Source organism: Myiozetetes cayanensis, unplaced genomic scaffold (assembly GCF_022539395.1).
Source record: "Myiozetetes cayanensis isolate MyiCay16 unplaced genomic scaffold, myiCay2020 scf21, whole genome shotgun sequence".
Taxonomy (NCBI): domain Eukaryota; kingdom Metazoa; phylum Chordata; class Aves; order Passeriformes; family Tyrannidae; genus Myiozetetes; species Myiozetetes cayanensis.
In genome coordinates this window covers 7,638,214-7,883,800 of record NW_026087423.1, presented here as the reverse complement: position 1 = coordinate 7,883,800, position 245,587 = coordinate 7,638,214, and the positions used below count along the sequence as shown (strand labels likewise).

Genomic DNA, 245,587 nt, shown 5'->3' with positions numbered 1-245,587 from the left:
GGCTGTGAAATGCCGGGGGAGAAGCCGGGCCCCGCAGAGCGGCCGCTGCCCTGAGCCGCAGAGATCCCGAGCCGCCACCACTAAACACATCCCACCGCCGCCAAACGCAGCCCTGCTCCGGGAGGACGGCAAGATGAGGCCGGAGGGATGGCTGCTTCCCGTGCAGTGCCCCTCCATCTTACAGGTTCTGGAGCAGAGGGGGCTTCCTCGAACGTTAAAGACATTAAAATTTGCACTGCACTGACAGATTAAATATTTGAGATGCTCCGTGTTACCTGTCCACCATCACCAGGCTCCCTGCAGGAATCCACAGTGCAGCAGCTGTGTGTGGAACCTGAGAGTGGTAATTTCACCAACTCATCCCGATACACAAAAATAAAGCCTGGCCTGTCCTATTAAAAACCAAATTATGCACGTACAGGATTAGTAAGAGCAGATGCAACTTGAAAACCAAGAGCTAAATTGATTTATAGCCATGGTTACTCGAAATGCTCCGAGTTTAATCTATTCATAGAAATGCTCTAGAAATCCCACAGGATTCCAATGGAATAAAAAGGAGCAGTGCTCTTAGGCAGGCATTATTTATACACCTTGCTCCTAAAGCAACAGCTTTCCCGTGCACTGGGAAGAGTTGTGGGTGGCACACAATGGGGAAAAGATAACAAATATTGAACAGCTTTCTTAAATTAGCATTTTCCCTACAATTTTGACTGTTGAACTGATTGTTTTGTTTTACCTCACAGGCCCAAGGAACCTTGTGGTTAACACGTTATGAGCTGAATGACAGATACTACCCAAAAGGGGCTCAGCACGAAAAATTTTCCCACTGAAAATACTCAACAGAGCCAGTGATTTAAGGAAAGTACATTTTTCAGTCATTTTAGTGAGCTCACAGGACTCTTTGCTACTTCACAACCACAAAACCAAGAGAGAAGGACACTGAGGATTTCTGCAGCCCAAGAGTTTAGGAGACACCAACACCTGCCAGAGCCAAAGGTAGCTCGTGACTGGCAGAAATTTGGGGACCACTCACTGCAAAAACAAAAGTCTGGTTCACTGCCTGTGATGGGATAAGTGACTTTACCTAAGAGCAGCTAAAAACCCGACCTTTATATATGTATATATATATAGAATTGGTTGTAACACATCCAGGTCACTTCACATTGGGTTGGTTTTTATTTTTTCTTTAGGGAACATTACTTCAATGCCTTTTCAGCCAAGAATGTTTACAGCTCCCAGCAATTAGTGACTATTTATGAGGCTAAAGGTTTAAAGGTTAAGAACCATTAAAGCACCTGCAGTGGTTTGAAGAGGCAGCCACGCTGTGGGGTCCTGCTGGCAAAGAGGGAGCCCTTGATATTCAAAAAAACACAGAATCAAGTTTCCACAGGCAGGGGTGGTTTCTAAGACGTGATATGAACACCCTAAAGTACATTTTAGGGGGCCATTACGTGCTGGGAAAGCAGGGTATGAATGGACTGGTGTTCACTCTGCAGTAATGACTCAAGTGCAGTTGCAGTTTGACTTGTTTTCTCCTTCAATGTCTTCTTTGTTTTGTTAAGCTCTGTTTGGCTTTCACTGTGCCCTCCCTTTGCTGTTTGTTGAGCATCTTCATTAAAAAAACCCACCTCAAAAGTAAATATAGAAGTGAACACTTCAAATAATAGCTCCAGCAGGAAGGACCACCAGAGAACCTGCAGGTTGGTTTCCAGTGGCAGTGGGATTCTCCAGTGACCACCAGCATGGACAGAGCTCTTCACCTTCCTGTGGTGAGCACATGTACACTGAAACACCCAAATTTCCAGTGTCATGGGATTTTACTGCTGTTAGGGCACACAATTCCCCTTACTTCTCCCTGCATACCATTCCCAATATTCTGTATTTATCAATTTCTCACCTTTTTTTTCCTCTTCCCCACCATTACAGCTGATATTTTGGTTGTCAGTGATGTAACAAAGAACAGCCAACAGCGCACATGATTGGTCTGGCTGTAGAAACGTTCAGGGTTCAATCACCTGCCCTGTGGTCAAAAAAAGAAAAGCAACAATTCCTGATGGAGAACCATGTCCTGTTTTGCCTTGCCTGTCCACAATCCAGGTTTTTCCAGGACTCCAGTTTCCATTCAGATCTGTGACTACGTGTGCAGGCTGGATTTGCATAGGGAGATGAATGAGCCCGATAAAATCATTACTGAGCAGGAAGTGCTACGTGATGTAACATTTCCTTGATCTAACCTGCTCTTGGGTTTTGAGATCCTTTCCTTGAGCTACCCAGGGTGATCCTCAACAGCATCAGCAAGACAAAACACGCCTGGATACGAAGGGACAGCAGCACAGGGATTTATTTGGAGCAAAATCGGCTGCTGGAGAAGCTCAGAGAACTGAGCATTTCTACACACGTGTTTTCCCTTCCCTGCACACTCTTGTTCTTTAGTCCCATCATCCCCGACCCTCCTCTTGGAGAATTAGGCTTTGTGAACAGTGCTGTGAGCACGGGGATCTCCAAACACTTGGAGGGATATTAGGAGAACAAATCAGGTGCTCTGACACACGAAGCACTTCCCAGAGAGATGGGATGCAGCTCGTCAGCAAAGCTGCCCTGAGTTTTGACTGATGACACACCAGTGGTCAAGCCAGAATTGGTGCAGACAAGACCAGGAGCAAAACCAAAGCACAAACCCCAAACCAACCAGGTGGGACAACTGCTGCCACCTCTGCCTCTCCTCCCCACCTCAGCCTCTGTGTAGGGTCTTCTGATTGCCTGCAGCCCCCCCAATTCACAGCTCAGCTCCAGGCAGAGCCCAGCTCCCATCAGGTACAGTTTTTGATCCACAGTTGTGGTTTTACTGCTGTTTCCTCCCAATTCTCAGCCCTGCAGCATCCCCCTCCAGGTCAGTGCAGCCAGGGCATGGATGTCCCTGCTGAGCCATGTGTGCCAGCTGCTTCTTCTGCAACCAACAGCAGATGAAGGAAAATGCTTATGTCCATCCCTGATGTCCATCCCTGATGTCCATGGAGCTCAGGAGAGAAGTGCAGAAGTGCCAGAGCTTGTTTCCCCTTTAACCAACTCTTTAGTGACCCTTGCTCTCAGTTTCCTCAGGACACTGGACAAGGGCAATTCCTTCCTGGGGCAGCAAAGCTCCAGGATCTGTGTGACAAAGCCAGGGGTTCAGAGGGGTTGTTTGGGGGCAGAGCTGCAAACTGGGAGACACCGACCGTGCCCAGCAAACCGCCAGGAAATCGTCATCAGAGCCCTTTACTCTTTCAGATTTCACATTTTTAGAAAAGGGAGGGGGGAACCCAGCCTGGCTCCTGCTAAGCAGCAGCAGCAGCAGCACACAAAGCAATCGTTATGCCAAGATTTAGCTCTCAAATCCCTCAAGATCTGGTGCTCACAGAGCATAAACAACCTTTGCCTCCCAGCCCGGCCGAGCGGTACCTCCAGGTTTCCCAGCACAGCTCCACAGCCCCTCCAATACCCATCCTCTCCCAGCCCCGTGCTGAGGCAGGCGTGCCAACAAGAAAGCCAGTTGCCATGGCATTTTTTCCCCCTACAGACAGATGTCCATTAAAAACCAAGTCAGCCTCAGGTTTGCTTCACAGAGCAGCTCTCAGTTATTATTACCAGCCCGCAAGGAATTTCCACTGTGCCCCTTCACCTCAGATGTTTCGATGCACTTCAGGATTAATCCCTGGGGATTAGAAGGGAGCTACTTCAGAGCAGGCACAGGTACATTCAGAGGACAAATTTCAGATTATGATCTTGGTTTATGGTTTTGGCAGACGACAACCACATGACTGTGTTTGGAAAGGGTTGGATTTGTTACCTCTGGTGCTCTTTCCCCTGCTCACTAAGACTGTGCTCCAACCATCAGGCAAACTGGGAGCGAGATGTGAAACGTTCCCCCTCCTCGAAGACACCACACCTGGGGCTCAGGTCTGGGATTTTGGCTTTAGAAGGAACCCGTCTGTCCCAGGCAGAGCATCACCAGAGGCTCCATCCAGGGAGAAAGAGAACCCCAGGCAGCTTCAGTGAGCAGGGCCGAGCAATTCCATGTGGCTCAAGGAGCGATTTCTTCCGCCTTGGTTACAAGGCCATGTTTTTATTTAGGATTGGAGAAAGGGATTAATGGATTCCATACTTCCCCCCCAACCCATGGTGGGGGCCAAGGGCTCATCAGAGGTGTCCCTTGGGAAAAGCAGGGGAGATTCCTACTGCAGTGCTGGCAGTGCATCACCAGTGTCTCTGCAGGGCCCATTTGCAGGGGACAGGCAGGTGTTTTTACTGGGACTCCAACAACACTAAATGTGTGAGAACTGGACACTGCAATGTGACTGTGCAGTGAAATGAGTTTTCCTTGCTAAAGCACTGCTGAAGAAATCCTGAGTGATGTCCAGGGAGGGATCTCCTTTCTCATATTCGGGTCTGAACCCGGCAGGGCTCCTACAGCATTCCTTGTTCAGGCTGTGGCACTTGGGAGATGTGAACCTTCCACGTGGGAGCTGCCATTCTGGAGCCATCCTTGCAGCTCAGTCTGCATCCAGGCTGGCTCAGACCAAGTGAGTTTTCCACAGGAGCCTGGATCTTCAAAGGATCCAAGTGCCACTGTTCCAGCTGCAGGAATGACAGCGCCCGGTGGCTCTGTAAAACAGCGGGGTCTGAGCACGTCCCCAGCTGTGAGATCCCAAGGGAATGCTCCCTCCCAACCCCTCACTCACCTCCCAAGTCACTGGGATTTCTCCTCTCGGTTACAGCAAGTGCAGCTGCAAATATGATCAAAACCATCTAATCCTCTTAGAACTGCTCCTGCAGTTTGACTCCGGTGCTGCAGAGGAAAATGCCGTGATTGCTGCATTCCCACACGGCTCCACAGAAACCCCGGCTCTGGCACCGCTGCTCACTCCTCCACGCTGATTTTTTGGAAGGAGGAGAAGGTGTTTGGCTCTCTGTGATGAAGCTGAGGGTGTTTCTCAGGAAAGGGTGGAGGCCAGGAGCTCCCAGGGCTGTGCTCTGCCCTCGGTGCTCCTTCACTGAGCAGGCAGGATCCAGTTGAGATTCCTTCCTCACCAGAGCACATTGGAAAGCTGCCAAGGAGAATTGCTTGGAAGAAGTCCTCTTTGCTCCCTGTGCGAGCCCTGCACTTGCAGAGGGAAGCTCTTGGCCCAGCTGTGCTTGGACAGGACCGTCCAGCTTCTCCTCGGTCAGTGCGTTGGCTGCAGCAGTGTCCCCGTGTCCATGGATAACTCCAGCTCACCCATCCCATCGGCTCCTCCAGCCCTCACAGAAGCTTTTCCAAGTGGGACTCCACACAGACCGTGGACTGAAGCCAGCAGCACCAGGAGTTTCTCCAGCCTACATTAATTCTGCCTGCACTTGAGATAACCAGTCGTGTGGAGGGATTGTTCTGCGAGATCTGGGCACATTTTAGGTGCTAAACAGATTTCTTGTGGGTTTAGTTGAGTTCTACAGAGCTCAGGCATGGAGACTGTGGAGCTGCCTTGGCACCTCACTCACACCTGTGGGGGGGGTCTCCCACCACCCCAAAGAGGAGCCCACCAAGGTGGGTTTCCTTCATGTGCCTGAACCCCCCTGCTGGACATGGGAAGAGGCTCCTCTTCCCAAAGAGTGTCACACATCCATGGAGACTCATAAACATTAGTCACATATACAGAGACACGAGGGCAGAGGGAGACTGGGAGGCAGAGGCACTTGGATTGGTGTCAAAATCATCATCTTTGCACCCAGAAATCCAATTATGTCCCAAGCTGACACTGTACCCCAAAGCCATCACATAGGGACTGAAAATACACAAGAAAATAGCTCATTGCAGTCTCCATCCAGGAAAATTCTCCTGAAAGGCACAGAGACAGCCTGACTGCTGGCCCTGGGGTTTGGGAAGGCCCCTTCACACCCCCAGCACAAATTCAGGACCTTTACAACCCAATTCCAGCCCCTCTGGGAGCACAACCCCCCAGGGAACGTGCCAGGCCCTGCACCAGAGACCAGCACAGCCCGGAGATCTCAGGCTGGGAATAAGGCACGTGCTTAATTCAGCTCATCCTCACCCCTGCCCTGGGGCCCACAAACCCAGAGAACCTCCACAACCACAAAGTCAGCACATCACTGAACCTGCAAAGACCAAAATCTCTGTTTTCTGGTGAGCTCACCCGCCTCTGCTCAGAGCACAGCTCCCACCAGCCAGCAGCAAAGCTTTCCATGGTTTCCCAGCCTCTGCACAGCTCAGGAAAACCTCCCCAAAGAACCCCCACCAGCTCCAGCTCCAGCTCCAGCAAGGCAGCAACCCCCTCAGGTGCAGCAACTTCATAGGAGCTGTTGGCCCTGAAGAAGGTTCACCAGGGTCCAATTTCCTGGTGGGGAAGTAAACATTGTTCTCTCTGAGGTGTTTGATGTTTTTAAACCAGCTTGGGGTGGAAGGAGTTTGACTCTCCAGCTCCCTGGGAGAAGGTGGAAGGAAACCATGTGAGTGTCTTGAGGTTTGTTGTCTAACTCAATTAACCAATTACTTCCAGGTCACGAAGGGGCAAAGCAATAACTGCTGCTTGCTGCTATAAATAATGTTTGCTCAGGGCTGGTGCAGGAGCAGGAAGCTGGAGGTGTGGGGCTTTAGCTTGGAGGGAAAGCAAATATCACCAATTGCTTCCTGCTCCAGGCAAACCTGTCCCTGTTTTGCTGTTGCCCCTCAAAGGCTGGAGAGAAGCAGAGCACGGAGCTGGCCCCTGCCTTGGGGAATGTGTGCAGGAATTCAGGGGGGGAGTCAATACATAAATGTCCCCCCTGTGCTGCAAAACTCCCCCCAAACGCCTCTGGCTGTCCTGCTGTGGAACCTGCTGGATGAGTCTGCCTTTAAAACACAATTTTTAGGCCAAAATGCCCCTTTATGTAAAAAAAACGGGGGGGGGGAGGAGGCTGTGAATTTCTCAGAGCTCAAACGAGAACAGACAAGTCGGTTGGTGCAGATCAAGGCAGGAATTTTCCAGCTGGCCTTAGGGAATTGGGCTCCAGTGAAAAGGTAAAGGAGCAGAGAGCAGGTGGTGGGACAGCAGTGTGGCCCCGTGGAGGGGCCTGGGCTGGATGTGGCACAGGGAGGGTGGCTGTGGGTGCTCCAGCTGCTCGGACAGATGGACACCTGTGGATCTGTGCCTGGAGGTGACTCCGTGTTTCTTGGGCACAAACCGGGGATGTCACCTCACCCAGCACCTCAGCTCCTCAGGGAAGAGTGACAGCCAAGCCCTGGCTCACCCCAAACTGCCCTAAACCTCCCTTCCAGCAGGGGAGCACATCCCTCTGTCCCTGCTGTCCCCTGTCACCCCCCGGAGCCACCTCTCCGCAGTGCTGGAGTGAATCATCTCAGCATCCTCAGGACTCTGCCAGAGCTGTGACCCTGCTCCATCTGGGCTTCTCCCTGGCCCCTTTACACCCCACAGCCTTTGCTGAACCTCCCTTCTGGCAGGTGGGTTCTCTCCCCACAGAGGTGGCAGAGGAGGCCCCTGGTCCCTGTCCTGTCCCTGTACACAGCCAGTCACTCTGCTGTCCTGCTCCCTCTGTCCCAGGGAATCAGGGACCTTCTGCAGAGGGAGCACCAGGATCCAGTGAAGTTCCCAGCAGCTCTTTGGGGAGAGCAGGTCCCTCATTTCTTGCTCCTGCTGGAGCATCCCCTGTCCATTCCTGCCACAGAGCCCAGGCAGGTGCCCAGGCAGGTCGTGTCCTACCCCTCTGTGATCCCACTCCAGCCACCCACGGCAGCAGCAGCACACACAGCAAAACCCCTCTGCTGTTCCTCTGGGGAAACGTGTGTTTCTGTCATCATTTAAGAACAAAAGGGTCTCTTTCAAGGGTTTTAACCAGAGCAGGAGCTTGGCCAGTCTCAGCTGTCCAGCGCTTGGCAGCTTTGTGGTGCTGCAGCCTCCTGCTGCGGTGACACTGAGTCACCAGAGCTGACCTGCTCTGCCAGTTGCAGATGCCAAAACTTGCCCACAGGGTGAAGTCCCGAGCGCCAACAGTTTTTCCAGACACTTGGGTGTCTGGGTGATGGGTAAGGAAGAGTCATGGAATGGCCTTCACTGGGAGTTTTCCCTTCACCACAAGCCCCACTTCCTCCTGGGAAGTCTCCCAGGAGCAGGAGCCTGGGGGAGCTCATTGATCTGCAGCAGTGACTGAACACCCAGACAGACACTGCAGGTTCTCTGTCACCTGGGATGAGTGTAGGAGAAGCTGGAGGGGACTCGAGGACTGAGAGTAATTTGGTTTAACACCAACTATTCAACAATTCTTGCTTTTTCTGCATGAGCTGCCCAGAGATAATTGCCCTGCCTTATCTGCTCAGATCAGCTCAGCTGAGCCCAACCTCCCCAGCCCAAAGATGACAAAGAGCTCGTTTGGACAGCTTTGCCTTCCAGTTAAAAACCAGAAGACTTCAAAAATAACAAGTTGCATGTTTTGTGGTCCTCCCTGCCTTCTCCCCCCTCCCCTTCCAGTCAAATACACACAAAGAACTGCACACTGGTTTAATTTTCCATCACATTTTTTGAAAAGGAATTCCAAGATACAGTACAGCATCTTAGTGTTCTACACAAAGCAAGCCTTCAGCAAAAGGTCAGAGGATCTTAATGGTGTAAAAATATATCTTAAATAAAATAGTTTCTCTAGGAGAGCAAGCCGTGCTGTACATCATCTCTCGGTCCTTAAGAGTCATTTACAGAAGGCAGAGGCCGGGCTGTACAATCCACACACGGAAAAGTGAGTGTACATTCATGCTACAAAGTTAGAAAAGGTCCAGATTCCAGGTGCTTGGGGCAGATCTCCACACCCAAGCAGGGATGCCATGAGTGAACCAACACGTGCCCTGTATTTCCAGCGAGGAAATTCCACACTTCCAGTCCATCCAGTCAGGAAGTGGATTGGAATGACCTGCCTTTCCCAAGTCATTCCATGGATTGATTGTAACTCATCCCTTTCAACTGGCCAAAAAAAGAACCACCTCCAGCAAAAAAGGACTGGCTGTTTCATGTCTGTGTCCAGGCTGGAGCTGGTGAGCCAGAGCTGTTTCAGTGTCCCACACTAAGATCATGATTGTTCCAACGGACAGGGATCATCCTATGGGCTGGAAAGACAACTGTGGGACTGCCCTGCCATCTCTGACAACAGATCAGCCTTTAAACACTCCCATTCTGAGCACAACAACCACCAGGACAGTCACTTCTCCAGCCAGGGGAAAGCTGCCCACCCCAGAGCATCCAGTCTGAGCATCTACGTGAAAACCAACATAAAAACCAAAGCAAAAGAGGTTTGTCCACCAATTCCCCTTACAGGACCTGCCTACCTTCGGGGCAAGCGACTCGGGAGTGCTGCCAGCTGAGATTCTGGGAGCAGGATCAGAGGAACTGGGAACAGCTGCAGCTCACAGCAAGGGTCCAGGGGTGGGCAGCACATCCAGCTCTGCCACAGACCCGGCCTGGCAGCTACAGGAATGTGGGAAGAGAGTTTGTAAAAGGCTGAGCTCATCCCTCTCCTCATCTGCTTTTGAGGGTAACAGCTCTGGAGCTTGTACCAACATCCCCAGTGCAGCCCAGTGAGGGGACACACCCCCTGCTCCAAGAGGACTGGAATGCTGGGAGCACGTTCCCATCTTCACAGGTGATTCGATTTAATTTGGAGAAATACCTATAAAATAATATTAAACAGCATCCAGAACACAAAACTTCCACCCTTTCTGCCCCAAAGGCAGCACAGCAAGCACTGGTCTCCCAAAGGCCACCTGTAAAATGAAGAAAGAGATCATAGCAAAGTCCCTTAAAGCATTTAATTTCCCAGATCACGAGCCTTTAGGACTCACCTGGTTTCTTACACCACTAAGATGGTTTATTTTCCACACCTCACTCCTTTTTATTTCCAAACTACAGTTCTACTCCTGCACTAGCAGTTCTGCAGTGCCACGACTGCCCATACAAAAAGGAGATGTATATAGTCTAATTTACACTGTTTATTAAATAATTTCTTAATTGAGAATACTTTTAATCCAGGAGAAGAACTGGAGAAGCCTTACACACTGGGCTGAGCCTACTCTACAGCATCCCTGCAGGGAATGGGATGTTTGACATGGACACACCCTCCCCACCCCAAAACCCTCTCCAAGGAAGTCAAATGCGTGACAGGAAGGGCTCTGGAAAGGTGGGAAGGCAAAATGGTCATCAAGATCTGCCTAAAAACAGCTAAATAGTGCAGTGAAATGCTTTTAAATACCACAGACACCTCCACTGACTGGCAGCCAGTTTTATGAGCAGCTCTGGAGACAATTTCTAGCTGAGCTTTAGTGGGCTGGGCGTTCCCAGCCGGAGTCCCGAGGTGAGCCAGGCCCACGCCGGCACGGCCAGTTCCAGGGTGGGAGCGGAGCATTCCCAGGCTCATTTGCCCCTCTTGCCACGGCCTCTCCTGGAGGAAGGTTTGCCTGTGCCTGCCGTGGAGGAGCTGGCAGAAGACGCCACCGCGATGTTGATCTGTCCCTCCTGGATCTCCTGCCGGGTCTCGGCCGGGAGGTGGTTGATCTTCTGCTGTGTCTCCAGGTAGAACATGACATCCCGCAGCTGCTCCTGGATCTCGGAGATCTGCAGGTCCTTCTGCTCACAGGTCTCCTTTAACACCCTCTCCTCCTCCTTCAGTTTGTTCTGCAGCAAGGCCTGGTTTGCTCTCAAACACTTGTTCAGCTCCTGCTCCTCCTTCAGCTCGTTGGAGAGTTTTGCCACCTTGTTGTTCAGCTGGGAACACCTTGGAAGGAGAAGCACAAGTCAGGAGAGAAGCACTCCCAGCCCAAACCCCACTGCAGCCTTTGTACTGGGCAACTGCCCCCAGCCCCCCAGAGCACCTGCAGCTTGGATTTCTGGGCAAGGGAAGGCAATGAAAGACTCTGCCACGCCCCCAGGATTCTCTGTGCAGCACCTGGGTGGTACCTGCACATGGAACAGGATGCTGTGAGGCAGAATTCCTTCCCTAACTGCAGAACTCAGGAGAATCCCTTCTCTGGGCAGTCAGGCAATTCCACCTCGTGCCAAATGCCAACAGTGCAGGCAACAGGGAGATGTTTGGGAGATGGGACTAACCTAGAGCACACACCTGCAGCTTTTGGAACGGGTCCCAAAAAGGGCACAGAGATTACACAGGACCCTCAGAGAGCTGAGGGCAGTCAGGGACCCCCAGACATTGGCTCCTGCCACACTCCAAGACCCTGAAGATGCCACTTCACTTGGAAGTGAGATGCTCCCAAAAGGATATCAGTAGCCTTGTGATTCACAGACTTCCTGCTCCCAACAACTCACTGCTTTTACCCTGGAAGTTTGCTGGCATCCTACAGCAACCCCTTCCCACCCAGCAAGGGCAGCTGCACTGCCCCACCTCCCTGGCCTGGGCTCCCTGCTCCAGCCAGGATTGCTGGCCAGGCTGGGAGGAACGGGGCACACAGTCCCACCCAGGGGGCTGGAGCACATGGATCCCAGTCCCTGTGCTTGACATCCTTCCTCCGGGCCATTCCCAAGATCTCCATTTTCCTCTGTGCTGGGTGGTGCCTCTGCTGAGCTGCCTCTCATCCCTTTGGATGCATCTGCCAATGGCAGGACAGGCTGGCATCTACCTCAGAGCAGGGGAGGAAGGAACCCTGGAGCAGGCAGAGGAAGGATCCCCGAGTGCTAAATATGCAGAGTGTGTAAAAGGAGCTGAGAACCCCAAAGCTGCTCACAAAACAGGCACTTCCCCTTTGGGAACACCTACAGAAATCAGAGCTTTTTTTAAAGCAAGCCATGTTCTCAGTATTCCAGCTTAAACAGCTCAGAATTGCCCAGGAATAGCAGGATTTTTTTCCTTTTTGGATGGCAGTGTGCAGCACTTTAATGGCTGCCTGGAACTGAACCTGGCAGCGGTACCCACTTCCTCTCCACAGACTGCTTTTCTTTGAGCAAGTCATTGAGCCGCTGTTCCAGACTGTCACACTTCTCAATGGTCTCTTTAAATTTGGTCTTCATGTTGTTAATCTGTAAAAACAAACACAGGCATTTCAACCAGCTCAAAGTCCGCTGCACTTTCGTCAGGACGCTCATTTCTCTGGAGCGGTTTCCAGACTTTGGCCAGCTCCTCTCCCCAGGTGAGGGGAGCTCTGAGTCCAGGCTTTGTTCTGCTGGAGAGACCCCCCAGTGTCCCACTGGTAGCCCAGACAAGGAGCCACGTTGCCGTGGAAGCTGCTCACACAGAGCAGCAACTCGGGCTGAGAGCTGTGCCAGGATCACACAAAGGCTGCAGCAGATCCTGAACTTCTCCCTGCCTGCAGCAGCCATTCCTTCAGCCCTTCCCTCGTGTTTCTGGCTCCACCAGCAAACTCACATTTCCACCTCAAGGTGTTACAAGGCCGGGTTTTTGCTCATTTCAAACCAAACCTCGAGGAAATGTGGTCAAAGTGTGAAGATGAACAGGCTCCCCTGCTCAGCACTGACTCAGCAGTGCTGTCATAAGGCAGTGACCCACTGACACCAATATCTTACTCATGCAAAACACAAACACAAACACTCCTTTCTCGGCTTCCTCTTCCTCTGCTGCCCCACTCCAGGTGCTGCTGCTGGACAAAGCCAAGCTCTCCTTCTCCAGGTGCAGCACTGAGCGTGTCAAACCCCCAAGACGACACTTCCAGGGGATTTAGAGTCAGGAATACTTGATTCCTCCATATCAGTGTCTACAGCACGCTGTGGTGCAGTGGAGGCAGGAATTTAAAGGAAAAGTGCTTTCCTGGAGGAGCAATGTGGAGCCATCTCAGTGTCAGCACACACAGTGCAGCCACTGCTGCCTCAATGGATGCAGAGCAGGTTTTAAGCCTTCCAGCCCTAATCAGGGAATGTTTGTGCAGCTGATGGGTAATTTGGGGAAGTAGCCTGAGCACTGATAATGGAATAACACTGCATGGTGGCACCAATCCAGACAAGACGTACACGGAGCAAGTGCCATGAATAAAACTGTTGGGATCTTTAATTGTGAAACCACATTTGGGGAATGGATCAGAGTCATTTCACTTTGAAGTTCTTGGTGGATCATGTTTCTGTGCAAGATTATTTTTGATATATATTTTCCTTCTATAATGTTCTCCTTAAGATTCCCAGGACTGTTCTTTAGGACAAGGTCAGTGACCACTATTTCAATGGTCACAATTTCTGTGTTTATTTAACTGCAGGTACTAAATGGTCAATTAGAAGTCATGTGGAAAGTTAAGTTAAGGACTCAGTTCTAAATCCTGACTCACTTTAAACCTACTTCAAAGGATCTACATAGAGTGAAAAAGCAGTAAAATATCCTCGCCGGATTTTTGCCGGTGACATTTTGAAGCAGTCCTGCCTCCAGGATGCTTTAGAGGAGGAGACTGAACTTTTCCCAAAGGGTGAGGTGGAGAGAGAGAGGGGATCAAAAAGAAAGGGCAAATCAATATGCATTTGGAGCAGAGAGACAGCTCCCACCTCCTGCAGCCGAGCAAATTAAAGTCATATTGTCTCTGCTACACCAACCTTCCCCGGAGAGCCGTGTCAGGGAGACGGATGGCACCGGCAGCCCGGGATCCTGCAGCACCACGGGCTGCCCTCCCCTCTGCTGCAGTTTCCCCAGCAGCACATTTAAATCACCCTTCAATCTCGGTGCAATCTACCTGCTTCTGCACCACTGAGCAGCAAATTGCTGGCTGCGAGCAGCCAGAGGAGGGACACACGCATCCCGGAGCCAATTTTCCCAGCTGGGAGCAGGGCAGGCTGAGCGAGGCCACGTCACACACCAGGGACCCAGCAGCTCCTTCCCTCTCCCATTTCCCAGTGTCCAGGGCCCTGCACACCTGCCCGGGGCAGAGCTCACCTCTTCAGCCGTGTCCTTCTCTATCCGGACAATCTTGTTTTCCCAATAGATCCGCTGGGATTCCAGCTGGCTCGTCAGCAAATAGGAGTACTACAAACACAGGAGGGACACAGAGCAGTCAAGGGGGCTGTGCTGATCAGAGGCCTCCAATACCCAAATCAATTTAATCAGATGAAATTGAGCAGAGAGAAGGTTCTGGACACGCATCCCAGCTGCACCTCCAGCTGATGCTGGAGGTTTCACTGGTTTGATTTCACAATCAAATCACTTGGGTTTTTTCTGAAGTCAAGGAAAGCCTTCAGAGCACGAGGATCAAGTGAAAGTTCCGCTGAGCTGAACCCATTATCAAGGTAAGAACTTTTGAAGGAGGAGACAGATTGTTTTCGTGGGAGTAGCAATAAATCTCTACAAGAAAATGAAGCTTCACCCAACCCTGTCGTGAGAGTCTGAGATCCCAAAGGCTGAGGGGCAGAGTTCCCATTCACAGCCCCAAATCCAAGGCAGGAGGGTCAATGCACATGCCCAGCTTCCCTAGAAGAAGGTCTCTGGCAAAGCACCCTCAGCTCTGTGTAAATATTCCCAATCTCCAATATGGATGGCCCATTCCAATGTCATTTTGGCATCTGAACGAGGATAGATGCCTTCTATGCCATCTTTTCCCTGCTGGTTCTGCAAATGAGTTATGAGAAGGTTGGAAAACCTGATCATTTCTTACCATCAGGCTAATAAGCACTAAATTAGCCATTCACTGCAGAATTAAACATGCACAAAGCCCTGATCACTCTCAGTAATTTCTGAGTGCCAACATGCACTGCCAAATTCATTCTCTCTCAAATATTTAGATCTCATAAGACAGAGAGATCTTACATGCTTTAAGCAACAACCTCCCAGAAAAAAGGGTTAAAATTAGCTGGTTTAGCATCTGAGTGTTATTCAGAAAATTCACTGAAAAGCAACCAAATATTTATCTGAGCAATGAGCTGCTCAAGTCTGGTCCCTGTGGGCTGTTCCTCCTCACATCCCCTCGTGTCTAATGCGGCTGAAATGGTGCTGCAGTGCCTGCTCAGTGAAGCAGGCATTTCTCCTTTAGTTAGGAGAGAAGCTGGGCAACAGGTACTGAAAATAAATAAATCATTATCTGTTCAAAAGGAGGGAACAGAACAGGGTTGGTGTCAGACAAGCCTGTCAGCTTTGCCGGCCAAGGATTCCTACAGCCTGGTTCAGTTGAGGAGCTAAACTGACAGTTCCACACAGATCCTGGCTCTGAACCCCTGTCACAAATCCACTGGGAAGGGTCTGGGGAGCGACTCAGACCCATTTCTCCATCCAGTGACCTGAGTGTTTGCAGCAGCACAACCAGCTCATCTTCAATCCAGTGACCACAGGACGACACTGCAGCTCACACGGCGCTGCATCAGCTCTGCAGAGCCAGGGAAGGTTTTAAAAAAAAAAAAAAAAGGAAAGAAAAAGGAGAAAAAAAAGCAGTAAAGCCATTCCTGCTCCTGCCTGGAGATGATTCCCTACAGGCAGGGAGCAAGGTCTGCTGTGTAAGCTGATGGGGATTGAACCGTGCTCGTGTCAGGGTTTGAAACCCTTCCCCACACAAGAGCCCAGCACGTCAAAATATTTACCTCTAATTGTAAGGCATCAATTTTCTCCTCCTGGCACATGTCCCCCTCACACTCGTACTGAACGATCTTCCCGTCAGTTTTACTGGCCACCAGCCGATGGACGTAGTTGTCTGAGGAGAGGAGATCCAAGCACTTGGAGCTGAGGGGCACCCAGGCTGCCCCCAGTCCTGCAGCACAATTAACCCCCCAGGCTCTGCACCAGCACCTCGGGGAGGCCCAGAGCCAACCTCACATGGGCTTGTTCTTCTCCCAGGCACCTCACAGGGTATTTATTCCAACAGCCCATTCCCACACCTCAGGGAAAACGGACAGAAAGGGAGTGACAAACACATTCCAGTCATGTTCTCCCTCCTCCATCTGCTCCAGACCCACTAAAGCTGCTCTAAGAGCAGAGATGGATGTTCCCAAAAGACAGGGAGTAGTGCAGACATAAACTCCTTCATCTCCAGGCAAACTCTGCCTCAGCTCCTCTTCCTAAGGTGTCCCAAGAGCTGTCCCCAAGCCAGGTGGCCCCGCAGGAGGGCCGGGGAGCTCTCACCTCCAGCGTAGTCCCAGACCCTGTGGTTGGTGAGCTGCATGGCGTAGGTGTGCTGGGTCTCCTCGAAGTGCTTGTAGGCGTGGCGGCTCACGTAGCGCCCGCAGCCGATGTGCCCGCAGATCAGACAGATCCACAGGTTCTGCCAACACAGGGAGAGCTCTGTGGGTACAGCACAGTCACCCGGGGCACCCTGGGCAAGTGTGATCCCACTCCCGATGCCCTGCTGCTGCTGTGCAGTCCCTCCCTCAGGGAACCAGCAGGGTTTGCTTTCCCTTTCCTGCTCCTCTGGAAGGCCAAAGAGAAGGGGGTCCTTGCTCACTGGAGACAACTCAAAAGGAAGCTGATAACCCCCTGACTGGTAAAATCAGCCACAGAATTACCCCCCCAAAGCAACCCAAGAAGCTGTGCAGTCAGATCTAGTCTAGATCTCGCTCACCATCCACCCACCTACTTACTTCTTGAACTCCACACTCAAAGCACTTGTTCTCTTCCACGGGCTCTGGTGTCTGGCAGTACCTGCAGACAGGGCACCTGGGGGGCAATAAAGCATCGTGATGAGACACAGGGAGCTCCATCCTCATCTTCCAGGAATTAAACAGAGCCAGAGAGCTCCAGGGAATGCCTGGTGCAGCGGGATGCTCCCTGTATCCCCCATCTCTCAGTTCACGTTTACCCACTCAAATCGACCTCCATTCCACACAAGGTCACTGCTTTTAGGCTGGTGAGGGACAAAAGAACAAAGAACAATTCTCCCAAAGCCATTTCACAGGTTCAGCTGGATCTGGCTTAGCTGCAGTCCAAGCACAAAGAACATCTGCAAACATGAGCATGTTGTAGCTACACCCTGCTGAGAACAGCCAAGTGACACTCCACAAACACACCTTAGTGCTTGAACAACCCTGAGGAGATGCCTCAGTTCCACCCCAACCCAAGGGATTTGGTCTCAGCCTTCCCAGGCAGAACACCCCATAACTGTACCCTAAAGGAATCAGCAGCAGGCATTCCTTTTGGATCCACCAAAGATCCAAGAGGTCTCTCATCCCTTTTGGAAGTACCTCAGTGCTGCCAGAACACCCAAGAGCAGAAGGAACCTGTCCAGACCCGGAGCACCAGCAGCTCAGCTCAGCTCGGGGCAGCTGAGGTTGCATCTGCTGCCAGGACTGTTTATGTATTTTTCATTAGCTGCTGGATAAGCCACAGAACTATTCCAGGGAGGAGGCAACTGGATTGCAGTCAGCTTTCTGTGCAAATTCAGGCATTTACAGCCTCTGTGGCGCCTCAGCAAGGACAGGGATTTTCCTTTATGGTTCTTTGAGATGGGGAGCATAAGTTCTACTTAAATTGTATAGTACATGTTTAAGTGCTGTTTTGGATCTTGCCCCTGCACTGGCTAAGCTCCATTGCTTCAGATTTAAACTGGTTTTGATTTATGAGCAAAGCAGCCCATCAGCCTGCACAGCTACACATCTGATCAATGGCACTGGGGTTCTGCTGCTTTGGCTCACGAGTGATGGACAGAGAGGCAAAATCTTCCTCACAGTCCATCAGAGAATCAGGCATCAGGGTCCCAGGGACAGAGCAGGCACAGGGGAGATGTGCAGCCTCCTGCTGCAGTAGCTGTGACTGCCTGAGGTGCAGCAAGCAGTGTCCAGAGGAATACAAAACGTGTCCAACTCTGAGCAGCTGACTGGGTGCCAGCTGGAGGCTCCAGGAATGCTGAAATCCCCTCCCCAGGGATGTGAGGGCTGGTGGGAGCATGAACAGGGAAGGGTTAAGGCAGCAAGAGGAGCTGCTTTAAGGACAGACTCAGGTCTGACCCCCAGCATTGCCCAGTGCCATGGAGGGTCTCCACACACAGGGCATGGCCCCCCATCCCTCATCCCACACCCACCTGGAACAACAGCCTGTGTGGAGCCTCCCCTGCCTGATTTACTGAGTGACCTTGTCATCATTCCTTCCTTCCCTGCCTTCCCCTTCCCAGTCCTGTCTCCCTGCACACCTGCTCTTGCCCAGCTCCTCCTCCTCTCCTCCCAGCATCCAGGCAGGAGAGAAACCTGCAGGGCTGCCCAAAAGGCCCCTCAGCTCCAGGCAGGTGTGCAGATCCATCTTTTTTAGGGATAACCAAAGTGACAGTGCTGAGTGAGGAGGGCTGTGTGTGCACTCAGTGCTGTTTACCCCAGCACTTTTATCCTGTATTTTGAAATAATCAGCATTACTCTACAACTCCCTCCCTGCCTCAGCAGCGAGGCCCCCGGGAATCATTGTTCAATTACTTTTGGCAAGGAGATTCCTCCCTGGGAGTCTCTTAATGGGAAAACAAGAGCATCGGGCCTTGCAGTAATTCCTGCCCCCACTCTGAGGAGCAGTGCCTTGTCAGCACAAACCCCTCCCGCTCAGAGCAGGCTTTGGGTGTGGGAACGAAGCAAAGCCCCTTACGTGGTGTCCTCCCAGCGCTGCAGGCACTGGCTGTGGAAGCTGTGGTTGCACAGCGTGGTCAGGATCCCGTTCACCGACTCGTCCATCCTCTCCAGGCACACGGTGCACTTGGGCAGCTCTGTGAGGTCCATCACGGGCAGGCTGGCCCCCTGCAAGGCAACAACAGACTGCTCAGCACCTGCCAAGCACCGGCAACCAAGCCCAGCTTCTCTCTCGCTGGCGCCAGCGATCGCAAACGCGACGCGCGGCGGGGAGAAATTTATCTGAAATAAAGTGATCCCCAACATTCAACAGCCCACAGCCACGTTCATCTGCACAGCACGGGCACAGTGAAGGTCCACCAGCCCCACTGTGCTCTGGGGGTTCACTAAATGACAACACAAGGCACGTTTAGGTCAGACACAAGGCATAAAACCCATGGAATTATCACACACTCTCCCAAGGACACTGGAACGGGAAGCAGGGTTTGGGTTGATGCAGCTGAGCTGTTCTTGCAGTGTTCTGCCCAGTCCAAATCACCCTCTTAAAATCCTCAGAAGTGCAGGGAAAAAAACAGACCAAACTTACATCTTCTGATTTGAAGACTTCAGCCCTTTCCACGTACACCAGCTGGCAAACATCCTCCTCGATGGAGTTGAACTGGCGGCCGTTGCAGGCCATGTAGAAGCTGTCGGCATCAGCCTGGGCACAGAGCAGGGGAAACCAGTTAAAAAGGGAAAACTCACAGCTCACACAACCCAGGAGGAGGAGGAGGAACCTCCTGTATCCTCCCTTCTCCCCTCATCCAGCCCTGTAACACCAGGGGAGGGATTTCGGCTCCAGGCACCGCATTTTGGCATCACCACTGGAAGACACGAAGTGAAGTCCAGGGCAGTGACAGCTATGCTGATATGGGATCATTCAGCAGGAATGAGGGATTTCCCTTCAGCATCTGTTTTGCCCCTTGTCAGCAATTTCAGGGCATTTGTAAAGCAGATTTGGCCTCTGCAAAAATTGAAGAGGGACGCGGTGCAGGACGGTGATGACAGGAAAAGGAGCAGCAGTTTAACTGTGGGAAAGAGTCAATTTCACCACCCACAGTCCAGGCAAAAGAGGCAGAACCAAACCAAACCCTGTCAAATCCATCATCCCTTTGCACTCAGTAACTCCCCAAACCCTTTCTCAACACAGGATTGAGGCAATGAGCTGAATGCCACATTCCCAGACTCCTGGTCATTCCAGCCAGAAGCATCAAGGCCCTGGAGATTTGTTTTGCCACCTGCAGGTACAGCCATTAGGGGTCAACAGAGCTCCAAGGAATTCCCTCAGAAACAGGAATTTCAGGGTGAATTGAACACAAGTTCAGGGATTTGCAGCATTAGATATTTGCCTGTATAATGTGGTACAGCAAGGGACAAAAATCAACTTTGTAACTACTTCAATTAGCACAAACTCACACAAATATTCCATGTGCACAAGGGGCATGGGAAGCATCTCAGGCAGCATTCACAGCTGGGGGAAACCTCTCCCTGAACCCCAAAATATGGAATTAGCATTTGGGAGAGGAGAATGTACAAGTGGAAGGGTCCACACAGGAACTGGAGGGGGGAATTTAAGGCCACACAGTTCAGGAGACCTGTAAGCAGCAAACTGTGTTATGTGGGTGTCAAAGCACCCCAAGGGCTCTCAGTTTGGGGGTGACTGTCCTCTCCATACTGGCAGTGGCTGGGAGACCACCCAGCTCCTCAGAAAAGCAGGAAAGGTCTTTCCTAAAACACAGGGAGCCCCAGTGGCTGGGTCCTTTAAGTTCAGCACAGCACAACACACCCCTCTGAGTAAGCTGTGAGACAGCAGAGAACTCTGTGTCTGGGCTATTTTTAATAAAATATCCTGCCAAGACAAAGCAAGAACAAAACCAAGAAAAATCACAGCTAGAACAAGGCAGGTACTCTCCTCCAGGTGTGGGACTGACCTTAGCAGCCCTGGGAATTCCCAGGGAACGGGGACAAGGCTGTTTCCCCGTGGGTGAGTGCAATCCTGGCTGACATCTGACCAGTGAAGCCACACAGACCCCCTGAACAGTGACAGCCCAGCCAAGGGGCTCCCAGCTCTTACCTGTGAGCTGAACTTGATCAGCACCATGTACTGGTTTGGGGTGGAGTCTCTGATGATTTTCATGTGCTCAATCACCTCGTAGAAGGAGGCCACGAACTTCATGAGGTCGTGGCTGGTCATGGTGGCCGGGACAGTGAGGATGCAGAGCATGGCACTGCGCTGCACATCCTCCTTCAGGGAGGTCATCTTGCTGGGGACACAACAGGGACACCTCAGGGTGGGGAAAAGCACAGCTGGACACACCATTCCAACTGCTGCAGTCACTACAGGAGCTGTTATCAACCTTAACTCTCTTCTGTAAGTGTTGAGAGGGGTTGTGGTGAACGCCCAGGGCCCCCCACGTGGAACAGGCCCAGCCATCCTTCAGCCAAGGATTGAACTGGGCAGCTCCAACAGCAATGGGATTGCCAGGAATGATTGAACGTCTGTTCTTCTACAAAAGCAGCTGAAGTTGCCCAGCCCCAGGTGCTCAGCACTGCTCCTAGAACAAGTGAGCAACATTTGTTACTATTTCCAGTGCCCTTTTGGGGACTCCTGGTGGCTTCCAGGAAGACCTGAAATGGGAGTTCTGACACAATTAGAGGGGAATGGAGTGGAATTACAGGATGAAACCTCCTGCTCCTCAGGCAGCTCCTCAGGCCTGTCACCAAGGCACCAGAGATCACGATTAACTCGTGGGATCCCTCAGGAAGCTGCTTTCAAACGACATTTTTTTTGGAATCTGCGTTTGTCTTGAGCTCTTACAGCCCCCAGCACAGGCTCCCAATGCCCCCAGTGTCACCCACTCAGCTGTGTCACCCAAGCTGCACCATCAACCCCAGGCAGGCTGTGCCCTCCCAGGAGGAGTCACCCTTCCTGTTTGTCCCCGTCAGGAGCCACAGCCCCGGGGTGACAGACTCACCCTTCCCAGGAATCCACCCTTACTTTGTTTTGTACAGGTGCATAATTCCATGCACGATTTCCACCGAGGGGTTCCCGCTGAAGAAGGAGATCTGGTCAGGGAGCTGCTTGGAGGGGGAGTCTGGAGCAGCCTCGCACTCCTTGCTCTGCTCCTCCTGTTTGGTTTTGTCCTCAGCAGACGCAGCCTCCGAGGATTTCCTTCCTTCCACGGCAGCTTTGGCTTCATCTTTCACAAACCAAGAGTTTCCTGGTTACTGAGGTGCTGCTGTGCCCCGAGCACAGTCTGTGTTCACACAAAGCACAGCTCTGGGGAGCAGCAGGATGAGATTCCCCTCATCCCTGCTGGATGAAAGGGACACTCCAGAGCTACAGACACCCCGTGGGAGCCCCAGGATGGAGCTGGAGGAGGTTTGTCCCGTGCCCAGTGACATCCCAACAGGCACCAGTATGAGCACAAAGCAACTGGGACAGCTTTGCTGAGCAGGGGAGAAGTGGGAGATCCTGCTGTGCAACCTGGATGTGTGTCAGACTTGGTGTTCCCATCCTTAAATCCCTCCCTGCCAGGGAAACGAAACATTTACAGAGCAAATGTTTACAGAGCAAATGGTCTCGTTGCTACGGACCAGCAATGCTGGGGAGCAAAACACAGGCCAGCTGTGGCACAGCCTGGAAGGAACTAAACCTCTGTGGAGTGAATCAGGGAATATCCTGAGCTGGAGGGGACCCACAAGGATCATCCAGACCAACTCCTGGCCCTGCCTAGACACCCCAACAATCCCACCCTGTCCCTGACAGTGTTGTCCAAACACTCCTGGAGCTCTGGCAGCCTTGGGGCTGTGACCATTCCCTGGGGAACCTGTTCAGTGCCAACCACCCTCTGGGGGAAGAACCTTTTCCTGAGATCCAACCTGACCCTGCCCTGCCACAACTCCAGACGTTCCCTCTGGTCCTGTCTCTGCTCACGCCGAGCAGAGGAGCTGCCCGTCCTGAGGAAGGTGTGGATCGGGATGAGCTCAGTGGGAAGTGTTCGCCAGGATCAACCAGCTCTGCCCCCGCACCCAGCGCACACTCCTGAACTCCTCAGCTTGTTTTCCAAACTGCAGGGCCGGCTCCAGACCCGCAAACCCCGCAGCCCCCTCGAGCCCCCCAGCCCGGGGACAGCCCCGGGACAGCCCCAGCCGCCGTCGCTCGGTACCTGCGCGGGGCCGGATGGTCTCGATGATCACGTCGGTCATCTCCCGCCGCCCCAGGTGCTGGTGCAGGATGGCCGCGCGCTCCCCGGGGCCCTTCCCCTGCAGGCAGGCGGGCACGGCGGCGGGGGCCGCGCCGGTGCTCTCCGCTGCCATGTCCGGACCTGCGGGCACAAACCGGGCGTTGGGCCGGGCGGGCGGCGCGGGGCCCCGGTAGCGGCGGCGCCCCGGGGGGGCCGCGGGCACGCACCGGCCGCGCTGTAGGCGAAGGCCTTGGGCAGCGGGGAGGCCCCGGCCAGCTCCAGGCGGATCACGACCAGCGACACGCTCATGGGCCCGGCTCCAGGCGGACCAGCACCGGGACACGCTGACGGGCCCGGCTCCAGGCGGATCAGCACCGGGACACGCTCATGGGCTCAGCTCCGGGCGGATCAGCACCGGGACACGCTCACGGGCCCAGCACCGGCACCGGCGCCGCCGCCGCTTCCGCCTCCGCCGCGCCGCTCGCCGCGTGACGTCACCGCGCCCTCACGTCACGGCGGCGGGGCCGGCACCGGCAGCGGCGGAGCGAGACAGGGGGCTGAGGGGCCGCGGGGGTCTCGCGAGAGGCGGGTATGTTCTCGCGAGACGGGGCAGCCCCCGGAGCGGCGGGGCCGGGGCTGGGGAGAATCCCGGGAATTCGGGGTGGGAAAGAGCCCCGGGAGCGTCGAGGCCGACCCGGGAGCCAGCACCATCTTGTCACCAGAGCACGTTCCTTGGACACCTCCAGGGACGGGGACTCCGCCACCTCCCTGGGCAGCCCCTTCCAATGCCTGACCTCCCTTTCCGTGAGGAAATCCCTCCTGATGCCTCACCTGGACCTGCCCTGGCGCAGCTTGAGGCTGCTTCCTTCTGTCCCCGTTCCCTGGAAGCCCCACCCGCTCCAGTTACCGATTAGCAATTAGTGTGTGTCAGTCATTAGGGAACAGCTCAGTGGCTGCCCGGGGTGGAGTCCCCGAGTCCCCGAAACACGAGTGGAGGTGGCACTCGGCCATAAGGATGAGTGAGGCTGGTGGGGTTTGGTCAGAGGTTGCACTGATTTTGGATGTCTCTTCCTATCCTAACGATTCCATAAACAAACATTCACCCCTCTGATTCTCTGTCCGTGCCCTGTTCTCTCTCCTCTGACCAGGCTAGCTGTGAGTTTCCCTGGAGCCCCCCCCCGTGTCCCGGGATGTTCCTGAGGAGCTGTGCCCGTGCCCTGCTCCGTGTCAGGATCCAGCAGCTCCCACGGGGGCCGATCCGGTGCCACGGGTGCAGGTGGGGCCGTTTCAGGGCCGTGATCTTTGAGGAGAGCGGGGTCCTGCTCCCAGACCCCCCCAGCACAGCCACAGGTGTGTGTGTGCTCCAGTGCTGAGCTCAGGGGGTGTCCTGAGCTGGGAGGGACCCACAGGGATCGTCCAGTCCAACCCCTGGTCCTGCCCAGGACACCCCAACAATCCCCCCCTGTCCCTCAGAGCGTTGTCCAAACACTCCTGGAGCTCTGGCAGCCTCTGGGCCGTGACACTGCCCTGGGGAGCCTGTTCAGTGCCAACCACCCTCTGGGGGAAGAACCTTCTCCTGAGGTCCAACCTGACCCTGCCCTGGTTCTGGTGAGACACCCCAGGTGATGAGGATGGGACCTGTTGTGCCATCACAGATCATAGAGGTGACAGTGCCCTCCCTGACCCCACCTGGTAACAAAACTGTCCTGTGGTGCCACCAGCTGATACCACCCAAGGTTGGTGCAGTCCTTGGGCACCTTTAGGAACCCTCCAAAGACACCACACCAAAATCAGGGATGGGGAGCTGCAGTTCCTGGAATGCCCAAACTCTTCCCTGTGCGCTGGGTCCGTCACTCCAGTCCAGCACATCCATCCTCGTGGGCAGTGGATCCACCATGGAGGGTTCCAAGCTGATTTCCCAGTTCTGAAGATGCCATTCCATGCTCTTCCCTGGCTTTTTCACTTCTCTCCCTGTAGACTGGGAGGCCCAGAGTTGTGTTCCAGCTGGCACCATCCAGCAAGCCCTGCTGTCCGGAGGGGAGAACAGTCCCTCCCGGAGGTATTCCAGAGGGGAGCTGACAGCTGTGGAGTTCCTGCAGGAACTGGGACAGCAGTGCTTTGAGATTGTAAGCCAATCCCCCTCCTCCTCTCCTTGTGCTTCCTGGCTGCATGGAAACGGGATGCTGTGGTGGTTCAGTGAGGAAAGAGGAGCTTGGAAGAGAAATCCTGTGCTGGAAAGGTCTGGATTTTCCATCTAGGAAGCCTTGCTGACTGAGCAGGGCAGATTTTCACTGCCACCATCAGCCTGGTACCCAGGCAGGGCATGCAGATGAGTTTGCCTTAATTTCCATCAGCTTCTTTCGTAACTTTCTGATTTCAAGACAGCTCTTGGATCAGCCCAGGTGAGAAATCAGAGTCAGGGAGCAGCTGAGAGGCTTTGGCAGTCAGTTCATCCATGGGCAGGATGGTTCTCAGATCAGCAGAAGCTCCTCCACCAAAGCCCCAGGGACACAGAGCAAGAATCCTCTTGGAATAACATCCTTCTGAAACAGCTCAGTGTAAACTGCAGGTTCCTCCCCTGCCTGCTGAGCAGTCAGCCAGTGTTTGTCTCTACCCTGCCTTGATCCCATGGCAGGCACAAATCCCAGTGCCTTTCCCTTTCCCAAAATCAGCCCTTTATCTCCTCTGCTGCCTCTGCAGAATCAGTACTGTGAGAACACTTGTTTATGTGGGCAAAGCTGAGAGATCCCTGCCTGCCTTCTGCTGCCAGAGGAAGCAGGACAGCGAGATGAGATGATCAGGCCACCTACCCACCCATCCACTCTTTATTTTCATCCCTCCTTAAAAACCATTTATGGCTAATTATCGTTCCTGGGGTTTCTCTGCTTTCTCAGGCAAATGTCCGTGTTCCAGTGGACTCTTTCCTGTGGGACTTGATCCGGGCTGAGATGATGAAACAGCTCCCCACGATGGCAGAAGCAGCTCGGTGTGTCCGGGCACAAGGACTTAAGACAGCTCTGCTCAGCAACACCTCGTGCCTGGGGAAGGGAGGGAGCTTCCTGCCCCTGGATCGACGGCACTTCGACGTGGTAAGGCTGGATGGACCCTGACTGGGGCTCTGCTGGATCCTAAACGTGGCTCTCTGCTCCTCAGGCTCGAGCTGGAATCGTTTCCAGCAGCACCAGCAGCAGGTGCAGGCAGGTGGACAGCAGTGTAGGAGCCTGGGAAAACCTTTCCTGGCATCATTCACTGCAGGGACTGGGCCCTGGAGAGGGGCTGAGTGACTCTGGAAAATCAAAGTCTGTGTGCAACAGGCACAGGCAGTGATTTCAATACAGGACCATGAAGCTGGAACACCATACAAAAAATGAATGTTATTACCCAGTGCCCCTGCTTGCTTTAAACAGAAAAGCTTTAAAAGAGTAAGGGCTCTTCAAAGAATTGCAAAGCATCCCCTACACTACAAAAAACCCCAGTACTCTAACATGCCAGTCTGTGTGAGCTGAGGAGCAGGAAGAGACCCCTCTCCCAGCACAGACCCCAGCAGGGCCCCTCTCCCAGCTGAGTCTCCTCTCCCAGCACAGACCCCTCTCCCAGCAGAGCCCTCTTTCCCAGCACCCCTCACCTTTGCAGAGATGACACAGAAGATTCTCTGTGAACCTCGAGGCTGGTTCCAGTGGCATCATTTTCACGTGAGGACTCGGCTCAGCATGACAGCAAATTTGCTTTTTTCGTGTGCCCCGCTCAAATCTTTGAATTCCAGGAGTTCAATGCTTGTTTTATAACCTTGATTAAGACAACAAAATATGCAAGGAAGAGTCACATTAATGCATTTAAAACCTGGGACTGTTTACAGTCATCCTGTCAACATTATGCCATTACTGGCTCAGCTTTCTGGGTGTTACTGGTGACACTGCTGCAGAGGGGTGATGCTCTGGTGTGATGTCTGCGTGATTGCCATCCCAGGGTGCTTCAAAGCACTTCAATAACCTCTCCATGTCACAGCCCACGTGGTGTGTGGTGCTTTGGAACAGCAGTTAGTGGGGAAAAAAATAACTGAATGTGGATTGCCATTAGTGTTGGCTTCATGCCCATCCAGTGGATTCATTTTTGTTCCTGGAGTGTTATCAAAGCAGGGAGGAAACACTGCTTGGATTGCTGATGGTTGTGAGGGCTCAGAGACCAGGGTTTTGATCCAGATGTGGGTGGATGGTTGTGGTCAACACCTGAGCTGCTGTCAGGGTTGCTTTGGGTTGGTTGGTGGGTGCAGTGGTCAGGACACTTTTCCGGAGCCTTTGGAAGGTGCTGCCATCCAAGGCTTCCTTGGACAGCACTGAGCAACTGGCCTGGTAAACCCAGCGAGTCTCCCACATGGGGACATCTCGTTGGATATCTTCCATCCAAGGACTGGCTGATCCTGTTCAGCTGATTTCAGCTGAAGAGCCACAGCCAAGGCAGTTGGCACCCACACAGTCACTGGAATGACGTCCCATCCAGCTGCAGGCCCTCGTTCCGTGTCCTTTATCCCTCGTGTTAATTAGGCTGGCAGTCTCTTTCCCACCCTCCCATCTCCATTCCCAACACTGCACATCTGTCTGTGGTCCCAGCAGGCTCATTCATAATCCATTTGGTGTTGCTGTAGGTGGTTGAATCCCATCAGGAAGGAATTCGCCGGCCGGATCCCAGGATCTACAGGCTGTGCCTGGAGCGCCTGGGAGTGCAGCCCCAGGAATCCATTGTCCTCGACAGCAGCAGCCACAACCTGGAGGCAGCAGCCCAGCTTGGCATGAAAACGGTGAAGGTACAAAGGAACTCATCCAGGGCAGGATTTAGGGGTGGATTTGGAATCCAGAAGCTGTTTGGCTTGAACGGCTCCATATTTTCAGCAGCAGTGCCTGACTCGTCTTACCAAGCCTTTTGTTCCATCCTGTCTTTGTTCCTGCAGGATGTGGTGGGGTTAAAGTAGGGATTACTGGCAGGGTCTGCACTACTCTGTTTCATTCCCAGCTCCAAACCCTACAGCCAGTGGAACCTTGGAGAAGTCGCTTCTCCTTTCTGTTCCTCGGTTCCCTATGGGAGAAACGGCCCCAACCCTACGGCTGAGCCAACCACATCCACCTGATGGGAGAAAATAAGCCCTGTGTAATGAATTCCTGGAAGCTCTGAGGCCTCAGGGATGTGCCAGGCTTTGGAAACAGTGAGCACAGGGGCTTTTACTTCAGTGAGGGGAAGGACAAGAGCGGGACTGGTGGGAAGAGCGAATTCTGCTCTCCTGGACTGCACACAGGGAATTCCAGCCCTTATCCCAAGCTCACAGTGCCCATGCCACCATCACAGGTACATGTTCAGGACAGAGACCAAGGCAGGAAACTCCACGTTGGCAGGGAATGACCCGTGAATTGCTGAGTCAGTGGATCAGTGCCATTGGGCTCACAGATAAATGCATCACAACTCTGCAGGGCTCTTTCTTTCCCAGGAAATTTTATTCTCCACCAGTGTTTCTCTCTCCCTCCTGCTTTCAGGTCGATGATCCACAGGCAGCACTCAAAGAGCTGGAAACCCATCTGGGATTTCCTCTGCGAGGGTTTGTCCTCTGTACTCGCTCAGTCAGACCAGGCATGGAAATCCCAAAGGATCAGCTGCAAAAGTACCTTGAAAATGTTCTGGGTGCCCACCCAACAGGTATCACAGTGGGTTTGGCCCTTCGGTTGGAAAGCCTGGATATTCTGGAGCCACTGGCTTTTTCCATCATGTGACAAATGGATTCAAAAGTAATGTTAATGAAAGGCTCTTAATGTCCAAACAGAACAGGCCTCCATCATTTCAGTGACCCATCACTGTTTCTCAGAAATGGGAAACAACATTTTTAGGACTTGCTCATTTGGAGGGGGTTGAGCACAAGTTCCCAAAGAGATGCCAGGAATATTCCTGTCCTGTAAGCCATCTATGAGCTGCTCCCAGGGATCTGGGACACAGAGTGGGATCTCAGCCCCAGGTGCAGGAAGGGGCTGGGGAAGTGCTGACTCTCTGCTCCCAACTCTCAGGCCCTCTGGAGTTCCGGCAGTTTGACCACGGAGAGGCCGCCCGGAGCTGTTTGGTCAAGTTTGGGGATCGTTTGCTGGTGCTGAAGAAGGAGGAGGAGCCTCCTGACAGCCCCAGCCCCTCAGGCCCTTCTGTCCCAAGGGAATACAGGTGAGAGGCAGCATGGGAGGGGTCTTGCTGCAAAGTGTGCTCAGCACCAGAGCTGCAGGACTTTTAGGGGGGGGATCATTTGTGATCTCCCCTTGGTTTTCAGTGCTGGACAGATCCCAGGACTCTGGGCCATGTGAAGATTTGGGTGCTCTTCTTTCACCCATTCCATCCATGTTATTGTAGTGTGTTTACCGCTGAGCACAGGACGCTGATGTCTGTGTCTGCCTGCAGGGATGTGTTCCAGTATTGGTTCCCTCCTGCCTCTCTGTGCTGACCCAGCTCTCTGACTCCCCTGGCAGGCTCCTGAAGGCTCTGTCTGAGGCTGGTGTTCCTGTTCCCACTGTACTTGCTCTCTGCGAGGACAGCAGGTAAATCCTGGCCCGGGATCCTGTTCCTGATCCCAGCTTTTGCTCTGTGCTTGACAACTGCACCCAGATTCCCCCAAACATGAGGAGAGGAGAGAAGGAGCCAGAGCTCACAGAGTGCACTGGTGTAATTAGCATTTGCCATGTCTGGGGCTGGAGGAGCCTCTAGGAGTTCAAAGGACAGAAACACTTTTATTTGGCTTGGTTTAGGTGTGTCCTGTTTTAGCAATTAATCAAAATGCTCCCTTTGAAAAGCAGCTGTAAAACAATGTCGTAGGGCTTCCTGCTGACTCAGTGGGCTCAGGTTTGCAATGAAGAGGGGGCTTTTCCAACTGCCAGACCTCAGACAGCCATGACAGCAGCAAGCCTGTGACCAGGACACCCCTCCTAGCCTGCAGGCAGCTCAGATCTCTGCTGGCTGCAGGAACAGCCTCTGCACTGCAGTTAAATGTGTGTCCAGCATTCCCGGTGTTTGTGTGCAGCCTGACAGCCCAGCTCCACACCCACTGCAGGGAGGCAGGGAAAAGGCTGCTGCTGGAGCCTCCAAGCTCAGCTTGCAGGGGCTGGAGGGACCAGGGCTGCTGATGGCACAGCCCTGTGCCACCACACACCAGCCTCGCTTGGGCTCGGGTGAGTGCTTGGGTGCTGCTGAGGCTGCTTTCCCTTGTCCACGGTCAGGGGGCACGGTCAGGTGAGCTCTGAGGGGTGGCAGTCGCAGGGTGAGCTCAGTCCCATCAGTCCCCCCTTGCCTCCCCAGCACCCTTGGCTCACCTTTCTACGTGATGGAGCTCTGCCCTGGCCGTGTCCACCGTGACGTGTCCCTGCCAGCGCTGCCGCCGCGCCAGCGCCAGGCCTGGTACCGCGCCATGAGCCACGTCCTCGCCAGGATCCACAGCGTGGAGCTCGGGGCAGCCGGGCTGCAGGACCTCGGGGAGCACGGTGAGAGGAGGCCAGGGATCCTCCATCTCCTCCTGTGTGTCAGCATCTGAAAGGGATGGGCTGGACGGGCCAAACTGGGGGCAGTGGGGAAAGGAAGATGGGCAGCCCAGTGTCTGCATCCCTGGGTGTGGTGGGAGGGTTTGGAGAGCTGTTTAGATCCTCCAGTCGGTGTTTCCTGTGAGCAGTTCCCAGAGCTTCCTGCCAGGAGCACCAGCTGCTCTATGGAGTAACTTATTTGTGGGAGGAACTTGTTTGCTGCCATCTCTGACCAAACCTCCTCAGCTCCTCCAGTCCCTCTGCTGAGCCAGCTCAGCTTCCTGGATCTGGTGGAGAAGTTACATTTTTGTCCAGGATCAGATTATTTCCACCAGAACATTAAATCCAACACCCAGTTAACGATGTGCAAGACCCTTGGAAATTGCACTTAAAGTCAGGGTGCTGGACTGAGATGTGCTTGGCTGTTGGACTGCATCCCTTCTGAAGCCTCTTTGTGCCTTTTCCCTGTTCCAGGTAATTACATTCAGCGGCAAGTTGAGACCTGGACAAAGCAGTACCGAGCTGTGGAAACTCATGCTATCCCAGCGATGGAGAGACTCATCCAGTGGCTGCCTCTGCATTTCCCAGAGTCTCAGAAGATGACACTGGTACATGGTGATTTCAGGTACTGCCCTGGAGCACATCCCAGGAGTGTAAAGTGATACACAAACCCCTTCAGAGCAGTCCAAGAGCTGGGCTCTGGGTCAGGCTCAGCATCCCCCAGGGAATGAGATTCTTCACCCGACTGCTGCAAACACTGGTGTAACACTGGAGGATCATCAGCTGTGTCTGCAATACCCAGAAATCAGCCCTGGTGCTTCTTGCTAAGGGTGTTTGGTGCTGGAAGAGTTTGGGTGGCAAATCCTTCCAGTGTTACAGGTGCAGTCATGGAGGGGGGTGGCTGGGACAGAGGGGAGGGGTGCTGAGTGATGCCTCTGTGCTGCCAGCCCCTGGCTGGCTCCTGCCAGGGCTGTAGGGCTGCAGTGGAGGCGTGTGCCAGGTCTGGCCCAAGGCTCCTTCCACAAGGGTGCAGGAGCTCTCTGCCCCTGGACGGGTGGCTGCCCACTCTGGCTGCTCCCTAGTGGGGTCCTGCCCTCTCCTGGGGCTCAGACTGGTGAGGGCTGTGCAGAATCTACAGCACATGGCAGAGCAGGGGCTGCAGTGGCTGTGTGCCTTTGAAGTGACCACAACATCCCCCAGACAGTGACCTGTGTGCTTCAGTTTATGATTAGCCTGTCCTGTAACATCTGCTGATGAGCTGAGGCTCTGCCTAACTTGGTTTCATTCTCCAAAGCACAGTTCAGTTCATCATTAACCAGGGAGTTCACTGTTGAGCAACCTCCGTCCTCTGCTTGCAGAAATGCAATGTTCCACTTGTGCAGCCTCCCAGAGGACTTGGCAATTTTTGAAGAGAGTGAAGAGCACTGGAAAGCACCTACTGCTGCTGAGCACTGGGACTTTTTTCCCCCCCTCTGGACACTCTTCTGATCTCTTTTCCCTCTGATACAGGATGGACCACCTGGTCTTTCATCCAGACAGGCCAGAAGTCCTTGCTGTCCTTGGCTGGAAGTTTGCAGCTCTAGGAGATCCCTTCTCTGATTTGGCGAACAGCTGCATGGCCTACTTCCTGCCACCTCACCTTAGTGCTCGCAGAGGTACCGAGAGGGGCAAAGCCAGCGTGACACAGAGAGAGGAACAGAGCTCAGAACAGATGAGCTGTGCCCAAGGAGCTCAGCTGGCACCTGGGCTCACTGCAGAGGCCTCTGGGTTTGCATTACCCGCCCTCTGGCTCCAGCTCTGAAGCTGGGCAACTCTTTTGGGTGGGAAAGCTGTGAACCGCACCAGGGAAAGTTTGTTCACAATTGCACACTTGTTAAAAAGAGTAATTTAGGGTTAAACTGAGAGGAAAACGCTTCCATAATTTAGGAGGAATCTCTGTCAATCACGGCTTTCACAGTCTCACCCTCACCAAGAGAACTGCCCTTGTGTGCACTCCACCTGCACGGGGCTGGTGCCCAGCCCCAGAGTTCTGGATGGAGCCAGCCCCAGGGCAGGTCCTGAGTGGGTGCAGGTGCCTCCATGGAGGCTGCCTGGCTCTGCCACGAGCCTCATGGCATCCCTGGGGAGCTCTGAGCTCCTCCCTGTCAGCTGACTCACTGTCACCCCTTCACACCTTCCAGGCTTGAGGAAGTGCGATTTGGGGCAGCTGGGAGTTCCCACGCCAGAGGAATATTCCCAGACGTACTGCGGCCACATGGGAGTGGAGCTCCCGGAGAACTGGAATTTCTACATGGCCTTTGTCTTTTTCCGCCTGGCCGTGGCGCTGCAGGGACGGCACCGGCGCCGGGCGGCAGGTGAGGAGCCAGCCCTGCCCTGCACAGGGCACACACCCAGCACGGCGCTGGGGAGAGCCCCTCCTCTGAGCCAGGGAGGTCACACCAGCAGGGTTTGGGCGCTCCGGGCTGGGAATCCCGAGAACTCTGAAATTCCAAGTGCTGCAGCAAAGCGTGGCGTGTCTGGCACTCTTGCGCTTCCAGCACAGAGCTCTGGTGGGAAATGAGGGCTCGGAATGAGAGATCTTGTTTCACTCATGAGCGGCCTGGCAGCAGCCGTCCAGTGATGTGTGTTCCAGAGGGGTGGGAATAGTGTCCTGCAAAGCACAGGGCTGCCTACCTGCTCCAGCACAGCCTGCTCCTGTTTTTTGGATGGATCAGAGGTTGCTGTGGTGTCTCCTCTTTCTCAGTTGAGAGCCCAGAGCCGTGTCCTACAGGTGGAGCTCTCAGACCTTCAAACTCAGCACCGGCCTCCTCCAAGGGCTCGGGAACAGGGAGGTGGTGGGAACCCTGAGTGCTGTTCATCTGCACACAGCAGGTGTGGCCTTGGAGCCTTTAGCAGAGAAAAACGGGATGTTATTTTCACATCTCTTTGAGAGGGTTTTCTGGGCTGGTCCAGACGAGGCCACACGGTGCTGTCTGGGATGTGACCACGGGAGAAATGGCTCTTTGAAACAAGTCCTGCTCTCTTGTCCCCAGGGAGCCCAGCCCCAGGTGACAGCAGCCCTCGGGATGCAGAGTTTGTGGCTGAGCTGGCCTGGGAGTTTGCCACAAAGGAAGGATTCCGAGTGTTTGAGAGCCTCCCCCCCACAAAGCTGCTCGCACGACATTCCAGCACCTGGGCCGGGCGAGGGCCATTTCCCAGCAGGAGTTACAGCACCTGGCCATGTCCTGTGCCCAAGGTTCCCCTGCTCACTCCTCCCACCAGCCCGTTGGGGATGATGGCCCAGGCTCTTCACTGCAAGCTGGAAAATACAGTGGGGCTTTCTGAGTTCCCAGCCCAGACAGACTCCACGTGCTCTGCCAGAACTGCAGGTGAGATCTTCCCCCCTGGAGCTGCTCTGCTGCACCTGCCCCAGGGTGGGGATCGTGGCCTCTGCCCTGGCTCTCCTGATCACGTCAGAGGTTTGGCACTCACAGAATCCAGTGGCTTGGAGGAAGGGGGCTGGGTTCCCATGACTGTAACAGAGTTCATATCCTGGGAAACAGCGATTTCAGAAGCTGGAACTCCCTTCCAAGGGGAGCAGGTTAATGCCAGCCCAGCCTGCTCCACCAAGTCCTGCCATCAGTGCTGATGGTGTGTCCAGAGCTTGGCTGGGCTTGGGCTTTTCCAACCTGCCAGTCTAGGGAGGAAATGGCTGCTTATTCCCTGTCCTTGTTCAGGGAGGCCTTCCTGCTGACTCTCTGTGGGAAGGGGTGAGCTCACTCTGTTCACAGTGTCCCTCTGGTGCTTCCTTGGGAGGTCCCTCAGAGGGGCAGGGAGCTGCTTGTACCTCCACAAATCTCATTCAGTGTGAACAAAAGCAAACATCCCCACCTTGGGCTGCCACTGAGATTATACTTTCAGTTATTCCAGTGGCATTATCAAATTCCAGTGGGTTACTTAACTACCTTTTAGCTGCCAAAACCATATCCCATCTGTTGTTCTGCCCTTCCAAAGCATTTCCTTGTGCTCTGACAGAAACCAGCAATCCCCAGCGTTTCAGGGTGCTCAGCAGCTGATCTGCTGAGAAGCTGGGAAGGGCAGGGAAGCAGCAGCTCTGGGGAATTTGGGAGTGCTGGGATGAGCAGATCTCCTCACCCTTCTTAGAAGCACTCAGTTTTGCCAAGTCTCCAAACATCAGAGCTGTCACGCTCTCTCTACTCCATGCCTGGGAGACACTGCCCCTTGTGTGTGGGACCACAGAGCCCCCTCATCCCTGCCCTCTCCCCATCCATCCCACTGCTCTTTCCCTTGGCATCGTCCCTGCACCACCAATCTTTGCTGTGGAAGTGTGTTGTGAAAGCCAGGGGAGGAGTCTTGCTGCCTGCAGCAGAAAGATAATGCAGAGAAGGGTTAAACAGCCAAATATTCCTGGCCTGGAATTGCCACAGCGCTCCTGGGCTGGGCAAGGGCCAAGGGCACAGGCAAGGCTGTGCCAGCTGGCACTGCTGCGAGGGGTTTATTCCTGGGAGCTTGGCAGCCCTTGGCTGAGGCACTTGTGGCTGAACAGGGCAGGATCTCAGCTGATCCTGCCCCATCCCACACCAGGAGCCAGCAGACTTTGCCTGCTGGTCCCAAAGGTTGCTGTCCCCGCAGTTCTCCATGGAGATATGAAGATCCTCTCCAAAGGAGCTTAGTTACTCCCTCAGACTGGCTATCAGAGGGACAGCAGGGTCACCAGACCACCTAATGTGTCTTAATACTAATACTAATGCTCTTGCCCCAGGCACAGAGTGGCAGGACCAAAGCAGAGGCTCTGGTGGCTGTACAGGCCATGGATCAGGGCAGCCAGGTGCTGCAGCCCTTTCTGTGCCCAGCTGGGCTCTGACCTCACTCTCCCCCAGGTCTCTGGAGCAGAACATCTCCACGGTGCAGATCCCAGCCTGCTGCTTCCCTTGGACCTGAGCTTCACATCTGGCTGAGGGTCCCATGAGGGTCCCAGTCCTTTGGAGCCTCGGATGGAAAACTAAACCATCCCGCCTGGCACAGGAGAGGCCGTGCTAAGGGCAGCTTGTGAGCTTCCCAATTCCAGTGCTGCTTGCTGTTATCTGTGCTCAGTGCCTTTATTGCCCAGCTCAGTATGGGGCAAAATCCATCCTTGGACCACGAGGCTGCAGGGAGTCAGTCCTGCAGCAGGGAGAGTTGGTCAGGAATGACCTGGCTGGGGGTGCAAGACTTGGGTTTTGGGAATAAAGAGAAGGATCAGGATGTCCCTCCTCCTTCAGCACAACACATCCAGCAACCTGCAGATGCTAAAAGAGTCCTTGGGTGTGGAGGGACTGAACCAGGTCCTCAAGGACTCTGGATTCAGGGGAGACTCTGGAGCTGAGGCAGTGCCTGGCTTCTGGAACTGGGAGGACTCCAGTGCCCCATGACTCCAGTGGGTCTCTCTGGGTCTGTTTGGAGATCATGGAGGATGCAGTCTGGATGAATGGGAGGTTTCAATACTTCAGGGAGGCCAGAGCACAGGGAGAACGGTGGGAACAATCATGGTAATTCCAGGTTCTCTATGTGTGGTATTAATTCATTATTAAAGTGATGGGCACAGTTCTTTGGATTCTCCAGCTCCTCCAGCGTGGGCACAGCCTCACAGCCCACTTCCACAAGGCCACATCCATCTGCCACGGGTGGCCACCACACCCCTGCTCTCAGGGACACCAGGAGCACTTCAAGGAGCCCTGGGGTGGCCTTGCTGGCTGCCCAACACCAGGACCGTGGAGTGTAGGGAAGCTGGAAACCTGAGCTTTGGAGTCTCCCAGGCTCTGGGGTGAAATTCCACCTCAACCTCAGGCACTTGGCTCTGCTGTGGGAGAAGCAGGGAGCCTGGATCTGAGCCTGGATCTGCCCAGCCCCGACACTTGGGATGGTTTCCAAGCAGGCACTTGACTTCTGCACCTCCAGCCATCTCATCTTTCAGGCTCAATCGCAGCCCCTGCAATGCTCAGAGCCGGGGCTGCCATCGAGGTGGGTCAGTGCTGCTGGGTCTGTCTGCCAAGCCCCAGGGGAGGGAAGGGGCTCAGGAGGAGCATTAACACAGGGCTAGTGCTCAGTGTCATCCATTTTCCACCCTGGGATCAGCAGGACACACATGGGGGCTTAGCCCTGAGCTGGAGCTCAGCTCTGTGACGTGCCCTGTGGATACACAGCCTGACCTGCTCCCTCTGGGAGACACAGGCACATCTCTGCTGGTAAAACAGGTCTGTCTGGCATCTCCCACAGTGGTTTAACACGTGCAGGTCTGTAACAGCAGGAGAACAAGTTGGAACAAGTGGTCCTTGCGAGTGCCATCTCCTAAAGGGCTGCCCGTGACCCGCTGCTGGAGCGGTGAAGGGAATCGGTCACCCCTCAGGGGATACAGGGGGACAGGGATGAGGGAGGAGATCCTGCCCAAGAGGATTTCTTTTCAGCTGATCCAGGATACACACAGCCTAATCTGAGTCCTGCTGGATAACCTTGGGCAGGCATTTTGCCTCTCTGGCCTGTGTGGTTCCTCAGTGCACAGCAGGGCTGAGATTCCCCTCCCCAGGGAAATGCCTGGAGAACTGCAGATGCAGGAACCTCCAGCAAGACTTTCAACACTCTGGGTCTTCCAGGACGCTGGGGGAAACTGTATCTGAACTGACATATTCCACAATTTTTGCAGCCCCTTTTATAAACCAGAGCCATCCCTGTGACCTTTCACAGACCCCTCACTGAAGAAGCCAAAAAAGTGCAGTCAGACACAGGGTGACACCACAGGTTTCTTTTGGAGGTTAAAAACTCTCGATGTTTTTGGTCTGTGGCTTCCTTAGTGATGGTGATGATAACGTGAGCACACCCCTGTTCCCTGCACGTGAACCTGCACTTGGGAGGCTGAAGTTGCACAAGGCATCCTGAGCAAACAAGAAGAAAAGGCCTTCAGCCATTGTTGGAAGTGATTTTACAAAGTCTCTCATTTGTATGCGCTGAGTAACAGTCCCTGTTGTGAAAGCACTTGACTGTTCTTGTCCCGCTGCCAGACACACAGGAGCTTCTCTTTAGGATTCCTGTGTGCATGGTAGTGGTGGCACATCCATGGTCCAGGTCCTCAACTTTCCCCTCATCACAGCACCCTCCCACAAAAGTAACCAGCACAAGGGAGATGTTTGTGGGTTTTCCCTGCTTTTCCTGTTTCCTACACTAAGTTCCCTGTGCAGGGGCAGGGGCAGGGGCAGTGCCGTGCTGGACACTGATACCAAACCAAGCCTGATTTGAACTGAGCTGGGCTGAACTGACCCGAACGGTGCTGAGCCCAGCTGAGCCCCGCTGAGTCCCGCTGAGCCGCGCTAAGCCGATCCAAACGGGACCGTGCTGAGCCGAGCTGAGCCAAACTGCGCCGCCCGCACCGAGCTGGATCGAGACGATTCCACCCGAACCAAGTCCGTTCTAGGCAGCACCGCGCCGAGCCGAGCGGGACCCAGCCCCGGGGGCCGAGCCGTGCCGAGGTGGGCGGGACGGGGCGGGGCGGAGCGGAGCGGGGTCCGGCCCTGCCTAGCTCGCTCAGCTCGGCTCGGCTCGGCTCAGCTCAGCTCAACATGCTGCAGGCGCTGGTGCGCAGCTCCCGGCTCTGCCCGGCCCAGCTCCGGGCGTCCTTCTCGGCCGCCTCCGCCTCCCCCATCCCGGCGCCCAACCCGCGCCCCGACATCGCCTGCAACAAGGTAGGGCCGCGCTGGTCCCGGCTCAGCCGGGCTGGGCCGCCGGCTCCGGGGCTCCCGTGTCCGCCTGTGGGGCTGGGACATCCCGCTGGAACGCTGGGAGCGCTGGAGCCCCCGGAGGTTTGGGCCCCAAGCCTTGTGCTGCGGGAAAAGCTCCCTGGGCGCCCCGTGGGGCTCAGGGCGTGTGTCCCGTCACCACCGGACTCTGTCCCCGTCCCCGGATGGGCTCAGCAAAAACTCTGGGCATGGGAATGAGGAGGGAGAGGTGCCTGGCTGGGTGCTGGTTATCTGCAGGGATCAGCCCCTTGTTCCAGGGCGAACGCTGTGGGATCACCTGTGCGGGGTGCTGGGAAGGCAGCATTCCTCTCCCAAGGAATTCCACTCCTTCCCGGTGGCCGTGGCCAGGCTGGTGGGGGCTGGCCGAGTGCTCGGCGTGTTCTGGGCGAGCACCACGGTCTGGGCACTCGCAGTCCTGCTGTGGACCTTGGGAAAACAAATTCACCCTTTGAAAAAAAAGAAAGAATTGGTGAAAAGCTGTTGTTGGCACCTGGTTCTGTTTCAGAACAGTGCATGGGAGCCTAAAATCAGTTAATCTGGGGAATGATAGAATCATTTAAGTTGGAAAAGACCCTTAGGACTGTAAGAAATGCTGTAAAAGCTCTAGTGCTCTGTACAAAATCAAGTAACTGTATGTCTGTGCCTAAAGCATTTTCCCACTGCTCAGTCTCCTGAGTTTCCCAGCATCCCTGCACACCTCCAGCCAGGCTTCCAGGTCTTGCAAGGTTTCCATAAGATGGGAACCGCTTCCAATTCTCGTGCTGTTTGCTGAGCTGTGAATTCTTTGATTAACTCGAGGCTGTGTCTTTTGTTGTGTGCTTTTAGGCTAAAATATCTCCTTCACATTGGTGCAGGTTTGGAGCCCACACAAGTCAAATTAAGCCCTTTTAATTAAAGCCTCCTCAGCTGCCATCAAACAAAGCTCCCCCAGATTTCGCCGGGCTCTGGCTCCAAGGCTTAGCTCTGCTCGGCTTTTCCTTTGCAGATTTTCATAAACAACGAATGGCACGATGCTGTCAGCAAGAAAACCTTCCCCACCATCAACCCAGCCACGGGGGAAGTCATCTGCCAGGTGGCTGAGGGCGATAAGGTGAGTGTGGTTTGGGTGAGATGGGTTTGTTCTCCGTGGGAGCAGGTCCAGGGGGGTTGCAGAGGAAGGCACCGCCTCCCCTCTCACCTGGGCAGCTCCACGAGGGCTCTGCATGCAAATACCTCATCAAGTGCTGCTTGTGTTCTTCCTTGACTGCTGCTCTCAACAGAACCTGCATTTGCCTTTCCCAGCACCAAGCCAGGACTGGGAAGGGCAGAGAGGAACAGATGTGGCGTGCAGGGGAGCCTGAGCTGGGAGGTTTGGGAGCAGTCCTGGGCAGAGGTTGCTGGGACGGGCAGGGATGAAGGCAGACACCTCTGTGGTGCTGTGGGTGCTGTGCTGGCAGTGTGACACAGTCACGGGGAGAGAGAGGACACAGAAGGTCAGGATTCACCTCACAGCCCCTTTCTGCTGCAGTGGGAGACTAATCCCAGCCCCAGGAAATTAAAAAATTAAAAAAAAAAGAACTGGTGGGGAATAGTCACGTAGTCATCCCCTGCTAAGACTTTGTGGCAGAGCTGAGGTGGTGTTTCCCAGCAATTTTGGGTTCTTCCTACAGTCTGCAAACTTGTTTGAGTTCCCCAAGGGAGAGGTGAGCGAGGGAAACCCTTTGTTGTTGCTTCTTCGTGGCAGCCTGGCTTGTCCTGGCGAGACCATTCCAGCAAGCCAGGACAGAGAACCAACCAGAAACCAATTAGTGCCCTGACAGGACAAAATCATGGATCAGACATCTCTGATCGAGGAAAAACTCCTCTAGACTGAATCCTGAAGAGTGTCAAAAGCACACTTCCAAAGGTTTTTCTATGCCTGGTTCTAGGATGCAAATATTAACCCAGCAGGTGACACTGCAGAAATAACTTGATGATGTTTGCACTGCCCGTAGCTGAACTAACAGAGTGTGAGTGAGGGTGGAGGTGGTGGCTGCACAGCTGTTGCACCCTCTGCTCCGCTACCAACCCTGTTCCCTCTTCCCCATGGATGCAGACCGGCTGGGAAAGCTGTGTGGGCTCCAGAGCAGTGTTTGTGCTGAGGCTGTGCTGCTGCAGCACTGCCCGGGCTGGTGGTCCCAGGGCAAACCAAGGGGCTGTGGCCCACGTGCTGATGGGTGTCTTGCAGTGGGGCAGCCGCCAAAGCTGCAGGTTCTCATCCCCAGAAAGCCTGGCACAAGCAACCACTTTGACTGGGGGTTGTTTTCTCCTGGAGAGTAGGTTTTGAGAGAGCAGAGAGAGAGAGAGTGTGGGCTGGTTATTCCTTTCTCACCCTCTCCCTGGCCTCCTCCGCAGGCAGATGTGGACAAGGCGGTGAAGGCAGCCAAGGCAGCGTTCCAGCTGGGCTCTCCTTGGAGGAGGATGGATGCTTCCCAGCGGGGGAAGCTGCTGCACCGCCTCGCCGACCTGATCGAGCGGGACCGGGCCTACCTGGCGGTGAGTGCTGTGCTCCCTGAGCCAGCTCTGCCCACGGGACTTGGTGTCCATCGGGTGTCCCAGGGACTTCACCCCCAGCTCAGCCTGGGGCAGGGCTGCAGAGGGCGGGGAGCTGCTTTTGGGAAGCTGGAAGCAAGACACCAACACGCAGGACAGATCCAGACTGCGAATTCCAAACCGAGTCAGACTGGACACTTGAGTTTCCCCTCACCCTGCGATGTCTTTCGCAGGCTCTGGAGACTCTGGACAACGGCAAACCCTACGCCATCTCCTACCTGGTGGATCTGGACATGGTGGTCAAGTGTCTCAGGTGGGTGTGAGGTGACAGCCACAGCTGGCCCGTGGTGGATAAACCTCTGCAGGGGCAGGACTGGGTTCCTCCCACTCGGGCGGGGGCTGTGGGACCTGGAGCTGACTGGTGGTCTCATCTGGCCCATGGCAGGGTGTCAGACACCTGGGGTTTACCTTCTGCTGTGATTCCTGTGGCTTTCCAAAGGATTTCTGTTAACTACACGTTTGTCTCACGCTATACACAGGTCTCACACTAATGGTGGGGATCTGTTACGGCACAGGAATGACAGAATTTATGTTGTGCAAAGTGCTGGCAAAAGGGGGAGACACAAATATTTGTATTTACTGGCCATCCTTAACACCACCTGTTTGGGAAATATTTGCATCGGGGTGTGTTTTAGGAAGTGACTGAAAATGGGAAGGAAGCAAATAGCTGGAGGAAGTTGCCCTTATTTTCTGTTGACAGGACACTTGTTATTTTGTAATGACTTGTTGTTCGAAATTCAGTGACCAAAACATTCTTGTCTCCAGATACTGTGCAGGCTGGTCGGATAAATTCCATGGGAAAACCATCCCCTTAGACGGAGACTTCTTCTGCTACACGAGACACGAGCCGGTGGGAGTTTGTGGCCAGATAATCCCAGTGAGTAAAATGTAACAGGAGTTGCTGCAGCGTTTCAAGGGTTCATTGTTACAAAGAAGTTCCCATCTGTTGCTGCCTCCTCCCTGTGGTGAACAAAGCTCTGCTTGCACCAGCTGAGAGGGCTCTTCCTGCACTCTGGGAGTTGATTTGGTGGGCTCTGAGTAACATTTACTTTGTATCTGCTGATAAAAAAACCCCAAAAACAAAACCAAAAAGGATTTAGCCCTCTTTATAGGAATTACCTGGCTCAGAACCACAATTAAGTTTAAACTACCGCCTAGAATCAACCCCAAAATTGGGTGTGATGAGGAAATAGAGCTCGAGGGCCAAAATCAGCTTTCTGTGTGTGCTGTTATTTTAGTAACAGGGTGGTTTGTCAACAACAAGCAGCAAACACATTTGTACAATGAGCTGTGGATTGGGTTACCTCTCCGTGGGAGCAGCCAGGCTCTGATTGTTTGTGTGCTGTATTTGCATCTTCTTCAAACTTGCATTGAGCAAGAGCTGCACAGAAACACCTCGTTGGTCTGCATGTGCTGCCTGCTCGTTACAAACCAGGCTCTGTTTCGAAATGCCCCAAAAGAGCATTTAATGGCTAAGGTAAAAATTATTCCCCAGAAATAAAGCTGGGGTTTTGCAGCTCACCCTTTGGAGTACAGTTTTCCTGCAGTGCTTGAAAGGGAGGCAAAGACTGAAGAGCAGCTCTGGGAAGATCCAGGACTGCTTCCACGGGTGCTGATTTGAGTGAAGCTCACTGGGTGCTTTGAAAAAATAAACAGAAACTTTCCAGCTCAGGCCAGCAAATCCCTCCTTGTTTTTCAGTGGAACTTCCCACTGTTGATGCAAGCCTGGAAACTGGGGCCTGCCCTGGCCACTGGCAACGTGGTGGTGATGAAGGTGGCAGAGCAAACCCCCCTGAGTGGCCTCTACGTGGCCAGTCTGATCAAAGAGGTGAGTGCCAAGGCCAGGCTTCCATCCCCTGCTGGAGAGAGGAGAGATCCAGCCACACTGGGATGGGACAGGAACAGGGAAGGGCTGTCTGCTCTGCAGAGAGGCTGGATTGTCTTGGGTCTCCTAGCATTGATTTAGCAAAAAACCCCACTCTTTTGTCCTTATAAATGTGGATGCAGAGGATGTAGATGTTGATTAGGGAAGGACTCTTTGAGGTTCAGTTAAATAATTAACTCCAGGGTGAATAGAAAGTGAATATATATATATATGTGTGTGTGTGTGTGTGTATAGAGATCCAAACTGTGCTTAGTGATGTGGGTGGGGAGAGGAGTTGTCCTGATCATTGCAAACTGAGCATTAAAACCCCAGACCAAATTTAATTTCCCGAAGTGAAAGTGAAGTGGAAATGCTCTGTTCCTGGTGTGAGGCTGACTGAGGGTCACTAACAGAGGAGTGGGGGTGAAATCCTTGGTTTGTAAGAGGAATAACATTGCTGTCTCCTGGGAATTGTCAGGCTGGATTCCCACCAGGAGTGGTGAACATCATCCCTGGCTATGGGCCCACGGCAGGGGCTGCCATCTCCTCCCACATGGACATTGATAAAGTGGCTTTCACTGGCTCCACAGAGGTAAGGGAGCACCTCAACCTTCCAGCCTTTGGGATACAGGGAATATCTCACTGCTGGAACACTGCTGCTGTATAAAACACTGGAGGTGTTTCGCCTTCTACATCTCATTTTAAGAACCCCAGCTGATTCCAGGGTGTGACACTTATTTTTGCGTGACATAAGACTCTTTTATTCTTATTTTGTTCTTTAGAATATTTCCCATTGTTTCCCTTAAGCTTCTTCTTCCTGGAGGTGAAACTGGGCAGCCTCCCAGCCCTGACAATGAGGGGATTATTACTGAAGTGCTGACTGAGGTGTAAACCCAGTGCCCTGCCAGGCTTTGCTGATGGAGGAGTTAATTCCAGCCCCTGCTCTGCTGTCCTGCAGGTTGGGCACCTGATCCAGAAAGCTGCAGCAGAGAGTAACCTGAAGAGGGTGACGCTGGAGCTTGGAGGGAAGAGCCCCAACATCGTCATGTCTGATGCAGACAGTGAGTCCCTGCTGTGTAAAGTTTGATCTGTGCCTCCTACCTTCGCTTTCTGCAGGCAGAGCTGGAGGGAAAAAGGAAAAGAAACCTCTGCTGTCCAGCCCTGACACCCCTGGGCTGGTCTCACCCAGAGTATCAGCACTGCTCCACTCCCACTTTTTTTCCCAGTGCTGTGAAGCTCAGTTATCAACAACCTGTTGTTTCAGTATCTTCCCCCAGTCCTTGCTCCATTTTTGGTTTAATTTCTTTCTCTTGGAGCACACCACTCTTCCCCACACTTAACAAGTCCTAGTTCCCTCCTGCCTTGCATACAGACTCATTTTCGGTCTTGATGAACCAACAAATGTGCTTTTATACGGCAGCAAGGAAGGAAATTCTTCTGGATCTTAAAAAAATTGGTCCTTAATACCTGATAAATTCAAATTAGGACCATGATCTGCCTCAGATTAGGTATTTTGGTCTAGTCTGGGCTGCCTTAATAGACCCTCACACGAATGAAATGTGTGTGTAACTTCTGCCACACCAAAGGGTGGAGAACGCTGCCAACTGACAGGGCTTTGTGCCCCCATCAGTCCCTGTGATAATTGTTCTGTAGAAGTCACCTCCTGACTCTGGTTGGGGTTTATTTGCTGATTTGTTTTCTCTCCTCTCCCCACTCCCAGTGGACTGGGCGGTGGATCAAGCCCACTTTGCCCTGTTCTTCAACCAAGGGCAGTGCTGCTGTGCCGGCTCCCGCACGTACGTGCAGGAGGACATTTACAACGAGTTCGTGGAGAGGAGTGTGGAGAAGGCCAAGGCCAGGGTGGTTGGAAACCCCTTCGACTTTAAAACCGAGCAGGGCCCTCAGGTAAGAGCAGGAAATGCCCTCAGCTGTTACCTCATGGAATAGTCCCAATCCTGAGCCACAGTGTGTCACTAGATTAGGGTGGAATTATCCTCCAGTCTCTTGATTAACCTCCTTTGAACTGTGCCCATGATCTCCTTGCTTGTGCAGGGGGGAAAAGTTAATTAACCACTTCATGGTCCCACAACCTCCACTTGAGGCTGGCATTTAAAAGCACTCCCTTTGAAGCTGGCTGGGCGCTCTGTGGAGATCGGGAACTGCTGGAGCGGGGCAGGTGGGAGCGGAATTCTCCTTCTCCCCCAGTGGAGGTAGAGCTGATGTGTGTCCCCGTGGCTCTTAGGTGGATGAGGAGCAGTTCAAGAAGATCCTGGGTTACATCAGCACTGGGAAGCGTGAAGGAGCCAAACTGCTGTGTGGTGGCAACCCCGCTGCCGACAGGGGCTACTTCATCCAGCCCACGGTCTTTGGGAACGTGCAGGACAACATGACCATTGCCAGGGAGGAGGTGAGTCCTGCAGCACCTCCCCGGCCCTCCCCTTCTCACTCATGGTCACTTTGCCCCCTCCCCATGGGTTTACAGGCACTGTTTCACATGAACTGTGAAACTCCTCCTAGAATTATCTGCCCTCATGTTTACGTCCTGGGGCCTGATGTTTGAATTTCATGTCCTGTGTGTGACTCCTGACACCCACACACGGCTCCCACATCACCCACACGACCCCAGGTTCCGAAGTCTTTGATGCTGTTGAGGTTTTTTTTTCATGTTTGGTTGGTTTGGGTTGGTTTTGTTTAGATGCTGAGAGCAGGAACACGTGTTTCTAGTCAAATGTAAGTATTGACACGAAGCAAATTGTCAGATCGGTAATGATTCCTGCTTTGGACTTCTCCAGAGGGAGATTGAATGTACCTGAGGCAACAGATGTGGAAGGAAAATAACCAGTAGTTCCTATTTCCCTCCGGAGGTGCCTGATTTTCCTCATTTGCCATGTAAAAGGCCTGGAGCTGTAGGATAAAAAGCAGGATGTGGGTGCTGTGCCCAGACCCAGAGAGACTGAGGCTGAGCCAGGAGGTGTCTGCTTCCCTCCCCTCACACCGAGATTTCCACCTGCTGTGTTTGGACGTTGCAGATCTTCGGGCCGGTCATGCAGATCCTGAAGTTCAGGACGATGGAGGAGGTCATCGAGAGGGCCAACGATTCCAAGTACGGGCTGGCGGCCGCCGTGTTCACCAGGGACCTGGACAAGGCCAACTACGTGTCCCAGAGCCTGCGGGCTGGCACGGTCTGGTGAGCTCCCTCTGCCCCCTCCCACAGCTCCTGGGAGCTTCCCTGGGTGCTGCCAGGGCTCTCTGGGCTCGTTCTGGGTCAGGTGTCCCTCCCTGGCATCCATTTCTACGTGTGCTTCGCTGGCTGCCGTGTCACGCTTCAGTTGGGATGGTGACTGCTGGTAACCTCTTGGGAGAGGTGGGATTGTCCAGCCTGGAGAGGAGAAGGCTCCAGGGAGACCTTAGAGCCCCTTCCAGTGCCTGAAGAGGCTCCGAGAGAGCTGGAGAGGGACTTTGGACGAGGGCTGGAGGGACAGGATAAGGGGGAATGGCTTCCCACTGCCAGAGGGCAGGGTTAGATGGGATATTGGGAAGAAATCCTTTCCCTGTGAGGGTGGTGATGGGCTGGGATGGAATTCCCAGAGAAGCTGTGGCTGCCCCATCCCTAGAAGTGTCCAAGGCCAGGTTGGATGGGGCTTGGAGCAGCCTGGGATGATGTAAGGTGTCCCTGCCCATGGCAGCGGGTGGATCTCGACGAGCTTTAAGGTCCATTCCTACCCAAAACATTCCATGATTCTATGATTTATATCAGGTTTCTGTGCTCCCACTGTGAATTAAGGAATGGGATGGGGGAGAAGGAATCCAGAGCTGCAGGCTGTGAGTGCCAGCAGGGATGGGATCACTGGGCAGAGGATGCAGAGGATGTTCTGCCCTGGCCCGAGCCTGTGCCACAGCCAGCACTGCAGCACCAGTGTCCTGCTCTAGCACGAGATTTTGGAGAGCCAGGACCTCACTGTCTGTCATTTTTTACTTTGTTTTAATTAGTACTGAGGGAACTTCTGGTACCTGAGCTCTGAGGGGGTGAGGGCAGCACTGGGACAGTGCGAGATGGGAACAGATTCCATGATGTGCTGGGTGATCAGGTTTCAGGATCAATTCCCTTGGCTGAAATTTTCCACTGGCAAATCCACAAATCCTGCAGAGAAACTCCTCCCTTCCTGTGCTGCAAACAGCTCAGCTGTCCCACGTGCTGCCAGAGGGCTGTTCCATGAAGAATCCCCGAGCTCTGGGTGTTTAACCCTGGCTTTCCATTCCAGGATCAACTGCTACAACGTGTTTGGTGCCCAGGCCCCCTTTGGGGGCTACAAGGCCTCTGGGAACGGGCGAGAGCTGGGGGAGTACGGGCTGGAGGCCTACGTGGAGGTGAAAAATGTGAGTATCCCTGTGCCAAGGCATTCCCAACCCTCTGCTGGAGCTGTGCCTGTCGGTGTGGGCTGGGCTGGGAGCTGCAATCCTTCCTTCTGCTGCTTGGAAGCAAATTGGGGCAGAACTGGGACCAGGCGTGGAGATTCCCCCTCTCCCTGAGCCTTCCCAGACCTGTCCTCTGGTTTTTTTCCTGCTGCCTCTCCAGTAATACCCCTGAACAGCCTCAAGAAAAAAAAAATCACTCGTGACTTTTCCTTCTTTTTTTTCATTTTTCCTTCTAGGTGACAATCAAAATTCCACAGAAAAACTCCTAAAGGAAAGCACAGCAGCCTCTCCAGGAATTTGGAAACACCTCTGCAGCTTCATGAGGCACAAAGCAGCCAAACCTCCTAACACACAAAATTTAGGTGCAAAAATAACGTAACTCCGCCTTGAGAGAGATTTTTTTTTTTTTTTAGAAGGTGTTTGAAGGAGCTTTTGTTAAAAAAGAAAAACAAACAAAAAACGTTACTTGGCTTTATCTTTTGAAAATACCAAATACAGCGAGTTGAGCACTAACACGAGATGGGTTATTTTGGGTACGTTTTGGGTACAATCACCCACACGAGATGGGTGTGATCTTTCCATCTGTATCTGATAGATATGCTTCCCCCCCACCAAGAAATCATTGAACTGCTTGTTTAGTCTAGGCAGGTTTATATAAAGTAACAGTTCTTTGTTGGCTTTATACCCTCACCCTATAGAACTAGAACCGTGTGTGAGCAGAGTGAGCTCGGTGTGGACCTGGGCAGGGAGTGAAATCTGTGGGGTGAAAGTGTTTTCTTGTTCCCTCCTGCTCTTTGTATCCACTCTTAATAAACATTCCTGTCTTGGTGCAGCCCCCTCGCCTTTGTTGGAGGTGTCTGTGCCTTTGTTGGAGGGGTTTGTGCCAGTGTCGGAGGGGTTTGTGCCTTTGTTGGAGGTGTCTGTGCCATTGTTGGAGGGGTTTGTGCCATTGTTGGAGGGGTTTGTGCCAGTGTCGGAGGGGTTTGTGCCAGTGTCGGAGGGGTTTGTGCCAGTGTCGGAGGGGTTTGTGCCTTTGTTGGAGGTGTCTGTGCCTTTGTCGGGGGTGTCTGTGCCTGTGTTGGAGGTTTCTGCCTTTGTTGATGTTCGTGAGGGCTTTCACAGAGGCGGCTACCGCTCGAGATCTCGCGAGACTTCGCTGCGCCCGGGCTCCTCAGACTGGCAGGTGCGCCGAGATCTCGCGAGACTCGGCGCCGCTCGGCCCCTCACGCATCGGGGAGCCTCCATTCCCCTCGCAGCGGCGGCGCCCCGAGATCTCGCGAGACTTCACGCTGCCCGACAACCTCAGACTGGCGGGCAAGCTGAAATCTCGCGATATCTCTCGTCGCGCGGCCCGTCGGAACCCGGCGAGCGGCTTCTGCCCTCCATCACCGCCGGCGCCACGAGATACCGCGAGATTTCGCGCCGCCCGGCCCCTTTAGAGTACCTGGGCGCCAGAGATCTCGCGACACTTCGCTCCTTGCGGCCCCCCCCATGACTTGACGGGCCCCCATCCCCTTCAAATCCCGCGGGCGCGCCGAGATCTCGCGATACTTTCCCGGACACCGCTGTAGGGGCGGGGCGCGGCGCTCCACCGGTCTCGTTACGTCATTAAACAGCGCCCCTTCTCTCGAAAGCCCCGCGGGGGCCTCGCTGGCGCCGTCGCCCTTTCACAGCCGCCTCTGCACCGCCTGCTCCCCGCTCCAGCGGCGCGGCGGCGGCCCCGAGAGCCGCGGGGCGGGCGCGGGGGGTGCGCGGGGGTCTCGCCGCGTCCTCCCGCGGGGGCGCGGCGGCGGCGGCGGTGCGGGCGCGGGGCCCGGCGGCGGGCAGGGCTGCCCGCGGCGGTGCCGGCGATGCGGGCGCGCGGGGCCCGGGCGGGTCGTGGCGGGGCCGTGGCCGCTGAGGGGGCCTGGGGTCCCGCTGCCCCCGCGCCGCCGGGCATGAGGCGCAGCGGCCGCGGCTGCAGCGCTCCGGCGGGGCTGCGCCGGCCCTGAGGCCGCCCCGGCGGTCTCGCCCCCCGCGGGACGATGTCGCAGGATCACGACATGGAGCGGGCGATCAAGGTGAGCGCGCCGGGGGCTCCCGGGGGGGGCCGCGCGGGAGCTGCCCGGGCACGAACGCGGGGCCCGGTTCGGGACGGGGACGGCGTTGGCTGCGGGGGCGCTCGGGGAGGTCCCCACGGACCGACCCCGCCACCGGCCCAGCTTCTCACGGACGGTCTGGTCGAGCCAACAAAGCGATTAACGAGCGCTTCCTACGAGTTTCGCCGTTCTCTCGTTCATTAATTAGCGTTCTGTCTCCTGTTGTTTAACGATTCTCTCATTTCTCATGTGAATCAGTGCCATGCTCCGCCTTTCTCTTGTTTTGGGTCTGGGGGTTTCTTGGCTCAGTCAGAATCCCCTTTTACCCCGTCGGAGCCGATTTCAGCCCAGTTGCTGAGTTGGGTTTATTGGTTTCTTCCTTCTCTCGAGGGCTCTACCCCGTGTCTTTATGGCCCGTAAATTCTGCATTTCTTGCGTCCACCATCAGTGGAAATCCTTCTCCCTTCACGAACGTGAAGGGAGAAGGATTTCCACTGATGGTGGACGCAAGGAATGTGCCCCAGCTCTGAGCTCACTGAAACACGTCCAGCCCTAAACCCGAACGAGGCGATTCTACCCACAAGCCATTTGTTTTTTTTCCAACTCCCGGACCCGGCTTCGAGCTGCTCTTTCACTCATTAACCCTCCTTGTTCATCGGGCTTGGAAAGATCAAAGAAAATCCTCGAGGAAACTTTTACACATTCCCCATTTCACCCCCCACCTCGTTTTCTTTAACTCTCTGGGTTGATTATTGAATATTCCCTGAGGTGTTTGTTCCCTGTCCTGGTGGGATTTGCCTTTACAAAGCTCTCTGGAGGGAAAATTCCAGGTTAAGAGAAGCAGCAACACCTTGGGTGTGTTGAAATCTGGGTTGATTCATGAATTAATCCCAAATGGTTTGGGTTGGAAGCACCTTAAAACCACCCAGTGCCACCCCTTGCATGGGCAGGGCCACCTTCCAGGGGGCTCCAAGCCCTGCCCAACCTTCCCTTGGACACTTCCATGCTGAAAATATATAGAATATATTGAAAATATATGGGGTTTGTACTAAAAAAAGGTCCAAACTAGAAGAAAATCCAAGCAGATTTTAATTAAACAAGTGTCACAATCGTTTCCTGTTTTTGTTTTTTTTTTCCTGGCCCAGTGCAGGGGAAGGAAAGTCCTGAAGTGTTTGAAAAAGAAGGGGTTTGAGTGTTCCTTGGGTATTTCACGGGAAGGGAAAGGTTCCCCTCAGGGGCTTTCGGGGTCTGAACCAAAAATCCGAAGGAGTTGTGGGAGTGCAGGGCCAGTCCTGCCCCTCTGAGCTCAGCCCAGAGCAGGGTCTGGGAAAATCCCTGCAGTTCTGAGCCAGAATTTGGTGTTTTCCTGTGTTCTGCTGATTTTCCTGCTTCCCAAACCCCTGGTTATGTTCAGGATTGGTGGATTCACTGCCTGGGCAGGTTGAACTCCGTGGCTCAGGGCAGGATTCAGGGATCAGGGAAGGAGGTTGGAGCAGCAGGAGAGGTGGAATCCTCCAGCTCCAAACCTGGGCACCTTTAATTTTTATTGTGGGGATCGTTGTGTTGTCACAATTCCTTATTTCAAACCTTCCCCCATGGATGTTCAGTGGAAAGTGAGAATCGTGGAATCCTTAAGGCTGGAAAAGCCCTTTAAATCAGAAGTGCTGCAAGAACTCTGGGAATGCTGCTTTTCCAGGCCTTTGGCATCCCAGCCTGCTGACTCTGCTGCTCCAGAGTTGTTTCAGGAGCCTGGAGCTGCTGGGAGGGAGGAGAGCTCAGGCTGGGCTGGAATTGGATGCGTTCCATGTTCATTTATTCCCTATTTTCCCACTGGAAATCAATGTGAGGAGTGATCAGAAGCTCCTTTGCCAGCAGGGATCACAAAGTTTCCCTGGAACCATGAAAGGCATTTGGGGCTTCCCACTTGAAACACTGGGATACTTTCACGAGGTGCTTTGATTTTTTTGGTGCTGGGGTTCAAACTCGGACAGAAAAGATTCTGCCCGTGATGTTTGGGTGCTCTGGGTTGGTTTGTGGTTCTGAATTAGGGGGTGTCAGTGATTAAAGGTCCCAACTACTGAATTTGGTGTCGTTTGGAAATGGCGACAAGTGTTTCTTGGGCACTGTGTTACTCATTTTAACTCCTAAGCTGTAAAGTTGTGAAGGTTGGAACCCCAAAGAAAACTGCAAAAAAAAAAAAATCCCCAAAATGTTGCTTTTTTACACAGAGTATGAAAGAGTTAATTTTTATTAAAAATGGACTTTGAGTTGTTGAACTTGTCCTTCAGCTGTTGAGAATGATCAGATCTTATTTGTCCCTTCATTTCATTCAGAGAGCACAGACTTGCCAGTCCTAATCAGCTTCTCTGGCCCCTTTATTCAGGAATAAATGGGGATATTTGGCATTTGCTTTTCCATTTCAGCTCCTTCAAAACTTACACCCCGAGTGTGATGTGTAAAGCTGAGAGAGAGTCCAGAGAAACCCCTTCCCTTCTCATTAATGCTCTCCTAAAACTATTTTAAATTTATTATTGTATTTAATATACTTAATTAATGCTCTCCTAAAAACTGGGTTTTCATCCCACCTCTGCTGCCTTCAGTTCTCTGGAGCTGAATATCAGGAAAATTAAAGCAGCTTTTTTCCCCTAATCTGCTTCTCACCAATAAAATTTGAGTTATTTGAATTGATAGGAAGTCTCCTTGTGGTTCTCCAAACAACAGATAGGTGTGATCCATATTTCTTCTTTCATTTATAAAACCTCCAGTGATTTTTTTTTCCCCTTTACACCTTTCACTGCTCATTTATGATTTATGCAACACTCCAGGCTGTGTTAAAAACCAGGTTTTTTTCTTTTCATACCTGCCCCTTGCACTGTTTAATCCCTTCAAATCTTGCCTTAAATATCCACTTTCCTCCCTTGTTTGGATCTCAATCCCTGTGGTTTGAGATTTGGCTCCAGACTGGAGTTAATCCAAGATTATTGGAGCGGAGACCCCCAATCCCAGGTGAGGGATTGGCCTTTTCCAATGCCTTAAAATCATTATAGTACCACAAAATCATCATCCAGCCTTTTCAGCCTTAGTTGAGAGCAGGAGTGTCCTAATTTTTCTGGGATAAAATGCTCCCTTTGAATTATTAACAGAAAAATCTGATCACAATAAAATCCCTTTTCAAGTGGTGGCCTCTTCCCTTAATTTTCAGCGTGGTTGGGAATATTTTCCCTGCCTCCTTCAGCTTCCCCAGTGCTGGGGGTTGAACCAGCCCCTTTCTTTCCAAAGGTTTGAAACCCCTGTTTTTGTGATGTACTCTATGACCCAAAAATACACATCAATGCTGAGATTGGGCCCTTCAGTGGGGATTGATCATTTACAGGTGCATTTAAATCAGGGGGAGATGCCCTTGCTACACTTTGTGTGCTGAAGACACAGGATTCCATTTGCTGTTCTCAATAATCCTGGGTCAGGGCACCAGGCTGATGCCACAGCACAGAAATACCTGCAAACAGAGAAATTATCACACGAGCGTTTGTATTTATGTCGAATTTTCCACAGCTCAGGCTCTTTCCTGCTCAGGAGTTTTGCAAGCCAGGTCTGCTGAGCTTGTGGGGTTTTTTTTGTGAGGGAAGGGCTCTCTGTAGTAATTTTATTTATTTATGTGTTTATTAACTATCTTTTCCCTCTTCCTGCTCCTTCTTGACCAGGAAACCTCCATTTTAGAGGAGTACAACATTAACTGGACTCAGAAGTTGGGAGCTGGGATCAGTGGGCCTGTGAGGTAAGAGAGCGCCCCGGCTTTGGGGGGAGCTCAGGGAGTATTTGAAATGCTTTTGACAGAGTGTGATCCATGGAAAGCTCCTCATAAACAACAAATATCTGCTCCAGGAGGGTCCTGCAGGTGGGGTTTTGTCTTTTTTGGGATGTATGTGCAGTAAATCCTCCCCTCGCCTCCCTGCTCGTCTCGCACCGTGCTCCTGGAGTTGGTTGTGGCCACAGAAATTCCTCCTGGAACCCCAGGAATTCCTCCTGGAACCCCTCTGTCCTTGAATCCTGGTGTCTCTGCATGCAAAGGCTCCTCTGTGCCATCACCACTGTCCCTTCCCTGTTTTTTCCAGTTTTTTCCCTCATCCTGTGAGGCCAAAGCAGACAATCCCACGGGCATCCCAGCCGTGTCCCTCACGGATTTCTAACCCCAGCACTGGCTGGATACTTTCTGGGAAGCAAAACACGTATTTCCTTTTCAGCAAGGCCCCTGCCTTCAGGGCATGGGAATTCCTGCTGGAGAACAGCTGTTCCTGGGTGTTCCACAGGGTCCTGGTCTTTCCCCACCGTTTGTCTCCCAGTCCAGCCCGCTGGTTTCTCCTCCTCCATTTTGTGTTGCCTCCGATCTCCATTAAAACCCCCCCTTTGGGCTTTGCTCTGTTAAAATGTGGGCCCTTCCCTCAGTTGTTCGTGTTAAATTGGGGAAAGAGAGAAAAAAACACTTGGTGGCCTGGCCAAAAATGAGGATTTCCATTCAGAAACATTTTATTTATTAATCACAAACTCCCCCCTCTGCTGGGGAGGCTCAGGCTGTGCCACTGTGTACCTTGGGGTTTTTTTTTCACGCAAAGGAGCTCTTGGGGCTGAATTTTGAGGGAGTTCTGCTTGTCTGCTGGTCCCCCCTTGCTCTGAAATGCTTCTTTTTGCCTTGCTGGAAGTCAAACTTGGGTGAGGTGTTTCTACAGAACTCACTTGGTTGTCGTGGGAGGCTGAAAACTGAGGTTTTCAAGCTGGGCCGTGGGGAGAAGGTGCCCTTCTATCCCAGCTTAATTCCTGTTAATTCCCACATGGAAAACAAACTCAGATTAATTACTTGAAGTGTCTCTTTAACGTTCTTGCTGACTGAATAATTTTATTGCTGTCATACCAGAGTCTGCATGAAAAAATCCTCTCAAGAACGCTTTGCACTGAAAATCCTCCTCGATCGCCCGAAAGCTAGAAATGAGGTACAGTGCCTGTTTTCTCCTGACACACCCCGAAATCTAATGGTTTAAAAGAACGTTTTTATTTTAAAAGAAAGTGTTTAAAAATGTTGAAACAAAATGTAAAAAAAAAACAAGTTTTAAAAAACCCCTCACAAAAGCCATGCAGGAAAGGAAAGGAAGATTCCTTGGGGTGGATCCTCAAGCCTTGCTGTTGCCATGGGATGAGGTGGGGGGTGAAAAAGGAGGGTCCAGCTCTGCAGGAATTGCTGCCCAGATGTTTATTTAGAATTTGCTGAGCTGCATTTTAGAGCTGTTCCTCTCCCCGTGTCCCCTGTAACGCAACACGAGCGGTTTACAGGGAATTTTGTTTCCATACATCTCGCTCTTGGATGTCACAGCTCTCTGGATTGCCAGGAATGCTTCAAGCTGCGCTGGAAATGGATTTATCTGTGTGCCAGGAACTAAAATCAGCTCCTGGTGCTGGTTGTGACTTCCTGAGGCTGCTGGGAACGTGCCAAGGTGCCAAAAACTGTCAGGCTGTGAAACGCTGGGCGCTCCTTCCAGCTGTCGGGAATTTGGAGAAGGATTAATTATCCCCGAGGTTTAGGCAGCTTGCATTTGCTTGTTACTTAAATTCACTGTTAAATTTCCTAGGGAAAAAAAATAATCTGTGTACAGAAAAGCATCATTGGTTTGGTTGAGCAGCCCAGGAAGCTTTAAAGTGGGGGAAATTCCTGAAGTCCCTGTTCCAGAGTGTTGGGACAGGAGATGGAGTTTCACGCATGGAGTGCTTAAGAGAAGCCAGATTATGGAATTTTAGGGTTTAATCATTAATTTTCACTTTCAGTCCTATCTCTGTTGGTACTTTAAAGCTGGCCCTGTCTTTAAATTTATTTTAAAACCACAAAGAAATAAAAAAAAAAAAAAAAAAGGGGCTTTTCCTGCACTTTGAGGGTGATCCCGCAGCGTGCAACAAATAGATTATTCCTTAATTTTCGGATAATTTGAAGCTGTGAGTGGTTTGGTGGGGGGGGAAAGGGGGATCAGAAGTGCCCAGAGCCTGTCCCTGTGTGCAGTAACAGCCCTCCCTTCTCTTCAAGGTACGTCTGCACATGATGTGTGCGACACATCCCAACATTGTGCAGATTATTGAGGTTTATGCCAACAGTGTGCAGTTCCCACACGAGTCCAGCCCAAGGTAAGGCATTCCCACAGCTTTCCACGTTTAGCCCAAGGTATAATGCAGTTTGCTTTTTGTTTTGTTGTTGTTGTTGTTTTTCTTTTAATCACAAAATTATTATTTATAGGGGGTCCCAGATGTCGTGTTTAATATCGTGTTTATGCTTCAGACCAAGAAACACTTGCTTTTTCCCTTGGCAATGTGTATTTAAATTAATTTACATCCTTTCCTACCTGTTTGAGTACATCTCCATTTCTTAGGTTCAGTCTGTGATATCTGTGCTGTGTGAGAGAAAGAATTGTTTCTAAAAATACTCAATTCAGCCCTGAAAACTCTTAATATGAACACAGAAAAACATAAAACCATGAAGCAGACTGACCTTTTTTTTTCTTGCATTAATCATTTGGGATAAAAATATTGTCTTCTAATTGGATATTAGTTGAGAAAAAGCATCAAAGATGAGAGAATTAAAGAGCTGAGACCTGTCTTAGTCTCTGATGTGTCTGAGTTTGCTGTATGGGGACAACTAGGAGGTAATTCCTTGAGGATCCAGCAGTCCTAGACTCCATGTTCCCTGTTTTCCTTCCTAATTATGGCAATCAAACTGTAAATTGAAATCTTGAGGTTCAGTGAAGCATCCACACCCAAAAGCATCTGTTCTTTGAGGGCAGAGTTACCCCTGGATGTGTCCACGTGGCTTCCAGGGCCAAACTGGGTGGAGCCACCTGGGTGTGGATGCATCCATGGGGACCTTGTTCCATCGGGAGGAGCAAAGTGGGGATTCCTGGCTGAGTCAGGTTGTGCTGGGAGCCAGGAAATCCTGCACTTTGTACAGTTCAAACTGAAAGAACCCAAAAGTACCAAAAGTAAAAGAACCCAAAGTAAAAGAATCCAAAGTACCCAAAGTAAAAGAACCCAAAGAACCAAAAGTAAAAGAACCCAAAAGTACCAAAAGTAAAAGAACCCAAAGAACCCAAAGAACCCCAAGAACCAAAAGTAAAAGAACCCAAAGAACCCAAAGTAAAAGAACCCAAAGAACCCAAAGTAAAAGAACCCAAAGAACCCAAAGTAAAAGAACCCAAAGTAAAAGAACCGAAAAACCAAAAGTAAAAGAACCCAGGGTCAAGAGGACCCAAAGGCCAAAAGTAGGGACCCAGGGAATGAGGACCAAGGAATAAAGAGACCCAAAGAACCCAGAAGGACAGAAGAGTAGGACCCAAAGAACCAAAAGTAAAAGAACCCAAAGCAAAAGAACCAAAAAACCAAAAGCAAAAGAACCAAAAGCAAAAGAACCCCAAGAACCAAAAGCAAAAGAAACAAAAGAACCCAAAGCAAAAGAACCCAAAGAACCAAAAGCAAAAGAACCCAAAGAACCCAAAGCAAAAGAACCCAAAAACCAAAAGTAAAAGAACCCCAAGAACCAAAAGTAAAAGAACCCAAAGAACCCAAAGTAAAAGAACCGAAAAACCAAAAGAACCCAAAGAACCAAAAGCAAAAGAACCCAAAATTACCAAAAGCAAAAGAACCCAAAGAACCAAAAGCAAAAGAACCAAAAGAACCAAGAGTAAAAGAACCCAAAATTACCAAAAGTAAAAGAACCCAAAATTACCAAAAGCAAAAGAACCCAAAGAACCAAAAGCAAAAGAACCCAAAGATTACCAAAAGCAAAAGAACCCAAACTAAGGAACCAGAGCAGCTCCAGCCACTGCAGGAGAAAGGAGTGTCTTGGCCTGTCAGCAGATGTAAAATATGCACTGTCAGTTCAGAAATTCTGTTCTATTTTGTTTTCCTTTCCTGATTTTGAGCGTAACAAGCTGCGATTTTGCACAGGGCTCGGCTCCTCATTGTGATGGAGATGATGGAAGGGGGAGAGCTCTTCCACAGAATCAGCCAGCACCGGCACTTTACTGAGAAGCAAGCAAGCCAAGTAACAAAGCAGGCAAGTCACCCCCCCTGTCTGAGCAAATCCACCGGTGGTAATGGCTGAATAGTCACGATTCCTTTGGGCTGGGAGGAGGGGGGGGTTAAAAAAGGCCTGAGGAAAATAATCCTCTCTTGTGATCCCATGATCATTTGCCTGCTTTGTTATAGCCTGACAATGCCCAGGTTGGGTAGGAAACAGTAAAGGGTTTGAAGCTGTGGGCTTGTTCTTTGGGTCTGCTGTGTTTTTAACAGTGGTTTCCTCACCTGGTCAACAGAACACTGCAAAGAGAACTTTTTTATTTTCCTTGCTGTGTCCTCTCTGTTGTCCTACAAGCGTTGCCTCCAGCAGCCCCCCAGGCTCTCATGGCTCCAGTTGGATTCCAGCTGGGAATGTGTCCCAAACTTCTCTCCTCTTTTGGGCCAGTGGTTTCCAAGCTGGGCTTTGTGCTTGGTTTTATGGAAGTGCTGCCTTTCGTGGGAGATAACAAGGAATCAGTGCCTGTTTTCTCTGCTGTTTGTTCTGGTGTCGTTTTCCCTGCGCTGTTTCTCTGCACAGCTCCCTCTTGAATGCTGTATTTTAATTATATTTGCATTTCAAATACACAAAAGCGTTTTAAACACTCCATGGGGGTTTCTACAAGAGGTTTTGGGGTCCACCAGGCTCTTTGTTCTTAGCACCTGGTGTGACCCCATGAAATTCGGGGATCCCCAGGATCAGCTCCCCTCAAATGGGGAGAGAATATTTGGTACTGAGGCAAAAAAGAGGCCCAAATAATTCCACCTTACTTTTCTCTTTTGTGCTTTGATTTGTTTCTAATGAAGTGCTCATTGTGCTGTTGCCTTTTTGGTTTCACCCAGCAAATAATTAGGTGGAAGCACAGAATTATTCCTGGCAGTTTTTCATGTCCCTTGGGCTGTTTGATTCCAAAATGTTGGGAAAATCTTGTAACACTTTACCAAAAATAGAGATTTTTGGTAAAGAATTAAGTTAATAAAAGAAAAAATTAATCAGATTTAAATTCTGACTGTGTGTGGGCACTTGGGGTATTCGTGTCCCAAGTAACTCTTGGCTTTAATGTCTATAGAAATGAAGTTTGAAATGTTAAAATCTTATTCTTTTTGATTTATCTTGAACTGTGAGTGTTGATTCCTTGTTGCCAGTAACAGTTAGAACTTGTCACAGAGCTGCCTCCTTTTCTCTGGGAATGTGTTTCCATTTGTTTCTGAGCTAAATTAACACCAAAGTTCTCATGTGACAGCAATTTGCACTTTTCCAAGGCATCAGCACTTCCCTCAGGATGCTGGAGCTGGGTGGGATCCTGCAGAACCCAACAGGAATATTTCCAAAAAAGGGCTGTGTGGCTCTGCCTTCCTTCAGCCTCAGTAAAGCTGTTTAAACATTGATGCTGAAGGAATTGCACTTGGAAATGTCCATTCCCTGGAGGTTTCCTGGGTTTCCAAACCACAGCAGGGGGAGGAACTGCCTTTGAAAGGATCCTGGGGTGCATTTCTGTGGGATGGCCCACGAAATGAGGGGAGTGCAGGCAGTGCCGTCCAAAATTGAAGAGCAAAACTGCCTGAGTGTTGAATCTCAAGGCAGTAACAAGTGCAATAAAATAAAATATTCACAGAAATAAAACATTCACAGAAATGTTGTGTGATTGCTGGGCAGGGGGCACCTCAGAGGGCTGGCACAGCACAGGGCAGGGCACTGTGAGATCTGTTCCACTTTGAGGGTGTCATTAATGCCTTCATCGAGTCAAAGGAGGTGCTTGGGGAGCCCAGTCCAGTTTGGCTTTTGTTTTCTGTTTGCTTTGAGTGAAACCCAAACTGAATCCTGGGTGGGATTTATGTCCCACCCATCACAGGGCAGGCCTGTCAGAGCTCAGCCTTGCACCCAGGTGCAGGGAGAGTGTTTGGGGTCTGGCATACACAGGAAATGTCTTTTTTTCTAAAGCTAAAATGCTGTCCAGGCTGAAGCAGGAGTTCTGTAACTGTAGCTGGTTTATTGTGCCCTTTTCCAGATAGCTTTGGCTTTGCAGCATTGCCACTCACTGAACATTGCACACAGAGACCTCAAACCTGAGAATCTCCTCTTCAAGGATAACTCTCTGGTAAGATGAATACTGGAATTGTTTTTTGGGGTTTTTTTCCCTGCTGAATTCTGTAAAATGGTGATTTTCAGGATAGTTGTAAAATTACGTTAATCACCTTTATTGACTTTGTTCTTGTGCAGTCTCTGATCTCCCTGGAGCACAGTCTGTTAATTAGGAGGCAGGTTCTCCACCTCTACACAAACCCAGCTTTGCTGAGGAGAAGATCCCTCTGCCACATAACCAGGATGTTCTGAGGAGCATTAGAGGGGCTTTGATAGATCCAAACACTTCCTTGTTTCTTTTTCCTGCTCAAAACCACCCTGGACATGCAGTGACCCCCCCTCCAATGTGTTTATCACTTTCCCAGTCTCAGAGGGGGCTGTTCCTGACCCAGAGCACTCAGGAAAGCCAAAATGCTCGTTTGAAAGATCAGTTTTTGTCCTTTTAACTCAGGGGATTGTGAGGGTGTAAATACAGGCGAGGAGCACGTGTGGCAAAGGGGAGGTGAGAACTGCTGTGGTAGGAAAGCTGATATAACGAGAACTGTGTGAGGAAGCCTCTTCTCCTTCTTTCAGGATGCTCCTGTTAAACTGTGTGACTTTGGATTTGCCAAAGTAGACCAAGGTGACTTGATGACACCACAGTTCACTCCGTACTACGTAGCACCTCAGGTAACAACAATCACAATCCTGGGCTAAGGGGGAATCATTCCTTGCCTGTGCCTCCAGAACCACAGCGTTCTAAAAGCCTTTGCTGTCCTGTTCAGGGCTCCTGGGGGGCAGGGATCTCGAATAATTGGACAGTAGGCACCTTTGGAGCTGGAGTGTCACAGGGATGTGTTGATAAGAGCAGGGGATGGTGAGGCAGATTTCCCAGGCTGTTCTTAACTCTGATTTTGTCCATTGACCTTTAACTGCATTAAAGCAGCTGGTTTGGAGAAGTCCCTGCTTTCCCATCCTCCTTCCAGCTCAGGTTTATTCAGGATTACATTAAAAAGGACTGTGCTGGAACAAAAAGGCTCTGAAAAGGCTCAAAAAGGGCAGTGGTTACCTGGGCCCCTTGTCATTAAGGCATAATCTATAATTACAGACAGGCTGCTCTTTGTAGTGCTGCTCTCCCCACTCTCTTCTGTCCTTTGTGTTGGAGTCCTGAAGAAAATGAAAAGAAAACTGCAGATGGATCTTTAATTGCAGTGCTGGGCATGTCAGAGCCTTTAATCCCTGAAGGAAGAACAACTCAGAGATCAGCCCCTGAAAATGCCAGAAAAACCATGTCTGGAAACCCAGACCCTCAGATTTGGTCAGCAAGGGACAGATTTGATGTGATTTGTTCCTGGGAGAGGCAAAAAGGGACATCTCTGGAGCTCAGGTTACCCTCCAGACACACTCTGGGTTCTAATTCCAAGCCCAGAGGTGTTGGAAGTTGGGAGCAGTTGCTTTAATTCAGGCAAAACTGATAAATTTCGTTCAAAGCAGCAAAAATATTTTAGGTGAATGTAGAAAGTCTCAGTCTTTTTTTTTTTTTAAGGAAGAAAATGTTGAGTTTGAAAGGGCCTTCAGTAGGTTTACAGAATGGGAAAACATCAGGAATCTTCCTGCCTAGAGATGAGATGTATTTTGCTTTGTTTTTTGGGTTTTGTTTTTTTTTCCTCTCATGGCAACAGGTATTGGAGGCACAGAGAAGACATCAGAAAGAAAAATCTGGTATCATCCCCACCTCTCCAACACCCTACACTTACAACAAGGTGAGTGGGAAGCAGTGATTTGAAACAGTGTTCTTAAAGTGCCTTTCCCCACCAACCCCACTGCAGGAACCTGGAGGCACAATTTAACACCCAAGGCAATGAAGTTGATTGCCCTAAAGTGACACCCTCACAGCAGCAATAAATTTGTTCTGGGTGTGGGACAGGAATGCATCTGAAAAGCCAAATTATCTCCCACTGAGTAAAAGCAGGATCTGGAGGAACCAGCAGGGAAGTGTCACGTTGCTGGTTATTTTGTGGCTCTTCTGAAGGAGTGACCAGGTTTGCAGTGGGATTTCTCCTCAGACAGGAGGTTCAGACCAGGTTTTGCTCAGTTGAGGTGGCAGATGAGGAGCTGATTATCTCTGCAGGCTCTGTCCTGGTTTGGAAGTGACTCACTGAAAGTGCTGCTGCCTCTCAGTTCTTTCTGATGGAGTGAATAATGAAATGCACACTTAGCCCAGCCCTAATTAACGATCCTCTAATTAAAGCAGAAGCACACAAACACTGTTAAGGAGCACTAAATGTGACAAGATTTTGGAGGGAGCAGAATGATTCTGCTGGAATGAGACCGTGGGGGAGGTTCTTTCACTCCTACAAGAAGCTTTTCAAAGGGATCCTCTTCCCTGCTGTCACCCAGAGCTTCTGGAGGTGCAGATGTTTTACCCAGGCACCTGTGGTGGAACCTGCTCTGCATCTGGGAACTTCTGGAAAATGCCCAATATTTTATGGTGTAGCTGCTGCTGGACACACAGTGTCCTGGAGGGTTGGATTCCTTTTTGGGCATTCCAGAACCTTTCCCTCCATATTCTCATCACTGTCTCCTGCTTGCTGGGCAGTGTTTGAACCACTGAGTGTTCTTGTAGTGTCAACTTTAATTCAAATTAGCTGGTTTCTGATCTAATTGCTAAGGCTCTACCTGAGTCCCAGCTGTTCAACTGGAGCAGGTGGTTTGATATGTGGTGTCAGGATTTTGTAGCCTCCCATAGAGAGCTGAAGCAAAGATTAACCACCCTGCAGGGGTTTCCTGACCACAAACCCCTCTTGTGCAGGGTTCTGATTACCCTTTCTCCACCCTGGAGGGGCAGAGGTGGGGGTTGAAGGCAGACACTTGTTCAGGGGTGGCTGCCCTGGTGTCAGAACTGACCCCGGCCCGGCGCTGTCCTTGCTTGCAGAGCTGTGACCTGTGGTCCCTGGGGGTCATCATCTACGTCATGCTGTGTGGGTACCCCCCCTTCTACTCCAAACACCACAGCAGGACCATCCCAAAGGACATGAGGAAGAAGATCATGACAGGGAGCTTCGAATTCCCAGAGGAGGAGTGGAGCCAGATCTCCGAGATGGCCAAGGACATCGTGCGGAAGTGAGTCCGGGGATGGATGTGTTTTATTGCTCTTTCTGATGTTAAAAGGTGGGAAAAAAAATCCCTTGGCAGTGTGTTATCCCAAAGGGATTGTTCTTCTACCTTGTCTGCAGCTCATACAGCTGACAAACCTTCTGTCATATTCAACATAAAGTCTGGTAGATACTTTTCTTCCCTTCTTTTTTTCCATCCCCAACTGTTCCAATTTTGATGTCTCCGAAGTTCTTAAGAGGGAATTGTGAGTTTAGTCTTGAACTGGAGGGTTCAGAGCAACACACCCAACTGGCTGCCACATCAAGTGCTCTCCAGCCTTGGATCCCCTACAGTAATGTTTCAATTCCTGCTAAAATCAGGTGGCTTAATAAGATCTGATAAGGTCTGTCCCTTAAAACCCAGTGCACGTCATACCCAGTGTGAGAGGAGTCAAGAGGGGCAGGGAAAGGCAGGGTAAGATCTGTCCTGAGGTGGCAGGCTCTGGGCTGAGGCTTTGCATTGATGTTTTATTCCAAATGCTCCTGGGAGCTGTTTTTTTTCTGCATGCCCTGCACATCTCTCAGCTGGGAGAGAATAAAACCAACATAAATAGGGAAAAAAAATCGCTTGGGGAAATAATTTTAAAGTGTCACTGGCTCCTCAAAACCACTGCAAAATCTCCAAGGAGTTCACATTGCTGGGACCTTTGGAGCAGTGCAGGAGAACCCCCAACCTTTCACCAAATAAACTGCAGTGAAACTTTGCTTTACACAACAGGTTTAAAGGTTTTATTGCCCTTTAAAATGACCATAAACTCAGCTCCCAGAACGTCGTCAGGTGGATTCAGTTCACTTATTTATCCCACTGATGTCATCAGGACTCCTTTTCCTGCCTGCCTTTTCCAGCCAGGGAGTCTGAAGTTGGGGTTATGGGGCAGGAATACATTCAGAATTAATATAATTGTTTAAATTATATTAAATTTAGTTTAAATTTGATTGGGTGTAGGCAGCTCTTCCTGGGGAATCTGCTGCTGCCTCTCAAGTGTGTAGCTCATTTCTCACCTCAAGCTTTGGGAGCTTGGAGGGGCTGGATAATAGGTCAGGACTTGGAAAACCCATGGAAAAGGAATGCCTGGGTCTGGTGTCAAAGCTGAACTTACAACCTGGTTGGCAGCAAGTGAGATTTCTGAGCTCCCCCGGGGTCCTGCTGTCATTTTGCACGAGTTATTTCCACTTCCTTGGTACATTAAATAATGTTTGCAGCCAGGAACTGATTTAGGGAATTGCCTAAGGATTGTGACAACCTCCTGGAGTCCTCCTGGTTCTAATTCAGACTCCTGGGAGAACTTGTCAGCACTCTGGGGGGAATTTGGCTCTTTTTATTGAGCAGGTCATCATGACAACAGGAGTTTATCTGCAGAACCTCTTTCCAGGGTTTCATTCCAGTAACATTTATTCCATGGCTTTTTTAGCAGTAAAGAATAAAATTCCTTCTTATTTTGAGGAGCTGGAGCCTGTCAAAGTGTCCATTCCTTGAGGGTTTTGCAGGGGAAGAAAAACTAAGGAGTTGCAGGTGGGAACAGTTAATTCAGTGAAGTTTCCATGCCCAGAATTCTTGGAATGAGTGTGGCTTGTTATGGGGATGAGCTCTAGAAGGGCATTTCCAGACAGTGTTGGTCTGGATCATTTCCAGCTCCTCTGGGAGGTAATTTCCAATCTGAGAACACACAGATATTCCTGAAATGGCCCCTCAGCACCTTCCCTTTACCCTGAATCCCTGAATTTACCTGGATGAGCTTGTTAAATAAATCCACAGCAAGGCTCAGAGAACCTGGGACAAAGTCAGGCTGCTTTTGGGGCAGTTTGAGCTGTTGTTGAGTTCCTTTTTGACCCCTGTGATGCTCAGAGATTTTTCAGTGCTCTGCAAATGAACAAAACTCCCTTTTATGGATTATTATTTTTCCTTTCCCAGGCTGCTGAAGGTCAAACCTGAGGAGAGATTGACCATCGAGGGAGTGTTGGACCATCCCTGGCTCAACTCCACGGAGGCCCTGGACAACATCCTGCCCTCTGCCCAGCTGATGATGGACAAGGTCTGAATGCAGTGAAATATTTGTTTGGTCAGGAATGTTGCACAGGAGCAGGACAGCTCTTGATGGTCAGAGTGTTTTCTTCAGGAGAGCCTGAGATCTCTGTAGGGAAATGGAAACGGGGAGAAAATGGAAATAAAATGTGAAATTTGGGCTGGGGGGAGGTGCTCCAGGATTGGTGTTAAGAGCAGCCGTGTGCTGAGGAGCAGAGAGCAGAGCATGGAAGTGGAATCTTTTCTCCTTTTTCCCCCATTTTATCCCCTTACTGTGACCTCAGTCCTTGTTTCCTTTCAACTCTGCTCGAAGAGGAGTTCACTCAGCACTCAGATGTGGTGAACATGAGCAGTACAGATGATCCTTTGTCCTGTTTCCCCCTGTGAGGTTGGGATATATTATCCCACAGTCTCTGACCGTAGTTCTAATCATGTCTTGCTTCATGCAAACCTGGTTTTTGTTCCACATCTCAAAAATAAACAGGATTTTGGTGCTTTTTTTCCCCCACTGTGCACGCACTGCTCCTTAATTCACACAGGAGGGTGAACTCAGGAATTCCTGAATTCCCAAAGGATCTAAAGCGCAACTCTTCACCCTCCAGGCCATGGTTGCAGGGATCCAACAGGCTCATGCAGAACAACTTGCAAACATGAGGATCCAAGACCTCAAAGTGAGCCTGAAACCCCTGCACTCCGTGAACAACCCCATCCTGCGCAAGAGGAAACTGCTGGGGTGAGTAGAGCTGGGGGACCAAAAATGGGGGAACCAAAGCTGGGCTTCCAGGCACACAGAGGGGCAGCTGGGAGGCTGCAGCAGAGCTTTGGGAATGTCCCAGGCTCAGTTCCAAGGAAGGGTTGAACTCCTGCTGTGGTTGGAGTCACTGGGACAAGGTGGTTTGAGTCCCAGGATGTTCTGGTGAAGGCAGGAGGAGCTGGATCCCGTTACTGTGTTAGAACAGATCCCTTAGGAGAAGATGGGTCACGTGCAAGAGAAGGCAAACTGGGGGAAAGAATTCCAAGATTTTTCTTTTTAATGATCCTGACACTTATTTACTGAAAAAGTCAGGTAATTTCTCTTTGTTCGAGCGAACCTGAAAAAATAAGATAATGCATTTTAGGGCTTGCTTGAACTAATTTAAAGGAATATTTCTTTTTCAAATGGTCTGATAATAAAGGACAACAATTATAATTAATGCCAAGTCTGTCTCCCAGCTCTGCAGGGAGTGAAGGAGGGGGTTTTACTGGTGCAGTTATGCAATGAGTAACGGACTTGAGCTGTGCCCAAGCTCCAATTATTTCCTCCTTGTTCCTCCCCAGCACCAAGCCAAAGGACGGGGTTTATATCCACGACCCCGAGAACGGCAGCAACGATTCCAACGTGGCTCTGGAGAAGCTGAGGGATGTGATTGCCCAGTGCATTCTCCCCCAGGCTGGTAAAGGTTGCCACTTTTAACCAAGTTCCATTTCTAAACCTGACTTTGGGTCAGTGGGGAGGGAGGAAAAACAAAAATCCCGCTGCCCTGGGCACGCTGTGGGCTGGGGTTTGTGTGGTGTCAGTGGGAACAGGGACGTGCAGAGCTGGGAAAAGAACTTCCAGCCGGGAGTGGCTGCTCTGAACCCGTTTCCTGGTGCGTGTGGGGAGTGGAGGGACAACTGCCCTGAGTGAGGCACGAGGCCAAACCTGCTGGTTCTCTCTGTGCTCCCAAACAGGAGAGAATGAGGATGAGAAGCTGAATGAGGTGATGCAGGAGGCCTGGAAGTACAACCGGGAGTGCAAGTTGCTGCGGGACACCCTGCAGAGCTTCAGCTGGAACGGTGAGGAGCCACTTCCTTCCTCAGGGAAGGGGGAAAACTGGGACCTTCTGATGTGGGAATCACCCCAAAGCTACTGAATTTGGGCTGGTTTAGGTTTCACACTGTCTCAGGCCTCCTGCCAGAACGGGGGTCCTCAAAACCAGGGGGAAAGTTCTGCTTTAAAATCTCTGTTGGAGGTTCAGGGTCGAGTTTTCAGAGGCACCAAATGGTGTGGGAGCAGAACAGCACGAATGGAAATTGTGATGGGAAAGGGGGAATGGCTTTAAACTGCCAGAGGGCAGGGTTAGGTGGGAGATTGGGAAGAAATCCTTCCCTGTGAGGGTGGGGAGGCTCTGGCACAGGCTGCCCAGAGGAGCTGTGGCTGCCCCATCCCTGGAAGTGTCCAAGGCCAGGTTGGACAGGGCTTGGAGCAACCTGGGCTAGTGGAAGGTGTCCCTGCCCTTGGCAGGGGTGGGACTGGATGGGCTCTGAGTGCCTTCCAACCCAAACCCTCATTCTGTTTTGCTTGGTTGGGTTTAATTCAGGTCTTTTAAGTGCTCGATTTGCCACCAGAACCAGACACTGTAACTCATTTTGGTTCTCTTGCCCTAAGTTTGTGTGGACAAACATTGTTTAACTCCAGCCAGGATTTCCTCCCTCCCTTGTTCCCAGCACCTGACTCCTTGTCCTTTCCCTTGCAGGCAGAGGATTCACAGACAAAGTGGATCGACTAAAACTGGCAGAAATCGTCAAACAAGTCATCGAAGAGCAAACAAACTCCCACGACTCTCAATAGCTGGAGCTTCTTAATCTTATTTTTTTTACCATTTAAGATTTATTCTTTAACTGTAAAAAGTATTTTTATGTAAATTAATAAATCATAATTATTTCATTAAATTTCCATACTGCTTGAAAATGCTGTATAGTTGTAGATACAAAAAAGAAAAAAAAAAAATCATTGGTACTGTAATATTTTTTTAAAACTCAGTTCCTTGAGGTCTCTACGATCACTTATGTACTGTTAATCATGAGGGCCCCAAAAGGGGTGGATTATATTGCTAAAGACCATTCTTTTTCTTAATAACCAGTTGCAGGAGCTGCTTCCATCTGCCCCATCCAGCACTGCAGTGACTGTGTATGAGAACAAGAGCCACAGTTTAACCCCCTGCTCAGTGAGTACCTGAAGCAAGTGCTGTGAAACACAAATTCATAGCTGCTCTTGGCACCTAAATTCTGATTCTTTAGGTAGAGGCAACTGAATTAAATAACCTTCAGTGTGGCTCAGTGCCCTGAGAGCCCCCTTGGCCTTGCCCAGGGCACCTGAGTCCATGTGCTTGCTGGAATTTTCAGTTCTGAGCAGTAACTCTGCTTTTTTTGTCTCCTTCCCATCTTCCCCAGACCTCCTTCGAAGCTCTCCCCTCTCTCTTTCTCCCTCCTCATTTTCCTCAGACCTTTTTTAAGGCTGAATTCAGCATAAAACTCCTTTTTCTCACCTCCAACAGCAGAACAGAAGAATGTTCGAGTTCTTACTATGAGTTGTTTTTATTTTCACGGTGGGATCTCCTGTGGACAAGACCCAGCGTTGGGTTTGTTTCCTTCAGCCCCCAGTTGTGTGGGATCCACCCCTGTATTCCCATCCTTTCCCTTCCAGGAGATCCAGCTCTCAGTTTTAGGCTCTTCCTCTTGTCTGAGGGGTTATCCTGGCCAGGGTCCCAGTGCTGCTGTGGGAGCCCCCAGGGATTCATGTCCTGTGTCCCCTCCAGAGCCCAAATTCCCATTTCTCTGATGCCTTCGAGCTCCTTTCTGGGGGAGCCACAACTCCAGGGCTGCTCCTTCCCACAGGTCCCTTTGCAGGGCAGGTTCTTACCCCAGTCTGGAACATTGGCTCCAAAAGCTGCTTTTTTTAACCTCAGCGAAGCAAACAAATGGACAGAATCTGTACATATTTCTAGTTTTCTACCTTTGGCTGCTTTTCTTTCTTTTGGGACTGGGTGGAGGCTTTTTCTAGGGGTATTTTGGTACCAAACCCTGTGCAGACACCGAGTGAGTTTGGTCTGTGCTGAAGTGCCAATTCAGGGCTACGAGTAACGACTTTGACCGTTGTGTTTCAGAGCTCCTCCCTTTTGGGTTTACATCACAAACCTGAGCCATGAACCCCCCAGCTCTCTCTTAGGGCAGTTCTTTGTTGTCTCTTTTCTACGCCCAACTCCCTTTAACTGGTGGCAGAGCAGTGTCCGACTCTTTCTGTACAGTTTTGTAAGGGGTGATTCGGTTTTTCTACGTGAAGGAGATGCTTCATTTCACCTTCTCTGTCTGCACCTTGTCAGCTTTCCTTCAATCCTGGTCTCATTTTCCATTGCAGAGGAAGAACAGTCCCTGTTCCACCATCCCTGTGATGGGAGCAGGGAGTGTTTGTGTGGGCCAGGATTGCACCTCTGGCACCATGGGGGATATTTGTGCACTGACCTGTCCTTGAAAACTGAGAGAGAATTAACAAGAAACAAGAATATTTGTCACTTCTTGGTTGTGTCAGCAACTTTGCAGGGCCTGTGATGTGCATTTCTGTCCTTGCTCTCATTCTAGGTCGTGTCAGCATCCACCCAAGTCTGGAAATGTAAGAAGTGGTTTCACTTTTAACTTGAAATCTGTGGATTTTTTCAGGGAAATTGAAGGTGTTAAGTGTGGCAAATAGAGATAGAAACAGGGAAATCACCTGTGTTTGAACAGGAGTGCAGAAAATTCCCTCCAAAGGCACTTTGTGACTCTGCCCTCCAAGGGGGAAACCCTCAGGCAGTTTTGTGGGAGACAGAAGTTGGCAGGAAAGATGGATCAGATTGGAGCTACTCCCAGGGTGAGCACTGGAATTTTTGTCACAAAGAACTGCTTTTTATGCATTTACTTTAATTTTATTGTCTGGGATAAGTAAGAAAAGCCTGATCTGAAGCAGAGGGAGGAGGGACAGATTAAGAAAACACAGTTTGAAGCTTCGAGGTCAAATGGTTTTATTTCTATGAGAAAATGGATTTTTTTTTTTTTTTGTCTCTTTGAAAAGTTAAGTTTTACATTTCAGAGTTCAAAACACTTGAATGGATTCCTTTTCACATTTTAAAGTAGCATTTGACTTTGTCCTTCCTGTGTTTTGTTTTGTTTCTCAGTTGACACAAATGCAGGACACCTTGTCTTGATTCTGTAAGGTTTTACTTGGTGATAAATCTACTGATCCTCTTTGGCAGACTGTGAACATTGTAAATACCTGGAGCTGGAAGGGTTGTATGGGATCAAAGAAGACTTTGTACAAACACTAAAAACACGTGGGAAAGCTCTGTAGGTTTTTTGGTTTGGGTTTTTTTTTTACTTTAGCATTTTATTTCAGTGAAGAAAAAAATCTCTGAAATCATTTGACCTTTTCCAAATTTGATGTATATCTGACTTCTCCTGTGATTGATTATTTTAAGCTTTTATATCTGTGTTAAAAAATCAGAAGAACCTGGCTGGGCAAAAGAGGTTTTGGTTGGCAATAGCAACACGTCCAAGTTTTGCTGTCATTTACTCCTGGTTTGCATTTTGGCAATCCCAGTCTGTCCCCACGTTTGACTTCTGTGTGTTGAGATGTTCTCATTTCTCTCCTCAGTGTTCCCTGGTAGTTCCTTTGGGATCAGTATTATATTGTAAATATTCCCCCTCGGTGTATATAAAGGATTTTACTAAACTCAACAGTTCCTGCCTGCTTTTGTTTGCTTCCCAAATCGCTGCAGGGCAGGAGGGAGGAAGGACAGCTCTGGGGTTCTCCTGCTTTTCCCTGGAAGTGCCCAGAAGGTGTGTGGGTGGTAAATGAGGGGGTAAATCAGCACTTGGGCACATGGGTTAGAGGTGAACAGGGTGGTGGTGGGTTGATGGTTGGACTCAGAGGGTTTTCCATCTTTAAGGATTCCATTATTCTCCTGCCCCACTTCTCCCTGGAAGTGCCCAGAGGGTGTGTGGATGCAGCACTTGGGGACAGGGGTTAGTGGTGAATGTGGGATGCTGGGGGAATGTTGGGCTCAGTCTTAGAGGGCTTTTCCAACCTTAATTATCCCATTATTCTCCTGCTCCTCCTTCCCCAGCCCTCTCCTGCCATGCTCAGCCCCGATCCCACCTCCCTCACCAGTGGGAATAAACCCTTGGCTTTACATTTTGTGAGATGAAGGGATGACTGACAGGCTGGGCTGGATAAATCCCTAGGAATTTCCGTGCCATTTCAGTGCCACTGGAGCTGGGAAGCACTTCCTGCAGGATGGTGATCAGTGCAGGGGCTGTTCTGGAGGTGGGTGAAGTGGGAGCCCTGGTGGAACCCATGGCAGGACTGGGAGCTGCTGGTCCATGAGAAGTGGACTGGCCTGTGTTCAGCCTGGCCCTGGGCTTTTCCAAGGAGCTTGGAGTGCTTCTCCTCACCCTTCTGGACACAACAGTGACCTCAGTGTCCTGACCTCAGGGCATCTCAGGGAGAGGTAACATCCATCTGCTCGGTGCCTTGGAGGACTTGGTGGGTTGGAGCATCCAGGCCGGGAAAGGGAATGAGAGAACAATGTCCTGGGAGCACTTGAGGCAGCCAGAGCAGCTGGGAGTGCTCTCCAGAAATGCCACAAAAGGACTCTTGCCCTACTCCCAGCAGGATGGGCGGCCCAAGGAATGCCCTTCCCTGTCCAGCAAGAAGAACTCCCCTCAAACAAACCCTGAGTGATGTGCTGAGCTCGTGAGGGGCTGTCAGCAGCCCTTAAGGGCTTTCACTGCCACAGCTGAAGCTCCATTAGCAATCCTGGCATTGTTTCCCAGATAATCTTCCATCACTTCCCACTTCTGAAGCCTTAATCCCCTTTTAACCAAATTGCACTGGCTCTGTCACTGCTGTCCCCAAACGGGGTCAGGGAGGAGAGGGGGGTGATTGATGTGCTGCTTCCTCATGGCCCTGTGCCAGGGAATAGGTCCCATCCTCCCCCTGGAACTCCTGGGGCTACACAGCCTACAGGACAGGCATTCCAAGGAAATCTGTCCCCAAGGCAGGGAGAAACAGCCCGGGTGAAGTGTCCTGTGTCACCAGGGGGTAAATCACACCCCTCACCTCGGGCAGAGAGGCTTTGCAATATCAAACCTCCCCGTGTTTACCTGTGGCTCCCAAGGGGCCATTATGGCTGAGCCTTGGGACTGGAGAACGGGCTCCTGAGGAGGATTTAAAGGAGCAGGTGGAAGAAGATGCCTCAAAAGCTGCTGAGAGTTAAAACTCCCATTGTGGGGCTTCCCGTGGCAGCAGTGGAAAGCTGCTCTCAGGCACTGGCATCGACCTCCAGCTGCAGAGGACTCGTTAAAACTGCTCTGGATGCAGATTTTTATCCTGTGGAACAGCAAAATTGAATTGTTTTGCTCAGCCTCACTCTGTAAGAGAAAACCAGTCATTGACCAGAACACCGGGGGCGTTGTGTGACTGACACACAGTTTACACAGTTGTGTAAGTTAATTACACAAAACTGGAGTATTTCCTCTTCTTGTATAACCTGCTCTGTGAAAAATTTGGGTTAGACCCAAAAAGTGAAGCTGTTAGAAAATGAAGAGTGTAAATTAAGGGAATTGTTTTCAACCCAGCTAAAGATATTTTTTTATTTTCTGTAGTAATGAAGGGACCTCAGTAAATAATTCACTTGAGCATCTGGAAATGTAGAGAGAGATTCAGATTTAATCCTGCTCACCTGGTTCGTGATGCTCCACAGGGCTGAAGAAGCTGCTTTTTTGTGAGTGTTGTGGCTGAGCAGGGGTTGGCACGAAGAACAGAAGGGAAATGTGCAGAATTCCAGGCATGGAAGTGAGCACTGATGTTTTTGTGTTTCCCTGCCGTTGGCTCTTAGTATGGTGCACGTTCTCATGGTTATAGTGAATTCAAAGTCAGAGATAGGAAAAATATTCACTTTGCTTTACTGTTAATTTGTAATGGCAAATACTTCAAGAAATAAGACAAACACTTGGAGAAGTAAAACATCCTCTGCTGGAGCTGGCTGAGACCTCTGAGCTGTTACACACCATCTGCTGCACTTCTAGGGATATTTCCAGAAGCAGAAAGTCTGGACTAGAGATTTACCATGTTGAAAGAATCCATTTAGAGTCCCTGTGACCTGTAAAATAAATAACCATCATCTCCACTGAGTGTCTCTGACAGCCCCGCTCGGGCTCCTCCATCCCCACGGCTGGGACAGCTCGGAGCCGACAGCCCCATCCCGGGCTGGCTGACATTCCTAAAACACCAGGAGGAGTTGGCAGGACACTTCAGAGCAGGGTGGACGTGGAGCCCTCAGTGTCTGGGGGGCTGGTGGGGGCTGTGCTGGAGTAGAACTTCTTCTGGGAGCGCAGGAGGGGGGTCTGGGTGTCCACGTCCCGGCGGGCGCCGCGTTTGAGGGACAGGAACACGTGCTGGGTCCATCCGTACACCAGGCAGTTCAGGAGCCCCTGGGAAGCTGCTGTGAGAGCCTGGGAGAAAGCATAGGGAGAGAGGGATCAGGGCTCCTGGAATGCAGCCCTGCACAGTGCTCTGAGCTCCCTGCCAGCCTGGAAAACCTCCCGCTTCCAGTACGGTTTTATTCACCTGCACCCCCTGTGTGACAGAGCAATCTCATGATTTTTTAAAATAAATAGTTAATAAATATCTAATTAGAGATAAACCCATACAAATGTATTTTCCAGAAATACATTTTAATATCTCATATATATATATAACATTTTAAATAATTATATAATATAACACAATTTCTAAATTCTGTCTCAGTCCACAAGAAGCAGCTGGAAAAGTGTTTGGAGACTTAGGGACACAGGGAAAACCTGGAGACAGAGGGGAAAAAAACCCAAACTGGTTTCTGGGGATCCTTTCTAGTCCTGTTTGCTATAATTTCCATGATCATAGAATTGTTGAGGTTGGAAAAGACCTTTAAGATCACCCCAGCACCAGCACCATGTTCTCCACTGCACCGTGTCCTCACGGCGCTGGATTTTGGTCACTGAGACCTTTCCACATAAATCCCCCAACAGAGATCTTTGCCAACCAGAAGCACAGAGCAGACTCAGGCTCCCCTTCCTTGTCCAGCTGCTTCCAGCTGGGACCAGACTCAGGATTAGGAGGCTCGGAGTGAGAAGGCAAAGCCTGGGAGGCCGCAGGGGCAGAGATTTACCTGCAGGATCAGCAGGGCCATGTAGATCTTGCTGGTTGTTGAAAGAGTCAACTTCAGCATTCCAAGGAGGACAGCTGGGAATGGGGAAGGAGAAGAAGGTGCTGCTTTAACCCCACCTCTCTGGAGTTCCCCAGGGGAACACTGTGGGAGGAACTCAGCTCTCTGCTCACCTGGGGCCCAGCAGCAGAAGAACACGACGGGGTAAAAGACCACTCGTTGTTCCACCATCTTAATCATGGCCCACTGCTGGTCCCCCAGGAACCCTGTGGAGTTCACAAACCTCTTGTACAGACCTCGAGCCTGGCTGAGGATCACCTGGAAGGGAACAGGCAGATGGTGGTGTTTGGGCTGAGAGCTGGGGTTCATCCAGCCTTTTCACACAACAGTGGGAGCAATCCTGGGGGAAATGTTGCTTTGCACGTGACCTTTTCTAAACTGAAGACTCTGCATTGATTTGGACTCTTAGAATCATAAAATCAAAAAGGAAAAGACCTCCAAGATCATGGAGTCCAAACATTAATCACCTCCTGCTCACTATGCAGTAGGTGAACTCTGCTGCCAAGCAGAGCCCTCTACCTGCTAAATCCTTTTTGGGATGGGCTGACAGATCACAGGACTCCAGATGGATTTGATGTGGTGGCACAGTGCTATTTTCCCTCCCCTACCACCCCTCCAAAAGGGAAGCAGCAGCACAAAGTTATTCCCCTGCCGTATTTACAAGAGCGTGTGGTGGAAGGACAAGGGGGAATGGCTTCAAACTGAAAGAGAGGAGGTTTAAGATGGGATGTGGGGGAGAAAGGGTGGTGAGACCCTGGGAGGGGTTGCCCAGAGAGGTGGTAGAAGTGATGGAAGTGTTGGGGCTTGGAGCAACCTGGGCTAGTGGAAGGTGTCCCTGCCCAAGGCAGGGGGTGGGACTGGATGAGCGTTAAGGTCCCTTCCAACCCAAACCACTCCATGTGACAGCCTGGCCTCTGGTGCCACCCAAGCAAAGATGCAGGGATGCAAAGGCCGCTGTTTCTTACCAGAATGGCCAGGAAGCTGATGAGGAAGGAGACGAGGAAGACCCCGATGCCGTAGAAATGCATCGCGCGGCAGACGGAGCCGCTCAGGCTCTGCGGCTCGCTGGTGGTCACGGCCATCTCCGTGTGCATCAGGAGACAGCTGTGGGACAAAGGGGACAGCCTGAGCTCCTGCCCTGCCCCGGCAGCCCTGGGGCTGTGTCAGAGGGGCTGAGGCTCACCCGTGCTTCTGGCTGAAGTTCTGGTAGCAATTACTGCTGTTGCCCAGGCAAAACACCGGCACCATGAGGAGGAAAGGGATGAGGCTGAGAGGAGACAGGACAACAGCACAGCCACTGGTTATTGCACTGCTCCATCCCACCCCCAGCAAACACCACTCGGTTTCTCTCCTGTCACTACAGAGGAGTTCAAAGTTGGTTTTGTTGACATTGCTCTGGCAAAGTATTTTATCGGCTTTACCAACATCGGTGCTTTCATTCGTGAGGGCTAATCATTGGTAAAGGGAGCACCTTCTGGAAAACCACATCTAGTTAATAAAGTTAGGATTAACTTGGTTAAAAAAAAAAACCTCTTACTCTGTGTTTGTGAGGTCACTCTGCTGTTAATGATGAGCTCTGCAGGTTTTGGTAAAACTTGCTTCAAAACAAGAAGGAAGCAGAGATCAGCACACTGCAGTTTGCCAAACCACATCATGCTGCCAGGGAGAACTAAACCTTACCAAAACCACATCATCCTGCCAGGGAGAGGGAGAACTAAACCTTACCAAACCCACCTCATCCTGCCAGGGAGAGGGAGAACTAAACCTTACCAAACCCACATCATCCTGCCAGGGAGAATTAAAGCTCACCTCGACGAGATCGTTGCTATCCGGCCGACACAACTCGCATAATCCACAACCTGCAAAATCCGAGGAGTTTAATGAAACCATCATTCCTGCACAGCCCCTGGTCCACAGGAACCAGCTCCCAGGGAGCATTTCAGCAGCTGAGGGTCCTTCAAATGCTGATTAATCCCCAGGACAAATGTTTGGTTCTACTCTGCACTGAGTCAACACGGCCAAGTTCAGGCTGTGCTGATTTGGAACGGAGTCAACCCTCGCTGACTGTCCTGTTCTGCTTCAGGAGGAGGAGCAGAGAAGGGAACTTGGACCTGCACAGGGAGCAGAGACTTGATGAGCTCTCTGGTGGGACTGGCTTTTTTTTTTTTTTTCCCACTGTTGATTCACTTCACTTGGTCCTGCTCCTCAGAAACTTCATGTTCTGGTGAAGAAATTGGGGCAGTTTGGAGTGTCCTGGTGTCTGCTCACCAGGAAACATGCTTGGGCAGTGGGACCCACCCAGCAGCATCAACCCACTGTGGGACACTGGTGGGTGGGGAATTATGGCAGGGGTGGGAGCCCAAAAAGAAGGAATCCAGTCCTCTAAGTGGATAAAACCCCTTTAAACTTGGAGTGACCTGCCCAGCCTGCTGCTCCTGAACTGACAGATGGAATACCTGGGACACAAAGCAAATGTCTGGGGAAGAAGAGGCTGTCTGGGGCAGTCTGATGGGATGAGCTGCATTAGGAATATTCCATCCTGCAGGAATACCCAGGGAGCCACACAGCAGTCACAGTGCCTCCCTGTTCAGCCAGGAGTGAGGTGGGAAACAACTGCAGGGAGGATTTTGGTCATGAGGTGTGTGAAGTGTTTGCTCAGCCTGCAGTGCAGGGAGTGTTTTCCTGAGTGCTGTGTCCTTGTTCCTCAGCTCCCAGCGATTGCACTGGTGCCCAGAGGGCTTTGGGAAAGGCCAAGGATGATGAAGTGAGGACTGGCCCCTGCTCCCCGAGCCAGCAGGTCCTGCCACCACCAGTTTTTTCTATCTCAAACCCTTCCTGAGTGTGACACCTGAGGGGGACAGAAATTGCCAGTTCTCAGTCCCAGGCTGTGCAGGCACCCCCTGCTCTCCTGTCCCTCTGCTGTGCCCTGGCAGAGGGCAGGGACAGCACCAAACCAGCCATTCAGCTGCTGCAAAACCCTGCTCTGCCAACTTCTTCCCCAACCCCTGGTGCTGAGATGCCCTCACAGACCCAGCAGTGACTCTGCTGACCTCAGGGACACACCAGTTCATGCAGCCACGGGGCAGAAGGGCCTCCAAGGTCCTTGTGGTGAGTGAAATGTTCTGTGTGCAGCCCCCACGTCCCACCAGGCCCCACAGTCAGACCTGGACACCCAACTGTTGCTCCACATCAGTCCCACTCACCTGGGGGAGCACCCTGAAGAGGTTCTGGTTGTACTTCACCTTTAGGTCCATGTACAGGTGCCAGGTGTAGTTGACAGTGTAGAGGAAAGAGGCCACGTAGAATACCTGGGAAATACAGACATTTCAGTCCCGTAAGAACAGTTTCTGTAGCACATTTAGGTCCTCACTGGTGACCCAAAGCCTGTGGAACAGAAGGCAGGAAGAAACATCTGCCAAAGGTGAGGATCCTTCACAACCCCTGTGCTCACATCCAGCTGGGAAGAGCCAGGTTGAGGGGAGGTTCCCACTTTAAACCTCACAAAGCAGCTTCACTTGGCCCTCAGGCAGGGGACAGGACAGCTGAGGACAGCAGGGCTGTCTTAGGAATACAAATCTTTGTGATTTGGCTCATTTTTTGGCCCAAATCTTGGCAACAACAGGTTCAGTGGCACTTGGAGCCTCCCTGTGCTACATCCATTAGGAAACAGCCCAGATGTGACATTTAGATTTTTGCATAATGAGCTCCCTACACTGAGAATTCACGGAAACACAAAACAATGGGATATTTAAAGAGGAAAGTGAGGGCAGAGAATATCTGCCTGAATTAACATCCCAAAATCCCTTTTCTCTCTGTGGGGGAAAAAAAAGACAACAAAAAAAAAAAAGGAGAGAAAAGATAGAGCACACCGTTTCCCACTGAGAGTTCCACAGCCTGGGACGAGACCAAATATCTAAAATTTCCTGAGAAACCTCCCAGATCTTTATCCCCTTTATTTTCAAACCCGTGTTTGCTCCAGGCTGCCTGCTCAGCCCATGTCCACACACGTGCTGTGTGTTCCAGGAAACACACACTTCAGTGGCAGAGGCCAAGAGGAAGGGCTGGACGAGGGAATTTCTTTGCTCTGCCAAAACCATAAGGAGCACAGGTTTGCCACCCTGGGACCATCCACGTCTGGGAAAGGAGTCACTAAACAAACTTGGCCTCCTTCACTGGAGGCTGCAAATGCTCTTGGCCGGCTCGAGGGGCCGAGGCCAAGGGGCTGTGACGTTGCAGCGGGAACATTGCAGTGACTTTCCAGCTCATTAAATGAGCTTTAATGAGGGTTTGCTGCCCTTTTTCAATTACTTCCAGGGAAGGTCATCAAAACAGTCCACAAGTATTGCTGTCTTGCACTTGGGGCTTAAGAAATGCCAGTACTGCCTTCTGGTTTGGAAGAGGGAACCAAACGCCCCTTGGGGGAAGTGAAGGGAATTCTGCTTCCCTGAGCCCCAGCTTTGGGGCTGGTGAATAATCCTGCAGCACTTCCCACGAGGAGATAGAGCAGAGGCACCAGAGTCCCTCATTATCCCACTTGTGTGGCTCCCATTGTGCTCCCCAGCGTGGGCAGAGCCTGCCAGGACATTATGAGGCCACTGGAACTGAACTGGAAGAACGTGGGGGGATTGTGCAATTAGAACCACAATCTTTATTCTGCACTGTATTATTGTAACACAGAGGCAAGGCAGGGAGGAGGACAGAACAACGTCAAGGGACAGCAAAGGGAGCACTATTTACACTAATATCAAGCAAAGCTCTGGGGCTGAAACAGGGAAAAACCAAGAAACAAAGCAATCTCCTCCTTTAGGGATGCTGGTGAGCTCCATCCACTGCAACACCAGCCCGTGGTGATAAACTGAGGGCAAACAGCCTGAATAAGGCAGAAGATTGTCCTGCTCCTGAGGCAATGCCTTGGGACATCCCAGAGACCCCGTGTGATTCTCCTTTGCCAGCTGCAAACACCCTGCTGAGCCTTCCCTGCCCATCCTCACCCTCTGACATCTGACATTTTCTAGGTGCTGGTGTGCAGGGAAGCCACGTGTGTTTATGAGGCACCCTGTGAGACATTTATTTGCTCATTCCAGCGGGTTCTGCTCCACAGAAGTTGCTGGTTGAACCTCTCCCCGGCTCCTTCCTACGCACAAGGTGTTCCCACCGCCCCCAAGGGCAGAGGGGGGTGTGGGGTGGGGTGTCCTGCTCAGTCAGTGCTCCCTGTGGACAGGTTGCCATGGCAAGTGCTCCATTTGTTTTCATTTCTCCCAGAGCAAACAGCAGTGACAGCTCTTGCCAGGCACAACCCGGCTCTGCCAGCGGGGCAGTCCTTGTGCCAGGGGGGACTGGAGTGGCACACGGAAGAGGGGCCTGGTGACACTGGCTGGGGTCAGGATGTGGCCCTGCACACCCCCCCACAGCACCCTGACTGTCCCCTGTCCTGGAAGGACTAACCCAAGGCCAGTTCTGCTCACCCAGCATGAAAACCAAGCTCCCACCTTGCCCCCATCCTGTGCTGGTCCCTGCCTGGAAAAGGGAGGGCAGAAACAGCCAGAAGTGCATGGGAGCTGAGAAATGATGCCATATTGTCTGTATCCAACCTATTTTTCCTCCAGCAGTGCAACCTGCCATCTCCAGGCCATAAAAAGATCACACTTCATCAAGGACTGTCCCCAGGCAGGGGAAACAGCTCAGGAACACCTTCAGTCCCAGCTGCTCCTTCCACCTTTCAGCTCTGGAAAGCCTTTCCCAAGCTCTCCTCATCTTCCCCTGTACCATCACCTTGAAAACACCTTTGATGCTGTTCTGCACTATTCCCAAGAGGCCAAGTTACCCACATCCCACTGTTTCATCTCTCAACATGAACACATTGCAGAGCCTCCACAGCGGAGCTGGAGAGACCAGAGATGAGCCTGGAGTGGAACAGCTGCTCTCAACAGCCTCAGGAACGTGCTTACACCCACAAAAACAGCTGCTGAAACACCCCTGGGCTGCAGGAACCCATGCCCAGACACAAAACAGCGGGAACAACTCCATTCCACACCTGTAGCTACTTCCCTGCCCTCTCCAAGGCACCCAGAGATCCCCTCTGGCTTCTGCTGCTGCTGCTGCTCAGTGAGGATATTCAGTTCCCACCACGCTCCCAGGGAGCTTCCCGAGCCCACACAACACACATCAAGGCTCCCCAAAGCCCCTTGCTCTTCCCAGCCACGTTCTTTAAAAGGAAGTTGTTAATCCCATGGATCTCCACTGGTGAGCCTGGCCCAGGCTCGGCACAGTTCTGGATCCTGCAGGGTTGGTTTTGGAGCAGTGATTTCCAAAGCCTAATGCTGAAAAGGGAGCTGGGTGAGGCAAAAGCAAACTGTCAGGAAAATGGTGTTCACTCCCCCTGCTCCAATCAGTCTCCAGCACAGGGAATCAGCTGGAAAGCAGCTGAATCCCCAGGGCTGAGCTTGTGCTGAGGGAGCAGCCCCTGAGCATCCTTGGGAAGAGCAACCGAGAGCAGGGATGTTTAGATGAGTAATGCTGTGAATCCGAGCTCGACTGAGTCCCAGGATGTGTCTGTTCCTGCCCAGGCTGGAGGAAGCACGAAGAGGAAAAGAAAATCTGCTCTTTGAGAGGCACAGAGATCACCCTGGGCACAGATCCAGCAGGAAGGAGATCAGGCCCCATCCACTCGCTTCACACAAGCAGCCACAAAAATCCCATGATCTCTTTGCCTTCCTCACGGCCTCTCCCACACCAGAGGGTCCTAAACCCAAACATCACTATCTTCCTTTTCCACACGAAGCCAAGAGATCAGTAAGTCAAGCTCACACAGGGAGCCTCTGCCAAAAACCTGTCTGTAAACGGCCCCCACGGCCACACCGACCACCAGAAGGGTTAATTACGGCCAATGACCGTTCCAGCAGGGATGTGGTGCCACAGGGTTAGGGTGAGGGACACTTACCTGTCCCGTTGCTTGCAGGTTGTAGCAGATGAGGTCCTGCTGGGAGGTGGGTGAGCTGTAGAGCAGAGCCCCAGCCAGCCAGCACATTCCCAAAAACAGGTCGGAGAGGCTCAGGTAGAAAAGGGGACGCACCTGGGGAAAGGGAAAAGGCTCAACAGGTGGGAGAGGCATCACAGCACTCCCACACCCGCCCACAGCTGCAGCTTTACCTTGTGTCAGCCATACAGACACCAAACACAGCCTTCCAAAGCCTTCTCTGCAGGAAGGAGTGTCAGTGGAAGGCCAGTGTCCCACTGCAAACTTAATTTGGAAGCCTTAATTAAGGATAAGTGGGGTCTGAATGGCACTTTGTAGAGGGATGATTTCACCCTCAGGGAAGCACTGTGGGAAAGTTTCTGAGAGTCAATTTAACTGCAGCAAACCTTGAAAGCTTCATGCAAAAAAGTCTCTTTTACTTTCACAGCCAAAGGAGTTTAAAGAAAAGTTACCAGATGGAAATAATTCAACTTTTACTCCTAAATATCATCCTTGTTTTCAGTCCTTTAAAATGACTGTACCACTTCCTAGTAGAAAGATTAATCGTGCTCAAATTAATCAACCAAGCAAGGACATCAATACATCAGGTTGTCAGGTGTTATCTGAACACTGTTATCCCCCTGCTCTGCTGGTGAACTCCCCTTGCAGACAAAAGCCACACAAATTCATGCTCTCAGGAGCTGTTCCAATGCACATCCCCTGCTCTGACCACCCTTTCTGCCACTGGGATCCAAGAGCAGCATCAAAACTTACAGGAAATAACTCAAATATCCATAATTTCACAATTCCTGCAGAACGGGACAGGCTGGCTGGGAGAAGAGATGTTATGTTTTAAATCAACTCAGAGAGAAATTAAACTTTTGGCAAACACAAACCCTTCTTCAGACGTGAAATAGCTTTAAACAGGTACTTTCCCCTGTGTCCCATGTCATTGCAGTTGGTGACTCTGGCTGGGTCCCTGTCACACGCCAGATTAACTTCCACTGAGAGCTGAAACAGAGTCACGTCTCCTTTAACAGCAGTTTCCAGCCCATTTCCAGTTTGCAAGCACTGGCCAGGACTGTAAACACTGCAGGAAAACATTTGTGCAAAAGTCTGGCCAACATTTCTGTCGTTAGTGGGAGAGCAGACGCTCTGGAAAAGCAGCCTGATTATCTACATTGTTAATTGTAGCCTTCGGTACCTCATTCTCAGCATCCCGGAGAGAAAATGATGGTGGATTTCCTTTCCCTACAGGAAATTATAATGTTAAACACAGCATGGAAGCATTTCAAGAGGCTGTGGGTTTATATATTTATTTTTTTTCCTATGGAACTGAGCTTCTGGTGGGATGTGCCTCAATATTGTCCTGGAAGTAAATATTTGCCACCCATCGTACCGTGTTATCCTCAGTCCCACGAGCAATGAGAAAGAGATTAGTAAGACTGATAAGATGTGAGGTGGATCTAATTGAGCCACATTTGCCCTTGGGGCATAATGGCACAAATATCTGGAGTTAATACTTATATAATTTCACTTACAAATGCCTTTTTTAACCAGGCTTTTTCATTGCTGGTGCACTACCGAAGCCCTGGCACGACAGGCTGGGGACACCACCCAGTTTGTGAGCAGGGCAGGTTAAACAGCTCTAAAATAAGCAAAGAAGCAACTTTTGCAATCAAACAGGTGACCCCTTTCTCCAGCAACAAGTGCCCTTGGAGCGAGGAACCACTGGTTGGTCGAGGAGTTTTGGCCCAGACCTGACTAAAGAAGTAGGTGACAGTGATAAGCGAAGGCAGTTTGGTTCTGACTCGCAAAAGGGGAAAGCAAATACCAAATGGTATTTATAAAATAGAGGAAGGGACTGGAAAGACGTAACGATTTCCATCCTGGCAGCTCCAGATGCCAGGCCGGAGCACGCAGGGTGATGTGGCTCTGTGGCCATCACCCAGCCGCATGGTGAGCTGAGGTTTCTTCCTTCAACTCGTTGACCTGAGGTTTCTTCTGAATGATTCAGCTCAGGCTGAAGAGTTTTACTGACCCCCTAAAGGCAGAAAAGCTTCAAGAAGGCAGTATTTGATTTCTTGGGGGCAGGAGGGGAAGTGTTTCTAACGTGGTTCTCCTCCCAGGCTCCAGAGCTGTTTATTTTTAAACGTTTTGCTGTGGGTCCTCATGACTCGGGGAATATGTTTGTGGCAAGCTTTGATATGGATCTCTTCCAGCCCCTTTGTTTACAAACTTCCACCGCAGACCAGAAACATGAGGACAAGGCAATGGGGAAGTTACCGAAGATTGTGTCGCTTCCGAAAGCCCAGCAGCAGATCTCCCCCCCTGGCAGCAGCACAGGAGCCTGGAGGGCTGTGCAGAGCAGTCCCTCCAGCTGGCACCCACCCCTCCCACCCGGATTTGCAGCAATAATCTGAGCAGAAACATCTGCACTCCCTCGAGCAGGAAGGGCCCATCTGTGACCTGGAGCCATGTGTGGCTCACGAGCAGCTCCCAAGCCACAGCCTCATCATATGACCAGGAGAGAGCAGAAGGGTCCTGAGTGACCAGGCTTCTGGCCATGGGAGTAACGGGAAGAGGCTGCTGAGTCACACCAGGACACCTGCCAAAGCCAGCTCTGCATCCTTCCAGAGTAGAGGACCCCAGGAGAGAACCACATCTGGAGCTCTCCTGGTGCAGGAGATGTGGTAGAAGGAGCCTCTGATGTGCAGAAGCTCAGGCAGGGTTTCCATCCCAGCACTAAGGTGAAGTCCCAGACTTCATTTTTCCCTGGGAATGCAGAGATCTCCACAGCTCCTTCTGGGCAGAGCACTTCCAGGAGGAAAGACTCCTCTGTGTTGTAATGGGGGCAGATTTGCCCTACAAACTTGGACTCATGTTCTCCTCCCCACTCTGCTTCATCCAGCCACGTGTCAGCTGCCAGCTTGCCTGCATCCCTTCCTTCTGCAGGGATAACTCCCTGCATTCCCTGGAAATCCTGTTCTCTGGGCTGCAGGTCAAACCCACGATGTACAAAGAACAGTGAAGATGAGGGAAGGACAGATACAGCTGCTGGCAGCCCCACTGTCCCTCTGCTCTTACAGTAACCTGTTCCCTGCAAATCCTGGACACCAAACCCCAGCTTCCCAGGGGTTAGCTCTGCTCACTACCTCCGGGAAGTCCGGGACACACAGAGGGACTGTGTGTGGATATCCAAGCCCGGCAGGATGAGATGGATGCCTGTGGATACTGTGCATGTGCCAGACACCTGCTTGGCATGTCAGGTATCTTTCAGCCCCAGGAGGTTCCTGCTTAACCTGCGTATGGGGTGCCCTTAGGATGTGCCAGGCACTGCATTCCTGTCCCACCTGCAGCACAGGTGCAGGCTGTCCCACCCCAAGGGATGTGTGCACCTGAGTCCCACAGCTTCAGCGTTAGGAATGTTCGTGGCAGGGGTGGCTCTTCCAAAGCCCCACTGCAAAGTCTGGCATAACAAACTGCTTTTCAGCCCTTTTTTGTCTGAGTTCTATCAGTTGCATCTCTGAGTTGTATCAGCTTTAGTAGCACACCTGCCAGGGAAAACGCCTCGGAAATACCCAAAGACCAACACCTGTAAAAGCATTTCCACGGACACATCTCCAATTTGCACTTCAGCAGCTTTGGGCACAACTCCTCAGCACTCCAGGAGTTTTGTCCCACTGAGGAAGGCACATTAACAAATCCCTGCTCTCAGGAACAACTCGAGCAGCAGAAAGCACAAGGCTAAGGAACCTGCTTCTCCTTGCACAGGTACGGTTCAAGGTCAGCCCCTTCAACTCCTATCACGGACAAAGAGCCAAAATCTTGGCAAAGCCCTCTGCCTCCCAGATGCTAAACAAGGTTTAACCACATAACCCTGAGACCCGCAGCTGCTCCAAGGTGATCCACCTGCACGGGACCGACAGCTCGGCTTGGGGAGGGAGAGGGAGGCACAGCCCTTACCTCGGGGGACCTCACCGCGTTCTGGAAGACGGCGTAGGCAATAATCGAGCTGGAACCTACAACGCTGAGAAAACAAAGCACAGGTTGGAACAGGAGCGCGTCTGCCTCGCCGGGGTACGCGAGTTCCCTCTCTCTCTCTCTCTCTTTTTTTTCTTTTTTTTTTTTTTTTTTTTTCGAGAAAATCGCCTTTGCGATGGTAACTCCTGGGGCAGCGCGTCGTACCTGAGCATGGCCATGGTGAACTGGATCCACTGGAGCGCCGAGTAGACCTGGGAAGAAGGACGGGACGGAGCTCAGGTGGCGGCCACGGACGCGGGGGGAACCGGGGGATCCCGAACACGAAAGCGGGCAGCACGGCCCGGGACCGGGACGGAGGAGCAGAACGTCCCGGTGACCCTGACCGAGGGGTCTCGGATAGGATCGGGCAGCACGGACTGATCACCGGGGGGTCCGGGGGAGGCGAGCGGCAGCGCTGCCGGTGCCGGCGGGCTGGGGATGGAGCGGGAGGGGACGGAGGAGAAGGGACGCGCTCACGGCAGGGTCCCGAGGGGTCTCGGTGCCGGCGGGGCTCGCTCACCTCCTGCCAGCCCCCGTCCAGCCGGGCCGCCTCCGCCGGCAGGGCCATGGGTCCCCCGCCGCCTCCGCCGCACCGCTCCGGGGATGGCGGGCACCGCCCGCGCTCCGCCCCGGGAGCCGCCCCCGCCCGGCAGGGCCGGCTGAGGGAGCGCCCGGGGGTATGGAGGGGCTGAGGAGCCCCCCGGGGAACAGCGGGGTTATCGCCCCGGGAACCGGCGCCAGAACCCACCGAGCCCCCGGGCGGGCGGAGCCCGGCACCTCCTCGCCGTGAGGGCGGGGAAGAGCTTCGAGGAAGGCTCTGAGGGGACGGAAGGCTCTGAGGGGAACAGCCCCCCACACGCCCCCTCAGAGCGAAGCTCTGAGGGAGCGTGTGGGGGCTGTTCCCCTCAGAGCCCCAGGAGATGGTTCCCTCAGGGCCTGCTCCTCTCAGTGCCTCAGGTGGAACATGTCTCCACACGTCATGCCAAAAACTCCCAAGGGATTCTTTCTCTGCCCGTCCTGAGGGGGAGAGACCTCCTGGCCCGAGGGACACACCGCTTTCCCCTCATCTCCCGGGCGTCCCTCTTGCTTCCAGCTCCAGCATCATCTGGCTGATCAGTCAGGGCCTCCCCTCCGACCATCGAATCGGCAGCGGTTTCTCCGGAAAAAGCTCCAAGAAGCAGCTCTGAGTTGGAACCTTTTTATTATTGTGTTATTAATACATTTTATCTCGCGGTAACATCTCGCTCCTTGTACCCACCCCCCGGGGATTCAAAAGGCAGCAAAGCTCCCACAGCAATCAGTTTTGCTTAAAGCGTAGTTTGAAGGTAAAACACACAGGTTGTTTCTCTCTTCAGCTCTCTGTAATCCTGACCAGAGGTTCAGCATCTTCCAGGGGCATCTGAATTCCAGAGTTTTGAACACTCACCTGATCCCTGGGCCAGGCATCTCCATTGAAACAAAACAGATGAAGCTTCTAAGGGCACAAATACTTCTGCTTCCTGTTACAAGAACTCATTTTCAAATATTTAGAACTACCAAACGCTGATGGAGCTTTAGTCTGACGGTGTCAATCGCTTCAGGAGGCTGGAGAAAATGTTTTGTTCATGTAACTATGCCTCAGATGTCATTATTGGTCTCACCTTTCTCGTTTTGAACCTGGGCAATGAAGCTTGGAGAGGTAAAAGACCCAGGCACCGCATGTGCTCTCCAGCCATAAGAAAACTCACCCGAATTTACCTCTGAAAAAGCAGTTTTGCACAAACTGGTGAGACTGAGTGTAATAGCACCTCAAGGAGACTCTGCCCTTGCTCAGAGCTCACATCACTCGCTGTCAGGGTACCACAAAGGATTTCAGGAGAACGTTTGATGAAGTGGCTGCTCTGGCCAGAAGATGAGGGGAAAGTTCTGATATGAAGAGGAACTGTTTTCACTGCCAGCATTTGGCTGAAACCCAAACCAAACAGGGAGAGGAGCCATGGAAAGAGAAGGCAGAAAAAGGAAACTCCAGGCCTCTTAGTCAACACCAGGTAAGAACAAGACTTGGAGCCCAACTGGGGCAACAAAAGGTGTGTGTGGGGTAGATTAATGAGCATAAAACCCAAGGACACCATGGACAGGGAAAGGTAGAGATACAAAGGGCACCCAATCTGTACCTTTTCCGACATGTAAGATGGAATGTGAGACTGAATTTTGTTATTTGTTTGCCAGGGAACAGCTGTAAAAACCACCAGGAATGTGCTTCTGGCCAATCTAGTACTTTTTTTTGCTGTTGTCTGCTTTAACACTGTTATTGGATAGTATTACACAATACTGTTATCTTGCTTTTAGGTGATTTTTTTTTCCAACATTTAGAATACTGCGTTTTCAAGGAACGTCTTCCTCTTGATCTTCCAAAAACTGAGAATACCAGAAGGAAATCTGCTGCTCTCTTGAAGTCAGCGGGAAGTTTGCTTGCATAAGGAGAACCGGTTAGGACTCTTTGACATTTCACAGCTTGCACAAAGTTCCCCGGCACATCAGAGCTCATCTTTTTCACTATTCTTCTTCAGGAAAGAAGCGAGGATATTGAGGCTTTTCTGGAGCTCCTCCTTCTTCCCATCACTCATCTTGTTCTTCTCGATCAGCTTTGTGATTCGGACGACCTCGTTAGCAGCAAACTCCTCTCCCTGCTCCAGGATCTTGCTCATGATTTTCAAGTATTGCTCGGCCGATTTCTTCTCGGTTTCTTTAGCTTTCCCCAAGCTCTCCTGCCCCTTTTTGAGGAGGGCCTGGCGCTCAGATTTCTCAGTGGTGCCCATGAACTTGCTGGCCAGGACGTCGTACTCCTTCAGGCAGCCCGGCATGCCCAGGTAGATGCCATTGCTCTTCAGCCAGCGCTGAATTGCCCCGGCCTTGATCTCACCACCGTAAAGCAAGGGATTGGCAAAGTCACCATCCTGGAACAAGTAAAAAACAGGGAACTTCTCCTTGTCCAGCTTGTACTTCTCCCCCAGCTCAGTGTTCAGCTTATCGCCGTAGTCTGTCGACAGAGAACAAGCCCCAGAGAAGCACAGTTAATCAAGAATTCGTTTAGGATTCCCTCCTACACAAACACTTGTCTCCAGTTTCAACACGTCCTAACAACCTGTCTGCCAGGCAGTCACAGAATCATGGAATATCCTCAGCTGGGAGGACACCCAAGGATCACTGAGTCCAACTCCTGGCCCTGCACAGACACCCCAATAATCCCCCCCTGTCCCTGGGAGCGTTGTCCAAACACTCCTTGAGCTCTGGCAGCCTTGGGGCTGTGACCATTCCCTGTGGAGCCTGTTCCAAGGAAATGCCACACACTGAGACAAAACCACCTTGGAAAATCACTTGGTTTTCCAAAGCAAAATACAATATTCCAGTGGTGCTTTGCTGTGACTATCAGAGCATAAGACATTGGCAGGATCTTTACATACAAACCCCATCCTCCTTAGGGGAAATGAATAGCCAATTTTTCCTTGTTTTCCTCTATCCATTTACTTTTATCTGAGTTTTCAGTTAAATAGGTTTCTTCCTGTCCATGTGCAAAGAATGATTTAGTTCTGACAGCATGCCAAGCTACAAGATGTTTACCCATCTTACATAAATTACTTATATAAATAGCATTTATTCTTGAGGACAGAAAGCAAAGACACTTTGATTCTCCTACATAGAGGATTCCATGTTTGCTTAGAAATATCAGTGTGGGTAAAACTTCCCAGGTGGACAATTCACTCTTAAATTCTTATTCTACCCACAAAGCCAGAGCATGTAAGGTGACAGTGCTCTATTCTTCACTGCTTTTCTCTCTTAAATCCAGTTACAACCACATCGATTACAGCACCCACAGCACAACAACCCCTTTCTGGGCTGCCCTGGCGTCTTCTACATGGAATTAATCATGTTAAATACGCTTTGTTTGACCAGGATCGTGGCTAAGGAGTGATTCTTGTAAGGTCTCTTCCCTGCAAATGGAACCAAAAGGTTTCTCTTGGCAAAGAAAGCACAAAAAATAAGGGGGAGGGAAGAAGTGCTGGGGCTGAGGAGGGTGGGGCAGCAGTTCAGCAGCCTGGGCTGACTCTGCATTACCCAGCTGAGGTGGAAAAGCAGCTCTCCCACACAGAGTGGGCTCAGCCACCATCCAGGGCAGTCTCACATCCATCCCTCACCCCCAGAACCGCCTCAGAGCCTGTTCTCAGCAGAAATCCCACTGGGATTCATCTCCTCCTCACCAGCCCACACTGTCCCCACGTGCCCAGGGCTCCTCACCTGATATCCCCACTTCAGCCACCAGAAGATCCTCGCTGGAGCCTGAGCTCTCTGCCAGCTTTTTAAACTCATCTTGTTTCTCCCCGTAGGGATATTGTGTGTCGAATTTCACCAGCACAAACTTATGCTTTGGAATAACCTGAAACGAGAAGAAAAAGGGAGGGGGGGAGAAAAGGACAAAACTTGATCATTTCAGGTCTGAGCAATCCACAAGTCACCAAAGGTTGTTTCTGCTTGTTCTTCTTTGCCTGTGCAATGAAGAGATGCAGGGGGAGAATGGAAATTTTATATAATTATGGCCTTTCAAAAATGACTCAGTGCTGTGTGGAGGAAAGACTGAGCTTTGGGTGTCTATTTCTGCACCAGATGATAAAGATGATCTGTGGTAGGTTTGGAGGAGCTGATAATGCCTTTAATTATGAGATCTGCTTGTAAATCTGACTGGCAACTTGGAAGGAAATCAGCTCAATGATTTCCAGTGGGCCATGAAGAGGAGAGAGGCCAAATGTCCCAGCACGAGAGCTGCACTCTGAGCTAGGAGAGGAGGCACAGGAAGGCAGAGGAGGTGTTGTACTGGCTCAGGAAATGGAGAATTCATGATTTAATCGATTCCACTTCGCTCCAATCTTGCTCTGCTCGGGTGATGTCTTCTCCAATGAGCTCGGAAATGGAATCTCTCGCCCCGCTGGAGGTTTTCCCCTCCCTTCAGCAGAAGACCTTGCAAAATCTTCTGGTTGCAAGGAACAGGTTGGGGTTGCAGCACAGCTCCCCACCCACACAGCGCTCTGCTGAGGCACTGACACAACACCTGCGCGCACAGGTGGCTGAAGGCTCCGTCTCGGGCCTGTGGGAAGCGCACATGGCCCTGGGAAAACGCCTCCCTTGCAAAGTGATTTAGTGGAGTAAAAAAAAAAAACCCAACCCCTCGGAACCCTGTTGCTTTCTGTTCCACGAACAAAAGCGAAGCCACCCAAGCGGGGAGCGCTCACGGCCCCGACTCGCTGCTCTCTCGCTCAGCTGCACGGGCAGCTCGGCCGGCCCACGGCGGCTCTTTGCTCGCTGCCCGGAGCTCGGGGGGCAGGCGGGGAGGCGATGGCCGGACTTTCCTTCCCCCTCCGCCGGTGCCTCGGGCCGGACCTTCCCTGCCCCGCGGGCCGGGCCGGACCCCCGAACCGCGCGGCTCGGCTCCACTTGGACCGCGCCGATTGGCTGCCGGCCGCGCCCGCCGCGCTCCCATTGGCTGCCGGCCGCGGGCGTCGCGCTCCCATTGGCTACCGGCCGCGGGTGCCGCGCTCCCATTGGCTGCGGCGCAGCGCGGCCGCTCCGCGGGCGCCCCGCGCTCCCCGCGCGGTGTCGGCGGCCCCGGCCCCGCTCGGCGGCCCCGCCGCGCCCCGGACCCTCCGCAGCACCCGCGGGGAGCGGGACACGCGGCCCCCGCCCTCCGCCCTCCCTCCCTCTCTCCCGCTCCGCCGTGCGCGGCGGCGCCCGCGGGCCGTACCTTGTAGAAGGTGACGGTGTCGAGCGGCACGGAGCCCTTGGTGTGCAGCGTGCTGCCGCCGGGCAGCGCCAGCCCGAGCAGGAGCAGCAGCACCGAGCCCGCGGCCGCCGCCGCAGCCATGGCGGAGCGCAGCGAGCCGAGCGCCGGGACACGGACACGTGACGGCGCGACGGCCGCGCCGGGGGCTCGCCCCGCCCCGCGGGCACCGGGGGAGCGGCGCCGGGCGGGACCGCGGGCACCTCCCACGGGCACCTCCCACGGGCACCTCCCACGGGCCGCCCCGCTCCCCCGGGACAGCCCGCGGGGACGGGGATGCTGCGGCGGAATAAGGACGAGCGAGCGGCTCCCAGCAGCAATTCCACAGGAGAGGAAGGCAGGGAAAGGCAGGAGGCAGGATCTGGCCGCTGATGAGCAGGGAGGGTGTGCGCATCTCTGTGGAGGGCGGGCACTGCCATCGCCCTCTCAGACACGGGTTTGTGTGTGTTATAACCGGGGAAATGTCCTGTACCGAAAGAGCTGCTTGCATTTCAGCCAGCGATGCACAAAGCGTGAGGAGCAGCAGGCTGACAGATCGTCATGTCAGCGCACTGGCACATCCCAGCCCCCGCCCCCGGCAAACATCACTCAGCACAGAGGATCAACCCCCTCTTTGCAGGTAATTCGATCTCCTGCATGTCCTGCACCAGCACAATGTGGCTTCACCCCACGGCTTACAAACATAGTGTAGATGGGCACTTTGATTGCATCCAGACAGAAAAATGAGAGGCAGCAATACTGATTTGTAACGAAACTGACTTTTATATAAATTATAAACCCATCCAGTTTAAAGCAGTTCAGTTGCAGTTGTGTCACTTAAGTCCGTAGAAGGCCGAGGCGTACACATCTCCTACAGTCATAAATTAACAGGAATCGAGGAAGAGAAAGTTCAGATAAGGCTGCAAATACAACAACAACAAAAAAAATCCCTAAAGTTTACTAGCGGTTAAAATAAAGTCATGATTATCAAGGATTGCAAAATATAAATGCAATTTTTGAACAGTTAAAAAGTACAAAAATGATGGGCAACACAAACAAGCATCGTACAGTTTGTCCTGTGTGTAGACAGAGCAGGGTAGGAGATTTCCAACCTTTTATCTACATCAGACACTGATTTTAAGCCGAGAGGAGTTGAGGAAATCTGTAAAAGGATCGTGGCTCATGATCCCAGTAGTACAAAAGCAGTATTTTTTCAGTCTGTAAACAGTAGTCTTGGTAGCTTCTTTAGGTATGTTTTTCAATTCATCACCCAAAAAGAAAAAAAATCCCAAACAAACGAAAACAAACCCTAAGGGTGGAAGAAAGGGAACAGCAGCAATGGGTTATAGCTTGAATTTCTTATCAGGTCCCTGTGGGACACATTCTGGAGGGGAAATGCTCTTTCGTAAGAAATATATAATATATTTAACTGTACACAATTTATAAGGGGAGAGAAATTCTCCCTCAACCAAGCCCCCAGTCAGTCAGTACAGAGTCACTTTTGTACACCACTTCCTCCTAAAGAGAAACTGCAGCTTGGGAAGGGATGGCATCTGATTTTAGAAAACACTGAGTAATCCAAAAAGTCTGTTTGACAAGGTTATCACTCAGCAGTGGCTGGAACTGGGAAGAGGAGAGCAGGTAACACTGAGACAGTCACTGTTCCCCCTGTGCTGCCAGCGCTGGGCTGGGGAGCGAGCCATGGTTCCATCTCCTCCCAGCTGAACACGTGTCCCCACAGCAGTTTCAATTCTGCTTTCCAGGGAGCTGATGCAGAAAACCTTTTTTTAACCCAAGTTCTGCTTTCAGCCCACAGCAGGATTTAAAACTCGGTGGCGTTACCTCACACTTCACTCACGCTGTCACCGCTGCTCACTGACACAACCGGCCGAGTTCAACCTGGGGCAGCAGCAGCGGAAGGAGAGTCCAGGATGGGTCGGCCCCTGGACCGGCCCCTCTGCCTGAAGGCGCTGGGACATCCTTGCATTCAGTGCTGGTGTTTGTGCCAAGCCTCTGGAATTAGCACAGCCTGGGGAGGGAGGGCACAGGGACAGCAGCAGGGACACTTTGCCCCCGTGCTGAGAAGGGCAGTGCCTGGTTTTGGCTCAGGGCTGCTCTGAACTGGCACCACTTTGCACTCACCCTGCACATCTGAAAGCACCAACTTCACTCACCAACCTTGCTTCAGTTTAAGGAGCACACCCTTCTTTCAGAAAAGATATTTCTATACAACATATAAGAGTTCGGTTTTCTTTTTTTTTCCTTTTCTTTTTTTTTTTTCCTTTTTCCAGAAAAGTATTACTATGAAACAGACTGAACACATTTTGGTATTCCTCCAGCCCAGAGCACTTACCAGACATCTTGAGTAAACCATCAGGACATCCATGACAATTTGACAACCTGCAGACATTCCTTTCCCTTTCAGGGTGGGGCAAAGCAAAACTAAATCCAGCAAGAGCAGCTATGGGTCTTTTTTTTTTTTTTTTTAATAGAGGGGATTTATTAAAAAAATAGTCTCATCAACATTCTAGCATTGCTAACAAAACAGAAGAGATGACAAAAGGCAGTCAGCTCTCTCAAAACTTTAAATCTAGACCTTGGATACCTGCTGCTTTAAATCAGATGAGGAATCTGTGGAGTCTGACCTGTCCCTTATTTTGCAGGTACATGAACTTTTTTTTTTGCCTATCACTTTTAGGCTGCATTGCTCCTTTAAGATGAAAAAAACCCAGCAGAAATGCAGATTCTGTGGGAGCAGATGACATGATCACACCTTCTAACAGAAAGCTTACTGAGCCAGCACTGGAATAATCCAAGTTCAACTGCAAAAAGCAAGCTACAGGTGCAAAAAGGGCTCTCAGCCTCATTCCACAGAGGAAGCAAAAGTCACCTCTGCCAACTTAAAACCAAAGCCAACAGGATTTCATTTCTATTAAAATATCGAAGTCTTAAAGTTTCAGTAATCTAAATACACTTTTTAAAAGTCATGACTGTTGCTGTTTTACATTAAACTGACATGATATCAGCAGTGTTGGACTTCACTGCACGTGTTATTATATACAAGGTCTCTGGGTTTGTCTATTTTTTGCTGCAATGCCCATTCCCACCTCCCTCTAAGTTTGCTCCTCGTCACATCTGCAGGTTTTCTGATGTGAGAACAGGGTGTGCACTGGCACCTCCTCCCTCTGCTCTCCCCTCAGAGGAACCAGCTGAGTCCCAGCCCAGGGAGTTTCTCCCAGGTGGCCTCACCTCTCTCCCTGATGGCCCAGCACGTGGAATTCTTTCAGCAGGACCAGGTGCTCTGCAGACAACACAGGCAGCTCCAAACCAGGCTCGTGTCGTTAGAGGCGGCTGAAGGTGAACATCTACAACTCCTGCATTTCTAAGGCAAGGACCATACAAAAATTATAAACACTGCATGGTGATGAAAATACAACTCCTTGGAGAAAGATGCTTTACACTGGATTTCTATTGCTGCTTCTAAAGACCATCTCCAGTTGTTTCTAGAGATCAGAAGGGAAGAAAGTTAATTTTCTCCTGTTGCAATATGCTTATGAACATGTATAAAAAGTGGTCAAACCCCGGTGAAGGGTCCCTGCTTCTCATTTCTGTACAATAATTTAAATCAGCTCAATACATCTGTAATACCTAAAAAAAATTGTTTCATGATTTTAAAAGTCCTTCATGCATTATGAGGAAGTTCTGGATTAAAGTGATGGTGTAGTGGATGTTGCTTCTGTCTGGGACTCTGGTGTCACTCCCCTGTGGAGTCTGTCAAGGATGACTTTCTCAAATCTTTAGTTTTTTAATGGTATCGAGTCTCTTTTTCAGCAGCTCCCCAATTTCCTGAACTGAGTGATGGTAACTGCTCTGGACCTTCCCTTGTACAGTCTTTGTAAACTTTTTTTCTTCCTGCAAAATGCAAAAGAGAAATAAATGAATTCACTCCACAGCAACTGTTTAAATCCCCCCCTTTAAACTTCATCCACCATCTCAAACACTGACAAGAAATTTGTGAGGACCACGGTGGTTACAAAGGGAATCTCTTACCTGTAAATGCAGAGTGTCCTTGAGGGACAGCTCTTCAAGTTTTAGTGCAGTCAGAATTATTTCAAGCCCTTTGATATGATCTATGACATTGGAAGTTAATGTCTGTAGTTCAGTTACATAATCCAGGAAGTGGGTAAATACAGGTGGCTATAAAAACAAATACGTATCTTTAATTTATAAACACATATTAACGTCCATTCTATCTGACAACTCACATTGTACCATCATTCTATCCCTTCTCCCCAAGGCCAAACTGTATTTTAGCTCCCCAGATAAACATTCCCAGCTAACAAGTTTAATGCAGTGCATTCAAGGTCTGTGACACCCCAAACTTCAGTGTTTCCCACTAAAAAGCCATCCCATGATGTCACACGTGCCACATCCCCACCCCATTTCAAACAGCGCTTTTGAAAATCAGCCCTGAGTCACCTTTACCCCACATCACCCCCACAGGGCAGAGGTTCTGAAAAGCAGTTCATGCTCATGTTATCTGTGCTGATTTTTCTTTCAGTGTAAATAAGCTGTGACTGGGGGTGGGGGAGGAAAGAGAGGAATTGTTGGTCTGTACCATTGCTACGCTGCTTTCTTTTTTTTTCTTCTTCTTTTTCTGCAGGTTGGATTTAAAGGGTCGGAGGACACTGTCACAGTAACTCGATACCCACAGGGCAATGGAGATCGTCTGGAAAAAAGGTACAAACGTGTTACAAGTTGCATTTACAGGAGGCTGCTCAACTCATTTCAGTGTTCCTACCGGTAAGACTCACAACAGATGGAATATGCAACAAAATCTCTGCTCTCGTGAGTGACTGAGATCAAACTTTCCCTGTGTTTCAGTCCCAACATTTCTACCCCACCCCTCCAAAATTTCTGGTTTCCAAAAGAAAAAATCAAAATACCTCAACAAAGAAGACTAAATTTTCTAACAGGTTTGGATGAGTTTTCAAGGTGCCATCTCTGACTTCAATCAAATCACCTTTACATTTATTGAACAAATCTGAAAAGAAGAAAGAAGAAGGACAAAGCAGAGCACAATAAATGTGTATTTTCTGTACAGGACATGTCTCAGTGCAGCGAGCAGAGCTGGGAGGGGACTGCCCACTAAGCAGTTAATGAGAAGGTCCAGCTCTCACACTTCCTCTCAACTGTGGTTCACTACAAACACCATCTCCACACCCTTCGTGAGCCCCCAGGGAGACCAGATTTGCCAGACCAGGCTGCAGGGGAAGTGCAGTGACAGGACAGGGGACATTCTGAGCATGCATCAGCTTCAATCACACAAGCCAAGAGCAATCTCAGCCTTCTCAAGCATCTTTCAGAGGGCCTGCAGGTGCATTAACACACTCCCAGCCCTGCAGCACCCTCAGAGGAGCAGGAAGCGCTGCCTTAGCTGCCAGTGTCTGTTCTGGAATTACCATTTACCTGTCAGTCGTTCTACTAAAGACTTGAAACTATTCCCTATTCTTTCCTGGATTTCTGCTGAATCTTCTGCAAAGAAAACAGAAACACAAAATGATAAGCTACAGATTTCTGTATTTTCTGCTTCCAGAAAACCAAGAGACATTTAAATGCAATTCAGTGTCAGCAGTCAAAAGCAAATGCAACTGCTTTCAAAGAGGAGCCAGTATTACATCGACACACGCTGTACAACAACGAAGACTTGCACAAAACGTTAAATGAAGGCACTGGCTCCCAGATAATTCAGTGGCAGACAGAAAATTAACACACAAGTAACAGTTTTGGGTCCACATCATCCAACACCCAGCAGCTTTCAAACCAAACACAGACACATCTCACTCCCTCCCACCCACCCCGGCAATCTGGTGAAACCCCTGCCCCCAAACACTTACCTAAGCCATTGGTATCTAGTTCATAAATATCACTAACAAGATAAAACAAGCTAGTCTGGCACTGACAGCTGCCATTGCTGAAGAAGCCAGCCATTCGGGTGGGAGGAGGGCCAAGGACAGGATACTAGGCAAGAAGCAAAGAAAAAGATAAAGGTGTTGCAGCTTTTCCTCATCCCAAACCCAGAGTCTGGCCCGTGTCCCAGTCAGATTCCCACCCCCCAGACCCAGGGGCAGGTCAGTGCACTGTGCAGCCCGCGGGGTGTTACACGATGCAGCTTCTCCGCTCGCATTCACCAACAGCTTTGGCCTCAGCGGTACCTGAATTTTTTGTTCTAGAAACTTCTTCCCTGAATCCACCGCCGCTTCCAGCTGCTGGAGCAGGGACCTGATGGTGTCAATCCTGGAGGAGACGCCGTTCTCCGCAGTCTTTTCCGAGTTCTTTGGTTGGATGGTGTGGCTCAGAGTAGGGAGGCCGCTCACCAGCCTCAAAGTCAAGGAGCGGATCCGCAACCACAGCGTTTCTTCCTCCAGTGAGAGCTTCCTATGCTCGTCAGAAATGTCCCTAGAGAGAGGCACCAGAGGTTGGCAGGGAAATGCTCCAACTTTGCCCAGCAGCTAAAGCTTCCCTCAGGCACAGACACCTACCCAAAGCTCTCCAATAACGGATGAAGAGGAAGGACTGGCCAGAAATTAAGAAAACTATAAATACATAAAAAGGCAGCGCTGCTAGAAGGGATGGGATGGTGTTTGTTAAGTCTGCGGTCAGCCAGCCCAGGGAACATGAAATTTGGTTGCCCTGGATGGAATTTCTTTGCCATGTGTGTTGTAAGGAAATGGTGTGTGAGGGTATTTCTACTCACCTGTCTTTTGGATCCCAGCTAAACAAGACTGTCAGGTCCCTGTTGTCACGCAAATCTTTCCATGGAATGTCATCCTCCTCTGGGCTCAGACTCATGGACTTTATACTTTCTTCTAAACTGGTTGATCTGGACATGAGAACAAGCATTAAATCAAACATCTGATCGCTGGAAGGAGAAAAGAGCTCACTAACAGCCCATGCTCTGTCCACTGTGCAGCTCTGCTGATGGCAGGAGCGTGGCACACACGTGGCACTGACAAAGGACGTGCAGGGAAAGCAAATTAAAATCACAGATTAAAATCTTACAGTTAGAAAAGACCTCCAAGATCATCAAGCCCAACTTGCCAACTCAGCACCACCACCACGTTCACCACCAAGCCATGTCCTCAAAAGTGCCACATTTACACGTGTTCTGAACGCTTCCAGGGATGTGGTGACTCCACCACTTCCCCAGGCAGAGAGATGTTTCTGCCAGAGCTGCAGAGCAGCTCCTCAAGGCCTCCCTGGGCCCGTGTCCTGCCCATGCACAACCAACCCCCCCAATTTACCCCTGCCAGGGGCTGAACTCACATATTTGCTTCAAGTAAGAGGTCCAACAACATCCGCTCTGTGCGAACTTGGGCGAAGTGAAGGGAAGAGTTCAGCCTGTTCCTGAAGGCGATGAATTCCGGGATCTTCTCGAACGCCCCGTACTTGTAGGCCTGGATGATGTACTCTGAGGTCTGCAGGAGAACACACAGCAGCCCTGGGTTAGTGACTGCCCCAGCTGGGAATAACCACCTTCAACAAGGGCACTGCCAAGAAATGGCATTTCTGGGCATTTCTGCACCCAGAGATCAGGACCTGGCAGGTCCTCAGTCCCTGGGAGAGGTTTGCACTTCTCCAAGTCATCCCCTTTGCTACTGTAGTTTGGGAATGCCCAGATACTCCATGGGCAGTGGGATTTAACAACCCAACCAACACTAATGACATTTAACAACCAAACCAACACTAAGCATCACGTTCCTGTCACCACAGACTGAAGAGATGATTTTGGAAAGCTTTCCCCCCCCTCCTTTTTATTTTTTTTTCCCCCAAATAATTAAATCCTTGCTTCATTACGAGAAATACTTCCAGGCATAAGAAAGATATCCCACGTTTTCTGGAACTCACTTGGATGTGCATCACATATTACCACAACATAGATTTAAAACAAAACAAAACAAAAAAATTACTCACACATTTTTTTAAATTTGTTTTTCTTTTTTATTGGAGTTTTGAATACAGTATCACACAGTGTGTACATGGTACAATACAAACACCAAAGGAAGCTCTCAAGGTCCATGGGATACTTTGCCTCCCCTCTGATGAAATGCAGCAATAAAGGCAGGCAACCAATATTTCACTTCAGTCCAGGCAATCTCCAAAAAGGAGATTTATGTGATGAAGGAGCCCCAAACAAGCACAATGTTATAATGAAAATGTCCAAGTGTAGAGACAGAATGAACTGTTTCTGCTCCCAGCCTTGAGAGGTGGCTGCATTTTTTAGCATCAGAATTACTCCACAAACGAGAAATTCTGGCAAATCAAGCATTTTCTTCTGAACAAGGTTCTGAACTGCACCACGATGAGAGGCACCAAAAAACATCCTCTAGGCAGTTGCCTTTTTTTTTTTTTTAATTATTATTTTCCCCTAAGAAATTTGGTTATTTGCAGTGTGTGAAAAAAAAAAAGATGCCAAATATTCAACAACATACCCTGTGATAACCAGCCTTGCAGAGGTGCTTGTCAGGCTGCAGGACTGGGCTATGGGTGCTAATTCAACTCAGCGGCGTGGATTTTAAATCCCCCCAGGCCGTTGGTGCCGTTTGCCTGCAGTATCTGCACAAATCAGAGACGGACGGACACAAGAGAGTTAAGAGACATTACTTGGGGTTCTGCACACTCGAAGGAGGACTTGAGGAGGATTTTAGTTCTGGCCAAATATAGCAATGCTGCCTCCTCTCTCCTCCCTGTCCTTGGCATCCTGTCCCTGAGAGAAACGCAGCCTTGCACAGCATCCTAACTGGCTGTTCCGTGGGACCCACTCACACAGGATCCACGTCACGCTGTGAGGTTCAGCAAGAAGGAAAATGGATTTATCCAAAGCAATCAGTGTGATTCAGGAGCTCTATTTTTAGGCCAGACCACTCGGTTTCCATCCCACACTTCCTGCTCCAGGCAGAGTCCCACGCACAGCGTTGCACAGGACACAGTCTCTGTGCTGGAAGACACTGCATCTCTCCCAGCAGCCACCCAGGGAGGAGCAGGCAGCACCAGCAATCCTGGGAAAGGGAATTTTAAAGGATAGTCCTCCTTTAACACTGCAGTTAGATGTGGTCGCAGGGCTTGAAGGGCAAGCTGCTGTCAGGACCCTGAGCATGAAAGGGCAACCCCAGCAGCAAAGAAACCGGTGTCAGATCCTGACCTTTTGATACTCAGGATGTGTCTTATGGCAAGGAATCCCTTTCTGCACCCCCTCTCTCGCCACACCATCATCCTCAGGGAAAGGGAGCCTGAGCTGAGCCTTCACCTCCTGCAACTGGCACCTCACACTTGGTTTGAAGGACACTTCCTGTGTGCAAGTACAGCTTCTGAGGCCCTGCCCAACAAAAGGATCTTAGGGACACAACCACTGGAAGTGTCCAGAGCACAGGAGTGATTTGGCTACCTGGGAGCAGCAACAGCTCATGGTCCTTTGGTCGCCACACTCTGTCTCCAAGACAAGACACGATGCGAGCGGGTTCCACAGTCGCATCCTCATCCTGCCATGTGAAGAATTCCAACATTCTTGTGCCCCTACTGCAATTCCCATATTTTAACGTGGTCAGAGGTCAAACTGTTCAGGCAACACCTTTTCAGGATTTCTGGAACACGAGGTGAGCAGCATTTTCCTGCCAACAGCACTTGGAACGCCGCCGTCTTCATCCGTGTGCAGATGTGGAGCTACTGGAGACAACCAGCTCTTCTCTGCCACCAGAACTTCTATCACTGATGCCAAAGAGAATAAGCTGCTTCCCAGGGAACCACATCAGAATTACTTGACTGTTTTCCATGGAAAGATGATTTCTTGATGCTTTCCAACGCAGTGTTCCCAAGCATCCCACAGTTTCTGGGTTCACTTTTCTCACCTGTACCCAGCAGTCGTGTGTTTTTAATCACACCGTTGATTCCAGGGATGCTTTTCATTAACATCCACCAAATGACTTTTAAACAAGACTGAAAAGTTACACCTCACCAAAAAAAAAAAAAAAAAAGCTGCCACTACCAGCAGTAGACACACAGGATAAAATCTGGATCCAGAGCTTCACTCCCAGGAATCCAAAGCCTCTTAGCAAGAGGCATCAATTAAACAACAAGCAAATGAGGGATGCAAAGCAGAGCGAGCTCCCAAGCCATCCTACAGTCCATGTGCTGCTCTGTGCATCCAAGGAAGTCTCTGTGTCAGACACAGGTCACAGGAATTCAGCATCTCCCTTCCAGGCACAGGTAATGGCAACGGGAATCCTGTACATGGGAATCACTTGGGCTGCCAACACAGCAAGGGGAATTCTCAGGGGTTCCTGTGTGAGCATCTTTACTGTTCAGTTCAGACAACCCCTGTGTTTTCATCTGTTGCTGGGGTAGTGGGAAAGCAACCTGTGTGACTGCAGAGCCTTTGGAGCCACCTGCCACTGAACTGCACCTTTGTTTCTTAGGAATTAAAACCCAGTTTCTTCACCTACCTCTCAACAGTGACCAAACTGTACAATAGATACACACAGGGTACATTCCCACTCCCTGGAATGTGGGAGTGCCCAGCACAGCCATCGCTGCTTCAGTGATTGTAACACAGAGGATTCATAATGTGCCATCCCATCCTGAGCCACCACCCCTGGCTGCTCCATGACTTTCCAAAATGCCAGTTTTATGACACCATTTTTTTTTTGTTTTTGCCACACGACATTTCACTCCAATTACTGCATAAAATCACAAACTGTTGATTTAAAAGGAATCATGTCTGGTTTTGTTGAAGAGCATGAAAACTGACTTTAGTAAAAAGAAAGCTAAAGCAAAGCCTCATGTAACAGTAAGTTATGAATTCCTGCAGGAAGAAACACAGGTTGAAGCAACCTTTACTACAAAGTTGTACCTACTATTCCTCCTTGTTATCATGTCATTAACCTGCATTTCCATAAGCCCTTACACAGGGGTCTCTAAGGCTCCTTGACATACTGCCCTGTTACAACGTCCCAGAGGTTTCTTTCAACTTACATCTTTCTGGTTGGAGTGGAAAAACCTGAGTGCAAAGTTGCAGGATTGGGATGCAGCAGCATAATGGCCCAGGGACTCGGCGTAGCGTGTCAGGAGATACCTGCAACAAGCACAGCAACGTCAGCCCCAGCCCCGGAACCCCAACCCCAAACTGCTGCAGCACAGCCCAGCTTTCAGGGGAACTGTGGAGAGTTAACAGCATTCACACTGACAACTTCCATGTTCGAGTTTAGGTTTGAAAAGTAGAGGAAGGAATTTTTAATTTTTTTAAAATAGTATGTGAGGGGTTGGAGTTCCTCCATCCACCTCAAGTGTGGCAAGAGCTTTACTCAGATGGCCCCAGAAGCACCACCCAAGGCCATCTGGTGTGTTTGCTTTAACTAGTGCTCCCAAGCTTTCCTGAGCAACACCACCAGCTGGAACACCAAGCTGTGACTGGCATCAAGATAGATGTTTCACAAATTTCCTCCAGATTAGTTAATACTTAGTTAATTCTCTGAACATCCAACACAGGAAAGACGCTCCACGAACAGGGGAGTGGATGTGTCTCAAAATCCCCCAAACGCTTTCACAGAGCGTATACGAAAAGCTGACAATCTGCTCGGTTTTGGGTGGCAGAGCAAAGTGCAGGTCTCAGGAGGGGTTCTGAGGGGCAGCAGCAGCAGGGATTATTCTCAGTATGTACCACCCACCCGATGGTGTCGTGCTGGATGTGCTTGGCATCGAGGCTGGAGTAGAGCTCAGCCACAGGTTCGAACGCCCCAGCCGGCAGTAGATCCGGATGAGCAGCAGCTTAAATTGAGCATTGGAAGGACTGTGAGCCAACCCCTCCTCCAGGAGAGTCAGGCACTGCCACACAGCTGCCTCTTCACCTGCAGACACACAGAACACAGGTGTGAGCAGAGAGAGGCACCCAACAGCCCTCAGCACAGTTCCCTCTGGGACTGGAGCTACACATGTCCCCAAAGGGTGCCAGGGATTTCCCTGTGCAGATGGCACAATGTAACACCTGCTCCAGCACCACTGCTGCTCCCTGAGGGAATGGGGGAGGAGTAATTCCTCACAGGGAATACCCAGCTCACATCTGCACAGAGCACAGCCCTCACACTGAGCCCACTGCAGGCAAAGTGGCCTTCCCTGATGGATCCTGGACTGTTTGGGAGTTCTGGTTTACACACACAGAGCAATCCCAAGCATTATGCAAAAGAGCCAGGAATTCAAGAGCCCACGTCTACCAGTGACGTGTCAGGAACCTGACCATGGATTTACTCAGGTTAAAGATTAAATCTTCCTTGGGAAAGACAAAGGCATTACAGAGAACTACATGGAATATAAACAGTGCCCATGGACATCCACTACTGGACACCGTGGGATTAAGAGACACAAAGAACAGTGTGGAGTAGAGGAATTAAATCCCTTTCTTTACAGGTCAGTGAACAGGTCAAACACCAGCTGAACAGGGACTCCTGAAATACCTCATATTGCCAAAAACAACCCAGAAAGCTACAGGCCATGCCAGGAACTCACTGCCCACAGGGACACAGTTCCCCCCCCAACCAACCAGGGATTAGCAGGGCACAATTTTGGGAACGTACCTTCCAGCCACAGATCAAGCAGCAGGTGAACTGCAAGCAGGCAGTAGTAATCTGAAAACTGCAATTCAGTTTTTAAACAAGATTTCCCTAAAAAGAAAAAAGAAAGTTACCCCTGAATTACTAACAGTGCTGTCAGCTGATCTCACAGGCAGAGTTGTCAAGTGATACATCCATACATGTGGATTATAACCCCAGTTTAATTTATAAAATCAGAATCAGAAGTGTCTTAAAAACTCCATCAACTTCATACACGCTGCATTTGTGCATCACTGAGTGGATTTTGGGGCACTTCACACATTAAATCTGCTGGAAGAAGAAAAGACTCTCCCACAACTGCAAGATTAGCAAATTAATACTCCCAGCCCAGGTACTTGTTCTGTGCACACCAGTGACAAAGCCTGGCTTTTACAAAGTAAAATCCACCCCGGAAAGTCTGGTTTATCTTTAAAATGCACAGCTGAAAATTAAGAAAAAACTAAAGGAAATTCAGGTTCAGCTGAGGCTATAAAGGTAAGGTAAGTGTTCCCAGCACGGAGCTGCACGATCAGGTTACGGATTTTCCTCACCGAACTCCAACCCGTGGCGGTATCTGAACATCAGCTCCCGCACCACCGTCAGCTTCTCCTTCTTGTCCATGGCGTGGTAGATGCCCAGGAGCCTGGAGAGCTGCACCACACACAGGTGCTGCTGCAGGGCCTTGATGTCCCCGGGAAGGGCCACCTCGTTCTCGGCCGCCGCTGACAGGGGGATCACCTCCAGCAGCTGCCGGATGAACTGGGGCACAAACACCGCGCTTCAATCCCCAGGGCAAAGCACAACTTCCCACCCTCCAACCAGGCCAAAAGAGCAAGGTGGAAACACGGGATCAGTCACATCAGTGATGCTCTGAACAGCAAACTATTCACGCTCCTCAGCCACAGAAATGAGGTCCTGGCCCCCAAACACCACAAACAGCAGGCAGAGGGCAACAGTGCTTAAAAAAAACCCCAAACTATAACCTCAAAATGGAGTTAAAACAGCAGCAGCTGAACTGTTCAGGACAATTTTAAGCATTTCTTAAGAAAGTGTATCTAATTTGGAGCATTAAACTGAACGAAGATTTCTACTGCTCCATGTGAATGATGTATCAATATCGACCTTGATGTCACATTGAGTCAGTGGTTAAAGATACTTAACTTTGCTGGTTTTTAATTCTTGAGCACACAGCTCTAGTTGCAGTCAATAGTTTTTATTAAGTTTCATCAAACAGATGGAAGAAAAAAAGAAAATCAGGGGCAGGTTTCCAATGCATTGACACACCAGGGAGTTCAAGCACCTGTTAACACTCTCAGTAATAACAGATGCAATTAAAATAATTAGCTGCTGAAAGGCCTCACAGCACACTTCCAGGCAAGCTCGTGGTTTTGCACGAGCTGTTACATTTTCCCTCAGCTCTGAAGTAATGTGAGGTCATCAGCTTTGATTAATGACTTCTTGCTTGAATTAAACTGTCAGGAAAGCAGCCTCTAATTGTTTGCAGTTTTAATGGGAGACAGAAGAGTCCTCCCAGCACACAGAGCCAAGGGCTGGACACCAGTTTCTTATTGTGAACGCTGCTGGATTTTAGGGCAAATTTAAAACTGAGTTAAAGCCAAAGAATTCAGCTTTACTGCACTTGGTATTGACACTCAGGAACTGCATCAAATGAAAGCCTGAGGCCAAAAGCTCCACACCAGGCACCACACACACCAATTCCAGTTTTCCCACAGAACAGGCTGGAGATTGTTGACAGATCTTTGCAGTTTGAGGGTTTGCCAAGCTGAGCAAGGTCAACCACATCACTTGGCTCTACACTCCAATTCACACCTCTGGGAAGTCAAGACTGATGTCATGACCATTGTTTCTGGAATATCTCACATGTCAGTGGCCCAGCAAGATCTCCACCTTCCCAGCTACTGAACTGTAACTGTAATTTCAGAACTCATCAGCACTTCAGCACCACAAAACCTCCTCAGCTACTCGTGCCCTTGACCGAGTTAAACTGCTGCAGATGCTGCTTTAGAGACAGCCAGAGAACAACCAAACACTGGGAAAACCTTCCAATCCATCAGTTTGACACAATATAGATTCCAGAATTTACTCAGTAAATCAGCAGCAGTTTTAAGGCCAGACAGAAAGTTTTAGAGAACTTATTCAAAGTCGTGGTTTTACAAGCACTGGGACAAAACTGTGGCCTGAACCACTACTGAATATCATTCTTTCCACTCCTGGTTTAGAGTTTGTTTCCTGGAAAGTTAGAATTAAACCTGATCAGTAATTCAGGGTTACCTGGCAATAGCATCACCATTTCCAGAACCAGGAGTTAAATATCCTTCGGACCAAACCTCTCCCCAGTGGGGTAAAACCCCACACCTTTAAACACAAAACATCAGCAGCCATCCACCCACGCCAGGCCCACCTTGTCATCAGCAGCGTGGCTGTGGGAAGAGCTGGATCAGCACTCCAAAAACATTGCCATAAACTAAAGAACCACCTTATCTACACTCTGTTTACCAACACTTTCTCCCAGCCCGTGGCTGATCCCGGATTCCCTGCCCTCCCCAGCGCTGATCCCTGCACACAATGGCCCAGACAAACACTGGGATGAGTGACAGGATTCCCAGCTGCTGAAGTCATTCAGGGCTGCTCATGACTCTGCACAAACGGGCTTTTCAGTCCCAGGGAGCTGTTTGAGAGAGAGATTCTGGAAAAAACTGCCAGAGGTCTCTCCATCAGCCCTCAAGCAGCATCAATGTGTCCATTCTTTGGCACTGCCAGAGCCAAGCAAAGCATCTCTGGGACACCCTCCCTGCACGGGGTGAGGGAGCAGCTTTTTCCCCACTAAACAGATAAGTTTGAGGCTCAAAGCCTGACACCTGACACCTTGAAATGGTAATAAAAATGCCAGAGGAATACAAGATCTGAGACTCTGCAGGATCAAACTCAGCTTTAAACCTCCAGCAAAAATCCTCTGAACGAAACCTGCTCAGCGTTCAGATGTTCACAGCATTTTCTACAGCACAAAGAGCTCTCTGAATTTCAAACAGAAAGGAAAAATTTGATGTTGCCAGTCTTTCCATAAGATCCACAGGTATTTTAAGATAAAACACCAGAGTGCAAATGTGCACTGCAGTTCCTGCCACGCTTTATCTTTCCTTACCTTTGAGTATTGGCTGGGTGGGAGGAGATCCACAAATACTTTGAGATCAGTAAAACAGCAGGGCTTGTCCCCAAATTTTTTGAAGTATTGGAACATCAGCTCTTCTGGATCACCTAGGGGAAAGCCCAGTCCATCTTTTTAACACGCTCCAGTATGAGTTGAATCTGTAAAATCACTCTGAGAAATCTCTTCACCCTTTTTTCCCCCCCGCCCTTCAAGATTACAGAGTGATTTAGGAAACAGAGCTGCAGATTTTAACAGAGGCTCAATGTCTCTGGTAACCAAGGACACAAAAAAAACCACCCCAAGAGCTTCATTCAGGCTCCTCTGGCAGATAAGTGCTCAGCAATACAGGAATGCACACCCAGCCCCTGCTTATCTAACCACAATTTATTTTTGGATGGAAACACAAAAAGAACTGCTAAGGAGCACAGATGTTGCTCTAATCACGTTCTCTTTCACTGATTCCCTAAATGCCACTTTTAAATGCGAGATTTTAAAAAGCAAACCCAAAAAACTTAAATTAACACTCCATCCCCCCCCTGCAAAAGCTGCAGCATTGACAGCTGGACTTTGCAAAGAGCAGAGCAGCAGAGCACAGTGTCAGTGAGTGCTCCCAGATCCCAGAGGTCCTCAACACTTCCCTGCTGGCTTTTCCAAGCCTGGACTAGTCTGAACTACCTGCCTCTCTTCAGGGCTCATCAAAATCCTTTACACAGAGAACAGCAGGTATGCTTTCGTCACAGACATTGTGTTTAACTCCGTGTTCCAGGTTTTTCTTCCCTCTCCAAAAGCTGGATTCCTCCCCCAGCCGTGGCTCTCACCTAGTTTATACTCATCATTGCAGCCTCTGTGTCTCAGGCGCCGGATCAGCTCCAGTTTGGCTAAATATGGTCCCCGCAGCGGCCGCGAGCTCTTGGACTCCTCCGTGATCCTCTCCTCTATGAACTCCACAGCTTGTTCCACAGAGCAGTGCACCTCTCCTTCCAGAGAGCTGGGAATTACACACAAAAGCTTCTTGGATTTTTCCCAGCGTGAGGGCACGGATAACACACGCTCAGCACTCCCAGGGACACCCGTAAGGAAATCTAAAATCCACTAAATCCATCACCACGGAAAAGATGAACTGGAGGAGTTCTACAGTGCACAAACAGCTGTTTCCAATAATTGCCAGACTCCAGATAAAAGCAAGGAGAACACAGGAAACAAAGCAAGGGAAACACATCATTTGGGGGGTGATGCCGAGAAAAACTGAATATACTGACAGGAACAATTCACTGTAGCACAAAGGGCAAACAAAACCACAGCAAAACTGGCAACTTAAACTGGCAACTTACTGCTCTTCCTCTGCTGGAGGTGCCCAGGACTCATCAATGAGTTGAAACACGGAATCAAAGTAAGTTATGTAAAACTGCCAATCATCTGAGCTGAAACAAAAATCAGGCACAGGACAAAATTTAGGGAATTGCTAAAAGAAGAACTCACAGCTAGAACTGCATTCCTTGCCAAGATAAACTTCAGGAATGGCACATCATCATATTACAGGAAAACCCAACTGCAATAATAAAATAATTTCTCCTCCAAAAGGTCTAACATCCTAAGAACTCCATCATCCTGAACTTCTTGAAATGTGTTAAAGGAAACCATTTCAATACAAAATTAAGGCAAGCTATAAACTCTCCTCCTCACATTTACATTCCACAGCTCAGCAACATCCCCATGAAATGCAAAGGCAGAAGTTTCTCTTCTGTATTTAACTTAGATCTAAGATGAGGGCAGAGCTAAATTCCAAAAGCAAACAACACATCTCTCCTGACACTTCTGAGAGAGATCTGATCAGACTGGAATGTTCTGTCTCCTGGTGCATCTGTTCCAAGCACCACATGCATTTCTCACTGTGAAGTGAGAGAAATGAAGTTACAGAAAATGCAATGTAAATGCAGTTCTCCTCCTCTCAGTCAAAGTCAGAGCTGGACAAGGAGAAATAAGGAGCTAACAACACTTTATTGCATTAATGTGTTGCTAAATCCTGCTTGAAAAAGCAGCACCTACAGCTCTGTGCCCTTCAACATTCCACCCCGCCACCCTTCTCCTCAGGCTTTGGGGCACAAAGCTTGGAGATCCTCCCATATTCTTCTGGTTCACCCCCACAAAGCCACTGAACAAGGCAATCCACAACCAAGCAGGGCTTTCTCATCCACGTTTTGGCAGGGCTGCAGCAGCACCCCCTCACTTTTTGAGCAGCAGCCTCCTGGACAGCGCGTTGCACTCGGGCCACCGCCGGAGCTTCTTGTACATGGCCATGCACTTGTTCTCCCGGCTCTGCAGCTCGCTGGTCAGCTTGTCTGCACCACAAACACAGGGGAACCTCATGTCAGCGCTGCTCTCCTGCTCTGCCTGCTGCAGAAACTTCTTATTATAGCCCAGCATGCAAAACAGTGGAAGAGAGCAGGAGAGAGGACACAGGGAGAGAGATTTCCTATGGAAACTGTCACATCCCAGCTCCTTCAAACTCCATGTCAATCCTCAGAAAGGGTATTAGAAACTTCATTTTTTTCTTTTAAATGGCAGCTAAAACAAAGCAGCATAATCTCAATTTACTACAGCAATATCCATCACTGAATCATGTTTAAATTTCTTAACAGGTGTGTAACACCAGGTGGCACAAACACCTCCAGAGTTTGCACCCAGGTCTGAAATCGGTGCTAAGTCAGGCTTGCTAAAATATTACTATATTTTTCTGGAAGCACTGGGCAAGTCTGAAGCAAAGGAGAACTCTGTGTCCTCCACATAGCTCTGATTAATAAATTACCTCCCAGTTTTCCTCTCACAACGTCCAAGGCTTCCTTGTACTTCTCCAGACGTTCCAGAATCATGTAGTACAGCTCGACCTTAAAGAGAAAGATTAGACTGCAGTGAAATTTGCTGGGAAATCCACACACAGGTGTGCCAAAAAAAAATAGGAGACACCAGGCCTGCAAAGGTTATCTTTAGCATCCCAAAGCGTGGAGCACTCCAAAATGTAGGTCTTTTTTCCGTTCTTAGTCCTCAGGTTTTTCTTGGGGCCTCCCACGGAGCAAAGCACTTCATCAGTCAAATGAAATGCCAAAAATCTGCCTTGGCCACACAGTTCCAAATCCCTCTTAACCCCCTGCTCTTGGTTTTCCTTCTGTCCCACTCCAGCCACATTTATTTCCAGAATACTACCGATTATTATCTTGGAAAAGTGTTAAAATAATCATCTTCCCAGTGCATTGCTTGTCTCAACAAAGCTCAAATGCAGCCAAAAGTATCCCAAGCCTTACTTCAGCCTCAGCTTCAATCTTATCCTCCTTCACCATTTTTTCCACCATTCTCTCAGCCAGTGGCAAAAACATGGTCTTGGAGAGGTTTTCATCCTGTGCTGAGATGGACTGAGGGAGAGAAGGATTATTGGAACAGCTCAGTAACTTTTTGTCTTGTCCCACCCACTGCTTTTTTCACTTTGGAAGAATTAAAAAAAAAACCAACTCAAGTGTTTCAAAACCCCCTCCTCAACCACCCACCCAGAGCTGCCACCTGTGACCTGCAGGGTGCAGCTGCTCAGGGAACAGGGGCAGTAAACCCAGTGATACACAGAAAAGCTCATTTTTGATTATATTGACCAGAGATTTGCACATCTGAGCACACAACACTCATGGTAAAAACACACGGAGCCAGAACATATCTGTGTGTTCCACAGCACAGCACTCTGGAGATTGTGATTAATGCCCCTCCCGCTTATTTTTTGCTTGATTTGGTGTCTGATGAGTGCCCAAATCTCTGTCTCAACCAAGAGCAGCACAGCTGATCTGTGTCTACTCCTGCAGACTCTGCCAAGTCCAGAGCTCTCATCTTTTCCCTCCAAGAGCCTTTACCATTTCATTAGAGAGGAACAGTTCTGACTGAGAAACTGCAGATATTTGAGCATTTATTCATTATCTCTCCACTAAAATGACAGTGAGATATTAGTCCAGATCAGAGAATAATTCAGTTGTATAAACATGGTAAGGCAAGAGCTAAATTGCATTATAAAAACACTTCAGCATTCATCTTGGACCACAGAAATAGTGCTACTAAAGCACCCAGGAACAGGTCAAACACTATTTCACTTAAAATAATCTCTGATGTTTTCACTCAGAACATTTCTGTATCAGACAAACTCAACACTGCACACACCTGCATGATCAGGCTCATCACAGACCAGAAATAGTAGGGATTTTTGGGTACAATCTTATAAAGTGCCATTCCAGCCTGAAAAACAGAAGCCAAAAGTTTCATCATTCCTGAAATATCTTTCTTTCCAAGCTCTCATGACAGACAGCAATGATGGCAGTGAGAACACAGAATTAGCAATTAGTGCTCTTTAGTTTTTCTTCCCTGAATTCCTCCAATAGTTGTATGTGGGGTGCCAGACTAAGAGCATGGGCAGGATTAACTCTTCCCAAAGAACAGAGAACTAAGGAGGAAATCAAGTGTGAAAACATGGATCAGATCTTGCTCTGTATTTTTATCTGTTCCAGAATTCCTTATAATACACTGCCAGCACAGACCAGTTCAAGGCACAGCTTTAAGGAAAAAAAGCTTTTCCCTTTAGACAACCCAACCCCTAAAAATGGAGTTTTAAGCCTTTCTGTAAAAACCAACACAGAGTTCAACTTCTGCACTAACCAAGCTCAGCTTGTGGAAGATTCCTTGTAACATGACAAGGCACTGACAGTAGGAAATACAGAAAAATACACCTTCAAGTAGCCAAACCCCAATTGCTGCTCATACCTGTTGCATCTTCTTGTACTCCCCAACCCTGGCATAGGCCATGAAGAGGTGAGAGTGATACTCCTCACTGTTGGGAACCTTCTTTACAGCTGCCTCGTACAGTTTAGTCACCAGCTCAGCTAAATCAAAACCAGATGCTTGAGTTAAGACAAATTTGGGAATATATTAAAGCACAGCTGCCCAGAGAGCATCAGTGGTGCTCTGAAATCACCCTCATTACACCCAGCAGCCACAGAAATGGTGCCTTGGCCCCCAAGGCACTACAAACTGCAGGCAAAGGAGAAAAGTGCTTAAAAAAATCCCCAAACCAACCTCAAAATGGAGTTAAATCAAAATGGAACTAAACAGCAACATCTGAACTGTTCAGTTCAGAATTTTAAGTCTTTTTCTTAACAAAGTTTATCTAATTTGGAGCACTAAACTGAATGAAGATTACAACTGCTCCATGTGAAGAATTATGTATCAAACCCAACGTTTTCAGAGCCTGATATCAAACTAATTATTCCTATCCCAGTTTGACTTATATTAATTACATCCTGTTACTTCCCAATTGCCTATTTCAGTTTCTAAACAATTATTTCACTCTATGCTTTCGATAATAGGTCTATCATGACAAAATACTTCTGATATTATAATATGCAAGACTTTGTTACATCTTCATCCCTCCACATTTTTTTCTTACATGTAAAACTGTAGCTCGGTGTAGTATTGGAAAACCGAAAGTAATTTTAATTTCATAGTTTAGAAATACTCTATAACAGATATAAACTATCTAATTCCAATTTCCTTGCAGGACCAGAAGTGCCTCACACCCTCAAGTTCCCGAGTTAGAAACCTAAAAGTTATAAAGCTCAGCTTGTTTGGTATCACAGAAGGGCTCTTGGCATTCACAGGGGTTTCTGCTGAAGTCACAAACACACACAGAAATTCAGTGTTATTTAAGAAATGATGCTTCAGCTCCACAAACAAACTGGGAGAGCAGCAGCAACTGCAGACTGACACCAAACACCCATTTCTGCAGGAGCTGTTTCACCCCATGCTCATTTCTCCAGCAGTTCAACAACAAATATTGGCACCAACACCACCCCACGAGGAGCTGCCAGAGACAACAAGTGTTCAGAGCTGCACATAAGCAGGATATAAGGTCTGGCTTCTCTCAGAAAAGCACATGAAGCTTTACTCCATCACTCCAACAGTCATGGTTTAGGACTCTGAAAGCACAGAATCACTGTGGGGAACCAGACTGAAAAGCTGCTGTGGTCACACTGGGAGGGCAGGGTTTCCCTCCTGTTTCTCACCCAAATTCCTGAGCCTGAACCCCTCGACTACAACACAGCACCAAACACACTGCAAAACACAGCCCACTGATTTGCAATCTCTGCCACATCTACTGACAACAAATTCCAACGGTTTCATTAACAAAAAGTGAACTCACCGGCTGCTGGATGATTATCAACCTGCTTCATTTAGGAACTGTTACACAATCATGTTAATGAGCAGCCTGAACAAGGTTTTTTTAGCTTTATGGAGATCATTGGAGCCTTACAGGCATCATTTACATTCTCTGAGTCCCTTGTAGCCCCTCATATACACAATGATTTTGCACGTTTCCCACCACAGTGGGTCCCACAAACTTCTGGGAGAATGTAAATAATTGAGATTTTTAAGGGAGGCAAAGGAACAAACTCACGTCGGTGCATTTCCCGGTACAGGATGGTCAGTGCCTGCAAGGAATTATCATCTGTGGGCTCAAGTGCTGCTACTTCTTGTGCCAGAGCATAGGCTTCATCCTGCTTGCCGGTCCTCTGCAAGCCAATGGCCTTCAGAACCTGTGGACACAACACGGGCAGCTCTCAGGATCTGAAATTACCGGTGGAAATCCTCTCATTCCTCCTCAGGCTCTGCCCAAACACCTCGTCCCCTCTACAGAACTTCAGGTTTTTATTAAGCTTCTAACCCAGATGGCTGGAAAGGAAAAACTCCCAAATCCAGGCTGCGTCAGAGAGGGGGATCTGATTCCCTAACAAGTATCCAGGCTGCTCCAGCATCAGCTGCCACTGGGTTTTCTCTCCCTGCAGGCTGAAAAGGGGCCAGTCCTGCCCATTTTCATTTGTTTCTTTTCAATAACTGGCCAGAGGGAAGTGACATAAATGAGATTCAGGTCAATGACACTCTCTGCAGCTTGGGAAGCTTTCAGAATGTAGAAGTGGTGTGACCTGGAGAGGGAAACCCCCCGAGAAACGAGGAAAGTAGAAAGAGAGTCACATGTTTGGAAAAGTGAAGGACAGAAGTGCCTTCCCTTCACCAGGGGCACTGCAAGGAGGGAGAGGACAAGAAGCAGAAGAGCAAATGCCTGCAAAATTATGGAATCACAGAATCCCAGAATGGCTTGGGTAGGAGGGACCTTAAAGCTGCCTGGGCAGGGACACCTTCCACTATCCCAGGTTGCTCCAAGCCTCGTCCATCCTGGCCTTGGACGCTCCAGGGATGGGGCAGCCACAGCTTCTCTGGGCAGCCTGTTCAGTTGTTGTGTTTTACTGAAACTCCACCGCCCAGGAGATGTTTTGGTCCAAGCTCCCACAGAAAAGCGTCCCAACCTGAGGTCTCAAGGAAGCATTTCTGAGGCCCAGCCCATGTGCCAAAGCTGTTTGGGGTGGTGCTGACAGAGCCAGACAATGAGCTCGGGTGTAACCAGTGCTGTCACCACCCAGAGGATCTGTACAAGTGTTCAGGCACACAAGACAAGTGGATTAGGACACAGATATTCCAGAGGGTTCAGAAGACACTGGACTCTGGAAGATCACAGTGAAACACCTCAGACAGGAACGAGGTGGGTGCCCCCCAGCCACACTTACCTTGGCACAGTGAAGGTCCTTGTGCTTTTTGAGCAGTTTATCCGCTTGCTGGATTGCCATTTTATTATTGCCATTATCCAGGTAATCTGCACAGGAACAACACAGCCAGTGTTACACACAGCACACACAAAGGCCACTCTGCAAAAGCCATCTCCAGTTTTACCCTCTGCTCTTACACCAGGAGCACAAACCACCTTTTCCTGGTACAATTACTCCTAAGCCCAACATGTCACTTTGTGGGTGAAGGATTCATCTCACCGTGCTGGTTTTAGTCATCCAAACAAACAAGCTTTTGTAATTACTCCCCAGGGATCATGACAGCAACAAAAGAGACACATAATAGAGAGGATTCTGCAGCAACAGCTCTTTGCTGGCAATGCAGGAAAAGGAGAAATTAATTGGGTGTGCCTTTGGGAGACTTTCAGTGACTTTAACAGGCAGGAGGTTACAAACTTAACACACCCTATGAAAGTGTTCACTGAGAACTTCTTGTCCACACCATCCGTCCTCCAGGCAAAAGCAAACCTGTCCCCTCAGCAGATTGCTTCTGAAGACTTACAACTGTGAAGCAGCAACATTTCCCTGGGGACATCCCACCATCCAGTGAAACCTCACCTGCAAAAACCCACCTCGAGACCATTTTCTCCTTTTTAGCTCAGAATTATAATTTTCAGTTTGATCATCATGTTATTAGATAATTACAAACAAGGATAGATCAGGACATGACCCTTGTGTGCTTCCCTTCCCTCAAAAATTCCCAAATCAAAAGCCAGCTTAGCTGCCCCTCCTGCGCCCAGGGAAGGGTCTGCTCACACTGCTGTGGCCAAACTATCAGCAGAGCTCATTCCAGTTCACTGGAATTACATCACACACCTTTTCCTCCTCAACACTGTTGCTCTCATTACAGAGAGACAGAACTCTTTTACTGAGTAAAAAGGTGACCTTTGGTGATTCCTGGGCACATGGTACAAACTGTGCATCTCTGCTAATGAGATTTATATTCGGCAGCTCCCACATTATTTCCATGGCCAATGTGTGCTGCAGATTTACAGCCGAGCTGATTGGGCTCCTGAGACCATGCAGAGCAACCCCTCAAACGAGGCAGCACCTCCACACTCCCCAAAACTAAACACTGCTGCACAAAACCCAGTCTGAAGTCACGACACTTTGTCTTCACGTGGGTGTTTTAACTCAGGAGAACCCGTGTATCACCTAGAACATTAAACTTAAGGAGGGATTTCTTGGTGAAGAGGCTTCGAAAGTGTGCAACAGAACATCAGAAACTCTGATTTAAGGATCTGTGTCACACAATTCACTGACACACAAACTACCCACCGCTGTCTGAGGTTGCTGAACATCTCAGCTTTGGGTCTCTCAAAGTAAATCAAATAACCCACAAACCTCCCCAAAGTGCAGCACGAAGAGACTGAGTATTGCTAATAAGTCAGTTTGCTGGAAGCCAGAGTAGGTGGCACATTCCAAAGGAACTAAAGGAAAATAAACTCCAGCCCGCATCAGTGGCAGGTCTGTAGGTGGGAACGTTCAGAGTCTGGAAATGCAACACCTGAACCTTCAGGTGAAGGGAGAAGGAGCCCAGATGAAAGATAAGCAGAGCTGTCGAGGAACTCTGGGGAACCACAGCACAAAGTGAAAACACTGGTTTAAATCAAGAGCCCAGACCTCGGCTGACGATCCGGGGAAGTTGTGTATTTACATCTTTAAGGACACACACTTTATTCTGGGTTCTGCGGCACCACAGCCCTCAATTCAAACCTCGCACTGCAGATAAACCTTTCCAGAACGAGCAGAAAGAGGTTCTAAAGCTCTCTCCCTGAAAGCCCCACTCTCCGAAACGAACCCAAACGAGACACTCAACATCACCTGCCTCGACAACCCGGCTGAATTCACCCGGATTTTTCCACGAGCACCGCTTCTCACCCGGCTCATAACAACGCAGATAACCCCGCACGCCAACAAAACCGGCAATCACAGCGCGGGCAAGCAAAACTAAAGGACTTAAAAACCGTAACATAAAGACAAACCGCGGCGAAGTTAAAACACTTTTAACCGAACAAAAAAAAAAAAAAAAAACCCCCACCAAAACTCCCTCTCCCCTCAACCCCACCGTGAGGGTAGGGGGGGGAGACGCAGAGCCCGGACCGCACCATCCCGACACGGCTAAACCCTCCATCGCTTTTCTTTTTAGGGTAGAAAAAAACCAGCGCAGCCCGCGGACGCGGGTTTTCCTCCCCTCTCTCCCCCATCATTATCCGCCTGGGGAGACAGCGCTGCCTCCACCCTCAGAAACGCGCGGCGACCGCAAGCCCGACTCCTGAGGGGAGGGGGACCCACGGGGAGATCCCCTCCCGCCAGGGGCCGCACCCCGAGCCCCGGGCTCCCGCCGCCCCGGTAGGGCGGCGGGAGCCCGGGGGGCTCGGGGGTTGCGGCGTTAGGACCACGGAGGGTGCCGCGGGGGCCGTACCGTAGATGGGCCGCAGGCGGCGGTCGTTGGGGTCCTGCACATGGCCCCGCGCCGCCATGATGAGAGCGCAGAACGCAGCGCGCAGGCGCGGCGGGGGCGGGCACGGTGTGAGGAGAGGGGGGGAGAGAGGAGGCGGGACACGGTGTGGGGTTGGGAAGAGATCCCCCCGGGATTGGAGAGGGGATTGGGGGGTAATAGGGTTTGGGGATACCTGCGGCGATGCTGGGAGGGGTTTGGGGATAGCCGTGAGAGGTTGGGGGGGCGCCGGTGACGACGCGGAGGTGCCGGGAGCGGCCGCCCGGGGCTGGGCTTGGGGGCGCCCGCCACGGCGAGCGGTGGCTGAGGGCGGGTCAAGGAGAGGGGGGGGCGCCGGCACTGAGGAGGTGGGTGTGTCGATCAGCCCGCGGTCGACACTTCCCCCCACCGAGCCCCGGAGAGTCCGGAGCGACCTCTGCAACCACCCCGGGCCGGCCTTGGGGGCACCCGCCGGGCCGCGCTGCCGCCTCACTCGCTCCCTTCCTCCTTCCCTGCTTTATCTCGTTGCTCCCCGCCGGGGAAGGAGCAGCAGCAGCCGCAGCAGCAGCCCCTCGGGGCACCGGCCCAGCCATGGCCATCGCCGCCGTGCCCGGGGCCGAGTCCCGGCTCTGCGGGAATTGGTAAGGCCGGGCCGGGGTCGGTGAGGGCCGGGCCGGGGCCGCGTTAAACCGGGGTAGAACTCCTTGGAATGCCTGGAAACACCGGCCATCCAGCGGAATAACCACTGCTTTTACAGACGAACGCTTGGGCGTCGGTTTTACCCTCTCGGCTATTAACGCCCTGTAATTTTCTCCACTTTTACTCAAGTTTTTGACCTAACAGGCTGCTAGAGAGAAACCGAAGCGTTCAGGTAGAAATACAGGCTGGGTTTTCAGTGAGATCCGCGCGATTCCAGGTTTTCCTGCAGTAGCTCTCTGCCTCAGGAGCTCAGGAGAAATATAAAAATAGAAGCCCTGAGCATATGTTGTTGTGGAAGTTTTTCTCTCCGACAGCAGCTCCCAGTGGTGATAATTCAGTGGCTGATGACGACCTCGCTGTCACAAGTTGGGTCCTGACTACAAGCAGTTAAAGAAATCAACTTTTTTAGCGTGGTTTTTTTTTTTCCCCCCCAAAGAGACATCAGAACCCAAAGGGTTTCTTGCAACATCAGCGGGGTTTGTTTGGTCTGTGCAGCTCAGACACCGCTGTGGGGCTTTGATGCTTTGCCAGGGTTTGGGGAAAAAAAAAACTTGAACTGGAGCTGGAGTTGGAGCATGAGGTTATACAGTTAATTTGGGTGTTTCCAGGGCTGATTTCCTGGAGGGGGGATGATACATCCATCTAGAAGTGGTGCTTCCTGCTTGAGGCAGGAGTGAGGGCTGAGCTCCTGGTGCCTCGGTTCTTTTTGGTCCTTTTGTGTTTGGTCCTTTCGTGTCCTCAAGGGAGGAAAATGGGTGCCTTAGAAATAAGAGCTGGGGAATTTGGGGTACAGAATAGTGTTGGTACTGCTGGGGCTCTGAGCAGCCTGGGCCGTGGAAGGTGTCCCTACCCATGGCAGGGGTGGAACAGAGTGAGCTTTAAGGTCCTTTCCAACCCAAACCATTCCATGATTCCATCATTCCCTGAACAGATCTGGCCCAATGGGATCTGTCAGTTATTTTTTTCCAAGCAAAGCACTGTTTGACCTCTCATAGCCAAGTAGAAGCTTTTATCTGCTCGGGTTAGTTTATTAACTTGCACCCAGTGATAACTTGTTTGTGCTGCATGATTGGCCTTTCACATAAGGAAATAAATGCACCTGGATTTTATCTTAATGCAGGGTGAGTTTTGGGTGCTAAATACATTAATATCCACCTGTGCAGGAGCCTTGAGGCCTGGCTGGGCCTTTCTCTGGAATTACTCACTTTAAAACATGAATTCATCAAAATCTTCCTTAGCGTTATTCTTTTGTTACGCACAGCCTTTTGAATTTGCTGTCAGTGTGTTTCTGCCCAGTAACCTCAGTGATTTTCTCCCAGCAAAAAGGACATTCCTGCAGTTAATTTCCTCATCCATGAAATCCACTGTCGCAGGAATATTGAAATATGTCCCTACTGCAGCGACTCCATCCCAAAGTCTGAGATGAAGAACCACATTGAGTCTGAACACGTGCAGGTGAGAAACACGTTTACCCCTCTGAAACTGCTGATTTCTGTGGCAATTAATCCAACCAAGGCCGTTTGCTGCAGGTGACCTGCAAGTGTAGGATGAAGATTGAAAACAGTCTCCTTAAGGATCATGAGGTTGGTGGATTTTCTGTTCTTAAACCCCTGGGAGAGACTCTGTGGTGTTTCCAAGCACTGATTCCAGAGCCTTTCTGTCAGCCAGAATTCCAGCCTGTGGTTTGTGCATCCTTTTACTGAGTGATGCTTCCTAAATTCACACCCCCTGGGAGAAGGGGGTTGGAAACTGCCTTGAAGTGCTGGAGCCACACAGGCTCTTCATAGCAAGCCATCTGTGATATTGGTAATTTTTTGTCCTTATTAGTGATTGAGGTGAAAAATAAGCATTTCAAAATATGATTTATCTGGCTTTTTGTCCTTTCCTTTACCATTTTATGTTTCTGCCTCTGCTGCAGTGATTGAGTTTTAATAACTCATTGTTATATGTGAGTTTTAATAACTTGTGTCCAAACAGACTTTAAAAATAGCCTGTAAAATAAACTAAAATAGGACACAGTGGGATTTTCTGAGTTCTGAATCCACTTGGCTGCTGTCACAGGCAATCTTGTTATAAATGTCACTCCCTTCCCGGGGGCTCATTTAAAGGCAGCTCTGGAAGTGCCACCTCAGCCTGTTTATTGCTGAGGGGAAAAAGGATTTTCCTTGGAAATCTGTCCAGTTCTAAACCCTGGAAATAGCTTATCCTGCCCCTTTGTGTGTGCTGCTTTTGGCTCTGTTTGCAAAGCAAATAACGCTGTTTTATTATTGCAGCATCTGCAGTTACGCATTTTATCTGGTTTTAACCCCTCCTGAAGGGGTTAAAACTGAAGGTTTATCTGTTTTTAACTCCTTCAGAAGGGGTTAAACATGTATTTTATCTATTTTTAACCCCTTCTGAAGGGCAACTTACCTGTTGTTGAGTGTGGGGTAAAGAATGTTTACCAGCAGTTCTTGTTGAGTAGTAAACGAGGTGTAAGTTTGTTCCCTACAGAACACACACCACGGTGGCTTTTAGCTGTACTCAGTGGAATGTCCTTGGATTTCAGGTCTGTGTCTAAAAGCCAGCTTCAAAAACCTCCACATGAACCTGCTGTCCAGGTCAAAAACAATCTCAAACAGTGCTCTGAGTACCTGCAGAGCTTTCAGTTTGTGGTACACAGGTCGTACAACACGTTGTTCCTAACGTTTCTCAGGTCGTGTCTTATCCCAGGCTCTTTTTTAGTGAGTCTTTGGATGAGGAAACCACAGCCTGCTGAGCCCCTGAGCTCACTGAGAGCCTCCCTCCTCCTTGGCCTCCCGTGGGCAGAGCCCCCCGTGTGTGTGTGTGTTGCAGGAGTCGTCGTGTCCCCTGCGCCCTGCGCTGTGCCAGTTCTGTGACATCCCCCTGGCCTTCAACAAGCTCCGCGAGCACGAGAGCTACTGCGGGGCCAGGACCGAGCCCTGCCGGGACTGCGGCCGGAACGTCCTGCTCAGGGACCTCAGGGAGCACCCCCGGCTGTGCGGGAGACAGGAGGAATCCCGAGGGAGCAGAGCAGCTCCAGGAGTTGGGAGAGAGAGGAATCCCGAGGGAGCGGCGCAGCTCCGGGAGCTGGGAGCGAGGAGGGAGGTGCGAGGAGCCCGCTGAGCCCAGGTACCTGTGCTGGGAGCCCCCAGGGGGGGAGGAGCGGATTTAGAGCGGCTGTGAGGGGGAAAACAGGAGCAGTCAAAGAAATCGAAACTCTGGAATCCTGATTTCCTCGCAGTGCAGCTTCCCTGCCAGAAAATGAAACTGAAACCCGTGGAAATTTTGAAACTAGGACATGTCGTGGTTTCTTCGGTGTGATTCCCACTGTTGTCAAATACAGCGTCATTAAGAATGATTTGTTTTCTTATCAATGCACTGAAAAAACACAAAGCTGGAGTGTTGCAGCCTTGTAAAAGGATGAGGTTACAGGGTATTAATAATTTGCTCAGTGTAGTCACTAAAGCTCCCAAAAAGCCTCAGTTCAAGCTTTTGGAGTAAGAAGGAAGTTACAACTTCCCTATTTTTCTCCTTTTTTTTTGCTTGGTACAAACCATCCCAGGATGATTGTCCTTATTCATCCTCCTGAATTTGGGACAGCAGTCCTTGGCTTTGAAAGGCTGAACTGCAGGAGTTGTCCTGGGAGGGAACTGCTGGGGGCAGGTTTAATGTCCTCTCAAACTTACAGTGTTTATCTTTTGAAGAGGATGAGCTGGAGCAGCAGGAGAGAAGTGAAATCCCTCATTCCTCACTTCCAGAGGAGTGGAATGCTGAGTTAGACTACGCCTTGGCCCTCAGCCTGCAAAATGAGAATAATCCTCACCCTGACACCGCAGCTGGAATTCCCAGGGAATTCTGGGAATATGACTATGCCAAAGAGGCCGGGTCAGCTGCCCACCTCAGTGAGGCACAGCAGTCAAACACCTTCTCCTGCGACTCTCCGGGGTCTTTTAGCACCTCAGACCACAGAAAAAGTAAGTGTAAATACTGGGGGGGGAGGGTGTTTCCTTAAATTTGAGGGAAGGGAGAAGAAAAGATTGGATTGGGAATGTTGAAGATTATCTAGGTATTTTAAAATGCCAAAATCAGTCTGTTAGACTCCTCCTGATGCAAAGCAAGGGAAGAAGGAATACAAGCTGGGGGGGGTCTCTGACCTTGGGGTGTGGTGGGAGCCCCACAACAGCCATGGATGGAGGGGTGGTCTCATGGGAATGAGACGTGATGGGAAGGAGGATCGAGGGGAGGCCTGGAGAGCAGCTTACTTTGGAAGGAGAAATGGCACTGGAGGGTTTATTGAGGGCAGTAAGAGGTGTTTTTCCCAGACCATTCACTCCATCTTTAACCCCCAAACACTGCTCTCCTCTGGGTGATGTGAAGCTCAGCGAGTGGGTTGGGAGGAGCTGTTCCCTCAGCGTTTGCTCTGGGTGCTGTCCCAGCACAGACCAGAGCCTGGTGCTCAGGGATTTTGAAGATCAGTCACTCCAGCTGCTCCAGACTCTCCACAATAGAGGATATTTCCTTCCCTTCCCTTGCAGACATGGAGACCATCATGTTGCCCTGTGAGTTCTGTGAGGAGCTCTGCCCCGCCGAGGAGCTGATCCTTCACCAGGTTTGGGGCTTCCTTGTGTCTTGGGGTTTGCAGTAAAGACTCTTCTGTTACTGTGACTGGAAGGGGTGTGGTTGACACTGAGAGAACTCTGGCACTTGGGTGGTTTTTAGAGTCCCCCTGGCTCAGCAGGGAAGGTGATTTCTCTGTGTCTCTTGTGTACCAGACGGGGTGTAACCCAGCAAGTGCCTTTGCCTCGTTCAGTAAGAGAAGCTCTTCTCCAAATCCATGGGACTATGATGGTCTGTGTGCTGTTGGCTCCAACAGCTGGAGCACTCTCCCTTCATCCCAGCCCCAAGCTGTGCAGGCACAAGGAAACATCATGATTCCATGTGAATTTTGTGGCATCCAACTGGAAGAGGAGATTCTCTTCCACCATCAGGTACTGAACAGGACGTGATCTGCTGTGGATGTGCTGAGCCCTGAGGTCTCTTGGGGTACATTTTAGGAATTCAGGTAACTGTCCCTGGGTCAGAGCTTCCTAAACAAAGCTCTGGGTCCAGCTGGAGGGTTGTGCAAGGCTGAGGCTCTGCCTGAAAAGGACCAGGATTATTTTAAAGCTCTTGTAACAGAAACGAAACAAAAGGGCTGAAATTGCACAATGGAGGAATTTGACTCATACAGAAAATGATGTGGAAAACTGGATGTGAGTCAGCTGAGGAGGGGAGAGGAGCACGAGGGCAGAGCTGTGTGGGTGGGAGAGGAAGCAGAGAACAGACCTGGGAGTGGTGTGCAAAGGGAAGAGCCCTCTGGAATCTGCTGCTGTTACAGACAAGACTGGAAAATGCTGAGCTCACTCATTTTCTGGTCCATGGCTCTTTCACATTCTTGGTCCCAACAAACCGGTGCAGGTGGAGTTTGGGGGATTGTCCTGGGCCTGTCCTGGCCTGTCCTGGGGAACGGCAAAATCAGGGTTGTTGGAAATGAGATCTGATACAATCTCACAGGTTATCCCAGAATGGTTTGGGTTGGAAGGGACCTTAAAGCCCCTCCAGTTGCAGCCCCTGCCATGGGCAGGGACACCTCCCACTCACCCAGGTTGCTCCAAGGCCCGTCCAACCCAGCAGGGGGTGGAACCGGATCAGCTTTAAGGTCCCTTCTGGGATTCCAGGACAACAATTCCCTGCTAACCTTCACCTTCCCGGGGGTGCTGCTGCTCAGTGTTCCCCAGGAATGGTTGGGGGGTGTGGTGTGAGCAGTGTCTGTGTGTTCTGCAGCACCACTGTGACCTGCGCCCGGCCAGCCCTGCGGCCGCTGCTCCAGCCCTGGAGAGACGGGAATCGCCGGAGCCGGCGCGGCGACGGAGCAGGCGCCAAGGTGGGCACAGCACAGCCTGGCTCTGCCCTGGGGGGGTAACACATCACCCCTGCTCTGTGCTGCTGCTGTTCCCCTGTTCTGTCTCTAAACTGAAAATCCTTCAGTCCTCTGTCCCCCAGTCTGGGAGGATTAAATCACTGACCTGTGTGTCCTCAGCGATCCCTGTTACAGAGCCTTGGGCTGCTGGGATGGAAGTGGGTCTGGCTGTGTTCTCTCCAGTGGCTGGTGCTGCAGGTGCTGTCCCCGTTAAGCTCTGTGTCCTGTCCTTGCAGGAGATGTTTCTCCTCGGCACACAGAAGGCTTTGGGCAGGCAGGGCTGGGCTGCCCTGCCCGAGGGACCAAGCTGAGGAGTGACGTGGCCAACGCCAGGAACACACCATTGTCCCGTTCCCCGGGGCTGCTGATGCTCCCAACGCGCAGGGGAAGCCCAGGAAGGGGAATGGCAGCCAGGGGAGACCAAAGGACAGAGGGACAGGTGAAGCTGCAGGGGGGACACCGCCACGAGCCAGACCTGCTCAGCACTTCCGTGGAGAAACCTTCACCTCCAGCTTCTCCAGAGCTTCTCCAGCCCAGCCAAGGTACCACCTTTGCCTCCTGCTCTGTTCCACTTCCTTGGGGTGCAGATCTGGATTCCCTCGAATTTGCCTGTAGCTGAAAGGCTTTTCACCAGCTTCCAGATGGACTCAGTTGAACTTGGCTGGTGCTTACCTGAGATTCAAACAACAAATTTAGCTTCTTACCTCAAAACAGAATGGACAAAGTGGCCCCTGGGATGAAATGCAGGATGACACCTGGTCACCTGTCCCTGGCAGCGCTCTGGGCTCTGTTACAGAAATACCTTGGCTCAGGGTTCAGGGGAGACACAAGAGCTTCTCCCTGACCCCTTGCCCATGTCCCTGCTGTGATGCCCTCCTGTCCCAGGTGTGTTTGCCCCCTCTGAAGGTGTCCCTGTTGATCCCCCACAGCCCCAGCACCGGAGGAAGGAGCCTCGGGCTGCAGGACGGGCGCGTCGGCCTCAGGCGCGGGAGCTCCAAGGTGAGGCTGCAGGGGCAGCCCTGGCAGTGGGATGGGCTGGACACCTGGGCAGGAGGGTCCCAGCCCTGCAGGGCTCAGGGTGGGAGTTCCAGGGGTCCCAGTGCTGCTCTGGGGCTCCCACCGGGCTCCCCCTGGGAGGGAGACGGGCAGGGAGGAGAGGACAGTCCCAGGGTGTTACCCCTTGTGATGGCTTTGCCAGGATAAGGAGCTTATTTTACAGTTCTCCTGCTTCAGGGAGCTTTTTATCAATTGCTTCTTACCAAGTAATATTTGAAAAGAGTATTTTTCCTTTCTTTTCCCCTTCCCTTAAGGCCAAAGCCCAGAGCCCAGGGGCCAGATCCCCCGAGGAATGAGCCACCACTGCTGGAAGACACTGAGATCTCGGCCCTGTTCCTGTGCTCTGCCCTGCTCTGGTCAGAGCACAAGTAAATTCCCACCTTGGATTTAAATTTTTAGGCAGTGACCATTTTCTAAATATCTATTTTTGATCTGTGAGAGCAAACGTCAGGTTTTTATGTCTCCGATTGCCCCCCAGCACCCCCCAAGGCAGCAAAACCTCAGCCCCACCCGGGTTCTGTGTCCGTGTGGGCTCCTTGTGCAGGCCCCGGCTGAGCTCCCAGGGTGTGTCCTGCCTTGTCCTGCTCAGGCACAGCAGGTGCCACCCACCAGGGAGCAGCTGGATGGACCCGCCCCACACACAGAGTGGTCAAGAGCTTCTCTTTGTTGCATTATCCCTGTTTTGTAGATTCCTTGGAATAAAGTTTATCTAATGCTGTCCCAAAATGTTGTGCAGTAAAAATCTGTTCTCTGAGGGTGTTCCCCTGGCACTGGGCAGGGGGCTGGGAATCCCCATTCCCCCATTACCTGCCCTGGGTCCCTGTTCCTTCGCTGGTGGCAGCCCTGGGGCTTTGGGAAGTGGTACTGGAAGAGCTGGAGCAGCTCTCTGAGAAGCCTAATTAAGGGGGTGCAGCAGATGGCATTAGCAGGGCTAATTAACCACTCACCCTTTGGGCAGGGTCTCATCTCCGTCCCACCGGTGCAGCCCGAGGTTCATGAGGGCTGGAGGGATCTTCCTCCTAAAATAAAGACATTTTACAGATGCTCCCACCAAATGTGTTTATTTATATGAGAAGAATAAAGGTATTCAAGAACAGGTGGCAACCAAACCTGTGTTCTCCCCGTTCCTGGGGAGGGAAAGGGAGCTGCTTCCTGGGATTTGGGATGGAGAATGGGATGCCCTGGGGTCAGAAACCATTAGTATGACAAGTAACTAATTACTGAGCCTGTGTTATTCCTCAGGATGAATATCCCAGAGTCTGCAGGAAGAGCAAGCTCAGCAGTGGCTGTGCTCAGTTTGGTACAAAATATTTACATTTTGTTCCGAGTAAATAAACGTGACCCATAAAAGAGGGACTTAAAGAGAGAACCTGCAGCTTCCTTCCTCACCCTCCTAATCCGGTGCCTCAGGCAGCTCCAGCAGCGGATTTCAATCCTGGCAGCCCCAAAGAAGGACACAAGAAGTGCAGAGGGATGTTAAGAATCTCCTTTATGCAGGTGTACACTCGATGGCCAAGAGCACTTACAGGTTAATGCCGTGTACGGAACCGAGATGGACACACACCAAGCTAGAACTAATACCCAGCTCCAGAGTTTTTTCCATGGTTTAGTATAATTTTACATTCTGAATGAATATATATTAAAAAAAATAATAATCATCATCATCACAAACCAATCTTTGCTTTGACAAACAAGCCTAGTACAGACAATGTCAAGTTCATTTAAAGCACGAGGAATTAAGGATGATTAGAAAAGCTTTAATCAAAAGGCCATTGGAGCTGCAGCCGAGGGGCTGCAGCACTTCCTTCCCAAGGAGCGTGAAATTCAAAATAAAACAAACAAACAAACAAAAAAAAGCCAAGAAAACCCCCCACAGCTCCTTCTCCTGTGGGGCTGATCCTGTTCTCGAGAACAAACCGAAGTCGATGGAGGTTGGTTATTGGTGTGACACTTGTCCTGTAGAAGAAGCTCCGTTTACACCCCCGGGTGCAAACGGCATCGACGCAAAGTTCATTATTTGTAATCATAAATAATTAACTGTAATAAATACGGATCAAGTAACTTTCCAGCACGTCTCGGGGCCGGGGTGCAGATGTGCTCCACTCGGATGTGCTCTCCAAGGAGCACACAGACAGTAGCAGCAGTTTCTTACTCACAGCTGGAACCAGCGCCTTGGGAAACACTGGAATTCTGAGCTCCGGAGCCTTCCGTGGCTGCTCTGCCCGCCCGGGGCCTTTCAGGCTTCACGTGGGGGGCTGGAGCCCAAAACCACCCAGAAAGTGCCCAACCTGCAGCCACAGCTCTGCCATGAAATTCCACTGGTGTTCCCCACGTTCCCTCGTGACACCTTACGGGAACAAACCGGCTCCAAGCCGCTCCTTCGGCTTCGTTTTCCCTCGGTCTCTGTAAACTCCAGGTGCTGGCGCTTCCTCCGAGTGGTTTCTGAGCTACATAAACGCTTCTACCAGGGAATGGACGAGATTGGAGAGTAAATATTCTTCCTACGTGGATCTGTTCCCTGGAAAGGGGGATATGCAATGGGAGGGTAACAGCTTCCTAACCACGGGTTGGGAGACTCCGGATGCCAACGACTACCTACGACTGGCACGCACATTCCCACTCGCTCACGGAACAACAACATCCACACGTGTTCGGGCTCTTCCCTCACTCGCAGCATCTCCCACGTCCCACACACTCACCGTTCCCAATATTCACAATAATGTACAATAAATACAGTGGAATTCCCAGGAGCACGGAGAGGCCAAGCCCTGTTCTGGAGACACGGAACTCTGACCTGGAGGTGCAGTCACACCCCACCCTCACCTTCCCGGGGCCGAGGGACAGCCCAGCACAGCCCAGCACGGGCACTCGGCTCGGGGCAGCACCGACCCCCGGCATGGGCGGATCCGGGGTGGGCTCTTCCTTGGAATTCGGGTTCTGAGTGATCAGCGAAGCAACACTGTCCATGAAACCCCTGGATGGGGGTGGCCACTGACACCAGTGAGGGACAAGACCCCTCGAGGGGCTGCTCTGACCACCCAAAGCACGTCCCACGGCACACCACGTGAGACGTGGAGTGGCTCTCTCTCCACAGCCGGTTCCCGTCTTTCCAGATAAAACAGAAGCTTCATCCTCCCTCCTCGTCCTCCTGCCGGGTGTCACATTTTTAGGATAATTTGCTCTTTAGATCAAAGATTTTTGAGTACAAAAATGAGTTTGATCACATCCTGGTTGTTCTGAAAGCTCGTTGGGAACTGGGATCAAGTCCCAGACTCTGGGGTTGGACTGTGGTGTCTTACACCCTTCGAGAGAAGCCAGTTTGTTCTGCTGGGATTTTAAGTACAAGACATTATTTTGTTGCTAAGCAAAGCAGACATTCAAGAACATCTAGGGCAGGAACCCGATGGAATTACTGCCCTTTCACTGTTCTGTTCTAAATCTTCCCAGAAGTGTTGAGCTGAACCCTCAAATTAAGTGGCAGCCCCCGCTGTGTGCTTGCTCAGAGTTTAAAAAGATTTAAAAGGAAGTGGTGGAAAGGTGGGCATGAGGTTTGGCAGTGAAGTTCCTGCTCCAAACCTCGAGCAAGTGCCACAAATCCTGCCCGTGACACAACAGTGCCCGTGCTCTGCCTCTGCCAGTGCGGCCATTCCCTCCCCACACCCAAAGTGTGCATTTTTGTACTCAAAAATGTCTCAGGGGAGAGCGATCCGTGACCTTCCCGAGCTCGGAACGCGCTCCCTGCTGCTGCATTCGCAGGGGAAGCTCGTTCTGGATTACAAAATTAGAAATGTACATGTTGAAAGGTTTGTCGGTTTCTTTTTTCCCAATTAAATTATACACAAACCGGTCTTTACTAAACTATCCTACAAATATTCCACAAACAAGGCAGCAAAAGAACCAGTCCACCACAAAGTCTACAAATACAAAATGGAAGTCTTCTGGGAATTACTGTAACGGGAACGAAGGTTCAGAAAATAAATTAACCTCCAGCTCGTCAGGCGGAGCGGCGGGAGGTGCCGGATGGAACTGGAGGGTTTGCACCGTCGGCAGAGTCACGACAGAGTCACCTCTGGGTACCCCCTTGGTCCCCCTCAGCCGCTCAGAGGGTCCTCCCGGTAGTGGATGGCGTAGCGGAGCTTCTCCAGCATGATGTCCAGGGAGGAATACTGCGGGAGCTTGATCATGAACATGCACGTCTCCACACGGATGTACCGCGAGTCCGGGGAACCTGCCGGGAGAGGCAGCGGGAAGGGGGGTTGGAGACACCCAGTGCTTTTCTCCTCATTGTCCCAAAGCTGTTCCTCCCCCACACCCTTTACTGAGGGTATCAAAATCAAATCCCTGCCTCTGGGGGTCTTTTGAATCTTAAATATCCTGTGCTTCTCCAACAGGCCTCAGGCCGATATTTTTCCGATAGCCCAGTCAATTTTAAAAGCATAAGAGACAAATAAACAAAGTCTCTCAGTGTCTCTCCACAGACAGAATTTTAAGTATCATGGAATCTCAGAATCATTTGGGTTGGAAAGGACCTTAAAACTCACCCAGTTTCACCTCCCTGCCACGGGCAGGGAGCCTTCCACTAGAAGGTCAGGTTTATGTTACATCTTAATTTTTACATGGTTTAAAACCAAATTCTCTTCTTATTTACACTAACAACTACCTGCCTCTCTCCTGTCACTGTTTGTGCACTAAATACAAGTTTAAATTACATAAAGGGGGATTGAAAGCTGGAACTGTGCCATGAGAGGAACCAGCTCCCTTTGCCTTTGGAGGGGGACCCCCCCGGGACAGCCCCGTACCTGCAGCGCCGTCGGGGGGGGCGATTTTCATGGGATATGGGGGCACGTGGGCCGTGTCGGGGCCCCCGTCCTTGCAGGGGCAGGTGAAGGGGATCCTCTCCTGGTTACAGGCAAACTTGATGAACTTGCAGAGCTCCTCCTGCGTGAACATCTCCAGGGCGCTCCAGAAGAACTCGATGTGCTGATCGGTCTCCATCAGTCCCACCTGGTACATGGTGTGTGCCTGAGGGAACACAAAGCACGTGTCCACCCTTGCCCTCCTCTCTGCCTTCAGGAATCTTCCCCACTACACTTCAGATAAATACAAATCAGTAAAATGGAGACTGGATTTAAAATTTGATGTTGAAAAGCAAATTCCTTATTCCTCTCTGGAACAAGCCCCACTCCTATCATTTCCTGAAGCCAGTGAGATCTTAGAAAACTTCCTTGCGAGTAAAAAGAGGCGTCCAAGTACAGGCCAGAGTTCCCCAAGGATGTCCTGGCTGCATCCCAAGCAGAAGATTCCCCCCAACACCTTCCCACTGGAGGATCCTCCTCTCCATGTCACAGGGGGGAGTTTGGCCGTTCTTCATACCTTGAGAAATTCCAGGTTGATGTAGGGGAGGCCACATGTCCTGAGCTCCATCTCCAGGGGGGTGAGCGTGGTGAGGAGCTGCAGGGGGATGATGGAGCCCAGCCCTGCCCTCACTGCAGTCATGCACTCCGGGGTCTGCAGCTCCCGCATCCGCAGGCTCCGGATCGCGGCCGCGTACACGTCCTTGTTCTCCCACCTGCGAGGGCAGAGCTGGGATGAGGCAGGAACACCCCCAGACCATCATGTACAGAAGCTATTTATGAGGGATTCCACTTCTGAATAAACCAGAGTGAGCAATAAGCTCTTTGCATTCTGATGTTTCCCAATTTAGCTCCACTCTCCTCAGCTTCCTCCTTCCCTCTCCCCTGTGCCCATTTCTTCTCAAGCCTCACAACTGTGGCTGCTCCCTGCAGGCCACCCACAGCTGACTCCAGCCCTGCTCCTCAGCTCTCTGGTCCTCACAGAACCAAACAGCACCAATAATTCCCAATCCCTGCCAACTTCTCACAAAGCAAAGCTTTCCCAGAGCCCTCAGCTTCTTCCAAGAGCACCTCTGGAGAGCCTGGTGCTTTGAAAGTCATCGCAGGGGTGGTTCTTCCTGGCCAGAAGGCTGTTCCTTACCCCACAGGGATGTGCCTCCCCCTGGGACACAGCTCCACCTCCTCCCCTGTCATGGTCAGGTAGGTGAATTTGCAGCAGGGTTTGTTGGGACAGTCGGGGCTCTCCGTGGCCAAGTGTTGAGAGGCGATTTCCGCACACAGAGCTTCCAGTTCCGTCTCATCGTTGATCTGGCAGGAAACAACCACAACACAACACTCGCTGACCCTGCTCCCACAAAAACCACCTGCCAGGATGGAGCCAACACCGAGGGCAGGCAGCAGTTCCCTGCTGCTGGAGCCACGTGCCAGCGGGAACTCCGAGGAAAAGGAGGGAAAGGGGAAAAAGGGACTCACATTTTCAAACTTTTTGACGTAGTTGTAGGTGAGGATGTCGGCTTCCTGGAGATCCACGTCAGGATCCAGGGGCTCTCCCACCAGGGTCTTCCAGAAGGAGGGCAGGAGGTCCAGGGGCAGAGGAACATCTGCTCGGATGGCAATTCCCAGGAGCTGCCCAAAGAAATGGAACAGCTGCTCCTCGGCGTAGGTGATGGGGCTGGGAGTCAGGATGTACTTCCCCTTCGGAAAAAAACAGGGCACACAGAGCAGGATTTAACAACTCACAGCCCTGAGGGGCCATGTGGGAACAGGCTGGTGGAAACCCTGACTGGAACCTCAAGGATAATGTTTATTAGCTGCAGAAGGACCCGCTGAGCGTGGCAGGGAAGCTGCGTAATTTACACACTGATATCACATCATCACTTCACGATCCCATCGACACCGTATTTGTTTTGTTTGATATTTCAGTCTTTCAGTGGTGAAGTGTTTCTGAAATACAGCCTGGATTTGCAGAGCCAGGTTTGATACACAGCTGGTCTTAAGCTGAGGGAAATGACCTCTTTCCTACCTTGTGAATACTCCCAAGAAGGAAGGATCCCTCAACTACTGCGAATTCTGTGGGCCACAAGCTTTATCTTGTTTCTAAAGAACATCTACTGCACAAAATAAGACACTAAATATGCAATAAATAGCATGGATGGAGCATCTTATTCTACTGGGAAGGTGAATGACCTTCCTGGTGATTTTCCTGGAATAATACCTGGAGTTCACCAGTTTGGGGCAGAAAAACTCCATCCCAGACAACTGCACCCCATTTACTCTGAACTCCGACCAGGAGTGCTAATTCTGCTCCATTTTGCATTTTGATGACTTGGCTCCTTCTCCAAGTGCAACAGGGATTCACCAAGAGCCATTCCCAGCTCCCTCAGGACGTGGGACCTGCCTGGTAACACGTGCTGGGAGGGGCTGTTGATGTGAGGCCTCTCTCTGTCCCTCTGAACAAACGTGTTCCTCTCCTGTTCAAACCCAGCACCCCAAAAGAGAAAAACCACCCCATTTTTGGCCCTGAGATCTCACACCTTGTTCTTATTGACGGCAGAGCTGGGGCACAGCAGGAGCAGGGAGAGCGAGGAGCTCTGCAGCTCTTTGCACACCTGCCAGAGGAAGTGACGGAAAGATCCACCTGGGAAGGAGACAGGGAAAACAAGGAAAATATTGGTTTGTTTCCTGTTGAATTCCTGAGTGCTGCTTTGTCTTGCAGCACTCTGAGAGCAGCAGAACTGTCTGTCCCACCAGCTGGCCTGCACATGGGATTTGCTGCTGGATTAGGAGATGGACGGTGCTGTGCTATGACAATGGAGTGTTTGTACAGGCAGGAGCAGGGAGGTGATGCAGAGACCAGCACAGGATGCTGAGCCACGTGAGGTAACATTTCTGTCCTCACAGTTACTGCCAGTAACCACCAGAGACCTCCAAAAGAGAAGAATTCCCCTGGGAGACGGCACCAAGGAGCCCCTGGCTCAGCTAATGGGTGCACACTCATGGGAATGTTCCCTTCCACATTAGACAGGAGTTGATGAGATGAGAGGTGTGTTTTGGGCTCTCTGGCTCCGTATTCCCCCACACATCTCCAACAAGGACCACAACAATCAGCACAGAACACATGAATTTGGATAGCAGTGATTGATTTGCTGCTTTAACCATGGCTGACACCTGCCTGGATACCCCATCAGATGTATTCAACAGCTCTGCAAAGCTGCATTTCCTCATATCGTGTTTAAACCAGTCTCTTCCTGAAAATACAGACTATGCCAGCAGGATAACAGTCAGCTTTGTCAGGAATTTGAACTGAATGTTGTCTAGTTTAAATTCATAGGTGTTGCTTCAGTGCAATTTGGTTTAATAAGAATTGTATCATTAAATCCCATCATTACGCAAATAGAAAAATAACTAATCATGTGGTGGATTATAGATCCCATTTCACAAATTCCATCCTCTTGCAACAATTCTGTGCAATACAGAGATGGTGCTGGGGAGAGAGAAAAGAGGCACTGGGCTAATCTGAATCTGGGTAAAATGAAGAAGTCTGAACCCTTTAGGAAGAAGCCTGAAATCTGACTTGATTTCAGTTTGGCTGCATCTGTGATGGGGAGGGATAAGAAGGCAGACAAATACAGAGAGGAGAAAGGAATGGCAGGAACTACAAATCTGATCAGTAAGCAAGAAAATATCCTACTGAAAACACTCTAACCATTGTTTAGGGAAAAATATACCTGTATGCTCCAAATAAACAAAGAAATCCCCATGAGAGTATCTGCCATGAGGGGCAAACTGAATCCTTCATTTTCACCCTGAGGTACTCGGAATTTCCTGGGGTCAGGTGTGTCAGTGGGAGTGGCCTCTGGGAGGCCCATCTCTGAACAGTAAATGCCATTTGCTACTTCCCTCTGTACACACACAGAGCCTGCAGAGCACCCGAGGAGCCAAATGCCAGAGGGGATCCCGTTCTCTCCACCTGCAGGGCTGGGAACACTCCAAAGGGAATGCTGCTCCCTGGAGCTCCACGAGCACGTTGTGGTGAAACCCCGGGCTCTGCCTGCTCCTGGTGAGTGTCACCCCCACTTACTGGTGCCATGGACCTCCTCCCCGGTGAAGCGGATGTTGAAGGCGTAGGTGGGGTCCCCCCCGCTGGCCAGTTTGACGCAGAGCTGGGAGGAGGGGACGCAGCCCAGCTGCCGGGCCGCCTGGCAGAAGTAGGAGTTCTCCGAGGAACGGATCTCCCCTGGGAAAACACACGGGGAAGTGAAACCCCCACGCTCAGAGCCTTTGCATTCGTCAGCACCCGAGTTCAAGGATAGCAGAGCTGACTCGTAACGGGTTTTGGAAAGGATCAACGCTTCCCGTACCTCCCACGATTTCCAGGGGATCCAGGGTGATTTCCGGGGCCGCGTGGTCGGCGGTTCTTTGGACGGTGGCGTTGAGCACCCTGTTCATGACAGTGACTTTCGTGTCGTAGAAGATCAAACCTGAGGAAACAAACACATTGCAGTAGAGTTAATTCATCCCTCTATGATCTTCTTTTCTGAAATTCTCCAGTGGGCAATGGTATAACAATAATTTCCCCTTCATTAGGTAGGTAAGACATGGCTAATCCACACTCCTTCCAAAAAGCATTCCACAGATTCCCAGAACGGTTTGGGTTGGAAGGGACCTCAAAGCTCATCCAGTTCCAGCCCCTTCCATGGGCAGGGACATCTGCCACTAGACCAGGCTGCTCCAAGCCCTGTCCAACTTAGCCTATTTGTTACTCATGTTTTCTGGAATAAGTGCACCGGGATAGGACACCGATGAACACAATTCCAATGTTCTATAAATAGGTCCCAGCAACTCCACCACCACCTCTGTAAATAGAAACACTTTGCCAAACAGTTGTCAGACATCTGGGATGTCTTGACAGTAAAGCTACAGGCAAGAAAACACGATAAAAAATAGGGCTGTAACAGTGCCCCAAAAATATATTTAATTTCTCTATGAAGAGAAACCTCTGAATGTTCCTCTCTTCCCCATAGTGGTTTACAAGGTGTTTTCCAGCTGGGCCAATACAAAAACCTCTTCAACACACTGACACCTCTGGGGAATTCTGTATCATCTTCTTCAGAAGACAAATTCAGGAAGTGTAATGACCTAAACCGTGGGTGTGCTTGTTGTCTAGTGAAGGCTGCAAAAATCACTTTAAATGCTGATGCACGAGCAAGTACTTTCTTCATCTCACTAATTCTACAACTTCAATGACAAACTCCTGGAACTTCCACCTGATCTGCTGCTTGCTGATAACAATTTTAATTTATGGATGCTGCCAAGAAGATGAAGGAACACTGAAGACCACCCACAGACAGAACATGGGCCAACTCCCTCTGTGATCAAGGGGCACGATGTCTAACAACTTAATTGCAACAATAAGTTGCAAATTAAGTTTAAAAATCGAACAGAGCAAACTGTCCCCCTGCAGTGCCCCGGGTTGATGCCGTGTTGATGCCCCTCCCAGCCCTGCCCAGCCACCTTTGGCCTCCTGCAGCAGGGCAGCGATGCTGTTCCCGTACATGTCCGTCTGGCGCAGCTCCACCAGCGGCAGGAAGAAGGTCTCCAGCGTGGTGTTGAGGGACTGCAGCAGAGCGAAGCGCAGGCGCAGGCTCTCCACGGGGACATCTGCGGGGAACAGCCAGCCAAGGAATGAGAGAGATCCCACACCTACTGCAAAGGTTTGGTCCAGGAGCCACACAGGCTCCGTCTAAAGCAAAACCATCCGTGATGTTCCCTCCCGGATCCCTCTGGGTGTCCGATCCAGGAGCTTTCACCATCACTCAATATGAATTCTGTGGAGAGCCTCTCAGAGGAACTCAGTGCTTAGAACAGGATTTAGGTGACTCAAGTCTGCCTAGTCCAGAATGGAAATCCTTCCTTATACTGGGAAGGCAAACTCACCAGGTATTCCCTGCTCCAGCCCGAGCAGGAATTCTGCTTGGAGAGCAGGGAGCAGTTACAGTGCATTCCTAACTTTACCCAAGCACGCCCAAGGAGTAGAAGACCCAGCCTCAGTGTCCCCTCATCCCACCAAAGCTCCAAAGGGATGTCCCCACCCCTGGGGACAGCCGGGTGGTTCAGGAGCATTTCCACTGGAAAAGCTCTATGCAAACAATCCATACATACTCAACAGACAGGCAATCCTGGGATCTGCTGCATCAGCTGGATCCAGATACACCTCGTGGGGGTGGAGCCGTGCTGGAGTGATGGCCAGGTGACGGCACAGCCTGTTGATGTACTGGACAAGGGCCACATCCATCTCCAGGGTCCACTTACGGGACGCTTTCTGGGCGTGTCTGGCATCGATGCAGGCACACCTGGAGGTGAGAGGTGTAAAACCTGGTCACCCCAAGCCCTACACTGCTCAGTTGTAGGAACTACTTGGAATTGAGCTCTTCTGTCCTCTGAAGCAGAGCTGTTTCACTACAGAAATTCCAGTCTGAGGACAAGAACTGATTTATCCCCCCACTTTCCCTCACTGTTATTAAATAATTAGGAAAAAAGGAATGGCCTATTAAGCTCACTTAGTGCACTATCTCCTCTGCAGAAGATATGGGGAAAGGAGATGTAGCAATTAGCTTGTGGCCTGACACAGAGAGATAAGGAGAATTCATTTAAGGGATTTTATTCCTGTAAAGATTAGGAAATTAACTGTTCCCTCTTCTACATAATTTCTGACCCAGTAAGGACCCTGTCAGTTAAACAATTACCAAGTGCACTGGTTGTGGAAAAAATCAGAGACAGATGGAGCTACAATTCTCATTCTGATAATTTAGTATCCAGTTTGGAAGCTCTAAAGGACACTGGCATCTGATTTTCTTGACTGTGCTACAAGAAGTCAGGAACCTGCATTTGGACAGCACAGGGACTCCTTCAAAGCATGTTTTGAGAAAATAACCCCTTTTCTCTACAGGCCTTGCAAGCCAGGGATGGAATTTGGAGTGTTTGGAGCAGGAACACTTGGGATCAAGATGATTAAAGTGAGCACAATGACTCAGTATCACATTTACAAAAAGGTGTGCCGAGTTTACCTTTCAAAGTGCAGGTCATAGCCACAGGAGAGGATGGCTCTCCACACACTGCGGATGTCCTGCTTGGAGCGATCCACCACGAATCTGTGGAACCCATCCAGGGTCAGATACTTCTCCTCAGGAACTGACAGCAAAGATAAGACCAGCAAATAGTTAAGGACTTGCCCTGAAGTTTACACCCCACACAGGACAAGGGGATGGTGCCTCCTCCAGCTTTGGGCTCTCCTATCCCAACATGGATTGTTCCAACCATCACACTGTCAGGTCCAGCCTCATCCTGTTTATGGCACTTGTTCCCTCCTCTGAAGGACACAAGTCACTCCCTACCCTCTGGAACAGCTCCATCTAACCAGGTATCGAGGATCCACACTTGGCTGAATGCTCACATTCCCAGTTCTGAGCTAACCTGGCACTTCCTACAGGGAAGAGCAGAGTCCAAGCTCATGTTCTGTTCACTCTTCCACCTGACTAAAGAAAAATTCCAAGCATAACCCCTGTCAGGGCATGGCTGTGCTGTCTCCCCCATGGATGCCCTTAGAAGGTGTCTGGATCTTCCCTTTCATCCACTTTCCCTTCTGTAACTTAAGAATTTCCAATATAAATTGAGAAATACAATTTAAACCCACCATGAGTTCAAGCCCATGATATCCCAACTTCCCACTACAAAAACCCCTGGAGACCACACCTCTGAGGAAGTTCTCTACTCAATGTATTTAAACACAAGCCCAGATTTAGAGATACAAATAAAACCAGCATTTTAAATCACTATTTAAAAAACATTAAGTCAGCCTTGTTAAAACCAACCCAAATCTACCATGGTGTCCCATAAATGTCAATAAATAGGGTGGTTTTTTCTATATGTAAAAGTATAAAAAATTCTCTCCAGCTCCCACCTTCCTGTTTCTTTGTGGGAGACTTCTCGGGGTCCTTCTCTTCAGGTTTGCTCTTCTCAGGAGATTTTGGTTTCACAGTAGGTTTCTTCTCACTTAAGGCTGTTCGGCTGAGGGACAAAGTGAATATCAGGATCCAAGTTTTCTTTCATCTCTTCACAGAATCCCACAATGGTTTGTGCTGAGAGGGACCTTAAAGCCCACCTGATTTCATCCCCTGCCATGGGCACCTTCCACTAGACCAGGGTGCTCCAAGCCCTGTCCAACCTGTGCCTTGACTCAAGGGTTCAAAACCCAAAACATTCCTTGAAGGTTTTTTATAATAAAGTTGCCTTTCCCTCTTCCAATCCACAGAAATACAGAGGGAGAGGGAATTAAAAAAAAAACTAAAAATCTGTATTCTTATAGAGAAATCAACTGACAAGTACCAAAGGGTTGAGGACACCAACCTGACACTGTTGAGCATGGACTTCTCCTTGGTGGGGGGTTTGGTGACCGGGCGCTTGGTGCTCACCACCTTCACCGGGTGCTGCTCCTTGCCCGCCTTGTTGTACTTGCTCTTGTCAAATTTGGGCTTGGGCACCCCGTACTTCCTTAAAATCTTCCAACACAGAGAGGGAACGATTACCCAGCGCTCTCAAGAGGCACGAAAAGAGGTTGCAAAGAAGCTTTCAAAGCCCTACCTGGGTGAGCTGGTCCTCGAGCACCTTCTTGGGAGGGCGGACGTTGGTGAAGAAGACGTGCAGGAGGTTCCCCGGAGTCTGGGAGTTGATCTGCTCCTTGCTGAGGTAGATGTCAGACACCTTGATGGGCTTGGCTGGGGTCAGGCTCAGCATTTGCTCAGAATGGACACAGCTTTTAAAGATTTCTGTGAGGACTTCTCGAGCGCCTGGGACCAATTTCTCACCTGATTATAAAAAAAAAAATCAGCGATATGGTATAAAATACCCTGACAACTCTATAGGATTTGCAAGGAGAAAATATATTTTGCATTCAAATGTTCTATCACACGGCACTTTGACATAGAAAATCACTTTTGTAAGGGAAAAAGAATAATTCTGTTGTAAGGAAAAAAAATCACTTTTGTAAAGAAAAAAATCACTTTTGTAAGGAAAAACCTGACCCTTCTGCATCCATTTATGACAGAGAACTAACTGAATGCTTTCTCCTGTTTTGGCCATGTACTATAATTATTATTTGAGTGGAAATGGAAAAAGTAAGACTATTTATGATGCCAGTAGAAAAATTATGTGGTGTAGACAGACACCAGCATTTATCAGCTAAACTAAAGTCAACTGAACTTGCTGCTGGAAGGAGGAAATTTGCTGTGAAACTCCTCCCTGTCACCCCCCAATTAGTGAGTCCCACCAAGCCGAGGAGGAATCTGAGCCCTGTATCCCAAAAAACCGCAACACAAGTGAGGCATTTGCCACTGTGAAACCACGTACCTTTTATTGACTTGTCATTGAAATAATCTTCTAGTGCTGGGCTCCCTTGGGTGTCAAATAAACTCTGGTTTACAGTAGAAACAGTTAAAATCTCCTCAGTTGACATCTCCATCAGCTCATCTTCACCATCCAGGCTGGACAGGCCAATGAGGTCACTGCTGTTGAACAGGCTGGCTCGGATTTTCTCTATTTTAGCTCTTGACCTTATCTGTAAAATTGTGAAATGAGTTACCAGGAACCCTGGGAACACAAATGAACCTCCATTTAGATGGATTTGGGTTTTAAGCTTTCTCCCTCTCCCCTACAGATAAGCACTATTGCTGCTCTTCCAACTCTTCTACATCAATCATTTGATATCAAAATTCAGGTTCAGCCCAGAAAACATCACTTAAAGAGTGCTGGGAGTTAAAGAGACACAGCTCTGAACCAGCCATTCCAAGTCTTAGTCTGGAGACAGCCCTTGGAAACATCAAGAAGCAGAAAGTGTCAGACAGGTAACCTGTCATTATTTAGAACCCTCCAGTCCTTGCTTCAATTCTCCACTCAGAAAAGTCTTAATTAGCACAGGGCTTGAAGCCTCAGCTGCACAGATTGGGAAGAGAAACAGTAACTTCCTTATATTCCCAAAATAACAGCACTGCCAGAGCAGCTCCAGACTGGGAGTGGTTTCCATGTGAACACTGGCAGCTTTCTGGACACACTTCATGGGTTATTTCAACCCTGGGGGCTTCATGTAAATTAACAGCTCAAGAATAGCAAGAGTTTCCATCTGAACAGGCTGATTTCCTTCCAAAAGGGAAACTGATACAATCCCAGACTACACAAAAACATCTCTCCCTTCCCAGGCCATCAGGAATTGCTGTGCTTTTGGGAAGCTCCTGGTAAATCTGCAGCTGCTGGTGTAAGGACAGAGAAGGTTCTCGTGCAGAGCTGAACACCTGCAGTGATCCAGCACCGATGGCAACCACCCACAATCCTTTTAAAGTTCATTTGCAGCCAGACATCAACAAAATTTATCATCTCTCCTCAAGCAGCTTTATAGAGGAATCCATAGGTGGTTCAGAATCTGTGAAAATGTGCTCATTAAACATTAAATAATTGCCTTGTGGGTCAAACCAAAAGGACGTGAATCTCTAAATCACTCTCAGCAGTTGCCAGTAGCAAGTCTTTGACACGAAAGAGGAAATGAATAAAACTTCCCCTTTACATATTCTCCCAGCCTCCTGAAACCAGCAGTTTAAAGATTTCCCAAGCTGAAAGCTGCACTGGCTGCTGAGTTTAACAACCACCAAAGTGCACATCCTCCAGGAATTTTACTCCCTTAGGAATTTATTTACACTCTTGGCTTCAGCAACACCTCGTGATAATGAGCTCTGCAAGAACACACAAGAGTTCTTCCCTCCTTCTGCTCTAAAATTGCTGCTTGGTAACCCCACTGCTTGGTCCCCTCCGTCCTCTGAGAGACACTGAATGTTTCTGACACTGTAGATGGTAGGAAGTCAGTGGAGAAGGAAATTCCATGTTCCTCATCCACCCTGTCCAAGCTGAGAACTCCCAGTCTCCCCGGCCCTTTGACACACACTTATCCTGCCCCCAGAAAGCAGTTCCTAGAGTCAGATCCCATTGTCCCAGAACCCCCTGGCCCCAGAGGCCCCTCTCCTACCTCCACCACAGCAAAGCCCTTGATGGGCCGTGAGAGCAGGGGCTGGTTGTCCAGGGACGTGACCGTGTACATGGAGCCCACGTCCGACACCGACGCCGTTTCCACGTTGTCGAGGGGCTCCCCGAGGCTGCCCAGGCTGCCCAGGCTCCCAGTGCTGCAGTGGGACAGATCCAGACTCTCCTGGCTGGAAACGACGTGCGGCTGTTCCAGCAGTCCAGGTGGGATGGCCAGTTCCAGTCCCGCTTGGAACTGGTCCACGGAGATGTCGCTGACGGTGCGGGAGATGCCCTGGGAGCTGCAGAGGGAAGCCTGGCTGGTGGATGCCGAGGCGCTGACGCTCATGGCGGGGGTGACGCTGCTGGAGCTGCTGATGTCCAGACTGTCCGCGCTGCTGGAGACGGTCGGTTTCTCCAGTTCAGTTCTGCATTCGCCTCCTTCCGCTTTGTCCTTGATTTTTTTGGGATCCTCTTCCTGCAGAGGGATGTAGATCTCATCTTTGAAGACCCCCCCGTGGGCGTTGCAGGCCTTTCTGATGGCGCTCCTGACCGTGCCCTCCTCCAGGTGGGTGGGGATCCCCGAGATGACGAGCAGGCGGCTGTGGGCCGTGGGCCCCACCAGGGCCTGGCAGGCGTCTGCCACCGCGTCGTTTGTCACCCCCAGCCCCTGGGGGTCCTTCCTGGTCAGGTGTCTGAGGATTATGAGCAGAGTCAGCGCTCTGTGGAACCACAGCATGTCCTCGGGTTTGCTCCCTCCGATGCTGAGGAGCGTGGCGTCCGTCTCTGCCGCTCTGGACGAAGCCCTTTTCCCCGAGGACGACGTCTTTTCCCGCTTCATTTTGACCTTCTTCCGCTTCGACAGCAAGCTTGGGCTCTGGGGTGTCTGTCCCGGAGAGGATGAAGATGAGGATGAAGAGTCACTAAGATTGGGGGCACTTGTGGATGATATCACATTGGCCGTGACGCTCATGTTGATGGGCAAGGTTACTTCTGCCACAGCCAGGCAAACTTCCATCAGGGCGTGGAAGTACGTGGAGAACCTTCCCTGGTCGGCTGCTCCAACCCCAGAACCAGCACAGGCATTCCCTGACACCCAGTTCTGGGTTTCCTCATCGTACAGCTTGTGAAGCTCTGACTGCAGGGCCATCAGCATGGCCAGGCAGGGGTTGAGCTGCAGGGCAATGGAGGATGACAATCCTGCCGGATTCTTCTTCTGCTCCAGGTTGTGGATTTTGCGAAGCAGCTCGGCCAGGAGGTGAAAGATCAGTTCCTTCACACACGCTGCCATGTCAGTGGTCCAGAGGAAGTTCCCTGGGAGAGGAAGGCAAGACACGGGGTCAGCAGCGTTTTGTGGTTTTATAACATGAGTTGCAAAAGGAACATTTAAAAAGGTACAACAAAAGCTCGTTTCAATGGGTGCCCATCTGCAGCAGGAAAGACAGGAAGGGCATTCCAAGAAGTGCAATCAACAGAAAACTTCTGGAGTTTGAAGGAAATTCCAACACAGTGGAAGAACTCAGAAAATTACAACTGTCATTTCTGTTTCCTGAACTCTCCCCCCCTGAGCCAGCACGTTGTCAGTGCTCATCACTAAAGAAATACTGGATGCTCACCTAAAAATTCCACTACTTGCAAGAGAACTGAAGCAGGAATAGTGTCCAGTTCATCTTCTGATTTTCCATCCCCATCTTCTAATTTCCAAGTTAAGAGCTGTTCTGTGAATGCCATTGCCAGGGGGAATTCCAGAGGAAGGGAATGCAAGACCAACACAGCTCCAGGAGGAGGAGACACTCCTACAAGGTCACAGACAATATTTATCATGAATCTAAGCATTGTTAAAGTCAAAGTATTAACATTTAGGATTTTTTTGAGGCTAAATTTATGTTAAGGGAGAATTTTCCCTATAGCACCTTGTAAGAAACAAATAGGAATGTTTCTCCATAACGGTAAGTTGATACAATCAATTTAAAAATCCTGCCATAACCACCAGCAAGACTGGTGACAAAACAGGAAAAGTGCTACAGAAACAAAGACAATCCTTCTAAGAATACAGTTAGAAAGGGTTTGAAACTGCGTTTAATGTCGTTGTTATTTTTTACCCAGTTTGATGGGCACCTTGTGTGTGGGGGTGATGACTGAGGGGTACAGTTCTTACCTAGTTTGATGTGCACCTTGTCAGTGGGGGTGATGACAGCCGGGTACTGGTTGGTGGTGGGGGGCGGGGTAAGGCCGGTGTTGGTGGGGGAGGCATCCCGGGGGTAACACACGGCCTCGATGAGGTTCAGCTGCCCGTTCCTCTTCACTTTGTGCCCCAGCCCATACACCAGCACCCGAGCCCAGGGGGCTTTGTAGAGGGATGAACTGAGAACAGAGCAGGAACAGCCTGGTCAGACCCCAACCAGCTTTAAAAATCCAAAGAACCAAGTAACTGCATCCTCAGGGTTCCGGGCCCAGTGACCCGTCGTTAATCTTTGCCCCTCCTGGCCCCTCAGGTACTCACTCTTTGCGGAATCCAGACTGACTTTCCTTGCAGGACACAATCACAAATGCAGCCCCAGGGAAGTTGACATCCATGTTGACTTTGGATTCTGAAATGGGGAATTCTTCAGCAGGAAACTGTTCTGGCGCTGCCTGTAACGAAACATTTCATAGGGAAGGATCCCAAAGAGCAGCAAACCATCTCCCACTTCTTTATTTCAATAAAATACAGCATTGTAAATGGGATGCAGAGTATTTGCTACTGCTTGTGCTTTTAGTGTCCACTATGATCAGGACAGGAATTTAATCCACCCAGGGAAACAACTCCATGTAAAGGACAGTATTATGGAAATCAGAATCGCACCTAAAGCAAGGGCTCCTTAGAAAGAAACCCAACACTGCTCATGAAACATGACTAAATATTTCACCTGCAAAAAGGAGCAGATCTGCTTGGTGAGGTCCAGCAGACTCTCCTCTCCTTGGTGCAGTGTCCGAGTAATGGCCACAGTGAGCCACTCCCTGATGGCCTGGGAATTGCCCTGGTAGAAGAGGTCTGTGGCAGCACAGGTCTGGGAATGGATGCAGTGTTGCAAGGACTGGGCCAGAAGGATAGAGCTTGAACTGATTGTTCCATCTGTAATAACAAGGGGGAGATCACAACTTTGGAGATCACTTGGACGTGTTAATGCAGCCTGGGACACACTCAGTGGAGAAGTTTCAAAACACGTGAAAACTCCTCCCAAAGGGCAGCAGGAGAAGGGATCCACCCAGGACTAGATGTGCAGCCCCGCCCCAGTCGGTTGTGGATGGGATGGCCCTCTAAATGCCAGCTGTGCTCTTCTCCTCCCTCAGCCCAGCCCCTGGAGGGGTCTGGCAGGGAAACACGGAGCTGTGGGATCATCCTGCCCTGGGTGAAGGTAGGAAAACTTCCATGTATTGTACAAGTACAATGAGGAAGGGTGACCAGAGCAGGAAAAGCAGCTTCATCTGTTCTCAGGGAACCAGATCACTTTGGGGCAGCTCCACGTGGGTCTCAAGCCCTGATGCCTCATGGATGTCATCCTTCAGTTAACGGAAGAAGCCAAGGAAAACCAAAGTGCAGAGCACAAAAGAGTGGGTAATTCACCAAAATGCCAGTTTGGAAACTCTGTGTGTTAGCAGGACTTGAATTAGACAAACTTTAAAGAGGAAAAACTGAATTAAAGCTTGTAAACTGGTTCTCAAAGCCATGCAAAGTAGTGCTGTACTCTGCGAGGGGATCGCTTCCAATGAGGATCTGTTAGAGGTAGCCAAGTTTCGAAGGAATTGGAGGAGGGAACAGGACTCTTTCCAATGGTAAATAATCACTTTCTATTATTAATAGCTTATATTTAGCACTTCCTACTTCCTCCTTATGCTTCAGCCACATTACACACATTTCTCTGCATGCAGAAGAGCTTTGTCACATTAATTGTCTTTGTCAACACTCACTTGAATGAGCCAAAGATTCTTTTCCATGATTCAGCACAAACATTCCCTAACCAGATCTGTGATTCCAGTAGGAAAAGGACAAACCACTTTGTGAAATGAAGAACAGTTGCATTTTGAAAACTGTGACACCCAACTGGCATTTAGTTTTAGTACCCAGGATCAGAACTTCAATAAAAGCAATCTCAATTCCTTACCAGTATCCCCCACGGATACTCCCCTCACTTCCCAATAAACAGAAGACCACAGGTGACAAAGGGACACGAGCAGGCTGAGTGGGATCCTAGTAGGGACTCTGAACTCTCTTGAACACTTTTAATTACTCTATTAGCAAGAATTTCAGTTTAGACCCCTATAATGTCAGGACTCCATTGAGACATTTCTTGAATATCATCATTATTAACCAACTAATAAAGAAGTATCAAATTAACTATATTTTTTTTGTCCCCAGAAAACCACTGTACCTCAAAAGACCTGTGATAAAAAACCAGAATGTTTACCAGGAAGAGGTGGTGCAAGAAGCTGGTTGGAGAGCAGCTGCAGGTGCTCCAGGGTGATATCCCGGATGGCAGGAATGTGGAAGAGCCGAGTAAACATGTGGGGAGATTTGGGGGCAAAAATGTTGAGCAGAGCCATCCGACAGTAGAGCTTGGCCAGGGCAGCTTCACTCCTCAACAGCTCTCTAGGGAACACAAACACCCAGACATCAGTTCTTCTCCACACTTACAGAAACAACATCCAGCAACTCGTCCCTGAATGCAGATACACCTCGTTATTGACAAGGTTCCAGCAGAGCCAAATCTTCCTTATTCACTTAAGGCAGCACTCAGCCCATTAATTCTGGGACCAAATCAGGGCACCTGGATTAGAAGTCAACTCTCCAAAGTCAGTCAAGATTTCTTAAACTCCTGGGCAGCAACTGGCTGAGGGTACAAGAAACTGAAGCTTTCAAGGGATGTACTGTTAGACCAGCACATGTAAAAACACTTGCACAGGACTGAGTGAAATCCTGTCAGCAAGACAATTATAATAAATTTTCTTTATTGCCAAAAAAACCCCCAAACCCTCAGGAAAAAAAACCAAACCAACCCAAAATCTCAGTAGCCCCATTAAAACATGAAGATTTAATGAATTTTGTCAGTTTTACTCAATAACTCCAATAAGATTCAGAAGTTTATAATGCTTAAAATAAGGCTGCAGTAGATAATTGTACAATAGGGAACGATACAGACCAAGTCAGATAATATAAATTGAGATAAAACAAGTGGCCTTGTAACTACATCTCTTTTTCACCTGTGAATTTGTATGTTGGTGTTATCCAGGGTGACCAATCCATTGGTTGCAGTCCTTCTGTATCCTGCAGGTGGCCTTTCCAGCATGTCGATGGGATACCAGTACCTCACCAGAACTCCCTCACTCCGGAGATAGGTCTCTACTTGTACCAGTTCATTCACCTGCAACACCAAACCCAGCACTGTCAATAAACACAACCATAACATTTTTATTCCTTCAAATCAGCAGTCCAAGAGTTTGTTTGCCCACTGTGTGTGCTGCTGATCCACGAAAAGCCCTCCCAGGGCACCTTCACTCACCGAATCGACATCCAGGACGACACCATGGAGACCAAACGTCTTCAGCATCCCCCGAATGGCAAACTTGGGCAAAGCTGTTCCCACAGCGCTGCTGGTGACGTTGTTGCTGTCAGGAGAGCGAGTCACCACCGTCAGGCCTGCCCAGGAAGGGACAACACAGCTTTTCAGGCACGGCGTTCTCCTCAGACTCACCGTTTGTGCAGCAGATCCCAAACATCGGAGCCCCTGAGCTTCTCTTTCCCTCCTCAGGATCCTTTTTGCTGCCCTCACCTTTCCTGACTTTATCAATGGTGAATTTGTTGGCCTCGTCTTTGATGTCCTCGATGGTGGGAAGGTACAGGTCTCTTGGGATGCCCCCGTTTTCCTCATAGAGGAATTCCACAGTTTGCCGGGCTATGTCGACCATTCCTGGCAGAGAGAAGGGAGTGCAAGTTATTTTCCCCAGACACTTGAATTTAATTCTTATTCTCATCAAGATCCCAGGCAGGTATCTAATTACTTAAATATTCTTTCATTCAGGCTGATAGGCAGAAATTGGAGCTTTCCTGAAAAACTGGAGCTTTTCCTGAGCTTCTCATCAGGGCTCAGAATTCCCACCTCACTCTTACTGTGACTTTCCCACAAACAGGTTGTCCTGCCAGACCTGTATCCATTTAAAACTCTCCCCTTGTTACTGTGTTTCTCAAAAGCTTTGCCTTGATATTGTTACAGACAGAAAAGGCTTGTAGGTAATTTCTTCCTCAACTTTTATTCCAAAGTATTCCTGTGCCCACACTTCTACAGTAACTTCCCCTTTTTAAATAGTTCAATTTAAGTAAAAGTGTTGAAGAGAAATCATGAGCCCCAAACCAAATTCTGAGCACTGCAGGGAAACAACAAGTGATTTTTTTTAGATTTAAATTTTCCAGCTCTGAACACAGTAAAACATGAAAGAAACACAGGTTTTATCTCTTCCTGCACATAGAAATAAATACAGCCATACCTAACTGGAGAGCTCCTTTAATCTGATCCAGCCCAGATTTCCTCTCAGCCTCATTACGGAACCTTCTTCGAATTGTAGGGAAAACTTTCGTTTCCCAGGCTTTAACCAACAGGGCATAGTGGTCCTCCTACAAAGAGAGGAACAGCAAGAAGAGGGAAGTTAACAGCAGCTATATTTTCATTAGAGAAGCAGGAAAATTTTGTGTGGCAAAATAAAATTTTGAATTCCTATCTGTGTTTTCAGTCGATAAATTACAGGAGGCAGAGTTTGCCACGTTCCTCACCCGAGGAATATCATCGTCGTCATCATCATCACTTTCATCATCTGCAATAGGAGGGGGGTGAGGATCAGGACCTGAGGTGATGAAGTTCTCGTAGCTCAGTTCCATTTTATAGTGGCAAGACGTGTCACTGTCATATTCTGCAAAACACACGTGGAGATAACGAGATCAGAATGCACGCAAAAATATTCCATGAAATTTGAGATACACAGCATTCCATGCTCTCCAATCAGTCAGGGGGAATGTAATGCCTTTTGACACAGCATAACCAATTGGCTGATCCAACCGACTGTAACATCCTATTGTATTCCCAGCCCTAATGAGATCATTTCTCATTGTAGCTCCGTTAATTAAGGATAATTTGCACATCCATACAGAGGAAGACCAAAGAAGAATTTTTTAATTGCCTTGTCTAAAATCAAGATAAGCCCAGATTCGACAGCGCTTAGAGAGGCGGTACCAGACTGGGCTTAAATCCCATTTAATTGCTCGTAATTTCCGCCCAAAGAGATTTAAACACGAATTATCCCGTTACGTTGCTGGGCCGTGGCCACGGCTGCGATCCTGCAGGGGGGCCCGTGGGTGCCGGGGTCGGAGGCGATGCTGGTGCCGGCGTCATTGTCACTGTCGGAGGCCATGGCGAAGGGCAGGGCCTCGAAGTTGGCGCTGATCTCCTCGGCCAGGTCGATGCACAGGTCGGCGGCGTTGCGGTGGGCCTGGCCCTCGGCAAAGGCGAACTGCCGGGAGCCGAAGTTAGCCCGGACCTTGGTGTTCTGTGAGGACAGGCACAGCAAAGCACTGGGGGTTGGTTTGTAGCCACAAAACCTTTATGATGCAGCTCACTAGCACTGCTTGCTAAGCACGTTCGTGTCAAGACTCCTCAAAATGCAGGTTATTGTTTGTCGAGGAGAATGAGGTAAAGGGTATTTCTATCTGTGAAAATGTACTGAGGGAGAGACATAACAGCTGACAGCCAGTCACAGCTGCTCAGGAGCCTTGAAACCATTCCAGAAGGCTGATACTGGATCAAAGGAGATGAGGAAGTGGAAGAAAGGATGAAGGAAAGGACCTTTTGGACTCAAATTTGAAAGGTTTGTCAGGGGTGTGGTGAGGGCGGTGCTGGGGACGGGGCAGTTTTGGAAGAGGGTGTCACAGATGAGGTCATGTCAATTATTGTCATTGGAACCTGAATACTGTAATTAGATGGTAGCACAAACTTGTAAAGCCTATGCAACTCAGTGTGCTCAAAATCTTCCCGTGCACCTTGGTAATAAAGGAGTGCTTTTTGCCTTTAATATTCAAAGATAGTCCAGGGAATTATTTCTCTGACTTTAAGGCAACAGATTTGATCCTTCTCTTTGCTCTTTTTTTAAAAATACCTCAGCCAAAGGGATAAGCTGATCCCATCTCCCTGCCACAGGCATTCCCAGCTATCAGGGAGAGCATTAAGCTGCTCAGCACAAACTCTGAACTTGCCTTTTTTCTGCCTTCGAGCTGGGTTGCTTTGAGCTGGGGGAACAATAACAGAGGGGCTACTGGCACAGGATAACAGCGTCTCATCAGGCCAGCTGCACATTACTGGGCTAATGGGCAGAATAAAATTCAAAATCATGCCAAACTGCACCTGGGAAGGCTGATGAAATAGCTCAACCCAACTTCAGAAAGGTAAAAGTTATTTGGCTGTGGGTTTGATCCCCATATGGGCCATTCACTCAAGAGATGGACTCGATGATCCTTGTGGGGCCCTTCCAGCTCAGAATATTCTGTGATTCTGTGACTAATTTACTTTTTACAGATAGGTAAGCAGGCTCAGTATCTTATGCTTTTAATATTTCTGACAGTATATTAAACAATGTATTTCTGTTACAACTTGCCTTTTTCTGAATGTGGACAACAGGCCACATTCCACCAGAGACATCCTCCAGGTAGGGCCCGAGTCGCTGCCCACAATATGTAAAATAAACTCTGCCCTTTGCTGGCTGCCCTGGAGGAGGGGGAGTTCCTTCTGTCCTCTCCCATCCAATTCCTGCTACGTCACCTGGAGAAAAATATTAAAAAAAAGAAGGATTGAATATGGTTTTCTCATCCACTGTTTCCCTGACATTTGGAGGCTTTTCTGATTTAGCAGAGAAGTATTTTAGCTGAGTTCTCACATACCAGGAGAGAGAGTGACATCCAGTCTGACACTCTTCCACTGCAGCAGGCTGGAGCCATTGTAGTGCACTGCTCGCCCATTGCTGAGGAGCAACAAGGAGAAAAATTACCCAGAGCACTGAAACAAAGCAGGGTCCCAACCCACTGCCAGCTGTGAGAACGAAAAGGGGACTCAACTCTCCTTATTCTGCATGGATATTCTGGTCCACCATTTTAACATTTCAGTTAAGAAGTGCACGTTGCCTGCTATCTGTTCACAGTGCTCCTCCCTAATCTGCTTACGAATGTACTGAGCAACACCAGGATTTTTGGGTTTTGATGTGCATCTCCAACATACTTGTGGAAGAGACAGGTGCCCACGGGGTTTGTCCAAGCACCATCCCGTTTTTCAGCTTCTGTGGCAAATCCAAATGAAACTATTGGTCCAGTGTCATCATCTGTATCTCCGTAGGAAACTACTTCAATCTCCCAGTAAAATGATGGTGCCTTGAAATAAAAATAAGAATACTTTTAAAAAAAATAATAAGAGTACTTTTTAAAAAACATACTTATAAAACATAGGTAAAAAAGGAAATTTTTTTTTTCCTTTGTTGAATGTTGAATGACACAAACTGCTGGAGAGCTGTGAGTTCTCACCTGCACTGGAACTGGTGAGGTGGCATAGATGAAGGTGCCCCGAGGGAGCCCTCCCCCTGCACTGGGATCAGCCAGGAAGGTCACAGCTGCCAGGTGTGAGGAGAACATACATGCCCTCACTGGGGGGAACACTCTGGAGGGGCTCCACGTGATTTCTTTGGGCTGCAAACACAACAGAGCAGTTTATTTTACCAGTTACAGCTAAATCCATCCTCTGAAATCCAACCACACACTCTCTGAGATGCCACAAATGCAGCCCCATCCCCTCACTGAAATTCACATTAAATAAAGTGTTTCAATAAGAATCCAACCAGTTTAGCTCCACCAGCACAGGCAGATCCTCTGCACCCAGTGGGTTCACTCAGGGCAGAGCACTGGGAGCTGTTTCTGTGCTCACCTGCCTTCTGTCTGCCTGCAGGGGAGGAGGGGGAGGTCGGGCACAGTCCCGGTACAACATCCGTAACCTCTCACACTGCATTTCCACCACCAGCAGCCTCTCCCCTGCAACAACAAAGCACAGCAGGGCATGAGCTGCCAGCTGATTAATTACTGGAGTCCAATAATGCCATCTTAACACAGGAATAAATATGACATTTGAACTCTAAGATTTGATCAGTGTCACCTAAACAACAAAATCAGGGGTAAAGTAACTTATGCAAGTGCTTTTCTCACATTTAATTCATATTTGGTTAGCAAAGACACTTCTATTAATTAAGATAAAAAGTCCATTTTAGTGAGCATGTTTACAGCCTAGTAAAGGCAGGAAGTCAAAAGAATTTATGCCTATTGTCAAAAAAACCATCAGTACTCCTCCTGTTACACTGGAGCTCATTGGTAATCACTTGGCTCCTGCCCTAAACATCCTTCACTTCAGCCACTTTTCCTCTGACATGTTCTTAAAACTTGCCCTTGAAGTAAGACCTCTGCTGGGCCCACTGCTTATCCTTAAACAGGAGGGAAGGAAATTGAGAGCTTGGTGATAAGAAAGCATAAACCAGCAAAAAAAAAATCATTAAAAGAAAACATGTAAATGGTGATGTCAAGGAATACAGGGTAGGATACACTGGAAGCAAGAGAAGGGTTCAGAAAAGACACAGTCCCAGGACTGGCAACTTCTGTGATACAAAGATCAGGTTCTGGCCTACATTTATGCCTGATGTTTAATGATTTAGTGTGATTATTAGCTGCTCTTACATCAGCAGCTCTGCAGCAATAACAAGACATGCTGTACTGTGCCAGTTCCTCAACTCTGAGCAGCTGGAGGACAAAACACTGCAGTGACTTTAAAAGGTGTTTCTGACCCCAGTACGACAATGCAGCTGCACAAGGTGTTGGACACGTACCAGGGCTGCACTCCTGGGCCACCAAATTCAGCACTTCTACAGCAGCTGGACACTGTTGAATGAATTCTTCACAGAATGAGCTGTCTTCCAACAGCTGAGCCATCACCAGGCATGCTCTTAATGGAAAAAGAACACGTTTAAAGTATTACAAAAGTGTATGTTGAAGTCAAAGCTGTCTTTACATGCACTGAATTCAAGACCACTCAGAGCTGTTTTCTCATGTACTGAATTCAAGGCTGTTTTGAACACCAGCATGTCAACTGATCTGTTTGCCTGCTTGCTTAGCTGTCCACTAGAACCTCCCCAATGACAGCTTTGCCCTGCTCCATAAGTGGATTTACACAAAGCACTTGCTCAAGGCAGTGTTACAGGGACACTTTATTTTTGGGACTCATGAACAACCCCCAGCCACTGCACTGCACCTCAGGAAGACACAGGGATTTTTGCTGTCCTACATCAACACCCACAGAGGAAGACAACAACAAGTCATGCAATTCCCTTGACTATTTGTGCCCATACAGCTTGGACTGGGCAAAGCCCAAGGACTCACCTGGTTCTTATTTCAGCAAGAAGCCGGACCACTGCCATTACTGGGGTTGAGCCATCTCCTGTTGCAGGAAGTGAGGTGTGAATAGATAGACTTCCCTCCTGAGGGAGCAACATGGACTGGACTGCCTGTACTACCTTCTCAGTAATGGACAGTTTATGAAGAGGCAATGCCTGATGGTGGGGGGGCACGGTAAAAAGTTAAATTCAAGTAGTTAGTTTCTAGGAAATGAGGGTGTTTTATTACCTGGAGTTAAGTCTCATATTTTACTATCACAAAACACCAGTTAAAGAAATTAAAAACGAAAAGAAAACAACCTCCCCCCAAAACAGTATGCAATGGAACATCTTTAAGCACAAAAGATGAATATTCACGTTACTCGAATGAGAACTTAAATACAGATATTATTCAAACATGTTTAAAACCATAAGCAAACTTCCCAAAGAATCTTTAATCGAAGATAAAACACACTTTGTTTTACGTGCTTTAGATTAACTGTCAGTGTGCTGTGACAGCAATCAACAAATATTTGCTATTAAGACTGAATATTGGATAGTGAAAACTCCCGTACCTCAGATCTTGGAACACACAGCCTAGATAACGGAATAGTTAATGTGTCTGCTGCTTGGGAGGTCTTTCTACTGTCTATACTGGAAGGTGGGAATTTGACCGTAGCTATACCTTCTTGTTCATTAATAGATGCCACAACTCCAATGCTTCCTGCTATTCCTTTACCTAAAACCTACAACCAAAGAAGGGCTGCATGAGATTGCAGGTGTTACAAGCGAGGATCAGCGAGTGTTTGGCAGCACACACCAACCCCCCACACAACCACGGGGGGGGTATTTTAAGGGAACAGCCTCCACAAGTGTCACTGCAGCTGTTTCACAACCAGCGCAGGGAAAACAGCAGGAAAGCACCAATTCTCATTTCAGATATAAAACAGGAACAGTGCTGAATTACCTGCACTTCAGAACCTATTTTAATTGTCTCCTTGAAGCCCCCCAGAGCACACAGGGCAGCCACTGCCTGCCGAGCAATCCTTTGAAGCTTAGCGAGTTTCCTTCCGCTGCTGCTCCCGTTCTCCAAAATGCTCTCTGCGTATTTGCCAAGCTGTGGAATGTACATCAGAGCCCGAGACAGGACCTGGAGACAGAAGCAAAAAAAAAACCACCAGAGAATGACTTCAAAGCACAGCTCAAACAAAAACCCAGCACCCCGAGCCTCCAGCCCACACAGTCTCCGAAGAATTATTTTTGTTCTTGAAGAGAATTATATAACTCCAAATATTCCAAGTGATGGGAAGTGTGAACACCATCAAAGCCACGTCCATTCCCTGGTAACTTTTGGCACAGAATATAATCTTAGCAAAAGTCTTGTCTCAAAGAGCAGCAGATCAGGTGCTGCAGGGTTCAGAGGAACAGAAAAGGAATGGGTTGTGCTTCCCAGAAAACATTTTCTACCTTCAGAGGCCACAGACAGAGAGGAATGAACAGCAAATAGAATAACTACCCAAAGGCAACTCCCTAAACTATTATCACTGCCTGGAAAGAATGACAGGTGATTTAGAGCATGATAACACATTATCTAGTGATGGATAATTTTTAGTTATTTATTTGGTTATTATTATTATGATTATTTATATATTATGGTGTATACTATAGTGTTTATTAATTTATTATTAATAATCAATAAATTATTCTTATTCTTTTTATTATTGTTAAATGATTGTTTAAACCTTAAGACATCAGATAGATTCCTGTGCTTGGTGAGTGATCTGAAAGGTGTTCTGTTTTTTGCAGGCATTTAAAAGTTTTAATGGTTATGCTTAATCATAGTGTAGTTTGTCTGAGGATTTATGGAAAATTTCAGCAAGTGTTTTCATCATAAAGTAGCAAAGTAATTTAATCTCCTTTCTGGTAGTTTTTTAAATTCAGTGAATAAAACTTGAATGTCACGTTTGGTTGGGAACTGATTTTATGTTAACTCTTAAAAAAATTTGAGCAGATTCCAAAAAAAAAAAGAAAAAAAATAAGAAAAAAAAAAGAGAGAGAGAAAATAAGATAGTTTTAATTTTCTTTCCACACGAGTGCAAGAAAATTTCTGCTGGAAAGAGCTGGCTCTGTGCAGTCACACCCCCAGCGTGAAGCGTTCCACCTGGTAAACTGACCTGGAGCAACTCAGAAACTCGATAATAATGAAGTTCTCTTAACCAATCAACCCGTGCCCGGTGAGTTTGATACTTCACGCTCAGTGTGCTCACTTTCTCAGCGGTTGTGGTCCAGATCTGGGCTGCATTGCACTCTGGGGCCATGAGCAGGCTGTGCAGCAGGGCGATCACCTCTGCTGCCATGCTGTTGGCAACGTGGCCGCTGATGAACGGCCTCACCGGGTCCGTCCTGCGCACAACACAAAGGCAATGCCACCGTCAGTGCCAAAGCCACACAAGGAGAAGCAGCCTCAGTGGTCAATACACAGCACAAAAACAAAGGGATGTTTATGAACAGCCTGATTGTTTTCACACAGACAAGCAGATGGAGACTCTGAGGGACCCAACCTGGCGAGCTCAGAATTCCTCTCCCTGCAAATGGATGTTTGTGCTGTCTTCTTTTTGTCCCCAGTGGACAACCCGCTGGTGGCTTCTGGATTCACAGTCTCTATGGGTGGTCCCACACTCACTATCAGCCCAGACTGTGCCCACTTTGTTGCCTTTCGAAGGGCTGCAGCTGCTTCTTCTGTAATAACTTCACAGCAGCCACTCTGCAAATGAAACAGAAGAGAAATCTCAACGTTAGATCTGTTTGGCCATTTTTTTTTGCTGAGAACACAGCAAAACACCCTCCTTTGTGTGGATTAGTCACAGGCATAAGACAAGTTCTTTCTTTCTCTTGCTTTTTATCATCTACAAAGAGATCAGGGATCAATTCCTTGACTTTAATATTCCATTCTTAGAGGAACAGTAGAGTTTCTCTGATCAAAAAGCCACAATTGAATATTTCTGGTGCAAATAATCAAGAGCGTGTCCAAAAATATACCTGACATTTTAATTCAAATATGTGGTTTAAAATTCACGCTATAAATGTGCATTAAACACTTCCCAAAGGAGGACAATTAAGAGGCTGAAACATGACCAACAATGGCTGGAGGAAACACGAACTGAAATTCTTTTCCATCATTTACCCCTGTAATTACATCAAAAACTATATAATGCAAATATTGCATATAAAATTACCTTTCTGAAGAGTTCTGTAAGTTAAACAACATTCAACAAAGGGGACTCAACCCGAGTACAAACTAAGAATTCTGACATTGAATAATTCCTTAGTTATTCCTTCCCTTACTTTTGTCATGTCTCGATCCATCTTCACCACTTTCTCCATGTTGGCTCCAGTTCCCAGTCGGAATGGACGCCCTTCTGAGCTGCTGTTGGAGTGAAAACAGAACACATGAGCTTTGTTCTCAGCACTGGAAAACACAGCTGAACTACACAGTCCAACTGCATATATTATAGGTGGGTTTAAATTATTTGAAGGCAACTCCAGCAACTAAAAGGCTCAACAGCAATAGAAATCCTTGGCAGTTACAGACACTCCCAATGGCACTAATTTACAGAAGGAATTTAATGCTATTTGTTATCTGCAAAGCAATTTATCCCTTCCCCCCTCCAAAAGAAGCATTATGACTTTTATTGATCACAAATGCCCAAGGGTTCTGAGTTAACCTTTCACCTGGACCTTTAAGTATCATTTTTAGGGTACGGGTTCAAAATCAAGATGGAAGGGGGGAAGATGAAACAAAAAGTGCAAAATGCAAGAGGTGGTAACGTTGGCTGTTTGACATTCAGTGATCCCAACATCCAGGTGGGCATTGAGAACACTAAAGAAGGTTTAATAGCAAATTACTGTCCAGCTTATGCATTATTAAAAGCAATGCTTTTAAAGCCACTTTGTGCTTTGACAGTTCTATTTGTTAGGCCTACACAGTCTGTCACACCATAAACAAGACAAATGATACTCCCTCAGAAAAGCTGACTCTAAGTAGCTAATTTTTCATGTGATTGTTTTCAGACAGATGATGTTCTTCTGTTTCTTTGCATTATCTTATTGTTTTGCCAGTAAACACAACAATTTGGGAAGACACTTTGCTTTCCCATGTGCTATTACATCTAGGATGGACTTTTCTACAGCTGCAGCACTGAAAAAATAAAAAGAAGACAAACTGAACTGGCAAAACTGGTTGCTAATTCCAATGCAGTGAGCTAAGATTACCTCAGTAATGGCTGAAGGACTTCATGGGATGACTGATCTTCCCGTTTATGAATAAAAATAGAGAGTTTACCATCCACTGCCTCGCTTTCTTCTCCAGGGTCTTTATCACCTTTTATGGAATTTTTAGGGCTGGCTTTTGCCAAGGTAGTATCTGGCTCAGAGGCAGTTGGAGAAAGAACTGTCTGGCATCCTTGAAGTAGAAAGGAAAAAAGAAAAACAAAGAAAAACACAACCATGAGCTCATCAGCAAACTTTTCTACCTTTGAAACTGAGGAGTGCTAACACTGCTCAGATGGGTCTAAAACATCTCTGAGATAAATCTCAGTCTGAGAACAGGTAAATTAGGAGGCAGATGGAAAGTCACAGGAATATCCTCCTTTCAGCACTGACATATCATACACCTGCCAATACCTGAGCTTTCTGTCCACACAAGAGCTCCCTGCACAAACAGGTTACCCAGAGAAGCTGTGGCTGCCCCACCCCTGGAAGTGTCCAAGGTCAGGCTGGATGGGGCTTGGAGCAACCTGGGCTGGTGGAAGGTGTCCCTGCCCATGGCAAGGGGTGGAACAAGATTTTGAAGGTCCCTTCCACTCTCTGATTCCATAAAAAATGATTCCCTTGCAATTGCTCACAAGAGCACGACCCCAGACAGTACCTGGCACTACGTAATCCGCCAGCTTTGCCAGCAGCAGGGAGGCAATCTTGGAGGCTGGATCACTGGGATCATCCTGCTCGCTGTTCAGAGAGGGCACCGAGTAACTCCAGGGAGGCAACTCCACATTTCCACAGTCCTCCACACTCATGAGGGGCAGAGCAGCACGACACAGCTGCAGGATTATAAGGACCAGCTTCGGAGAGGGACGTTGGTCTAAGAGAAGTGACAGCAGCTTGGACACACAGGCTGGCTGGCTCAGGATGGCTTTACCTATGTGACTCCTGAAAGGGCAAAAACAGGAGTCTGCTGTTGGAAAACAAAGAACTGATGATGCTCTTGAAATTCAAAACAAATTGATTATTTAAAAATGTATTAAAAACAATTTCAGCGTCCGACAAAACATCTGCAACAATTGTTACGTAACTTGACAGCACTGATTAAACACTAAGACTGTCAGTTTGCAATCAAGATTTAGAATGGTTTGAAAAAATCCCCAAAAGAACATTCACATGTAGAAAAAAAAAATAAGTCTAGAAAAAAATCCTGGTACCTTGACAGGTCATTAAGAAGGCTGAGGACATCCTGAAGGGCATCATTCCCTGCTGCCTGGTTGCCACAGCACTCGGTGGCTCGTGCCAGGTGGTTGGTGAGGAGGCTGGAGACCTGACGAGCCAGCCCTGAGTGAACAGCATCTGTGGAACCACCTTCGAAAGGAACACAAGAACACACAGTTGTCACCAAAAATGAAGGTGCACACCTACAAAAAATAAACCCTGACACAGCATTTACGGTCCATTAGCCAACAGCCAGGTTGTTTCTGGAAGTTTCTGTATGTCAAGGGTGAACCCTGTCACAGGAGAAATGCCAAAGTGACGGCTCAGGGTCACTGCTTGCATCCAGACAGAACAAAGACCTGCAATTATCTGCAAAATCAACACTCTCATATGGGGGGGGGGAGGCTACAGTTTAAAAAACAACAAGAAGACAATTGACTTATTTTTGTAATGACTTGTGTGTTCTAAAGAACCCCCACTGTACTAAGCCATGGTGAGTGCCCTGTTTTAAATACATTTACACCACTCCTCAGGCACTCAACAGAAAGATACCTGGAGTGTTCCTACCTTCCTCCTTCTCCCACTCCACACAGCGGTTGGCCAGCACCTGGAAGGCAGCCCAGGCCATGGTGGCCACCTTCTGTTTCTTGGTCTGCTTTTCATTGGAGCTGGACTCTGTCTGGCTGCTCAGACTGCACAGCCTGTCCATCAGCTGCACCAGGCCACTCCTCACCAAACACTTCTCCTCGCTCCTGGAGAAGAGAAATTCAGGTGTTAATGAACTCTTCAGTCACTAACAGACACAGTGACAACCCAGAACTTGCTGTTAACTCTGTAGTTAATCAGCTGACTTTGCAGAAAGATGGTTCTGTCTCCCTTGTCCCTCCCACGTGAAACTCTGTATTCTGAGCTAATTTAACAGGATGCTCCTCGAGATGAAGAAAGGGGGTGTATTTACACTGTATAAAGTTTCTCCCTGAGGCAAAGGTTAATAAGGACAGGTGTGGATGCCTCCTTCCCTTCCTGAATCCATACCTTGTGTAAGGAATGGTGCACAGGAGGCCGATGCTGTTGGCACAGGCGATGGGGTAACGGGCACACAGGGACACCACGGACGTCATCGTCTCCCCGAAGGCTTCCTGCACTTGTTCCACCATCCCGCCACACGTGAGCTCCTCAATCCTGTTGGGAGCGAGATATTTGGAATGGGAGGCTTTCTAGGTTAAAGAAGGGGAACAAACTTCCAAATGTAGCTTTAAAAACTAATAATCAGCATATGTTGAGACATAGTCAAAGGAGACTTAGATTGCAAGTCACTTAATGTTTTCATATGAAATAAAGGTAAATAAGAGAATAGGGCAGTTATAGCTCAGACATGATTGAAATCTGACAACAAACAAAACACTTGAAAACATTTACCAAATTTAGATGGCAGTATCAGCTAAATCTACCACTAAGACCTAGTTAACGTTAATTTAGAATTAAATCAATAGAGTAAAATACCCTATATATATCTGTGGATGTGTGATCCCAATATAAAAGTTCATCTACAGACAAATAAAAGCATTTCTTAGATGTTTCTGCCTTTTGACCCCACAAGGCCCAAGGTCTTTGTCACAACCTTAGCTCTGCCAACGTGTGCCCTCACACCTACTCACTCCTCATGGTTTTATTTTGTAAGCAGTTTATGATCTTCTACAGAGACCCAACCACCCGTTTTTGGAGAAGGGAACCCACCGTGGTCCTCCCTGCAGCACCATGGTCACGGGGCCCACCAGGTGGGTCACCCCCCCGACCCGGACGGCCGCCGTCAGCAGCTCCCTCATGTGCACCAGCGCCTGCTTCCTGGTGTTCCCACGGCGCCAGCGGGTCTGGGCAGCCAGCAGGAAACTGCTGCTTGACACCTGCAAGGGTCGGGTGGGGTTTTTTGTGAGTGACACACAAAGCAGACACCTCCTGTTTGGGTGCGAGTTTGAATTTGAGAATGAAACGCTGCCATTACCGCTTGGTCGGGGTTGGTTCCAATGAAAGCGAAGAGCTGCCCCAGTAAGACGCTGTAGGTGGGTTTATCCCTGCTGTCCTCGATGGCCAGGGACTGCAGCAGAGTGAAGGAGCTGCTCCTGTGGCTGGTGACGTGCCGGCGCCTGTGGGGATATGGGGTCACTGGGATACCGGATCGCTGGGACACCGGATCGTTACACCCGACCCAATGAACAGCAAATCTGCTGTGCTTGCAGCATTGATAAATTCATCAACACAGGCACTTTCCTACAGAGCAGCTGAAAGGAATAAACCCCTGGGTACCTCTGACTCGCTCGAGCAAACTCGATGTCTTCATTGCCAATCATCTCCAGGTCGGACGGGGCCGACATGCTGCGCAGGAACACGGGCTGGCGCACGGCGGGCGAGATCACTTTGGTCTCAGAGGCTGATTTACAGGCTGCAAGGCATCAGATACACAACAACGTCACTCCTGGGCTGGGAAATTGTTTACAAACTGGTTTCAAAGTCACTGAGGATATTCCAGTGAAAGCAAAAACCCAGGCTAAGCAAGAACGTGCAACTAAAAATCTGAGGATTTTCCTGTTTCCAGGTATTGTTTCAAATCAGTTTTAAGTATTTTCCCCTAATAAATCAGGAGATTAAAGTTTAAATTCCACATATTACTCAGACCTTAATTTACCATCATTTCTGTAATCAAAAAAATTAATTTATTGTAAAAGATTGAACTTAATTTGAAAAAAAGAGGTTTAATTTTGAGTGAAAGAGGGAAGAAAACTCTATTTTAGAAAATGTTGGTTATGGAACATGTACCTGGAGTCTCTGCAGGGGTCCCAGAGATACTCCTTGTGATACCAGACTGTGCTGCAATAGTGACATGCAGTAACAGCTCTGCTCTGTTCATCAAGCTCTTCACCAAGGTTTTTGTTTTTGCAAGGGGATGAGAGGTCTTCTGTATCAGGGAATTCACCTCTTGGAAGAACTTCTCCCTAAGGTTATGAAGGGAAGTATAAAAGAAGCAAACTCAATTGTGTTTTAAAGCTTTCTGAAAGGAAGTGCTACCTGTGAGAAAAGTTAATTTACAGAAGACAGAGGGTAGCAATCTATTTTATGCCAACAAAGTAGAAAGCAGAAAAAATTAAAGAAATAAAGAAGTGCTTTGTTGGGAGGTACAATTAGCTGTAGGTACTAATATTTAGCACAAATGTTTTGAACAATTTAACCAGACACAAGTTTTGGAACTCACTGAAATTCCACAAATACATCTGCCCCTCTTTTAAGCACCTTCCCTAAACGCTTCGCTCCACAGTCACCCACTGACCTTAATGCAAGCACCACGTTCTCCAGATCACTGCCATCAAAAGAAACTTCCTTCATGGAACACAGGAGCTCCAGTTCTTTCATCTTGCTCTAAACAAAGTGAAGGGAGAGCATGAGCACGTTTTGGGAGGGCAGTGTGGGGCACGAGCACGGGCAGCAGCCCCAGCACTCACCTCGTTGAAGTGATAATCATAAAAGAACGGGACGTTGTTCTCCAGCTTCCCATGCATGGCATCATCCACCTCGTTCTGCCACTTCTGCTCCAGCTCAGCCACGCTCTGATCAAGAGACAAAAATAACACTCACTGCATTTGCTCATCTTAAGGAGTAGAAGAGATGTTAAAAGAAAATAGCTGAGTACGTTTTGTATTTCTGTGTTTCTAAAATACACTTTTATTCTCAAAAAGCACCTTCTGGTTCTTTAAGATCTTTTGGTTTTACCTGCAATTGCCTCTCCATGGCATTTAGTTTCTTAAAGGTCTCTCCCATGATTTTACAAAGTAAATCATATTCTTCAGCGTGTTCTTCCTGATACTGGAAATTTATCAGGGACTGGAGAGCATCAACCAAGTTCAAATGTTTAATCACACATGAAACTACCATCTCCTCCATCACTTCTGGCTGGATCACTTCCCTAGGGATAGAGGGAAAGCCAAACTGACTAATCAGGAGTAACAGAGAAACTCGGGACAACTCATGTTTACAAATCACAAGATTCACAAACAAGGTTAAAAAGCAGAGGGGAACAAGGACCACCCACTTTATACTGGGTCTAAACTGAGGCCGAGCACGTCCAGAAATTTCCCTGAGCTTTATCATGATTCCTGGAGGCAGCCTGATCCTTGGCAGGTCAAAGTAGTGTCCAACAGGAGGCACAAGGACATCAGAGGGATATGTGAATTCTCTGTCTTCATCTATAGTAAGAGGCAACGGAGAGGGGCTGGGAGTAAGGGCTGGAGATATGACACCATTGGCTTCCACCTGCCACTGGCACCTGGAAAAAGAAATACGGATAAAAATATATTTTCTTCCTCCCAACTCATTCAGAAAGACACATCAGTCAACCACACATTACAAAGACAATGGATTTTTTTTTTATTATTATTATTTTTTACCTTTGTAACAGTTTAGATCTTAAGAGCTCTTGACAGGTTTCTTCATCTTTGGTAATTTCTGGTCCGTTGTACAAGATCCTCAGCATGGAACAGGCCAGCACAGAAAGGCCCAGGGCCAGATCCACCAGGAAAGGCAAACCCCCTGACACGTCCTCGGAGGATTCCTGAAGCAGGAACAAGGATAAGTTTAACTAATTCATCAACCATGAAGTCTATCCCAACATATTTCAAGACAGGAGATTTGATATAAAGTCTTAGGGATATAGCTCTGTATCAATCACATCTCTTACACAGAGTACACTGAAAAAAGGCTTCACAGTTAACAGCAATTTATAAGAACTCAAGAAATAAGGGATTTAAACATTGTTTTCCTGAACCAAGAAGGAAAAGGTAAAGTTATTTCTGGTTCATTCACTGTCACCTCACAGGCCCAGTCCTAACTTCTTGGCAGTGGGATTCGAGAAACATTTTGTTTGATCCCAGCATCCCTCTCCTCTCTTCTTTATGGGCTAGAATCATTATTTTCTCATTAAATCTCTGATTTTCAGGTTGTTACAAAGAAATCCTGATCTACAAGCAGCAAGGGATACTAAAGTGACTCCCTCCAGGTCCAGTGCCAATGACAGGAGGTACATAAGCCATATTTGATAATAACTATCTCCATAAATCCCTAAGCATGAGACAGCCCATCCCCAGGGACCTCCAGCTAAGGAGGTCAGACATCTAAGCTTTGGCTCCTGCCCCCAGGTGAACTCACTGCCCAAATCACCTCAGTGAGTTCTGATTTAAGGATCAATCTCCCAGCCTGGAAGTGCATTCCAGTGTGAGCTGGGCTGGGTGAGAGGCAGGAGGCAGTGCAGGCTGGGCCTCTCCCTGGGCTGTTGCAGTACCTGTGCTCGCACCGTGCAGGCAAAGCCCCACATGGCCTTGTCGGGGGTGTTGTGCTCCCGCCCGCTCCGCATCTCGAACGAGAAGGTCACTGTGTCCCCTTCCACCTTCACCCCGTGGTGGCAGGAGGGGAGGAAAAAAAAAAAAGAAGACACATTTAAAGGTTGAGACAAACAAACAGGCTGATTTTATAGATTATTGCTTTAATGAGAGCTATCTGAGTATTATGATCTCCAATTATATATTTGTATTTAAGGTTGTCCCCTTTTCTAAGGGTATCTTTCAGTGGGCTGTTTAATCTTAATTTTGCTGTTGGCTACCTACAACAAAACAAAAAGAACTGCCACAGCTGTAAAATCAAAAGTAGAATTTATCAGTGTGTTACTTAGCCTTGATTTTCATTGTTTGTCTGCAAGAAACCAGGCAATAATTAACAATGCTCTTCCTGGAGGAAGACAGACAAGTTCTTCAATTAGGAGAACGACAACATATTCATCAAAGAGTTTGCTAAAAGAGCAACATCAAAATCAATGTGTGAGAAATAAATGAAATTCCATTCACTGTGAACAACGGAGTGCTTGTCTGAAATTGCTTTCCAGTTTATTACCACTTGATTTTCTTGCTAAAATGATGTTTTGTTATGTACATAAACCCAGTTTTAGCGTGGGACAATGCAGCAGCACAGACATGCAAAAGAATGATCATACTGCATAGAGTCTGAGGGGACACACTGCCAAATTACTGAAATGCTGAACTTTCAAGAAGTTTAAAGGATTCTCCTGTCTCAGTTTTACTGTCAAAAGCATCCAATGACATTTTTAAATGCAACAGAAAGGGTTGGAAAGCCGTTAAAATTTCCTCCTTGTCGTATTTGGGGGTTACTGTTAAAAAAACCAGACTTATGCCCACGGACCTTAAGAAAATCTGCACAGCCTCAGACTGGGCAGGGACTTCTCCTAGGGGGAGGTACTCAGGAGAAGAGCAGTGCCATTGGACACTCCAAAAATGCAACATTCCACCAGGAATTCCAGTAAGGAATAAAACAAGAGAAGCATCACACGTAACACACAGCCGAGTTTAACGTTATTCCCCAAGGAATAACTCCCTTAGCAGGGATAAATGTACACTGAAAAGCTTGGACTTCATTGCTATGAGGGTAAAACGGGCTGGGCGTGGTTTCCAAAAGGGAATTTTTCTAGGGGGAATATTGTTGGATGAGAATACTGTACCTTCACTAAGTCCTTGGGCCAACCAGTTCCTAAGACACTACGGCTGCCATATCCCAGTGTATTGCCTCCATACTCAGCAACCTTCCTACTGTTTGTGTTAGGACCAGCATAGATCACCAACTTCAAAACATAAAATACACTGTTAGACTGTAAGAGAAAAACAAGAAAATCTAATAATAATAATAATACTTAGCACTTACACCGCGCTTTCCATTCTCAAAGCGCTTCCTCAACATGACCAAACCCTCACGGCTCGGTGAGGGGAGGAGGGTAAGTATTATTATCCCCATTTTACAGATGGGGAAACTGAGGCAGAGAGGAAATCCTGAATTCCAGTGCTCCACTGCTTCTCTACCACTGAGGGTTTGATCCTGCTCCCACCAAAGTTCACGTTCCCTCGGTGACTTCAGTGGGAACACGATGAAGCCCAGAGTTTTCCGGGGGAGTTTCACCACTAATGGGTGACATTAATATTAAAGATGCCCATAAATAACTAATGGAGTATCACAGGACTTGCTCAGTGTCAGCAAGGAATTAGCTGGCAGCACAAGTAGCTCTCTGGTAAGACAAACTGAAGTGCTATGAGCTGTGTTCTTGACACTGAAAATACTTGTTCATGTTAATCTGTGTAAATGAGTTATTTGTCATCAAGGAAAGAAGTGACCTCTCCAGTTCTGCCCAGTTTAAACCAACTGGGCTGATCAGAGGAGGCAGCTCCATTAGAATTTGAGGAATGAGGAGAACTGAACAAGAACCAAGGGGAGAAAAGTCAAACTCTGACAGTCTGAGCCACCCTGACATTATTTTTTTAAAAATCTGAGGAGTAGACACAGATTTCTGAGGGGAAAAACCAAACCAAAACACCCCCTAATCCCCCTACCATATTTCTCCTATTCCAGAACTACCCCTACTTCTTTTGAGGAAACTTCCTCATTGCAGAGGTTCTGACCTGGCCCTTTCTTACCTTATCATAATCATACTGGGAAGAGCATCTGTTGTCAAATCTCAGGTACAGACAGCGGGCTCCTGGAATGTGGACAGTTTCCTTAAATTTATAGTTATCCCTGACGGGATGAACTGTCTCCACAGTCTTCCCAGCAGCCCAGGGAGCAGGGATCTTCAACCCAGTGAGGAATCCTGGCTCTTCTTTCTCTTCCAGCATTCTGAAATTACAGGGAAAAATCAGTCCTAAAATTTACCAGACAGATTCCTATCAGTCATTAAAATATCAAGCACTTAAAATCACCTCTCAGCATCGACACACAGGGACACAAGGTGTTGACTCCTGGTTTTAGGTATAACTAACTTTATAAGTATTAAACATTTGCATAAGTTCTTTAATGCTACAAATTCTCCAACACAGTTATTTTTAAATCAGCAATTTTTATTTAATTTAGTTGTTTGTTTCTGTTTCTAAGTAGGAGCTCGATAACTTTGAGCTGAGACACAGGATTTAAATGTAAGAGTCCAAACTTTGTATTCCTCTCTGTAAATTACTCAATTTAATATCTTTGCAATGGTTTTAACTCTGTATCTCCTGCTGCCAGAGCAATTTACATTTTCTCTTGATGGTCTTCCTTAATCTGATTTATTGTAAGAGGAACATTTGGAATTAATTCCTAAGGCTTGAGGTGAGGGAAAAAACAAAACAAACCACACTCTGTGTAAACAACCCGAAGATATTCATACCTTAATTCTACATGCAAAAAAATTTGAAACTAATTGCCTTTTGTAAAAGCTTATATAAATCTAAAACAGCCTTGGAAATCACTACAACATGCCTTTAAAAATTAACTAAAATAAAAATTGCTGCTTTAAGATTTATCCCACAACAAAGGTCAAGTGAACATTACAGCTCAGAGAGTTTGTCCCACAGGAAGACCCAAATGTCAAGAAAATCACCTCTCATCAGGCAAAAGCTTCCCTTTCTGCTCTGAAGCACAACTGGGGGAACTGTTCAGCTCTGAGAAAACTGGAGACTGGGTTTTGAGCAGCAGTGCAGTCTGTGGCCCAAAATACACAGTGTTAGGGACATGCAAACAGCAAAGCACTTTAACAGCTCATTACTGAAATAATTAACAACCCCACTGTATGGTGTTATTGACAATAAATCATTACTGTTGTAGCAAGTCAAATTTAACATTCAGCTTTATCAGCTTTGGCAGCTGTTGAGAAATTCTTAAACTGATCAGTGGATCAGTTCCTGCAGAAAGTTGACCAAAATCTGCAGTGTTTTAGAACCTGTTCAGAACCATTTTTAACCCAGTTTTTGTTCTTTGCAGCCCAAAGCTGCCACAGAGCCCATACCTGACTGGTGTAAAGAACCAGCTGCACCAGCTGAGGCATCAGGGCATCAGCCATGGTGAGGGTCTGCAAATTGGGGTGCATCAGAGATGTCAGCAGGACAGGGAGCAGGTGACCAAGCATCGTAGCCTTTGTAATCTGCTCCAGCCCTTTTAACCTGTAAGGAGAGCCCAGGTTTACACAGGAACAGCTATTTTCACAGATTATCACTTCTCTTTTTAGTCAGCTGTTGAATCTTGTGGCAGGCAGTTCAAAAATCAGCAGAGAACATTTGAGTTATATTTTAAAAAAAACAAAAACCAAAACACACAAACCCAAAAAAACTTCATCTTGAAAACATTTATTTCTCCAAAGTGTCAGTGCCCTTGTCTTTGCTGACAATTCTCACTAAACAGTCAGAGAGCAGAAGAGAGTAAATCAACAGTTTAATAATTACTCAGGAAATGCTAAGCTCCCCTGGGTACAGGATGAAAGTGCCCATCAAACACAAATGCACTTGTTCAGCTGGATATCAGCTCCCAGCACACCCAGCTCAAAGTACATGAAAAGAATGTGGAGTTACCAAAATATTTTGAGCATGAAACTGTCTGAAAATATCTCCAAGGAACTGTGTATTGTCAATAAACACAACTAATCTTGTGGGCACAGAAAAGCAGGAACTGAAACCTGAACCACAGCTGGGAGAGGGAGGTGTTTGTTTAAGGAGAGAAAAGTTCACAGCTTTTGTTTTTATACCATTCCCAATGTATATTTTTAGGAGGGAAGACAGGGAAGGGTAAGGTGTTATCTGATGAAATGTGGGATATCAACAACATCCAGGGCTTGTCATGGATAAAATATCCAGTCCAGTCGCTAGAGAGGTAATAATCAGGAATTTCAAAATAAACAGGGACATTCCCAGCTAATTCCAATTTACTTCCAGGTATCCTACTCATGACTGACTAAAACCTTACCAATCTGAGGTTCCTGTGGTCACATCAACCTACAGATTATCAGGACTGACACAGAGAGTCTGACTGTAAATGCTTTGTAAGTGCTAAACCAACGCTATGGGAACAAACAGATCCTACACATTCAAACCTTTGAGTTATAAAGAGTAATTAGTGCTAACTGTGCTTGTAAAATAAGCCACAAAAAGCAAGGTTGCTTTCAAACTGGGAAACTCCTCCTTGTCTTACCTCTGCTCCCTGTCAGAAATGTCACTGTTTATCAGTGCTGTAGTGACTTGTTGCAGCATTTCTAAGACCTCATCACATCCTGTCAGAATTTGGGTAGCAAGAGACAAAATGCTGGTCTTTAGTTCCTGGGGATAAAAAGAGTTACAGGATACTTAAATTCTTGGAGAATCCCCCCCCCAAAAAAAAAACCAGACAAGAGAAACAAAATTATGGGTTTCCAAATGAGAATGAAAAGAATGATACTGTGACCTGGCAGGCCTGCAGCAGGAGAGCCATCCAACACTTAAATCTGATTAATCTCAAGCCCCAAAGTGTTGGGAGAAACTGGGTGCGTGTTTTAGGGGATGCACAGCCAGTTTGCAGAGGGAAGGATGGAATCCCCCCAGCCCAGCACGGCAGGGAGCTGTTAAGCCAGCCAAGGGACAGCACTGGTGACATGTCCTGGGGATGAGCAGCACTGCAGAGAGAGAAACTGGACAGTGAAAAGGGGGGTGAAGAGTGACACAAGAAAAATACCACAGGGTTTTTAGCATTTACTCATGAGCTGAAGAAGTGACTCCCCACAAGCACACCTGAGAGCAGCAGGGAAAAGCAGCCCAGAAACAACAGCAGAAATTGAGAACTCGGTACCATCAGAGGGGAGTTCTGACAAGAACTACCATGACCAGACAACCTGAAGCCAGGACAAACCCGACTTCTGGGAGTTTGTTGAAGGTTTTTCCAGCAGTGATGTGAAATGACAGTATTTTAATAGGTCTTGTTAAACCTTGTCCTCTTAACAGCTTCCTTCCCACAAACTTCACTAATTTTATTTCAAACAGATAGAGGTGGTTCTACACCAGCTTTGTAAGTTAAAAGTGCAAACAAGTAAAAGCCAGGTAAGGCAAATAAGAAAACCCTTTTCTATTAAAATCTGAAAAATGATTTTTTCAAGGACCACCTGAGTGATCTGGAGAAGAATAACTGAGGGGGGTAATGTGACCAGAAAGGATTCCCAAAAAGGGTTTTCTTACCAGCACATATTTATTAAAATACATTTAAAACCTCATTATAGGTGTATTTAGGAAGGAAGTGTCTGCTCTCCCTGACAATATAGAACCCAAGCTGGAATATTCAACACAGAACAATGGCAAACTTTACTAAAGACAAGTTTTTTCCTGTTCTTCAGGAAAAACAACAAAAAAACCCCCAACGAAACAGCAGCAGAAAGCACTGCAGAAACAAGGTGTGAAGTGAGGGTAGAGAGCCATACTAGAATAAAACTTGGTGTTTACCTGTACCTTCAATGTCTCTCCCTGCAAGGAGCTGTCACTGTCATCATTTTCATCAGGTTTAATCAAAATAGTGTTACTGAGGAGGTGGTTCTGTACAGCCATCAGGTACCTCAAGCAGGAGGATGCAGCCTTTAAATAAACAACACACTCTGCATTATCTGAACCTTTAATCGCCCTGGAGTCAGGCAAGCCTTGGACTGGGAAATTGGAAAGGGCAAAAAAGGTTGAGGAACAAGACAAGCAAAAGCAAAAAAATGATTTCCCTCGAGCAGAATTATTTTTTTTTTTACTGATTTAAAGCTGAATACATATTTTAGAGGAGAAACCGGTTGCAAAACACTGAATTTTGTGAAATAACTCACAAAAAACGTGAAGAGGCAGCATCATTTTATTCAAGTATGGAACATTATAGTAATAATCAGGTAATAATCAGAATTATTTAATTCTGGAAATAATGCCACCACAGAGCTAAATTGAATTCCTGAAGGTGTTACTTCTTCTCCACCCTCCTGGAGCACAGGTCATGATTTCCTGTCCCCTCCCCATGTCTGTATGGAAGCTCCCTCTGATCCTGCTGAAAATCTCCACATCTTTTTACCATCAAATCTCAGCTTTCACTCGTTTTTTGTCTGTAAATGATAATTCTTTCTGCTGTATGAATCATTAGACACAATTGTATTTTTTGGGGTTTTTTTTATGAGCTTTGAAGATTGAGCTACAACAAACTTCCCTTAAACTGAAGCAGCTCCCAGAGCAACTGGAAAATATCTCCACATACAGACCTGTTTTTTTAGCATTACTGGGTGATTTACTTTGCTGGGAGAAACTGTTCCTTCCTTCCCTGCACAGCATAAACAAAAGACATTCTTTTCCTGGATTTGTTAAGGCAAGCTATAATAAAGTTTCACCTCCACACACTCAGCGAAGATGAAGGATTTGAGGAAGAAAAGAAGCCTAAGGTAAATATGGTTTTATCAAAACACATTTTACTTACAGGCACAGTTGAAAGAAGCCTTTGAAAATCATCTTTAGATACAGTTTGGCACTTGGTGATTAAGACACAAGATTCTCGGACAACAATCTTGAGAATGTAGTGCAACAGCTCATCATTCAGCCTTCAAAAGAAGCAAGAGAGGTGTAAAATGTTAATAATCTAATTATTGTGGATTTTGGACGGCTCTGCAAGCGCTACCACAAATTACATGAAAACAAAACAAGGATCTGTTCAACTTCAGAGTCAGACACGAAGGAAACCGAGCCTGAAATGTGTAACAATGATCAGTGCAACAGATTTCCAGGGATTTCCTGCACTGGGATACAAATCTATGGCTCCTTATGGCTCCTAGAAAAGACTCCTCCCAGCCTGAACAGCACCTGAGAGTGGCAGTTTCACTGCTGAACAGTCACCCGATGTCATATGCAGAGTAATGTCATAAAACTGTGCTTATGAACTTATCCACATTTACCAGGATCACTGGAAGGAGCAGGGAATCCCAAACCAAGAGTCCAGAAGCCTCCAAAATTTGTCCTAAAACATCAGGCCTCTCTCTCCCTTGTCCTGATGAAATTGTACCCACTACAAAGCCAGCATTTCAGGGCCATTTGCACTGAGACAACGAACAATTTCAGCAGAGGTTCATGTAAGTTTACCTGAAGCAAATTACAAACACACATGACAAAGGGGAGGATTTTACCTATAATGATCATCATCTTCACTCCCAAATCTGTTGTTCTGAAGCTGCTCAGCTAAATTAGTCAGGATAACATCACGCAGCTGAGACAGCCCACTGTTCCTCTCTCCTGCAAAGGAAAGGAAAAAACCCTTTACAGAGCAGCCTTTAACAGAATTAATTTATTTTTATTTCCCCTGCTATCTTGCTTAACACACACTGCTGCTCAGGAGTGCCAGTATTTCCAGTGTAACCCAATGCCCTGGGGTCACAGACTGAACACTTTCTCTGCACAAGGCTCTGTTTGAAATTCCAAACACTCTGACACACCAACAGGGAGATAACAAATCACTGAGCATCAGCTGCTTCCAGCTCCAAATTCCCATCTCGTGGGGAATGCAAGCAGGTTATTACTCCTTCACTAAGGACTAAAATTACCTCTGGCTACTGTGGACTTGCAAACTTTCCTTTTCTCCACCTGACCTACCCCTGGCTATCCAGCCACTGAGAAGGCAGCTCCAGAATTTGAGGCATTCCATGATTTCCCAGAAAAAGATGGATTTAAAGCAGGGTAGTGCTCAATACCCTGAACTGTTCTCCCTCCAGAGCTTGAGAAGTATCTCTCTTGGTTTGCAGTTAGAAAAACCACACTCTCACATGTCAGACATTCTCACCTTCAGTTAAGACCAATTTCAATAAATTATTGATTTCTGCTTCACCAGGATACAGGATATTTAAACCAGAGCTGAAGGAAAAAATAAAACCACGCATTACTTGATGTATTCAGAGTTGGACAAATCAATTTGAGAGTCCCAGACTCTCAACTTATCACCTGACACAACATTTAGAATGACTGTGTAATGGCTTCTTCCAGCTTAGAAAGGCACACTCCATATTTTACCATTGATTTAAGCAGAGAAATAAGCAGCTGTTTTCTCCAGAAATCTCTTGTAATCAACTATATTTTATTGTTGAGGTCCCAAAGCTGTCTCAAGAGCTGTTTGCTTCCCTCTGAAGAACTCCCCATGAATCACTTGTATACAAGACAGCACAATAATGTTTTGAAACAGAGAGATGTCAGGAAAAAATGATGATGGCTCAGAGAGTAACTCCAATAGCTCTGGTGATGGGGTGAGAGCTGTGGCTTATCTGTGATCAGGACAATAAAACCCACAAATACAGTAATCAAGAAGTCACTGCTGCTGCAGTTTTATACTTCTTGAAGCCTGGTTTTTTATAGAACTCTTAGTTTAAGCTCCACAGAAGGTTCGAGAAGGAGCATTTCAGAAACACTTCATGTGCAGGTATTTTTCCCTTTAACTCGATGAACTTTGTCCTTTCTACCTGAATTGCCACATCAAGATAGGAGATCACAATCACTTCAAAGCAGCACTTCCTGACCGTCTGTAAGTGCTAAAACAATCATACAACCTTTTCCTTTCCCTTTTCCCCACTCTTCTTTTTCAATAACATTAGCACAGAAAAGAAAACCGCCAGATGATTTTACTAAGGCACATTATTCCTCTTCCCTCAGAGCTGCACAAAGCCCCAGAAGTTTGGAATGTTGTGATTCACACAGGGAAAAATGCAGGTTGATCTCGAGAAGACTTTGTTCTCAAACTTTGGAGCACTTCCCACTGGAAAGCAGCTGGATATTTGCACTTGGGAGGTTGGAGACAGCCTTGCTTGGCCTTGAAATTCCCGTTATCTCCTTTGCCTTTAATCTCAGAGCATTCCTCAAGGATTATTAATTCTCCTTCTTCTTACACTCCTTTTGTTCAGGAGAACTTCAGTGTTGCCACTCAAAACACTGGTTTATTTAACAGCTGCCAACATCAGCTTTGCCTTTTCCTGAACAGCAAGAAACTGTCTAAGCTAAATATGGAAGTCACTCAAGACATCACTGAAATGCAGAGAACTTTGCTTGAATTTAGCAATTATTTTATAATAAACATTAAAAAAAATCCTTAAGAAAGGCAATAAAAAAGCAACAAATTGAAAGTATTAAAAGTAATCACTACCTGTTATTTCAGCAAGACAAACCCATTTCATTTCTCTTCTTCCACAGATACAAACTGTAATAATTTTATCACACTGGGTCTTAAAATGTTATCATATTAAATTACAGTGCTGAATACAATTTGAAAGTTGAGAATACAGATATTTACCTAATAGCCAGACAAACCTCCTTCTGAATTTCAGAGCAAATCTGGTCCCTTGGGGCCATCAGTAACTGCCAAAGCAAAAGGCCAGACCTTCTGACAATATCTCTGTTCCTTTCGGTCTGGGGGCTGAAGAAAAACTTAAAAACCACCTGTAGAAAAATCAAGCACAACAATATTAATATTCAACCCAAACATTAATCACATTAACTCCTTTTCTGCAATTTGCCTGGGTCAGTAGAAATCTCAGTCAGAATCTGATTTTCAATCAAAAAAATGGGGAAAAAAAAAGAAAAATCAGGAAATAACCTCTCTGGATTTTATTTTAATCTGTAAGGGTAGTGATTACATTTACATTTAAATTAGGACTTTTTAATGAGTGTATAAGATACTGCAAAACCACTGCTAAATCAACTTCATTACACTGAATACAGTGGAGGAAAACAACCCCTAACAAAACCAGTGGCTGCTTGTACTCCAAACCAACTCTTTTATTTTTGATCTGTTGATTGTGAAGCACGTCTAAGGTGCCTTTGTACCTGAAAGACCACGAGGATGCAGCGGATGATGCAGGTGTCTCCATTCACCATGGCCTTCTCCATAATGTTACAGATGCTGCTGAGGTGATGGGCTTCAATTGGATGCTGCTTGCCCAAAAAATTGGTGATGGGAAGGTTGTTGCTGGCTGCCAGGAGGTTGAGTTGGTGGATACACATGGCACCAACATGGTGCAGTAACTGGTTGATAACCTCGTTTGTGGTTGTCGCATCCCCTGCAAGAGGAAAGGGGTTCAGGTGCTGTCTGTGAACACAGATTTTATCAGCAGCCTTTGCTTCTAAAATGCAGTATGTCATTAACAGCATGAACTTCAGGACATAAAAGAACTGCCCATGTGGCTTTTTTAACGTGTTAAAGGAAGCAAGAACCTGGGAACTTCCACATCTCGCCTTGTGCTTTTCCCTTTCTCAAAGCACAGCTAAAGCTGGCCAATATTTACAAACACCTTTTCAAGAAAGAACTCAGCTTTTAACAGAAAGCTTCAGAAGGCAGGTTGTGTCTATTTAAGTTTTGATAATCATCAATCATCTGTTTCATTTCCACTTTGTATAAAGTGCTGACTTGTGGTTTTAGCTCACCTTTGGGCTCCGTGATGACGTGACTCACTCCCAGTCTCTGGCACACACAGTGGAATGCCTGGTTCCCAGGATTGCACCACTGATCAATGTAATCATTGGAGCACGTCCAGATCATGTTGTTCATTGTATCATAACAAGCACCTAAGAAAAGGAAAATGTTTCACACATCAATTTGAAGAGTGTTTGTTAGAAAATCAGATTAAAGGATTTCTATAGCAGATATAAATCCATATGAGACCCCACCCACTGCGGAGCTGCTTACTGCAAATTAAAATCCAGATGGATTATTTAGAATCCAAGGGTCTGAAATATTCCCAGGAAAGGGATCTACTCCTCACCAAGTCCTGGAACTAGAGCACCACGTCCAAGGGAACTCCCTGCAGCATCGATGAGATCGGCTCTGCTGGTGAACTGCCCGTCCGAGATGTTGAACACCAGGCTGGAGGCAAGAACTGCACAGGAACAAATCTCCAATCAATTTCTGAGAAGTTTATTGCATTTCAGAGAGCCAGGGACTCCCAGCGTGCCACAGTTGTGTCCAACTTACTTTTTAAGGATGACAAAGCACTTGTTCCTCCGAAGAGCGAGCGGGTGGCGGAGCTGCCCGAGCCCCCGGGGGGTGGGACCAGCATCACCAGGTATGTCCCACACGTGTAGATGGGGGTCTTCCTCAGCATCTTCAGGGGCAGCCCACAGCTGGTGTTGGCAGCTGAAATATTGACCAGAAAATGTCACACAAGCAGGTATTTCTTCAGAACAAGGCAGACTCCCATTTAAGGTTTCAAAGAAATCAATATGGAAGTTTATTTAAGTTCTGCTTTGCAGCATCGAGGAGGTGTTGAAGAAGTTTGTGAAGAATCAGAGAAGGGTTTGGGATGGAAGGGACCTTAAAGGTCATCCAGTTCCAAACCCATGGGCAGGGACACCTTCCACTAGACCAGGATGCTCAGAGCTCAAACCAGCGTGGCCTCGGACACTTCCAGGGATGTGGGAGCCACAGCTTCCCTGTACAGGGTTGGCCTCACAATCCTACACATTCAACAGCAATCCCAAAACAAGTTCACACTTTAATCAAAGAAAACAACTTAAATAATAAAATAAATAAATAATTAAGCCTAGCCAAAAGTGTTTTAATCACTGTATGGTGATAACCACATTGAAAGCACTGTCTTAGAGCAAATAATCTCCTCACACGAAGGGATCACTTGAGATTCACTATGCATTTACTATTTTAAGTTCTCCACAGGAAACGTAGAGAGTCATAATGATCTCACTCCTGCAACAGCTGATCAACACTTTTCTGAGCACTGCCTAAAGAATTAGCCAAGAATAACCACTTACTCCCCTTCTTCTGGAGCACTGGAGTTGTTCGATGGCAAAACACAGCCTTTAAAATAGCTCCCCGAGCTAACTCTGCCAAATTCCCTGGAAGCACAGCTATTTCATTTATAATTTATTTTTATGGAAATACCTTCAATTGTTTCAAACTGATGAATGAAAACTCGTGTACTTATGAAGGAAGTAGAGAAATAACTCAGGATAAGATTTTAATCAGTTTAAGACAAATCTGACAAAGCTCCAGATCATCCTGAAAGCCATCCATGCTGCTCATTCAAGATTCCCTAATTCCCTTGGCTTGTTTCCATAAAAGAACACCCAAGCATTGTGCAAACTACCCCAAAAAAAAAAGCACAAAATTACTTCAAATTTATTATTTTCAACTTGTAAAACAATAGTTACACTTTCTAAACTGCAGGTCATTTTTACATCCCAGTTAGATGCCCAGCTGAACTGGCAGCAGAGAAATGTAACTATCAGTTTGCTGAAATATGGTAAAAACTAGTCCAGTCACTGAACTGGAAAAGGATGCTACAAGCATTCTTCCCACTTCTCATCCCTAAACTTTGCTCCCAATCAACTCCTAATTCAGCAACTGCTAACTGAAGCTTTAAGCCATTACTGTATCTATCTGATCTTAAGCAAAAACACCCACTTTTTTTTTAAGCATTTAACCTGTCCTGGGATTGAGACTGCCTGTGAAAATGAAGCTCCTCTGACCTGCTTGGTCCTCCTTGAGCGTGTTGGAGATGGTGGAGCCCGTGAGAGCAGCCAGGGTTGCTGAGGGGGAGGCCCTGTAGCGGGACAGGCGGCTCAGCAGCATCTCATTGATGCTCTTGGCAGATTCTCCCTCTTTCCTCATCAATATAATTCTTTCCTGCAGAGGGTTTGCTATGCAGATGCCATTTTCTACCTGGTAAAATAGAGAAAAACAACACTTTAAATATCCAAATCCATCAGTGACCCATCACCTCAACTGAACAGTGACATTAAACACCACAATGTATCAGGCAGGGACACAAACTCTGCTGACACAACTTCTTGCAAAAAAAAAGTGTTATAAAAGTTGGACAAATAAGTATCTTTTTGTTGCTGACTTTGTAGTTCAACAGAATTTAGGAATCTTCTATTTCTTATACCTAAGATATTTAACTGAATATCTTCTATTTATTATATTTAGTCATTTAAAGATGCAACTGCTTGCCATAAACTTGAGTTTCTTCGTGGAACTCCACTTAAAAATGTATAATCCTCTTGTCTTGTCTTAGTGATGGTTCACTGGCAAGTTTTGTAAAAGGAGGTTTTTAAATCATTTGCCAGCCAAAAAGTGAAAACAGTGATTTCCTTAGACCATAATCTCCAGGGGATGTTTAATTAAAGAATGAGCCTCTTAATGAAGATGTGATTTACAGCATTAAGGTTTTCCAGAAGTTGTACTACTACAGCCTCCCAATTCCAGCTCCATCCTCCCACTCCATCCTCCCTCTGCCTGAGCTGAAATACAGACATAACACACACATTTGATATCACAAGAGGATCCATATTGCTAAATAGAATGGCTGTATGTCCTGTCTCTGGAGATGGAATTGGATAATTCACCTTGTGTTCACAGTCATTCCCTCTATATCTACTCAGATTACACAGGTAAATATTCAAATCTAACATGTCAACTTGAGAGTGCTGATATTTAATTAAACACTACTCATGCTATCACCACTAGAGACATAAAACCCACATAATTTCTTACTATAATTTCAAAAATATCCATGAAGACAGAGTGGCCTTTGGGTGTTTTCTCATTCAGACTTGCAGGAGACCAAATCCAGTAGAAATATGTGCCATCTGAAGAAAGATGCACCGTGGTCATGGTGCTGCCCACTGGGAAGTGATTTACTGGCATGGGGATTATCTGACACACCTACAAGACAAAGAGGAGAAGAGGCTTAAAATTGGACTTAATATTGCAATTACATTTATTTATTACACAGAGATGATGTTTGCCAAATACACATAAACCTCAAATTTAAAATATAAAAGGATCATCTCCTCTCTAATGATGGAGAGCATATCCCCAGTACCACAAAGAAAATGTGCATCCTAAAGAGTTCTCTACTGCCTGCAACTTCTTCAAAACTTTACTTGAAACTCTGGAAGAAAAGGTGAATCCAAACACACTCCATTTCAGGAGACACACCTGACAAAAATGTGTATATCCATCCTTGAAACCACAGCAGGAAAAACCCCAAAGTGAACAAACTACCCAGTTTTCCAAAGGGGTAACTTATCTAAGGGGTTATTTATCTACAAATCACAATCAGATCTGAAACAACACCTGAATTTTGGGATGATGGAAGAAAAATGAGCTGTTCAGGAAGAACATGTTGTTGGTTTAAGTCGAAATCCATTTTGCTATTGTTTGATTGCTTTATGTGACCACACCGGAATCATGGAATATTCTGAGTTGGAATGGACCACAAGGATCATCCAGTCCAACTCCTGGCCCTGTTCAGGACACCCCAACAATCCCCCCCTGTCCCTCAGAGTGTTGTCCAAACTCTCCTGGAGCTCTGGCAGCCTTGGGGCCGTGACCATTCCCTGGGGAGCCTGTTCAGTGCCCACCACCCTCTGGGGGAAGAACCTTCTCCTGAGATCCAACCTGACCCTGCCCTGACACAACTCCAGACATTCCCCGGGTCCTGTCACTGCTCACAGAGAGCAGAGATCGGTGCTGCCCCTCCTGAGGAAGTTGTGGATTGGGATGAGTCTCCCCTGAGCCTCCTCTTCTCCAGGCTGAATAAATTTGAATCCCAGCCCTGACAGAACTCCAGAACTGAGGACACTGCCAGTCTGGATATGCACATACACATGAATACATGGCCCTGACACAGAGTAACACCCAGAACAAACTCACACCTTCCACCACACAGTCATTTCAAGGCGGGTTTAGAAACAGGCACTTTCACAAAATAAGAGGAGAAACTTGGAGGATAAAACTAATAAAAGCTAAAAATGTGTGTGATACATTAAGAATCTTTTCCTCCTGTACTCTAACTCTGCAGTGAACTGTTCCCTTTACCTGAAGGGTATGTTGATCTACCACCTGGAAAAGGTAGTGAGGTTTATTATCAAAAGACACCGGGCGATGGAGAAGTTTCCCATTCCCAAAGGCAACCCAGCCCGCCTCCAGCTCCTCGTTCCTGCAGTACACAAACCCCCTGGCAAGAAAACAAAACAGGATGTTAAAACTCCCCAAACCCCAGCCCTGTTTTTTTTTGGTTTGTCAAAGAACAACTCACAACCAGAGTCTTGAACTTAGACTGAACTCGAACTCAAGGCAGCAGTTTTTGTTGTGAAAGGTTTAAACATAAAAAGCCTCGTGGCTTCCAAGCAGTAAAGAAGCAAGAAGGTACAGTGAGTCACAGCTGCAGTAATTATTGAATGAATGACATAATTAGCAAACAAATACATACAAACACAGCAATTGTACAGCTACAAATAAAAAGCCACATAACTAGTCTGTAGCATATCCCTCTCAACAAAGAAAAAAAACTTACTATATATTGAAAAATAAAATTAAATCTGAAATACTATTCTGCTACTATGGAGGTTGAACTAATGGCCTCCAGAGGTCCCTTTCAACCTCAATTATTCTATAATTCCATAGAAAACATACTCAAGAAGAATTTCAGATTAAAAAAGCAACTCATTAAAACAGCATTTAATGAATATACACAATATCATAGAATGGATTTGGTGGAAGGGATCTTAAAGATCACCCAGTTCCAACTCTCATGTGCTCTAGTGTTGCTACATCCAACACCTGAGAGAGCTTTACCAAAACAGCAAACACTGAACTGTCACTCACCTCAAAGTACCGTGGAGTCCAGACCCCAACTTGCTTATTCCTCTGCCCACGGAATTGGTTGTGTAAAGGTAGAGCCCATCTGCTGCAAGGCACCTTCCCAAATCTGCATCTGCAGCAGGAGAGGGAACAGAGCACAGACCACCCCTGTAACTCCTGAACTGGGAATTCTCCAGCACTGTTACAGCACAACTACTTGAATATTTGCTCTTAAATGCTTTCAGGATGATGAAAAGAAGCAGAGGATTGTTCTCTCCTGCTTTTGCAAGAGGTGACACTGCTCAGAACTGGCAGCAAGATAAATACAAGCCAAGCTTAGGACTCTGCAAACCTTCCTGCTCAGGGCTGCTGGTCTAACACAGTGTGAGGGAAGAATAATCCAAATGCTGAGCCTTGATCTAATTTCTGCTACAACTCTGTGCTTCTCTGCTCAGCAGATCCTTCCACCTCTGAGCACTTGAATTAAGACGAAATTTACCTGAAACACAGCACTTTGTCACTCACAGAGCAGTAATTATTAATAATCAAGATGGGACACTCATGTCCAGTCAACCTGTTTAAGTTCACAGCAGTCAGCTCAGGAAAGGAAAGAAATCTATCACTGTCAGAGCAAGAAAACTTGCTCATATATCTGAAAACCAGGGATGCCCTCAGTAAAGTTGCAGACAGCCTCAAATGACAACTCAGATTTTTAAAGTCCTGTGGCTTGCATTAAATGTCATCAAACTATTATTTCTAAAGCAATGTGAACCTCCTATTTAGTGAAAAAATAGTAGGCAAACAAAGCAGTGAAAACTGAGAATTAGTTCAGGGAAAGAAAAACAAAAGAAAGCAGTAAAATAAGAATGCACAAAACCAACTGGACAGAACCAAAAGCAGAATGGGGAAGGTGTTTGTTGGGGGGTAAGCAATGAACTTGTACTTCTAAAAATAAACCTGCTGTGCCAATGATAGCTGGTATTGAATCCAGGGATCCTGCCCAGGGCAAGGGAATTGTGCTTACTGAGGGACTAATGAGTGGATCATGTCCAAACTCTATTTGACCTCTCTGCAGAATTCCCCCTGGAGTCAGGGAGGGTCAATGTATCAACTGCTTTTGATTGTTTCCTCCAGCCTCACAATTGAAAACAGCAGCTGCTCCTCAGCCACCAAAAATCAGTTTTCTGAATCCCAACTCTAAAGCTTTACAACAATTTTCACACCTAAAAGCATCCTGTCCTCCCCTGCTCGTATGGACAAGCCATGAAATAATTCACCTTTATTTTCGCTGCTGGAGCCAGTGTTGGCATCAGGGGCAGGTAACATGTCTTCAAAGCCCCAGGACACGATGTGCTTTCCTCCAAGCAAACAGGAGGGTGACCCAGGGCCTCCCTCCAAAAGCAACAACCTTGAAGCAGAAAAATCAAATAAGGTGCATGAAGAACATTGATAGTAAAAATTAGCTACGTTAAAAGTTAAGCTGAAGATGTATTTTAAGTAATTATTCTCTGTCAGAGCTCATAAGGCACTTAAAGAAATCATCAATATTTAATTAAAAAGTAAAATCTTAACACCCCAAACCCAATCAGTAGATGCTTTGAGATTTGATTTTCTAATGTCTCCTGCAAATGACTAAGTTTTGATCTTTCCTAGAGCTCTGTAACTCTGAAGCAATTTAATCACATTTAAAGACATTCATGCCTAAATGCACTGAACACACTTCCAGAGCTGATGGAAAAGCGCTCCAAGGAGGAAGGGCACTACAAACCTGTAGAGAACATCAGCCACGGGCAGGGACCCCAGCTCAGTCTGCTTCTGTAACAGATGCACTGTGTGAACAAAGGTTTTCAGCGACCCTCTAAAAGGACAAGAAAAACATGAATTAAAGATGTCTATTGAAGCCAGGCTGAATGAACACACACAAACAGCACCCACAGAGAATGGAACACCCAGTAGAGAAGAGCCCAGATATGGCATCAACTTCTTTTCTATTTGGATTTCTTTTTGTATAATGATGGAATATCCTGAGCTGGAAAGGACCCATCAGGATCAGAGTCCAACCCCAGCCCTGCTCAGGACACCCCAACAATCCCACCCTGTCCTTGACAGTGTTGTCCAAACATTCCTGGAGCTCTGGCAGCCTCGGGGTCGTGACCATTCCCTGGGGAGCCTGGGCAGTGCCAACCACCCTCTGGGGGAAAAACCTTTTCCTGAGATCCAACCTGAGCCTGCCCTGCCACAACTCCAGACATTCCCTGGGTCCTGTCACTGCTCCCAGAGCAGAGATCGGAGCTGCCTGTCCACTGTCCCTCCTGAGGAAGTTGTGAATTAGGATGAATTTTCCCTCACAAACCCAACTTTGGAAGCTTTCCCCCTTCTGAAGTGAAGCATTTACATGTATATAAAGGTCTAGGAACTCTGAAAACAAAATTAAACCAAAGGAGAAGCTGTTTCTAATCTTGCCTAAAAGCGCTGCTTTAAAATTTGATTGTGGCATTTCCAAGCATATGGAGTTCGTAACTAATTAAATTCTTGTTCATTTAATGAATACTTTTTTTTGGAGAACCTGTGAAATCTGTATGTTAATACAGTACAAAAGGCCTTTTTACGTAGAGATAAAGAGATTTAGAAATCTTTAAAGATACGTATTTTACAATTTCTGTTTTAAAGGCTATCGGGAAGAGGGCACTTTCTGAATTATTATTTCCAGCCATAACAGCCCAGCTGAGTAGGAGAATTTTGGCTGTGCCTCAGGCACGGTCAGTTATGCAGTGATTTCTGCAGAAACACGAGTGCTCAGCTGCAGAGATCCCTTCCCTGCACTCTGCTCAATCCAGTCACACGTGGTCAGCCTGAGCTCCTAAACTTTCCTCCTTCCCTCAGTGGCATCTTCAGCTCTTGTGCTTTCACTGACAAACCTCAGCCAGGAGAAAACTGACACCAAGCACTTGAAAGCACCTCAATTAATTATTTAAAGCAATATAATTACCCCATGGGTTTATTTTTAGGAATATGAGGCACCCAAGATTGCAACCAGGAATGTCAATAATAGTCTCGTTTTTAAGGGTTTTTTGCTTGTGTGGTACCCACACATGACTTAGGTATTTAAAGGAAGAGTGTGAGGCTTTCAGAGGTGAACAAAGCACACCAGGATATTACAACTCTGTAAGCAAGGCAAGGCAGCTTTGCAAGGAAAATATAAGATCAACCCTCATTTCAAAAGCTCTGTTTGAAATTTAGCTCTCCTACAAATTCAGCTGCAACAGAACATCCCATATTTCCTGCAAATTGACATCTGGGAGAAAAAATAAATGAGATTGTGTTTATCAAATCCAATTTATCTGAGCTATGTTTGAGTACATTGCCTTTTAGATAAGGCAGTTGTCAGTGCAGAACAATTTGCCACATACCATAGATTTCTCATTGACTTCATTAGAACAAGTACACTAGAAATTAAGTGGTTTTTACTTGAATAAACCTTTTCCTAAAACAAATTATGACATCTCTGGAGAACTCCCAACATCTTAAATCAGAGTTGAACTTCACAAACAAGGCAGCAACCTGAGAAACGTTAAAGCCAAGGTTTTCAAAAGGCTACTGGTGACTTCAGAGCCACATTCGTGGGGCTCTGCACAATTTTGTGTGTTCCTCCCCCTTTCACCAGTCCCACCCCCTAAAACAGGCTTTCTACTAAAATCAGTCATGGCCAATCTGTCCTCAATCAGCTGATGCTGTGCCAAACCCAGGAAGGGGATAATTCAACCTACATTGGTTGAGCTCTTCACTGGCAACAAAACCCCTACAAATATTTCCCAGACAACACCGATATCAAATCTGACAGGAACTGCTCCAAAAGCTGGCAGTGCCACCTTCTCCAGCCAAATGAAGGGGCACAAAGGGGCAGGACAAAGGGAAAAGGGGACAACTCTCCTCCATGATAAAAACATTTGGAAGCATTCCTAGAACAGCTCACTGCAGTGGAAGCAGCAACATCCACGAGAGGCATTTCTAACCCAGATCCTTCTGGGTTTGCACGCACAGAGAAAGTAAGTGCTTGGCAGTTTCACCCTTTCCAAACCTATATTGAAGTATTAGAAAGAAAAAAGCAGGTGTGACCTGAAAATAAGTGTCAACAGTTCAGTCACATCATTTTTGATTCTTCTGTTTAAATGGAAACACTGACTACCAACATCAACCACCATGATGGCATCACCATCCCTGGAAGTGCAGCATAATATGCCACATACCACAGGCTCCTCACTGACTTCATCAGAACAAGTACACTAGAAATTAAGTGGTTTTCATTTGAATAAACCTTTTCCTAAAGCAAATCATGGCATCTCCTGGGAACTCCAACATCTTAAATCAGAGGTGAACTTCACAGACAAGGTAGCAATCTGAGAAACGTTAAAGCCAAGGTTTTCAAAAGGCTACTGGTGACTTCAGAGCCACATTCATGGGACTCTGCACCAGTTTCACGTGTTACTCCTTCTCTCCCCAAGTCCCATCCCCTAAAATAGGTTTCTACTAAAATCAATCATGGCCAATTTGTCCTCAATCAGCTGATGCTGTGCCAAACCCATGCAGGGCAGGGATAATTCAACCTACATTGGTTGAGCTCTTCACTGGTATCAAAACACCTACAAATATTTCCCAGACAACACCAAAATCAAATCTGACAGGAACTGCTCCAAAAGCTGGCAGTGCCACCTTCTCCAGCTAAATGAAGGGGCACAAAGGGGCAGGACAACGGGAAAAGGAGACAACTCTCCTCCATGATAAAAACTGCCCAGGGCAGTGGGGGAGTCACCACCTCCAGAAGTGGATGTGGCACTGTGGGACGTGGCAGTGCTGGGTTAATGGCTGGACTTGATGACCTCAAAGAACCTTTCCCATCTTAATGATTCCACGATTCCTTACCTTGCACAAGCCAAGGCAACTAGGGCAGCAGCAGCGTTTTCCTTCTGCTTGTAGGGGATGTGCTGGCCGGAGGGCGACGTGTCCTCCAGCCAGGAGCAGAGCAGGGCCTCGATGCCGTTGAGGCAGTCGGCGGGCTCCTTGGTGAGGCTCAGGGGCTGGCAGTCCCGAAGGCAGTTGAGCAGCACCTCGGCGGTGATGTTGCACAGGGAAGGGTCTGTTCTGCTCTGGGACTGGATGAGGGGGAACACCAGGAGCAGCCCCATGCGGGAGGTGAACGGCGCCTGCTCGGGCTGCTGGAGGAGCCCCTGGCGCTTGAGCAGGGCCAGGGCCTCCTCGTCGCCGGAGCTCTCGCGGTCGTGCTGCTCCTCCAGGGCCAGCTGGCGCTGGGCGTTCCAGAGCCCGCGCAGGGCGTTCAGCCGGTACTCCAGCAGCCGCGCGTACGCGTTGCTCTGGTTGCCGCACACGGACCGCAAGCGCTCGGCCAGCTCCGAAGGGTTCTTGGTCTCAAACGACAGGATCTGGAAGGGAAGAGCGGGGGTTTGTTTTAAAGAGTCACACACGGTTGGTGTGGTTTCCAGATCAGCTGCTCTCTGCACACACTGCGGAGGTGTTTGAATTTCTGGGTGTGAATAAAGTTACGCTGGATCCGAAGGACGTGCAAGTGGAGCTGTGCCCAACAGGACGAGGAGCAACGGCCACAAACTAAAATACAAGTTCCACCTCAACACGAGGAAGAACCTCTTTCCATGGAGGTGACACAACACTGGAACTGCCCAGGGAGGATGTGGATTCTCCAAACCCACCTGGATGTGTTCCCATGTCACCTGCTCCAGGTGACCCTGCCTGGGCAGGGGGGCTGGACAGGGTGATCTCCAGAGGTCCCTTCCCACCCCAACTATTCTGGGATTCTATGAGCCTGTTATTGCTGAGTCAGCATCCTCACTGAACCTGAGCCTGGGGGCTGCTGATGGAGATTTTCAAGCTTTCAGTCGTGACGCTAAAACAACAATAATATAATTGTAGAGAAAAGCACACACAAAATTGTATCTGGGAAAATAAACACTTGCCTCCTCTGGAGCTTTTCCTTTTGTAATTGAGGCAATTCTGCTAAAAAACTTCCAAAGTACTGAAGGGTTGGAGGGTCCCAGGGGTTTAGAGCCCTTCTAGGAAAACTTAACAGGTCAACAACCTTGTGGAATAAGAACGTCTGTGTTCTCCTTCTGGAGCTTTTCAAACAAACAAACAAACAAACCAACCAACAAACCAGTTCTCTCCAATGAACCAGGAGTTCTGTTACACTCTCTCCCCTCCCTGGTTTTTTCCCTCCTCAGTTTTATCACACTGCACTTAGCTACACCATTCTCAAAATATTCCCAGTTGTTGCCTTAGTTTAAAAACCTAAAAGTCTCCTCCTCATCATTTCAGACAGAAGAAAGAGCCCTTTTTGGCACTTCTAAATAAAATTGGAGACAAAGCTGGAACAACAGAAAACAAGTAAACCATGCCACAAAAACATATTTATGGGTTAGAACCTGCCTGGTACTGGGAAACTCAGAATTTTAAGTAATTTGCAGACAACTTTTCTCCCTCCAGCAAACAACACCAGTGGAGATCAGCAAAGTCACTGGAGCTGTGGCAACCTCAAGGGAAGGCGTGAGCCGAGTGTTTTGTGATCCTCTGGATCCAGTGTCCATGTGCCACAATAATGACTCATCTCATCCACCCCCAAACACTTCAGTGTTTTTATGCTGTAAAACTGTCTTTCCCCTACTTAATTAATAAATAAATATATGTATTTATATTATATATATGGGAAGCGGAAAGTGAGAGACAAAAAGCTGCAACTGGGAATGTCCCACAGGGTTGTTTCATTTGTGGTTTTTAATTGCGGGCAGCAGCGACACAGAACACGAAATAAATGTTTATATCTAATTGTAGACTTTTGAACAGCTCATTAAAACGCTCCAGGACAAATCACAGCTGTCATTTCCACACCAAGGGCAATGGAACAGCTTTGCAGGAGGACACTCAGCACGAGAGTCATGAAAAGTTCACTTTAAAGGAATTCACATCATAATTACACTTGAAGAGATGTTGTATTGAGCTTCTTAAAACTAATGAACCTCTTTTAATTAATTACTCATAGGGAGTAAGAATATTAATTCCTAACCCACATATAATACATTTAAAATAACCACCTCATGTTCAGTTGTGTGTTCTGCTGCCTCAAAAATAAGTTTAATTGTTTCCTGTTATAGATGGAATCACTTTCTAGAACAGTTTGCTTTTGATTTTCTTGAACTAAACCGGATTGATTTTCAACTAAGTGACAGCAAGCTGCAGGAGTGAGGGGAAAACAGAATGAATGATTTCATTTTGAGAATTAAATGCTGAAGAAAACACGGGCTTTGACCACATCAGTAACCACGAAACTTGTGATTTCCTTGGTGTTACACGTCTGGCTCCTCAAGTCCCACAGTTTAGCAGGAAGGTGGATTTTTTTCTGTCTTTCGTTTGGCTCTACATCTCTGAGCCTGTCTTGTACCAATCACGACAAGTCAGAGTCAAATATGTGCAGATATGCTGATGAAAAGCCTTTTCCTGCTGAAGTTTTATTTTCTCTCTGATCTCACATTCACAATTTGCTTTATAAGCACAGTATGGTCTGTCTGGAATTGTTAAGAGTGTTTTGCTTTGGTCTTTCACGAAGGAAACAAGCACTAATTTGGGTAAATGATACAGGAAGTCTATCAGCTCCAACACATTTACAAGACTGTTCCAAAATGGGACTTACAGACTTCTGATGACACAGTTTCCATCATGGCTTTCATACACAGCTTATGGAACCAGTGGAAAAAAATTATTCAACAGCATCTGAAGGTCTAAGTTGGCATTTACACTTCCAGAAAATATGAGGATATTAGAACAATATTAGAAGAAAGGTGTGAGGTCATCTGCTACACAGGATAATGCAGAAAATGATCTTAAAGCCTGTTTTCCTCAAAAGATATTTTATTAGAGGTCAGTACTTGGAGCTACCCCCAAAAAAGAGCTTCAAGCCCAAATGTTCCCAGGGAGGCTCTGCCAAACACTTTGGGAACTTTCAGGGTCTGGACACACTTCCAAGATCCCAGCACACACCAGGAATCCACTCTGGCTCTCCCTGCTGAGCCAAACACGGCCCTTCCTACCCCAGCTCTAAGACAGAGCTTCTCTTGGGCCATGCCAGGCATTTCACTGCTTTCCTCTGGCTGGATTAAAGACTTCCCAGAGGAATCCCAGCCCTTGCCGAGGTCTCTCCAGCACTCTGTTGCATCTGCAGGCAAAGCCTGTTATCCTGAAACTACCTGAAGTCAAAACAAGTTAAAATAAAACACAAGAAAAACCCCAATTCCCAATTCTGAAACAGGCAACACAACTCCCAGCGTGGTAAAAGACACAGGTGAAGGGAGGAAAAAAAAATCCACGCTAAAACAACTGGTATGAAGAGTAAATCAGGAAGGTCTTCCCCATTCCCACCCAGCTGATCCAGCAGGAATGCCCTGAGGTTCAGGGCCTGCCCCCTCAGCACCTCCTGCCCCAGAGGCTGCCCCACCAAAGAGGGTTCTTCAGGCTGTCAATGCTGTACTCGGCCAAATCTCCCCTTTTAGATGCCAGATCTAATCCTTCCTCCCCACATTAGTTTGTTCTCCTCCTATCCAGAAGATCTGAGCGTTCTCTTTGTTGGAAGAAGGGCAGATTCCTTTCCCTGCAGATACAGAGCTCCAGGACTCTGTGACACCTCACTGAACAAACAACTGTTCCTCACTCAGGTAAAATCCCCTTTCCTCCTGCCTTCCTGGTGCCTCGGGATTTCCACCTGAGCTCTGATTTGGGACTGATTTCCAGCAGCCTTTGGTCAGTGCCTCGGTATTTCCCTGCCCAGCACTTGGGGAGATCTCAGGGCAGACACGACCCCAGCCCAGCACAAGCAGCTGAGCCAGTTCCTGACCCATCACTCCACATCTCCAAACACTTTCAAACACAGTCCAAGAGGATGAAGAGGATGTAACAAACACACTGCTTTGCCATAAAACAAGTCACTCAAGCATCCAACTACATACAACTAAAAACTGCACGAGTAAGAGGTTTAATTTTGATTTTGCAGCATCTTATCCTTACATGTTATTTTCTTGATTACCCTTTTTAATCAATTTGAATAAATATTTTAATTAGAAAATGATGGATCCAAAGTTCCATCACTCCAACTGGTTATTGACATCTTAAACACTGAGAAGCACAAAAGGTATCTAGTTTTAGACCCACCAGGGGACAGGATGTCACCATTCCTGCTGGATCCTATATTTGTCCTGTTGCATCCTACCACACAACCTTAACCAGGTACCTCTTCCCAGTAACCAATATTTTCCCCAATTTTGCTCCAGACAGCAGTGGCTGATTCACCCTTATCAGGGTAACATGGTTCTCTACTGATAGTAAAAATTACAATTTACACACCAATCTACATGAAGAGTTTAGCCTGAGGTTTTTATGACCCCATTAAGTAAATTTAAATGTGAGCTGCCACTAAATGGCAGCTTTTTTCCTCTGGCTAAAATCCCTGCCCCTTGTCCTCTCCCTGGTGCCACCATTAGTGCCCCTGGGGTTTGTTTTAATTCTACTACACGGGGAATTCTGAGCAATGAAGCTGCTCACAAAGGTGTTCTTTCCTAAAGTTACATATTGGAAAGGTAAGCCTTTAAATCTCCCGAAAAGCATTTAATTCTTTTTCTACAGAACTCAATTGGCTGAACTTCACATAAAGATGAAGATGGTGGTACATTTACCTGGATCAATTATGCCTCTATTACCCCCCTGAGTATTAAATAAGTATTATTTCCCTCTCCCAAGAGGAACAAAACCAGACAGAAAAGCAGAAACAACCCCAAAATCGTAAAGTATCTTTAGCAGCAGCGTGAAAAGCTTTACCCACATCACTTTTCACACCCCATCACAGCTACAAGGTAATTAATTCCCTTGCCCAGATACACAAGCAGGACCACTTGTTTACTCGGCCCTTTTGTCCCTAGAAATACCAATAAAACCACGTAAAAAGCCTGAATTACAAAAAGGATGGATTATTCCATAAGGGAAACAGCACAAGTGACAGTTTTAAAGGCACCCTGAAGATTGAGATCCACAGCCAAACCCACCTGCTCCACGAGCTCCACTGCATCCACGCTCCTCGTCTCACCTTGCCGGGCTTGGGAACAGCGACCCCTGCTCGGGGCACTTCCCGGGATACCGAGCCAAGCACCACCCTGATCCCTCCTAAAGCATTTTCCTAAACCCTCCACAGGGCTCTTTCCCCCTCACACCACGTGGAAAATGGATAAACACGTGTGAACATTTTCTCCCTGACATTTCAGGCGTTGAGATTTGCCGCGTTCCCAGCGGCTGCTGCGCTTCCCACCCCGCTCTGGTGCTGCGCTTCAAAACTACAAGTTTCAAGGTTGTTCCCATTTTTTTCTGCTCCGAGGAATTTTAACCATATCACCTTGTTCAAAGCCTCTGCTGATTCCTGGATGGAGCAGCACAGTTTTTTAACAGCTCAGCTAAAAGCAGGAGCTGTTTTCCCTGGTGAAAGCATTAGAAACCTAATTGCTCAGGAATAAGCAGGAAGACACAGCTCTTATTATTCTAAATAATTTTTGTAACTGTACAAATTTCCCAAATAGCCTTCATATCTGAGATGAATTACAGAGTACAAGCAAGCTGTAAACACAAAAATGCCATAAAGCAAAGGGTTGTTTCTTTATTCGTTCATTAAAATATTTCTTTGGCTCTTACTCAAGTAGTAAATGAAAATATCTACGAAAGGTAAAGAAAAATCTTTGTAATTTAAACATCTGAGAGTGCAGATCACTGAATTAAATCAGCTGCAACTGGTAACAAGATCCATATTTGGGAAACACATTTGCAAAATCATCCTTCAGAAGCTTTCTAATGTTCCCATGCAAGGAGAACTAAAACATGACCTCAAAAATAAGAAGCCAAGAGGCACAGTGGGCTGTGTTACAGAAGCTGAATAAATTCCAAGCCCTGGGAGAGGAGTGCTGGAGTATTTGACAGGGAAGGGGATGCACAAGGCAGGAGGAGGGTGCTCCAAGCCTGACACACGCCTGGATCAGCAGTTCCCAGGGCAGAGGTCACGACCCCAAGAGGGGTCACCCACTTAGGAAAGAGTCAATTGTTGGTGGTGCATTAAGGGATTTTTAGCCTGACAGAGGTGAAGCTTGTAGATGGAAGTGAGGTCACAAGCAGAAAGGTTTGGGAAGCACTGACCTAGATAATTACAGAGACCTGCTCCCTCCCTCAGCAAACAGGGAGAAGTGACAAAATGTTTTCTCTAGTCGGGGAAGAAAATGGGTGAAAGCTTCAAGTTTAGCAGAAACCACCGAGTCTAAAGCGTTTTATGGAAAACACAAGTCAGTCAATCACAGGACTGGCACTAAAGAGCTGCCAAAACAGCTCTGGACTTCAGTTCTGCAACTGCTCCATGGAGGGTCTGCCCAGGCCACACTGTGGGGAAGAGGAAAGGCCACCATTTTTTTCTTATTTTTATTTTAGTTGTTATTATTTTTTTAAACTTACACTTGATTAAAGATACCACTTTTCAGTGCAGAGCAACACCTGCCAGCTTCACACTGACAGAGAGCAGGTTTAGATGGGATATTGGGAAGGAACTCTTTCCTGTGAGGGTGGGGAGGCCCTGGCACAGGTTGCCCAGAGAAGCTGTGACTGCCCCATCCCTGGAAGTGTCCAAGGCCAAGTTGGACGGAGCTTGGAGCAACCTGGGATTGTGGATGGAACTGGATGGGCTTCAAGGTCCCTTCCAACACAAATCATTCCATGGTTGATTCTGGCACACTGGCAGATTAAATCTCCCTGTCTGAAGGGACTTTTCCACCTTCAGACAAATTCTCACCCATTCCCAGGGTTCTATATCCATGAAAGATGTTTTGTTGGGAAGATTCTGGAAGTCACAGAACCACAGAATCTGCTGAGTTGGAAGGGACCATCCAGTCCAACTCCCAGCCCTGCCCAGGACACCCCAAAAATCCCCTCCTGTCCCTGAGAGCGTTGTCCAAACTCTCCTGGAGCTCTGGCAGCCTCAGGGCCGTGACCATTCCCTGGGGAGCCTGTTCAGTGCCAACCACCCTCTGGGGGAAGAACCTTCTCCTGAGATCCAACCTGACCCTGCCCTGACACGACTTCAGGCCGTTCCTGCAGTTTCCACTGTGCCACATTACAGAGCAGCTCTTCCTCCACCAAACTGTCCCTCCTGGGTGGGCAAAATGTCATGGCAACATCTCCAGCTCTGTCACAGGAGGTTGTCTCCAAGAAGCAGAAGACTTTGCACTTTGAAAGTCATTTCTCTGCATGAAAGGCTTTAAGACAAGGGTCCAAAGGCTCATGTAATCACTGACTAATCCAGGTCTCTCCAGTGGGAAACCCACACCAGGAGCAGCTGTTACATCCATATCATTACAAAATTCTAGCAAATAAAAAAAAGGGCTCCTGTTATTTGTAAATATGCTGAGACAGTCTAAGAAGTTGGTAAACAACATCACATAAAAAAACCAAACCAAAAACCTCCACACTCTTTAAAACTAAACGTACTCCTAGAATAAGTTACTTTCAGGTGAATGAGAAGGTTAATTCTCTTGTACTTACCATTCTTATATATATATGTATATAAATACATAAAATATAAATAAAAGTTGAATGGGAGTCAAAATATAAATAAAAGTTGAATGGGAGTCAAAACAACAAAATAATAAGTTTTTCATAAGCCCTTCTTGGCATAACTCCAGTACTGTAACATTTTTCCCTCTGCTTTTCTTTTTATAAATAGCCAAAACCTTTGAACAGAAGGACAAAGGAAACACATCCAAATACATTGACATTATTCCCCAATAAGCTGTGCAAAGGGATATTTAAGCAAAACAGACCAGAATGACACATCTCCACCCAAAAAAACATCCATTGGAGTATTAAAGGTTACACATTTTTAATTAAGCACTTCATGGCAGAAATTCAGGGCTCTGACCACCACTGACGAAGCCCAAGAAGTGAATTAAAGAAGTTCACTAATCAAAGCAGCAGCTGCAGCATCTCCTATCCTTGTCCAAGAGCTCATCCCAAGGGATTTCTATCTGGACCACTTTCAAAGATATTTATTACATTGCAAGGAGGAGCAGAAACAGTGCAAATGAGCTCCTGAGTGGAGCAGTCGATGGCATGGCCACACTTCAGTGAGATGTGGGCACGCATTGCCACAAAATGGCTCCTCAAAGCCACTCCAGAGCACCAAAGTAGCCCCTTATTAAAATAGCAACATTAAAAAGGGCAGAAAAAAATATGAGATGAATAATTTATATTTACAACACTTGAAATTTAATTTTTTTTAAAAAACCCTTCCCCCTTGATTTCATATAAACCAACACACAAGATGTGAGAAATAAGTCACTTGTGATCATCAGTTTAATATTCTGTGACTTAAGAACAAAGATCAAAATAAGTCAAAGTCAGCACTTATCAAAATAAGCAGTGCAGTAAAAAGTCTGATTTAATTATTTATATCAAAGTTTTGCGCCAAAAACATTCACAACAGGGAAAAAAATATCTCTGGAACAGGAAAAAGAATGTGAAGCAGTGGCATTGCTGAAAAACTGATTACAGAAGTGTCACAAAGAACAAGACACAGCAACCCCAATTCCAGTCCTATCTCCCCCAAACAATTGGGAGTTTCATAACATTCCTACACCAATAAAAAATTCTCCAGGGCTGAAGTGTTTGTCAAGTGAAGCCACGTGTCAAGTTTCAGGCTGGAACAGACTTCTGGCCTAGCTGGAGGATCTTAAAATGAGGTCTGGGTTGGTTTTTAAAGGATATCCTCCTTTATGGTGATATAACATGAATAACACGGATTTTAGACTCGGTGCTGCTTCTAGAACTATGTCATGGAATCCAAACATTTTCCTGAACACAAACTGCACTAAAAGTCAAAGTGGACTCTGATCACAAGGGAGAATCATTCCGTGTTTATACACACATGAAATAAGTCATCCACCTTAAAAGTCCCTCTCCTCCTGTTCATGTGATATTTGCCAACACCTATTTCATGGGAGCAGCTGATTTTCCCATCCCAGCTCCCAGTGTCACCTCAGACAGAGGAGAAAATGCACATTCAGCGAAAAACCTCCTCCCTCGATAAAGCTGTGGGAAGTTTTCCCCCAACACCGTAAAACTCCGCGTCAGCCGATGAACAACGATGCTCGTGGGTTCTGCTCAGCGACGCTAAAGCCTCGCTAAAAGGGTTTTTCGGCCTAAAACGCCTGTGAGCGAGCAGAGCCCGGAGATAAAGCTCCTGAAAACCGGCCCCTCTCGGCTCGCCCCGCTCAGCTCCTCTGACAAAGCCCCTGTGTCATTGGGAGCCACAGCGCCGGCGAGGAGGGCGGGGTGAAAGAGGAGAAGGGAGGCACAGAGGGAGAAGGAAAAAAAAAAAAAAAAAAAATGCAGCCTACAAAATAGATGCAACCCATAATCCGTGACATTCAGTCCTTCAGCGTCTCCTCGAAGATAAAACAGCTGCACCGCCTGCACGCAGCCAAAACCACCGGCACTTCGGGCAAGGGGAAAAAAGCTGGGAGGAAAATCCGGGCTGCCCTCCTAGGGCTCTCTAATAAATAACACTGGCAACAGCTGAATACAACAGCCAGGCACCTCAGCAGCCTCAGTGCATCTTATGGTAAAGCTGAATAATTACAAACCGTCCAAAAGTAACAGCAAAAAGATACAAAGCCTTCAACAAAAAGAATGGGCCAAAGGCCACGTTGAAATACACGAGTGCGGCTCGGAATTCCGAACCTTATGGATCCAAAACAAGGAGGGAACGCCAATACTTCACCCACCATTGACATCAGCGCCTCGCCACCCTCCAGCCCGGCTCCACTCTCGTTATTATTTGAAATAAATTAGACTGCCTTAAAACAAGCAGAATGCCTCGACAGCGGCTGGCTCCGTACCCCAGAAGGCTCGTCCTGCATCCGCATCTCCCATCCTCCATCCCGGCCCCCTATCCTCCATCCCGGCCCCCCATCCTCCCCTAGTCATCCTCCTTGCACCCCCACCCCCATCCTCCTCGCCTCAGGCCTCGCTGCCACCGTCCCCTCTCCCGAGGGCATCCTCCTCCTCCTCCTCACCCCTCACCCTGCTCCGTCCCCCCTCGGCTCAGGGGCCGCCTCACCTCCAGCTCGGTGTCTCCGGGCTCGGCCACCCCAATGATCTCGCTGGGTAGCTCGGCCAGGTCGGTGACCCGGATCAGCCCGTCGTGCAGGAAGATGGTCTCCTCCTTCACCGACAGCCACTGCGCCGAGTCGGTGGCCGCGGCCGCCGAGGCTCCCGCCGGGGACCCCATGGCGCGGAGGGCGGGGGGGCTCCGCAGGGCTGAGGCGAGGCGGGTCCCGCTACCCGCCCATGGCGGGGGCAGGGCGGGGGCAGGCGCGTCCCCAGCGGCCTGGGCGCCGGACAGCCGGGGCGCGGCGGGCAGCAGCGAGGAGCGGCGCGTTGCCACCGCGGCGGCGGCGGTGCGGGGGGCCCCGGGAGCCGCCGTGCCCGCCCCGCAGCCCCGCGTCCCGCGCCCGCCTCACACACACCGCTGACAGCGCGACGCCATGTTGGGGGCTGGGGCGGGCCCGGCGTGCACCGCGCGGCGAACAATACAGCCGGCCCTCCCCGCCGGGACACGCCCCCGGGCACCGCCCCCGCGCCCAACCCCGCCCACAGGGCACGGCCCCGCCCACAGGGCGGGTCCCGCCGCCCCGCCCGAGCCGAGGGACGGTCCCGGCAGTGCCTCACACGCACCGGGGGGAGCGGGTCACCCGCACCGCGGGACGGTCCTGGCAGTGCCTCACACGGACCGGGGGGAGCGGGTCACTCACACCGAGGGACGGTCCCGGCAGTGCCTCACACGGACCGGGGGGAGCGGGTCACACGAACGCGGGACGTTCCCGGCAGTGCCTCACACGGACCGGGGGGAGCGGGTCACCCACACCGCGGGACGGTCCTGGCAGTGCCTCACACCGACCGGGGGGAGCGGGTCACCCGCGCCGCGGGACGGTCCCGGCAGTGCCTCACAGGGACTGGGCGGAGCGGGTCACCCGCGCCGCGGGACGGTCCTCACTCACACTGCGGGGAACGCATCGCCCACACCACAGGACGGTCCCGTCAGTGCCTCACACGGAGCGGGGGGAGCGACTCACCGCACTGAGGGTGCTCCCCGAAGCGCCTCACCCGCACCGAGGGGCGCTCCCCTCAGCGCCTCGCCTCACTCGCCCCTCGCTGTCCCCTCAGCACCTCGTCCCGCTCCCCAGGGTCGCCCCCAGAGGATCTCGCCCCCTCAGGCAGTGGCCGCTCCCCTCAGCTCCCCATCTCCCGCCACCGTTTCCTCAAGCCCCGGAGATGCTCCCTCAGCGCCTCACCCCGAGGGAGGTGAGGCCACCATTCCCCTCGGGGTTTCACTCTCCAGCTTCACCCACTTGGCCAGTAAGGCCCTTCTGAATAGACCCTTTTCTCTCTTGGTCCCTCACGTTCCCCACAGGGTTGTTTCTCCCCTCCTGCATCTCTGCTCACCCTATTTTGTCTGCTCCCCCATAGAATAATCTCGCTTTCTCCTTTCCTTGTCCCTCTCTGTCACCTTCTCACAGGAATCCTGTCACCTTTTGAGCATCTTTGTCCCAAAGGACTTGTAAGCGAGCAGCAGGTATGTCCCTTAAAATCCATACCTCCAGATTTATCCGTGCAATGAGGATGCCAGAGGGTGTGAAGCAAAAGGGTTGCAACAGCACGTTATGCGTGGAAAAAAAGGGATGCAAAGGACAATTGATCCTTCTGTCTCTCAGCCTCTCATTTCAACAATGTCACATAACCTTCCCCATTTCCATCAGCCTAATTTCACCCTCGGCTGCCTCAGACCTCGACCTGAGCCTGTTCAGAGGCACAAAGTGTCACAGGCAGCTGTACCTGGATGTTCAGCAAAGTGCTGGTGAGACAAATTATGTTAATGAGAGAGATGTGATGGTAAATGTTAAATATTCTTGGTGTATAATTGCTGTGGGGATTCCCATTGCAAGTGTCTGCTTTTCATGGAACAGTGACTGTGCACAACCAGAGATGGAGCACTGTTTACCTGTTTGATCAGATTAAATTATTTAATATATTAGTGCATTATAACAAATGTGCTGTGGTACTGGAGGAAAAGCCTATTCAGAGCTGGAGTAAGATGAGCTCTACCTTCAACGTTTTAGGGAAGCAGCATTTTTTCCATGACCACTCAACACAGGACCCACGCAAAGCCTCTTTGCATCCCTGAGTCAGCAGTGTGAGCACTCACACAATTGTGCAGCTTGTTTTTGAGGCCAGTTCATTTGACACAGGGTTCAGGTAAGTTCATACAACCAGCTATTTAGAGATCTGTGTGATAGCTCAGTACACTGTATTTGGTAGGATACCCCTGCCATTCGTTTGTTGGAGTGTAGAAGAATCTCCAGGCCTGGTTTTATTATAGAAATAGATATTATGTGCCTCTGTGTCTGAGTAATTTTTAGAGAGGGAGGGTATGGAGAGCTGCTATCAAAGGTTTTTATGAGGGAGAAACTTCATGGGCATCTGTTATTTTTGGTCCAGGCACGACACAGAGAGCAAGGGCTGCAGATGGACCCTGAACCTGCTGTGGGAGCCCTGCGAGGCCTCAGAGGAGAGGGAATGCTGAGATTTGAAGATTTTATGGCAGGTGGACATGGCAGCTGAGTTGTGGCAGGTGAGATAAGCTGAAGGCTCCTTGGAAGAAGGGAGAAGCTGCCAAGGTTAGATTAGTCACAATATTTCGTGCGAGACAGCGATGGGTGTTATTGTTATTGTTTTGTTACCAGAGTGGGAGTTTTACATTGTTTTCATTCACTCACATGCGACAGGAACAGAGGAAAGAGAAACACAAAATGTTTGTACATTTCAGTGGGAGTAACGCCAAAAAACATTCCATATTTAGATTTTGTGATACTATCATGGTACTGGTTGAGTATCTTCCATAAAATCAATACAAATAGAGCTGTGAGTAAAAGGGAATGTTCCCTTCACAAGCTCACATCAGGAAGGACATCAACAGAAGGGGTTTGCAGGGTTTTACAGAGTTTGGGATGTGTCTGTCCTCCAGAGGACTTTTCCACGGGCTGAAAATTCCCTGTCTCCAGCTCTCCTATGCTCCTTCCAAGTTCTTCTGGACTGCTTTATCCCAGAGGAATATGGTTGCCACAGTAGCTCCCAGATGGAGAATCCAGGTTTGATATAGCTGTGGATTCAACCCACTGCCTGGAAATACAAAGCAAGGCCTTGTATGGGAATGAGGAGCTGACTCGGAGCCAGGAAAAGTGAGTGTAGCTCTGGATGCTTCCCCAGCAGGAGAGGCACAGAACGAGGTGCACAGCCACATTGTCACCCCACGCTGAACAGAGGGAATATTTACCATTTTATAGTTATCAATTTGCTTATCTGGAGTTCTTTCTGAATTCAATTAAAAATCAGTTATTGAATTCATGTAATGTCATAAAACTGAGAAACGTGTCCTGTCCTGCCTCAGTGCAGGCCAATAAAATAATTCCTAGTACGTGTAATTTCCTAAATTATTTTAAGTGCCTGCCATTCAGGAATTAACAGTCCAATCTATAAACTTACATAGCACGGGATGCTGATAGAGGTTTTCACATGAAATTTTCAATATTAGGGCTGTAATGGATATACAATAAACATCGTGCAGCTTGCCTGGCATCTGCTGCAGGAGATGTTGTGTAATATAATGAAAAATATATAATATTTTTGTTCTGCCTGTCACCAGCAAACGTCAGCCAGTGTAACTTCAATGTGCAGGCAGAGGGGTGCAGCAGGAACTACAAAGAAACCTTGTACTACTTTATGGGAGGCTAAAAAAACCAGGCTGGAATAACTTTGTGTCACAAATCAAGCGGGAGGGAATAAAATCTGAAAGTTGTAAACAGGCTTGTACAGAAAACCAGTCTTTTGCTTCCATTGTTTTTTATTATTTTCGTGTTTTTTGAGCAGATACTGAGCATTTCTCGAGCTGCTGTGGTCGCCTCTGCCTCTGGTGGCAGGATCCTGGGATAAGCTCCTTCCTGGGCAGGTCTCCTGTGTCCTTGTGCTTCTCTGTGCCCACATCTACCGAGATTTACCAGGACATGCTCATGGCCTGGGGGCAAAATTCAGTCCTGTGAGCTGCCCATGGAAATTCACTCTCCCTGCTTGTATTACATCCTATGGTGTAATGGGATTTAATTGTCTCACCCTCCTGTTTAATTTTACGTTAAATGATGCAGGGAACATCCTTTTCATCCTGAGACTTTGCTGGGCATCTTTCTGCTCATTTAGAAATGACACTTTCAGTATTAACGACCACTGGGACACTAAGAAATGTGTGAAGCAGAAGAAATAGGTGCTGTTTTCACGTGGGCTGCAACGACCAGATTTCCATCCCCTGAATCCTGGTACATGTTATTTAGGGAGCCCGAATGCCATCATTAATAAGGCCACCATGCTCAGAACATTGGCATTTCTTGGCACACTAACTGGGATTAAAAAATACAGTTCCTTCATTTTTTTCTCCAAGTAAAACTTAGAAAGGAGTGAAGGGGAAAAAAAACCAGTGTTTGACAGAGGAGAAGGAACAAACTAGACAGTGAAATAAAATAATTTCAAAACCACAGAAATGTATTTTTGTTGCAAAAGAAAAATATTCCCATTTTTCTCATTTAGGAGGGCAATAATTACTGAAGGATGAGTGATTTCAAGGTGGGATTGAGGGAGGAAGATCAAGTATACAAAGATATTTTTATTAAAATGAATATGGATAATTTGCTAGAGAAAACATGAGGATGAATCACTACCTTGCAAACACAGCCTTACTTAAATTGGGCAGGAAATGAATGTAAATCATGGAATCCTAATAAAAATGCTGGATTGTTTCCTTAGAGACAACCTAATGCAGTGCTCTTACCCAGCTCTAACTGCACTACCTGTGGCACACCTGGCCCATTGAGATGGAGACTCCACCTGCATCCATGGAATCATGGAATTCCACGATGGTTTGGCTTGGAAGGACCTTAAAGCTCATCCAGTGCCACCCCTGCCATGGGCAGGGACACCTTCCACAATCCCAGGCTGCTCCAAGCCCCGTCCAGCCTGGCCTTGGACACTTCCAAGGATGGAGCAGCCACAACCTCTCTGTTCCATCTCTTCCACTGTAGAATTGTCATCACAGTCAGGGAGTTTCCTAATCCACAACTGAACTTGTGTTACTGCAATTTAAGCCTTTTCATTCATTTTTCCAGGTTTTCCAGGCCTAGAGAAGAGTTTATTTCCTTCCTCTCATGTGCAGTTTTCTTCACCCATGAGAGCTGTGACCACAGTTCCTGTCCATCATCTCTGCACTAAATAATCCTTGTCTTTCAAATTTTCTCTGTAGGCCACATCCTCTGGAAGACTCATCATTCCTCTGGGATTTCCTCCAACTTGTCCACACCTCCATGCAGCTGTTGGTATTTAAATGAAGCCTCACCAATGTGAAATGTCCTGGACAGATTCCTGTCTTCCATGCAATTCTCCTGCTCGGTGTCTCCGTGTCCTCTCCACTTTCCCTGCAGCTGGAGGATATTGTTGCCTCATCCTGGGCTTGTAAATGAAATAACAACTTCAATTCTGTTTGTGGTGTTTCACGTGCACGAACAAAACAAGCTGGCATTTACCACTGCTCTCCCTAATCCCAGGTCTCATTTTCATACTCAAGTAGCCTTTCCTGAAGGGAAGGATCTAAATGCTGCCCATCAGCGAATAAGAGTGGTTGGGAGCTGAGCAGATCCCTGAGAGGTTGTCCTGAATTTCTGAATCTCAAATGTCTCAGAAGGCTCATTATTAATATCCAAAAATAGGTAGGTTTAAATACAGCTCTTCGGTGCTGTTTTAAAATTCAACCTCTCTGAAAATCGGTGCAGCAACACGAGGAAAAATAAATGAAAAAAAAAACAACACCCAACACCAACTCTGCTACAATATTCTGCTCCAGATTGTGAAGATATAAATGTAACAAGGTGGGGTTAAATAATTCATACAAATTATTACAAGGGCCACCACTTGTGTGTCTCGGGGTTTGCAATGTTAAATTCACAAGGTCTGTGACAGCCTGGCTGAGATCTGAGGGGTTTAAAATTAGTTCTGGAAAATGACTTCCAAAAATGGCAGGTTTTTGGATCGATGGGTGCTGCAAGAACAGCAGTGATTTTGAGTAGCAGCAAGGTGGGTGATGCTCAGACACAAATACAACACATCCCTTTATCAGAACACCTCTGGCTTCGTATTTACCCCCTGATTTACTTAAAGGTTTATTTGAAACTCTTGGAAAGAAAAAGTGTCATAAACTGATTTTCTCCTCGACTATGAAGAAATAATTTGAGTTTCTACATTTCAATAATTTTCTCTAATTTCCCAAGTAAATTGGTTGAAACACTAATCCTGCAAATCCACTGGTTTGAGAGCTATTCATTGATAACAAGAAAGAATTCCAGTTGCTGACACAGAACACATAGACTTTTGGGTTCTCTTCTAGGAGCATTGCCTTGTTATTCAAAAATATCTTCTGTTCCAGGGCAGACAGCTAAATTAGCTATTTTTTTTTCTTCCTATTTTGTGTCGAAAAGCAAAATTGTAAAAGCTTTAATTTTAGCAAAGTCAATGTAAGTCCCACACGGAGTCACAGCCCTGCGATACAACCTTAAATCTCGTGGGTATGAAGAGGCAAAGAGGACGTGAATCCCTTTCCAGCTCTATGGGAGGTGGGAACAGTGAATCCCAGGCTGTGCCTGATTCCCTCTCCTCCCTGGAAGGGGTTTGGCCTCAGACTTCCCGAGGGAGGACGAGGATGTTCCCACCACCCAAACCTGATGGAAATGGGAAGCACGGGAAGAGCAGCTGGAGCTGCATCTCAGAAGTGACGCTGAACGCAATTAATACCGAAATGAAAACTCCAAATACCACTTTTAACATTTGTCTCCATTCTTTTTCCAACTGAAGTTTGATTAAATGTGACTTATTCACAGGATGAGTTGATTTCAGATTCTGGTGAGTTTTCTACCAGCTGTGCATTTTCTTAAAATCTCCCACAGCATCAAAGCTCACTTGGGGATGGTCCCTATAGAGTTGCAGAAAAATGTTGTTGTGACACCTACAGGAGTTTATATTTTATTTGTCATTTATTTTTCCATATTTATATCATTATTGTCAACAGAGGAGATTTTTTAAAATTACAATACATATATCCTAGTACTGTTTAACATCCTTTTTACACCATTTTTACACCCAGTCATCCCATCAGAACCACAAATATCTAAATATTTGCATCAGGCTTCAGTATTTTCCTGCTACAGTGACAGCCTAAGCAAATTTCAAATTATTCCAATTCAGGAGCAATTCTTCCCAAATAAGGATGTTTTTCCTCTGTGACAAAGCAGAACTAATCAAAACACTGAAGCAAGTGCATCTTGGCTTTTTCATTTCTTGTTGATAAAAGTCTTGATGTGTTGCCAAAAAAATGCTTTAGGAGTATAAGAGAAATTATAAGTTTTCATAGCTTTTTTTTTGAGTACCGGAAATTTAAGCTATCTAGGAAAAGTTATAAATATTAGGCTAATTTGATTTCATTCATATAACTCAGCCTAACTCCATCACACAGTAAGGTTAGTAATATTTTGACACTGAGAGTTTAAAATACACGTAATAAATACAGTAAAATGAAATGTATGAAGAGGTAAGTGGGTGGAAAGCTGGAATTACTCTGACTGGCAAGAATTCATCTCTACTACTGATTTTTCCTCATTCCCTAGAATTCTGCAGCAGCTGGAAGAGCCACCGAAAAACAAAACCTTCCCGTGATGTTTTGCAGGCACAAAATGGAACTGCTGGAGAGCAAAACCACAAAGCACCCCCTGTGTTTGGATTTGGAAGCCAGCACCGTGTTCTGAGAAGCCCATGGGTGGCAGGGAGCACAGGGACCTTCAGGAGATGGCAAGAAGAAGGATTTTTCCAGCGTGACTCCAGCAGCCCCACTGTGTAGGTGTTACCCAGAAGGAAAGGCCCGAGGCTGCTGGTTGTGGCAAAAGGCTGGAGGTGGTTTTGTACATTTTAGATCAAGACGTGCCAACCCTGACAAAAAAATCTATTTAGTCACCTATGCTGAGCAGAAATCCTGGGAATAAACCCCCAAACTCACTGCTTGTTGTTCACCCAAAAGTGACTCACCTTTCACAGGCACGTCTCTAAGTAAGGAGAGGGTGCTAAAAAGGGGTAACTGGGGAGTCTGAAACAACAGGACAGCAAAGAAAAGAGCCAAAGTAGGATTTCAAGTGAGAATTTTAAATGAGGTGGCTTTTGAACTTTTGTCATCTTTGTCTTCTACTTGAAATTCATCAATTGGTTCCAAGACTGTGAAGTCTTAATTAGCAGGTTTGCACAGGCACTGCAGCACTAACAACCCTTTTGCTGAGGAAAGGGAGGCAGGGCAGTGAATCCCTGGCCTGAGCAACTGTTAGTCTGGGCTGATTCTCTCTGCAGTGCTGCCAGGCATTCAAAACAAACTCAAGACTGAAAGGCACTAATTGAGAGCTGAAGCCACGCCGTGCAAACTGGAGTGGTTTTTCCTTTGGGGAGAACAATTCTGCTCCCTGTGTGGTGCTGTCTTGCAGCTGGAAGTGCCCACATCTCCAAAGGTGCTCTTTCCACAGTGCCTTCCTCCCCTTCCTTTCTTTCTTGCAGCATTTCTGCTGTTCTCTCCAGTATTTCTGACGTATAATTTCCAGCCAAGAATCTGCTTTTAAAGGAAGAGTAAGAACTATTATACAGTAAAGTCACAGTGAGTGAACAATTTGATGGGGTATAAATACAAGGGAGACAAACAAAAAGGGCTCTGGAAGTCTGCTGTGGTTTTGTCAGTGAAGGGGTGCTGCTGATTGCTGTGAGAGTTCAGTCTCCTCATGCTCACTATGACTCACCTGTTTTTCCCTCTGTTCCTTACAGCCAGATGGCACAAACCGGCAAAGGCCAAATAATTCCTCATTCCACAGATTTGGGCTGGACTGGCCTGCAGGTGAAGCCAGGATGGATGAAAATGGTTTCATGCTGTTACAGGTAGGAGGATTTCTTCACTTGGAATGTTGTAGAGTTGAGTTTATGATGCTGCAGTGGAGTGGCACGTGCTTATAAAATCCTGGTCCTGGCAGGTAAAAGTCAGCCTTTTCTGGAGTGGTTTTATGTACCTTGATTTTGTGCTTTAAAAAGAACATCACTGCAGATAAACCATGAAGAACACTTAACTGCCCTTCAACTCAAATAACTCTGCAATCAATCAACAGAAGAGCCAACAGCAGTGCTGTCAGTCATCCAAAGCCACCACTGCTTGGAGGACTCCACCAGCATCACCCCTTCCATCAGATCATTCCTTCACAGACAAACAACATCAGCCCAGCCCTGCACGTGCAACATGGGGACCACACTGTGTGTGTTGTGCTCCAGCCTGCCAGGCTGTCCTCATGTGGCTGTTCATGGGGCAGGACACATTAAAAAAGCCATTTTTTAGGCTTGATTGCCCAATCTGCCCGGGTTTGGTGTGGTGGCAACTGAATGACGTGAAAAGTTGAAGCTCAGGGTGTCAGAGTGGGAAGGATGATAGAAATCCTGTATTATAAATCCCCAGGAGCAGCTGCACCGACTGGCTCGTGCTGGGACACCCTTCTCAGGTGAAATCAGCACTTATTGCAGGTAAGCCCAAGAATTTGGGATGTTCTTTATATTATTTTAATTTATATTTTTTATTCCAGCTCTTGGGCAGTTTGGGGATTAATGGGTCACCTGTGTTAGAAGACAGTTATGTGAGGATGTGAGATACTGCCTTGATGAAATCCTGTTTAATTACAAAGCATGAAAGTCTTTTTTTCCTAGAGCACTGGATTAAATAAACCACAGATTTTTGCGCACAGTGCTTTGACCAAAGCCAGGATTTGGACAAAAAAAAAAAAAAAAGCCCTCTCGAAGTTTTCTCTTGCATCAGCAGCCTTAAAATGCAGTTTCCCCCTTTCTCCCTCTGTGCCCCTGCTCTGGGCATGTGTGGGGCTTTTTTCTCTCACACAAACACAAAGCTGCAGGTTTCAAATGCCCTTTTTGCACCTTTTTTGTCAGGCCCAGGGAAGCCATGTGGATAATGTGCAACGTAGGGAAGCTTTGCCATGTGCCTCTCGTTTGAGCAAGAGTTGCTGTGGTTTCAGTTCCCTGATTCTAAAGGGGCATTTGTTCTTTTTTTGTGTGTGGTGGGTTTATTTGAAGGGACAGTTATGGTTACCCACCAATTTCTATGAAATTCCACAAAACAGATCTTGCCTTCGGCTTAGCAGGGCTTTCACACCAGGGATTGGAGTGCTGATTGTACCTGAAACACCTCCAGTGGAACGTTTTGAGGGTGCATCATTCTTTTAGGGTCTTCACATGTCCTTGCTGTGAAAATTACCCTTCCTCCCTTTGGAACCAAGGACATAATTTGGACTTATTTTTGTACATTTTAGCTTGTGTTTTACTTCCTCATGTGAAAATGGGCATTTTGAACAATAAGATACCACGTACTGAAAACCTTAATTTTAAAAACAGTGACATCCTACGTGCATCTGTCAACAGAGTGGAAAACCCTCTGCATCAGGTAGGACTGACAAAACAGATGAAGAGGAAATTGCTTCTGGTTTAGTCTCTATTTATTTTTTTTTCTATGAGATTTAGAGCCTTGGTGTGGTTCTCTGCACTCAGTGAGTTGCTTCAATGGATAAACAGATTATTTTACCTTTGTGTAATTTCTTGGTGTTCCACTGGCAGGTTTTTTTGCCTCTCCTGGGTGTCACGAGGCCGATGTGCTCAGTGGATGGGAAGTAGGAGAAGCTGGTTATTATCATCATTAAAAATAATCTGCAGGCAAAGCACTGGGAACTGCTAATTGGGCAAACTGCAGGAACACAGGATGGCACCAGACACTCTGAATCTTCGAGTTGTACAAATATAATGGACTGGATTCTGCAAAAAAACCCCCCCAGCATTAAAACTGATAAACAGGAGTGTGAAAACATTGATTTCTCCTGTCACCTGTGCCAGTCTTCAACACAGCACAGTGGTTGTATTTTTTGGTATTAAATGTTGATATGATCTCCCTAGAACAGGATTAGAATAAGGGATCAGCTCCTTCCTCAGTGTCATCAGCAAAGACCTTTTATTCTTTTATGTACTTTAAAGCATGGACGTAAATTTTATATTTGCAGGAGTTTAAAACACTCCTTGAGACTTGATATGAGGAAATGTCTCTGCTTTCTGCAGTGAGTGAGCACTGACTTCACTGAAATTAAGTTACTCGCTCAGGATCACACAGAAAAATCAATGGAGCTGAGGAAAAGATTGGATTTCTTGTATCTCAAGCACTTTTTTGACTACCATGCCCCCTCTCTCCTCATCATTATTACAACTAAGAAGTATTTATGTCTGGTATAGTGTGAACCATGGTTAGGTCACAGAAGCTGCTGGCTCTGTGTGCAATCTATCATGTGAAGTCATTTCCCAGATAAACATTGAAATAATGCTGGGGAAAGGGACAAAACTAACAACAAAAAGGCAGTCAGCTGACAAACATGGGGGGGTTTTGACTCTTCATAAGCCAGAGGGTCAATAAAAAACCCCAAACAACGAACAAACAATGAAAAACCAACTGAACAAGGCAAAGTGCTCCTGGTTGGTTGTTGGCACATGTGTCAAAGTGCACATGTAACCACTGCAGCCCCACCCTCAGGCATGACTCAGGGACACCGGCTGGCTTTGCTCAATCAGTGCCTTCCTGAGCAACACAGGAATAAGATCCTTATAAAAATAAGGCTTTAATTGCTCTAATTGCTTAAACAATGAGTTATCAAGTGCACAGTGCAGGCTGTAATGCAGCAGAACTGGAGGAATCAAATTAACAGGTACTGGGAACTTCAGATGCTGTTCCCAAAACACAACAGGAGCAGGAGCTCTTAATTCTGCACCCAGAGGATTGGTATTTATGTGACCTGTTGCTCCAGAACAAAAAGGATGGAAGAAAGTGCAGTGGAGTTTAGATGACTGTCCTGTGAAGTTCTAGACCTCAGACTAAGCTGTCCATGTGTCTGTCTCGTAACAGAGTAAGAGCTGATAAAATTGCAGGGGCTGCAAAAAAAACCCCCAGTTTTGATTTTAAACCCAGTTGATTTGAATAAGGAGAGACCAGGAAGCCCCTGCACTGAAGGATGAGAAACAAAATGTGTTGAAAGACGAATGTGCAGAGAACCTGACACAAATTCTGCCAGTAAAGTTTATTTGGATGGGGTTTCTAATGCTGAAATCATTTAAAGTGGAATGGGAATCAGCACCTGGAGAAGGGCAAAAGGAATTTGCTAGAGGGACACTGCCTAGGCCAGCTCTTCTCAGCTGCTCCTGCCTGCATTTTCTGATGCTAAAGCACAACTTCTTCCAGGGGAAGACAAAGAAGCTGTCCCCAAACTCTATTTATTCTTACTGAACTTGTGGGGAGATCCAGAGTGACTTTTTTTGCACCACTGGCAACAGTTGTGTGAAGTGTGAGGAGAGGAAGGGCAGGGATCAGGTGGAAATACGTGGAGGGAAAAAGGTTCAGCTTCTCCTTTATAGCAAGGCACTTCCTATGGCACAGGTGAACTGAGCAAGCACTGGACATCTGGGAATTTGGCATATTTGCCTCACCACCAGTCCCAAAAGGTGTGGCAGCCCTGTAAAAGCAGCTTCACACTCCAGCCATTTTCTCTTAATTCAAATTAAACCCAAGTGTGCCACACCTGAAAATACCAAAGGTAACTTTCTCTACAAACCTGGCACTGCACAGTGCTTTGTCTCGCAGATCAGCCCATTTCTCCTAAGGATCCTGGTCCCAAAGGATCCTCATTCCAGGAGCAAAGCCAGTGGCTGCCTCCCTGAGACTGTTCCCAACACAGCAGCCGGACAGAGCCAGGCTGGAGCTGCACCCACGGGGTCACTGCACAGCTCAGGGGTAAAAAGAGGTGCCTGGAGATAACAAGGCATCACATCTTATTACCAATTCCCTGGGAAAGCCAACATCCCTCTCTCTTTCCTCTCCAAAGGATGCTTTATTATAATTACATATCACTTTATTAGGCAGCTGAAGCAAAGAGCACATTTGATGCTAATGAAGTGCTGCTGTGGTTGAGTCTGTCACTATTTTTGGCCCTGCACATCTCCAGCACTTTTGATTGGGTGAGGGAGGCTTTGGATGGCTCTGGCTCCTTCTGTGGGGGCTGCACAGGCAAAAGCAATGACTCAGCGAGCCGGGACTGCAGAACTGTCTGCATGCTCGGAATGACAATGGCTGTGGGACAGGCAGAGCACACACAGGGGCTCTTCCTGTGGGGCGAGGATTTGCCAGGTAGCAGGCAGGGAAAAATCCTTCGGGCTGTTCACTTTGTTTCTGGGCCGGTCACCTGTGCAGTCCTTGTTTTTCCCGTTTTCCATCCCTCACCCTGGAGCAGCTCAGGAAGAAGGCAGATTTCACAGCACTCAAGGAAAATATTTTAGAGAGAGACACATCACAGCTGTCCACTGGCTGCCTTTCCTTATGGAAGATGGAGGTTGTGGTGTCTCCAAGCCCAAGATGCTGCTCAGCTCCGGGAAGGCAGGATTTGGTGTTCCAATTTTCCATCAGGCCTGCTCCCACATCCCTGTGTGACACCAGCATCCAGCTGGGCCCAGTGACTCAGTGCAGGGACTGACAGCAGCACAGGGATATCCCTCCCTCCCTCCCTCCCTGCAGGGTGTGTTCCTGGTCACCACAGGTGACGGGACCAGGGCGAGGGCAGCACGTGAGGCCATTGCTCCACACCAGGATCTGACTCCTATTTCCAAATCCCTTCCTGACAGCACACGGGGAGACAAAGCCTCCCCTGCCAGTAAACAAGGGGAATGGCTCCAGATATCACTTCATGTCTTCTGATACACAGATGAGGAATGTGCCAGAGTAACCAGTAATTAATGACAGAGTCATTAATGACAGAGAACACCGTTGTGTTTTTAAGCAAACCCACGGGGCTGTTTTGTTCCTGCAACGTCCCCATTCCCAGAGGGGAAGGGAATGGCTGGAGCAGGAGAACCTCCTTCAGTTTGCTCTCAGGCCACAGCTGTGTGACTGAATCTGGGTTTGCAGACCTTGCAATACCAAACTATTCTGATTCCACTGGGGCTTTTCCCACATAAGTGTTCCCACTTTCAATTTTTATTTTAACTGAGCTTTCTAAGCATTTTCCCTTGGCAGCATCAGTGAACGTACCTGAGCAGCAGCAGGGAGATGTGTGCAAGCCTTTTGTATCTTTTTAGAGTTGTTTATGTGAACAGGCCAGTCCCAGCCCTGCAGGAAAATCTCCCATCAACTTAAAAACCTCTGACTATACCCACGATCCAGCAAACCAAGTACAACATAGAAGATTTAACTCATCACAGACAAAATTACAGGGAAAAATAAAGAACACGGGGCAGAACACAACACAGAGCAACAGAAACACGCTGCCAGGCAGGCCAGGAATTCTGCACTGGGACACAGCCGGCTCGCTGCCTCCCTCTGCTGAACCTCGCTGGTACTTACGGACAGTCCCAGAGCGGTTTGCTTGGAAGGGATATTAAATATCATCCAGTCCCATCCCTTGACATGGGCAGGGACATCTTCCACTAGCCCAGGTTGCTCCAAGCCCTGTCCAACCTGGCCTGGAACACTTCCAGGGATGGGGCAGCCACAGCTTCTCTGGGCAACCTGTGCCAGGGCCTCACCACCCTCACAGGGAAGAATTTCTTCCCAGTATCCCATCTAACCCTGCCCTCTGGCAGTGGGAAGCCATTCCCCTTTATCCTGCCACTCCATCCCTTGTCCAAAGTCCCTCTCAACTCCCTTGGAGCCTCTTTAGGCACTGGAATGGGCTCTAAGGTCTCCCTGGAGCCTTCTCCTCTCCAGCTGAACACCCCCAGCTCTCCAGCCTGTTAATTATCCAGAGGAAGATGGTCTTAAGTGACCAGACACATTTTAACACCCCCAAGCACCAGCTGTACCAATACCTGTAGCCCCTTTGGTGCCAGCCAGGTGTTCTGCAGGTGTCTCAGTTATTCCACTGCCTCTGGAGTGCTCAAAGCCCAATTCCTCTTTCCCAAGGAGCGTGGCCAGTATGTTCCTTGTAAAACTCCCACCTCAGACAGGGTTATGTTGCTCCCTTTCCCATCCCCTTCTCATAAATCTTGCATGAATTTGATGAAATCTTATTCCTCGTTGAGTTTGACCCCGTTGGCTACTCTGAGCTCAGAATTAATGGGCAGCCAGATGGTGCAGTTACATAATCCTCCATTCCTGCAGAAGTCTGGCTAAGAGAGAGCTCCAGCCTGCCAGGTTTGTTAATATGTACATCCCTGGTTTTTGTAAGAGCAGAGCTACTGCTACCCAAGCACCCTCTTCCAGATTGCTGACTGTGACAGATAAAGAAAACACACAGGATTAACTTTTTCAACTCACTTTCAAGAAGTTTTAGAGATAGAAAACTTACTGAGACTCCAGAAGTCTCCCAGAATATAAAAATACTTCCCTATCACAGGAACAGCTTGTTATTGAACCAATTTCCAAGCCTACAGAATTTAGGATTTGCCTTCTGATCCAAGCAGGTTGTATTCCTCCCAACTAACAGAATCCCATCCCACAAGGATAAACAAAGAGGAAAGGGACATTGTTATGGTTCCAGGGACAAGTTACTGTGCAAAACTCAACTATTCCCAGTGTTTCCATTTTAAAATCCAAGGCATAGCTCCTGAAATGCCTCTAAATAAGTTCTGTATTTGCTGAGGTTCACGTGGTGAGTGAGGGATCAAAGCTGTTTGTCAAACACCATCTCAAGAGCTGCTCACAAGGTTTAAAATGCTGAGTTACCTGCAGAGTTTTATTCCCAGAGCTGGTTCTCTTCAAAAAACCCCCAAAGCCCTGGTTTCAGCACAGCAAGGGTGGAAGAAGTTGTGTCAGCAGAAATTGGGCCGGGTTTTATTGTGCACTGTGATAACCCAGCATTATCTGCTATGCCCAAAAGAGAATCTCTTCAAGATCCCTCCCCAGCTCATTCAAAGTTAAGAAAGCTCAATTTCTGTTTGTAGTCCCTCAGAATTTCATGCCACGGGCACTTTTCTACCTGTTAAATCACGCACTGCAAGCCTTGTGCAACACGTGCTGTCACAGATCGCAATGAACACACCACAAATCCTTGCTTTTTTTTTTTTTTTTTTCCCTTGGAATTTAATGTGGTGCTTTCAGAAGGCTTAGAACACCAATTTGTGAGGATAGACTCCGTTGGAGAGGCAGAAGGTGGAGCGCAGGTACCCACGGAGCTGAGGCACCTTCTTGATCCGGGCCAGGATCTGGGAATCCACGGCCTTCTGGTCTGCCTTGCGCTGCTCTGTCAGCTCGTATTTCTGCAGAGCACAGAGAAGAACGTTAAAACCCTGCACAGTCACCTCAGAAACTTCTGCAGAGAGGAGAAAATTCATGGAAAACCCAAAGTTTTGGCATTTCCAAGGAATCTTCATTTGTTCTTAATCAGGGGAATGAGGTGGGAGACCAGAGGTAGCTCAGCACTGAAGCCACTGTCTGGCTTATGCCGCTGGCAGGATCCAAAAAGGAAAGGTGTTTCTCACTCTTTTAAAAAAAGAGATTTATAGTTCTTATTTAGCTGGAATAATCCCTTCTGCTGGTCTGCTGAGGTACAAACAGAGAAAACCCCCCAAATTTAGCAGGGTTTTATCTCAATGCTGTATTTTATCCATTTCAATGGCATCACCTCATCTGATTAAGGGCCACTTAAAATCCAGCTGTTTGTTCCCTGCTATTCCCCCCCTTGGAGCCTGGGGTCACATAGGAATTCAGGACCAACAGACCACCCCTTCTCTTACCTCTTTTTCAGTGTCAAAGATCTCGCCCTCCTGGTGTTTGGGCTTCCGCAGCCTCTTCTTCTTGAAGTAGGAATCGGTGAGATGTTTGGGAATTTTCACTCCAGTGAGGTCAACCTTTGTAGATGTGGCAATAACAAACTTCTGGTGGGCCCTACGCAGGGGGACACGGTTGACAACCAAGGGGCCTGAAGGCAGAGGGAAGAGAACAAAATCAGCTTTTCTGGTGCAAACAGTTCAATTTTTGTAGTTTATGTGATGACTGCACAGAGATGTGTAGTAGATGTGATGACTACTTCCTTCAGAGATGCCAACAACTACAATCTGAACATTTAAAGCCCTTCCCCTCAAGAAATACCAAAAAATGCTTCCTGGTTTCTTCCAGGTTGTCAGATGCTGAAGCTTAATTATCTCCCCTCCTGCTTCCTGCTAAGTCACAAATCCCAGAATCATTCAGGCTGGCAAAGACCTCCCAAACCATCAAGTCCAACCTGTGACCCATCCCCACCTTGTCAGCCAGCCCAGAGCCCTGAGTGCCACGTCCAGTCATTCCCTGAACACCTCCAGGGATGGGGACTCCACCACAAAACGTGACTCCACGTTGTCCCATGAACACACCATGTCCCAAACCACCCACACGCAGAGTGGTTGTGCTACTGACCCCAGAGACAAACCTGGGCTTGGTAAACCCACCCCAAAGCCCCAGAATCCCCACCCCAAACCAAAATATTGCCAAGTATGTAGAAGTTTTCACCTGTAACCAGCAGAAGGCCAGTGTCCAGCTGCTTCAAGAAGACAACACGCTGTAAAGGAATGGGATGTGCCATCAGTCCTCAGGTGCCAGCACTCCAGTACCACAGCCAAGCTGGGACTGTGCCCACCCTGGGCCCGTTACTGGTACAGCCACTGACAGTGCTCCAGCTGTGGGTGCAGCTCTGCAACCTGAGGAACTGCCACCCTGAGATCCAAACTACAGCCGGGTCTTGTTATTTGTGGTCAAGTTTGCCTTCCCTGAACAACATCCTTTATGTAATGGGATATAATGCCAGAATATTCAAGAAAATAAAGGATGTAAATAATGTTAACAACCATCATTAAGATGAAGTATACAATCTAACAATCATTACCTTGATAATTAGATTAAGAATGAAAATGTAATTCTTCCTTTGCAATAGCTATTAAAAGACCAAGTTCTGCCTTTGCTGCAGCAGCAACAGAAATATGAGCTGGGTCTGCTGCTCTGCACTGCAGCAAGGCTCCTTTAATTTTGTCTAAGCCACTGGATTAGCCTGTTCTACTCCCAGCTCCGTGCAGCAAAACACTACTTTAAAAAATATTTAAAATCTGCATCCCTTCATGGCCGGGCAAGGGAGCATCCAGACACAAGTCACGGATCTGCACCCAGTGGCTGAGCAGTGACATCAGCTGGTAAATGTGGGGTATCTCAGCTCCCTGTGGGGCACCATGGGGGGCTCACCTTGCCGCGGTGCCGCCCGGTGAGCAGGATGAGCACCGTGCCCGGGGTGATGGAGGCGCGGAGCCGCCGCTTGTGCTCGCAGAACGGCTTCTTGCCGTGGCTCAGCAGCTTGCGGGGCACATCCTCTGTGGGGTAGTACCTGGGCTGGGGGGAACAGGAGCAACGTGGTTAAACACCTGCACTCCACAGGGCAGAAACCCCTCACCGAGATTCTCCCCATCGCCCAGCTTTCTGAAGGACTTGTTTCTGCTGCAGCCGGTGATGGGAGCACACGGAATGTCTCCTGGGCAGTGCTGCACAGTGGGAGCTGCAGCCAGCTCTGTGCTTCTGGGTGTGCTTCCACCTCAGCACAGCAATACAAACGGCACAGAACCCAATTCTGCCTACAACCATTCCCGAAATTCCGACCCTAAATTCCACCCTCTCCCAAGAACACCGAGTCTCAAGGTGAGCATTGCCAACAGTTCACAGCTCAGGATGAGGTCCCTACGTCGCCTCAGGCAAGAGGCACCTCACCCAGTCCAAGGTTACCCAGACCAAGCCCCAAACCACGAGCATCCCACTGCTTTTCCATACCATTTTCCGGATTTTAACCACCCGGCTGCCTCCATTTTTGTCTCCACCCACTGGCTTGGTGATGGTGGCGCGGGGCATCTCCTTCTTCTTCTTTTCTATCTGTAGGCAAAGAACAGGGATTACTCCTGGCATTTCAACCCACAGGCATCCTAGTGGCTCACACACGGTGTTTCCCGTCCCACCTTTGTCTCTGGAGCCGTGTACTTGCGCTTGTACAGGGCTTTCCTGGCGTACATGGCAGAGCGGGAATACCTCCCGATGCCGCGGGCCAGGACGGGGTTCCTGCTCGCATGGTACTTCTTCACCCTCTTCTTCTTGTCCCCGGCTGCCTTCTGGCTCGGCTTCTGCTCCGGCTTCTTCTCTCCTGCCTTCTTCTTGGCCGGCTTCTTCTCCGCGGGCGCCTTCTCACCCGCCATCTGGGGACCGCACAAACTGGGGCTCAGTACAAGGTGCGCACACTTCCAGTGACACAAACAAAAGAATCGAAGCGATCCCTTACACCTGACAAGTTGTCAGCCGGCTCTTATGGCCGCGGCTGAGCAACCACTGCTCCCCGCAAAACGTCGCTCCGCGCTGCTTACAGCAGCGACGAGCTCAGCGATGCACCCAGCACGAAACCCGCGGACACGCAAACACCGCCTCTATCCCCGGTGGTCTCAGCCGGGACAGTCATGGGCCTGCCCCGCTCAGCCCCAGCCCCGGCCCAGCCCAGCCCAGCCCATTCCCGCTTCTCCGGCGCGGCCTCCACATCCCGCCGCGGCCCGGCCCGCCCGGAGGCAGGCGCGACACTGCCGCTCCTCTCGCCCCGCCGCGCCCACCCCGGCCCCCCGCCGTCCCCCGAGAGCCGCGGGCCGCGCCGGTGCCCGCGGGGTGCGCGGATGGCGGCGGATGCAGCGCGGGGGCCCCGCGGGTCCCTCAGAGCTCCGCCATCCTCACCTTCCGGGGGGGAAAGGGCCCTACATCCGGGACCGCGCGGGGTAACCCCAGCGCCGCGCATGACGTCACCGCGCCGCGCGGGGCACCGCGGGACTTGTAGTCCCGGAGCGCCCGCGCCTCCCGGGCCGGCCCCGCTGCAGCGGGGAGGGGGCACCGCGCCCGCGACCCCCCACGGGCACTGCGGGACCCGCGGAACGGAGGGGGAGCCTCGCCGCGCCTCTGCCGCTAAACCCGCGTAGCTAAACCCGTGCAGCCCCCCCCGCGCCCTGCCCCGCGCTCGGGCGATGCTGCGGCGGCTCCGTGCGGCGGTGCCGGGGGTCCCGCAGCCCCCCGTGCGGGGCGGCCCCGCGGGGCGGGGCGGGGCGGGCGCGGCGCGGGGCGATGACGGCGCGGGCGGTGACGCGGGGCGGGCCGCGCCGCGCTCGCCGCGCTCCGGGGCCCGAGGCCGCCGCTGTTCGCGCTCCCCGCAGGCCCCGCCGGGACCCCGATGTGAGCGGCGGGCGGGCACGGGCGGCCCGGGCACCGCCACCCGCCGGGGCTCCGCGGGAAGATGACATCGCGGAGGTGAGGCGGGCAGGAGGGGCGCGGGGGCCGCTGAGCCGCGGGGAGCCCCGTCCACCTCGACCGGGGAGCTGCGGGCACGGGGGGGCTCCCCACGGACGGGCGGGACCCCCGGGACACGCTCCGGCGGCGCCCATCCCGCTCGCTCCCGGGGGGATGTCCCTGCTCCCGCATCCCCCACCTCCCACCCCGCACGTCCTCGGAGGGATCCCCCCCGCTCCTACACCCCCTACCCCGCCCGTTCCCGGGGGAATCAGCCTGCTACTGCATCCCCCAGCTCCCACCCCTCCCTTTCCCGGAGGAATGACCCCCTCCCGGCCCGTTCCCGGGGAGATCCCCCCTGCTCCTGCACCCCCCACCTCCCATTCCCGGGGGGATCTCCCCGCTCTTGCACCCCCCACCTCTTCCGTTCCCGGGGGGATGTCCCGAGGGACGGCGAGGGGTCCCGGTGGTTTCGGTGGCCGGAGCTGCCCCGGTCCCCCGATTTCGGGGGCTCAGGGGATGTCTCCTCACGATCCCATGAGCTGAGAGAGAAGTTCATTGTGCGTGGCACCCACCCAGTGCCGGGGCCGGGGGCACTCGTGTTGCCATCACGGGACCGGCACTGGGGACTTCCCGACCCTCAAAGGTGACCCGGCTGTGCAGTGAGAGTTCCTGAGCCCCTTCCCTGCGCTCTTCATTTATCATCAGCACTCACGTTGATTCCAAACCCCAGTGGAGCTGAAAACCACGATGATAAACAGCATTTTTTTTGTTGTAGCTTCTCGTTGCCCATAAGGTAACTTGGTGTTTGTCTGGCATTAGGTGCCCTTTGGGGCTGAGAGGTTTAGGTGAACGTTAGACTTGAGAGGAATTACTGTCATAGAAAAGATTATAAATATCTTTGTCCTTTTTTATACCTATTCTGAGATTCACAGAACCACCAAATGGTTTGGGTTGGAAGGGGCCCTAAAGCTCCTCCCATTCCACCCTCTGCCATGGGCAGGGACACTTTCCACTACACCAGGTTGTTCCAAACCCCCTTGAACACTTCCAGGGATGGGGCAGCCACAGCTTCCATTGATTCACCTCTTTAATTCACTTCTATGAATAACTAATACCTATTAAACTCTAATTTCTTCATGGTGAATTGTCCTCTCTCTTGTCCTGCTTAAGCAGGTGGATCTGTATGGGTTGGGTTCAATGCGTGGCCATTTATAGTTGGATTTGGGGGTTTTTGAGCCTGTGTAGGATCTCCAGTGCATGTTGGGTGTTCTGGATGGCCCTGCTGACAACTTGCACCCTTCCTGGCAGAACAAGTTACCTTTTGGAAATGCTGCTTCTGCTCAGAGCTTGAGATTGTAACATGTGAGGGAGACTGAAAAAAAGCTGAGAAATATCAACTGATGAGCCTAAAAATAGGAGTAATTAACCCACCCATCAGTGCCTCCTGAGTGCTGGGGTTGTGACAGCTGAGACAGGGCTGATTTCATCTCCCCTGCTCTTGGAAAGGGGATTAGAAAAACCCAATCCCAGCATGGAAAATTGTATTGATTTCTCTCTTTTTCTCTCTTCATTTGCTAAGAGGGAAATGTGCTGGCAGTGTGGGAGTTGAGGAGCACAGATCCTTCTCTGGACAATGATTACAAAAAAAAAAGGGATGAATTATTTTTCATCAAAAGGTTCCTTGCTTAGCTGATGCCCCTGAGTTCTGTAAATGAGACCCTGCTCTTTTACCGACCTTGTAAATTAATGAGGGACTGGGAATGGTGTGTCCCGACCCCTGACTTGGAATTGCTACTGGGAATGATGGTGAGGAGCCAGTTTAATCAGAGTGTGGGTTTGTGTGTGTTGTGTTACTCCTGTGATTGTATTTACTGCCCTTGGCTGGGAGAGCTCTGCACCTGCTGCTGGGAGAGACTGGAGAGGGAAAGCAGGATAAAAAGCCCAAAATGCATTCCATCCCTATAAAAGGAAGTGCAGGAGAAGGTCCTGGCTGGGGGTTGTGTTACTGGGGGGTGTGTGCTCTCTCCTCCAGTTTGTTTAGTTTTTTTGTTTTGGAAGGGATGCAGCCCAAGGTTCAAAGGACACACATGTGGTGGCAGCGCTTCAAATGCAGCTCCTGCTCCCGGGGCCGGAACCGCCGAGCAGGGATCACTGACACCCCCATTTTTCTATTTGGGGTGCCTGACAAATGCACCTTCCTACTCAGAGCCAAAAATACAGAGACGAGGGAGCAGGAGGACAAGTTGCCATCAGAACCAAAGTTATATAAAGTGCAATAAAACCCATCACCCTCCCAGGTGGAGCTTGGCTTTGCTGCGCTCGGCTTTTGGCATCTTCCGTTGGAATTTCTGTGTGTTTTGGGGGGTGAGATTTGGGGTTTTACACAGTGTGTCGTCTTTTTAACCTCTCCTTTAGATACTTGTTAAATAACAAGTTATTTGTAGTGCCCTCTGTGCATTAAATTTTTTTTTTTTTTACACTGCATCAAACCAGACCTTTTCTTGACCTTTGAGTAGTCATTACATAAATGTAGCATGATTAATTAATTCATTCCCACTTGCTGTGATAGCTTGGAAGTATTTTAACATTTTCTCCTGTCCTGTGCTGCATAGTTTTGATTTTTGATGTTTTTCAGTGAAAAATAGTGAGCTTTCACTAGATTATCTTGACGTAAGCAGAATATTATTAACTAGGCGAAAAAAGCAAGATGAAGAAGAATCATTTACTTAATAAATATAATTAATAATAATATTCTAGAATCTCTAAAACTCTTCAGAAGGTTTCCCTGAGAATCCACTTCCGAAGAGAACAGGCTGGATGAGGCCTTGGTAGGAATATTGTCAGCTTTTCAGCAGAGAAGGAATTGCTGAAGCAATTCAATTAATAGTCCTAAATTTAGATTTGCGCTCTCGTATTTTGCTGATTTAGCAATTTAGCATGAAATGCTGACTGGATCAGGAAGGCTCAGGAATGCTATGGAATTTTTTGTAGCTCTAACACTCCTATCTCTGTAAAGAGACTGGTTATGGAGTCTTTTGTGTTGCTTTGGAGAAGCCAAAACTTCCTGTACCAAGAGCAGCAGCCTCAGTTCTTCCTTCTCAGTAGAAGGAGATAAAGGGAAAGAGGGATGAGGATTTTCCTGATTGAATTCTGAAAATTAAAGATGGTCTCTTCATTGCCAAATACGAGTGTGACAAAGCCTTTCATCCAGAGCACAGGGACGTTAGGCAGTGCTCCAGGAGTGCAATAAAACTTGGGAATTCCAGCTAAGAGCAAAGGCAGGTGCGTTACGGAACGGCTCCGGATGAGCCTCTCCGAACTTAATGCCAGAGGTGGGACGTGGATCCTCTTGGCCACAGCCCAGCTCCAGCCTTGGCTCTGTGTTAGTCATTCAGGGCCCTTTGTGGGTGGTGAAGATCAATCTGAGATTCCTCTGGGGTTGTATTTAAGTGGGATTTATCCGACCCCAGCGCCGCATTCTTTGGAGAAGGTGGAAGAAGAGCAGGTTGTCCTCAAGTGGAGTTGCTTTCCTGCCCCCTCTCAGCCTGTGCCCTAAAACATGAGGTTTTGTTGCGTTTTTAACCTTTCAAAATGTCGTCAAGTGGCACTTGGGATGTTTTGGTTTTATTTTTAGGTGTTTTTCCTGTTTGTCTCTGAGTTTCTTTGTGTGTTGTGTCTTCCTGGAGTAAGGAAATGGGACTTCTGCTCTGTGTTTATGTTGTGTGTCTTTGATACCATTTTAACCCAGTATGTGTGAATGGAGTTCTTTCCCTTGCAGAGCATCTCTTGCCAATACACAAAATTGCAGTGCAGTACGAAACAAATAATGAATGGAGATTTTTTAAATTAATTTAGCACCAGAATTCAGCCCTTCCTCGCTCTGTTTAATCCTGTGGAAGTTAAGTCTGAAAACCAGGAGACCTTCTGTTTATTTATTAAGATTCTTTATTTTTAATCTCTTGTAGATGGTTTCATCCAAATATTACTGGGGTGGAGGCAGAAAACCTGCTGTTAACAAGAGGGGTGGATGGCAGCTTCCTGGCACGGCCCAGCAAAAGTAACCCAGGAGACTTTACCCTCTCTGTCAGGTGAGTTGAAATATTTTCACTCCTTCTCCCCAGACTGATAAAGGTCTTCATTTAATGTTGTTCTGCAGGGAAAAAGTTGTGGATGAACTACTTGTGAGAGGTGAAATAATGTGCAAATCACTTCTTAGTGCTCATTTTTCCCTCTTCTTTTCCTCCTTTTCCCTCCCTCCCTCAAATTTTACCCAACTTGGGGAAACTATAGATTGGAGGGGAGTGAATTCTGATCTTAGAGGGACAGAAAGGTTCAGGGGAAGCAAAAGTAGGTTGATAACAGCATTACTTTTAGCCCTTTAAAAATCTGTTTGATAACCATCAGAGATGATGGGAATTAGGGATCAAGCACGTGCAGGAAATGCTCTCCAGCCTCTCCTCGTACAGGAAAAGTCAGCAAGTTTTTGAGGGCAACTGTGATGCTTTTTCAGCTTCCAAAACAGGCCTTTTGTGCCAGTTGTCCCCTGTGTGTCCAGTGGTGGGGATGGGGAAAGGGCAGCAGGAGGAAGTAGATAAAGGGAAAGGGAAAAGTGGGATTGGTGATAAGAATTCTGGTGCTTCTGAGATAACAAGCCTTGAGGCACAGGAGGGGAATCCTGCAGGGAGCTGTTCTTCCTTAATATTGGAGACTGTGGGAGCAAAACTGTTTACTGAGGAGAGACCTCAGGAGCTGCTGGGAAGTTCTGGGAATAGGAGCAGACCAGCTCTGACGGGTCTCTTTGAATGCTGAATTCTGACCCCTCCACCCTTGTGCTTGTGGGAGCAGTTCTGGGGCTCTGAGGGGTTCCTAGTGGAGACTGTGAGGCTGCAGAGCTTGCACTGGCTTCAAGGATCCCTTCAGTATAGATGGTTTTTCCTATTTTTCCTGGCTTTTGGACAGACAAGCCACTGCAGTGTGTCTGGAGCGACTTGAGAGGGTCAGTAACTCTGCTCCTCTGCAATATTCAGCTGCAGAGTGCTGAAATGGGAGTATGGATTTCTGCAGCTCAGGCAGCAGAACACTCAATATAAAAGGCATTGATTTACCATCAGTTGATCTGTGGGGGGTTTTCCCTGTGTTCCCAATACCAGACGAACTGGAGCCGTGACCCACATCAAGATCCAGAACACGGGGGACTACTATGACCTCTATGGGGGAGAGAAGTTTGCCACGCTGGCTGAGCTGGTGCAGTACTACATGGAACACCATGGGCAGCTCAAGGAGAAGAATGGAGACGTCATAGAGTTGAAGTATCCGCTGAACTGTGCTGATCCTACGTCAGAGAGGTCAGAGAAGGGCTGGTGGAACCTCAGCGTCCACCTGCTTCTTAATAAACGCCCTTTTGTCCCTCCTAACCCTGCAGCCAGGTTGCATTTGAGGAAAGGGTGGCCACTGTCTTGGAGTAATTTCTGGGAGCTTCCTTGCAAAGTAGGTTGATAAATATGGCTAAAGGTGAAGCAATTTAAGCCTCAGAACCTGTTTCCTTCAACGTTCTTCCTTGTGTGATACAAGGAGGGAATAATTCCCTTTATTTTAACTGGGAGAATGTTTTAGTGTAGAAGTTCTTGTGAAGCTGCAAGGAATTCCCAGGTCCATTTCTGAACATAAATTTACAGTTCTAGTTATAACTATAGAACTTTTCTAGCCGTGTGAAAATGTGAATGACGTACAAATCCTCAAATTCCTCCAATCCTGGGTTTGAGGAACGTGGTTAATAAGGAGAACCTGAGATTTTAAACCTGAGGAATTATAGAGGGGTCAGAAATAAACCTTTGTGACCAGCAGGTATCTGTTTATCCCCAGAAGTGGAAGAACAAGGGAAAATATCCACACATGTTCTCTCACTGCTCAGAGTGTCTTTTACTGAACAGTGGTGGGGAGGATTGTTGCTTTTTTTGGCTTTATTTCCTGAAGAAATGGGATTGCTGGCATTATCCTGTCCACTTCCTAATGGGATGGAAGGGTAAGGCCTCAAAGATGTGAAGTTCCCACAGGTTTATCAGGAGAGTGTGACTTCATGAAGGAAATAAAAGCAGAATGACCACCTTGGCTGAGGAGGGGGTTGCAGTGTGAGCTGGTGTTTGTTGGACACTCCACTGGGATTGTTGTGCAGGATCCACATCAAAGTGTGTGAAATTCAAATGTCAGCACCTGTGGAAGTGCTTTGAAGTGTTTCTGTCTTCACTCCTGTGTGTGCATGGACTTCCAAGGCTGATCTTATATATTATTTTTATCAACTGAGGCTTCCTGTGGAGCTGGACAATGTTCAGTGAACACAAAGGTTCTATTTTATAATAAATAATTGGAACAGGTGGATTCAGCCATGGCTGCAGTGATCTCTGTATGTCTTTATTTAAAGAGAAATCTCTCTATATCTTTATTTGAAGGTGGTTTCATGGACACCTCTCTGGAAGAGAAGCTGAAAAGCTCTTAACAGAGAAAGGCAAACATGGAAGTTTCCTTGTGCGGGAGAGCCAGAGCCACCCTGGGGACTTTGTCCTCTCTGTGAGGACAGGAGATGATAAAGGAGAGAGCAATGATGGCAAATCCAAGGTGACACACGTCATGATCCACTGCCAGGTACGGAAACCACGGGCTCCTTTAGCAGGGAATTCCATGGGCTGTGGGATTTGAGCAGGAATTCACCTTCCACCTCCCCACGGATTGCTGGATCCACCCTCTTTCCGTGTGGGTGACACAGCTCAGGTGTTTGATCCACTGCACTCATTTGACAGCACCAAAATTCCATCAGGTGTTTTATTTTTTTGTCATTTTCTTTTACTTCTGTTATGCCAGAAGACAGTGCAACAACTTAATTGTATTAAAACAATTAAGCTGGAATAACTGAAATAGTTTGGAGGCAGAAATGGCCTACAAGGACCTTGTAAAAACTAAACTACCAGAATATTTTTATGTTTTAAGAAACCCTCTTTGATTTGCAGTTGACTAGTAGTAGCACTTATGACACTGAGGAAAATAACTTGGCATTGCTTCCTTAAAATAGGCAGGTGCCAGGCAGTACCAGCCTTTCAGGGCACATTTAGCTTTGGCAATCAATTCAAATTCCTAATTCCTGGATTCTCATCCTGTAGCTCCAGTATCTTGAGCTGACTGAACCCCAGATAAACTGATTTTCAGTGAAATGACCAAAAGGTTGATGCCCTCCACAGTGTCTGTGTGTTTCTGTTGTTGAGGTTCTGCCATCCCTCAGAAGGATTTTATTCTTCTGCATGTGGTTTAAAGATCATTTCTGCCACGGTGCACAGCCCAAAGGTGCTGTCAGTGCAGGTGTCGTGGTGTGAAGTGCATTTGTTCTGATGAGCATCTGTCTTGGAAGGAGCTGAAATACGACGTTGGGGGAGGGGAGAAGTTCGACTCTCTGACAGACCTGGTGGAACATTACAAGAAGAACCCCATGGTGGAGACTTTGGGCACGGTGCTGCAGCTCAAACAGGTGAGGGAATGGAGAAGACACCCCAGAGTTCTGCTACCTTCAGGATGTATTGTGGAAGTGCAGCTTTTCCGTGTGTCCTGCAAGACCTTTTCTTTCCTAGTGCAAAAATGCAGAACTGAACTCCGTGAAACAAAGTCATTTAAATGGGAAACAAATCTCCTTCATGCCTGTAAAGGGATAAACTTGCCCCTGATGTGTCAGAACTTCCCAGTGCCATTGTGGTCCACAGGGATTGCAAGGAGAGTCCAGAAATGAGGGACTTCATGTATGAAATAAAGACTAAAAGCACTTGCTCCCTGTCCCTTCCTTGCTGCCCCTCTTGCGTGAACTCCAAAGTTTTGAACGCAAAGAGGTGCTTGGACCCAAGAATTCCTGTATAAAACACCCTTAGCTTAGAGGATTGTGTTTTAGTTGTCTTTTCCCAGTAGCTTTTTGTCCAACCTCTGCTGTCTGTGTCTCTCAGCCCCTGAACACGACCCGAATTAACGCCGCCGAGATCGAGAGCCGCGTGCGGGAGCTCAGCAAGCTGGCCGAGACCACGGACAAAGTCAAGCAGGGCTTCTGGGAGGAGTTTGAGGTACTTCAGTGCATTCCAAGGGCTGTGGGATTAAATCTGCACTACTCAAAGCTAAGATTTTTTAGTTTTTCTAGGTTTGTTGCTGCCTTCCTGATGCTTCCTCCCTCTGTTGCCTCAGATCCCTGTTGTTCTCCCATCTCCATGTGTTTAATTTTACCAGCCCCACTCCTGGCGAGGGAAATATTTGAGTTTTTCCCTCAGTCTGAGAGTTTAGAATTTTCTTCAGTGCTGTTCATCCAGTACCTGGCACAATCCCTCCTGGATATTCTCCCCACCACACCAGGAGGGAGCTTCATGTGCCACTGACCCACCAGGACAATCCATTGGGTTCCTTCCTCCTTTGGGAAGTTGGGGACGATGGCTTTAAGGAAACTCCCATGGGATTTCTCAGTCAGTAAACACCCTTTCCTTTTGGCTTTTTGATGGCCATTCTGGCCTTTTGATGGTCACTTTTGGGGATCTTAAAGCTGTTGTGTAGAGATAACAAGATCTGAGAGGAAGCAGAATTGATTAAATGCGCTCGTTGGACTTCTGGAGCTCTATTTTTTGTTAGTTTTGGGGTTTTATTTCTGCTCTGCAGCCAAAATTTTAATTTGCAATGCCAAATTCCAATATCCTCCCAGAAAGAGTGCAAATGGCTTCAAATTGAAAGAGAGTTTAGGTGGGATATTGGGAAGCAATTCCTCCCTGTGAGGGTGGGGAGGCCCTGGCACAGAGTGCCCAGAGAAGCTGTGGCTGCCCCATCCCTGGAAGTGTCCCAGGCCAGGTTGGATGGGGTTTGGAGCAACCTGGGCTAGTGAAAGGTGTCCCTGCCCATGGCAGGGGGTGGAATGGGATGAGCTTTAAAGTCTCTTCCAACAAGTTCATCTCATCCCTGCCATGGGCAGGGACACCTTCCACTAGCCCAGGTTGTTCCAAGCCCCGTCCAACTTATCCTGGAGCACTCCAGGGTTTATATCATGGACTGGTTTATACCACACACACACCCATGAGGAAACCACCGGTGGAGTCTGGAATTCCACCAGCAGATGGCAACAGGGAACTGGGAAGTGCTGGGCTGTGCCAGAGGCTGGTTTGGGCTGTGATGCTGTTTGGAGAAACTTCTTGAATAGTGACAGGTTTGCAAAGCAACCTTCTTGGAGAAACTGTTTTTAGATAAGAGATATCCATTAGCTAAATGTCCTCGCCAGTGTGCTCTGAGAGCATTGTCAGGAGGGGGGAAAGGAATCCATGAAAAGTGGAAGAGTTACCAAAGGGGTGACACATTTCACTACGAGTGCGGATGGAATATCAGAAGATGAACTTGTGGCAGGGGGAAATGATAAAATGAGGATTAAGCTTTCTCCTCTCCCCATGTGCCCAGTGTGGAGGGACAGTCCTAGAGCCAGGGCTGGGAATGGTCAGAATGGTCACAATTCCTGCTCTGGCCACTGCTGAGCCTTGAGCCTCTGCTTTGTCCTGGCAGTGGGATGGGGGATCCCACGGGAGCAGTTCTCACCCACTGCTTGTGAGCTTTGCCTGGAGGTAAATTGGCCTCTGAGCTGCCTTCCTTGCTGAACTCAACACATGAACTTGGACCTGGGGCCTGGAAGATTGGGAAGGTTGAGTGGGCTTTTGTGGGAATTACTGCTTTGGCCAAGTGAGGAGTGTGTGTTCTGTCATTCCATGACACAGCCACGGACATTGTGCCTGTGATTCCTGTGGGGTTTAGCCCAACATTTCCAAATTAGCCAAGCAAAGGGTGTCTGTTGGCTTTCCTGAAGTCTCAAGAGTGTCTTGCTCTTATTCAGAGGGCATAAAAAAGGAAAAAAAATGTGCCCAGTTGTCTTCTTGTAACTGGTGCTGACTCACTGGGAGCTCTGAGTTAATGAGGGGGGTTCTCTTGTGTGATGAGTTCATGAAGGGAGTGTTGCTCTATTGAAATATAACTGAGCTATTAATTCACAATTAGGACTTTCCTGACCTCTGGTGTTGAATAACTTTGTCTTGTGATGGATTTATCAGTGGGTCCTTAAAAGCCAGGAAAAGTCTTACAGGGGAAGTAAATGGAAGAAGTTTTTACCTGGGAGACTTTGGTCTCCTCTTTCCCCTTCACTGCTGTTAGTGAGGTCAGCACTAAACCTGGTGGGTTTTTCTGGAAATGAAACAATCTCCCGGCAGTTTTAGTGCCATCCTTTTCCACTCACCTCAGGGAAGCTCCAGCTGTCCACCTTGGTGGCAGGAGTCAGGGAGCAAACTCCAGGTTGCCCGTGGATCTCTGTCTGTGCTGTTTCTGAGCTGCCAGCCCAGATGGTGGTTATAAATTACTTGTCTGCAGGCAAGAATGTACCTCTTGTCCCGTGAACCAGCAGACAGAAATGTTGACAGTCCTTGTAATGTTTTTCCTTCTGAAAAATGGTTATTTGGGGAGCTTTGTGCTTGGGTGTTGCAGTGGAATCGAGGAGGATGCTGCAGATTGATGGTTGCATTGTGCACATCCCTTAATGGGCTTGTTAGGAGTCGCTGCTGCTCATGGATCTCTCCTCAGGGAGGCTCCAAGCAATAATAATTAACTCTGTGAAGCAAGATGGGTTTGAAGCTGTGGTTTCCACACACTTAATTGCTTCAATTTTTTCAACCTGCTGAAAAGTTTCGCTTTTGCTCGGATTCCACGGGAAATGCTTCATAGGGATGTGCTTTCTGCCTTTTGCTTCACAGGCATAAAATTTGGCACTTCTGATTTTTTTTTGTCTTTAGGATGAACCTAATTGTCCAAGGTCATGAAGTGAGGCAGCAACAGTGACAGGGGCTGAGCAAATGTGCCCTGACATGGCCAAGCTTTAAGTAAAAGCAATCCCTGGGAGGGTCTTAAGGGTGGGAATAACCAGGGGAGCAACTTCCAGAGCCTGAATGTTCCTTTTAGCCAGGCCGGTGCTGCTTTGGGGATTAAAACTTGGAGCAGAGCTTTGGAATTCCGGTCCCTCCAGAAGCTTCATTGAAAGAGGGAGAAATGCCACTAAGGAGCATGGCTGGAAAAGTCTGGAATTGCTGTTGTCCCTGTCACATCCATCCTGCACCAGGAACTGAGCAATGAGCGGGAGAAATCCCCGCTCGGCTGCGTTTCTGGACCAGGAGGATTTATGGATAACCCTGTTTGTACTTTCCTCATTCCCCCTTTCCCTGGGAGAAGGGATTGCTGGGATGGTGGGGAACAGTCCATCCTGCCTCAAACGAGCCAGGCCTTTGTACTGTTTCCCCTCAGACTCTGCAGCAGCAGGAATGCAAACTCCTCTACAGCCGTAAGGAAGGGCAGCGCCAGGAGAACAAGAACAAAAATAGATACAAAAACATCCTCCCCTGTAAGTATTGATTTGTCTTTGTCACCTCAGCCCTGCTGCCCTTCGAGGCTTTGCTTTCTCAACTCCCAAACACAGGGTTAATTAAGCACCACTGGGCTTTTGCTTCTCGGTGTTGATAATTTCCCCCTTTCTGTTGTCAGAAGGAGCCCGTGTGACTCCCACTCTGTGTTCCAGCACTTGCACTTTGGAGATACCCGTATTTTCCATTCCCCAATTTTGGGTTTCTTTTATCTTAAGCTTTCATTTCAAAGCCTCCCATCCCCTAAATGTTATTCAACAAGCTGAAATACTTAAATTTAAGAGGATTAATTTGTTGGCCGAAACTGCAGCGTGCAAATCCAGAGGCTGTTTGTTTGACTGTCCGTGTGCTCCTGAGTTACCAGGGGACCTGGAGCCTTCTTTTGGTCGAGCTTGTCATGGCAAGAAGCAGCAAAAGAGGAAGTTTGGGATATTCTAATCACTAATTTACCGAGTTTGGCAACTTAGAGGCTTCTGTGTGTTCACAAGCGTAGGCTGCAGGTGCTTATCATCTGTTTTTATTCTTCCAGTTGATCACACCAGAGTTGTGCTTCACGATGGGGATCCCAATGAACCTGTTTCAGATTATATCAATGCTAATATTATTATGGTGAGTATATTCCCACCTCCAGGAGCCTTGTTGGCACATCCCATGTCTCCTCTTGAACATGTTCACCTAAATCCAGGTGAGTCTTGTCACCATTTGTTGAATTATTGTTTGTTTTTTTATTTTTCTCTCTCTAGCCTGAGTTTGAAACCAAGTGCAACAACTCCAAGCCAAAAAAAAGCTACATTGCTACTCAAGGTTGCCTACAGAACACAGTGAATGATTTCTGGAGGATGGTGTTCCAGGAGAATTCCAGAGTTATTGTTATGACCACAAAAGAAGTGGAAAGAGGAAAGGTAAAATCAGGCCCCAGCTGGCCTTGGGAAAGGTCATGGCATTGGAGGGCAAGTGAGGACTAAAGCGAGTGGGATAAACTGATTTACATCTGGAATCTGGTGTGCCACCAGATTCTTTGGAGCTCTGGAGGGTGCTGAGTGTCCTGTGGGAATTGAGGATACACTCCTGTCATACCATCAGGCCTCCCTGTTCTAAGGGTTGACTGATTTAATTTTATGGACTGAATGTGAATCTGTGCATTTTAAACTTGGTCAGGGAATGAGGCACTGGAATGTGAGAGGGAGCCAGGCAGGAATTCTGTGTGCTTGGAGGGGTTGCTGCTCTAACAAAAGCCTTGCCATTTATTTCAGCTGATCAAGCCTGGGTAGACTTCACTGGAAAAGCTGGTGATTCCAACTGGAAATGCCTGGTTGGAATCCCCAGCCAGGTGGGATTTAGCACTTTTATTCCTGAGTCAGGTCCTTCTGCATGGACACAGCTTCCTGTCCACCCCCCTGGGAGCTGCTCTGGCAGGATTTAATGCTCTCAAAACCGAAATTTTCCTGCAGTGGTTTATCCCAAGAACCTCCCTCTACCTTTGATCTCCTCTTGCTCCCTGTCCTCTGCCAAACCTGAGGATTTAACTTTGTTTCTGGCTCCTGAAGATGTGGCAGGAAAGAATAGGAAATAGTTGAACACTGATCTGGCAACACTCACACACAGCTTCCTGTGTATTGTATGGATTTATCTTTGGAATTTGGGGCTTCTGATCCTTCTTCTGTTTGATAAACACTTTCTGCTCTCTCTCTTTTTTTTTTTTCTAATTTTTTCTGCTTCTTCCATCACCATTGTCCAACTTTTTCCCTTTTTCCCCATTCCATGATTTGGTTCTGAATGGAAAGCTGCTACCTTGTTAAGGGAGCATCACTTGGGGAAAAAAATCAACTTAAAAGTGCAGAGAGGTTTTTCCAGGGGTGAGTGATAATTGCAGGGGTTCCTCAGCCCTGTTACAAGAACAGCCTTTGTGTGTATGGGCTGAAGACAAATAGTGGATTTTATGGGTTTCTCCCCCTAACTGAGGTGTCAAAGCTGCCTTTATTTGGTTTACACTTTCTCTTGTGGATCCTTTTTTTGAGCCTTTTAAACTTCTGCCCATTCATCCCCCTAAAAAGGGACAGGATTTGTGTTTTCTTTCCTGAAAATGCACTGAAGGAGGGAGAAGCTCCCCCTTTCCAGTGACATCCCTCTTAGTTCTTTGTTTGGGAAGTGAAGACATAAATTATGGGGTTGTTTTGGAAGAGTTGCTTTCAGTTCACCTCTCTTTTCTTCGAGTCATTTATTATTTTTTTAATAACCTCCTGAATGGCCTTTTCTCCTCTGCAGTTTCTCCATTATTCTTCCCAAAGTTTGCTGGAGAAAACACTTCAATGCCTGATCACTCCATCAGTGCTGCATTGATGATTTTTTTCTCTACCCTTTCTTGTTGGGTTTTTTTTGCTGAATATTTCACTTCTTAAAGAATTGCAAATAACAGCCCTGATGGAAAAGCAAAGCTTTTTTTTAATCTCAGGCCAAGATTTCAGAGCTGCAGGAAGGAGAACCCTCTGCACCAGAGCTGAATTTCAGGAGCACATTGCCCAGGGAAAGGAGGAACTGGGAGACATCTCAGCTCTGCAGAAACAGCAAATACTTACAAATTAAAATAGTGGGGGTTTGGAGCCAATCCACGGAGCCAGTAATAAATGCAACCCCTCTGGCAGAATAAAGCTAATTTTAACATCATGTCACTGTTCAGACTTGCTCTACCAACTGCTCTCGTGTTCAGAGAGAGCTCTGTGTTGAAACTGCAAGTTATTTCTGTTGGAACCCACCAAGATCGACATCTTTTCTTTAGTTTCTCCCCTTATGACAGGGAAAGAAGGGCAAAAATAACACAAAGGCAGCTTGTTGCCTAAATAGGCTGCAAGTTGTGTTTCCAACCCTCTTCCTCTCTCTTAGGTTGGCAGAAGAAACTTCCTTGTGCCGTGTTTTCTCATAAATATGCAGGAGGAGCTGCAAAAAGACAATATTTCTCTGTAGGCCTCGGTGTTTGGGCTGTGTTTGCAGTTTCTGGAAGATGCACCTGCTGTAATTTCTCATTTCATGCTTCATTCTCTGGAGTTGCTCTTTCCTGACCCGTCCCAGGAAGCAAATCCAAGTGGAATCCAGAGGTGAATCCATCCCTGAGTGGATGGAATATATCCCTGGCCACAGATAATCTGGATGGGGAAGCAGAGCACCAAAAGCTTTGCATTCCAGAAGCCCCAGACACAGGAGGCTTCAGTGCCTGCCCGGGGAGCACCTCCCTGGGGATTGAATTAGAGCTGGGTTAGTCCTTCCTAAAAAAAAAAGCAAGCATCCAAGTTGAATTGCTGCTAAAAATGGTTTACTTGTATTTATTTTGGAAGCCTGGTGGGGGTTTTGGTTGTAGGATAACCTGCAAGGCTGCAGCTTTCCTGCTGGCAATTCAGTGTTTTGAAACCTGTAGCTGGGTGGAGATACAATATTTTAATCTTCAGGTTTTGAAAATAGCCAGGCAAAGCAGGTTCTAATATGATCACAGAAGCTGATAAGAGGAGAAATTGCCTGTACCTGTTTGAAATCATCCAGTGGTTGTTATGGAGAAGAGAAACTTCCCCCTAAATTGCACTTTACCGTGTCAGCAGTTGGTGGGAGGAATTGTCCTCTCTGTGTCTTCTGAAATTAAAGCTCCAGGAATATGTTAAGCAGTTTGCAAAACAGCCTTTTTTTCTGGCTGATTCTTCCTTTTGTGTTTGATCTTTTTTTGATTTTTTTTTTTGGTTTCAAATCTTGCAGAGTAAATGTGTCAAGTACTGGCCTGATGAGTATTCCCTGAAGGAATACGGGGTGATGCGTGTCCGGAACGTTAAGGAGAGCGCAGCACACGATTACACACTAAGAGAGCTTAAACTTTCCAAAGTTGGGCAGGTAAGTGTGACAATAACTCTGTCCTTTCAGTTTAGGTTGTAGATTCACCCCCCCACCAAAAAATATTGGCACAAATCGACCCTTTCTTTGGAATCAATAAAAGCACCAAGAGATTAATAAATTGAGCCCTGTCTTTCTTTGAAGCTGCACGTTTAGTTCCATCCATCTTTCCCTTTGTCCTTGGGATAATTGAGGATTCTTCTAACCTAAGCAGTTTTTGGCAGGAGTTGCTCTGCTGCAGAGCTTGGAGGGAATGTGGAAAGAGGGACGATGCTTTTAACTAATCACACTTCAGTCCAGCCAGGAATTTGTTCCCTCTCGTGGAGGTGGATGCACCAGAAGGAAAGGTTGTGTGTGGGTCCAGTGTGTGTGTAGGAAGTTCACTTAAAGGAAGGATAAAAAGGTGAGGAAGGAAACAGTTAGTGTGGAATTAGAGTTGTTAAGGAACAATTTGGATCAGGGAGCACAACAAACCACGTAAGAAGCAAATAATCAGGATTTAGGGACTGACTTGCCAGGCCAGGAGGGCTGGCTAGGAGTTGTGGATACTGAGCAGCAGGTTGGATTTGGAAGTGCCACCTTCCCATCTGACTCAGCTTTGCCCCATAAATGCTCTTTTAGCTGGGGCTGCTCTGAAGGGTTTTGTTTCCGTGCCTTGTCCCTCCCAGGGGAACACGGAGAGGACAGTGTGGCAGTACCACTTCCGCACCTGGCCCGACCACGGCGTTCCCAGTGATCCTGGCGGCGTCCTGGACTTCCTGGAGGAGGTGCACCACAAGCAGGAGAGCATTCCTGATGCCGGACCCGTCGTGGTCCACTGCAGGTAAGCTGATGGGCTGAGCTGCTCCTGCCGCCCCTCCCTTTGGCCTGGGGAGCCGAAACCTTTAAAAAAAGGACAACTTTCCCTCAGAACTGCTCAGAATTCCATCTGGCCAGGTGCTTTTGCTTTCTGTTTCGCACCATGTCGTGTTCTGGATGGGTGTCACCTGAAGCAGGTGACTTTCAGAGTGAGCTTGTTTGTGTAAATGAGGATTTCTGGTGTTGAGTGAGAAGGTGGGAGTCAGGTGCGGGATAATGAAAATTTTAGTATCCCCTCTCACCTGGGAGGGCTCTCCTCTGTTTGGGCTTATAAATGAGAGACTTTTTATAAGGCAAGGATATCTTAGATCTGACTTTATTGGTTTTTTTCTGATTCAAGGATGTTTTTTTGTGCTGAGGTACAAAAGTGCTCCTGAATTCTGTCTCTTCCACGTTAGGCTGATGAGCTCTCTGGTCACTGTGTGGTTTAACTCTGGCTATAATTTGGAAGCCTAACACGAGACTCTTCCTTGGGCTGTTGTTTTGGGGTCTGTTCAGAAAAGGCAGAACAAAAAACTTCTTTTTTTCCTCTTTTTCCAGTGCTGGGATTGGCCGAACAGGAACGTTCATTGTGATTGATATTCTTATTGACATCATCAGAGAAAAAGGTGGGTCCCCCCTTTAATTTTCCCGTGGGACTTTGACAGAAACATCAGATCAAACCACAGGAGTGCTGACAGAGGATCCCAGTGATTTACAACCTTCTGGTGTGTTTATTTTACTGTTTTAATGCCGTGCTGATTCTCCCAGGTGTGGACTGTGATATCGATGTTCCAAAGACCATCCAGATGGTGAGATCCCAGAGATCAGGAATGGTGCAGACAGAGGCTCAGTACAGGTTTATTTACATGGCAGTGCAGCACTACATCGAAACCCTCCAGCGCAGGATCGAGGAGGAGCAGGTCTGTTTGTCCTGAGTATCAAATTATTTACTGGAATAAATATAAACCAGCATTTCAGCAGGGAGCAGAGTTGCTTGTTTGCTGCCTGTGATTTTTAGAGGCTTGGCTGCTAAACCAATGTGTGATGGAAAGGCTGGGTCTGAACCTGGGAACCCTCTTCTATATTTTACTTCATTGTGCTTAAGAATGACTGAAGTTATTAGGTGGAATCCTGTCCTTAAATTACTAAATGGAATCCTCTCCTGTCCTCCCTGTCCCCAGCCCCTGCACCCTGATCTCAAATTTCCTTAATATTACCTAATTTCTCGTGCAAGAAGAATTAAAGATAAAGGTCTGTTAATTAATACAGAACCTCATGATCTGTTGTGTTTTAAAGAGATTGCAAATCTGTTAACTGTGTTTCTAAGACAAGATAATCAAATGCTGGTCGCTCTAATTCCAATTTTGGAGCTTATTAAGCAAGAAACCAGTACATGAGACTGAAAGGCTGAGGGATGAGTGGTGATTTTGCAGTGCAGTGTCCAGCAAAGAGCACTTACAGCAGTGATTTGGTGTGATAAGATGGGAAAGGCTTTGGAATAAGTGGTGACAACCACAAGCCCTTCACCTCACCCTTCCTGTTAGAAGTAATTCCTTCACTCAAATTACACGGTGTTTTACAGGAGTCACCCGGTTTGGAATCAAGAACTGACATTCTGTTCTGTGCCCTGACCTCTGCTCATCTGGGATTTTTTACCTTTTTGTTTCAGAATTTCAGTATCTTTGTCTCTGCTGCTGGGGAGACAAACCCCCAGGCCAGTTTAGTGCCAGTGTGAGGTGTCAATCCCAGCTCAGGGCTGGAGTGTCCCAGCCCAGCCTTGGCTCTCTGCAGAGTGGCAGAGCTGAGGTCGTGTTTCCCTGCCTGATTATTTACCCTGTTCACTGAGAGGATGGAGCCTTGATTGCTCTCCCCAGGACACTGCTGTGTGCTCTGATGGTGATTGGACTCAAAGTGAAGAACGAGCAATCCCTCAGGTGGATTTTTTCCCGTGGCTTTGCTGTCTGCCCTCTCCTCGGTGTCCGTGTGTGTGTGTGGAGGTTCACGAGCTCTGCAGCCTCAGCCTCTGAGCCCCTTTGTGCTGTAGCAGCCACAAAGCAGGGCTTTAACTCTGCCTGTCTTGCTGGGGTGGGGTTTGAGTGGTGTTTGGGTGTCAAGAGGAGCAGTGATGAGGCTCCCTTGTGGTTCATCCATTGCCAGCTCAGAAAGGCTCAGGTATTTACAGAGCTGGAAATAAAACGTTGCTTGATTTCAGGAGGTCTTGACCCGTAACTGGTGGCAGGACCAAAACAAACTTCTCAGCCCAAAGCAAAGCTTGTGGTGTCTGCAGGAACATGGGGAGCTGGGAATGCTCCAGAGCATGTTTTGAGAGAGCAGAGAAGAAATGTCTCATTGAGGGAATGCTGGAATTTCAGCCCACTGGGGAATGAAATGCTGGGTTTTGAGAAACCTGAATTTCTGGAACCTTTTTTTCTCTGCGCTTGCTTTAATTGCAAAGAGTGAAAATTGGGGAAAACCCCACAATTAGAGAGCCCCTTTGTAGGGGCCAGCGTGGGGTCCTGTTCCCCCTCTGCTTCCCATCTGGATGAGCTCAACCAGCTCTGAAAAGGAATTGGGAAGTCACATTACCTGTCCTGTCCTGTGGAATTTACAGCCAGCAGGATCTGTTAGGAGCTGCATCCCTCCCCAGAGATACTCCTGATACTCTGAATTAGGAAGCATGATTACAGGGAATTAAGTGGAAGGAGGAGAAGCCAGATACCTACTTTTTCTTGGCTTTTTTATCTGTTTCAGTCAGTTTAAGAAATAGAAGACCCGACAGGTTCTTTTTAAATTGCTTTTACCGCCCAGCACACCTGAAGTTGAACTGCCCTTCAGTGTGCAGTTTGGGTAGAAATCCAGCCCTACTTTGGGGCTCCAGAATATTTTTTAGGCATTTTTTATGGTTTGTAGCCATGACACTATAAAATACAGAGAGTTTGATCCTTTGCAGTTCCTTTAAATGTTATTTTTTAGCAGGTAATCGGTCAGGACTCGGGGGTCTGTTTGAAAGTGAGAAAAAGCAGAGAGGGGAGAAGTTCAATGAAACACTAGAACAAACTGAGCAAGTTCTGACCATGTTTCAGAAGGGCATTTTGGAAAAGCCTCAACCTGCATTGCCATAGGAATGTTCTTAATGGGAATTCAGGAGCCAGAACTCCCGGGAGGCTCCGACAGCCTCTGCTGGTGTGAGATTGGGCCAGGCCAGTTACTCAGGACTTGGTGGAGCAGTAAAGGAGCTCAAATCCACACAAAAAATCAACCCCAGTACCCTGTAAAAGTTGAATCCCCGTGCTGTGGTGTATTCACTGTGTGAATATTTGTGTGGAAAGGGAAAGCTCCACATCCCCTCCCTTTCCCAGCGTAGTTCCCGCGTGGAGCGTCGGGATCTCGAGCTCGGTGCCAGCAGAGTTGGCTGCAGCCTGGAGCATATGCTGCCCCATCCAAATGACAGCTTGGCTGCTTTTTATATCAAACCTAATGGGCTCAGGTATTATTTTATTGGAGATCCTGCAAACAGCGTTGTTACTCCCTTGGCCACATCTCCAAGCTGGAAATGAGGTCAGTGGGGAGCCCACTGGCTGCTAAAGAATGAAAGTGGGGTTTCTTCTGCCAAAGAAGAAGAAGGTTGAGTACAAGTGCTGGTTCATAGGGTTGGGATGTTATGGTGGAAAGGGGAATGTGGAAAAATGAGGGTTTTCAGGTCTTGTAATCAATAGCTCAAGCCAACCTTTAGGTCTTCTCCGTGTTCGTGTGTCTGCAAACTGAGGTGTCTCCTCACAAACCTGCCCTCTAAAACCATCCTTGCTTAGTTACTCATGTGATTGCTTCACTGCTCCAATGACTGTTTCCCATGGTTAATTCCAAACCTGGCTTTTTGGTGTGTTTTGCTTCACAGAAGAGCAAGAGGAAAGGTCACGAGTACACGAACATTAAATATTCTTTATCGGACCAGACGAGTGGGGATCAGAGCCCTCTCCCGCCCTGCACCCCGACCCCAACCTGTCCAGAGTAAGTTCAGTTCTGCTCTTGGGGAAGTTTTGAGCTCTACTGACTCATCAGGGACCTCACATGAGGCTGAGCTCTCCCAGAACCTGCCCTGGGCTGTCGCCTTGGGCTTTGTTCTGCAAACAGATTGAGCAAAATAATTGTCACTGAATTATATTGTGTGAGCAATACATTGTTTTGAACTCAGACTGGATTCTCGGGACTCTAAATCTTTGTTTCATTTCAGAATGAGAGAAGATAGTGCTAGAGTATATGAAAATGTGGGGCTGATGCAACAGCAGAAGAGTTTCAGATGAGATGATGTTCAGAGCCTTCCATGCCAAGGCAGGTGTGTGTGCTCAGGGTAGGGGGGTGTCCAGCCTGGACTTTGGGGAAGATACAACACACAATAATGCCCAAAATGCTTCTAATTTATGCCTGCCTAATTTCCAGGAGCTAATTTCAATTTAATTGTAATGATCTCACCTTCTACTGCCAAGGCCTCACACAGTTTCTAAGCCAGGTTTGAGACTTTGGGTTTAGTTTAAGCCTTTTTCCAGTCAAAATTGAGCACTCCTCTATAATGTCAGAATAAGAAATAACTGCTGAGCTTTTTCCTAAATAATTCACCCTTTTTTTTTTTTTTTTCCCCAGAAATTAATCTGGTTTTTAAAAAGGTCAAGAAAGAGACGGAAGAAGCTTCACAAGAACAGTGAACTCTGAGGGCTTGGTACCTTTTTATTTACGGTTGTAATCCTTCACCAGTAGGCAAAACTTCAGACCATCTAAAGATTGGGTTTTATCTCTTCTCTCCAATACCTGATTTGCTCGTTTTCCAAATAAAAGGAAATCCTTTCTACAACGTAGACAGCTACTTTGTAGAGTCACTTCCGAATCCTGCAAACCGTTGGACTGTCATCCATGTGTTTTTTAAATAGTGTTTTTGTTTCACAGTATGGTTCTTAGTGTTTTTTGGTTTTTTTTTCCTTATTTGAGCAGTTGTGGGGTTTTTTGGGAGGGGGAGGGGTTGGGGGTGGGTGAGGGGAGAGCAGTGACGTTAAATCCGTTACACTAATGTCAAATCCTGATGGGAACAATACTTGATTGTTGGGAAAGGGCGGATCACCAGCGGGAACGAATCAACTGCATGATCAAATTAGTCCTGATACATTTCAAACTCAGACTGAGCTTCCTGGGGTGAGCAGTTATTGATATGAAGGTGCTTTTTGTGATAACTGGTGGCTTGATTCTGACTTAGCTGAGTGGCTGGATGGGCTATTTTTGAGTAATTCTGGCTTTTTACATCAAACGAAGTTTCTTTGCCATGATCTCTCCACCCAGAATAGAAAGTTGCTGTTTCTCTCAGGAGACCTGAGTGGTTTTGTGAGGACACTGTCTGTGTTAATTAGTCTGTGTTCATCTATTAAACAAGAGACTGAACTTGTAGAGTTAAGGTAGTTTAAAAAGTTGCATGATGACACCTCGGCAGCACAATAAACCAGTGAAACCAGTAACCCCAGCACTCCCCTGGGGTCAGGTACCTCCTTCCCTTCTGCAGGGCAGGTGGGAGCTGGGCAGCCTTCTGGATTTTTAGGAAGGCTTTGTGCTGGTCTAAAAGGCTAAAGTGCAGTTGTGTGGGGAAGGCAGTGCATGGAAAAATCCTCTGGAATTGCCTTAGTGGGACAGGGCAGCGGGAGCAGCGGCGAGGCCACGCCGGGTGTCACCAGGCGGGACTTTGTCACCCTCCCACCCCAAGTGCCTTTTGGAGCTGCCTGGAACTTGCTGTCCCCATGAAAAATCACGTTAATCTGAAACCACTTCTGATTGTCAATGAGCCAAAAGCCTCTTTAGAGACTCCAGAAGGAAGGTCTGCTGAGCTGCCACTTCTTTGGTTGGGTTTCCTTTGCCCTGTCCAATTCCCTGGACCTGGAGTCCCCTTGGATCCCAAGGAGTGGGGACTGGTGTGCCATCAGCACCTTTTCCCATGGTTTTGGGGAAGTTCTGTGACTTCAGGGGTGTTGAGGAATGATTTCCCTTTCCGTGCACAGGGTGACACTGCACAAACTGCTGCGTGCGGGGAAACGGGGCCGATGGAATTGTGTTATTGGCCTTCCTGGTGGAATTCTGCTGAAGCCTGGAATGTAATTAATACAGCTTTGTGAAAGGTTAAGTGCGAGATTACATTACCTTTTTCCTGAGAGTGCTTTGCAAATTCAAATATTTGAACAGTTTGTTTGAACTGAATGAAGGTGCTTCGTTAATGTTAAGCAGAATTTTTGTTACTTTGCCTCTTGTCCTTTTTGTCTCTTGGGGCTTCGGGATTTATTTTTGGAACTCCTGTCACCAGCATACCATAAGATAACAGTGTTCTACTGGCATAGCCTTATACTCTAGTCATAAATACTTGTGCCCTTTCTAGATCTGCATAGATGGTGATGAGACAGGAATCTGTTAATGTTGGTGGGAGATGCCTGTTCTCCATCACCTGCTTCCTCTGTGTCCCTCTTTCCAGCTTCCTCCTGCTGAACAGGGATCAGACAGAAGTGCTGGTGTTTGTAGAGAGCAGTTAAATATTTGCCTCAAACTTGGTGCAGAGTTCAGCAAATCCTGCACTTCCCAGGAGCTGCTCTGCTCCAAACTGGGAAGTCAGGAGAAGGGAGGGAAGGATCCTGAGGCAATCTCCACTGGCTGAACTCAGTTCACGTGTTGTGTCTTAAAAGATTGACTTGTGTAAGCAGCAATCAGTTCATGGCCAACATGAAGTTGCCTCGTGACCTCATTTGAGCTGTTTAGGGGTTTATTTTGAATTTTTGTCCTTAAAAGCAGGAAATTCTTGCTGCAGAATGTGTATTAATCCTGGGGAGCATATGGTGGGAGAAGGTCAGCGAGGAGGGAGGAGCAGAATCTGAAAGGTTGGGAATAAATAAATTCTCCTCTCTGCCCTGGAGTGTCGGGCCCTGGTGACACCAGAGGGGGGAGACCAGAAAATGCACCAGAAAATCTGTCCCCTTTCCCCACAGCAGTGAGAGGTTCTTCAAGGAAAATAATGAAGAGATTAAGGGTAATTAAGAGAAATAATTTAAATTATTGTAAGCAAATAAATCTCAAGCTGGGCTTTCTGGCGGATGAAGCAAAAAAAGAGCAACGTCCTTTGGTTGGGGGATCAGTGAATGTGGCTTTCATGTGTTTCTAGTGAGGTTTTTTTTTTAGAGAATTCCATTTTGAACATTGGTTTCCAAGCCTGTTCTGTGTCAGTGAATGGAAAAGGGATGCAGGGCTGAAGTGTTCTCTTGGAGAAGACTTTATTCCACAAGGGAAATTTACCCCAACTCCTAAGGCACAATAATTTATGCCAGCATCAATTTGCTGCAGGCTTCATTTACTGAATGTTTTAGAGCATAAACTTTAATTTCAGCTAACTTGTTGTTAGGCCTGATTGGTTCTCCTATTAATCCTGACCAAACTTTACTTTTCCCTCTTAAAATATGTGTTGGAAACACGATTAACTAGGACACAGCTAACAAAGATGCAAAACCTGTTTCCTCTTTTTTTGTTGTAGGGATGAGAGAATTCACAGCTGGTACTAGAATGTGTTGTCAGATTTTGATTTTTCTACCCATAGCTTCATTATTGCAACTTAATTTGTCATTTCTCCCTTTTCAATAGTGAAACATAATTAATAATTTCGAGCCTGTTTATTTATGACATTATTGTGATTTTTTTTTTTATTACAATACTAAAGACTAATGAAAAAGGATCCTCTTATTAGGTGGAGTAGACCTTGCATTTATTTTTTTTTTCCTGCAATGTATGAAGTATTGTACCAGAGTATTAAATGAAATGTAATATTTTATTGAAAAATTTCTATCCTTTAAAAGGAATACATTTAGGATGTCATCAATTTGATGTGAATCATGTAAATGTTGATAATGAGCTGTTTATTCTCCATCTGGTGTTTCAAAAGACTCACTTCTTGCCTTTTGCCCACGTACAGTCTGTAGATCATTTACCATTGTCAAAATGTGACATTAAAATAATAGTTCCTGTATAGAAATATTGGTGGTTGTCCATTGTTTTCTGGGCTGGTATTTATGGGGTTTAGTTCAGCTGCAGTGGGATTTATTTTTTTTTTTTCAATTGCTGCCAAGCTGTATTATGAGAAATAAAACATATCTGTAAACAACAGAAATTCAGGAGGAAAAAAAAAAAAAGGGAAAAAAGAAATAATTAAAAAAAAAAAAAGAAATAAAAAAATCATTTTCTTAAGCTGGTCTGTCAGTTCCTGTGTTCTCCAGCTGCAGGCACAAGGGATGTGGTGTTTGGGGCCTGGATTTTCCAGCCTGGATCGGTGCTGGGAGTGGAGCCCCCATGGGAGGAGAAGCTGCAGGAGAGCAGCTGGGTTTCCTGAGAGCCTCTGGAGTGAAAGTCCTGTGCAATAGGATGTGTTTGAGCTTCTCTCTCCGTGCTCCTCCATCTGCTGCTGGCCCCGGGAGGTTCTCCAGGTATGGCCCTCCCTGTCCTGGGAGTCCTGGGGGGTCCAGCCCTGCCAGGGGTGTCCCTGCTCCCTCCTGCTCCTGCTCCTGCTCCTGCTCCACCTTCACATCTGTCACCTCCCTCCTTCCTGTCCTCGCTTTGGAGCTGGATGTGGATCATGATGTGGAACATTAAAGGCCATGGAGATGTTCCACGTCCTGGAGCCCCTCAGCTCTGGAGACAGGCTGGGAGAGGCTCCAGGAAGACCTTGGAGCCCCTTCCAGTGCCTAAAGGGGCTCCAGGAGAGCTGGAGAGGGACTTTGGACAAGGGCCTGGAGGGACAGGACAAGGGGGAATGGCTTCCCACCAGAAAAGTGCAGATTTAGAGAAGATGCTGGGAAGAAATTCTTCCCTGTGAGGGTGGGGAGGCCCTGGCACAGGTTGCCCAGAGAAGCTGTGGCTGCCCCAGCCCTGGAAGTGTCCCAGGCCAGGTTGGACAGGGCTTGGAGCAACCTGGGCTAGTGAAAGGTGTCCCTGCCCATGGCAGGTGGTGGAACCAGATGAGCTTTATGGTCCCTCCAACCCAAACCCTCCTGTGATTCTGTACTCAAAGCTGGATGTGGAAGGATTGGCCTCTCTTTTTACTGTTGGCTTATAATCAATCTGTTTTAATTGGAAAGAAAGGACAATCCTGTTCTTTCTTGATCCACATCCCACTGAGCTACAACCAGTCCTTCTGGGGTGAGGGAGAGAAGCTTTGCTCTCACTCCTGCTGCTCCTTCCTTCAATCTTTCATGTCTTGCACTGTTTGTCTTTGGGGCTCTGCTGTTTCCTGAGATCCTTTTATTCCAGCCCCGTGCAGTGACTCGGAGGAGGGATTGATGCTTTGAACTGGAGTTGGATTCACCCCAGGCTCCTCTCTGCCAGCTGCTCCTGCCACACTTCAAAAGCTCTCAGCATTCCTGACTCTCCAGCACTTGGAGCGAGACACTTCCCAAACTGGGAAATCCTACCTGTTCTCTGGGCTGGAGCAGAGGAGCGAACATCTGCCCCCAGGATTGCATATCAGTCTCATTTTAGGTCCACTAATACTGGTTTGTCCTTCTTAAAGCCATTGGGAATGTTTCCACTGGGGAGTTGATCCCAGAAATCAGCCTGTGTGGCTTCAACGTGAGGGTTTTTGTCCAAAGAATGTTCCCCAAAGCGTTGTCTCCGCTCGATCCCGCTCTGGGGGCCGAGCATTGGAAATGGAACTGAGCCCTCCTGCCACTTCTCAGGGAATGAAGGCAACATGAGCAGGGCTGGTCGAGCAAAGAGCAGCTGAATTTGGAGTCAAACAAGCTTAATCTCAATGCAATGGCGCAGCACAGACATAATCCAGGGAAATGCCAGGAAGGAGGCAGAGCCCCGTGGTCGGGAGCCACGGCCGAGCGGAATCCAAACGAGGCCGGGAGCTATGTGGAGCAGCTTGGGTTTAAGGCGATTATCCCGTGGAGTAAGACTTTTTTATTTTTTTTTTATGAATGCATCTAACAGTTTACATCCATCTCTGGGTGTTTTATAATCCCTGCCAGGCCTGGGGAGGGAGGGAGGGAGGGAGGGAGGGGGACTGCTCCAATCTGAGAACTTTGACAAAGATGGAAAGTGATAGTGCTGGGGTGACACTTGGTGTCTCCTGTCTTTGACTCCTGCTCCGTGGTGACACTTCCAGCCCCTCCTGGCCCCTCCCAGCCTGCCCTGCTGTTTCTGTGTGCCCATGTAGGTGAGTATAAATGCATTTATTCTCCCGGCGCTCTCGGTGTTTATACAAACGTAGATGTTCGGATATTGCTCAAGGACAAGTTTTTGTTATCTCCATAGAACCTTGAAACTCTGTCTGACTCTTCTTCAGGGTGAATTCCTCCGCAGTTTGTGTTTGGGTTGGGTGAATTGTGAATCATGAGACGTGTCGCTCCTCCCGTCCTGTGACAGGTCGGGAAAAGGGAAGGTGTCCTTCACTCAACCTACGTGCTCTGTCCAAAGCAATGGTTTCTCCAGCCCATCTCTCTTGGCAGAGGTGGTGCAAGCCAGGTTCTGCTTCCAGGGTGGCAATCCCAGTTCCATGTCCCTGGTTGTGCCTTTTCAGCTTTCACGTGCCCAGCCCTTTTCCCGGGATCATCCTGGAGCTCAGCACGTGGGGCTTGTGCCTCAGCTCTCTGAAATCCTCCTTTGCCTTGAACCAGGGCCTGAGGCTCAAATGTGTATCTATTTTTTCCCTTTGTCTTTTGGAATGCTTGGGAAGGATACCTTCAAAGGATTCTTAACACGCTGCTCGCTTCCCTTTTTCCCCCACGGAGCCAGAGAGCAGAACAATTCCGAGATCAAAACCTTGGATGTGAAAAAAAACCCCAGCTCTCCCAAGGAATGCCTCAAGTGTTGGAGGGGCTGCAATGTTTTTAGTGCCTCTCGTCTTGACAACTCACTTTTCAGGGCTATGTGCAGGTTTGCTCCTGACAGAGGGAAGATTTTTGGATTCTGCTCCGGCGCTTTTCTCAGTCTCCTTATCTGTGTCATTGGAAATGGGAGGGGGAGGAACTCCCTCGTCTCTCTTGTGCTAGAAATCAGGCTGGAAAGTGCTGTGATTCCTTCTGGTCTTTTTGTTTAACAGTGTTATGTCTGAGCTTTAGTTTATGATCGCTTCTCTGGTCCCAATCTTTAATTTGACAGCCCCGTGTTTATTTACGCTGGGCTTGGCTGAGGGGATGGAAAGTGCTGCATAAAAAACAGCAGAGAGAGAGAAATATGTACAAGTGGTGGCTTTTCCAAACTGCTTGATGTCACTTGTCTTTGTGCATTTAAGGGTCTGTATTTGTGGAGTGGCTGAGTGTCCCTTGGAAGGGAGGGAATGGCTCTGTCCTTCCCAGGACAGTTGTGTGGAGCAGCTCTGGGCCCGGCTGGTCCAGATTGATTGTGTCGCTGTTTCGGATAAGCCTGACCTCAGCTCCTGCCTGACTGCAGCAATCCCAGCTTGGTTTAGACCTATTTGGCCTCCCTGTGGGAATCAGTGTCTCTTGGGAGCCTCTAGACCTGCCCAGGGATGTGTCCCGCTGCCTTCCCGGTGCTGCTGGCAGCTCTGGCAGCTCTGGCAGCTCATGGGACCTGCAGCACAGTTCCTGATGGAGCAGAGCAGAAAGCTGCTCTGATTGGGGTGCTTTTGGGGTTGACTCTCGTGCAAACAGTGAACATTCCCGGGATTCATTGCAAGTCTGTCCCCCAGCAGTGCCAAGCCCTGATTTGGGGTGTTCAACCCCAAATGTTGTGGCGGTCGGTGGGTGTAGGATGTGCTCCATGTTCTCCCATCATTCAGGCTCCTGGACTCCTGCTGTTCCTCACAGGTGTTTGCAGTGAGCTGGGATGTTGTAATGAAGGGCCTTTCTGCACGTTGCATCCATTCCCCTTCCTCATGGCTCATGAGCTCAGGGAAAGGCAGCACTTGGAGCCTCCCTGCTGGATCTCTGGTGCCCTGCAGCCACCTCTGCAGAGCCCCCACCCCTCCCAGCTGCTGCTTTGGAGGCTGCTCTTGTCCCTAATGAAAAGCTTTGACTAAATCCTGCCTGAGATCAACCCCTAAGGGTTCTCCCACGAGGATCTCCCAGAAAGTTAAACCTTATTGATTCACAGCAGCTCATAACTGCCCAGATCATCAGCAGCTGCCCTGATTCCTTTGGTCCACTTCCCAGGCCAAGATCCACGTGGTGGTGTCTGGGAAACTGCTCCTGAAATTCAGCTGAGTCAATCAAAGGGCCTTGAGTGGCAACTTCCATCACAGAGAAGGGGTTTCTGCAAGGCATGGAAAAGCTTCTGTTACTCAAATTTGCTGTCCCTCCTCCTGGTCAGCATTGCTGTGGGACAGGAGGACACTGGGAGAGGGTTTGTTCCAGTCTGTGCTGCAAACTGGGCTGGTGCTGATGGTGCTGGTGATGGGAACGTTCCTTCCCAATGTCCCATCTAAACCTTCTCCCTTTATCCTGGTGGTAAATATATTTTACCCCAGTGGTGTGAATTACCTGGTGTGACATCCAGGTGTAGTTCAGTAGTTCATCCACTCCCCTGGAGGCCCCTTTGCTGATAAAAGGAGGTAATTTCAGGCTGTGGTGCCACCAGCCCTGAGGAGGTCTCAGTGAGAGCCCCAGTCATCCCCCCACAGGCTCTGAGGGCGCTGCCAGCAGCACTTCCCAAACCATCCCTGTGCCACCACAGCAGCACCAGCATCCCTTTGCCCCACAGCCCTGCTCTTACAGCTCTTCTGTTTATTATTTGTGCTTTAAACACACAAAAATCACAGGGAGTTTGGCGCTCTGAGCCTTGGTGCCCCTGCCTGCCTTCCCCGTGGCTGGGATTTGTGTTCTCCTGGCGCTTTCCCGGGGGTTTTGGAGCTTGGCACAGGCACGGAGCCCGTGCTCCGTCAGGCCGGGGCTGAGCCGCTCTGGAGCTGCTTTATCTCTATTAATAGTTATTTCCTCACTGAGGATTTTTCTGCTCCCGTGCACTTGGGGAAGGTTGCTTTCACATTCTCTCCCTATCGCTGCCGATAAACGGCGTGGCAGCTCCAGGAGGAACAGGCAGGATGGGGAGCGCGTTGCCATGGTGACAGAGGGATTTCAGTCATCGGTATCCATGGAGATTGTTGCTAAATTCTGAGAGATTTTTAAAAAATGCCTCTTTTTTTTTTCCTTTTTTTTTCTTAAGACCTAACGAGGGTTCTGCTGCCCGTGGTGGGAGCACACGTGTGTGTGTGTGTGTGTGTGTGTGTGTGTGTGTGCACACGTGCAGGTTCAGGCACAGGAGCTTTCCAGAGGGAGTTAATCAGGCATGAGGAAGGAGGGCAAGTTTATTTTAAGGCTGTTTGGATGCTGTGTCATGTGGCATCATGTCCTGTCCCAACCTGCCTGTGCAGGCTTGGTGGAGGTTCCTCTGTCGCAGCCAGGGAATGCTGAGGCTCCGCTGGGAGCAGGAGCGCCTGGGAGGGGTGCGTGCGTGTTTGGGAGGGTGGGAAGGACAGCTAGGTCCATCTCTGAGGGGTTTTGTGATGATTGGAGCACCTCTGGAGGTCTGTGGATGGCCAAAAGGTTGGGAATGGTGGTAAAACCTGCTGACAAACCGGTTTGTGCCATGGGGTGCCTGTTCTGGTGTGGAACAGGGCTCTGTGAGCACAGCACTGGGCCGTGTGTTGTCCATGTCTTTGGCTTCTCCTGGAGGAATGGCCCAGGTGGAAGTGACCCTGTGAGGCAGGAGGGATGTTCCTGGCTCTGTTTGATGGAGCAGAGGTGGGAATGGCAGCCTGTCACCATCTGGGCTCTGCTTCTGCTCCAGCAGCTTTGCCATCCTCCATGTGCTCAGTGAGGGAAGCGCTGCAGTGTTTCAGCTCAGGCTGGGAACAAACAGGGAAAAAATCCTTTTACCATGAGACCTGTGGCTGTGGGGGAGCTGGTGGGTGTCTGAGAGGAGCCAGTGGCTCGGTGCTGCCTCCCACTGCCCTGTTGTTATTGGAAGCAGAGCAGGAGCAGCTGCTTCCTGCTCCATTAACCATCCCATCTTGGCAGGGGGCTGGAAAACTACCACAGTGAGCGCCAGTGAAACACCTCTCCAAAATGATCCTGGACCAGCCAGGAATTATATTTTATGAGCAGGGATGGAAGGAATCAGAAAGCTCTTCCTTGGGGACCCAGCTGGTGGTGGCTTGGTTTGTCTTTTGGATCTCCAGGATGCAAACATTTCAGCTGTTCACTTGGAAAAGGTCCATGTAGTGGGAACAAGGGCCAGGTGAGGGAAGGTCCACACAGCTCTTTGTGTCCTCCAAACAGGCAGAGCCCCAAACCCCTGGAGGGGGGGTCACTGGCTCCCTGTTGCAGTGCAGAGCAATGTACTGGAAAAAAAGCCACTGTATTTTGGGAAGAGCAGCTGGTGAGAGTGTCCAGGTCCTAGTGAGGAGTTTGGCTTAATAAGTGGAAGGGACTTCAAGGCTCATCCAGCCCCACCCCCTGCCATAGGCAGGGACACCTTCTACAATCCCATGTTGCTCCAAGCCCCGTCCAACCTGACCTTGAACACTTCCAGGGATGGGGAAGCTGCAGCTTCTCTGGGCAACCTGTGCCAGGGCCTCCCCACCCTCACAGGAAGGAATTTCTTCCCAATTATAATCTAAACCCACTCTCTTTCAGTTTGAACCCGTTCCCCTTGCCCTGCCACTCCAGTGCCTGATGAGCAGTCCCTTTCTGGCCTCCCTGTATCCCCTTCAGATCCTGGAAGGTGCTGTGAGATCTCCACGCATCCTTCTCTCCTCCAGCAGCTCTTTTACCTCCCGAGCTTTCCCTTTGCTTCTCAGCGTGGTTGTGCCAGGGATTAAAAATACCACTGACGTTGGGCTTTGATGCCCCGACTCCCCACACGCTCCCTTGCACCGAGAGCTGCGTTTCCCCCCTCGGCTCTCCGTGTCTGGGGGTGTTCTGAGGGCGTTGAGCCTGACCCGGAGGCTGCGTGGGCTTCCCGAGCCGCTCTCGGAGCCGCGGCGTCCCGTCAAACTGATGGCTCTGCCACCTCCCTCCGCTCCAGCGGCTGCTGAGGCACCGGGGATGAGTGTTGTGGATAAACAAAATCCACTCGGCCTCGCCAGACTCTGTTAGTGCCGCTCCGGTGCCGCCCGGTGTCACTCGGGGGGCAGCTGCCACCCAGGGCCATGTTTCCTACCTGGTGGGGGTATTGAATTACTCCGTGTTTCTGATGGAAACACGGCCTTGGCTTTCCGTCTCGGTGCCCAGAGCACGTCAGCTGTTCAAAAGGAAAAGATCCAGAGCGTTTTCAGGCTGGATGGAGCTGTTCAAAGGGAAAAAGATCCGCAGTGTTTTCGGGATGGATGGCTGAGCCCTGCTCGTGCTGGTGGCAGAGATCTCAAGCCTGGAGCGTTTCCCTGGCAGAGCCGCTTTTTCTTGGGAATCCATCAGCTCTGGCACACGCCGAGTGTCATCTGGGGCTGGAAGATGGAGTGTGTGCTGGTGATCATCTCAGAGTCCTCTGGCTTTGGGGAAGGAGCTTTAGATGAGCTGATTTGCACAGTTCCCTTCCCGAGCTGCGAGCCGTGAGGAAACGCCGCCGTCCGGCCTGTCACCACATAATTGGTTGGCAATATGAATCATGAAAGTGGCTTCCCCCCTGGAATTTTATCCTGACACTTGATTTAATTTTTCCTGACATCCCATCCGTTATGTTCCATCGCCTTGCCCTCGATAGCCCACTTTGCATGCCGGGAGGGCGGCCCAACAGGTTACTCGAGGAGCAAAGTGGCTG

General features: G+C 48.7%; 11 protein-coding genes across 17 annotated transcripts; 5 read left to right on the top strand and 6 right to left on the bottom strand.

The window, feature by feature from the left end:
- Nucleotides 1-8,510: 8,510 nt before the first annotated feature.
- Nucleotides 8,511-23,136, bottom strand: BRAP (BRCA1 associated protein). The gene is made up of 12 exons (XM_050318566.1): nucleotides 22,927-23,136; nucleotides 22,682-22,840; nucleotides 21,511-21,712; nucleotides 20,587-20,776; nucleotides 19,060-19,173; nucleotides 18,493-18,641; nucleotides 16,512-16,587; nucleotides 16,057-16,195; nucleotides 15,519-15,628; nucleotides 13,888-13,977; nucleotides 11,935-12,038; nucleotides 8,511-10,782 (listed from the first exon to the last, which is right to left on the bottom strand). Exons 1-12 carry the CDS (start codon nucleotides 23,006-23,008, stop codon nucleotides 10,422-10,424), a joined length of 1,776 nt encoding a protein of 591 aa, XP_050174523.1. The 5' UTR covers nucleotides 23,009-23,136; the 3' UTR covers nucleotides 8,511-10,421.
- Nucleotides 23,137-23,255: 119 nt separating this feature from the next.
- Nucleotides 23,256-35,817, top strand: ACAD10 (acyl-CoA dehydrogenase family member 10). Its single transcript, XM_050318565.1, has 14 exons — nucleotides 23,256-23,288; nucleotides 23,848-24,049; nucleotides 24,677-24,825; nucleotides 25,594-25,788; nucleotides 27,342-27,500; nucleotides 28,222-28,381; nucleotides 28,744-28,891; nucleotides 29,191-29,259; nucleotides 30,014-30,195; nucleotides 30,706-30,856; nucleotides 31,741-31,886; nucleotides 32,412-32,585; nucleotides 33,264-33,599; nucleotides 35,112-35,817. Exons 2-14 carry the CDS (start codon nucleotides 23,890-23,892, stop codon nucleotides 35,198-35,200), a joined length of 2,118 nt encoding a protein of 705 aa, XP_050174522.1. The 5' UTR covers nucleotides 23,256-23,288; nucleotides 23,848-23,889; the 3' UTR covers nucleotides 35,201-35,817.
- A 1,945-nt stretch (nucleotides 35,818-37,762) lies between these two features.
- ALDH2 (aldehyde dehydrogenase 2 family member) lies at nucleotides 37,763-47,680 on the top strand. The gene is made up of 13 exons (XM_050318652.1): nucleotides 37,763-37,943; nucleotides 38,983-39,087; nucleotides 40,371-40,511; nucleotides 40,742-40,821; nucleotides 41,334-41,445; nucleotides 42,268-42,396; nucleotides 42,911-43,024; nucleotides 43,391-43,493; nucleotides 44,153-44,337; nucleotides 44,675-44,839; nucleotides 45,462-45,619; nucleotides 46,695-46,809; nucleotides 47,085-47,680. Exons 1-13 carry the CDS (start codon nucleotides 37,821-37,823, stop codon nucleotides 47,115-47,117), a joined length of 1,563 nt encoding a protein of 520 aa, XP_050174609.1. The 5' UTR covers nucleotides 37,763-37,820; the 3' UTR covers nucleotides 47,118-47,680.
- Nucleotides 47,681-48,758: 1,078 nt separating this feature from the next.
- Nucleotides 48,759-69,758, top strand: MAPKAPK5 (MAPK activated protein kinase 5). Of its 2 annotated transcripts, none has more exons than XM_050318094.1 (14): nucleotides 48,759-48,908; nucleotides 52,628-52,701; nucleotides 53,836-53,911; nucleotides 54,991-55,088; nucleotides 56,901-57,009; nucleotides 59,018-59,107; nucleotides 59,665-59,760; nucleotides 60,753-60,833; nucleotides 62,006-62,193; nucleotides 64,138-64,258; nucleotides 64,851-64,981; nucleotides 65,566-65,681; nucleotides 65,959-66,063; nucleotides 66,744-69,758. In XM_050318094.1, exons 1-14 carry the CDS (start codon nucleotides 48,873-48,875, stop codon nucleotides 66,836-66,838), a joined length of 1,416 nt encoding a protein of 471 aa, XP_050174051.1. In that variant the 5' UTR covers nucleotides 48,759-48,872; the 3' UTR covers nucleotides 66,839-69,758. The 2 variants fall into 2 exon arrangements, with proteins under 2 accessions (XP_050174051.1, XP_050174050.1); XM_050318093.1 differs by having other exon boundaries at nucleotides 65,566-65,687.
- Nucleotides 69,759-71,659: 1,901 nt separating this feature from the next.
- On the bottom strand, nucleotides 71,660-85,443 carry TMEM116 (transmembrane protein 116). Of its 2 annotated transcripts, none has more exons than XM_050318097.1 (11): nucleotides 85,318-85,443; nucleotides 84,430-84,476; nucleotides 84,208-84,271; nucleotides 80,227-80,358; nucleotides 76,490-76,594; nucleotides 75,096-75,145; nucleotides 74,470-74,553; nucleotides 74,252-74,390; nucleotides 73,400-73,544; nucleotides 73,230-73,303; nucleotides 71,660-72,534 (listed from the first exon to the last, which is right to left on the bottom strand). In XM_050318097.1, the coding sequence occupies exons 2-11, from the start codon at nucleotides 84,441-84,443 to the stop codon at nucleotides 72,334-72,336; spliced, it is 1,008 nt and encodes a 335-aa protein (XP_050174054.1). In that variant the 5' UTR covers nucleotides 84,444-84,476; nucleotides 85,318-85,443; the 3' UTR covers nucleotides 71,660-72,333. The 2 variants fall into 2 exon arrangements, with proteins under 2 accessions (XP_050174054.1, XP_050174053.1); XM_050318096.1 differs by lacking the exon at nucleotides 85,318-85,443 and adding an exon at nucleotides 84,785-84,846.
- Nucleotides 85,444-85,448: 5 nt separating this feature from the next.
- ERP29 (endoplasmic reticulum protein 29) lies at nucleotides 85,449-90,204 on the bottom strand. The gene is made up of 3 exons (XM_050318098.1): nucleotides 90,038-90,204; nucleotides 88,540-88,678; nucleotides 85,449-87,283 (listed from the first exon to the last, which is right to left on the bottom strand). The coding sequence occupies exons 1-3, from the start codon at nucleotides 90,155-90,157 to the stop codon at nucleotides 86,781-86,783; spliced, it is 762 nt and encodes a 253-aa protein (XP_050174055.1). The 5' UTR covers nucleotides 90,158-90,204; the 3' UTR covers nucleotides 85,449-86,780.
- A 608-nt stretch (nucleotides 90,205-90,812) lies between these two features.
- NAA25 (N-alpha-acetyltransferase 25, NatB auxiliary subunit) lies at nucleotides 90,813-116,087 on the bottom strand. The gene is given in 25 exon segments (XM_050318092.1): nucleotides 90,813-93,964; nucleotides 94,103-94,249; nucleotides 94,671-94,781; nucleotides 94,999-95,096; nucleotides 95,522-95,587; nucleotides 95,950-96,073; nucleotides 96,268-96,511; nucleotides 96,810-96,935; nucleotides 97,379-97,530; nucleotides 101,081-101,180; nucleotides 101,773-101,845; nucleotides 101,848-101,952; nucleotides 102,676-102,762; nucleotides 103,242-103,449; nucleotides 105,854-105,966; nucleotides 106,678-106,847; nucleotides 107,191-107,280; nucleotides 108,087-108,198; nucleotides 108,666-108,744; nucleotides 109,159-109,266; nucleotides 110,051-110,125; nucleotides 110,648-110,766; nucleotides 112,338-112,476; nucleotides 113,503-113,588; nucleotides 115,985-116,087. Coding segments are annotated over 25 exon segments (2,913 nt in total). The 5' UTR covers nucleotides 116,043-116,087; the 3' UTR covers nucleotides 90,813-93,841.
- A 257-nt stretch (nucleotides 116,088-116,344) lies between these two features.
- TRAFD1 (TRAF-type zinc finger domain containing 1) lies at nucleotides 116,345-124,763 on the top strand. The gene is given in 12 exon segments (XM_050317981.1): nucleotides 116,345-116,640; nucleotides 118,018-118,153; nucleotides 118,228-118,281; nucleotides 119,534-119,806; nucleotides 120,423-120,675; nucleotides 121,237-121,310; nucleotides 121,474-121,689; nucleotides 122,525-122,624; nucleotides 122,897-123,012; nucleotides 123,015-123,202; nucleotides 123,590-123,659; nucleotides 123,971-124,763. Coding segments are annotated over 12 exon segments (1,572 nt in total). The 5' UTR covers nucleotides 116,345-116,590; the 3' UTR covers nucleotides 124,013-124,763.
- Nucleotides 124,764-125,187: 424 nt separating this feature from the next.
- HECTD4 (HECT domain E3 ubiquitin protein ligase 4) lies at nucleotides 125,188-193,559 on the bottom strand. Of its 4 annotated transcripts, none has more exons than XM_050317977.1 (76): nucleotides 193,257-193,559; nucleotides 182,966-183,483; nucleotides 179,814-179,903; nucleotides 179,323-179,453; nucleotides 178,070-178,178; nucleotides 177,281-177,419; nucleotides 175,952-176,122; nucleotides 174,925-175,117; nucleotides 173,414-173,575; nucleotides 173,205-173,318; nucleotides 172,867-173,007; nucleotides 172,270-172,502; nucleotides 171,737-171,882; nucleotides 170,243-170,313; nucleotides 169,593-169,698; nucleotides 168,893-169,013; nucleotides 167,899-168,027; nucleotides 166,625-166,749; nucleotides 165,450-165,603; nucleotides 165,045-165,145; nucleotides 164,107-164,305; nucleotides 163,143-163,289; nucleotides 161,916-162,020; nucleotides 161,026-161,189; nucleotides 160,671-160,904; nucleotides 160,352-160,544; nucleotides 160,084-160,188; nucleotides 159,912-160,000; nucleotides 159,404-159,579; nucleotides 158,894-159,029; nucleotides 158,592-158,733; nucleotides 158,327-158,493; nucleotides 157,625-157,771; nucleotides 157,157-157,341; nucleotides 156,586-156,739; nucleotides 156,036-156,316; nucleotides 155,381-155,570; nucleotides 154,454-154,535; nucleotides 153,670-153,872; nucleotides 153,376-153,511; nucleotides 152,076-152,258; nucleotides 151,684-151,854; nucleotides 151,116-151,285; nucleotides 150,566-150,681; nucleotides 149,620-149,723; nucleotides 149,223-149,384; nucleotides 148,924-149,072; nucleotides 148,590-148,669; nucleotides 148,307-148,470; nucleotides 146,968-147,205; nucleotides 146,436-146,572; nucleotides 146,153-146,279; nucleotides 145,441-145,578; nucleotides 145,171-145,307; nucleotides 144,872-145,032; nucleotides 144,079-144,260; nucleotides 142,540-142,745; nucleotides 142,134-142,264; nucleotides 141,789-141,994; nucleotides 141,247-141,426; nucleotides 139,638-140,944; nucleotides 137,975-138,182; nucleotides 137,210-137,433; nucleotides 136,976-137,127; nucleotides 136,530-136,636; nucleotides 135,637-135,760; nucleotides 134,732-134,922; nucleotides 134,084-134,230; nucleotides 132,931-133,050; nucleotides 132,651-132,806; nucleotides 131,104-131,207; nucleotides 130,043-130,264; nucleotides 129,711-129,877; nucleotides 129,090-129,285; nucleotides 128,516-128,738; nucleotides 125,188-127,944 (listed from the first exon to the last, which is right to left on the bottom strand). In XM_050317977.1, exons 1-76 carry the CDS (start codon nucleotides 193,425-193,427, stop codon nucleotides 127,808-127,810), a joined length of 13,287 nt encoding a protein of 4,428 aa, XP_050173934.1. In that variant the 5' UTR covers nucleotides 193,428-193,559; the 3' UTR covers nucleotides 125,188-127,807. The 4 variants fall into 4 exon arrangements, with proteins under 4 accessions (XP_050173934.1, XP_050173936.1, XP_050173935.1 ...); XM_050317979.1 differs by having other exon boundaries at nucleotides 163,143-163,262; XM_050317978.1 differs by having other exon boundaries at nucleotides 167,905-168,027.
- A 15,878-nt stretch (nucleotides 193,560-209,437) lies between these two features.
- RPL6 (ribosomal protein L6) lies at nucleotides 209,438-214,475 on the bottom strand. The gene is made up of 7 exons (XM_050318617.1): nucleotides 214,363-214,475; nucleotides 212,351-212,584; nucleotides 212,169-212,267; nucleotides 211,593-211,736; nucleotides 210,870-210,918; nucleotides 210,119-210,303; nucleotides 209,438-209,641 (listed from the first exon to the last, which is right to left on the bottom strand). Exons 1-7 carry the CDS (start codon nucleotides 214,438-214,440, stop codon nucleotides 209,489-209,491), a joined length of 942 nt encoding a protein of 313 aa, XP_050174574.1. The 5' UTR covers nucleotides 214,441-214,475; the 3' UTR covers nucleotides 209,438-209,488.
- On the top strand, nucleotides 213,510-234,742 carry PTPN11 (protein tyrosine phosphatase non-receptor type 11). 2 transcript variants are annotated; one of them, XM_050318605.1, is made up of 16 exons: nucleotides 213,510-213,668; nucleotides 217,616-217,738; nucleotides 218,801-218,995; nucleotides 220,097-220,289; nucleotides 221,047-221,163; nucleotides 221,627-221,740; nucleotides 224,982-225,078; nucleotides 225,627-225,706; nucleotides 225,841-225,999; nucleotides 228,836-228,967; nucleotides 229,636-229,790; nucleotides 230,366-230,433; nucleotides 230,576-230,727; nucleotides 233,703-233,815; nucleotides 234,039-234,136; nucleotides 234,446-234,742. In XM_050318605.1, the coding sequence occupies exons 1-15, from the start codon at nucleotides 213,655-213,657 to the stop codon at nucleotides 234,106-234,108; spliced, it is 1,782 nt and encodes a 593-aa protein (XP_050174562.1). In that variant the 5' UTR covers nucleotides 213,510-213,654; the 3' UTR covers nucleotides 234,109-234,136; nucleotides 234,446-234,742. The 2 variants fall into 2 exon arrangements, with proteins under 2 accessions (XP_050174562.1, XP_050174561.1); XM_050318604.1 differs by having other exon boundaries at nucleotides 234,039-234,140.
- The last annotated feature ends 10,845 nt before the right edge of the window (nucleotides 234,743-245,587 follow it).

Excerpts from the sequence above, each read along its gene's own strand:
- PTPN11 (XM_050318605.1), top strand. Across the intron at positions 220,290-221,046 it reads ACGTCATGATCCACTGCCAG|GAGCTGAAATACGACGTTGG; the intron begins GTACGGAAACCA and ends CTGTCTTGGAAG. Across the intron at positions 226,000-228,835 it reads AAGAAGTGGAAAGAGGAAAG|AGTAAATGTGTCAAGTACTG; the intron begins GTAAAATCAGGC and ends CAAATCTTGCAG.
- MAPKAPK5 (XM_050318093.1), top strand. The coding sequence starts at position 48,873 with ATGTCGCAGGATCACGACATGGAGCGGGCGATCAAG. Across the intron at positions 55,089-56,900 it reads CCACACGAGTCCAGCCCAAG|GGCTCGGCTCCTCATTGTGA; the intron begins GTAAGGCATTCC and ends GATTTTGCACAG. Across the intron at positions 65,688-65,958 it reads TCTCCCCCAGGCTGGTAAAG|GAGAGAATGAGGATGAGAAG; the intron begins GTTGCCACTTTT and ends GCTCCCAAACAG.
- ACAD10 (XM_050318565.1), top strand. The coding sequence starts at position 23,890 with ATGTTCCTGAGGAGCTGTGCCCGTGCCCTGCTCCGTGTCAGGATCCAG. Across the intron at positions 30,857-31,740 it reads CTGGTACATGGTGATTTCAG|GATGGACCACCTGGTCTTTC; the intron begins GTACTGCCCTGG and ends CCTCTGATACAG. Across the intron at positions 32,586-33,263 it reads GCACCGGCGCCGGGCGGCAG|GGAGCCCAGCCCCAGGTGAC; the intron begins GTGAGGAGCCAG and ends TCTTGTCCCCAG.
- TMEM116 (XM_050318096.1), bottom strand. The coding sequence starts at position 84,832 with ATGGCCCTGCCGGCGGAGGCGGCCCGGCTGGACGGGGGCTGGCAGGAG. Across the intron at positions 80,359-84,207 it reads ACGCGGTGAGGTCCCCCGAG|GTGCGTCCCCTTTTCTACCT; the intron begins GTAAGGGCTGTG and ends CCCTTTCCCCAG. Across the intron at positions 74,391-74,469 it reads AACTTCAGCCAGAAGCACGG|CTGTCTCCTGATGCACACGG; the intron begins GTGAGCCTCAGC and ends TTTGTCCCACAG.
- ERP29 (XM_050318098.1), bottom strand. The coding sequence starts at position 90,157 with ATGGCTGCGGCGGCGGCCGCGGGCTCGGTGCTGCTGCTCCTGCTCGGG. Across the intron at positions 88,679-90,037 it reads ACACCGTCACCTTCTACAAG|GTTATTCCAAAGCATAAGTT; the intron begins GTACGGCCCGCG and ends TTCTCGTTTCAG. Across the intron at positions 87,284-88,539 it reads GGCTGAAGTGGGGATATCAG|ACTACGGCGATAAGCTGAAC; the intron begins GTGAGGAGCCCT and ends CTCTGTCGACAG.
- RPL6 (XM_050318617.1), bottom strand. The coding sequence starts at position 214,440 with ATGGGCAACGAGAAGCTACAACAAAAAAAATGCTGTTTATCATCGTGG. Across the intron at positions 210,919-211,592 it reads CCGGGCGGCACCGCGGCAAG|CGTGTTGTCTTCTTGAAGCA; the intron begins GTGAGCCCCCCA and ends ATTCCTTTACAG. Across the intron at positions 210,304-210,869 it reads TGGCCTTCTGCTGGTTACAG|GCCCCTTGGTTGTCAACCGT; the intron begins GTGAAAACTTCT and ends CTCTGCCTTCAG.
- HECTD4 (XM_050317977.1), bottom strand. The coding sequence starts at position 193,427 with ATGGGGTCCCCGGCGGGAGCCTCGGCGGCCGCGGCCACCGACTCGGCG. Across the intron at positions 153,873-154,453 it reads TGGATCGAGACATGACAAAA|AGTGGCTGCTGTGAAGTTAT; the intron begins GTAAGGGAAGGA and ends TTTCATTTGCAG. Across the intron at positions 135,761-136,529 it reads TCCCACAAAGAAACAGGAAG|TTCCTGAGGAGAAGTATCTG; the intron begins GTGGGAGCTGGA and ends CTTTGCTGTCAG.
- BRAP (XM_050318566.1), bottom strand. The coding sequence starts at position 23,008 with ATGAGCGTGTCGCTGGTCGTGATCCGCCTGGAGCTGGCCGGGGCCTCC. Across the intron at positions 22,841-22,926 it reads CTTCGCCTACAGCGCGGCCG|GTCCGGACATGGCAGCGGAG; the intron begins GTGCGTGCCCGC and ends TTGTGCCCGCAG. Across the intron at positions 16,588-18,492 it reads CAGCGCTGGGAGGACACCAC|GTGCCCTGTCTGCAGGTACT; the intron begins GTAAGGGGCTTT and ends ATTGCCCCCCAG.
- ALDH2 (XM_050318652.1), top strand. The coding sequence starts at position 37,821 with ATGCTGCAGGCGCTGGTGCGCAGCTCCCGGCTCTGCCCGGCCCAGCTC. Across the intron at positions 39,088-40,370 it reads AGGTGGCTGAGGGCGATAAG|GCAGATGTGGACAAGGCGGT; the intron begins GTGAGTGTGGTT and ends CCTCCTCCGCAG. Across the intron at positions 43,025-43,390 it reads CTTTCACTGGCTCCACAGAG|GTTGGGCACCTGATCCAGAA; the intron begins GTAAGGGAGCAC and ends GCTGTCCTGCAG.